The 243,793-nt window shown below is 45.1% G+C and overlaps 3 protein-coding genes across 10 annotated transcripts; 2 read left to right on the forward strand and 1 right to left on the reverse strand.

Annotated features, from left to right (window-relative positions):
* Positions 1-74,640: 74,640 nt before the first annotated feature.
* Positions 74,641-81,462, forward strand: VMA21 (vacuolar ATPase assembly factor VMA21). The gene is made up of 3 exons (XM_063346005.1): positions 74,641-74,843; positions 76,649-76,758; positions 78,216-81,462. Exons 1-3 carry the CDS (start codon positions 74,680-74,682, stop codon positions 78,356-78,358), a joined length of 417 nt encoding a protein of 138 aa, XP_063202075.1. The 5' UTR covers positions 74,641-74,679; the 3' UTR covers positions 78,359-81,462.
* Positions 81,463-93,646: 12,184 nt separating this feature from the next.
* On the forward strand, positions 93,647-203,725 carry PASD1 (PAS domain containing repressor 1). Of its 6 annotated transcripts, XM_063347496.1 has the most exons (23): positions 143,906-144,486; positions 152,485-152,532; positions 168,315-168,406; positions 170,362-170,418; positions 171,805-171,959; positions 172,715-172,806; positions 175,015-175,104; positions 176,185-176,305; positions 177,487-177,600; positions 178,269-178,387; positions 179,818-179,900; positions 183,617-183,723; positions 186,429-186,576; positions 189,516-189,597; positions 191,590-191,713; positions 192,496-192,605; positions 193,091-193,177; positions 194,103-194,261; positions 195,373-195,576; positions 196,198-196,400; positions 197,217-197,309; positions 197,800-198,007; positions 199,272-203,725. In XM_063347496.1, exons 4-23 carry the CDS (start codon positions 170,387-170,389, stop codon positions 199,440-199,442), a joined length of 2,502 nt encoding a protein of 833 aa, XP_063203566.1. In that variant the 5' UTR covers positions 143,906-144,486; positions 152,485-152,532; positions 168,315-168,406; positions 170,362-170,386; the 3' UTR covers positions 199,443-203,725. The 6 variants fall into 6 exon arrangements, with proteins under 6 accessions (XP_063203567.1, XP_063203566.1, XP_063203565.1 ...); XM_063347497.1 differs by lacking the exons at positions 143,906-144,486; positions 152,485-152,532 and adding an exon at positions 93,647-93,698; XM_063347495.1 differs by lacking the exon at positions 152,485-152,532.
* A 750-nt stretch (positions 203,726-204,475) lies between these two features.
* Positions 204,476-243,568, reverse strand: TBC1D8B (TBC1 domain family member 8B). 3 transcript variants are annotated; one of them, XM_063347493.1, is made up of 21 exons: positions 243,387-243,568; positions 235,148-235,258; positions 231,316-231,434; positions 230,460-230,685; positions 229,289-229,529; positions 227,648-227,855; positions 225,886-226,053; positions 224,819-224,968; positions 221,685-221,835; positions 220,074-220,288; positions 219,513-219,630; positions 218,532-218,817; positions 217,205-217,334; positions 213,805-213,903; positions 212,601-212,669; positions 212,146-212,386; positions 211,215-211,280; positions 210,850-210,933; positions 209,908-209,964; positions 209,513-209,610; positions 204,476-209,181 (listed from the first exon to the last, which is right to left on the reverse strand). In XM_063347493.1, the coding sequence occupies exons 1-21, from the start codon at positions 243,514-243,516 to the stop codon at positions 208,771-208,773; spliced, it is 3,378 nt and encodes a 1,125-aa protein (XP_063203563.1). In that variant the 5' UTR covers positions 243,517-243,568; the 3' UTR covers positions 204,476-208,770. The 3 variants fall into 3 exon arrangements, with proteins under 3 accessions (XP_063203563.1, XP_063203562.1, XP_063203564.1); XM_063347492.1 differs by having other exon boundaries at positions 209,513-209,613; XM_063347494.1 differs by lacking the exons at positions 204,476-209,181; positions 209,513-209,610; positions 209,908-209,964; ... (2 more) ...; positions 212,146-212,386; positions 212,601-212,669 and having other exon boundaries at positions 217,189-217,334.
* Between the last annotated feature and the right edge of the window lie 225 nt (positions 243,569-243,793).

Consider the following 243,793-nt stretch of genomic DNA (forward strand, 5'->3'; position numbering starts at 1 on the left):
AGCTGGTGAGCAGCACCCATGAGTTTGGCACTTGCGGGGTGGTACTCGTTTTTCCTACCATGTGCTAAAGTGATCCCTAAAGGATACTAGGACTGGGAAAAAGTATTTACATCAGAAATGGAAGCAGACTCCGCTTTCCCAACACTGGAATATATTTAGGAACAGATCATTTCAATTATTTTTGCCCTCTAGTTCCTTGGTAAATATGTCATTGTGTTTATTATTGGATTTATAGTCTGCTCTTTGGGGGAGACAGAGTATTTAGCAGCAGATCTCAATTTTAATGGAGGAGAGTCGATTCAGCTTGGAAGAATTCCCTTATGTCAAACGAGGCTGCGATGTTTATTGTCTCCTGAGAAATTTTCTCAAGTAATTTCATTAGTAAAAGATTTCAGGGACAGCCAAGCTCAGGAAAATTAAAAAAGAAAAAAACAAACAAACAAAAAAAAAAAAAACAAAAAAAAAAAAAACAAAAAAAAAAAACCAAAAGAAAATGTGGTGCTGTCTTAGTTTAACACAGCTTGTGTCTATTTTCTAAGTCATATTTTCATGACTGTAGCCGGTTTTCAAATGTGGGGATTGAGTTTCCCAGAGGTGCCAAGCTGGTACAGCCAGCTGCCAAAAAATGCTGGCACTGGGCAAGCCAGTCCCAGTACCCCGAAACAACTTGTGTACTAGCCAGGCACCTACCCACTTTTGAGCATCAGAGCGATATCTCACTAATTAGATAGGTCTTTAAGCTGGATTTGTTGGTTGAGCAACAGGTACCTAGTTCCTGGCAGCCTCTTGGAGAAGGAGAAACCTCCTGAGCCCCCAGGCTGGGTCCTCACAGGGTCCTTGGAAGCAACCAGGCCTTTTTAGTGGTGGCCCTTCAGTAGGGGTACAGTGTGTTGTGGGGCCAGGACCTTTCTCCCCTTGGCAGTACAATGGCTGTGCACAAGTGGTCTGTCATCAATGGCAGCAACATCACCAGAGTTTGGCAGGTGGTGGGCTGGGGAGGATGGACCCCTCCCTGGGGTGAGGGTCTGTGACTTGCACCCTGCCACCTATGGCTGATTGCAGCCAGCAAGGCAGGGACTGGATAAGGAGCATGAAATAGGGGTGGTAAACTATCAATTGCCATCATTCAATGCAGAGTTAATTAAGAATGTGAAAGGTCTGTTCCTTCATCTTCTCTGCTGTAAGAAAGGTTTTGTAGCCTCTCTTTAATTCACCATATTTGGTGGTGAATTAAAAATGGCAATGGAAAGAATTTGCTGAGGCTCTCAAGAAGATGAATGATTTGCTTCACATGTTAGGTCTCCTCTTTCAGTAATGCTTTTGGTGTTATTGCTATGTGCTGTGCGAGTGAGGCAGGGTAGGAAAACTTGTGGCTGGAGGGGAGACCTCAGGTGTGGTGTGGGGCACACTGACCCTGGGCAGGTGGCACCAACTTTGGGCTTTCATGTATGCAACCTTGGGGGTGCTTCCTTTCCTTTTATAATTTGGGTAATTTTCACAGCTCTCTGTTATCTGTATGTAAAGATATTTTTGCAGTTAAGCTCACAAAATGTTTTTTTCCTTGGTGATTGATAGATAGCCAGATCACAAGCATCTGAGCAAATAAATTCACCCCTCCCACTCTCCCTGCTCTGCAGTCACCCAGAGGACTCATGCTGTTTCATTAATCTGTATGCAAGCAATCCGGCTGGTAATCTGTGCCAATAAAGGGATTTATTGTCTCACTGTGCAGAGAGGCTACGTTCAGTCTTGCTGTCAGCATGAAGGGTACGCCCCATTCAGTTGTTAAAAGACAGCAGGGGTTTTTTTCCTTGCTGACTTTAAAGTGATTTCTGTGACCTAAAGGACACGAGTGTGAGGAGGACTAAGGGGTTTTGTAGCTAATCTGCACAGCATTTATTTAGGAGTGCAGAAGAAATCTCTAACACCTGCATGAAACTAATAACAACGAAAGCCCAGCAGTCCTTCATACGCCCCAAAATGAATTACAGTAGATGCCTGCACTTGCTATGCTCTCATGGGGGCTGTAGGAATGCAGGGAGGACGCGGGGTTTGATATGGCACGTGAACTGCCTGAGAGGAGGTCTCCAAATGAAAGCCCTGAATCTGAAGGCAATGCTCTCTGCGGAGGGCCTGGGTGGTCTGCAGAGCGTCCTGAGCCCCTCCTGTGGTATACGGTTCTAGCTCTTTGAAGGTGCTAAACTGGCATGCACGGGCACTGGACTAGAAATAGAAGTGGTGTTAAATTCTTTCATTTATACATCTCACCAGAAGGGCCTTAACTGGTTGCGTGATAGCCAGAGTCTTTGATTTGTGGTTTCCTTCCCTGTTGTGGAGAGAGGGCCACCAGTGATCCCACAGAGCTCTTGCCAGGCACTGGGTGTCTTGGAGGGAGGGTGGTGGACGGATGCTGATTATTCTCTGTCCTTAAGGGATCAGTAGTGATTGCTCTTTCCTGGTCTAGAATGGCAGACTGCCTCTTGAAATCACGCCTCTGAATTTGCAATGCTTCCTCACGGGGAATAGCAAATGAAGAGACCTCGGTTACTCTTTTGGCTTTGTAACATCGCTAAAATTTTCTGAACGAGGCACAAACTGTAACTTAGAAGCAAAATCCACGCAAGGCTGTGATGCAGCAGTGCTTCTCATTCAGCGAAGCCTGTAAAGGAGGCATGGGGTCCTGCAGACCATGTCTGACTGTGGTGTTCACCTTGTCTGTATGGTGTCTTTTTGGAGACTGTTAGCTGGTGGCAGGAAACTGGGAATAGCTACGAATGACGTGTCTGAAAGTGTGGTTCTAGTCTCAGACATGACCAGACTACTTGTAAGCCTTTTCTTTCTTTTTAAAAAGAGGATTAGGTATTTCTTAGACTTTTACCATAGAAATGTTTATGCTACAAATAGAATGACTCTATTCCCATTCTTTTCACTGCCAATTTTGCAGGCTTGGTTGTGAATCCAGGATGCCGGGGCTTGGTTCTTCCTCCCACGTGATGACAGTGTGGATAAATCAGGTTATGTTAGCTTAATATCTGGACGAAACTGGAAAAGTCTCTCTATGCCCTCTGACAGATGCCAGGAGTAGATTGTGGGATTGACAAGACTGCTGATATGTCCCAGATCAGTGGGGTCATCTACTTAACATCTGTGTTATTGGGTGCAGCTTCCATCAGTAGTGGACTTAGTACAGTGCGAAGTGATATTTGTCTTGATAACACAGATTTAATCCAGATGACATTTAAGTGACACTTAAATGAAAACAGTTGAGTGTTTTTAAGAGATTGAAAGTGTCAGAGTATTCTTAGAGTGACCAAACTGTCTAGAAATAGGGAAAGGGCGGTGACTGGAAAGCACAAGTCAAAGTAGGGAGGGAGGACAGTGGTTTTTAAAAGCCATTTTCCCTTCAGCAACTGGGATGTGAGAGCCCAGCCTCATGGGAGATTCTTGCAGAGCTCTATTGTTTCATGCGATTTCACCTGTAACCATTTTATCCAACTTATAAATCCAAACATCCTGTCATACTCCGTTACTGGAGTATCTGCTTCACGGATTCCTTTGTGTTAAAACATGATCAAACTGAGCAATGAGAACAAAATTTCTAGAATTTCCTTGATGGCATCTCTCTGTTCTGCAGCCCGTGCTGGAGCACCGTTCTTGTGAATTTTGCTGCCTGCATCAACACACAATCATTCCTTTCTCAGTTTGACCTTTTTATTAAAATTACCAGGAAGCCCTGAGGCTTCAGTTAGGATTGAGCCCTCCTGTGTATATAAACAGTTTAAGAAAAATGAAATGCAAATGTTAGCAAGAGGCTTGCAGAGACTTTGCTAAGCAGGTGGTCATGTCATGGTTTCTTCTTCAATAAACAGAGCTAGTCTGGACATCATCCAAGAGACAAAGGGGTGTTGGCATTCTCATTTTCATTGTTGTGTTTAAAGTTTTAACTGTTTCTTAGCACTGTAAAATACGATCGTGAGATTTTGAACATCAGTGACAGCCGAGTGTTATCAAGCAGACTTTCTTTCCCAGCACCTCTTGGAGGTGAGTGCTCCTCTAGGCCCGTGCCTTCCACGTGGTAAACGGCTGAGGGAGGAGATTCCCCATGTAGTATTAATTCAAGAACAGGAATGAAAGACCAAGATTCTGAAGGTACCTGGCAAAGACAAGGAGCTCAAACCAGTTATCTAGGAAGAGGTATGAAAGGGCAACGTGCTAGTACAGGCAACACATAAACCCAGCGTGGACGGACTACCTCAGACAACTGCTTCACCACAGGAGTGGGGAGAGCCATTTATTGAAAATAAAATACATAACTCCAGAGAGGCAGAGGCATTGCAAATGGCCCAAAGCTAAGGCAGCAATTAACACAGAGTTCACTTTATTTGTTTGGGGGTTTTTGTTGGTTTATTTTTTTTTAAAAAAACTATACGGGGGAAGAAAAACTTTTGGGGTCAGAATGAGGTGCAGATTTTCAGTAATGTGCTCAGCAGAACGGATGTGTAAATCCCATTAGCAGTAACGGAAATTGGTTTTCTAACCCAAGGAATTGAAATTATGTGCTGACTTTGCTGTCTTCTACCGTAGTAGCTCTGAATTCTGAACCTTTGGTTGCTGTTGGTAAATAAAATGGAGTTTGTTTCTACCAGGACTGTGCAGGAAAAAAAAGTAATCTTCCAGATCTGAAAGCAGGTCTGTAGCTGCAGAGCCATGAGGCTTACACGGGGACCTCTTGGAAAAGGCCAGGACCCTGATGAAATCGGGGACGGAGGGTTGTTGCCATAAGGGATGTGCCAGGCTCATCTGGCAGATGTGTGTGGTACACACATCAGTCAGTGTCCAAGGATTGTATTTACATGGCTCATCTTCATTCCCTGCTGAGGCAGGATTACATGTTTCCCTGTGTTTTTGAAAATAAACCTACTGTTGTGCTGTCCTGCTGTGATTGAGGATGTGAGCCTCCAGGTCAGGAAGAATATTTCTCCTTTTAAAAAAATTTTAACTAGACTTAACCGGTCACCTTCTTCTTTTGGTAAAACTGGTTCTTCCTTGAGGGCTTCTTGAACTTACTCTCAGCTTCTAGTGATTTTAATGTGGGCAAGACTTACACTAGGCAAGGAGGACATCAGTGAGATATCATCAGAGCCTTTACTGGTCCCAGATGTTTTCCCTCAGTAAAACTGTGTGCCTTTAAAGCTGGAATCTATTCTTGACAGGTCTGGTCCTGCAATCTGCACAGTGCCTCTTCTTGAGAATATCGGAGCCATCTCTGCAGGCAGTCACCCTGCCTCGTCCTGCCTGTTGCGTTTGGCGTGTGGTCACACTTGTGTGTGAAGAGAAGGTCTGACCCGTGCTCTAAAACCTCCCAGACAGCTGAGCTCTTATATTGTTTACAGTCTAAAATCAGGAATTGCTCCTGGTTGGTTCTGCACAAAGCAGCTGTGGGGAAAATTCAGTACAACATTTCACTTCAATACTTCATTTCATTTCGATATAGCGGAGAAGTCTCCCAGCAGGGGACACGCTTTGAGCACCATCAAGACATGCTTTTTTGCTCAGTAGTTTGCATCTCCATGTCCTGGGATACAAGGAAGAAGAGTGTCCATCACTTCAGGAGGGATACAGTTAGCTAGAGCATGAGAGTCAGTAAAACACATGGTGTTTATGCTCCATCATTGGGCAATTCTGATTTGCCACAACTTCTGCAGGATGAATAAATCCCTAATGAGGGTTTTTTGAAAGCTGGAAGGACGGTGTGTCATACAGCTCTGGCACTCTGGAGGCATGTTCAGTTCTATCCATCAGCACTTGTGCAAATGCGAACAGCAGTGTTGGTTAGGACAGGCTCATTATTCCTTCTGTGTTGACACTCATGTGAGTAACAACTACAGTCATAGTGGATCAAGAAATTACTGTGAAAGTTCCAATTCAGACATCTGGGTATGGCTGGGAAATTGCTTACCGATTTTTTCTAGTTTATAAATATGGAAATGAGACTCTAGTGGGAATATGTGTAGGACTCAGCACCTTGTGGTCAGGGACCGGAACCCTACTGCACTACAGTGTACTAATGCACAGGTGAGAGATGGCTTTCATCCCCTAAAACCTTCTAGTCCAGGTTAAAGAAGTGAGCTTGGGTAGAACAGACCAGGAAATATGGAAGAAAAAGGTGATAATGGTGAGCATTGCAATTTGTAAGTTTGGTGGTCCTGCAGAAAAGACTTTTTGGAATAAAGGGTCTGAAGGAAGGCAGTGTGTTTGTTTTGTGAAAGTGTAGGAGCAGCTTCTCCCAAACACAAGGAACAGTAGGGCAGAAGGGGCAACTGCAATCATTAGAGAAGATCATTGTCATGGAGTCATGCTCATAAGAACTGTGCGGGGAAAGATCATATTTTCCAGGCTAGAGGGAAGTCAATGATAGCGTGTCCGTGACCCAGACATGAAACAGCCACCGGGATGACAATAATGGTTAGGTGGAGATAGACGAGAGTCTGTCCATTAAGAGAGATTATGCTGGAAAAGTTTGCAAGATTCAGGCACAGTGACTATGAGAAGGCAGGAAGAGCATAAAATGACAGATTATGACCATTTAGGGGGTGATGGTTCCAATGGACCTTTATATCTTCAGATAAAAGGAAAGGAGGTATCTAAGCAGGCTTGGCAAGGCAAGAGTCTATACAGAGCTTTGTCCAACACATATCTAAGAAGAGAAGCCAGCCAGGTAATGCTCTCTATGAAAGTTCCTCCATTGGCAGCACAACTGAGAGACAGATGAGTGTCCATTGCTCTATAGAAGGATTTGATCAAGTACCAAGCTATGTAGACATGGTATCTTCATTTCAGATCTAATGTGAAAGTGCAGCTTTGGCCTGGGGCTCACAGACCTAATGGGGCTATGGCTACCTGTCAGCTGACTGGTAGTATCCATTCCTGGGTAGTCTCCTTATCTCTATGGGAAATCACGAGTGACTTGCCTGAACTTAGCTTGCACTGTGCGAGGATTTATGATGGATGATGTTACAATTGCTTCTTGTGATTTATCCGTTAATGGTCTTTCAATTAACTTTGTTCTATGTTGATTTATCTGTAATGCTGACTTTAGACCATAATGTCCTGCAACACCAGGAGTCACTCACTTGAGTGAAAACCCTTACTGAAGCATGTTGGAGCAATATGGTGATCTTTATCAGCCAGAGCTGATACTTTCACAACAAAGAAAGAGTTATCTTCATGGTCATTCAGTTATGCTCTCTTATAATTCTTCCATGTTTGTGTATCATATTAGCCTTTCTGTGATTTCGCTTGGGGTTCATGCAATATTATGGCTTCTTGGCTATCTACTTATCCCGGCCATCTATTTATTTCTTTCTAGTCCTCTGGAACACCCATAGCATTCCAAGTTTTGTCAGAAGTCAACACTAATGGATGTTAATGAGTGTCAGGGGAAATGGGATAATAACTGATGCTTGTGGGTATCTTTCTTCAGCCAAATTATTTTGCTGTGAGACCCAAAAATGATCAGGCACAGTAAAAAGCACTCTTAGCAAAGTCTCATTCTACAAACCCTTGTGCTCTGGGCACATGGACTTCTGGATCCTCTGAGGCTTATGGACTTCACAGCTGACCCTCAATTTGGGGCATTAGTGATCAATGCCAATATCAGCTTCCTCTAGTCAATTTTTCTAAGCTTTTGTTTTTCTGGCAACTCTAGCCTAACAACACTGTAAGGGTGCTTGTATTCCAAGTTTGACACTGATTTTCCATGAAAGATTCCCTGAAGATCAATGTTATTTCTTCCCAACAGCCTGTAGCTGAGTTTGTGAGACTTGTAGGCCATTAATTTCAGGGAAGACCTTGCCTCAGCTGATGGTTGAGGAGGTGATCACTTCCATTGTTTGCCCACAACTTTACCTTGACTGAAATACTGGTATAAGATTTGACTGTAACAAAGGGCATCTCTGTGGCATTAAGAGCCAAGGGTGTAGTGAAAGAGACACCAGGAGTGAGCTACTTCCCCTCTGTAGGGCCCTGGTAAATAGCTGCCTTGGCCACGCTGGTCAAGCTCTTCAAAAACCCTGGGATAGCTCTACATATACAGCTATAAACGTTGGAAAGCACGAGAACTGGATGTGCCTAAGAAGCAAATGACTTATAGCTTGGCTCACCCCAAATGGTAAAGACCTTCTGTGCCCTTAGCACTTGTGTTGTTTTGATACAACTGCATTGAGGGTGGAGAACGCGCAGTGACGGGGAATGGCTGACCTGAAGGACTTTCTGTACTTTACTAAAAATAGTGTAATTTAAAAAAAAAAAAAAAAACAAAAAAAACCAAAAAAAAAACCCACCTTTGCAGTTCTGCTAGGGGAATGATAGGACAACTTGCCCAAATGTATTTAAAATGTGAGATGTGGGAGGGCACTGGAAGGATAGAAGAGGTGGTGTTTCCAGCTACAGTAGATCTGGTATCAAAATGAACACTTGGCATAAGTAACGTGAGATGCCTCTGCATCCCATGAGCGTGTTCATCCTTCAGCATAATTAACACTGATTGTTGGCTTTCTTATGAGAGCACCTTGCCAGTGTGCTGCAGGATGTGCATGAAACCCGGCAGCAGTGCTGAGAAATGCACAGGACCGTGGAGAAAAAGCTGTAAGACACAAAGGCTGTTGGCAATATTCCTAGTGAAGGTACCTGGAGGACTCTGGCTCCGGTCTCCCATGTAAACCTGCAGCTATTTTCACTGGATGTTTTCTGCTGAATCAAAGTCTGTTTGCTAGAAAAGCAGATTTATTTAACAAAATTGTCTGACAGAACTTGAATGGTTGTAAGAAGCCAAAGGCAAAAAGATGACCCGTTTGGATAGGCAAGATTAGGATAGGTACTTTGTCGTGGAGAGGGAGGATATGTGGAAACACTGATCAACTGGGATTAAAAATAAAGCCAGAAACCAGTTCTCAGCTAAATGAATACAGAGGACAACAACTTGTACAATTACATATCTTAATGAGGGACAGAACTGAAGCATGAGTATGATTCATAAATGTAGGGGGAGAAAAATTATTTTGGTATTAAAAGTTGAGAAATCAAGCATCAAAATAGAGCTAAGAATAAATTTAATTATTTTTTTCAGCACTTAGAACATCTTGGTGAGGCTTGTTTCCATTTCTATGTTCATTTAATAATTTGCATAGCATAGCACAAACCATGTGTTTATGAAACCCCCAAATATAGTAAATTATAAGGCAGTGCCAATTTGTCTTGATTAAATTCAGATGAAGCCGAGGTACACAAGACCAAAGGGAACCAACTCACTGCTTCTGGCACTGTCCTGTAATGTTCTGATTTGAGCTGAAACATCTTAGTTGGCTGAAACACAGCCCTGAACGTTTCATAGATTGTAAGAGGGTGTTGTGTTTCCAGTCCCATTTCCTCCTGTGGCTTTCTATCTTAAACAAGGTTGAATTTTGGTGCAGGGTACTAAACACATGTAGTATCTCTGCACAACTAGGGAAACTGCCTGTATGATTTCTTATGTATTTTGAGGAAGCTAATTACATTTCCAGTTGCTTCGTTTCATCTTTCTCAAAGGATAAACACAGTTCATTATGGTTCATGCCCCAGAGTAAATCAGGATTTTTATGAATATGGATAAAATATCTTCTCAGTCACTTAAGAGTGAAGGTTAGTGTCTCTCATACTCTTCAATGATTTTGGGCATAATTTCAAAACTCAAAATACAGAAACCACTATTAAAATATCATCCTCTCTGTCATTTTTTTAATCTGACATTTTTTGCCCCTTTCCTCAAGTATAAAAAGAAGCAGAAAATAACAGAGCACAGCGAATCCTTGTCCCTAACGTATCCATGACTTAATGCTTATTCTTTCTTCAACTTAATTCTTCAAACTTTTGGCATGTCCACAGTATGAAGTCTGCCCAGATTTCAAGTTCTTTTTTGTTTCCAAGAAGAGTGTGCGATTTATATGTTCTGCAATGACTAGCATAGCTGCCCTCAGCTAGAGGGAGAGGTAAAATAAGGTGAGGTTATTTGTCCAAGTAAGAAGTTGAGGGGACCTGAAGCCGCTTGATTCTCTTAAGTATAGTGGAAAATTTTTGTGTCTTACTGAAACTGCTGTGAGAATTATTAAGACATGTTCAGGGGTGCTGTTGTGTTTTTTAAGCAGTGTCCTAGGTAGCTGCACACATGAATTATTTTGACTTCACTTCTCCACAGTTCTGCCTACGCACTTAATTTGGTGCATTGCAAGTAGGTGCTAATGGTACCCTGTGAGAAGTCTCTGCAGGAATGGCTTCTGAACACTGGAGCTTAATGGAGCACCCAGAATTAATTTCATTATTATTTTTCCGTCGAGGAGAGGCATTGCAGCAAGCGGGGTTTTACAAATAACCTCCAGCTTCCTGCAGACACAGAGTCACTTTTGGAGGGTTCCCGTCTGAAGGTATTAAAGAAGTTCTGTATGGAGATTTGCTTTCTGCATAGAGTAAATCTCTCATTTTAATCTGATGCAGAGCTTTGGAAAAATTCTGAGTGTTTTGTAGTTAAGGTTAAGGATAAACTTTTCAGGAGTGCCTAACCGAAGATGTTGTGGATCTGATTTACAAAGGTATTTTCAGCTGGTTAAAATTATGGAGGGATGTTTACTGGGAGTTACAGAAATGCTAAGGTAACTCATTCTCCTTGCAGTCACACTTGCTAGGGTTTTTGTCTTTTCCTGTCATTCTCACTAACTGCTCCTCTGAACCTTGAGGCAATTAAATACTTTTTGCATAACCAGCCCAAAGATACACAGGCATGGTTGCAAATTTAGCCAGATAGGCTGCTTCTCCTAAGAACAGCCTCCTACATCTTGTCTCAGTGGCAGTATTTGCCAAAGTGTCCCAGTGAGTGGAGTTCACAGACGCAGTCCTACACCTCGTGTAGCTTGAATGTCACTCAGTTTCCTCCTAATTGCTTGTTTCTTTGGAGGTTTGTTGGGTTTTGTTTTTCTCTCTGTGGGCAACCCCACTTGCCATGGGGAAATCTTCACTGCATAAAGACTTAATTGCAAAACAAAGTGCATTAGTTCCTATAGTTGTTTCTCACTTGAGTATTACTTTCAGTGTCCTTAAAAGCATTCATTTTTCAAGTAGATATTTTATATAGGTCTTTTGTATCATATGATGGGAGTTAATTTCGCCCACTAGATAGTACTTCATATTTAAAAGTGTTGATCTCTAGAACGCTGCTTACTAAGCCAATGAGCAGAGGTGGAGAGCTGCCTGAGATAGCAAGGTATATCCATGCCATCTACAGGTAGAAGAATGAAGCTGGGAATGTGCAACTTTGTTATCTCCCGCCCTGGCCGGGTTTGCTCTTTTGGATTGTGCTACGGTGGCAATGGGCTCTGCCGTGCACAGCGGTGACCAGCAGGAAGGGGTGAGGGCAGGGCTCTGGGTACCAAACCCCATCAGTCCATCTATGGCAGGGTTGGTGTAGGCAGCAAGGAACCAGCGAGGTTGTGGTGTGTGGCTGCGACACTGTAAATGAGAGCAGCTGTGAAGTTTGTGTTCCTCTGTCACCTCTGCAGGAGGCATGGGGAGTGCTCACTTGTGGGTGCTGTGGTGCCCCTCCATGGTACAGAAGAGCATGAAGAAAGTAATTCAAAAAAGGCTGCTGGAACAGGGTGCTAATAAAATCCCCGTGATCAAGGGGACAATGTGAAGGTGTTCTATGAGAAGGGAAGAGGGGGCAAAAAAAAGGTCTGTGGAGCCCAACAGTTTTTCAGGGAAGAGAGAACTTTCTAATTGACTGTGAAACCATAACCTTGGAAACCTAGGGAAAAGAGGCATCAGCATGTCGGTCAGCACAGATAGGCATCAATCTTCGCTGGCTAGACAGAAACATGATTACTTCTGGGATAATGTCAACAACTTGGAAGTGCAGAAAGCTGATCTGTCCTGTTAGAAAAAGAAGGGAGGGGTGGGGTGCTCCTCCTCCCCTTGTTCGTTCAAGCTCTTTCATTTAAATAGACTGTTTACAGCTATCTTTTAATTAGGAGTGATTAAAATGTGTATCTCTGTTTTGAAAGATTCACTTTGTTATGGCCTACTCCAAAATAAGGTCAAACTGGGGAGAAATATAATTGTAACCATTTTGTTTCTGTATTTCCTACTGTTTTTGTGATTTACTTTGTCTCAGCCTAAGGTATCCTAGCAAAACTGGGGTGGAGTGGCTGATAGGAAATACTTCTCAATAGTTCTAATTTTAGCAGAAAAAAATTTTTTAAATTACCAGAAAAATTTTACATAATAAAAACTTGTTATCTGGAAAAAGATTTGGAACCTGGTCTGACCAGGGAAGAAAATACCTCCTCTTCCTTTACAAAGCACTTTCCTAACCATCTGGTGGTCTTTGGGACCAGTCAGCAGCCCTGTGCACACCCCATGGTGGGAGCTCATCTCCTGACCAACATCCAGCGCTACTGATGGAGCACCTAAGGCAGTCATCTGTCTCACTTTGCATGGAGAGGATGTGTAACAAGAGCCTTCCTACAAGCCTGATAAGGGGCAACTTCAGCATGCCGTGCTACATGATTCTGTCTGCCCTAAGATGTGAGACACAACACTGTTCCCACTCTGCTTTCCAGCTCTGTGGAGTCATGGACTTTGTCCAGGATTTCTTGCCCATGGAAGTGCACGTCCAGAACAAGCTGTTGCTTCTTGGAGGAAGCATTAAGCATCCCTCCTTACCTGCTTCTCTGGTCAGCTGCATCACTTCATGGTGGCTCTAGCAAACCCAGCGTGACCCACACCTCCTGCTGCACTCTGAGAGGCACTTCTCCAGGAGCCCCAGGTAAAATGTTATCACTTGAGAGCTTGTCCTATGTGTCCTTCATGCTACGCTTCCAGCTGTGAACTCAAACACTGCTGGGCTGTGAATGCAGGTCAGGAAAAGTCATAAGCAAGGGACAGTCCAGAGGCGCTCAGCCCTGCCTCATTCTATGACAAAGGTTATGAGTAGAGTTGTGTAAATAATTAGTTATTATTTTTATTGATGGGTGGCTGAACTGCCTGGAGTTACAAACACTGGTATTTTTTTCTCTTCTTGATGAAATGAAAACCCTCAAAAATAAACTTTGCATCAAATGAAGTGCTCTTAGTACCAGTGCCAGTAGTTTTGGTTGATCCAAAACTGTTGGCTTTAGCTTTGATTTTTGTCAAGCTACTTGTTTTGCTCCAGGTAAACTTCAGCAGTTCTTTTTAAAAGGGAAAATGTGCTGAACTGTTGAAAAGTTTTGGACAGACTGGATTATAGATGTAATGTATAGTGACTGTGTGACATTGAAGAGATTTCTACTGTTGTCATTCTGCATAGAGAGAGGAGTGTTTTCTGCCACCAGAAAGCAACTATGGATTAGTATGGTCTCTGCTCTTTGGTTCTGCAATCTTTTCTTGGTTTTGGAAAATCTCTGCATTTTCCTGTGTAATGGCAAGGGCCATGGGAGTGAGGAGCATGTTGTAAATGAGGTTATGTCAAGACACTGTGATTGATGACCATAATACTGCAGCCTTGTCTCAACTTCTTTGCACAACTTATCCTAATGTCATCTATTGTACCTGGGAGGAGACAAGGGAACCTTAACTTACAGCTCAATTTATATTAATTGCATTTCCTTTTTACATGCCAAGACCAAACTTTTGCTAGTTTCTTTGCAGAAGTTTAGGGGAAGTAATCAACAATACCATGCCCCATTGTACAGCACATTTCAAACAATTCATATGACATTTTCTGAATTAAAAATAATTAGTAGCATAAATGATCAAAGTGGTTTGTCAAAGGGCAAACATCTGTGCTGACTGAAAAGCTTTGAAAGCACCAGCCCATTAACACCCATTAAATCAATGATATATGGGACTGTGCTAAGGAGCAGCCTTTGTGGGCGTTCTCCGAACAACTTGAGGTATGTTAATTTTCTCCCTGAAGTGTTGGCAATCAGTTTAAAAGCCCTTTGGTGTATCAGACCTCCTTTATCCCCACCTGTTCTGCTTTTGGAAGCAGAGCACCTTGGCTGGAGGCTCCTGTGTACACAGGTACCATGTCAAAAGACAGGGTGTGAGTGTGTAAAGGGGTGTGTGAGCATCTTCTATGTGGAATGACCCTGAGACTCTGTTTCACAGTGTCTAACAGGCAACTACTGATTATTCAAGCACATGTTCAGTTGCCTTCCCAGCTGCTGATGGAAAGACAAGGTGAATGGTTGCAGACGGCAACCATTAGTGACAGAGGGATTTAGCGGAAGACCTCAGGCAAACCTCTGAGTCTTGGCCCTGCACTGTTTTCTGTTCACCCACAGACCAAATTTGAATTAATACAGATTCAAAAGCTTATCCCCAGCAAGCGTGTGTGTAGATGGGTACATTTGAGGTGGTATTTGAGGAGTATGGTATGATATTGCACCAGGAGAGTGATTTTTGCAAATGATTCCAGGCTTGTAAAAGATCTGGGAGACACAGGTGAGCACGCACTTCATCCCTGTGTGGCCCATCAGGAGAAAATCTCTGAGTTTGTTTTTTATTTATTCTGAGGACCCACAAATGCCGCATTTGCTAAACAGATCTCAGCATGGACTGCTGTGGTGCCTGGAGGTGGGAGGGCAGGAGCCAGCCAGGCATGGAGGAGCAGGAGGAGGATGGAGGATACTGCCACTGGGCATGCAGGGCTGGCTTGCTGCAGCTCAGGGGAGAAGTACGTTTAGAGAGTCTCCTAGTAGCTTTGTTACTTACACATACAGCACAGTTCCTCATTCACACTGTTGCGTTTTTCTTTTAGCACTAGGTTGAAATTCAATGGGAAATCTTATGTGGATTTTAAAGGGATGGAAAAAGTGACTCCTTTGACATATCTGGGAGAAAACCATGTCTTGTGAATTTCCACAAAGGCTGGTGTGGAGATCCCAAATGTGGAGTATTGCTGTCTAATCTGTGAGCTGTAGACACAGTGATCAAGCTGCTGAGGCTAAAGTCTGCTGAAGACAGAAGAGAATTAATCTCCTGAACCTGGGTGTATATTGCCCCATGTCAATGTTTCTGTAAAAAATAATTTCCATATGAATTTTTCAACACTTTCTTCGATACTTATAGCTGAGTTTTTCCCAATCTGGGAAGTGCTTGCCCTTGCAACAACCCCTGGACAGGGCTACGGCATTTCTATAATGCCACATTACTGAGGGAGAAGGGAGTTGCAGGGAGCCCACAGCACTCGTCTGTGAGCATGTTTCAGCTACAAAGGAGAGATGTGAGCCTTGGTGTTCAACACCCAAGGCTAGTCCCTTAACCCTGGACCATCTCCCTGCCTTTAAGTTGATTTATGTGTAGGATTTCACTTCTTCATCAAAGTGTATACCGTAAGTCATGCAGACACACTTTGCATTAACAGCATTAACACATGCAGAATATAAGGGTGCTTACATTTCCACAAAACAGGGTGCATTGCATGGATGCAAACAATTATTTTCACGTCATATGAGGATGTCTGTTTAAGATCCACCCTCCAATTTAAAGCATAGATCCCTTTTTAGTATTCATGCTAGAAAGAGACTGTATCCAGCCTCTTCTGGAAAACTGGGCTTCGTAGCCTTTGGGGCTTAAGGATCTAATTATAAAAGGAGGGTCCTGTGGTCAAGCTGGAAAGCATGCTGGTAAATTCAGTGGAGCAGGCTAACCTAACAATTAGGATGCTTTGGTTTAAACGTAAAAGTTGAACCTGCAGTCTGCTGCTGAAGCCCAGTTGTGTACTTCTGTCCACAGCAGTTAGCCCTGCTCACCCAAATGACTGACAATGAATTACTCTTGATATACAACCTCAGCTACTAACAGGTTCAGCCAGCAAATGACCGATGCAGAAACCAATAGGCAAACGCAGCTTTAGCCTGAAAGCTCTAGGTATGGTATGCCATTAAGACACTTATTCTATTTGCTCTGCTCCTTCTCCACTCTGCATAAAAATTCCTACCAGCCCTTTAAATTTAAGCAAATTAAGGGCACACACTGAACTACTTGTTATTAATATCTCAGCGCTATTTTCTAATTCCCAATTCATGCTTGAAATGGATTAAAACTGCTAATCCTTGACAAGGCAGCAAAATTTGATGCTAATTTATTGATGTGCTCTTTTAAGAAACTTTGGGTTTCCTGTCTATAAATTAAATTTAAACAGAGCATTCAAGGTCCTTCTCAATTTAGAGAGTAGAAAGCAGAGATCTGCGTGTGGAAACATCGCGTGTCCTTGAGCTTACTGTACAGTGTGGCTGAGGAGGGGTTGTCTTGTTTTCCTAAAGGGGAGTGTTTGTGCCTTCAGAGCTGTCTCTTAGGGTCAGCCGTGCCAATGGCTTCTCCATCTTACACCACTTGAGTTGTCTTGATTCACCTTGAAGAGTGACCCAAGCTTTTCTCTTCCACTGAGCTTTTTGCTCCTGTCCCGAGCTCAGGCGTTACTCGATACTGTAGGTGGTTTTTCATAAGCTATCCCAGATGTGGGATGTCAGTGCTGAGCCTGGGAGAGGCTCTGTTGTTCTGCAGGGAATTATTTTAGAGTCCTTGCACATTTTTGATTACCTTGGAGCCTTATTTCAATCTTAGTCCTGTACGTTTATGTGAGTAACACGCTCCTTTACCAAAGGAAGTTTATTATTTTCAGAACATTGCAATTACATGGCAATTGTTGCTTGCTTTGGTTGTTGTTTTCTTGCCTGGGAAGATGTAAACACTGGGGAAGTTTAGACAAAGCCTGCTGTAGGAACCTGTGCTCTGTGCCTTCCTTGCACTGGGCAGAGCTGCCTGTTTCTGCAAGAAGCCTTTTCCAACCACACAGCCACTTTTATAACTCTGGGAAAGACAACAGGAATAACCTGGGCATCCGTGTCAGACCCCCGAGCCACCCCGGCTGCTGGGGAGGGCTGCCATGGGAGGAGGCAGCTCGCCTGTGCTTGGGGAGCCAAGTAATTTGAAATCTAGGAAAAGCAGGTAGTTAACAACATCATACTGACCATGGCTATCGTGAACTCTGTGTGGGTGCTGAGGCATTAATACAAGGTTCCTTTGGGTGGTTTCGTTTCTTGTCCTGCCAATATTTTTGAGGGTTTGACATTTCTGTCCTGCATTAGGTCAAAAACTTGGAATTTTCAAAGTGATTTTATCCCAACGCTGCTTCCCTCGTCCTCCCTGTCATCCCAGATATTTTTGTTTCGGAAATGCCCACACAAAATGTTTTGTCAGCTTTAAAAACACCTCATAATTTGACAAATTAATTGACAGAAAACTTTCCCTGAAGACTATTTTAAAAATGGCAGTTGTCACCTCAGACATTTCTGGGAAACTGACAGCAAGTTTTATCAAAATCTCAATGACTTTGCAATTAAAAAAGACAATTGCTATTGAACTCCAACAAAACTTTCAGGCAAACTGACCACAGTAACTTGCCAGCTCTGAAAAATGTCCTTTATTTAAGACAATCTGTAATTGCAGACATCATGATATGAATTAACTGCCTTGATGTGGATGTATTTTTAAAACGAAGAGAGATACGCGGGTGGAAAGGGACTGGCACAGTGCATCAAAAGAGGACGCAGCCAACGCTGCCTCTCTCCAGCCAGCGCAGGGGGTACCAAAGAGCAGTTCTGGTTTAATATATACATTAATATAACCAGGAAACGGGGCAGCTCTCCTTCTTAGTCTTTAAAGGTTATGAGCGCCGATTTTTTTCTTAAGTATTTGCAGCAAAGCATTGATTTTTCACAAATTCTGGGCCAGAGGTGTCACTTGCAACCACCGCACCTCCCTTCCCATGTCCCTTTGCCTCCCAAGGCTCCTTCCTGGTGCCTTCCTGGTCCCTGTAGTGAGAGCCAGGCTGGCTCTTGCTCCCTGGTACCGCATGGCTCTGCTCCGGATGCTGCTGCCTGGACTCATCCCTGAGCTCATTACATCAGGTATTTCCTTATGTTTTTGTACAAAGAGTGGTGTTTGTCCCACTGGATCCTCTTTGCTGAGTCGGGATTATCAGCATGCTTTGGGGAAAAACACATTCAGGCTTACCTGTACTTCTGTCTGTCCATAAATACCTGTGGAGTAAGGAGAATGCACATATGTACCTGCGAACAAATACTTTACCAGCTCATGCTTCTGTCTCTTTATTGTGATTTCTATGGCATTGCTGTGAAGAACTTCTCTGCCTGGCTGCTCTTAAAGGGTTATCGCTTAGCCCAGTAAGGTTTCGGAAATTCGGGGGAGAATGAAACTTGTAATTCTCAAATGGTGAGGCTGGGTTGGTGGGGTTGGTAACTGGCAAAAGTAACGCTTGTCCAGGGCTCTGATGGTGCATCTGGTGCATGAGACGGTGCATCTTAGCATTTGTGGGATTACCTTGCAGAGATTTTCCATCCTGAGACCAAACACATTCCCACCTGTATCGCATACAGGGTTATCTTAGCTGGGTTTCCTGAAATGCTTTGTCTTCTTACCAGGCAACAGCTTTTAAATGAAAAAAGCAAATGGTGTCTCTGAGCCTGTATATTGCAGGGGTGGGAGTGAGTATTGACAGGTGACCTAAGCAGGATCCTTAGCCTGGGAAGTTAAATGCACACTGAATTTAGTGTTTGCTTCACTGCTAGTAAAGCTGCATGCCAGAAAGAGGATGAGATTTGAGCTGCCTGGCATTCAAGTCTGATTTCCACAGCAGGCAGGGCTGGCCCCCATTTAGCACTGCTGAAAATTCCCTGAGAAAGAGCCAGTGGCTAAGACATGTAATGTTAATTACAGATAACGTCGGCTGAAATACCTGGAGGAGACAGGCAGTAGCTGCAGTATGTAGAATCTAAAGGGACTTGTCTGAGTGGCATTAATTTTTAACGCTTTAATCGGGATAAAATCCCTCTACGAAGTCTTACGGGGAGTAGGAAAAGTCTGTTTAATTTTTGGAATATAACCTGAAGGAGAAAGCAATAATTTCAGCAATCTCTAGTGATGACAAAGTTCTTAATTGGACAACAGGAAAAACAAACCTCACATTTTTACCCAAGCCATTTAGAATTCATCCGAAGGCAGACAGAGAGCAGCAATTCCATTATCTTTATAAGCCGTTCCGTAAGATTTAAATGTCTTGCATGCTTCATGTTTTTTAAAGTGAGACTTCATGATGCCCTGGTAGACACTTCCCTGCTAAAGCCGAAGGGGTTTTGCCCAGGAAGAGGCAGGTTTCTCCTGACCCTGCTGCTGCCATTTGCGTGGCCAGCTGTGGGATGAGCGGTGCAGAGGGGATCTGCACGGTGTAGGAAGGGCAGCGGTGGCGCAGGACCCACTGGGTTCCTCTGCACCCCCAGGATGTCTTCATCCTGTGCCGAAAAAATCCTTTCTCACCAGAAGATAATAGTGTGCTAATAACCTTTCAAAACCCAGAGCTGTATTCTACAGGTGTGCGAGGCATATGGCTTCTCCCCTATTAGCAATGCAAATTTAATCAACCAGAAAAATATTCAAATGGTTGGCTCAGCACGAGCCAACAACCGACAAGCAATTGTCACTTTCCCCTGCTTTTGACAAACGTAAGAAAGCACTTTGATTAAAACTTCAATTCTCCTTAAAACAGATATCTCTTTGAATGAAAGGAAGCAATGTCCTCTAGAAGATCTACTGCACTTCCATTGTCAGTTCCCAAGAAATCTGCTTTTTATGTCCAGATCTCCACAACATCAGATAGAAAAATCTGTTACTTTCCAGTTGAAAAGCAATCCCTGTCACTACACATGCTGTAATTCAGCAAAGTGACAAAGTTCAGGTTGATCTGCATATTTTCCCATTAGGGATTTTTATTGCATTTCAATTTAATTTTGTAGCACGATGCTGTTTGTTGTTGCCTGGCTCTTGCTAATAGCCTCAATATGCTGTATGTCTACTCTTCTGTCTGTCAAACAGCGCCAGGTCACTGGGTTTATAGACTTCGCTGCAGAGCAGAAGTCTGGAGTGTTTTAATACTCTCCTTCCTGCAAGCAACGCGACCTTGACAGTCACAGTGGCACTCCTGGGAGACATCAGCATGGTCGTGTTTAATGGCAAGGGCAACAGAGGCAGGGACTCGCCAAGCCAGGACATGACTCCAGGGTTCTGTGCCCACTTTTCTAGTTGGCATAAGTACATCTTTCTGGTGTTTTGGAGAAGGTGGTGGTGGTTGGAGTTCTATTTGAATTTTCTGGGAATGGTGAAAGGTAACCAAGGACAGAATACAGAAACGAGGGTCTAGGCACAGATTGCTCTCTGAAGAGCTGCAGGTCAAAATATACACGGGGCTGTTTAGGGATGGCCTATAAATCTGAGTGATACCTTACAGACTAAAACAAGACACAGTCATTTTTCTCCGGGTGGTACGCTCTCAGAGAGGGCCCTACAGAGACACATTGCTGTTGAGGCAGGTCCAGTTGAAGAGAAGCTCTGTGCCAGGCTTGTCCAGGGGTCAGGACCAGGATCCTGTCATTGAAAACTTATTTGTCATACAGAGATTTGCTCCTGTGCTGGGTCATGTCACAGGTAGCACAACTGAACAGGAGACTCCCTTCACTGACCCCCTCCCACCTTAACAGCATCCCCCACTCCTGGAAGGGGCTGATCCTGTTCCTTGGTGTGTTTTGGAGGGCTTTGCAGTGTTCCTGGGCCAGCATGGACCCTTCTGCCATCCAGGGGACTGGCACTGACTGCACATGACTGAAGAAGCTGGTCTTTTAGCTTCAGCATAAATACTGATTTTGGTCTGGCTGACACCAGATTTGACCTGCTGGCACTTTGCTGGAGTTCACTGATGTGGGTGAAGATAAGATCTGGTCCTATAGCCTGCCTCTGAAAGAGTTCTATCCACGTCCTGTGGTAGGTAAACTGCCTCTCTTTCCTGTTTGCCTATAAAATAAATGCACATGGCGCTGCACCCCAGGGCGTCCTTCTCTTGTCATCTGGGCAGTTAGAGGGAACTATAGTGTCATCAGTCGAATAATTGTGGGAGGGCTGCAGGACTCCACTTAAAATCTCAGATAATTGTGGTCACTTTATTTTCCATTCACAGGTGAAATTACCACAGCAGATAATTAGGGTAGTAGGCTTCTTGTGTTCTTGTTCATTAAATGCTGATTGAGAATGTGTCGCTAATGACTTTGCTGAGTTATTTCAAATAATATTATCATTTATGGGACTAGAAACAGTCTTTTTATTGCAAGCCCCTTTATCTAAAAAGGCCCTGCATGACACATCATTTTAAAGGACTGTTTGATCACAAAAAATATCAAAGTCTACCTGACTCTTGCAGAAACATGGAAACTGAGTTGCCTGAAGATGTGGAGGTAGATCTTGTGGTGCTTGGTGTATTTTGTAGCCTTTCTGCTATGGTAGTGAGACGATTGTACCCATCTGCCACTTTCCCAGGACCAGCCAGATGCAGTGCCTTATAGACTTCAGCCATGACTGAGGTTTGCCTGTGGGATCTGAAGTTATTAGGGATGCAGAAGCACTGTGCAGAGATGGGACAAACCTGGGAGATGTGTTCCCATGAGGTAAATAAGAATATGGCCAGCCTAAGGAAAATACAAAGCTAAAATACAAATGCTGGACTTCAGCAACCGGAGTCCATCTCTGCCAGGAGCTTGAGGGGGTGGCAGGCAGGTCTCTGAGATGTCCTCCTCCTGGCATGTTGCTCCAGGGGCTGTGCTGCACCCCGCTGCCTGTTGCTGCTCTCTGTATCGCTGCCTTTTTTAGCAAATGCCATCTCACTGCCATGAACTTTGTAGGTGGGGTTTCTCACCCTGTCTGAGGCTCATTGATTTATGTAGGAGATTGTTTGGAGGCTTGTTTGCAAAGTTGTCTGCTGCTGATAAGTTAGTGCTGTAGCCAGTGTGTTTCTGGCCTCTGGCCAGGTACGTGCAGTGCTTCCTGAGATACCATCTGCTCCTTGCTTGAATGTTTGAGTCTGACTGTTGGCCCTTAAATGCCATCACCCTGCGATCTCACTCATGTGGCCTCCAGCCTAAAACCAGTTCTTCATGGGAGGGCTGCGGGTCATGGACTGTGCCAAGGCAGAGCACTCCATGGGGCTCCGAGGCTGAAGGCTTTTATGGGCAGGATGACACCTGTGGCCTTGGGGATTTTCTGTCAGCTCTGCAGCCCCCATGGCTGGGCTGCAGGGATGTGGGTGGCCAGGGAGTGTAGGAGCAGGTAGTGATGCTGAAGAGTCAGGAGCAGACCTCCACCACCACGTGGACAGTAGGACAGAACTTGTTCAGCAGTGACAAGCAGTGAGCAAAGAGTCTTTGGGCATTTTGATTCCCTTGATTGCTGATTTTTGTTTACTTCAACCTCTTGAAAAGCAAAGCACTTCTTATCTCTGCACGGGAGGTGAAGCCCTCTCTTTAGCTGCAGCCTACTTAAGAAAAAGGGTGTTTTTCTGATGCCTGTGTTTTCCCCTGAGAAAACATGAAACACAATGGAAGGAGTTTAAGCAAAAAAGCCAAAGTCCTTGGACTCCAAAGGCATCAAAGCTGAGCTACTTTCCTTTGAAAAAAGTCTTTGGGTGGGCTATGATTTATAATGCCACTCATCAGACAGGTTGTATCGTAGCTAATTTTGTCTTCCATTTCTTGATGCTTTTGCCTTTTTTTTTTTTTACTTTGATGCACTTAGCTAAACAAGCTCAAATATGCTCCCAGGAGAAAATCCAGCTCTGGGTGGTGGTGTAGCTTGGCACCAGTCTGTGCAGGCAGCCCTCCCCAGGAGCCCAGTCTGCCCCCAGCCCAGAGTGGCTTCTGTGTTGATTGTGTGTGCCATCAGATCTGGGTGTCCCCTCAGTGCCACCACCCTGTGTGTCCCCTCTCCTCTGTGCTCTAAATCCACCCCTAAAAGAGCTCTTGCAATAAACTTTCTTCCTGAGCTTGAATGTCTGCAAAAACAAGGGATTCTGGCTGTTCTCAACACATTATCATTAGACTAGATCAGGACAGCACAACAATGTGGTTTGGTATTTTATCTTGTTTGTTTTTTAAGCAAAGAGAATGGAGGCCTGCAAGTGAAATATTCACACGCTGATAGCATTGGCATACACTCCATTCGTTTTGATCTGGGAAGGAAGCCTCTCGGATGGAGACTGCGGCAGCTGGGCTTGCAGAAGGAAGGAGTAAAAGGTTAGCAGGGTCCCGCTGCTCTGCCCAGAACTGGTTAGCTGCTGTCAGTCTGTCTGGTGGATGTGGTCTGTGCTCCACGCGCAGAAGAAGCTGCAACATTAGCTGCGTCTGTGTCCTGTGGGGGTTTGAGCTCTGCAAACCGGATTGCTGATGGGGTAAATGTGACGTGCAGTGATGATATGGCCTGAAAAGCCACAATCCTGCTCTCTGAGATAGACAGAATAGCTTAAGGGGATTGACCCCTTAAAGGGCAGTGCAGAACTGCATGCTTTTAATGAAATTCAAACATCATAGATTTGTCCAGGTCATGAAGGAAAACCATCTATAAGTCATTCTTCAGCTGAGCTATGCGCAGCCTGTCCCTGTGGGTTGCTCTGAGCAGGAGCAAGCATCAAACGCTTCAAAAAAGCTTTGGGCAGGAGCAAGCATCAAAAACCTCCAGATGTGCTGCGAGGCCGCAGGAGGGTGTGTGTCCAGGGCTGGTTGGATGCTCTTCGACATGGTGCCTGGGGTAGCCTCACCCCTCCCATCACCTGCCTTTTGATGACTTAGAGCAGGCATGAAACACTGGGGATTTACTGTAGAAATTGTGTTCACAATGTCAAATCTTCAAGTGTGTTTTTCTTATGGGCCTCACTCATGCTAGGAGCAAAGCACTCGTGTTTCAAAACCTGTGCTGTTCAACTGGCCTCTAAATATTTGTCAGACAAAATATTTTCCATTTTCCTACCTGAGTTACCAAAGTATCTTTTCCCCTTACAGCTTGTTTTCTTATTATTGTCTCCCAATTTCTGCTACCTGTGCAAGCTACTTATTTGCATATAGTTACTTCATTACACTTTTTCTTTTGTTCAGATTGCTAGTTGTTAGTTTTGAGGTTTTTCATTTACGTTTAATTTTTAATCTTGTAAATTGGCTGTTGTCAGGACAGCTGCAAGCCAAGAGAAAATAATGGGTTTCAGAACACAGCTAATGAGATCAGAAGTTAAAAAGATCCCATAGAGACAAACGGCAAAAACCCATGAGGGGCAGATTTTTCCTCTTTAGCTCATGACAATCAGGAATTTATCCTGCAAGAAACCTTACTGATATCAATGGAGTGAGTATGGTCAGTGCAACCTGACCTACAGAAGAATATACTTTGAGTTTTACTGTTTTAAGTTCCTCAGCTTCTAACAGCCTTTCAGAATGATGCTGGTACTCTCCGTTGGTATGTTCCAGGGGGTTGGAGGTCTCCGGAGATACTCTCTGTGACTGTGTCGTACTTACGCCTGTGCAAGTAAGTGACATCTCTGCCCAAGAACATTAGGTCTTTCTCACTCCTCTGTAAATGGCAGGGCGCTCTTGTGGGGTTCCACACCACTTTGACAAATTTGTCCAAATCCCTTTCACTGCCTCTTTGCAGAAAAAATAAGCTATTGCTGGAGGTTGGGTTGGTTGCTTGGTGTTCGATTGTGTTTGATCTGTGAAATTCCCAAGAAGCCTAAAAAGCAGTGGGAGTGCAATGCAAAACAAAACCTACTGGGAAAGAGCAAGACTCGGCTGGTAGCAAAGGAGATGGGCTGCATCACGCGTCAGTCTGAGACTGCTCTGCTCTGTTCCAGCCGGCGCTGCTCCCCCAGGGCAGGCTGCTGCACGCTGATGCAGACTGTCCCCTCCAACAATTCCTGCAAGAGCAGCAACAAAATAGTTCAAATGTGTTACCTCCAGAGCAGGCTGCAACGTCTGTGTGTTTGAAGGGTGTCAGAGGGCGAGCTGAGGCTGGGGTCACCATAGGGAGGCAGAGAAGGAGCCACGCTGTGCTTGATGCTTTCCTGTTGCACCTTCCTGCAGGAAAAGCCATATTTGCCATGCTCTCTGTGCGTGTGTGCGCCTCTGCAGAACTGCCAGAAGGTCTAAGCCTACAAATTAAAAGTGCTAACCTTTAGCAAGAGGCAAGTCAAATCTCCACAGAATTCCAAGCGCAATTGTTTAATCTCCCCAAAAGGGAGGTATGGCTAGTGCTCTGGCACCCGAGAAAGGAGACGTGGGCTCTGAGGCAGCCGCTTCTGGGAGGAATTGCCATCTGGGTTCTTCCCTTTGTGCCCATGAAGCTCAGTGGGGGAGAGACGTGACACCACCAGGTCCCTTCAAGGGAAGTCAGAGTGGGCTGTGAGGTACCTATCGGTTGGCTCAAATACTCTGAGAGAAAATAAAGGAGCGGCACACCTCTGACAGTCGACTGTGGAGTTTGATCCAGTGAGGGCATTAATGAAAATAGGATTGGGAAAAGGAAGCTTTTAGGGAAGTTTAATCTATAGATAGGAATGCAGTGGGATTTTTAGCTCCAAACACAGGGAGCTTCCAATGACTAAAGCAATGAAGGGTGCAAAATCAGTCACTCTAGGAAGCATCCATGACTTTATCAACGAACTGTCTACGCCAAACAGAAGAGAAAACAGGCAAACTAAAAAAAAAGTGTCACACTGTTATTGCTGGTGGGTGACACAGATACTAGATTTATTTAAAGCCTGGGACTAATAGCTACACTGAATGATATGCGGCTGATTTGGGAGATGTATGAATACAACCCAAGTCGTAAGATTTCACAAGACAGTTTTCAAGGCGGAAATTGTTAAGAAGTGCCCTTTACACATCACCAGCTAAGTGGTGTGTATTTGCTGCTCGGAGCTACTGTGCCAGTTGGACGTCTGCCAGGCTTGTAATGCTGCTTTAAAAGGGATCACTTGCCATGTGGAGTTTTCGCATTTTCTGTTATCCAAACAGACTCACTTGAATGTTAATTTGTTCCCGGCTGCCAAGGACCCAACTCCGTAAAAAGCCGAATGCAGCAGAGCCTCGTGCCTGCTGGAGGGGCTGCTCCTATCCCTGCTCCGCTGGGGACACTGCCTTGCTGCAGCCAGGGAGCAATCTGTCATTGGGATATAAAACGTCCAGCCACAAAGGCATTTCCTTCTTTCACAGTGCAATGCTGTGACCTTGGCAAAAAAAAGGGCAGCAGCTTTTCTCTCCTCTGGGAGGTGACAACTGGAGAGGGCACGTGGGAATATTTGAAAGAAAAAAGCCTCTTGGGTTTTTGGAGCTGGGCTACTGCAAAGTACCCCGGTCCTTGGATGGAGCTTGCCAGGGGATACCAGAGTGTCATCCTGAATGCGGGCAGGTCAGTGTGGGTGATCCAGCCCTTGTGGGATCAAAGCTAAAGCCCCCAGGAACTTTCCTGTGCCACCAGCTTCCTGCTCCCACAGCACCTGGGCGCCAGGTCCTTCAGAGGCAGGTTGGGGATCCCTTTGCCTTGGGGGCGCCCTCTGCGTGGGGGTGACCTTGTTGTACGAGGGCCCTGCTATGCAGCCCTCAGACCTTCTTGGCACCCCTCTGAGTTTTACCTTGCCCTTTTCAAGGTGGCGAAATAGCAGCTGATGGCCGTGGCCTGGGTTCAAACAAGACTGTTTGTCATGTCACTTCTAGTTCTTTCAAGCATTTGCAACATCTTTTCATGGAAATACGTAGGTTTTTCCATGGGCATGTGGGCAGAAGGAAAGCCACCTCACTGGGTGGCTGCTCGTCATGGCAGAGTACACTGCAAAGCTCCTGGGCTGGGGGTGGATGGCCCCCAGGAAAACCAGGGGGTGCTCTGATCTGCCCAGGGGCTGGAAATGAGAAGGGAGTGAAATACTGAGAGAGACAAAAGCAGGTGGGAGATGGCAGCAACGTGGAAGGGGTGGCAGGAGGCAAAGGGTCCCTGCTTGGTGGGGTTAGTGCGCAGACAGTGGGATGCAGTGCATTTGGCATATCCCGTCGCCAAATTTGCGCTAGGGCTGGCACCCTGTCTCTGGGCCAGGGCAGCGAGCTGGCAAGGGGATGCCAGGCTGTGACAGTGGTACCACACTGACACTTGGTACGAGACATTGGAGCGATGGGGACGTGTGGGAAAGACCCCCCCACCCCCCATGTCCATTCACAGGTGCATAAGCCATTGGAAGGTCAAAAGGCACGGACTAATCTCATCGTCGGTGGGCATGTGCTTTATAAGGCACTGAAACTTACTGTTTTGACTAGAAGGCACTCAAACAGGTTCAAACTTAACTAAGTCTTCCTCCTCCTACTTAATTTCTGTATCAACATTTTTGTATGCTTAAAGAAAAATGCAATTTTTTGGTGTCTGTTTTTAGCCATGGAAAAAATGGGAGATTGTTCAAAATTTGATTAAATATTTAAAGCACAGTTTCTGTTTAGAAACTGGCACTTTATCAAGTTAAACAACCCATTAAGCTCATAATCACACTCCATCTTTTGTGGCACAATGCCTTTTGCATCTTTTGAAATGAGTATTTGTGTCATCACTCAGCATGCTCTGAGGTGAAATTAATCTTCCATTGTATTGTTTCATTTTACTGCTGACTGAAATAATATTTTCAATATCTTTTTCATTGTTTATTTGCGTTCTTTTTTTGACACATGACTCACGGAGGAAATTTGAAAACAAGTCACAAAATTGAGAACCCTGATAAGCTTCTAAAACTCCTTAAATACTCAGCTTAAATATTCTGCCATCAGTGTTCTTTGAGTAATTGCTTTTTTACCGCTAGCAGCTGCAGTCAGTGTCGCTCTGAGAATTGCTGTGGTCTTGTGGCCCTTTTGGTGTTAGGTGCTCAAATATTTAAAGAGGTGGTTTTTGCAAAACAGTGGTAGTCAGTTCTGGGGCGTGGATCCCACAAAATTCTGCAAAGGCCAGAAGAAAGAAAGGAATCATAGGCTTCTGTAAGGACCAGGGATGTCAGAGCACATCCCAGACACTTGTTGACAGACTGGGGATCGCTGGCAGACACGATGCCTGTTGCAGTAGTGGCATCCCAGGCGTGAGAAGCAAGGCTGTGCTTTCCTGTGCCTAAGGGCTGCCTCTGCACAGTGGGGAGCAGTTGCTGTCCCATGTCCCACAGGCCAAGCAAGGATTGTCTCTGTTCAGTTGGGTGATCGCCACAGCTCCCTGTGTAGTAAGTCAGGGTATACTTTTGTTAGAAGTGCAGCTTCATTTAGTAGCCTTACTGCGTGCATGATAACGGTGATTTGAGCAGAATTCTTCTCCTCCCCAGTCTTACATCAAGGAAAGTTTTCCTTTTTTAGTTACCTCTAAAAATAAACGAGGCAGACTGCCGTTTCTTTGAATGGTATGTCTGCTTTCTATGACACGGCTGACTTAGAATTACATTGCATTTGTAGGCTGCGAGATGTGGCAATGTTTAAAAGGCCCACATCTTTTTGCAAATGTAATCTTTTCCATGGGATGACTAGAAGGTGTGGGTTATTTGTGTTGAGACTTACAATGAATGCTTGCAAGTTAATCTTACGGCATATTACTACCACTATACAGGATAGTGACTGCACCAGCAAAGCCATCGCTGCTCTTTCTATGTTGGAAGTGATGAGGTTATATCAGCAGAGCAAGCAACTGAGCAAACTCTGTTCTTGTTTTTGTGTTGGAATGCAGTTTGATATCTAGTCATAAAAGAAATGTAACTTTAGATCACGTTCTTTGCTCTGTGCCTTGTATTTGGAATTATTACCCAGCCTTTTCAAAGCTGTTTTCCTGCCGTTGCTGACAGTGCATTTAGCACAAGGAGTCCAAACGTGTCCTGGTATTGTTAAGTTAGATCCTTTCTATGTCTAAAAAATGTGAGTGCCATGTTTTCTGAAATGAACTCATCGGAACGCAGACTTTCTCTGTCAAACATTTCCTGTGCTGATTCCTTCCCTTGCTGCAGCCCAGGGGGTTACTGAAGGCAGAGATCCATCGGTTGAGGCTGATGTGCCTGGTCTGCTGCAGCTCTGCCCCCACCTGATGCTCTGCTCTTCAGCAGTGGCTTTACACGTATCACAAATTTTTGGTTTCTTCTTGGGTTTCTCGTTCTTCTGTGCTACTTCATATGAGAAGCCTGATCAGCTTTCCCTTGTTTGTTGGCGTACGATAAGTAGTTGTACATTTAAGATCAACTACAGAGTCAATGTCTGAGAATTCCTGTAACTGCTGGCATTGCTTATAAGTTTCTTTCTACCTATTAGAGCTAAGCAAGGACCTTCCTGCTTTGCGTCTCACATCCCCATTTGCTATTTCCATGTTCTCATACTGGCTTTTCATGAACCTCTTTTTCTCCTGATCAGTATAATAGTCATCCACAAACCACTTCAGTGAGCAATGTGCAAGAAAGCGTGCTTCAAAACATACCCAGAGTACAGACAAAGCCTCTTACACACCTGGTTATGTTTGGTTTCCTTCTGAACTAACTCCCAGTTCACAGAGCAGGAGGAATATTCACAGGTGTTGCTGTAACGTGCTGGTTCTTGGAGACATGAAACATTTCATTCTCATAATGTGGGGACAGCAAAATATAACTTTACGCTAAAATCAAGCAAGGCCTCAGTGGGCTATTCTTTTTTGCAAAAATTAGTATTGTTTGTTAGATGAGATATTCCTTCACCCCAAATTTCCAGAGCACAGTCATTTCCTTGGTGAACGAGTAACTTGCACACATTCTGCTAAGATTCCTGACTGATTCAAAGGGGAATACTTGCAGCATGCAACCGAGAGAGTTTGGTCCCAAATGGGAAGCTGACATGACTTAAAATACCAAAGGAATGAGGAAAACATATAAGAAACAGGTAAATATAACTGTTATTATGAAAAATGTTACCACAGCAATTCTTACACTGTCATAGGATGATCTAAACATTGCAATGGTAGAGGCGAGATGGAGTGTTAGCAGTGCATTTGCATCAGTGAGAAAAGCAAAGGAGCACTGGTACAATTTTAGTAAAACCCACAGGTATATAGTAGTTCATAGTGGAATACCAAAAAAAAGGAGAAAGCTTAAATATGTATGTATATTTTAAAACTCCATCACAGGATAATTTAAAGCACCCACCACGCAGCAGTGAGAAATGACTCAGGGCTATCATTTTTACACAGCATTTAGTCATATTAACTGTTTGCAATATAGTCCTCTCCCAGAACCCAGACTCTAGGGAAGAATATTCTGCTCCTCTGGCAAGTACTTGTGTGAATGAGAAAACAGGCCAGGAGATGCTTTTTTACCCTCTATCAAAAGGGGTGATGCTTGCTGGGAGGGACAGGTGGGAGAGGGCTACCTAGAGCAGTCAAATCCAAGCCCAGGTGATGACTGTGTGTCATAAATAAAATTAATAAATAAGTAGAGTCCTGGCACTTGTTCCCACCACTGCAACGGACTGTGAATTGGGTACTAAGGCAGGAGACCTGTGTGCCTGTAAAACAAGTCCAGTTACTACGAGAACTCTTTGCAGAGATGTGCTTGCAGCCACGATCCAGCTGTATATGGAAGGATTTTGTGATGCCTCCCCCACACTCTTACCTCCTGCTCTCCTGCTACATGTGGCCTTTTTCCAAGTAGATTTACTTCCTAAATAAAACATACTGGACAGTAAATGTAAATTGCTGTAATAAAGTAATTTACTCACTCCTGCTGTGTTTTACTACAGACCTTGAATAAAAATAGATGTACATTTGGAAAGCCTGACTTCCTCCTAAATAACAAAAATGAGGAATTCTGCTGGATAATAAATATTATAAATTAATGAAGCATTTTTAATAATTGTTCAGCAATTTCAGACTACTCATCCTTTTCTTTTATTTTCACTGGTACCAAAGTAAGGCACTTCTGTAGGACAATTATCTTGATGCTTGCCCAGTCGGGGCACCTGAAGACTTGTCTTTCTATTTGACTCTCTAAATCCAGATCTAGATCATTCTAACATAGCAGATCCAACTTTTTTCTCCTTTGTTGGAGGAAGGGACAACATAACCAGATCTTTTTTTATCCAACAGTGTGATTCAAGGATCCATCACACTGCACCTGGATATGGTGGAAGGTTTGATGGCTTCAGCAGCCCTGAGTTGCACTCCGGCTTCTGAGCGTGATGTCTGCTTGCAAGGGAAACTGTGCAACCAGGGTACATAACTGGTTGTTTCCTAATCTACTGCAGCGGTGTCCTGTGTAAAGGTGCTAATAGCTAAAGCTAAATAATGCTGCTATTTCAAACCCTTGTCACTGCAATGATGTGGATGCGTTATAATCACCTGCTCTTCTTTTCATGTGTCTGTCACCAGATGGCTGTTGTTGATGATTTATAGGATTATATTTCAGACCTCATTAACCAACATAAGAGCATCTATGTGCTAATTTCATCCTGTCAAATATTATTTGTAATAAACATCCTGGTAGTTTCACCCAGTGGGGTTTATTGACTAAAACAGCAACGAGGCAGTACCCACACGCTGATCTGATGGGTCTGTCATTAGCGAGCAGGCTGGGTGGATACACCCCCCCTCAGTTGCTGCGTGCTCCTATAACCATCCCTGCTCAGCATCTGTCAAATGAAAGAGAGCCCCCATCAGCAATCCCTGCTACCGTCAATGAAACAGTTCCACTTAAAGCCCTCCCTTTCCCTGGGAATCTACAGCATCTTTAAAAACATACTCATAATGCAGACCCCTACGTGGCTATTTTCTTCTTATCTGAAGAGCTCATGCCAGCATTCTCAGCTCAGGCAACAAAATGTTATTTATTTCAAGAGCCTGAGGTACCATCTGTTAGCAGAGCAAGGAAAATAGCTGTGCTTGAGGACACAGCTGGCCCCACAGCTCCTGAGTTTGGGTGCTGGGACCCAAATTTCCTTTCCATGATGCTCCACGCTTACCCTAAATTAGAGTAGTTGGGGGTGACATCTTCAACCTGCCTGATGTTCTCTGTGCCAGCGGAGTCCAGCTTCGGTATGCAGCTTCTAGACAAGTCAAGAAAAAGAGACAAGGTTTTAGCAAGGTTATTAATCCCACATCCCTATTCAGGGCAAATCACTGCCAGGAAAAGTGCCATTAAAACAGCTCCTGTTCTACAGCTGACTCCAGGGAGTCCAAAATCAGTCAGCAGACACTCCAGGGTGCAATGAGGCCCCAGGACAGACTCGGCTCTGCTCGCTGGCTGGCCAGTGAGGCTGAATGCAGAGTGCATCCCTGCTGGTTTAGAATGGGCCTTTATTCTTCTCTACTCCAAAATAGCTACAGCCCATATGGCACTTGCTGACATTTGCAAAACTAGAAAACAATCCAGCTTCACTGCAGTGGGAGCACTGGGGTCAGGGAAAGAAGGTGGTGCTGGAGAAGGATTTGCGTGCAGGCTGAGGATACATGAGGTGCCTGTGAGAGACCCAGCCTGTGCCCGTAAAGCCCTAGGGGATAGCTGCCGGAGAGGACTTTCTCCTCCCCAGGCTGCTGCTGGTGATGCGTGGAGGGGGAGCACCTCCACCACATCTCACACTCCCAATTGCCCTGAGTGCAGAGCGAGGAGTGGGAAGCTGAGCACTTCTCACTACAGGACTCACTTAACGCTGTCGTACAAACTGTTGTATCAGCCTACAGTGCTCATTGCTAAAGGCAGGCTGTTGGTGCAACATAAATAACAATAAATCCTGCTGGAATAGCAATTCTGTCTTAGGCCCATTCCCAATATTTAGAGAAACTGAGTGGTATGTATTTATTAAAGACTGCAACTGCTGTGGTGAGGGTTGGTACCGCTGGTACCCGTCTAGATGAACAGATGGTGCTTCTCCTGTGTTTTGTTACTGCTGTCACAGACAGGGATAGCTCCTGTTTAAGGAAAACCCTGTTTGGCAAGAGTTATCTGCTGGGGCTTGGGATGAGGAAAGCAGCCTGGATGTCAGGTCCCTGCAATCTCTATCCAAGAGCCCATGACTACTGACATGGATGGCCACTCTGGAAGCATCACTGGTAGACAGGGCAAACCTAGGCAAAGAAAAGGGTGTCACAAGCCTTCTGTGCAAGTCTTTTAGCCACCTCTGATGTTTCACTACAGTCCGGGCAGATTTATAATGGGAGGGAGGTTTTTTAAAGGGCAGCAACTTCTCCATTGCCTCCCCACTGTGGTGCACACTCCATGCCGTGGGGCAAAGCATGTGGCACCGCTCTTTTTCACTCCATCACAGCAGAGTCCAGCAGGACCCCCAGCTGCATGCTGCTCCAGCAAGGGCAGCTTCACATCGTCCCCACTTTTCCTCAACCCGCACCCAGCGGAGCTCAGCGTCATCCCACGAGACTGGTCTGCAATGCCTTGGGTTTGCCCTGACAGTAACACTTAGAGCACATCCGCCCTGAAGAAGAATCTGTGCCCGGGCCCTTATCTTCCAAACACAGGTAAGCTAAGCTTTTGTACTGTAAAGCTATGGGTGGCTTTTATCAGAGCAGGCTTTTATTAGAGTAGCCAAAGCTGCTGTGAAGTGGGTCAGGCAGGAAGATTTTTAGAGTCGTTTCCCGGGTCCTTTCTGCCTTCCCCCCTGGACGTCTCCAAAAGCTTTGTCTTGGCACACCATAAGAGCCATTGGGTGGCTTGGCAACCAGACCAGCAACCAGTTGTCCTAATAACCCTGCCTCCCGTTATCAACTCCTAGCTTAAGCTCCTTTGCTGGCTGTCCTTGCTGAAGTGGTCACATTGCCAGTCAAATGTTTCAGCAGCTGCAGTCTGACTCCAACTGCTCTTAAAATCCCATTCATTTATGGGATTTCCTCTCTGCTTTGCAGGGAGACAGTCCTAAGCAATGTGCTTAGCTCTTCAACAGGCTCTTCTGGCAGCTTCTGCGGTGAAGCACTGCAGGAAAAGGGCAGGATAGCCTGCAATCCTAAAATGTTCTTGTTCCTCTGTGATTGGCGTTGATTCTGCCACTCAATTTCCCAGCAAGACTAAGCCTAAATAATTTATAGCCAGGGTTCTTTACTGACCTGAAAAGCTTCTTAAGAGAAATGTAACTTGAAGGAACACCTTTGATTTTTTTACCATAGAAAAAAAAAATCTGGAGATGATCACCAATGTTGGCACTCTTCCAAAGGTCACAAGCCTAAAATTGCTCAGGATTTATTTTTGTTTGTATTTTTTATGTAATTTGAATGCACTACCAAATCCTTGTTTATATATAAAACTCAAATACCAAAATAACGGAAGTGAAATGTAAAAGAATTGAAGCAAATGGGCTTTGTTTCCACAAAAGTCTGTAAATGAGCAGAGTATTGATATTTGCTTTACAAATGGGGCTTTTTAAGTTCGAAAGCTCGTTAATAGGATTTCTTTTTTAAATCTCCTGCCTTAAAGCTTAATTTACCTCTGCAGCATCTTTAGTTTTCAGACGAGTGTTCAGAGGAACAAGCAGTAACATGGTAGTCTTTTGCTGGGAAATTCTTCAGGCTGTTTCTGCGTGGTGGCAGAGGGTCCCCGTGCTGAGCCTCCTGCTCTGAACCGGACACACAGGTGCTCAGGGTGCTCAGCTGGCTCAGTTACAGCCTGCCAGCTCTGTATCATCTCACACCCTTAGAAATATTTTTTCATGCAGGTGGGTGGAATTTTTTTTCAGGATTTTCCCCCCCCCCCCCCCCCGGAAAAGTTCGCTAACCGTTTTTAAGCAATGAGCTGGCTACACCCACATCCCGACCAGCAGTCCCTGCTCTTTGCCGGGCTGGGTGCCACACTGCAGGGCACTGAGCCCCATGACGCCAGGCACAAAGCCTCCATGAAGCTTCTGGGAGTCTCTGACAAAACTAGTGACATACCAGCAAGCTGATTTAAAGGGTTTTGCCTGGGCCAGCAGGGTATGATGCCTACGGCCTCCCACAGCAGACAGTGGCTGGACCGGGACGGCTGTCCCCTGTGCAGCCGGTCTCCAACGGAGGCAGCGCCTGCTCTTGCCTATTCATGTTTCCCAAATGTCCCTGTCACTTAAACGTAGCAATTTAAAGAATAACAGTCAGATGATTCTCAGTACCATCTGTCTAAACATTGCTTTTGCTAGGAAGTCAATTAAGCTATAGTTTTTCTTTGCGGAGAATGATAGCTGCACTCTGATGAGAAATGCACTTGATAATTTAATAGGCATTTTGTCTTTTTTCTAACAAGCTGTGTTGATTTCTGAGTAGTCTATTCGCTAAGGGAGGAAAATGAACAAACTGAAGTAAAACATTAGAAGATCCATTAATGTGAAGGATGGTTAATCTCTGCAAACTAAAAATAAAGCTTGTGAGCTATTTGGATTATTAACATTTGAATGATAAAGAAATTTAGGAAATGCCAAGACAGTGAGGGAAATGTCAGCTTTTTAAATTAAAAAGAATTGTTTTGAAATAATGGATATAATCATATTTTGACTTTTGAAGGAAGAAAAATGTTTTCCTGACAGTGTTTCCATGTAATAGAATACTTTCAAGGTCAAAATCTTCAGTTTGAATGAATCAGTCCCAGGCTGCGAGAGGCTTTTTGACATTTTCAGTTCACAGAAGGTTTTGATTGTCTTCAGTCCTACAATACGGAAAATCTTTAAAGTCTCAAATGTAATGTGATTGGAAAACCTTTTCCCACTCAACCCGGGTGCTTTCATTGACTGTCTTTGGCAGAATTGTGGGGCTGGTTATTACAGCCATGTGACGCTTTACCTGAGGGCAGTGACTTCTTGGCCTGGTGATAACCTTGAGTTGTTTTGGCTGAATTTTTTTCTATTGTTGGCCCCTGCACAGGTTGTATTTTACAGAAAACCAGGAGCCAATTCTGAAAATGAGCTAGTTTGCCAGTTAGAAAACAAACGGGATTTTGGTTTTGTTTATTTTAGAATGATATTAGCACATCTGTGCACTGGCACAGCAAGGTTTGTCAGCAGATGGTGAGTCTGAGCCTGAAAACTGCCCCCGTGAGAGTCTTTTGGGCTGTGGGAGAGCAGGGGTGTTTTGCGCAACTGGCAGCCCTGGCCTGACTGCAGGGATGTGATCAGTGCGGCTGCTTCATCCCTCCTCGCTGAGAAATACAGGGATGAGCAGGAGCCACAGGGACCAGGGCAATCCCAGAGCTGCTCCCTTGAGTCTCAGGAAGCGCAGTGCAAATGGGGATGGCTAAGGTTGTGCCCTGGCAATGAACAGTGGATGCACCAGGTGAAGCTTCCCAAGAAGGCGGTGCAGATGCAGAGCAGAGGTGCTCAGCTGAAACAGTATCATTGTACTTTTTCTACGAGAAAATGCTTTTTCCTCACAACTGAATAGTGGAGAGGGTGGGGGGAAGAAAAGGAGGCACAGTGACACTCTCTCACGCTAGCTGATAGCCCTGTGGTGCCTCTGGGGCACAGGAGATCTGAGTTTAAGTCCTCTTCTGGTTTGGATCTACTCCACACAAAGTACAAGCAGCTCCTGAAACCTGTTGCCTTTTCCTGAGAGTGCTGCTGCTTCCCAGACCCTCTCCACTCATCACTTGCAGGTGGACTCCCAGGGGAAATTGGCTTTATTAATGTTTAAGCCTTATGGGATGGAGACTGACACCAGGTGAGTGATGGGCAGGGTGTGGGTGAGCTGTGGGGAAAGGGAGAGACTGAGAATGAGCCACATCAGGAACAAACCGAGGCAGGGACAGGGCAAGAAACAAAAGGATGAGACAGGACAAGGAAAGCCACAGGTTTACATTGGGCAAGCTCTTGTTTTGTCTCCTTATGTTTTCATAATAACAGTTAAATATGGCATGTAGCAAGTCATCCATATGGGGCCACATTTTTGTATTTGCTGTAAATCCACCTATGCAGCTGGGGAATTGGTACCAGTATGGCTGCAGGGCCGGAGCCACCTCGGTTTGGTGCCTAATACTTGCCCGAAGTGAACAGAAATCCTGCAAAAAACAAGCAGCCCGTTATTCCTCTGTCATAGCCCCCTCTTACCCTGTAATGCATGCAGGTCCATAGGGTTGTGACTGATAGGGTGTTTTTATAAGCAGTCACTACTCGGCTGGTTGTACGGTCACTGCAGCGTGCTAGCAGAGGAGATGAGCATCTCTGCTATGTCGCAGCGAGTGCTTAAACGAATCCCACAAATAATCTCTGAAAATGAGCTTCCGTCCCAGCAAGATGTGACATAAACTGGTATAACCCCTCTGGGGACTTGCACTGTGTTTGGTCCAGGATCACCCTGGCACGGCGGGAGTCCTGCTGGTGCCCACATGGGAACAACCATGGGCAGCATCACGGCTGCCCTGGGGAGCCCTCTCATCCAGGTGTGCCAGGACATTAAGCACAGCCTCCCAAGGCATTCTGCTCCTCTCTCTGCCCTTCCCTGCCTTGTGAGCATGTTTTTCTCGTGACTCCTTGAATCTTCTATATTAGAGCTTAAGCCATATCTGCACTAGAAATTTGTTATAGATCCTAAAGCAAGAAATACTGTGTGTAGGGATGCCACACAGTGAACCTTTTCCCTTGGACCAAGTGCACACAAAGAAAAGCAAGATACAAATCACAACGGTTTTGTAGAAATGGGCTTACTTTTGCATTTTTTTTTGTGAAGACGACTTGAGGGAATCTGACATTTTATGGGCTTGACTAATGACTCACCAATAGATTACTCTCCAGTCTGGGAACTCGTCTCTCTGCAGCTCAGAGGATGTTTGGAAAGATTAATCTCAGCTCACAGGCGATGTGAGGCCGAGGGCTGCATTCCAGGCGTCCCAGGAGGTGTGATGGGAGCCCACTTGTCCCAAGACTGCTCTGTATTTCTCCTGCTGTGGTATTGAACACCCCTGTTGCTTTTCTTTCCCCTTGCTAGGACGAGCTGCCCAGGGAGAGGACTGGGAAAGGCCCAATAATCCAGTTGGCTGTGGCGCAGTTAGAAAAAAACAGAGCAAACTTCAGAAAGAACACCAGGTTTTAGGATGCTTTCAGTTAACTTGGGGGAAATCTGAGGTTTACATAGCAGTTAATAACGTGGCATATGCTCCTTAGGGGTATTCTGGTCTCTATACTCTTGAAGCGTTACAGTTGTTTCTACTGAGTCGAAAGCCTTGAATATAATATCCTGAGACTAAAGTCTGATGCTTTTGAAAGTGAGTGTATGTGAAGGCTAGAGAGAAGAACAGAGATTAAAACATTGCTGGGATTATAACTGAAGCAAGAGCACGCTATGGCAAACAGACTGATTTCATGTTTAAGATACTGAAGACACGTGAGATGGCCACCTGCCAAAGGTTCCTGTGAGCTCTCATACAATACTGCAAGGTAAAACAATACTGTAATTTAACCAGAGGCCAAGTAATAATGCTCCTGGCAGCTGCATATGGGCTGTAGATATTTGCACAGCCTGTACCTAAGCATCTTCTCAGGATCCTGTTGGCAGTGCTCCTACAGAAAGGTCAGGTCCTGGCACCTGGGGTGGGTACCCAACCACTGGGCTCTGGAGCGTAAAGAACCGATGTTGTTCTGGTGCTGTCAGAGTTTGTTCACCTGAGTAACACCCAACAGAAGCCCCTGGAACAGCCACAAATACCCTTTAATTGAAACTTATTATTTGTTTTTTTAAAAAACCCCGCATATTACAATACTGCAATAGTTGAGGAAAGGGCTGAAGGCCATGGAGCTGCTTCATTTTAATAAAAGATGTAAATTAGTTTTGGAACAGGATCGAGTCTTGTGGCTGGATGCTGTCTAGCAGATGGGACCAAACTTTGCTTAAGTCCCTTTGCTGGCATGTACCATTGGGCACCATTGGACTTGTTACTGAGCTTGCTTGTATCATATGGATTTAACCTGCATTTTATATGGCAAATCCCCTCCCTGCTCCTCCCCTTTCTATCTGGGAAACTGCATCTTTAAGTTTAGGTAGGGGCTGTAATTCCCCCATTTTCAAAAGGCCCTTCTGAAACGCATATGCCATTCAAACACTGCTTTTAACTATCCTCCTCCCAGGGCGCAGCCACAGCTCAAGGCCAATTTACCATGATTGTAATTCTGAGTGATTAAAATTTATGGCAGCTAATATGTTGGCAAGCATATGTTAGAGCAGCGTTCAGCTGATCAAGTACGTTATCTGATAACAGCTAGTAACTTCTGCTGCATGATCTATAGCCTGATTCTGAGGTGAAGGTATTTAACCTGCAGCAACTTACGAGACTAGAAAGAAATAATAAAACCCAATGTAGACTTAAGGGAAAAAGATGAAATAAAAGTTATTGGAAAGCAGCTGATGAAACGGTTGAGGCACTACAGTCGTGACAGTAACCAACAGCCCTGCTAAACCAACGGGCTCTGTGACCTTGGTGGGAGCAGATACGGAATGGCAGTGTCTGACTCAGGCTAGCAGAAATTCAGGCAAATGCAGGGATAAAATAGCAGCCTGTCAAAAGTGAATCCTGTTCAAGGGTATCAGAAGGGATTTCCAAGGCAGATTTTTTGCAGAATTAGTGATGTGCTTTGACATTTCTGGGAAGCGAGAAATTGCTTGGCAGGATTGTTGGATTTTGGCGCAGTGAAGGCTGAAGAGCGAGCCCTCGCTGCTGGGCCAGGCAGCAGAAACGTGCTTGGCTGGGTCTCATTTTGGAAAGTGTGAGGATTGCCATCAGCATCCCGGGCGTGGAGCGATCGTGTGAGGTAGATGCGTTGGCTCAGCAGCCAGCCTTAGATAGGCTGGGGTTTGGGTGCTAAGGAAGCACCGCCTTTCCCACCCTGCTCAGCAGCCATATACGGTTGCTTTGACTCATTTAAAAATGTTTTGGAGATGATGTTAGTAATCCAAGCTGCTCATAGCCTGCCTGTGGAGAAGTATTAAACAGATTGTGCAGTTTTCCTCCTGCCTGCCACAGTTTTATTTATGTTCCCATTCCTGCTGCTGGGGCCGTGGCACATTGTGGAGGGGTTGGGCTTGGTGCTGCTCTGACCACACACAGTGAGGACAGGACTCGGTGGCCTTCCCATCCCTCCTGCCACCTACTTACTGCTGTTGTGGTCCCTTGAGCAGGTGTTTTCTAGCTCAGAATGCAATTTACGCAGAGATTCATTCAGTTAATAGCCCATGCAGTGCCAAGCTGAGTATGAGGAACTCATTTCCCACCTTCGGGCGATGAATCCAGTGCCCCTTTGCCATTGCTGCTTGTTGCGTCCCGTTGAGGAGCGCTGGGGTAGCTTTGCTTTAGAAAGGGGAAATGTGCTGATGAATCAGGAGCAGTGGCGGGCTCCCAAAAGGACTCATCCCTTCTTTTTAATAAGGTGTCTTACATTGTAACCTTCCCATCATTTTCAATAAGCTCTTGTGCTGTCAAAGCCACACTTGGCCGTCTTTCTCATTTTCCATCTGCTTATAAAAAGGGCTTACAAGAGATGAATGATTAAGAGGAGATGCTGTTGAGGATGCTTGCCCTGTGCATGCAAACCAGGCTCCCATCTGGCTTTCTCTGGTCTTTTTTGGTCTAGTTTTCTGGAATAAAGTTGCTGATATGGGTATTGCACCCTGGCATATGTGTATGGCCCAGGCTCCTTTCCAAAGGGGGCCAAGAGGGAGCCAGGAGGGTAGTCTGGGGGAGAACTGAGGAAGCAAAGCAAGGTTTATTCCATATATTTAGTTTTCTCTCTTCTTGTATCTACTGGAACTGTACCTGTATTGCTAAGTGAGAACCCACTCCTACTGCCTAGGTGTGATCACATCAGTCAATCTTTTTAGCAAGCTTTCTTCAAAAGGCTTAAGTGTGATATAAAAATGATTCATCTTTAAATTCAGTCTGAATGCTTCATCGTGCAGAGCTGGAAACTCTTGTTCAAAGCTTTCCCAAACAGTCCTGTGAAAGACAGAAATTACCCAGCAGATAGTCCTTACCACGTCTGCCTTGGAGTGATTTGTTACTGCAAAATGAAACTGTCCAACAGTAATAAATTAATAAGGAAACCCTCCTCATCAGTGCAAAGAGAATGTAGTCTTTATAATTTATTATGGCAGCGTAAAAGAAATCTATTGCATACACCTAACTCCTGGCTCTAAGAGAGATTTTCTACAGCTTCTGTTCTCTTCCTCCTTGCAGGAAATTAGCCTGGCCCAGAGACACCGGCAGTGCCCCACCAGAACTACCTCCCACAGTGATCCACAGGAGCTATGGCTTTGGCTCGGAGTGAAAAAAAAAAACAGCTTATTTTTGCCCTTATTTATGGCAGCTGGCTCTAGCAGTGTCCATAAGTGCTCACCAGTAAGGGTGAATCCCGGTCGGAGATTCAAGCCTGGTCTCTAGAGAGCCTCTTTCTGCCTTGAGTAGCTTGTTAAAGCATAAATCTCTTCCCCGATAGGCAGTTTGTCTGTTGCGGAAGAGTTCGTATCACAGTGCACAGTGATGTTTTTGTTTGCCCATAGGGATGAGTGTGTTGTTGCAACCCTTTAACTCGTACAGCGCGTTCAAAACAGAAAGGTCTTTCATGTATTCCTGCTTCACTGCTCTCAGAGAATTACCAGTCTTCTGATTTAATTAAAGGGTAACTCAGCTGAACTTAATAAGCACATTAGTCAATGATATTTCTTAAAGCTTAGTCTGGGTAAATTTATATATCTTCAATTACAGGAATGGCTCAAATAAAAAATGAAGCTTCTTTAGCCGCTGTTTTTACTTCTAAGGATCTGAAATGTATTTTTTTAGACCAATGAGCTTTATGAAGGGCTGCAGTGCATTCAAAACAATTCCTGGTAGCTCTTCCAATGCAATACTCTTCTTTCTCTTCATGATGTCCCAGATCATTTGCATGTTTGACAGGCTGCCTTATATCTCTCACTGCCAAGGAAAGCTGGTAGGTTCTCCCTGGAAGGGGAAAGGAGCTCTCTGCCCTAAACCAGGCTACTCTTGCATGTCCTCACTTGGCGCTGGGTATTCACAAATATACAAAGACCGCTCTCCTACAGCCAGGTCAGGGCGATGGAATGTGAGGATGCTGCCATGGGTCCCCGGGGGAGATGCTGTAGCCAGAAAAGAGAGCAAGCCCCGCTCTCCTCTCTCGCTTCATACGCTTTGAGTACATTTTCTCAACAGCCCCTTGAGGCAGGAGGGGAAAAAGCCCCCCTGCCTCCAGGCTGGGACAGGGCAATCCACCTGCCCGTGGAAGTCCTGACATCGAGGTAGAAATAATGCCACCTCCACCCATAAACTGTCCTTGAAATTGTAATTGGGTTGTTACACTGAGGTGAAATGTGCTTTCTACTTTTTAATGTGTTTATTAAGTTGGCAGTATATGATTTATTATGTTCTTAATTATTAATTTTCTTGCTCGTAAGTGCCTGGATTTTTGTAAATGATGAGATAGGGAAGTGTAATGCTGTCACTTAGGAACCTTAGCTGAAATGAAGGGTTTGGCTTTTTAGTGCAATTTATATTTATGAGAAACTAATATAAGATCATTTTATAGTATTGAAGTAATATAACTAATAAAAGATGATTAAAAGAATGGTGGTTGGGTAGGTCAGATATGAACTGGTGTGAGCAGAAACTAACAGCTGTAGGATTTAGGTCCTAATTTTGGGAAACATTTAAATATTCACTTATTTTGTGAGCAGGGAGGCTGTCCTGCATTAAGTCGTAAATCTGAAGAAAGTTGTTGAGCATTCCTCAAGGCTACCTAGTATTCTGTATTCTGTAAAATAGGGTTTGACCTAGGGCAAAATTGAATGTGGAATTTTGCTTGCATTCATCCTCATGAAGCTTTACCTGCTGAGCGTTTGCAGAAGATGCACGTGAAGAGTGTGGTGAGCAAGGCTGGATTAAACTGGTTTAATTCCGCTTCATAGTTTCTGGGGTTTTTTTTCTACCACTGTGGGTGAAAATAAAGCTCAAGTAGTGGGCCTAGTGTAACAGTCCCAGACTATCTTGAATACCAGCAAGTGTCATCCAGACAAAGAAAAGAACCAGTATTATACCACTTCTGGAAATTATGAGCGCAGGGCACAATTGATACATTTATTAATACGTGTGAGAAGTTCCGAGCCTGCTTGTAAGAGTACAAAAGTTATTTATGCACCTTCGATCTTCTTACTCAGTACTGTGTCTGACCATGAAGTTTCATAATGAAGTCATTCAGAATTTCAGAATTCAGCTGTCATTGCAAGTAAAGAAAATAAATCCATTTGAACCTTTTGCATTAAATGTTCCTTTAATTCACAGCAATTTCATTTTCATAGTACTGCATATGCTGTATGAGGACAGCAATATTTTTATTCTGTAACTCCTGTTCAGGGGGGAAAAAAGCAACAATATATGAATGCCTATTTCAAACTACTCTCTGACAACTAAGTTTTTCTCAATATTAAACAAGGTATTGTCAGAACTCACTTTTCTCAAATGTCAAGGTCAGCTAGAGGTTTGTAAATTAGTTCATGCCAAGAGAAACTAATGAACCAGTTAAAAGACTGATACAGAGGTTTGGCTCTCTGAACATGTTGGTTAATCATCTGAGAGTCCACTAAATATGCTTTTGATTACTTTCTTGACTTTATTTCTGTGTTTAATTTGAATAAATCTTAGTCACAACCTAATTTTGCTAGGAGTCACATATCTCCACTGGGTCTTCTTGGAACCTTTTTTAGTTTTATATTAAATAAATATAGAATAAAGGCTCTATAACCAGTATGTGGAATAATCATAGCAGTTACTATAGAGATATTTTAGATACATTGATATATTTGTAACATAAAACAGGAATACAAGTTGTACTTTTTTTTCAAGGAATAATCCACTCAAGTGAATGAGTATCTCCAGGTGGACTTTGCAAATGCTGTGGGGTGATCATTTCCCAAGGATTAATACCCCAAATGCTGTCACAACTATTGAAACTTCCTTCCTGCACACTAGATAGAGAAGAATAAAGATTCAGTTACAGGCATCCACAGAAACTTCATCATCTCAGAGCTTTGTAGATCCCAAGAGACCCAAATCAGGCAAGGAGCAGGTAGCCTCCTTGCCAAGAGCAGGGTTCTGGCCAGACAGTGCCAGCAGGAACATCTGAGGTCTCTTTCCTCAGCTCGCTCAGTCTTCCAGATTTATTTTTAATTCTGTGTAATCACCTTGAAGTCTTTTCATGAGTAGTGTGAACCTCATTGCCTCTCACTGGAGAGGTAACACAAGATTGCAGAAGGCTGTACAACCTTTGTCTGAGGTTTTCCTGATGGCGACTTCATAACTGGGCTGTTTCCTCTCCTGGTTTATTGCACTGTATTCCTTTCAGTTTTCATCAGCGCATGGAAAAATTACTGGCACTGGCTCATGAAAATGCAGATTTCTTTTTCCTCTTCCAAATCCAGCTTCATTCTTTTCTTAAGAAAGGGAATTGAGGTTTTAAGTCAATAACTTGGCTACATCTAATGTGAATTGACGGTATAGGCAAGCAGCTTAATACTGTGTTTCAGCTCCTTCACACCTGTTGGGAACTCAAGTATGTTCCTCTTCAAAATGAGTCTCCCACACACATGCCTTGGTCTGCTGACACCCAAACAGATGCAGCTGACTGATTTGGTGTGAAACACAGCAGTCCCAGTTCAGCCAGGAAGGGAAGAGCCCGATTGAGGATTAGAGGCATGAGAAAAGCAAATGGGTGAGCGTGAACCATGGGGACCCTCTTCCTGCACCCTTGGGAAGGGGACCTGGCCAGCACCCTGGCTGAGGGAGAGGGTTATCTGGGAGCTCTCAGAAAAGGCGTCCCAAGGATGTGAAGGCTAGAGGAAAGTTTCCCTCTCCCCAGCCTTTCCTGCAGTGCCTGGTTGTGGCAGCCAGGGCTGGACCACCTCCCACTGGCCAAGGTTTCACCAAGTGAGGAGACCAATTACGTCCAGGGGATCAGTGGTCACAGAGTGACAACCCCCTCCCAGGGGCTCCTGACCCCAGGTTGTGCCTCCAGCACTCATTCTTTTACAAACCAAAATTTCTGCTAACCTCAGTGGCCCAGACTGCCAGACCATTTAAAGTCTGGCAAAGGAATGTTTTAAACAAACACGTGATCCGAGCTCCCAAAGGAGGGCAGATAATTAAGTACTAATTTGAGCAACATTTTAAAACCCATTATGGGTTTTGTTTGTAGGTAAGCAACTGCTTAAAGGGATGGCTTTAGGGTGAAAGAGTGATGCTCATCCTTACTAGATTGGTAAGGTGCTGCCTATGGGCAGCTGTGCCTCTTGTGGTTTTGTGTCTCAGAAACACAACCAACTTTTTGGTTGTGTTTCTGAGAGTTAAAGGAGTGACTGGTTCAGTGCTAGCCTGGTTTTGCAACACAGACATATTTTATCAGGGTTAAATAGCTGAGAGTGTAATGGAACATGGTGATCACACATTTGTTTGACTCATCGGCAATGCAACTGGCGAAACCAAAGCAGATAATTAGAGCTTATAATAAAACAAAAGCATTTATAGTAGGTACTACTAGAGGAGCAAGTGGAGCCCATTTCTCATTGACGTTAGGGTCCCTCAACCCCACCATGACGCTGGAGTTATGGTCTCTCACGCATCCCTCGTTAGTTAAGGACAGTGGGCAAGTCCCAGGAAAAGATCCCAAAGATAAACCCAGTAGTATTCATCTGGCCTATCCTCTCTTGGTTTTCCCCACAGGAAATTTCTGCATTGCCTCACAGTTCAGAGCAAGCTGATTATCTAACAGAGCAGTAAAAACATTTCCCTGTTTTAAACAATTCAGTTTTTAGGGCAAGAATTGGAAGAAGGCGGAAAATTTCATACTACAGCAACAAAAAAAACTGAGCTGAAGGGATGCAAAAAAAGTTAAGCTGAAGGGGTGCAGCAGGTGAATACTGATGTCCCTGATTATCTGACTGCAAAAAGTGGTGCCGTGCATGAAGGAACAGCAAGCTGGTGGCCACCAGTGGCACCTGGAGCTATCTCCCTGCCCTGCAGCCTGTCCCTGCCTGGGCAGCTCACCGAAGGGACAGAATTACCTTTTAGGCCTCTTCAGACCCAGAAATCAGAAGCAGATATTTCTTTTAGAACATGAAGCTTACAGGGCTTCAAATGTTTTCAGAGCCCAGACTAATGTTGTCCTTGTTAGTCAGAGAAATATTTCTTCCTCCTCTGAAATCCTAAATCAGTTCTTGGTCTCAGGTCTATGGCAGAGATTTCCAGTAGTTAATTGTGTTGGTTTTCAATAGTTCACCCTCTAGCTGCATGTCCAACAGCGAATTGCCTGCTTTATCTCCACTGTATCCCCCATCCCAACCCCGCCACATTACCTTAAAAAATAAATAAATTAAAACCAAACAAACAAGCAACAACAAAACCACAGAAACAAAAAAACCCCAATAATCTGTCTATGTCCCTGGGAGCCCTGAGACCCATTACCCAAGGCGTGATTAACCACCTGATTTGCGCAGTACTAGCAAGAGCACGCAGGGAAAAATTAGCATCCTAAGGATACCACAATAACACCTTTAATCTTGGCCTTGGCTAAGTGGCAGCCTGCATTAATAGATAATAGTATAAGCTAAATCAAGGAACATACATATAGAGGACTACTTCACGTTGGCTTCTGCAGATCCAGATGTGGTGAAATAATACATTTTCTGGTTGGGAAAAGCCTGACTTGAGACCAGCTTTATCTTGGAAGACATATCATATTGCTGACTTTTACCTAGAATAAAACATGCCTGGATTATTTCCAAATTACTCTCTAATTATGATGGATAAAAGAGAAATCTATACTAAAGCCGCTACACCGAACATCCGTGAACTCTGAGTCAGGCAAGGTTACAGCTGATCATTGACTGTGTTTTGAGGCCAAGAGTGCAGATTTCGGGTCTGATAGTTATTCCATGAGTGGGTTATCATCTCTTGTTTCAGCAGTTTTTGGTAGAGATCATATCAGATACAGGCTTCAACAGCCGGTGCGATGCATGGCCATGTATGAAGCAGGAAGGTAGGAGTCTGGGCGTCGTTTTGTACCCGATATGTGTGCCTTGAGCTGAGTCCAGGGCTTGTGGTGACCTGTGCAGAGGGTCCCAACTGCACTCTTGTTGTCAAAGAGCAAGTGCAGGTTGGGTTGCATACTTGATAAACGTATGCAAGAGCGTGTGATGTTTTCTCACTGATAAAAGAATGATTGAACAAGCAGTCCTCAGTGATGCTCCACTGTGGAACCCACGAGGAAGAGTGATTACTTGGTAGAAAGCAACTGCAAGATCAAATAAGCAAGTATAGCTAGAGGCATGGTAAGAGGTGTTATGCTGTCTCTGCAGAGGAGGGGCTGGGTTTGCTGGGCAGCCCAAATCCCCGTGGGAAAGACAGAGAACTTGAGACACACAGATTTTCAAGCAAATACTCAAGCGTAACATTGGTGTTAACCTCTGTCAGGTCCACAAATGAATCCAAGTTGCCAGCCTCTCCCTCTTCATCGGTAACTGCATGACTCACATCATTACCCAATTTAGCCTAATTGGGACCCAGCCGGTTCCCCAGTTGCTCATTGTTAAACTAGCTCCACTCAAGCAGGGGTATCTGGAGGCTTGTGGCTGTTGAGCTTTGCTTGCTGGGCTACTGTTGCTCTTTTCAGGGTATATTGCTTGTTTGGGCTGCTCTGTCCTGCCATTTTCTAGTGGCACTTCAGGGACTCCTGGCTCCCCAGACACCCGGGGGTGCCTTTGACCCTGCAAGCTGTCCCACTTGCACAGCTCCTCTGGACCAGCTCAGCCAGCAGCATCCAGCACCTGGAGCCAAGGGAGATGGAAAGAGGGCAAGATTTGCCCCCGCAAAATCAGGTAGCTGAAGGTAGGGGGTGATATGGAAAACTCAGTGCCCTATCATTGTGCTTGGGGTGTACGAGCCTGTTTCTATCCAGCAGTTTTCCAGGAGAGATGGCCCCAGCGGGTGGTTGCTTTTCAGCTCTGCTCTTCGTGTTCCTTCCCAGGGCAGCCAGGAGGATTACTGTGCGTGGGCTGCTGCAGCTCTGGGAGAGGTTATACCTGCTCCAGTGCCCACCTGGGACAGGGGCACTACTTGGCCCTTTCTCCCTGTAGTGAGAGGTTGAGGCAGAAGCCCTGTGAAGCCTTCCTAATTATCTTCCTCTCTGGTCTGTGTGCATCTGGAGTGCACACAATCTGGAGTTCAGCTGCAAAGAGATAGGCAGACCATGGAGATCTCGTAGTTTAATTTGAGGTTGTCATCCAGAAGTAATGGGGTAATCGTCTTTCTAAATCTGTGTGTTTTGATAATGTAGAAAACAATTTACAGTCAAACAGGGGTCATTGACTTGCTTTATTCTTGTTCTAGAATGACAAAACATAAACGATTACACCTGCAGTGCGTCAAGGTTGTCAGTAAGCACAGAAACATGTCATGTCTCTGTCCTCCCTGGAATGAAGACTTCGCCCTTGTGTGCTCTGGATTCAGTTTGTTAAAATGCAGCCAGCAGAATGAAAAGCAAATAGGAGCTCTGTGCTAGGTGTGCCCTAGCCATGCAGAGAGACACAGACAGAAACCAAAATCGAGGTGTGAAAATCGCTGAGCTAGCTCAGTGTGTGAAGAAGCTGGTTGCTTTGCTGCAGGATGGTAGGTGACAGAGGAGGTGAGGGAACAGGGGAGGCTGAACAGGGCCAGCGACTGATTTTGTTGTAGAAAGTGTGTTTGCAAATGCTAATCTCTGAAAGTAATTGGCATGATCAAATCCAGCTCTCAATTCATGTACAGTCAGGCCATTGCCCAGTATATCCTGCCCGTCTCACTTAGCATGCAAGAGCTAACAGCAGTTTGTGCCAGGAATATGGGATGAGTCATTTGAGCTGTCTTGTTTGAAGAAATGGGGTCCCTGATTGCATTGGTTATTCTGAAGTCTTTCTTTCTTTCACTGAGAAGAGCAAAGTATGCCCAGAAGATGTGGAAGGTTGGTTGGTTTTCTTTTTTTCTATATGCAAATGATGTCCTTCACTAGGTTTATTCTTTGCCTAGGTAGAAGTTAAGGGTGCCCTCCATGCTTTCACAAGACGAAAGGTGATACAGCAGATCTATACCAGGCGAGAGGTTGTTCTTGGGCTGGCTATGGGCCTTATCTAATTCAGCATCACAGGATGGTTGAGGTGAGCAGGCACCTCCGGAGATGGGCCAGTCCAGCCCTGCTTAGAGCAGAATCAGCCAGAGCAGGCTGCCCAGTGCCATCCCCACCTGGCACTCTCCAGGGATGGAGAGTCCACAGCTTCTCTGGGCAACCTGTTCCTGTCTTTGAGCACCTTCATGGGGATGGGCAAGAAAAAAAAAAAAAGGCAGCTTTAATTTTTAAACAAAACTTCCTGTATTTCAATTTTGTCCTGTCACTGTGCCCAAAAGGAACCACAGGGAAGAGTATGGCTCCATCATCTTTGCTTTCTCCCTGTCAGGTATGAGATCCCCTGGAGCCATCTCTTCTCCAGGCTGAACAGTCCCAGCTCAGTCTCTCCTCATGTGTCAGCTCCTCCAATCCTTTAATAATCTCTGTGGCTCCTTAGATGTGGTTTTGCTTTGTAGATAAGCAAGGAATACACTGAAGCTTACTTTCTTTAAAGAAAAACCCTTAAGGATGGGTGTATTTTTATCTTTTCCAGAATATGTGGTTCAGCTGTCAAACTTGTAAAAACAGAGATTATTATATCTGTCTTTTCCCCTTTCTTCCCCCAACATCCCATTTTTATGGTTAGAGCACATTTTATGCTCTATTTGCCATTATCCTCTTCTGGAGGGTTGGATGTTTTCCCCAGATGCCAGTCAGCATCCTTTGCCCTTCACACCCTCGGCTTTCCTGCGACACGCTGGCCCCTGGGCTGAAGCATGATAGTGGTTTGGGGACCTGCCTCAAGTTAGGTACCCAGAGCGGGGCTGGACTTTGGGCCAGGGACTGAGTCTTGCTCCTGAGGAACAAAAGGAGATAAACTTGACTTCCCCCAGTACATACGTTCAGTAAGACAGCAGCTATAGACCTGCCAAGAGGAACACGGTAGAAAAGTGAAATATGTGGGTTTGAGTTTTTTTTCTGTTTTCTAATAGATGGAGGCATTCTTCATCTAGCACAATAAACTGCTAAGCCTCTAGGTTATACACAAAAGAAACACTTTAAATAATAAAATGTTCAGGGTGGCAGCGCTAGCAGAGATGCACATATCTGCTCCTGGAAGCTGTCGTGGTTTGGCAATAGCTCTTCTCTATCGGGCATCTCCATGAGGCTCCCTGAGTCTCCCTGCGGTGCACAGGTAGCAAATTTATACTGATGGCAGCATAATAAGCCCAGCCAGGAGAAACAAATGTCTGCCGTCACTGCTGGGGAACAAATCAATTAGTGTGTCTGACCTGGACTGGAGAAAAGCAAGCCTGGCCAGCAAAGCGCTGTGAGTGTTGTTTCACCATGGGGAAGCAGCAGCAACAGCAGCATTTGGGGTGCTGGTGCTCTCCCCACATCCCCCAGCCAACAGCGGCATGGGGGGCACAGCTTCCTTCACCCCACGGCTGAACCTGTGCCTTGCAATGTGAACTTGCCCATGGTCTCCCAGATCTGCAGACAGCCCTTGTACCTCTGCACCGGCTGCTTCCCCCGGTTCACAGCTCCGTGTCCTCCACAGCTACTTCTCATGCTGGGATCAGAGACAGAAAGTGGGCAGAGGTTCAGGGCTTCACAGCCACGATCCTTTAGACCTGCAGAGTCTTCTATTTAGACAAGGACCTGAGAAGCAGAACCCAAAAATAAACAGGTTGTATCCTTTCATATCTTTGTAGCTCTGATTTATTTTTTTTCCTCCCAAACAAACATTCTATCTTACATGTAAACACCAACATTTCCTTCAATAAACTTCCAGCAGAGGTCTGAAATAGCTGTGTCTCTCCAGATAGTCACATTATTTGAATAATTCCTGCTTCTGACAGGCATTTAAGAAACAGAAAGTTGTCTGTGAGTAGAGTACCCCCTTTTTTGCAGTGAATAAAGCAGTACTTTGAAGAATAAAAATCTCAGAAATTCATGGGTTTTATTGATGCACTTATACTCTAGTTCATATTTCTACTGGAAACGATGATTTTGTGTTTAAGGAGTTGGCAGACTGTATTTGTGTTGAGCAAAGCGGTGATGTTGCAAGTTATGTGAGAAAGTAGGAAATGAAGCTCTAAGCCCCAGGGAAGCTGGCAAAGTTTGAATGTATTTTGTGGAGTGGGAAAAGTGTTTAAAAAAAAATCATAGCTGTTTTGAATATCAAAATATCCAGAAAGGTTTCAGTTTAAAAGGCATCCACTTTTTGATTGGCACATGTACCAAAGCCACTTACTCTTACCTGGCTGAAGCTATGGGCTTCAATTACAGCTTCATGAAGCCACCGCAAGGCTTTTGTTGTAGTGAGCGGGAGCCCTCCTGGCACGGGCTGTAAGGTCTTCAGTCCTCTCCAGTATCCATAATGTGTGCAGCTGCTTGAATTATTTTGGGTGAAGCCCTCCCTAATCCCAGCAGCTATCCTGATTTTCTCTGTTTGGGGAATATTCTAACAATATGAAACATCTCCCCATGATCCCACGTCGTCAAGCACACTGATCTGCTTTTTGGTTTATAAGCTTAAAATATCCTGTAGATCTGCTTTCATATTTCCTTGCGAGTCAGGCTGGAGCCCCCAAGCTTCGCTTTCCCTCTTTGTGGCTGTTATAACCAAAAAGAATTAAATTTTGCCCAGTCTAACAGCCGTGACCTTTTCAATCTCCAGTGCTTGTACTGAATTTCATCTGAGCTGGCAACTTCTCCTCCAGCATCCACAAAAAAAGTCTTTGCCCTACAAATAACTTTCACAAATGCAAAAACTGGTCGCTAAGCAGACAGGAGAAGTGTCTGGCATTTGGTGAGACTCGCTAAGCTGGTGGCTTGCAACACGCGTGCTGCTGCTAAAGGATGCCTGGGAAGGAAGTTAGCTGGTATTTGCAACCAGCCTCTGCCACCATGGGGCCGTCTGGGGCAAGGAGGTGATGTGATGAGCAGAGGCTGAGCAGCACTTAATTTGTTGCTATTGATTTTCCAGCAGAGGCACCAGACACTGTCATCAAACACCTGGCTGTTCAAGATAAAAAGTGCTTATTTCTAACTTCATGTACTAATAACAGGGCCATTATGAGGCTCGTTGTGGTGGAGCAACCACCCCCATATGGGAAGAAGGCAAGGAGAAGCTCTTGGGTTTCAGGGATTTGCCCAGGTGGCCAGACGAGCCTCAACTTGCACCCTGGTCTGGGGGAAAGATATTTTCTGCAGAGCTTGAATTGTACCTGGATGGTTGGGAAGCAGACTGGAGAAAGAGAGGAAGCTGAACCGGTGTTTGACTGGTGAGCAGTTAACGTGGCAGGGGGAGCTGAAGGCAGCAGAGACACCCCCTCTGTCCTAAGCAGGCTGGGACACTCTGTGTTTATGTTTTTGTGGTTTTGTAGCCTTACACAGGAAAAAAGACTAGTTATTGTGAGAAGCGTGCCATATGTTGTTGCATATGGCTGAAACATCTGCATATGTACCCAGGGATCTGATATATGTGATGAGCTTCTGTTCCGCATCTAACAGTGACGGAATTATCTTTTGGATTTTTTTTTTTTTTTATCTCTAAGGCTCTTTGAGGCAAGTCAGCCTCCTGGCTCTGTCTTCATGGGATTTCATGAAACCTGCAGAGACTGGTGCATGTAGAAGGTACTGACAGTTGTTTGTCTAGGAGCTACCAAGGCTTGTCAGTGGGGATGTTTGAAGGCTGAATGAGTTGTCCAAAGCTCTTCCGTAAACTACTGCTACCAAGCAAGTGGCAGAAGAGCGAAGAGAGATTCAAACTAAAATTATTCAAATAATCTAAACAGATACTTTTGCATCTTCCATCAAACTTTTTGTCCCCGGCTGATTCCTATGACTTGTAAATGTGTAGTACCATATAAAGAAACCACAATGTACTGTGCATCCAGTGGTGACATTGTTGAGGTAAAGAATTTAACAGGGTTACAGAAATGAGCTGAACAACAAAAAAAATCTGTAGTCATAGCAGTTCAGATGAAATGGGATAGAGAATGCTGCTTCTCACGCTTAAAGATGTTCACTGATAGCCCAGCTGCCTGGTTAATCCAAGACAGCCAGAAGCAGTGGCCACAAGAGATCTGTTCATCGTATATGGAAATCCTTCCGTATTCCCCAAAGTTACAGTGTCTTCATCAAGAAGGAGTTTATAAAACACTGATTCTGTGTTGTGTTCATACAGCACTTAGCGAAGGGAATCTCCCATCTTGACAAAAGTTATTAGATAAAAAGAGTTAGGGAAAATATCACAGATCAGTGAATAAAGTGATGTTTGTCCACTTCGCCACTGAGCAAGGGGGATGGAGCTCCTGAGGAGACCTTTCATGGGGATCTGAAGCATGAAGTGCTTCTCCTAGGCACATGTGAATGCAAAAAGGTCCACCTTGTTCAGTTGTACTTGTGGTGCAAAATTCTCAATCACATGTAAATTCCCACAAACTTTTAAGCAGACTGATTTCTTAGGCTGATGGTGGGGGTGGATAGGGGGTGAAGAGATGGAAGATCATCTGACAAAACAAACGGAGGAACTGATTGAACTAGTCCATAAATATAAATGTATTCCTGACAGCGTTCTGTGTGCCTCTCTTCATCGTCCTACAGAGTGTGGACTACGGTTAAAGCAGATGGAAGGTGGGGGAAAGCGAGTCATCTGGGTTTTGTTCATGACTTGTGTTGCTCACTCCCTGATGGAAGATTTCTTCAGCTCCATCCTCCTGTCTCCCTTGTGCAAGAAAGGGGATAATAATGCACATGTGTCCAATTGAAATGTCTAAAGGTCGGTGTTTGCAGGGTGCTTTGAGGCTGGAGGTGCTAAAGAGCTGCTGTCGGGCAGCATCACCACTAGTGGATCAGAGCAGGCAATCTTCTCGTGCTCTGACCAAGGCTGGGCTTTTTCCGCACCTTTCTAGTTGTATAGCACATGTAAAGGCCCTACTGGAATATATCATTTTTATTACCATTGCAAATAGGAAGCTATGACATAGAGGAGGATCTTCTCATATTTCAGATTTAAAGTTGGTGCATTTTGTTTGCATTTCAGACACCCTGAGACCACAGCCAGGACGTACCCCAGCAGCACAGCTGGTGGGTCCCATAGCCTGCACCCTACTATTCCCGGCGCTGCCTTCCCTGGGCACAGCTGGGGAAGCACGGGGAGCCAGGAACACAGATGCGCTGGAGGAGATGCTCCAAGCCCCAGGCAGAATTCTGGATCTTGGTTGTTTTCAGCTCTCAGGTGGGACTGCTGAGCAGCTTTGTGGGGTTGCAGGGGTTTTGCGCTTGCTGCAGGGAATTGCCTGCTGTGCTGCAGGCTCAGGTGGGGCGAGGGGGTGGCAAGGAGATTAGAGGCATTGCCAGCAGCTCCTGAAAACAGCCCCTTATGAAATATCCCCCCTCCACACTTACAAGTCCCTGCCCAGAGGGAAGCAGTGGTAGGAAGATGGGGTTACTTGCTCCTGCCTACAAGCAGGTGAAGAGCTGGTGGTGCCCAAGGGCTCCATGCCCACTGCCGAGCCCATCTCTTCCATGGCGGTGTTGCAACAAGTCTTTAAGGCATATGCCATCTTAATGCTCCCGCAGAGTTCCTCAGCATCACGCTTGTTGGGGAAATGATTGAATGTATTTCAGCATATCAAAGAGTTGACTGCCCATCCAGGCACCCCTCACAAACCCCTCCAACTAACTGGATTGTTTCAAGGCAGCTATAATTAGGTGTAATAACTGCAATCATAATTATAGCTCTTCATAGTGGGGATATTTGCTTCTTAATTCGGTCTTAAAATGGTTTGTTTCAATATTGAATCAACACTTCAGAGAAATCAATGAAAAATACGTTGTAAAAATTATCTGATTTGTGGATGGTCTTGGGTGAAAACCATTGAAAAAATGAGAGAAAAGAGCCCAGACTGAAGCCCTGTGCTTCAAAATAACACAAGTTAAGAGATAATATATTATCAGTTGATTCAGTATTGCTTGCAACCTGCTATCATGTGTCAGAGATAAGAAAACATATGATTCCTACAGAAGGCTTCTTGGATGGCAAAAATTCCTAGATACTATTTGAATTATCATGTGCCAATAGCTCAGCATTTGTGGAAGGTGTCATCTAATTAAACTAGAATTTTTAAGTACCAGACAGCATGAAGACCAGTAATAAGAGAGCAAGAGCCGTCTGTATTACAGATGGGATGTGCAACTCTAATAGTATGGCTTTAGGCAATATTTAATTGAGTAGTTAAATTATCTTTTCCAGACGGGAAAATAAATTACTGCTCATCTCTCCAATTTATTTTAGCTTCTCCACATTCTGTTTCCTGAGGGAATGGCGAGGGAGTGTGGGACATCCCCAGATATGCCCGGGATGATTTATTCTCCCCACGCACCATAACTCTCCCTTCGAGGAGAGTGGTTTATATGCATGTGGAAGTTGCTGTGTATATAACACTGCCTGTATTCTCCTCTTTCCTTTTAAAGGATACGCTGCTAATCAGTGTGGTGGGATCATAGAGATCCAGCTATACACTTGTGTGTGTGTTTGTGGTTTTATATATATATATATATATTTAAAATGCAGGAGAAAGAATTGCTGGTTCAGCATCCTGCAGGCAAATCCAGAGCGTGTGTCCTGGTGGGGCTGTGTAGTTTGCCCAAGAAGCTTTTCCAAGCTCTGGGATGGCCTAAAAATATTCACTTTGTCTCACAGTTTTTTGTAGTATGGAATTATTTGGGGAAATTGTGTCAAATTCCAGATTGTTATTCTTCAGGTTGCCCAAACTCAGCCAAATAAGCACACAGAAATGTATGATACTCTGTGTGGTGCATGGGAGCGGAACTTACTGGAAAATTTCTGTTCATTAATTAAGTATTGGATCCATGTGATAACAGATCTCCAGGCTGGACAAACTTTTTCCATAGTCAAGTGTTTCCATGCAAGCATAGCCACGTGAGAGTGTATTAGCGTTTGTGCTTTATGGTGGCTACAGGAGTGCAGCTGGTATTTGATCTGGCATGAAATCTTCTACCATAAAGTCACTCCTTGGAAAGTCATGAGCAGATCCGAGTCGGCTGGTTGGGTTGGTACCGGGCCACTGGTTTGTGCTGTGTGGCTGTGATGGTCTTGATCGAGTGCTCCAAGCCTAAAAATGTATTTCTCGCGTCTTGCAGAACTACAGCCCGAATCCCCCGTGGCTCCTGAATATTTGTGAAGGTAGCAACAGGCCCGTGTGCGTGGCAGAGTGCTGGATTCAGTCTGCTCGTTTCCAAGCAAAGTCACAACTTGCTTTCCAGCTGGTCAGTTCCCAGCCATGGGTCTCGGCTGCGGGCCGGAGGAGATAACCATGTTCTCCTTGTGCAGCCTGAAATTCTGCCGAAATGCTAGTGGGAAGGGGAGGGTGAAGTAGCTTTTAAAGCACTTTGGGAGAAAAGACTCTGTATTAGTGCAGGATGATCTTGTTGTTATTAGAGTATTATTACATCTGAGAGTAACTTAAGGGACTGGAGAAAATGGTTTTTAAAATTACAGGTGGTCTATTTTTCCCCTCGGTAAAGGTTTTTTCTAATAAAGTTAATAAAAGATTGCTTTAATGAATATGGATGCTTTTGTCATATTGCCCAGAAACTCCATGGGCTGTAGAAGAAGATGTCTTCAGGGAAAAGTGCTAACTGGAAAAGCAGACAGTGCAAAGCTGATATCTCTAAAATGTTTCTCTCCAAACACGCTAAGCAGAACATGCTCCCAGGCTGTAGAAATGCAGCATGGTTGGCGTGAGGACAGGAAAACTCCTTCTGTTCTTGATCTGAGTTTTCATCGTGCTGATCCCTTTAACAACCACAGGTATATCCTTGGCGACCGCTGAGCTGCTTCCCATGTGCTCAGAGGTGTTTAACGTTGAGCAGAGACAACTCTGTGCAAAGTGGCAAGGAAAATCCACTTATCCACAGAAAGGTCAGGGCCCTGGATTTGATGGAAGTCCCAGTGGACACTTCAATGCTGCAAATCTGCTCTGCAGGCAGGAGCATCTCCTTCTCTTCTCTCCCGCTCTGGCAACCTGCTCTTTTGCCTTTGGCCTTGAACATGCTTTCTTTTAACCAAACAGATTTCAACAGCTCTGTGGTCCCTGCCATGAGAAGGAGGTTTGCTTCGCTTTGCTTGGTTCCTCTTTCCATGCCCTGCAGTTCCTCTTTCACTGCCCTGCAGGTATTTGGTAAAGATGATGCAGACTGCACCTGGCACATCTGTGAGAAGCAGAGACCCTGGCCACCAGCCACGGCCAGCTCTCTGACCTGGGTCCTCTGCGTAGGAAGAGGTAAGAAAACAGCTTCTCCAAACGACGAGTTTCAGGCCAGTGGCTTCATCATCCTTTCAAAGTCCGACTGCAAGGGCATGGCTCCCTGGGAAAGAATGGGTTCATCTGCTACGGGGAATTTTCCTCTGCCAGCGCCAGTATGTATGGAGCTGGGAGTTAGCCCTTCCCCCTGTGATGGAAAGGACGCAAGTTCCTACAATGGCAATTTCATTTTTAAAATACGTGAGCACAGATGCTTTCTAAGCTGCCTGGAATATGAATTTAATACACACAGTTTCTGAAAGGATTTTACTGGCCAACTCCTTTTCAAGAAGCCTGTCTCTCTTAGACCAGTGTAAGTTTAAGCATTATAAGCAGCTAGCCCTGAGGCGCTGCTCTGTGGCAGGATCAATGCTTTAAGGGGTGGCTGCACAGTAAGGATGCAAGGCTTGTTCTGCACCCGGGACTATATATCAGCAGTAAATTCAATCTCCAAATATATAGTTACTGCATGTCCCTGCACACCCATAAATGATGTTCCATATTGGCATTGCAGAACACTAAATGCTCGCTATTTCTACATTTTCTTTAATTAAAATGTATTTAAAGCCTAAGTATGGACAAACATTGGATTCTAGTGATTTTTTGCTTGCACTGAGTGGCGAGCACTCATTGCCTTTCAGCTCTTGTGTATGGTCCCTGGCTTCAATATGAGAATTTTTTTATCTTCCTGGGTTTGAATCTAATGGCTGAAATGTGTATTTTTTTTAAAAAAAAGGAAGCTTTTGCTAGGTAAGCCTTGACTTCAAAGGTGCATTTCTCTGCCTTTCAGATCCTTCCTTTAGGACAGAGTACCCTGCCGATGACTCTGCAATAGGCTGCGCATTAGAAAGACATCCTGATAGTAATGGATGGACACAGATCGGTTTCTACTACTTGGAGCCTGGGCTGCTCCAGGCTGATGGATTAAGGAGAAGCTTAGATCCAATTTTATTTTTGTAGTGTGAACCAAAGTCTGCTGGAAAGGTGGAGTTCACTCCCCTCCATCAGTCACAGAACAGTTGAAAATTGGATGAGGATGTGGTTAAGCAGCTGTGGGAGAGCTATTCCCTACAGAAAACTTGGGGACCAAAGAGGGCAGCAGGAGTAAAAATTGCGAGGTAAGTGATGACATTGTTCCCTCCACAGGGAAGCCCTGCAGAATGGTATCAGGTACTAAAGGTCTCTTGGGCTACCTGGCTCCCCCGAGCAAGTAGCAAAAGCCCCGTGAAGTGCAAGTTCCCGGGGTCTGGCTATGGATGCTTCTTTCAATGAGTTCCCTGTCACGTGTGCAATGCCAGCATGCTGCTAGGGAGGTGAGTTATTTCAGAAATCCAGTTTAGGGGCTCTGCTGGAGATACCAGCTCATAGAAGTTGAACTGAGTGGGTGGCTGTTGCTGCCAACGTAGCTGTGCTTCTGCACTGGAGCTTTGCTGATGGCCTCTTAGTCACCCAACAGAGAAGTATCACGTAGGCTCTAGCCTCTCACCTCTTGTGTACAAGGCCATGAAAAAAGCAGCCATGTGTGCACTTTGTGTTATGTCATTGTGAACCAAAAACCTGCAGAATTGTAAGTGCTGACTTTGCAGGGCTCAGGCTGTGAGGGACACATAGGTTGGCCATGCCTGCAAGGCTTCCACCTGCTGCTCTGGTCCTCTGATCGCCTCCTCCCTGTTGCTCCAGGACCGGCTGGGGTGGATGGTGAAACCACTGGTACACTTCCGTGGGTATCTCTTTGTAACGCTACTTTTTGGGTAACGTTCCTTCAGGGTTCATCTTTTCCAAGCTCTGATGCTTGACGGTAGCCATTGCAAAGAGTTTGTGCTAGTACTTGCCCACACCAGGGCAAGCAAGGTCTGAGCACTTGCTGTTCTCTGTCCTTTCAGAGAAATGTTGACATGGCACAACGGGGTGCTGTGAGAAGAAATGTGAGCTTCCTCAAACTGCTTGCTGAGCTCTGCAGTAGTTCGTACCTTTTCAGAGGCTATTTTAACCCAAAAGGAGCACTGAATTTGCACTTACACTGCTTCTGGCGTCTCAGCTAGTTCATTGAGAAATAGCACTCACACTCCTGCTGTGGTGTGATGACTCTTCCAGGGTCACCATGATGCCTGTGTCTCAACATCTCAGAGCATGAAAAATGTATCTGTCTTCAAGGGAAGCTAGTTGCTATTTGTGATCCAGACAGGGTTCAGCTCCTTGGGCTGCTCAAGGAGAAGAAAAATGAAAGTCGTGGACCTTTTTTGTTAGCACTCACGGCCACCTGGGGCTCCCTCAAGGGCATGACCAGGTCCCCTGGGCTCCACCAAACTCCTGTTACCCTGCAAGAGCCGTGGCTGAGCTATGCTTGGAGTGATAAGAGCACTGCATACCAACCAGGCCAGGTATGATCACGCAGTGCCGGGTTTGCTGTTTGCTGCCCAGCCACCTAATCCACGTGGTTTGACCCATCTCTGAGCTCACTGTTATCTCTGAATCTTGGGTGATGGCCTGGAGTTTCTCAAGGAAAAATAGTGCTGAAACATCACCAAACCAGAAAAAGCAGCGTGCCTTTTTAGTAGATCCACACCCAGAGCATTGCTTCTTTGTGCCTGCTCCTCAGTGTCCCTGGTTTAGTTCTTGCACTGTAACTTTAGTTTTTCTTCTCATGGTGCTGTCTCACACCCCATGTGAGAATGAGCGTGCTGCCCAAGCTCACACCCCTCCCCTTGCAGAGTGGCACTTCAAAGAAGTCCATGTAGTGACACAAGTGATTTTTATTAAGTTGTAGGACTGTATTTTATGCTCTGAAGGAACACTTACTTCACATAAAGGCTCTGACATTTTTATAGAAACGGCTATAACTGTGTTATTTCATACGAGGAAGAATTTAGTAAGCCCAGATCTGGATCTTCTTTTTATGTTATGCAAATGACTAATAACAACCCTTCTTCATTACCAGCTCAGTGCTAGGGCCAGGGCTATTAAATCCCCCCTTCCCTTCAGTCCGCACCTATCAGACTGCCACATTAGGCTGCAACCTAATCAGAATTCATAAAACCAGCCCAGGCTCATACTGAGATACGAGGCTGCAAGATTAAAACCTGAGTTATAGAACATGATGTTTCTTTTGCTATTGCGAGAGGACAAGCTGAGGTATTTTGGGACACGGTGGCATGACACCACCTTGATTACTTGTGATTATGAAAAATTTCACAACAACCATACAGCAGGGGAAAAAAAGTAAAGGTTTGTTTATCTCACTGCTCTGGTCGGATCACACGTGGGGCAGAAACATCCTGCTTTTTGTATTTTCAGGAGTGGTTTCCACTGCATGCCATCCGGACGGGCAATCTTCCCCTCGAACGCTGCTACTCCTCACTCTGCGCTTGCCCTGGAGGTGGTTACAGAGGAGCACTGGGGGGCATGCGGCACCTGGCAGGGCTGCTGGGACATGCCTGGGAGGACCTCACTGCATCCCAACGGTGTTTAAACCTTCATAGTTGTAAGACAAATCTTGGTTCTTTGAAAAATCTTTCAGTGGGTTGGAGTTTTCTTGGGGGTTATGTGGTATGCTAGAAGATTAAAAGCAATAAGGACCTTTCCTTACATAAAGTCAACAGAGTGGTGAAGTGCCTAAGAAAGTAGCCATCCCAGACTCGCCTATTGCTGGATATTTGGGGCCAGTCCCCTAGGAGAACTTGAACTTTCACTGTGTATCCCAGAAGAAAAGCCCATTTCTCCGCAGTCTGGGATGACCACCCAACCACTGAAGCTGGGTAAATGTGCTGGAGAGAATAGTTGCTTTTCTGGCTTCTGTGCGCTCTGAAAATACCAGCTGAATCAAGTCCTGTAGGTGAGAAAAGTAGAGGAACACCTCATTTGTGGATGTAGATGGGATTTTGTGTGGGCTAAGCACCAACTGTTCAGCATCTTTTGTGGATGGATCCAGCCCAACTGATCTGAAGTGGCATGTGTTGAGTGAAAAAATACATATCTGAGGGAGTTCCTGGACATAGTGTGATGGAAGAAAGGGAGAAGAAAAAGATATTCCCGTGAGTTTCATTTTCTTTGCAGGGAAAAGCTATCGGAGCTTTTCCCAGAGCAACTCCAGGAACTCTAATTATGCTTTTGTGTATCAAAGGAGAAGTGTGTTTACACCTGACCTGATCTCTGCAGAGATGAGATGTTCTGTCTTGGGAAATTGTCACCTTCAGGCTGGCTGCTCTCACACAGCTATTGCAAAGCACAAATTTCCCCTGCAGTGCAGTCGTAGCAACCTGCCAATATTCATGGAAGGCAACAGCAGTCTTTTCTGCTTTCGTGGCCTTTAGGTCAGACTCTGCCCTGTCAAATAGTGCTAATGCTAACGGGACAGATTCTTCAGAGCTCAGTCTGTGATTTCCATTATATAGCATTAACTTCAAAAAAGAATTAGTATCCCAGCAAAACACAGAGATAATTTAGATACAGGGTAATTACCTGTCCTAAAGTCTAGATTGGACATGAGCATCAACAGCTCCTGCTTTTCCTGAATTGGTGTGCAGCCTTTCATTAGCATCCCTGGGCATGCCCCAGGTCTGCTGCAGAAACGGCTGTGCAAAGCATCGCTGATCGCAGCGCGAGGACGGCCCTGTGCTGCACGCTTGCGGCTCTGCTCCCAGCCGGGCCCGCACAGGCCCTGGGGTGGTTTGAGCCTGTGCTCGGGTATCCAACAGTTCACGGGTGAGCAAAGCAGGCAAGGACTATAGAACTGCAGAGTCTGTAAATGAAAGGTGGATGCTGGATTATGAAATATTATGCAATTAAGGTAACATTTTTTCCCCTTTAACAGACAGAAATAAACTTCTTTGACTGGGGCCCAGCGATATTTCCTCCGCTACTGAAATAATTTCAGAAAAGTACAGCCTGCTTCTAGAAGGGGCCTTAAAACAGCTGTTTTAAATAAAATAAATAAACCCCCCAAACCCAACCATCCTTCCTGACCAGGGCTGCTGGAATGGCAGGACTTTCACGGCACCCCGAGCCTGATGGGGGCCGGGGGGGGGCGCTGCACAGCGATGCTGAACGGGAGGACCCCGCAGCGCGGCTGCGCTTCCCCGGGCGGCGGCGGCCACGGGTGGGTGGGTGAGTGGGTGGATGCCGGGGGGGGCTCCCCGGCAGCTGGGGCTCATTCCCTGCTGAGCAGCACCATCTAGAGGCTGCTGCCTTCCCAGGGCGCCGGGCAGCCTCCGCCAGCCCTGCCCGCCTCCCGGGACGGCATCCCCGGGCGAGGCCTCTGCGTTCCGGCTGCTGCTGGCAGGGAGGTGCCACGGCTGGAGGAGCACCAGGGTGTGCTGGCTCTGGGGCTGCCTCCAGCCCCGTTCGGTGGCAGGGGGAGGTGAAGGGTTTCGTTACCTAACGTACTGCAGGCCTGGCACCAGCAGGAATCGTGCTTGGGAAGCACGAACAGGATGCGGTGTTTCAATTTGCAATGCACTCTGCACAGGGGGAAGGCTGGAAGAGATCCCCGGCACTGAACGCGTTGTCTTAGGCTCTTTGAAGTATCCCCTCTTTTCACCAGGTCTCTTCTCGCTCACCTGAATTAACCCTTGTTTGGTGCGATTCACCCTCGTCTCCTGCTCCTCAAAACACTGGGAAATCCAGAAGCCGGGAAGCAGGCTCAAGAGCATCTGCACAGATTCCTTGGTAGGGGTACTGCTTAAAAGGAGGAACAGGACAGTTGCAGCTGGGCTCTGGAAGCACAGCAGCCAGACGAAGCTTTGCTGTCTTTCAGGGCCACTTCTCTTGCAGCTAGTAGTGACCTACAGTGAAACAGATTGAAGCTCTGAGATGCTGACAAGTATCAAGGAAGTTTCTGGTATGATTTTCGTTGCTGGACCACTCAAAAAGGACTTTGCTGAGGTCCTCTGAGGAGGACCTTGTTCTTTGGCTCCTCAAAAGGCTTGGTGTCACTTGTGTCCCATAAGGCCACTCTGTGGGGAGGAAAACAAATGAGCAATGTCGGGGTCTGGGGAGGAGTGAGATGTTGCAGGCTCCACAGGTGGCCTGAAGGGCAAAAAAAAAAAAAAGAAATGAAATGCCCTGTGGCATTTTGCATTTGCATCTATAGAAGAAGTAAACCCTAAAAGTGTGCAGTATCTGAATGTCTAACGTAGGGGCAGGGCTGGGGAAGTCAAACTGAAGCCAAGTCCCTCTGCTCCAGGCATGCTGGAGAGTCTCGTGACTGGTAATATGATCAAGCACCAATTGCCTTCAGATAAGTGGAAAACTAGCTCCAGGGCAGGTACAGCTGACAGTTTATCTGCTGGCCCTATCGTATGCGTATTCAGGAGCAGCTCAGCAGCATCGAGACCCCATGCACATAAAGTTAAGACTCAGAGTTAAGCGTTTGCTCCTTAATGTTCGCAGGGGAAAGATTGTACTTTTGCCATAGCAGTGAAAGGAACACCCTAATCCTAATTGAGTGTATTGATAAACTGCAGTTGCATCATACTTACTCATTTTTCAATATATCAGATTAATTTTTCAACGGGACCTTCTACGCTGAAGAATAATTGGCCAGAAAAAGAGACCTTTTTATCTCTGCGTGCAACAGTCATCAAGCCTTAACATGAGATTATGTTAAAGACCAAATTCCTATTAACCTCAGCAGAAACAGTAACAAGCAAAGGAAAGACCAGCAAGAGAAACACCTTCCTACGAGAATGAGGTAGGGAGACTCAATGAAATGCGATTATTTATTTAGAAAATGATTGCCACATCATCAGCGGGTGTCAGTGAAACAGAAGCATCCGTCTTCTAGCCTGGGGCTACTGCGGAACTAGTGCTCACGTTTCCATGTCCTGTACACCTCGTACTCAGACGTGTGCCATTCGCTGCAGCCTTGAAGCATAATTAGCATGTAGTGAAGCCTTTTGTATTTTAGATTTTCTAACATGTTTAATTACTAACTTTAATTATTGTCTGTAATTTTTACCATGAGGGGATGATAGAGCAGAGGCCTTTCATGCAGCACCGAGTGGATAACTTCTGTGGGGCTACTTCTACTGCTGAAGAAGTTGGTTCAGCTGTGGATGAGGGATGAGAAAGGGTAACAATCTTTTGGTGTCCTGGTGAAAGACCTGACAGAGGGAAGGGATGTTTTCTCATTTTCACACGGATAACAGGAGTGTGCGCCTGTATGGGGAGGGAAGTCACGGGGCAGAGACATGAGGTAATGGAAAGTTATGACAGTGGAAAGCAAAGCGAATCTTGCCCAGACTTCTGCATCTCAAGGTCCTCCAAGGCTCCATGTTCTTCCTCAGCTTCTCAAAACACACAAGCCCCTACACGCAAACCAATTACAGAGGCAGCACTGATGTGTTTGCCTGTGTGCTGAAAACACTAGAGGTGATGAGAATTCTTCACTTGGAAGGAGGGTTTATCATGTAGAAGGGAAAGGTTGAGAAACACCAGCCTCTGCAACGTGCAGGGTGCTTTGCCCTCTTCATGTCTCCCTGTGACTGCATCCCATCCAGCTGGGGTCTGTGGAGCAGGGCCCTTCACTGCCCGATAGAGAGCTGCTCCAAGGATCCCTGTCTGTCCCTGTGACTACCCAGGGGTCTCCAGTAGCAGCTTTGGAGTATTTTGTCCTTTTTTTGCTAGTTTATGTAGAAAATCAGCAAAAATGTAGTCTAAATGCTGAACTCCTCCGAGACCTTCAGCTGTTTTCCCATGTGAAATTTAAAGGCTACAACTCATGTCCCTGGTGAAGTCTCAGAGGAGTTGCGAGCAGAGCTTCCACGTGTCCAGGGAGAGCAGCGCTGGTTCTGGTGTGCAGGGAAAGTGGTGACTTTCTCCCATCTTTTTGATATCTCCAGATAAGAAAATCTCCAAAGCTCCAGACTTCCGTATTCCTTATCCTTCCTGTGGAAGGATAAACTAAACAAATCCATATTTGTGTTTTAAAAGCATAGAAATGAACAACCCTTGTAGATATTTGACTACACGTTTGTGCACTGGTTGCTGCTGAGTGGCACGTGCTGCGTTCACCTTTTTCCAGGAGCAAAGTGTGAGGCTCTGTGCTTTGGATAAAGCAAAGTTTCGCTGGAGAGCCCTGGGCAGGAGCGAGGACACGCTGTTGATTCACTCTGCAGCATCTCCTGGTGACTTGCTGCTCCCTGTGCCTACCAGGAAAGCTGGGTGAAGAGAGAAGCCTGACTTGCACCTCTCCCTTCTTCTTGATGGAAAAACTATGAACTGTGCTGTTGGTAAGTTAAACATAGACATTCATGGGCTCCTTTGAGCAGTGTTCATTCACTTGAAAGCCCAACTGGGGCTCTGGCTGGATTCAAATATCTTTTGGGTGAGTACTGGATCCGTACAAATAACTCCTGTCAGTGTAGCTGACCTTGGAGATTTTTATTAGCTAATTAAGATGCCACACGCAAAGGACAGAACTGAACCCACAGTCTCACTTAAAATTTAGCTTCTCTATTAATTGAGTTGAGGAAGTCTGGCTTACATCCTAAGCTGTTGGCATCCTGTATGGCTGTAAGTGTATTACCATTCGTTTTACCGGAGAATGCAAATAACATCACTGTCATACTGATGGATGGCTTAGCATGTAACAGGATGGGGGAAAAACTGGTAATTTTATAAAATTTTATGAATTTTGTGGTGGGGTTCGCCCAGCGTGCTGGATCTCTGCAATACTTTCCAGGGCACAGGCTGAACAGGGACCACTTTTTGTGTCAGTTGCAATGAAAATAAAATAGAGATTCTCGGGAGCAGGAAGAAGGGAAAGCAATTTTCATGTAATTGATGTTGTGAAGCTTATCAGACATCCTTCACTTTTAGGACTGTTTCAACAAAGAAATGACAGGTTTTAAAATCCTCCCACACAGTGCAGTCATATAGTAGTATCACTAATTGTTGTGATATAGTATTATTTACTCCTAATCACTGTCTTACTTATCTCTGGTTTAAAGCACAAGCGTATGTATGTGTTTGTATCCATCCGTCTATCTATCTATCTGTCTAAATCAAAACTTTCTGCTCAGCTTGAGGGTCCTATGGTTCACCTAAACTCAGCTTGTGCCACAGCACTGATGGGAATGTTGAGTGGCAACAGCTCAGCTGAAGGCCCTCTTTCTCTTCCCTTGGGAGCGGGTACTTCCACCACAAAGCCAAACGTTTGAGGAAGTGAAGAGATGCAGTTCTGAGATGTCTAGGAGAAGCTGACATCTGTGTTTCTGACTTTTTTTTCTGGAGCATGGAGACAGTCTTAATTCTTTCTTCTCTTCGGTGATCCACAGAAATACTGTCCCACAAAGCATGCTCTTTACCTAGTCAGCCAAACAAAGCGGTTTGCCTGTTTTATCTTTATTCCCAGTTTGTTTACACAGCTTGGACATAGCTGGCTTGTAGATGTCATCTGGTAGTACTATTTGTTTGAACTATGGTGAGCACTCAAATGCACCAACTTTGGCTACTTTCGGGGGCCGCTTCTGAATACAGCAGCTGTTCTTTCCACCTTATCTTCTAAGTTTTGCACCTGCACACTAATATACAAAGCCTCTAACTTTACCTCAAATTTTCACAATGCTCTTTAACGGCTACAAAAAACAGGGGCAAACAACAATTAAATACATGCATTTCTCCCAGTTGCTTTATTTTAACTTATCTATCATCAACACAGTAGTTTACGTAAAAATCCTCAGAAGATTCCTTCATATTAAAGGAAAAAAAAAATCTGTTTCATACACATAACCATGACATGAGAAATGCCAGTTTAAGTCCCTTCTTTGCCACCATCTGGAGAAGTTTCTATGACCTGGGCAGGTTCTTTAGGATCAGATATGGGAATGAGAGGCCTAGAAGTATTTAGCTGAATCTGTTGGGGTTTGACTGCGCAACTAAGACCTTCTTAAAGGTCTGTAGTCTCTGTTGCCAGTTGCTCACAGTGCCTGTTAATAAAAAGTTCTGTTTATAAAAAGGTGGCAAGAGGTCTGCCAGGACCTGGTTGCTGCCAGAAACCTTTGGTTTCTGATTCATTTTGAAGGAGTTTGGGACTTTGAGACCTAACCAAGATGAGGACTGTATTTCATAAATTGGATTACTTTCAGAACAGAGAATTTGCATTCATGTCCCTGCATGGGCTTTGGAAGTACTTTTACCCCATACCCTCCTCTCAAGGACTTGACGTTAGCAGTAGGTGATGTAATTGTATTATTACAGGTCTGCCAAGAACAGCAGCCTTTGAGATAGGGGTTCACACATCTGGGGAGGGGAATTTACAGTCAGTGTGCCCTCGTGCATATGAATAATGGTAATTATATTTTCACCCTCATTCTCCGCCATTTCTGATGGGCCAGAGCCATAGCACTGAGAAGTAACTTTTTGTTCACCATGTCACTTTTATAACCATCAGTCTTTACAGGCACCCTTTACAAGTATGTGGGGCTTTGGTTTTTTTTGTTTCCCACTCTGCAAGATGAAGGTAAAATGTGCCAGTTCTTTGCTGAAATAATAGTACTAGATCCTGAGGGCCAGTGCTGGAGCAGCTGGGGAGCTGTGAGTCTCCCATCGGCACGTGTCTCACAGGGGACAGAATGCAAACAGCATCGCTCTGTTGTCATCTGACCCCATGCGCTGGGGAAGAAGGCTGTAACGTAACAACTTGGCCAACTTGACTGATAGGCAGCAGAAATGCCTTCTACGACAGAAGGAAAGCCACATTGGTATGGCCATAATCCAGACCCATCGCAAAGGACCCTCTCCCTCTTATTTCCCACCAATAATATTAGTCTCAAAGCCAAAGGGGAATGCTTCACAGCTGGCCCTTCTGAAAAACTTAGTGGAGACCCAGGTTTCTTCCTGCTCCTTCTGCGCTCACCTGTAAGCGAGGCATGGCTGTAATTCTGCTACTGAAGGTATCTTTTGAAGGAAAAAGTCTGTCATCCCAGAGCTATTAGGCATAAAGTCTTACAGTTCCCATTGTATAAAACAATATCCTTTTTTATGAGCAGATATTATTCAAGCCATAAAACCCACGCATGTTTCTGTACTCTATAAAACCTGTCTCTACATCTGTCCAGGAAACAAGTGCTTTTCGAGTTCATTTGTATGTGTGGAGTTGAGGGACACATTTAATGTTTGTCGCACAATCCCCTGCCATTCAGGCTGATGGATCTCTCTTCCCCTGCAGCTCCTAAGGCACTGCAGCCCTGGACACATCCTGCCTAGATGCAAGTATGCCAAACTCAAAACCCGCTCTGCTTGTACAAGGTATTGCCTGGTTGTATTTGTTCTAGCCACTGTCTTCCTTCCAGTGGTGCCTGTGAACACAGCAAGAGAACATGTTTTTTCCTACGTTGCCTGCTGGAACCTGGTGCTGCCCGGCTGTCCCTGCTTGGTGCCTGCTGAGCGTTGGCTGCCGCAGGACAAACCCACTCCAGGGACAAGCTGGCAACGACGGAATGAGGATGATGGCAGGTAGAGTTCATGCCTGTGCATCAGCCCCAATTGGTTTTCTAGTATAGGTGCAGGTAAATTCCTTAGAGAATCAGATAGGGAAGATAAACACTTAACACAGAATAAATGCAGACGACCCCACATAACCCTAGATGAATGGTTTATTGTCTTTGTGTTTGGATATTAAGGTAGAAAGGTCTCCAGTTTTTGATGGTTTTCCTCGGTGCTTAGAGCAGCCCAGTTGTTCTGCCTTTGCTGAAGATTTTTTTTCTTGGAAAACTTCTAGTATTAGCTAGAAAACTAATCTCCCCTTTGTGACAAAACCCTTTTGGCAAAGGTGGAAAGTGGTTTTGGTCTGTCTCAGCTAAACAATACTGTGAAATTTTATCTAATAATCTAGTGCGGAATTAGTTAGATGTGACTTTTCTTTTGCGCGCGTGATCAAGTTACAGTCAAGGACTAGATTTTCATCTGGTCTTGAGCTCAGAGGTAAACCCTGAATGCACTGATGCTGTGAAATAAAACAAGCCCTACAAGCCCCTGCAGTTGAATGCGGGTGCCAGGCACTACAGCAGCCAGCCTGCCTGCCTGAGGGATAAGCCTGTCCCTTTGCAGCTTGCTGCTACAGTAGCTCAAAACTGGGATTTTAATGAACTTTCTGAGGGTTTTCAAATTCCAAGCACTTCTTATACACTGCTCATCATGGGAAACCAGTGCTGTGAGGCTGCTGCCCCCAGCATGGGGTCTTTCCCCTGCTGCCTGATGCACCGGATCAGACTATCTGGCTTTTTTTTAATATTACGTAGAAGAGAAATGTCACCCCTATAACTCGCCATCTTCACAAAAACCTGCTGTATTTTCCAAAGCTAACTCTAATAGCAGCGGGAAGGGGCTGTGTTTTCTGTGCATTTGTGCTACCATAATTTTTTGGAAAAGTATCTCCCAAACCTGCCACACAAATCCACAATGTTCACTCTGTAGCCAGCATTGCTTGTCTGGGCAGAGGTATAAAATGTCACAAACTGGCTTAATTGCATGAAACATGTAAGCCTTTGTTTACGTTTGCCTCTACAGAAAAAGGGGATTTCTCTTTCCGTCAGTATCAAGAGTCTCACCTGTAACTGGTAAGTAAGGGTGGACTTATAACAGCTATGGGAACGAAGCCTTTCCCACTCTATTAATGTAGGTGCCTCAGGTATTTCACAACACATGTGGAAGACAGCCACTTCCATCAGTAGCCCTGTTTTCTTTGCAAAATGACAGCAATAATAGTGGGAGGTAGAAATTAGACTGTGAGAGTTCTAAGCTCCATTAGCTAATAGGGGTGTCTTAGCTCTTTGCTTTAACTTATCCTGGAATGGGCAATAACAGCAACAGGACTGTAACAGGGGATATACCCCTATAATGCCCCTACAAATGGTGTCTTTGCTAACCCAAATCATTAACGTTACTCTGGCTCTATTTCCACAGAAGCTGGTGGCCAACTATGCAACATGCTCTACGCTTTGTATCGAAAAGCTGGGCTTTTGGCCTGGAGTATCATGAAGGGTTAGCCAATCCAATCATTTCACCTTTTGTGAAACGTATCTCTTTCTTTCTGGGGTGTAGAGGTTCACAAAACAGTTAAATAGAGAGTATTTGTAGTATTGCTGGAGCCAACAACGTCAAGAAACTGAAAGAGGAAGGGTTTGGTAGGAAGAGCTAACATCTTTCATTAGATCAACTACATGACTGGAAAAAAAATGGACAGTGTTACAGCACAAAAGTCCTTATTATTCAGCAAAAGAGATTGAGAGCGCCTTACAATTGTCTGTCTGCTCGAGCTCTATCAGATGATGTAATAAAAGACATCATTCCCTACAAATGCCAGCTCTCTCATATAGGAATTGTCCCTCCACACTGCGAACCCAGTCACAAATGTCACACATCCTTCCCCCAACCATGGCAAACCATGACTTGAAATAAAGCCCTGTATCAGAGCTGCTCTTTCTTCTACACCACCTCCTCTGGGGCTAAGCTCTAACCACGTAAAAACATTTACTAATTCGAAGCGAGTGGTTAACAGCTTCAAAGCTGATGCTGCACAGAACTGCTTGTTTGTTGCTGGGAAATCTCATTTCAAAAGCCAGAGCCTTGGCGTCACTTAGCAATTCTGCAAGATCAGGCCTTGTAACCTGTTACTGGCCCCAGTAACCATGGTCCCTTCCCCGCTCCAACTCCTTTTCTGATCATGTTTTACATCTTCCTTTTTGATACATTAGTATGGAAACAACCATTGAAAAAAAATATTCACAAGCAGGTGGTTTTGTTTTTAAATATTATCTGTTCAGTTTTCACCTTTCTAGCTCTGCACATCTTGGGGGGATTCTTTATCTCCATCTGCCACTAGATGGTATTGCTTCAGCAGGCACCTTCTGGCTGCTCCGCACCCTTGCTGATGGAGACCCCTGTCCGCACAGGCTCCGCGCTCAGTCTGAATTTTGAAATGCGCTCCCTACGCCAAATTGAGCTCAAATGAACAAAGTTCAGCAGTTACACAGGTTGCTTTTTCAGGTTGCTTTTAGTCTTTTACAGGCCAGGCTGTAAGGCAATTCACGGGGACCAGCTGAAGGGGCTGCAGCAGAATGAAGCTGAGGAGGAAAAGAAAATGCTCTGAGCACTTGGAGGTGCATGGCCAGAGTTACCAGACTAACAGGTTTTCTCACTCCACTTGCTGGACAAACAGGAATCCCATCACTAGCAGGCAGAGTCCTCTCCATAGAGCTCACTGCGGGGAGCTGGGACAGGAAAGAAATTATCTGTACGGGCTTTATTCTTTATATTCTTCAAGCATCCCCTGGCGATTGTTGTTCAGGATAACATCTTAGAATAGCAGATCTTTGGTCTCTGCCAAGTTGTTGTGTACAACTGCTTGTGCTTGCAGCACAGTTTCTGCTTAAGGGCAAATTTTGTGTTTGTTCTATAATCCAAAAGGTAAGACAGGTCTGTGGTCTGCCTGAAATGTCAGAATACTTGATGTATAAAACCTGAAGCAAACCGACAAGACTTTGTGCATCAGATCTTTTCAAATAACTGACACAAAAATGCAAATAAATAGCTTTTTTTTTCTCACAGTTGCAAAATTTTTCTAATAGTTTTGTATTTCCCTTATGCACTCATGAAAGAAAAGCAGTTAAACATGCAGGAAATCATTCAGCAAAATTGTTATTAGTCTAGTAGATGAAAGCATCAGTGTGATGAGATATGAAGCAATTTTATATTAAAAATTAACGACTTGGGCTGTTAAGCTTTGAGTGATTTGCTACTCTCTAATGACTGATATGCATCTTTATGGTAAGTTTATATGATGTGAGACTTATTACACTTTTATGTTTCCTTGATTTGTTGTTTTGTTATTAAACTGTCTTATGTCACTGCTTTTCCTACTGGGGAAAGAAACAGGAAAGTCAGACCAGAAGTGGAAAGAACATCATGTATCTGGTGACTAAATGTTCGCTGCACCCACATTCATATTTTTCATATCTTAACTATGCACCATTTTTTTTTGCCAAATAATTTTTGTTCGCTAAGTAATCCATAAATAAACAAAACCTGCTCACGCATTTGGGTTGGTGTGGCTAACTGGAGTTTAACTAGATGTTTTTAAGAACTAGTTTGAAGTTTTAAGCTCACGTTACACAGCAAACCCTCTTTCCATCCCCATCCAACTGGGTATGGGCTACAAGGCACTGCCCTGGTCCACATTAGCCCCTTTCTGCCCCCCTCATGAAAATTGTCTCTCTTGCTGGCTCAGTCAGCAATGGAATCAAATGAGAGGAGGGCTGTCACGTTGTAAAACAGCATAAAATTTGTTGGTTTGTAGTGAAAGTGTGACCACAAGAGCCCGACCTTCCTCTCCTGAACTGTACTGCATCTTAAAAAACAGGAGGGAGCTGCCCACTGAGCTACGTTCATTGCTGAAAAAAAATGCTTCTAACAAAATTCACCTTTTTTCTCACATTTACTGGGGAAAACATAATAAAAGGCCTCACTATTCACTATCAGAGGGGAGAAAATCAGTGCTGCAGATAGAATGGCGCCTTCCCTCCCACCTGTACCCACTATAGCTGCTGGTGCAGCATAGTGTCCATTGGCTCTAGCCCAGATGAGGAAAATTCACTCAGAGTAAGCTCTGAGCGGAAAGCTCACAGCAGGAGTTACCAAGAACAAAGTGCTTATTTCCTAATCTTACTACTTGCAAGGAAAACAACTCTTTTTTGTATTTCTTCTCTTCCAGGGTCATAGGTAGCAGGGTGCCATGCTGGCCCGTGAGAGAAAGAAGAGGTCACCATGCTGTGTCACGTGCTATGTGGCACCGCAGCAAGGAGCAGGGCAGAAGCCACAGTGCTGGGCTGCAGAAACGCTGGATGTCTGCACGCTGCAGGAAAACATGAGGAAAGTCATGTGTGGAGTCAGTGACTCACACAGTTAAGGTTTGGCATGGCTGAGTGGCATGGCAGTGACATGGTTTTACCATAAAAGGTTATTGCTGTGGTATATGAGATTCAGTTAAATGGCAATGTTCAATTAAACGGCTTCTAGAGCTATTGTTTGGAAGTTGCAATGCTTTGCATTCCTGCTAGAGCTGTTCATTGAGTATAAACAATTAATTCCCTTGCAAATGAGTCTGATTGCATAGCACAGAGATCGTAACACTCTAGTCTTCTGTTGAAAAGCTGGGTTCAAGTCCATCCCTTGGCGAGTATTTAAGCAGAGTAGAGTGGCTTCAATAAGAATGTGAATTAATAGCTTAAGCAGAGTGTCATCTTGAAAATGCTTACTGCTCAGCCAAGCTACAGGACAGTGAAATCCACTCGAGTCCTTGGCCTATCATTTTGCAGCACCCATTAGTTACACCAGAGACTGTTTCTCTCAGATTTTGACCAGAAATTTCATCTTTGTTTGGAGAAGGAGTTTTGATTAACTTTAGTGCCGTGAGAGCAGGAAACCTGTAAGAGAACAAAACTCCCTCCTAACAGGACAACAAAGAGAAACTTTGCAGTTTCCCTTTACAGAATCACAGAATGGTAGGGGTTGGAAGGGACCTTCGCAGATCATCTAGTCCAACCCCCTGCCAAAGCAGGGTCACCCAAAGCAGGCTGGACAGGAACACATCCAGGCGGGTTTTGAGTATCTCCAGAGAAGGGGACTCCACAGCCTCCCTGGGCAGCTCTGTCACCCTCAAAGTAAAGATTTTTTTCCTCGTGTTGAGACAGAATTTCCTGTGTTCCAGTTTGTGCCAGTTGCCCCTTGTCCTGTTGCTGGGCACCACTGAGAAGAGTCTGGCCCCATCCTCTTGGCACCCGCCCTTTAGATATTTATAAGCATTGATGAGGTTCCGTCTCAGTCTTCTCTCCAGGCTGAACAGACCCAGGTTTCTCTTAGCCCTTAGCCTTAGCCAGTGTTTTTTCATTTATAGTGTTTTGTACTGGTGAGTTTATCAAAACATCTCAATAACATTATTTTAATGGTTTTTTTTGGCACCGAGACGGCTGCCATTTGCTGGCAAGCCTTGACCTTCACCCAGTACCTTCCAGTGCCGGTGTGCTCTGCTGCCGTTTCGCCATGCACAGACGCTTTCCATCTCCCTCGAGGAAAGCGGCCTCAAGCCGCGCAGATCACGCCGCTGTTCCAAGGCCGCGGTGAGCCCGCGCGGGGTGGCTGTCCCTGCACACAGACGACCTCGTTCAAGCACAACAGAAACCATGGCCGCAGCCTGGGCCCCGGGCTAGCAGGCAGCGGCCGCCGCTCGCCACCTCCCCAGGCCCTCAGCGCCGGCCGCAGCTAGGCCGCCACAGCCCCGCGCGGTTGCTATGGAGACGACGGCGCTGCCGCCCTGCGCATGCGCCTGCCCCCTCCGGCGCGTTTCCGGCAGACCAGAAGCTTCGGTAGCGCGGGGCGCTGAGGGCTCAGTGGCGGTGATGGAGCGTTACGGTCAGACGGTGCTGAGCGCGGCCTCCGCGCCCGACTTTAGGCAGTAAGTCCCGGGGAAGGGCCTGGCGGCGGGAGGGGACGGGCGCCCCTGCGGGCCGGCGGGGCCTGGTGGCGGGTCGCAGCCTGCTCGGGAGAAGGGGTGTCTGCTAGGCCGCGGCGGGCCGGGGTGGCGGCGGTCGGGGATGGAGGGGGGAGCAGCCGATGGCGAGGCAAGGGGAGCGGCAGCTCGGGCCAGGGGAGCCGGAGGAGGTGGAGGAGGCCCCGGGTTTGCCTTCGCCTTGCGGTGTACCGCCGGGCAGCCCCGAAACGCGAGCGTGGAGGCTGGTCTGTCCCTTAAAACCTCCGTGTTGGGGCTGAGGTTGTACACGAATATGTGTTTTTGCTGCGTAGGGAAGTGATGAGGGTGTGTCGGTTTACGAAAAGGATTTGACAGCAGTGGAGTTCTCAACTTTGGTAATAAGCTGGAGGTCATTTTATTCTTTTATGGATAGGTGTTAAATAGAGAATAACTGATAATTTCCATACGGAGAGTTTGACTGGGGTTATGCTTTCCACCCTGTCAGACCTTGAGAAAAACTCTAGCAAAGGAAAAGATTCTGAATGTCTGGGTTTTTTAAGCTACTTAACATGCTACCTAAATGTATGTCAGTACACGATCGGCAAAAAGTGATGTTTACGTTAGTGTAAAAGTTGTGTGTGGCTGCATGTCGTTGTCTTTTGATGACTGTCAGAGGATGAGATTATTTTTTTTCCCACTTCCGCCTGTTTTTCGAAAGAAATGTTGAGAATAAAATGTGATTTCAAGTAATATTCTATAGCACAAATATGTCTTGATAAAAATTCTTGAAACTACTTATATAAAAATTGCTGTGAAGGTGCCTGGAAGTTTTAAGAATTAGGTATCCCTGATGTGAATTGGTTTTTATGCACATTTGTGTTTCAAAGCCTAAAGGACACATGCCATTGAATCTGGTAGTCTTTGAAAGTCATAAGGGTATTGCTTGGCTTACATGTTTTCTTCAGCATAAAATAACGTAGTCAGCCAAGCAGGGCGAGTGAAAACTGGTTGAAGCACATATGAAACCAAGCTGTATATGATGTTTTGTACATACAAAACCTGTTCTAGCAGATCAAGTTCAGGGAGACCTTACCAAGTACATAATCCCTCATGATTCTCTTGCTCAAGGTCTTCTAGGTTTAGGTCTGTAAAGGCAAAAAAAGTTACTTACATTTTTTGTGTATTGGCTCTATGTTCTGATTATTGCTACAGTTATTCTAACTTTCTCAGTAGAAACTGAGAAATTATCTTAAATAGAGGAACAATGCCTAGTAAAAAGGAACTTCACTTCCAACAGTAAGCCGTTCAAGTCATTCTGCGTACTTCCCTCTGTATCCTGGCCTGTAGGATTTGTCAGTTTTCTAGACTTGTATTTTTTTTCAAAAAAAAAAAAGGAACTTGGCAAGTTTTAATGCAGAATACTGTCATATGACAAGTGCATGTGTATCTAATATTAGATCTGTAATAATTATGCAAGACTACACCAATAAATGTATTAATGTAAACCCCCTATGTTGTTAATGCTTGCAAAGCAATAACAGGGAAAATATAAATACTGTTTTTAGTCGTGTTTGTGAGCTTTGGCTGGCAGAATCATTACATTGTTTTTAATACTATGATTTTTCTATTGCAACCAACAAATGCATACTCAAAGTCTTTATTGCTTCCAAATGATATATGTACTCAATTCTTGAAAAGTAATTGGCTTCTGTTTGGGACAAGCTCTTGTCCTGTTTCAGGCGTATATATTGCAACTTTCTTCTGTATGTAACTTTTCTTATTTATTTCAGAAATGAGGGTTCATTAACATCAACTTTAAGAACACTTCTATTCTTCACAGCTCTAATGATCACATTACCTGTTGGGCTATATTTTTCATCAAAGGCTTATGTATTTGAAGGTAATTCTGTTTCTGCCAATTAGCGCTACTGTTACAAAAAAGAGGAAAAGCACAATCCTCTAATAACATCTTTGTTCACCTTCTTGTTTTGAGTATTTGTTTCCTTATGCAGACTAAAGGCCTTGTAATGTCTAATTAGAACAGAAAATTATATAAATGGTCAGTGCATCCTTCCCTGCATTGTGGTCTGCAATCTGATATTTGCTGTTTGTTATACAGTGGTTTATATAGTATACAGGTACGTTGTTCCCCTTTGCTAAAGGGTAGCTAACACCACCCGGCAGCATCAGGGATATGTTTCCTACAGGTGTTGCAAACTAGTTGTGTATTCAAGACAGAATAATGTTGTTTACTGGGTTTATTTTTTGCTTCTTAGAACGTACTTGCATTTGTCAGTGTAAACCAGTTAAGTCACATACCCAGTTTTAGATAGTGAATGTGGTTGCTTGTTGAGCTTTCTTTTAATTAAAAAAACCCAAAAGCTAACAACCATCCATGTTCTAACCTTGCTTCTGCAAGGCTTTAATAATTTCCCAATACTGCAGGAGAGAAGTATCTCCTTGAAAAGCAGGGAGGAGGGAGGGAGGGAGAAAACTGCTGTTTTTAAGAGCAGTTTGTGAATATAAAACTAAGTTGTTCCAAGATGATTCTTCGTTGGTGTGTACTGTTGTATGTTGTTCTGAAGGCTGAAGTAAAGTAACCTTCAAGATCCTTTTAAGCATGTTGTTTTTGTTGGGTTTGGTTTTGTTTTTTTTTTACCTGAGGTGTGGCAAGCTGACCCTTAACTTTACTGTGTCGGTTAATGGCAAGATGTGTCAGCACTGATAGGATTTGTGTTTGAAGGGTGGTATTTTTGGTGTGGTGTAATGTGTGGGGTTTTGTTTCGTTGTTTTTTTTTCTTAAATTAATGAAGAGAAAAGATATTTTGGTATTTTGTCTTCTGATATTTGAAGGCTTATTTCATGTGAGATGCATTCATGTATCTTAACTCATGAGGAATTATTGTTTTTTGGTTTAAATACAGAAGGTAGAAGTCCTCTAAATTTAATTTTGTTCTACTGTTTTATCCTGTTATATTGGCACATAAATTCTATAATTATCCTAGTTCCCCCATTTTCCTGCCCCACAAGAAGAGTTACACTTATGAAGAAAAGATGTTGAGGATTATTTTGTGCTGGAAGATAGTAACAGAAAAAGTGAATGTTATAAAACTCTTAAGCTGTTGACTTCAAAACCAGGATATTTTATCTTTAAGTACTGAATAAGTGCAGTGTTGCTTTATTCTAGAAATAGTTTCAAAGTCTGTAATGATCATGGTGAATTCTTTTCCTATAAATCTTTCTGAGCTCAGTCTTTTGATACAGGAGTAAATGTAACTTTGGTCTGTAGGAAGAATTGTGATTTGCTGTTTCAGTGTTCCTAATAACTAATATTCTTTACTCTCTTTATTTTCTCAGGTACCTTAGGAATGTCCGACAGAGACAGCTATTTTTATGCTGCCATAGTCGCTGTAGTTACTGTTCATGTGGTACTTGCTCTCTTTGTATATGTAGCATGGAATGAAGGTTCTCGACAGTGGCGGGAAGGCAAACAGGACTAGAATGAAGATCATCGTCATGTGATGCCTACAGACTGTAAATTAAATTTTTCTGAGCTGAAGGAAAAGCATTCTTCAAAATGTATAATACACGTGTACAAAGGTGAGGCTAATGCCTCAGCTCTGGTTAGAATAAGACTTGTGCTCATCTTGAATGTGTACCAGTGTTTTCTTTAATGCTGATGGAAGTTGTTCTTTAGCCAGGCTCTGCTAGGTGGAGCTGAGGAGGTCTTTACCTGGAATTAGAATGAAATAATTATATATTTTTTAAAAAAAATCTTGTAGCTATTTTTTGCTCTTCCTAGTATTTTTCTGGCTTGCTCTGAACATAATATTGGCATGAAGCAAGCATTACACTTTCAAGTAATTAAATTGCTAGTTTAAAAGGGTACATTACTCACTTTCCAACTACAATGGAAAAGATGGGATTTCACTTTGCTGTGGATAGTTTCCTGATTTGTGGGTGTCATGGTTCAACCCCAGCTGGCAACTAAGCACCACACAGCTGCTCACTCACTCCCCACAATGGGAAGAGGGAGAGAATCAGAAGAGTAAAAGTCAGAAAACTTGTGGGTTGAGATAAAGACAGTTTAACAGGTAGAGTAAAAGCCATGTGCGCAAGCAAAGCAAACCAAGGAATTCATTCACTGCTTCCCCTCATCAGGCAGGTGTTCAGCCATCTCCAGGAGAGCAGAGCTCCATCACGCATAATGGTGACTTGGGAAGGCAAATGCCATAACTCCAAATGTCCCCCCCTTCCTCCTTCATCCCCCAGCTTTATATTGCTGAGCATGATGCCACATGGCATGGAATATCCCTTTGGCCAGTTGGGGTCAGCTGTCCCCACTGTGTCCTCTCCCTACTCCTTGTTCACCCCCGGCCCTCGCTGGTGGGGTGGGGCAAGGAGCAGAAAAGGCCTTGACTCTGTGTGAGCACTGCTCAGCAATAACGAAAGCATCTCTGTATTATCAACACTACATAGCCCCATACTAGCTACTATGAAGAAAATGAACTCTATCCCAGGAAAAAAAACAGCACAGTGTGACAGACATAAATAATATATTTCAGAGTTTAGAAGTAATTGAAAAATACAACTGGTTAGAAACTCAGGTCATGTTTTTCTAATGTGAAATACAAAATTTCTTTTCATTTTCATATGTATTTTTTTATTACAGTGTAAAAGTCACTCTTTTAATTTCATTTTGGGAGGATTTTCATGTTACTGCATTGCTAGTCTTTCACTCTTCTACAGTTAATCTTGATGATGCAGAGAAAATGGCAGAGCATTTTTTTATGTCTTTACATCTGTGTGTCTCCTTGGTAATTGCTAAAGGATGTAGTTGGATTTCATGTGGTAAAGTAATATCAGTAACAGCTGTAAGCCACTCTAATGGCTAGTAGAGGAATAAGGAGGAGAAAACAAGCTGTAGCCATCTGCAGGTGTCCTTTATGAAGCGGAACACAAGAGTGATCACATGGAATATTTGCTTCTCTTCATAAATATTAACTTGTAGACTGTGAAATGATACAATATGTTGATTGTTTTCTTTTTTCTAAGTTATGTGTAGAAACTTTGTGTCCTCAAACCACAGTGAGATTTTTGTGTTGTAGGATAACCTGAATTTCACTTCACTGTTGTACTGTTCTTAGCAAGCTTTTTAGTCTGGAGATGAAACATTTTTCTTCAGGTTCTAGCAGTGCATAGAACTTTCCTAACACTGATGATAACTGTTAAGCTGTTGTGCTTGAGGTCGTTCTGTTAATTTGAGTTTTCCAGTTTGTTGTATTAGTTGAGCCTTTTTTGGAAGCGTTTTGCTTAATATAGGGCTTGGAATGGTTTTGGTGCTTCATTTGTCCATGGTAAAACTTACCTATAAATGCAACAAAAATCTGTTACCCATGCCCAGTGGCCTGCAGAATGTGTTCCCAGGTCTCATTCATCTCATCTCCACCCCCATCCCAGGTGTGCATGAGCGTATACACCATGTCACACTAACACAAATTAATTTCTACATTTTGCTTCCTAAATGTTAACTTTTTTCTTCCAGAAGCCCATTGTCAGGTTGCTGTCAGCGAACTGGAGAACGGTCTCATAGTACTTGAAAAACAACTTTAGGTTGTACGTTGGCATGTTGGCTTCCTGTTCTCCAGTATATGAACTGTACACTGTTGAACAAATACTGCCTTTTAATAAAAAACTACCCTGCAATACAAAATCCAGGAAACAAGCACTTGTGCTTAACACGTTTCGGATAATCTCTTTAATACTGCTTATGTATTAAAACGATGCTCAGCTTACAACAAATAGATCAGGTGTGGCACTGTTCAGTAGCTTTTTTTTTTTTACTCTATTTGTAGTGGAGAATAAATGGGAACATAATTGTCATGCTTTACTAGCTGGGTCTTGTGCTATATGTATTCTGTGTTTCACATAGCAGGATCCTTAGACACTAAGTTAATTTCCTAGGAATAATAGGGAAGTAATTGCTTATTATAATTGTTTAATTACAAAAATCTGAAAAGTTTGACCTGTGCTATAAGTTTAGGCACTATAATGTCTCAGCAGCTGAGGGTAACGAGCTGAGCGTTAATCCATCCATTGGAATATAATGCTTTGATCCTCAGTGTTCTCCTTTTAAAAAGAGGCAACACGTGAGTCTCTGCATAGCAACAGCCATGTACTGGGTTTTTGTTGCCTATGCTTGGAAGCTGAAACAACCACTCAGGTAAGTGGTGCAACGAAAACAGTTAAGCGGTGGAATTACACCGTGACTAGGGAGCTCAAAGGACAGAAACTGCAGCCGTACAATGTAGAGTGTAAATGGAGTGGATACCCTACTGGGACTTCGGTTGTGCCTTACCAATACTAAGATTTATTATATTTCACGAGCTTTGTTGTGTTCTCTTTAGGTTGAGTGTTCCCTTTCATGTATCTGATGTTCCTGTTAAAGCAAATTCTCCTGTCAATTTTTAATTGTTTAATGGCCATTGTGATTCTTACAGAGTTTAAATAATGCAGTACAAATATGGAAAGTGATCAGAGTTGTGGAGTGATTAATATTGTTGTTGCTTTGTTTTTTATTTTCTATAAAATGATGTCTTTTAAAGTGGTACTGTAAGTTTGTTCATTACTAGGAATAGATTTGAGACAGCTCAAGACAAAGTTGGGAAAACTTGGTGTGCATAAGCCATTCAGTACTACAGAATTGCGTCTCACTTAGTGGGCCATCATGTGTTTGTATAGGTGGACAATTAGGCAGTTTAGCTAAAGCAAGCAATGCTGTCTAGCAGTGAGGAAATACCTTGAGACTGAGATCGTAGCAGAAATTTTCTGGAATGTTTTCCAAGACTATAAATAATAAAGGCAGTGGTGGGAATTGAGAAGTGGAAAATCAGTGGCTTCTCAAAATGAGTTTAGTTTTCTTCTTCTGCACTTCTTATCGTCTCTGGTTTTTTAAATGCCTGCAGAACATTGTGGTGGGTACCCAGCCCATGAAGGTATGCAGCTTTGGTTTGTGGTTAGGGATGCCTGACTTAATCTGTTAAGTGCTAGCATCAAGTAGGAAGTCTCCAGAGAAAATGGTGATGTTGGTGATCATGTTGTTAACAGGAATTGTTTGTCATACCCTAACACTGACTAATGTACAAGAACTTTAAAAAGTCTTTACAGTATATTTGAAGCAAAACAAAATACTACTTACCTGTGTTTTGCTAAGTAAGACACGGCCTAGTAATAACTTTCACTTAACATTAAAACCAAACAAAAAACCCTATACAAAAACCAAACGAATCAACCCCCCCAAAACCCCCAGCCTCCTGTGTAATTTTTACAGTGGTGGTTGTTGGACACTGTCAAGCCAGTAGGAAGTTGAAGGATGTCATTTTGCCACGCTGCTAATGCAGCATGACAAACTAGGTGGCAGGCTTTTCTACCTGATGCCTGTCACAGGGGAAGGGAGGCTGTGCTAGCTGAAAAATTACGTTCTCAGGGCACTGGTGAACAGTCAAATGTCTGATGTTATTGCACTTTTGACGTTTTTTAGAATGCTGCGCAATTATTGTAGTTAAATAAACTGTGTTTAGGCTTCTGATCGCCCACGCAATTGGACAGGGTGTGCTCAAAGCCTCCAGGCAGGGGTATTGTTGGTAATAGCTCAGATGAGTAAGAGATGGGAAAGGAGAGAGCCCTTAAAATAGCAAACTAAGACAGAAATGTATTATTACAAAACAACATAATCTGAGTATGACTGAAATTTAGGTGGGCTGCAGCCCATGGGACAAGGGGAGGAAGGGGTCCTGTGCAGCAAAGGAGTGACTTGGGGAGGTGGGGTGGAGGTGGGGTATGGTGAGGACTGGAACGGGCTAGCACGGCTTGCTGTATGATGACTGAGGCACCGTACGTTTTTGTTTAGAAGTGTTTATTCCCCTGTTCTCCAGGGGATTATGCAGAGCCATTGATCTGAAATATTAAATGTAAATCATACAAAATAGCAAGCCAGTTCCACTTTTAACTTCCAATTAAAGTTGTTCATAGGTTGACAGCTTTGCAATGTGTGATCTGGGGCACATCAGCTTGGTCTTGTACAGACTAGCATTGTTACTGGTTCTGAGTCATCTCTTAGGGCAGGGTCAAGCCCTTGGAGTGTAAATATTTCTTTAAAAACACCAAAGAGCAACTGCCACTCTAATGTTTCATTAGCTCTGATGAACTCTCAGTTTAAGGAAGACACTCGAGCTTCTTGTTTCAAGTTCATAGAAAACAGTGCTTGCTGTTTCTCTGTGAGGGGAGGCTTGCTTGTGCTTGAATGGGGCTTGCAGCAAGGACTGTGTCGTTTGGGGCCCCCTCAGTCATTGTCTGAATTTCTGAGATGGTGGGATACAACTTCAGTCCCTTTGTTAGGAGGGCGGAATCAGTGAGGGTATAGTTTAAGATGAGAGACGAAGGAAAACTCTTGGGACTTGAGTGCTGTTTGAACCTAAAATTGTAAGAAAAAGTAGGGGAGAAGTCAATGGGGATTTCTGTAGAAAGCAGGCGTTTTTTAGGTGCTGGTCTCCCAGTTTGCATTCTGAAACCAAGAGACAGAGCTAATGGTGGTCCGGTTTCTGAAGGCAGGGATGCTGACTGGGAAGCTCAGTGGTGAAGGATGACCAGGGAGAGGAGCTTGGAAAGCCGAGTAGCTGACTTGGTGACTGTGCAGCTGAATGCCTGCTACTGAGTTTTCTTGATGCTGGTTTGCTGTCACGTTTCACAACCCTCTTTTTCCTCTGGAAAAAAAGCTGTTGATGCTTATAGTTGGCACTCAACACAGTGTAGTTTAATAGTTTGTGTAAATGGCTCACAGCATAGGCACAGGGGGTGTGTTATTAACTAAAACTGTTTTTAATTGAAGGATGATTTATGAGTGAGAGTAACAGTAAAAATTAAAGAAACAAAACTGCCGTAGGTGTGGGCCAGTTCTGCAGGCAGCACTGAGGAGACATTTAATACCTTTGCAGTTTTCATCCTCAAGATGCAGAGTTTCTCTTAACTTGCTTGACTCTTATTAATAAGGCCTTGCTGCTGTCGGAGAGCAACTCGAAGTACTGAAGTTTATCTCCACTGCTTCGTACAGCTCATTGCAAGGGAGTCAGTCTTTGATGTGTAGTTGGTTTTGTGTCTGATAGAGAAGACAGAAGAACCCATCTTGCTCTGAAACCTTATTGCAGTTGGAGCTCTTTCCTAGAACGATTCCCGTAGAATTAGCAAGCTGTGGGTGATGCTTAATATGCTAGAGCAGTTTCCTGTAGAAGCTTGTACGTCTTCAATACAGCGTTTTTTTTCTCCCAGGGTAAAGTATGCCCTCACCAAAAAATCCAAACCAAAGGTGATTCTGATGATTTGGATGTGTGAACTGTTTTGATGGCTGCCTGTGTGTTAGGTGCAGCTAGCTGTGTTTAAATGTGGAGTGGCTGGAGCTCATCATCTGCAGGTTCAACCCAACATTCTGTGTGCTGTGTGTTTAACAGGAGGGTTTGCCTTAATGCTTAGTGGCTTCAACAGGGTTATTAGAAGTAATCTTGAGGAGTAGCTGTTTCACAGCTCCCAATTTTACTAAGTGAAAACTGGATCTTTACTTGGTTTTTATATTTGAAATAAAATTATAATGGTACCTCTCTTCATGGTAATGACTGATCTGTTACATTAAGACAGTTCCTTTATTTCTAGCTAGCATTTATTTCTAACCCATTATACTTTTGCAAGCAGCAGCAAGTTCCTCACTCTTTTTAGCACTTCTCTCCCTACCTCTCCTGGCTATTTGCCAAGTGCATTCGATGGGAGCAAATGTTTTCTATAGTGGGACACCTGTTGTGGTCCCTAGTTAAGATTACATTGAGCTTTGTAGGGAGAGATGAAGTTGGTGGGGGATTGTGCTTTCCTGCCCGTTAATTTTCAGAACTGTTAGTGCTATCAGCTCTGGTATTTGAGGTGTGAAAACAGGAATGCCAAGGGGGGAAAATAGTTTCTAATTTTATAAACAATTCTTTATCAGATAGCTAGTTATCATGGCCCTTGGGAGGGGTAATTAACAACACTAAAATAATAGCGTGTTTCTGTGTTGTCATATGCTTATTAGGTTCAAAACAGTCCAACTCTTGTGTTCAAATGTAGTTTTATTTTAGCATATTACAAAACTTAAGAACATTGAAGTACCCTGAGTAGCATTGTCAGTGTGATCCAGGCTGCTTTCACTTTTCCAGCTCTGAAAGAAAACTACATTGAGCCTTTTGGTAAGGAAATCTTAGAGAGCACCTGGGAATGTGTGGTGCAGCTCTTCGAGAAGCCTGCCCATGCCAAAAAGCCGTGTGTGCATTATGTCAAGCTTATGCAAGGGATTAATTTGGAAGCAGAGCTGAGTGGCTTGTGAACTTTCTACCTCAGGTCAGCTGTGCTCTAGCTGCGTAGTCCAAATTGCAATTTGATGGGATAAACAACTTTTGTGTGCTCGTTATGAACTTGGTTCCAAGAGTGAACAGGTAATTCTGCATGGCACCAGAACTAATTTGCTGCAATTTTAATCAAAGATGCAGCAATGCAATAATATGGCTGATTACATAAGCACAAGTTCAGTTGATCACAGCTGTATGTGCATATAATATGTGAACTGATTGACCAGTAAAGCAGACGCAGTAATTTATTTTGTCTTGTCTTCTTGCGTTTTGCCAAGACAGTTTTATTCCAGTTCAAACTCAGCAGTTTGCTCAGCCTCAAAGATTACCGTACAGGTTGATGGACCAGTAAGATGAATTGCTGTATTTGTGGAAGCCAGTGTGCTCCAGACTCCTGTATGAACAGGTGAGGCTTTGCGTCGTAAGGGAAGTCCCCTTGCCTGTGTTCCTGGCTTCTGCAGAATTTACGCGGGCTGGTCCCAAATCCGATAACAATATGAAATGCAGAAAATGAGGTATTAGAGGCAACTTGCCAGGAGTACTGTGATATGGATGGATGAGTTACCCATCAGTAACAGGACACTGAATGACTTTTTTTTCTTATGTGCATTCCTAGCACTGGGAAATCAGTATGAAGCCATCATTTACTCTTAACAGTCTTTGAAAAACACAATTTGTTCTTAATATTTCCCCAGGAAAAGATTCTACTTAAACTAGGCTTTTGAGACTCAGTACAAATTTAAGCTACTTAGTCTTTCGCCAAAAAAGCTTTTGGATGAAACTCTGGTGTTGGTAGATTTTCTTCCCCAGAATACCCTGCATATTCCTTTGGGGGGGGGGGGGGGGGGGAAGTTAGCATCACAGAATACTATGTGTGATGGGATCCACAGGTGCATTGTGTTGCAATGGAGTATTTAACCTTCCTAGAGTTGTACCACTAAGTATCCAGATATCAGCCTTTAGTGCTTGTCTTTTCGTGTACTGTCTGCTCTTCATTGCAGCAAAACCCAGAGAACAAGGCAGGGTCCTGGTGCGCCAGATCTTTATGAACGTACAGTGAAAGTTGATGGCTATCCTGAAGAAGTCACCATATAACTAGATAGGTCAGGCTAAAGGGGCGCCAGGGAACAAACACAGAAGGTGTGTCCCAGTGGAAGTAGAAGAGTGTTTAATACACTTAGTACATTCCGGGGGTCGTTGGGCCTGGCCTCTGAGCTATGTCTCTACAGAGGAAAAAAATAACACATCTTTACTGCTTTAGATAGCACCTGGAGCAAATCCCATTTCCACTCTGAGTGTATGGCAGATGACAGGCTTAGAAATGGAGGGCAGGTGCAGGAAGGGACTGGAATTTGGATCTTTTGACCCTCTGCACTTTCTGCATTCGCCACCATTCATCCACAAGGGTTTTTTTAGGGATTGTTTCTGGTCGGATCTTGAATCAATAGGTACCTGGAATGTTATCCAATTTTGCTTAGCTTGACGTTCTTTTCAAAGTCTTTGCAGCTCACGCTGTAGCGCGTGCTTTCCTTCTTTGTTAGTTCTTCTGAGTATTCCATGAAATCACGTCTCTGCAGATCGTTGCTATTGTTCAGCTGCCTTTAGACTTCTCTGGGCTTCTTTCAGGCATACCTTTTCTCTGCTTCGTCCTTCCACCTCCTTCTAAAATTTTAAATAAAAATAATAGCAATAAAAAAATAGCTGAAATTTGCATACCACTGGAGAATGATGCATTGCACTTGAATGGTGTGATGCCATTATCCTTTCGATAGTGTTAGCGCTGTGCTTTCGTCCTGCTTCACACGTCAAGAGCACATCCCTTCATTTGCCTGCAAGATTGAGCTGGGAATGAGTTCCGTGGTCAGGGTGCAGAACCAGCATGCGGTGGTAGCTGGGGGGAGGGTTGGCACGAGACTGGAAGGAATAAGACAGTGAGTAAGTGATAAAGGAATTAAACTAATACACAGACCCTAACTTTTCGTGTATGCCTTTGGGAACGTACATGTCTTAGTCTTAGCTCTAAGCAGGGTATTGTTCGGGGAAGTACATTCAAGCATGACTAATCTGCGTTTGTCTCTCTCTCCCAAAACATTGTGCCATTCGAAATGTTTTCTTTTTCTGTATTTAAAGAATATTCTTTCATAATCCAAAGACTACTCTTCATTTTTTCTAGAACAATTGGTGGAAGTGTTTTTATTAATCTTTTTATTATTTAAGCGCTTCTATCTGCAGTACACAATAGAGGCAAATGAATTGATTTTTTTGAGACAAGCGTGCTTTTTATCCTACAGAAACGATGACTCATGAGATTCAGCCAACCCTCATCTCTATTCCTCCCCCAGTTAATAAGTTAAATGTGAGTTTTGTGTTTGTAATAAAAGGCAGCCTATGCTTACCTCACCAGGGAGCTTGTTTGAACATTGAGTTCACGAGAGGAAAATTCCTTGCCACAGTAAAACTGCATCTCTGGGCATTAAGGAGCTTTGCAAAGTTTGCTCCCTGAGTGAAGAAAGCAGTGTTAGATTTAAGTCAGTGTTCATGTTTACAGTGATGCTGGTCTGGTGTGCTTGTGACTTTTCATGGTGATGCCAGAAGGTTTGTGGCTCTGATATGTATGCAGGCATCAGAAAGCAGAGACCTGTTGTATCTTGTCTTTGGGGCTGTTAATCCTGCAGATGGAGAGTATCAGGATGTAGAAGATGCTACACTGATCTAGGATAAAAATTCCCTCTTATTTCCATTCTGACTGAAACGGTCCTGCAAGTGGTTGTTCTGGGGTAACTAAGAAGGGAGCATGGATGGAAATGGGTGGAAGTACTTCAAGTCGGTGTTGCTGCTGAAGCCCCATGCTGTGAGAAGGCACCCTTAGCCGGAGGACCCCCATGTTAACGCAGCCATGCTCATTTAAAGCCCAACTGAGGTATGGTTCTGCAGCTCAGCAGCGTGGATGTACTGTGAGTTTTAGCTGAGAGGAAAGGAGAGCTTGATCATTACAAGTCACTGCATAAAAGGTAGTTGATTTCTCTGTAAAGTTGTGGATTTTGCACTGGGCTTTTTTGAAATATAGCAAAGTTCTTTTGAGCATCCCTGCTGGCAGATCCTGGTTTAAAGCCTCCCATGGGGGAATCCCTGATAGGGATGCACCTGAATGAGAGGCCTTTGTGGTGTCTCCTAGCCCATGTCTCGCAAAACAGTTTCACATATAGGATCTGGCTTCTCTAACTCTGCTTGTCCCTCAAAATGTGCTTAGAAACCAGGTGACGTGTCTAGGGGCAGTATTGAGGCCTCTGTCAACTGAGATTAGGGAGAGAGTGTGAGGCACCAGTTGCAGGACAAATTGGTTACTTCGGAGGTATACGGGTGGATGTTTAAGTTGTCCGTTTAACCCCTCAAACTCTTGGTCAGAGATACTTGACTTCCATTGCGTAGCTGAGCCTGATACTGATTATGTTCATTATAAAGATTTGATCTTTTTATCAGGTAAATACTGCATAATGTAGAACGGAGTTGAGCTCCTGAATTGCTTTGGCTGGATGCTGATCAGTGTCTGGCCGTAGACAGTGCACGAAGCCAAAACAGCGGCATGGGTGTGAATTCTCAGTCTGGACAGGTGGTGTGCTCTCTTTTCCCCATATTGTTAATTATTCAGCAGCTTCACAAGAGCAAGCCCTGTTTTTCCAAGTACTCCTTTTTGGTGAAATCTGGAGAGATAAAGCAAAAGAAGCAGCTTTGCAGAAAGAAATCCATACTCTGAACATCTGTTTTTTTTCCTGTTTGGTCGCTGCACACTTAATACTGCCTTGCAGATGTTGGGAGGACTGGTACTTAACCAAGACAAGACTGTTGAAACTGATTTTCCAGAAACAATAAAATCTCCATGCGTAACTGTCTCCTCCCTTCGCTGGTCCCTAGGGTGGGAGGGACTGAGCTGTAATTGCAGCGGCTGCAGAATAGACGTGTCCTTGCTCTCCGTCAGCCAGAGCTACAGGCCTCTTTCTGTATGGCTCCGGCTAAGGCCAGACTATCTATGGATTCCTGTTAAAAGGGGCTTGGAGATTTTGCAGCACTTCTGTTTCCCTGGAACTCTCCACAGCAAGTGTGCTGCTGTGAATGGAGTTCTTGACAGATGAACCTCCATAAGAGCAAGTGATTGACTGCCTCATGTACAGCAAAGGGTTAAACTTTATATCCCACATGATGATAAACACAACGTGCATCTGCAAGAGTAGAGGATGAAAGCGACCCAGGCCATCAGCCTGACATTTTCCAATGGAGAAAAACACTTTGGGAGGAAGAAGAGATTCCGCCATGGCAGAAATGGGAAGCTGAAGTGTGTGTTGAAGTTCAAAGACTGAAGGCCCTGGAGTTCATGCTCCTGGCTTACAAACTCAGTTAGGATTTTGGATGCAAGTAGGGCTTACACCAGAAGCTTAGGTGAGACAGTGCTGCTGAAAAATATGTTGGGCAGCTCTATGAACAGTCAAGGAATGTCTTTAGAGTTTCACAGGTAACAATTAGTTTCTGATCTCTTCTCAAGAGTGGAAAAATATTGTGATTGACTACAGGCCAGTAGGCCAAGAGAGATTTTTAACTCCCTCTGACAGAGAGGGTGGCTTTCAGCTGGCTTCAGTGAGTATGGTTTCATGGACACTTCAGCACCAGGACTGACCTAAGTGCAAGTCAAGTGGGGTTTTTCGGGGTGGATTCCCCTTAGCTGCTATCAACAGCTTTCCTTAGCTTGAATTTCATGAGCGATCTATTGGTTTGACATAATCCTGTGCGTGGGCTGAAGGTAATATATCATTCCAAACTTAAGAGCATTAGGTAAACAAATTCGCAACCCAAAAGGCACCCTCTGTGACTTCCAAACTCACCTTTATGCTAAAAGTAGTTTAAAAGTATACTGTAATGAAGACAGTATCTGTGTGCCTGAAAAGATCTAATTTCACAGAAAAGTAACTTCGCAGTGCGTATTTTGCAGTTTGATGGTGTTCCACATAACATGCTGTTGTTTCCTCATTCGTTTGTAGATGTGTGCTTGTTAAACAAGATCTTTACAGAGTGTAGGGGCTGTTTAAATGCTTTAGGGGCTGAGCATATTTATTACAAGCTGGTAATACTTGTAACTTGTTACATTAAAATATAAGTGGATTAGAATATAGTCCGATGAGAAGCATGAAAGTGATTACTAAACTGCACAAATAGATGCGCTAGAACCCTAAATAGCATAATAATCCTCTAAGGGGAAATTGCACCCTCATTCATTTATGATGGTATTGTGATTGGCTTTGTTTTAGTCCAACTTGAGTCAATGCCTCCATGAAAATCTCATGACTTGCCTTCCAAAATGACATCAAAGACGAAAGGAGAAAAACAGTCTTGACAAAACCAGGTCACTACATTAGCAAGAGCAGAGTGGGCTGAGCAGTTCTGCTTCCTAAATCAAAGCCTTGCTGCAGGAGCATCGCTGCACTCCCATTAGTGTGTCACAAGTGCCATTCTCAGCGGTGAGGGACCAAAAAGTGTCACAACAGCAGATAAAGGCCTTGACCAAAGGCTGGTGCCTCTCCTCTCAGAGCAGCACTGTCCTGGGATTGAGGTGCTCAAGGCATCGCTTTGGGGGGAATGTCCTGGTCCCAGCTATGCTTTGTAGCCAGCCCCTGCACAAGTTAGGCGAGTCCTTTGTGCCTAAACCAAACAAAAGTCCCAGCAAGGGAACTGAGATATTCTGCTAGCCCTGTGCTTCCAGAAAAGCAGGGGTCCTTTCGTGGTCTTGGTTAGGAACTCCCGGGGCTGTGAGTGAGTAAGGATCTTCTGAAGCATACGCAGCTCTCGTGTGTGAACCGTGAGGAAAATGTACGGGCCTGGAGCCTGTCTCAGCCTGCCTATAGAGCAAGGAGCTGTCAAACCATCATCTCCCTCTCCTGCCGCTGTTCCTGTGTATCCCAGAAGAGCTGCCTGTGAAGGGACGGAGAGGGCCTGCACAGGGCCACATGGGCAAGATAACTTCTTCATGGGCAAGATAACTTCTTCATGCACAACTCGGCAGTCTGTGGTGGGGGGGTGGGAGCCAGAGGGTGTTCATGAACAGGAGTTTGCTCCTGGATCCCATGGACAGCGTCCTCAGGCCATTTTTGTAAAGGGCCATTTTAGTGTGTATAGCCAAAACTTAACAAGATAATTATATAGCTGGTAGGGCCAGGTGATGAATATCTAGTACAACGTACTGTAACAGACTGCTGCTCCTACGTGTTTTGTGCACAGTGGGAGTGCTGAGGTGTGCTAGTTTGCTGTCTGAAGAGGGTGGAAAAAACCTACAGGAGGAAGGAAATAACGTTTCCTGTCGTTTGGGGTTTTAATTAAATAATCAACAGTGGCAGAGTGCCAGGGCTTCTCCTGGGACACGCTTACTGAGCAAGCGAGCTGCAGAGGAGGGGGACCCTGGATGCAGGAGGCTCACACAGGTGTCTGTGTTCAAGAACAGCATCTGTTCTTGACAACAAGCCTCGATCTTTGTGTTGCTTATTTACTTTACTTAATGAAGAAGAGCCCTTTACCCGTGTCTTCGACCATGCAGGTGCAAGGCCAGGGTTTTGCTGTTACCGCGTGAATAGCCATCACAGCACAGGGTCTGACCCAGCGGGTCATCTCAGGGGGTAAACTCAGGGAGGGACCGAGAAACTTAAACAATGTTAGGAAGACTTGCCTTAGTTTCGAGTGAGTTAGTGTCTGTGCAAAATAAATGACTTCTGTCACCTTGGGCTTTTCTGGGTAGGATTTTGAGCAGAGCAAGCCAATAAAGATTCTGGCTCATTGGGATTTTAAATGGCATTCTTGCTTCTTGGTGTAAACAGAAGGCGATAGCGTAGCATGTGGGAGGTCTTTAATCTTGTCTTCTAGGTTTACGTTTTGTAGGACTATAATTTATTTTCTTTAAGCTTTTTGTTTCATCTTGAGCACTGGCAGAGGCAAGCAGGTAACTAAAGGTACACGCAGAGCGTTTTAATGTGGCTTTTGCCTGAAATCGTCTGAGCAGCCAAGCCCCCTCCAACCACAGCCCCACCCTCCCATCGGCATTTTGTAAGGGTATTAGTGCTGTAATTAATAGGAGTTGTATAACAGTACCTAATTAAACTCTGATCATATAGTGTAAATTTAACTCGATTATCGTTAGCCTCGGTGAACTCTGCAGGAGATTAATCCTGGTGATTCGCTCAGCGTGGAAAGCAACAGTGCCAGTTGTGCAGAGGACCGAAATATGAGCACACGGAAACGCTCCCTGCTCCCAAACGCTGCGAGGTGGTGCCGCGCACCGAGGGTAACGCCGCTGTCAGCGAGGGGACTGCGCTGCAACCGGAGGCTCCCCGTTTCCAAATCGGTTAAAAGCAACTGGGATGCCAGCAGGCTCCTGAGGCACAGATCTTAAAATCACTGAATAAGGAGTCTGAGAGGATTATGGCTTACATAAGAGTTTTATGTCTGTCCTAAAGCTACAGCCCCTATGCGTTTGTGCGCTGTGTTCTGTGTCCACCGACCAGTCATGGACACCGGGACCTCCTGAATGACTACAAGCCGTGTTTTGTTTAAGATGAGATTTCAAATAACAGGACCTGGTGCCTGTCTTACGAAAGCTGGTGGGGTTTTGTCTGTGGGAACAGAGCAAAGGCAATGTTATTTATTTATCTCGATTTCTGCAGATTAAAACGCTGCGTGCTTCGCTTCTGCCCAGTGTGCTAGAGAATGTTTCCACTTTGCTAAAGTACCAAATGACGCTGTGGTGAAATAATGTTTATTCCTGTATCTAGTCCAGAAGTACAGGACGTGGGGTTTGTCCTGTCTTTTGCTGAGCACATCTGTTTGTCTGCCTCTAATAATAGTTTAATCAATGGGGCTGATTGCTGCATATTCCCTGTCTGACGGTAGCCCGGAAGACACAGATGACAGCAGCAAAAGGTCTTTTGTACGTGTCACTCTTTTTTCTTTCGCTTAATTAAAAGCAAAGAGAAAGTTTCACTCTTGTTTGCATGAATGGTCACATCAAACAGTACAGGAAAATCTAGGCCAAGCTGCTTTCAGCGGGCTAAGGAACATTATACTATCACACCGCATCCTTTCATAGTCGCAAATGCCTCTTAATAAACGCCAGGCACCTTTTCAGCTTTCTTTGATGCTGTCACCAGTGCCCCCAAGCCCACCTTGCCCCCCCCTCGCCCCTTCCCCGGTGTTGTCGGGCTCCATGTGGGAGTGGGATGGGAAGGATCGGGATGCGCGGGGACGCGCGGCTGGTGCATCCTCGCCGCCGCCGGCGGGAACGGGGCCGCTTATATAACGCCCTGGCTGGGTAACGAGGTAAAACTCCGTCAACTCTCCTGCGGGAGCTTTCAGAGGGTTTGGGGGGCGGCTGGCTGGCTAAAGGGTAAGTGGGGAACGTGTTTCTCAGCGCGGGGGAGTTTCTGGGGGGGGCGCACACGCGTGTGTTAGTGTGTGGAAAAGGGGGGGCTCCGAAAGTACAGGCTGAGGTGGGGGTGCAGGCAATGGTGCCTCAAGCAAGCACGGCCGCTCTGCACAGTTAGCACCTTGCCTGGAACGGATCATTTTAGGATATTGCTGCTTTGTGAAACAGCTCTGGAACTTGTTTGTACAGTTTTTCTGGTTTCCCCTAACGTGTCTGGAACACAATTAAGAATATGCCGTGCTTAAACCACAATGGCTTTTCGTTAATAGTGGTAATAACGCTTTCTGAGAGAGGGCTGTGCTCAGGCAGTGAAATGCTCTACGTCTAACGATCGCAAGATGTTGATATTATTCGGAATGTAACTTGCTGGGGCTTTGCTGCTGTTTTTTGCACTTGCGGAGTTGTGGCTGTTTGCAGCTCAGCTGGTACGTTTGCTTGTGGGAGTGAGAATGCTCGCGTTGACTGGTGAGTACATGCTGGACGGCTGCGTCCGTGAGTGCCAGGTAGCCAGAGCTATTTCGGTTTAAGGCTGGAGCTATAGGTCTGGGTGCGCTTGCCACTGTCACAGGAGAGCTGCCCGTACGCATAGCACTCTCCTGGACCTACTGTCAAATGTGCATCTCAGAGCAGAAAGCCATCTCTGTTTGCAGCAAGATGAACAACAAAGAGAATGCCTGAGTTTTTGGGGTTATGTTACGGAGGTTATGCTTGCTCTGTAACTGCTTTATGTCCTTAAAGTATGCGGGAGTTACTGGTGAAACCGCTGGTTCCCTTACAGGAACACAGGGCTGCGGAGCGGGGCTGTACATCCACAGCCCTGTTGGCTCTAAGCTCAGAAGATTCAAAAGGTGAGAAACAGAGCTGAAATGAACGTAAATAAGCAAGGGGTTCTGAATTATTCACGAACAGAAATGTTTGTTCCTGAACGGTCAGGTGCCTAAATCCGGAGCGGCCTCAGGCTGTGGGACTGGCATTGCAAGGGTGAGCGTTGTCCTAAAATGAACTGTGCAACAGAAAAATTGCTTGATATTAGATACAAGCTCGTATTCCCCTGGGACTGTGAATCTCTTGTACTCAATTTTTAGGCTCTTCTTTTTTTTTTTTTTGATATCATCTAAAAGGTACTTGATGCCACAGTTCTTGTCACTTTGGCTTTTGCATTTGTTCCTTGCAATAGTCAGCTGGAATAGCAGCCTGCTGGGGCCCATATCCTGTTTCATCTTTGTTCTCATCCTCTCACTGTGCTTGGCTCTGGTGGTCCCATGGATCCGGCTGGTCCCCGGCTGGTTGTGTGGCCCTTGTGTGAGGAGGTGTGCGTAAGCAGAGGGGACTTACCCCGAGGGCAGCGCCTCACTCCAGACTCGCGTGAGCTGCACGAGGACCAGTCGTCAAAGTTTTTACGCTGAATCTCTGGGGTCATGGGCAGTTGGATGTGTGCTGGCCACTTCTTTTGCATCTCACCATCGCCAGTGCACTTCTGGTTTGTTGCAGAAGTTTTGGGGGGAGCATCTCCCCGACGTTTCCTACACCCACCCCAGGCAGTCCGGGAGGGGTGCGGCACGGCCGGCTGAGGCTGACAGCCGCGGTGTCCCAGGACTCGGACCTCGGGAAGGGAAATGAGCTGGTGAAATCCCACCTTGGTGGCAAGCGTGGCATATAACCATCTTTGCGCCAGGGGAAGTGGATTCTCTGTGCTGTAAAAACACCTCGTTGCTTTGGGAAAGATCATAAGTGGGTGCAACTAATAAAAAAGATTATCCATGGAGACTGCAGGCAGGTTGAGGCAGGAGCTGTTTCTTACTACAAGCTACGTGGTGCCATAAAGGTCACTCCACGACTGGCCTACAAGCAGGACCCTGTCTGGGGTCTGCACTCACTCTGGGTTACGCCCTGGGGAGAACAGTGGGTGGGTGGTAACTACAATACCAGATTTCAAGGTGTAATTCACGCTTTTATTGCTCTGAACGTGCTCCTGAGATGACAGCTGTGGGTTTCTGTGATGCTCTGAGAAGCAGGGCAGAAGGGCAAGGAAGGAGCATGCACATGATGCAATGGGTCTGTTAAAACCTGGCTTGGAGCTCCCTTCTGGATCCCACTGGGCTCATTCCCGGGGCCAGAAACGGATCACTGGTTTGAAAATATGATTACTATTTAGATATAGAGATGTCTCTCTTGCTGGCCAGTCCCCAGATGATGCCCGCCGGGGCAAACGGAGGATGGTTTGACCTACAGGTTGTCTGGTGTCAAAGTGCAAGAGGTTTAATGGAGCAGGTCTGTATCCCAGTAACAGCTGCCTGGGGACAGAAGTGGACAAAACAGAAGGAGCCATTCAGATGACCGGAGCCCTGCGCAGGCACTCACTGCTGCCTGGTGAGAGCTTACAGCCTGGCGCTCAACTGCAAGTTAGCTGGGATTGCTGCCTTTCCACCCCCCCCGCAAGGCAGGAATTGAGCCTGATTTGGGTGTTTTTTTGGCTTGGTTTGATTTTTAAATTTTTTTAATCCAAACCATCGTCTAGTTCTGGTCCAGGATAGTGGTCCAACTCCATACTGGTTTCTGTTAGAGCTGTTCTCCAGCAGGACTCCCAGGACACGAAAGAGCAGTGCCATATTGCACTCCCCTGTCCATCCTCTCCCTCCCTCTCCTGTCCTGCGTCACCCGTCGTTCATGCCAGATGTAGGAATCGGAAGCAGCGGACAATATTGAGACTCCAAGTGGTGCTGTGCTCTGCAGATACTTGGGGATAGGTTGTCTCTGTTTCATCCACTTTCGTTTTCTCCGTGTGAGCTGGTTTCAGTGGGTTGGAAGCTAACAAGCCGGTTTGGTCCTGGGCTTAAAACTGAACCGCAACAACTTCAGTCACGCCAGGGCTGAAAAGCTCAGCTTCAGCCTACCAGGCTCCCTACAGCTGGGGTAGGCTGCAATAGAACAGGAGCAGCGCAGGACTGGCCAGGAAACAGAGACTGCTAAATGCATATAATTACTCATAAAAATCATTATAATAATGAAAGCAATGGGCAGCGTTGCTGGGAACTTAAACATAGATGCCAAGAGTTAACCACACCTCAAAGACTTTGCTCCGCTGTCTCCTTGAGGTAATTTCTGTCTTGCTGGGCAGGAGGATGGGGCAGAAAACTCTGCTTTCCCTTTCCGGCAGGGATGAGTTAGTCCTGCCTGCATCAGCCATGCAGTAGTTCCCCCAGAACTGCAAAGTCAGCGATGGAGTTAGGCCTTCCGATGCTGCAAGCCCCCAAGCACTGGGGGCATCGTTGAGCACAGGTAGAAGGCCATAAGTGATCACAGGCACAGAAATATCACATAGCTGCTAGTTTTTGATACGTGACCACCGTGGTGGCTTTGTAACTTCTGCAGCCTCGTTAGCTGAGCCTGCAGGGTCCCGGTTGCTGCCTGCAGATGGTGAGCCTTGCCCTATATATCAAGCAGATTTCTCTCTGTGCGCATGCCTGTGTTTAATTACCATTATGAAATGGTAATAAAAAATTTAAAATGTCATTACAATGCGGTGCAGAGCTGGGATTTGCAATCCATCTGCAAGTCTTTTGTTGGCAAAGTTGCTCTGAGTTTATCTGAACTCTGCCGTTGGACGGTCGTTCCCCGCTGTGAACCGCTCTCTGAGCAGGCTGACGTTGCTCGTGTTGTTTGTCACTGAGTTGACTGGATATGACCGTGTCAGCACCTTTCCTGAGTCTTTCCTATGGTGGAAATTTAGCCTGGTTAAAATTCCTACCAGCCAGATGCCTCAGCAAGAGCAGTGCTAGGCATGCTTTGCCCCAGGCGTAACTTGCTTCTTGAAGGGGAGTTATTTTGATGTAGACAGGAGTCATTAGGAGACATGCTTTGCCTCCCTGATGTTGGTACGAACTCTGAGAAAGTCCCCATAGAGATAACCGACCCACCTCACCCGTCCCCTCACGTGTCAAAGTGCCACCTCGTGGTAGCCGCTGAAGCCAGGAGCACCCGTCTCACCAAGGTAAAGCCATTTGATGCACATGGCAGCAAAATAAATTACTCTCCGGTGCTTACAAATCTTTCAGGGTATTAAAATGGGCTTAAAACCTACTGTGTTTCTTGCTTTAGCTTGGAGGTGGCCCAGAGCTGGGTTTGACTGGCAGCTCAGCCGCTGCTTGCAGTTTAAGTTCTTTGGGAGGGGGTGATGAATCCCTGCCTTCCCCAGCTGCCTTCAGGGCAGGCTGAGCCCCGAGAGTTTAGCTCCAAGCTGCAGCCAGGGAAGCTCTCAGCATCCAAACCTCAGTGGTGGGTCAGAGCCAGGTTTGTCGGAAGCGCCCCAGCTTCAGAAAATAAAGGCTTTTATTTTGGGGAGAGGACAAGAATTATTTCCAACGTGCTGATCAAAACCCTAAAGTAAATAACTAGGCATTCTTTCATTTCAGTGTAGCTCTTGGAAAATTTCCCAGGATGTCTTTAAAGAGCTCATTGTAAAACAGTGGGATGTTCTTTCCCCAGAGGTATATGTTAAAGTAAAAATACTTCATTTTCTCCACTTGAAATTATTATAGAATTACCTGGTCTTGGGACTACTGTGAAGACTTCTGGGAAATCTTTCTCCTGGGCTGCATTACGTGAGATGTGCTATGGCCGCGCAGGTCCATGGTTTTGTAAAGCAGCGGAAAGAATGGTTCAACACGTGGTCTTGCCCGCCTGGCTGTGAAGGGGAAATCATAGGTTTGACTGGGGTTATATATAAACCTTTACGTCATCGGCAGTGAAACTGGTTCTGTTTTTTAAATTAAACTTTTTAAAATTAAAGTGAGGCTTTAGTATGAATGGTATTGTTTGCCACCATCTGATTGCCTCAGCCAATTTATTTTTTCTAGTTCAGGTATTTTGTTGCAGGAATTAAGAGATATCTAATCACTACCAAACTTGTTTTAACGTTACAACGCAAACACGGGTGCATAGGAAGCGGAGGTCTTCCTCTGTGTGCATCCTCCTCTGCCTACCTGGAAGAGCAGTCTGGCTCTTAGCTGCTGTCATGGAGCGCCCTGGGGAAGGTGCGGAGCCCTGTTGGCCGGGGAAAGGAGCACCGATGCCGTCTGATACCTTGGGGAGCTGAGCCTAAGGCAGACCAGTAAATTGCAGTGTTTTCATTTACTTTGGTAACCTTTTGATTAAATTGCCATTCCCTCCATAGACTCGAGGACCAGAGTAATAAAGGTAATGAAGGATGAGTAATAAAGGTAAGCACAGATGCTTAGCCATCCCAGTCCCTCCGACATGCCAGTTCATCGAACCTGTTTGCTGCTCCGACCTCATCGTGGCTAGAATTTGATTTTGAATCCCCACAGGTGGGTGGATCGGGCAGCCCCCTGCTCAAAAAAAAGAAAAAATGCTTCAGCTGTGTGGAAAATACTGAGCCAGGCTGAATGTTTATTAATAAGCTGATTTTGTAAGGACATGGAGCACCATGTCTGAGCTCTTGTGGCAGGGCTAGCTAATGGTATTGGACAGCAAGCAACTGTCACTTTTGCTAAATCTGTCATATTGCAAGTAAGCTGCTTACAGCATGCAGTTGAGGTGGGCAGAATGACAGTCTAATCCACCTTAGGGCTCTACCCAAAGTCAAATTTGGAGTCTGCTTTTCTCAAGAACGCAGTTGTCCCTTGGAAACCGTTGTCTCAGAGGCACAAAGAAAGCTAAGGAGCAGAACAGTCACCAGCTTTGCTGAATAAACTCCATTTGTGTGTCTGCTCAAGGGCTTGTGGACCTCATCCCTGAGCAACGATAAAATAGGACTTCCAAGGAACAGAAGCGACGTGGAATTTGTCAGAAAACATACCGTTGTACATTGCTTAGCAAAGCAGCACAGATTCACGAGCAACCTGAGGGGCTGGAACAGAGCCCTGTCTAGAAGAGGGGAAGGGGGTGAGACCCGGTCAGCAGTACAGGACTCTCAGCAAAGCTCTCGTGGGTGGGAGCTGTGGCAAGTGGGGCACAAAGAGGTTCTTGGCTCTTTCTGTTCCCTGTGCAGCAAGATGCCAATCCCTAGCCCAGAGACCCCGCCGGGACCTCACCGGCACCAGTGCGAGTGCAGCCCGTGTGCTCTGCCATGGCTGTATGGTGGGTTTGGGGACGGGAGGAAGGTGTGGGCACCCCCTTCTGCCAATATGTTCCTGCACCACCTCCCGCTGGCCTTCAGCCCTCGATTGTTCTGCCCTGTTGCTGCATTGGGCATGGCCGTCCCTTCGTGCTTCCGTGGTAGGAAAACAGTGGATTTCTCCCACATTTCTCCCTCTCATTTTACAGGTGAGACTTCACCCGTGCATCACAAGGCGCAACACATCTTTCAGAAATGATCCCCCATTTTGGCCCTATTTGGCCAAAGTGCATGGCAGATCCTTGAATTTGAATAGATAAGTAATCCTGTTGATGGAGGTGCTGCTTAATATTAAACTAAGTCTGTTGCTGAATCAGCTCCTTGATCTTTGGCAAACTTTGTGCTACAGAAGTGTTTATAGATGTAGATACAGTTTCTGCAGATGACGCTGCAGCATATGGGGCACAGTGCGGAGCTTTATGGGACAGTAAAACTCAGTGCTGAACGCTGTGAATAGTTTCCTCATCTTTATATCCGCTCTTAGCAGCTGTTTCTCAGTGGCATTTGATAGCGTTTAAGAATGTTTTCACTCCCCTTTAATTGCCTTGTCATCTGCGCGGTGCTCCACTGTAGAGGGTGCTTGCCAATACTGGTGTCTTTCCTGCAGTTGTGTGGGAAGGTCCAAATGAGGTTGGAGTGCTGTGTTAAGCTGGGAAAGCAGATAACACACGGAGTTTGAAGGCTCTCAGTCACAATATGCATTTTGAAATGCTAGAACTGTACAAAATATGCCTGGAAGGATCTTGAGGGGGCAGTTTTGTTGCTCCTCACCAGGAGATCCACAGCAGTCAAAGGCAGAGATGTGCCTACATGACTTCTAGAGTTAAAGCTTAAGAAAACAAGACAGGAAAGTGGTTTTAAATGCTATCAGGAAAAGGAGATGGGAGATAGATTAAATGCCTTATTAAAATCACATAGTGGTGGGGCTGTGGGTTCAGGGTGGAATTACTGGCTGTCAGATCACCGACACCAACAACAATCAGGTGCCTCTGAGATACAGAGCTGAGGTCCCCTCCGGTTCCTGCAGACACCAGGGGGCACTTGAGACTCCTTGGTGGCCATGATAGATGATGGGTTGCGTGACCGAGGATACCAATGCACGAGTAGCTGGTGCAAGACCAAAGAAGATAAGATTCTGTCGTCTTCTGCTTCCTGCCATCTCCGCTGCATCAGCACAGTAGTGGCAAAGTAGTTGGAAGCTGATCTTTTTTAACACTTTTCTTCCAGCATTAACTTGCACCCACGCAAGCATGACTTTTCCATGCAAAGGAGGCTGGGAGTGGCGGAAGTGCTTCTTCAAGGGCAAGATGTGCTTGAGCTGGTCATGAAACTGCGCCCTGAGGGCTGCTGAATCAGGCTGCTCGTAAAAGTCAAGAGCGTTTTAATGTACGAGGTGTTTATGTCCTTTCTTGAAGTGTCATAACGAGGATAAAGCGATAGCATCGGGGAAACGGGGTCACAGAGCAGAGCCCTGGGGAAGCACATGCCCGGCTCCTCTGGTGTTTACCTTGGGATGTGTTTTAGTTACCGACTGCTAAACATAGCAAAGCTGAAGGTACCTTATCACTCTTCTGAATTTCAAACAGTTTGTTGTGTCTTACTGGCGAGCACATCATTGGTAGCTTTAACCAGCTGTAATACAGAGGCTGTTGAAAAAACACAGCTCTGTTACCATAACAGCACTTTTATTTTTATCTTCAGGAGGAAATATTTGTTGAAATTACCTTTTGACTCCCAAAAGGTGAAGACATTCCTAATTGGAATGGTATCTATGAGTACACGTCTCTCTCTTTTTAGGTAGAAAAATGTTTACTGATAGGCTTATACATTTGGTTTGTGTGTTCTCTGCAGTCTTCAGCAATTGGGTTGGGGTTTTCTTGGGTGGCTTTAGCAATTATTTAGGAGACGATGGACAGTCTAGGGTTTTGAGTACTCTTTAGGTGATTCTTTAGTATGAGGCCTACGAGGACGAGCATGCTGCATTGCCACTGGAGAGATCCAATGAGGCATTTATGCCTAAAAAGGACACCCCAGATTAGCCCAACTACCGGATGGGAGATCCACCTACTGAGGGCCTGAAGGCCTTGCTGAGGAACCTATGGAAAGTGCTGGAGAGCACCCCGAAAAAGTGGTTCCTCAAAGCGTTTTAGGCCATGTGCATTCAGATTGGTACTTGCTTACCAATTGATTCAGAGCCTACAACTTGTATTTAAAGCCAGGCATCAGAGATGTATCCTGTAAAATCCCTTCATGGCCTACTCAGAGAAGTTTGGCACCTGTTTGCTGCCCTGGTCCTAAAACCCATGTTCCCGGAAGGTTAATGCCAAGCAATATTGTGAGTTTAAAGTACTTGCTGGGAAAGATATGCAAAGCAATGTAAGACAGAGCTATTTTAGGCAAAAAGCTTTTCTCTTCCTTAATGCTGTGGATTTTTTTTTTAAATGTTACATACCATTTGTGACCAGCTCTAGAAAGTACTTAAAAACTTGCAGAATTGGGTAGACTGAATTCTTTCACATAGATTTTTATTATTTTAAAAGCACAGTAGAATTCATCAAGAGGTGTCATTCTGTCAGTGTCCGTGCCAGTGCATCTGCCGTCAGTGCAGAATTAATCTTTTTCTCTATGAAGCTGAACAAAACAAAAAAGTTTTTGAGTTGTCATCTTCTCAAACCCTTGCTATGTAGGTATTAGGAAATTGTTACTAAACGCTGCTGCTCTACTGAAGTCTTTAAAGGAAACTCATCCAAAAATTTTACTTTGCAGGTGAGATTCAGTTTCTTGGTAATCTGGGACTCCGCTGCAATCCAGAATAAATTAAAAAAAAAAAAAAAAAAAAAAAGAAAATGTGCATACATCAAAGAACGTTAGTAAATGAAATTACTGGGGTTGAAACACTGGCATTACATCCCTAAAAATAACTCATCTCACGGGAAGGTGGCATAATTTAAAATCCGTGTCACACAAAAACAACGGGGCCCTAGTGACCACCTTGGGCAGGAGCGAGTCTAGGTCTGTTTGTTTCAGGCATCGAACATTTCTTGGAAACTGGACCCATTCCAGGCATTTCAGTTTGGATGTCCTGAGCTGCTTTTCAGAAGTTTAACACTGTTTGTCTCAAGTGAATCCGGCCGTGGGTTTTGCGTCCCGTGGCCGTGCACAGTGTGTTCTGAAAATCCAGCTGGACACTGACTGCTTGGCCTGCCCTGCCCTGAACCAAGGGTTTGTTGGAGGAATTTATTTCTAAATAACATTTCCACTGTCTAGATCTCTGTCATCGTTAAAACAGAACTTACTCTGAAGGGGCCACTGGTTGCATGTGAGCTACTGCTGGCTCTCCCAGTTGTTCCTGGAAAGCAGGGGGCCAGTTCTGCAGCCTGGCTTCGTCTCGCTCCCTTAACTGTAAGTTCTTGTTGGGCTCTACCAGAAGGTATTTCTGCAGCAGTTCTGACATTCTAACATGCTCCAGCTAGCCATAAGCACGTGCTAAAGCTGTTAATTTTGTTTGGGGTGGTTTTGTTTCGTTGTTTGTGGGGGGAGGCCTGGGTTGGTTTTGATCTTTTTGATGCTGCGGTGAAGGCTTTTTTGTAAAGATGCTAAACCAAGGAAGTTGAGCCATGTTAGAAATAACACGGGTAACATTTCCAGTATTGCCCGCGCCCCCCCCGCTGAATGAAAAGTATTGAAAAACAAAAGCTGTGGAAAGCTAGACTGAATTTTCAACTTGCACAGCAGCACTTGGTTGAAGAGGGATGAACCTAAGCATGAGCTCAAGTTTCACTGTAGCATTCGCTGAATAAGGGCCTAAATTAATAGCATGAAGTAATGGTGCAAGAACTGGCTTCAGCCTTGTCGGAAATTCAGGGCTGTGTTTTTCAAACACACGAGCCCATTGCATTGCAGCGTCGAAATGAAAAATTCACTTTGCTTTTGCCAATGCTGAAATTTGGTGGGTTGCAATGGATTCACATTGCAAACGGCTCAGTACCAATACACGGGGTGACAGTGCTGTTGAAATGGAAGATCGCGTTGGTGTTTGGAAACCGCTCTTGTACCAGAGAAGAAAAAAAAAAGCCGTTAACACATTCTTTTGTGAAATAGCTCCAGACAAAGCACTGAGCACACGGCAGTGTGTAGGAGAAGAAAAAAGTGCATTAAGGCTTCTCTGTTGGTTGCATGAGTCATCAAAACTTATGTAAATATGCCTTCTTATGAACTGTATTTATCGTATTCATATAGAGGAATCAATAGTAACGCTTCTGTCTTTCCTGAGCATCAGTAATGTAAGTGTGGAGTATAGTATTTTGATAAGCACATTACGTGTGTCCATCATCCCTGTGGATCATGGAAGACAAAAGACCAACTAAAAGCAATTCCCCATGACTGTTACTTGGAAACTTAAACAAAATCCCAGACCCTCTAATCCAGGACAGTAATGCTATCTAATCTGGTTTTGAAAGACAGGTATGAGACTCCGAGTAACATGTCAGTTGAAAATAATCTTCCTTTTTTTCCACTTGTGTGTATCTCTGCATGTGCTTCAACAGGGAGTCGATGTGAAGGTTAAGAGGCTCTGTTATCATAGTTGCAGTTTTCTTGAAATTTGTCAGAACTGAGTCGTAGCTGGCCAGTGAGAACTGGCAAGAGTCAAAATATGGTGTGACACCAAAAAAAAAAACGGTCTCAGATTGTGTAGCTTCAAAGTCAGAAAAGTGCTGTGACGGCCTACCAGCGTGATTCACATATTTTGGGAGCGCTTATGCTTCATACACTGTTCCCAAGTAGAAGACACGACTCTTTCGGACATCTTTCAGCCTTGCGCAATCAGTCCACCTGCTTTAAAGATGAAAAAAATATATTAATAATGAGAGGGATACTAATAGATTGAAATTTCATGGGATTTTAGGGATGAACCTCTGTCTGCTGAAGTCAGAGGCAGTTTTGCCATTACCAAGGTATTTAGTCACTGTGTAGTCTGCCATTGCCTTGATAGACTAGAGTTATCTAAAAGGACATGCTGTAAATGTCAAACAAGGTTTGACTGGGGTTCCTTGCATGTTTTATTGGGAGTGACTGGGTTTTGGACAAGAGAAAATATATTTTAGATGTATATATGTTTTATCTATCCATACTTGGGGTACTTTGGAAATTCAACTAAAGGTAAATGAGTAACCGACCAAATATTCGTGCTTGCATTTCGAGAGCTACAGTATTTAAAGGGGACTTTTAAATGTGATGTAGTTGAGCTTTGGAGATGGTTTTGGATTGGGGCCATCCTTTCGACCACTGACATACCCTATATGCTACGAACTTTAAATCACCCAGGGAAAAACCTGAGGTCTTTGATGTTGTACCGAGACCCTCTGGTGCCACAGAGCTACCAGTGGCCACTTCACGGTGAGCCTGGCATCAGGCCTGTGAGGTTTATCCTGGCTGTCTCCTTTCTGATGTGTTTGCCTGATGTTTGAACTCTGTGTAAGTGGACTCAGGGATCCTAGATCTTCGGCTCTGGAGCCCAGGAGCACAGAAAGGGGGCTCTTGGCTCCAGTGCCCTAACTGGCTTGTCCTTTTTCCAGGACAGAGCAAGTTATTTTCTTCCAAGCAAATATTTACTAAGTGCATGGGGGAGTTCGTATACAATTTGTTGGCATTACGTCAATACAGATTTATTCTGTTGTGTGTTTTAGAAGTTTAATTAACATGAACTTTGCAATATGTGCTGGAAAGTAAACAGCAGGCGCATCTTTATTTACTTGGCGGAAGAGTAACGCTTCTTTAGAAGATACGAAAGCTTTTCCTAGCGCACGCGACTCTATTCACCAGTACCCTGCCAGGCCATTCTGCAGTGCACACACTTCTTAAATCCCCTGTAAGCCCAAATATCAGGCTTAGGGGAGACTTAAGTGCTGTACAAATCTTGTGGTGAGCCTTTGCACGGGGGGTGATTTTCATCCTACCCTCCAAATGCCGTGCAAACAAGCAGGCGGAGCCGAGGCCAAAGGGGATGATCGACTCCATCAGTTTGGCTGTCGTGCAGAGCCGTTTATGGAAAACATATCAGATGCACAGGCTGACGCTGCTTTGTGGATTTTATCATGTTAGCAATCAAAAATATCCAACATGAGCAGAATACCCACAACTGAACAGTTTTCATTTGGAAGGACTTCTTGGCTGAGAACTTGGCTGTCCACTGAATTGTAAATCTCAGCCGGCAGCATTTTATAATAGGAGTCCTGATATAACCTTTGCAGAGAATCACAGATGGCAACCATGTGAGAAGGCTACTGTGCTTTTAATGCCATCTGCATTGTAATCACCCCCGTAAAAAAGTGTCTTATCCTATCAGTGATACATCCTCCTCTGATGTCCCATCCATGAAGTCTGGTTCTGGGGCCTTGCAGATTATTTACACGTGAGGTTTCCATTGCGGAGTCCAAGGTTCAGGCTGATCAGTGGTGAAAAGTCACTGCCAGTGGTGGGAGCTCTAGTTAGAGGTAAGAAATCAAGCCTTACTGGAGCTGTCAGACCTGTGAACACCTTCACACATTTAACTTTTAACCATCTGAACGGCGAGTCCTCATTAGCTTCCCTGGAATCCCCTGCATGTTCAGGGCCAGTTATAGGTGTATGCATCTTCATGGCTTGGGCGAAAGAGAAGAGCCCTGCTTTGGAGAGGTCCTTCCAACATGATCATATCCCGGCTCACAGGCAAGGTCTGCTCTCCCTAGACTGCATCCCCCCGCCTACTGCAGGTGTTCTCGCGCTTCCTCTGGTGCTTTTGGTGTAACATCTCACGGCTGGGATAACGATGTCGTTGCACTCCCTGTTTTCCAAGAAAGCTTTCATCACTTCATAAGCGGCTAAAATATTCATAGCCACTAACTTGGCTATTAAAATAACATTTACAACAGGCTTAACACCAAGGACCAGATTTCTCGTTGGTGATTAGCCCTGTTGGGCTGAACTGAAGGCAGCAGTCAAACTTCTCTTACTTTTCTCAGTCCTTCTCCTGTTGGTGTGTAACTGACCTTTCCCTCTCTTTCATTCCTATTTGTGTCCCTGTTCTTCAGATATCATTTAAATGATGTTTCATGCGAGTTAAATGCTGTAGAAACGCTACTGATTGTTTGCTGCTCTGTTCAAATTGGACGACTCTGTTATAAGGCATCGGATTGCTAAACGCTCTTCCAACACCCTGCTACAGTGAACGTTTTTCCAGGTTGTCATTTTAGAGAGGTAGAGTTAGATGTATATTTTTTCCAAGGTTATGCAAGAATAGGCATAATATTTGTTAATTGTCCCTCACGTCCCCATACATGTTTAGTGCTCTCCTGCTGTGAATAGGTTGTTACTGCCTTGTTTGTTTGTAGGCATCACCCGCGCTTCCATACAGAAATTGCAGTGGGTGATGTTTTTTCTCTGGACCTCTTTATAACTCCTCTTTCATCTGCCTCCTGATTTTTCTCTGCCTATTGAAATTTCCTGCATTCTGGGGGGGCTGGTAGCCCAGATGTTTTCACGACAATGGTGTCTTTATCATCAGGATTTCATAATTAGGCAATTATTTTTTTTACAATACAGTCCTCCCAAGATTTTTGTGTAATAGGCAGTTAGATATTATAATCTGCTAGAAATGCCTTTTTGTGTAAGTATGGATTAGAATAGATTTTAATTTTACAATTTCAGAGATCTAAATTGGACATTGTGGTAAAGAAAAATGACTTTTTATGTCTATTAGAACATTTACTTTTGTGTTGTGCTTATGCCAGCTAGAGTAAAATACTTCCATATGTTTTTAATCTTAGGTTAAGTTAAAACTGCTGGTAGAAGAGATGATGGAAAAATGGTTTGTGATGATGCAAGAAAATGTAGCTAGAATTTTTAAGATACTGCAGTGCCCCATCCCCTCCTGCTCTGCAATAGGGAAGTCCAAAGTGTCAACAGAAATAAAATCTTAGTCAGTTTGAGGCAGCTGGAAGGTGGAATAACTTCGAGACATTTTGTTCCCATTATTTCAACCACTTCATTTTGCGTGTAGCTGGAATGTTCGACCAAAAGTCTTTTCATTTCCACCTCTTCCTATTTCGCGTGTGTGTATGTGTGTTTCAGCTGAGATACGCAATGGAAGCAATCGCCTGCAAAAATGGGCATATTCCAGTAAAGAATCATTTCCCATCGTTTCCCTAAAGAGCTCCTTCTGTAATTTCTCTCACTCACTACTCGTATTTGTTTTCCCTGGTGTTCAGTGAAATGTTAATCCTTTCAAATGTTAAGCCTGAATTTGTCTTTCAGTTATCTTTTGCTTCTTAAAGGCTAGTATCAAACACTGATTTCTGAGGATGTTCACAAAGGCAGATATAGCTTCAATCAACACTGGATGAGTAGAATTTTCTGTTTCTGTGCTGTGTTTTCTAGTAGAAAACTGCATGAAAACTTTACTCCTAGTCCATCTCCATTTGTGTTTTGGTGGGAAAACTCCAGCTGGCTTTAGGCAAACAAAATGTTTTGAAGATGTAGAGTGTGTTTTGCTGAACTGGGGCCCCATTAAGCTCTTTCTGGTCCTGCAACGCCAGGGCTGTGCTGCCCTGGAGAAAAGGGATACTGCATATCCTTGAGAATACATCTTTTCCTGCTATATTTAGCAGTTCCCCAATCCTTCGTTAGCCTGAACAGAGATGGAAAAGTGCACGAGCACGGGATCAACTTGGCTGCTTCTCGGTTTGAAGGGAAGCCTGAGATGGAGGAGAAACCTGGGGGAGCAAAGAGGGGAAGCGGAAGGCAGATGCCATCCCAGAGCTGGTGGGTGTTGATGGCTGTTGCCCTGTTGGGAGGGAGAACAGACATGGAGAACTATTCTGAGAGAGCAGCTTTGGCTGGTCACAGAGGTCCTCAAGTCTCCCCTGCCTTTAAAGACTGAGTTATGTGGTCTCTGAGTACCACATCAGGTCAGGGTGAGGGAGTTGGAGCGAAAATAGCTAAAGCAGCGCTGTGGATCAGGTCCCCTTTGTGAAGTGTTCCCTTGGGCAATTTCTTTACCCATGGCCACGTTGCTGATGGTGGCACTAGTGCTGTAGACAAAATTTGAGGTTGCTCTATGTGTCAGTGTGATGGACTCCCAGGTCCAAACTCTGCTGCGTGGAGCACGCGTGCTCAGATGGTGGCTTTCAATGACTCAAGGTTAGAAACCACTCTCTGTATTCCTGTCTAACCAAAAATGATTTTTGTGGCCAGAATGAAGTAAACGATGACCACATCTGGTCTAACTCTTCCCAGACAGACCCACTATTTGCTCTAAGAAGTTAAGTAAGAGGTGACGTTGCAGTCTGAGCTAGGGGTGGCTTTCATGTTACGTGGTGCTCAAAAAGTAGGTTACTGGGTCAGGAACGGCAAGTTCTGACTGTTTGCCAGCTCGGCCTGGTTTTTTTTTTTCCCCACAATGTTTATACTGCTGTGACCTGCCATGCTAAAATGAGTCTAAAAGGAATGCAAGCCGTGCTTTACAACAGCAAGATGTGTTTGAACTTGTCCTTCTGCACTTGCCTGAGACTGTCGCTTTGCAGGATGCTCGCTTTTTGGTGGCTTGCTTTTTTGAAACGAAAAGGAAAGATAATTGGAAGTCAGTGGCTAGAAGAAAGACTGTCCTTAAATGATTAGCTTGAAGTCAAAAAACTTTCTAAACTCACTGGAGTGTGCAGAGACGTGAGGTCACTCGGAATTCAGTACTGAAGAATTTGCTCCCAGATCCAGCGATGAGTTCGAGAAGATCCCTTGGGACACCTGCAAAATTTGAATCTAGCTCAGAACAGTGAATTTTGGAATAAAGAACTTTTGATTCACGCTCTGATCTGTTTGAAACACCCCCCCAGCTGCTTGCACCGCTTTGTCCAAAACTGGTTCCTTCCCCCCGCAGATGTTCTGTCCTTGTAAGCCTCCGCAAAGCCAGAGCTCGTGTCCGAGCTGCCGGGTGTGTGGACCATGCTGCGGGCTGCCGACGGGATCGGCTCCCTGAAGGAGAGCAAGGTGCCAGGCTGAGGGTGGGAAACCTGGCGGGCAACACAAGGAACACGATTGCAGCCGCCTTCCCGGCGAGAGCAAAGGGGCAGGAGGATGGACTGGATGATCTTAAAAGTCTTTTCCAACCTAAATGCTTCTATGATTGCAGAGGCGAAGCTGACTCACGTGGGTTTGTACCTGCCCTGAGTATCGGGCCCTGCGGTCCCTCGTGTGCTGGGTGATGGCAGCCCGTGATCGCACCGCTTGTCCCAGTGCTGCCACGGGCTCCATCGCCCCACGAGGGGACCACGAAGGCAGTGGTGGCAGCTGCTTCATCCACAGGGCTGGCACGAGCCCTTTCTGGGCCTGATCGCTCCAGAGGTCGCGTCCAGCCACCATTAACCACTGGCACACAGCTGGACTGCCCCAGCCTTGCAGTTGGGTGTATAACATCATATCCAAAGAGAAATTCCTTCAGTGCTGGAGGCAAGCTTTCCTCTTGATCAGTGCCTTTGCGCCCAGATTTCCACAGCCTGATCCCGCAGCCTTCCTCCCTCCGGTTAAGTGCAAAGAGTGGGGTACACAAGGGACGGGCGGCCTGGCTTCAAATATTTGAATAATCTCACCAATAAAATCCTGACTCAAAGCAAAGCCTCAGAATTTGTTGAGTGGCTTGCTGCCAAAGCTGACTTAAGAGGAAACTATGTGGGCCATTCAGCCAAGTGATTCATCGAGTTTTCAGTGCTTCCGAAAACTCATCTAAAAGAAAGTAAAGAGAAAGAAGAAAAAAAAAAAAAAAAAAAAGGCAAGCAGGATTTGAAGATTGCACCTCGCAAAATCTCTCTCTTAAATCAGGGAGCTTTCTGCTGCCAGACCAGATGTAGCAGGACAGAAAGAACAGCATTGCTAAATGCTCCTTGCCGAGATAAAATGGCATCTAATCACAACGCATCAGCAGTGCACCCAGAAAATGGTTCGCGCAGCCGGCAAAGGCCACCCTCAGCACTATGGTTTTCACATGCCTCTTCACGTTTCTTGCCCGCAACCTGAAAATATCTGACTTTCTGCAACTGCAGGAAAAATATGTTGCTCAAAGAAGGGCGAGGTGGGTAACTCAGCTAATATAAACCCACAAGTCTCCACGTTTCAAAGTAGGGATCAGCTCATTTTCTGACCGTTTAGTGAAATGCAAGTCAAACTGCAGCATCTCCTGGAAGACGTGTTATTTATGAGAGAGCATCAGCCTCTGGGAGCTGCAAAGGTTCCCCACCGGCGACGGCTCAGCAGGGCCCCGGTTATCACCACTGACTTACAGTTCCGTCTCTGCTGGCGATCAGTTCAGCGACTACCGGAGACTATATGTTAAGCCTCACCCCGAAGACCCCAGTCCTGCGAGGTGCTGAGTGTTTGGCGTGGGAAGCAGCGTTACGGGAGGCAGGGAGGAGGTGAGCGGCTCACCCCCTGCCTGCCCCCTTCTTTCGTAGCGGGCCGGATCAGATTTGTCGCTGATAAAAATAGAGGCAGCTCCGTCGCCTTCAGAGGAGCTATGCTGATGTACGATGGATGAGAATCTGGCCAGGCGTCTATTTAGAAGGAAAAGCTCTAAAGCTTTAAGGGGAGGCGTGCGTGTAAAATGCAAAATATCCAGCATTAGTTCTTGCTGGGCTTGTTTCCTAGGGGGTTGTGTGGATGCTAACTTGGCCTGGAAGTTGACCTGTGTGAAAATCCGCGTCTGTCTGTCTTGGGCACCAAGCCCCTGGCGAGTTTGCAGGCACTGCGCGGCTCGGTTCTGCCTTCCTGCCCCGCGCAGGGTTGGCGAAGGAAGTGACGGTCTGTTGGTTTGAGAGCGCTGCCACATCTCACGTGCTCGCTCCTGCCCCTGCCCCTGCGCCGCTGTGTTGTGTGGTCTTATGCAAAGCCCGTCGCTGCGCTTGGTCTTGATTCCTCTCTCTGCGAAACCGTGACGACAGCGCTATCAGAGTGCTTTTACCTAGCCTTTTTTTGGGGGGGCGGGAAGCGACATAAAAGAGCAGCAGTCTGTGTCTGTTCTTCATCCCTGCTGCACAAGCAGCTCTCCAGCCCAGCTTTGTCGCTTCAACAGCTGTAGCATGAAAGTAAAAATATCAAAGCCTGGTATCAGGGCTCTGCCTAAGAACATGCAAACCATTATTATGGCAAAGGAATGCCCTAATAATACTCTGCTTCCAGTCAAAGGAAATACATATACTCTCCGTGTACCGGATTCTGACCTATGAATCTAGTTACACTTAATAAGATGTAACAGTTGCTCAGGGGACTGATAATAGGATATAGAGTCCTTTATCTCCGTGTCACGCGTTGAAATCCAGACCAGGCCATTAGCAATTAAAACGTCTTACCATCTGATGTCTGTCCAGTGGCCTGTGCAAAATGAGTCTCAGCTCAGCAGCCAGTACATAAACTTTTGGGGTTTCAGGGTGTTGGGTTTTGGTTTTTTTTCTCTTTTCTTTTTTCCTTTTGAGGGGGAGAACTGTCATTTGCAGTCCCATTCCTGCCTTCGTTAGCGCCGTGGCCAGCTGTTTGTAGGCAGGCAAGTGGCCAGGCAGACATGGGGCCGTGGCGTTTTCTTTCCCTAAAGATGGTTTTCCAAATCAAAGCTGAAGTATGTTAGAGCAAGGCCCTCGGGAAAGCAGCCAGCGCTGGCTCTATTCATACTCAGTTTGTTTTAGGACTAAATACACACTTGTGTTCTCTTGGCTTCTTCACATGGCAGCTATTTAGGAATATAAAAATAATAGCTTGTAAAGAATGATGCATGTGTTTCCTCTCTTTCTGTCTCTCACATGGAAAATACCCCAAATATTTATTTTCAAGAATTATTTGAAAAATGGGAGAGAATGAAGAAAACCTTTACTTACTGCTGCAGTTTCGTTCAGACACAGACATGTTTGTATTCCATTAATTATGGTGAGGCTTTATATTATATCTTTCCCGTTCATGTATACCTGGTAAGATTATTATTTTTTTTTCCCCCCCAATCTGAAAATACCTAACAAGTGTGAAAGGCTCCATAGTTACCATCCACCCCGACAAGGGCTGTGGGAAAGGAGGTGTTTCTTTTTCTGTCATCAAGACAAGGCCACGGTAGTGTTCGCACACAGATGTTTGTGTTTTAGAGAGTTTTATAGCAGCAAAGGCCATTGTTATCAATGGCTGGTCAAGCACAGAATTCAAATTCCCTGTGAGCTGAACCCGGGTCTGTGACTTGCAGCTGTGGCTTGAGCTTCTCAGGGGCCAGGCAGCCCCATCTTTGTAGTCACCTGCCACCAAGTGAATCTGTCTGATTCTTCTGCCACCTACGTCCACCTTGCTGGGAAGATCAAGGAGGATTCATGGCTGCTCTTCCTTGTAGGACCAGGAGGCTGATATTGACCTCCGCAGACCATGGCCACCCGAGAGCCAGCCTCCCTTCGTGATCTTCACCCAGCTCCAGAGGAAGGTCCCGCACCTCCAGGCTCCTGTGAAACATCATTTCACAAGAGGAATTTGGAGGAGAATGGAAGGAGGAGAGGACGCAACTGAACCCCAGTTACCCGGAATACATTAGCAAAAACTGCCACTTTCAAGGAGCTCTTGAGCTATGTCTTCCCCTGTGGAGATCTTGGTCCTGGGAGATTCCCTCCAAGTGGAAATACTGCAGTGCTAGGACATTGCTCTTCTTTCCTTGTTTTGAAAGACGCACCTACTCCCAATCATAGGTTCTAAGGAAAACTTGCCAAATTGCATGCCAGAACAGAGGGCTTGGGAATCTCTCACTTCCCTTTTCTCAGTATCTTTGGGAGCTTTGAACTCTTTCATGGGAGTTTGACATCCCCTCTCAGACAGCTAACGGCATATCCACCGGCACAGCCTTTATCTGGGGAGGAGGAAATGCAGAGCAGAATCAGCGAGCCGGATCGCTGCGAAGGAGAAGAGGCTGAGAATCTCCACTTTGAATGAAGTGGAGAATTGAACTCTCTTCCTTTCTGGGTTCGCTATCCACCCGTCCGTACAGACACTTCTAAGCCTGCTCTTATGGTTTTCCATTTTTGTGTGTAATAGTCTGAGCTGATGATGGGCAGAGATGCCATTAAGATAAGTACCTGTACTCTACAGAGAAGGATCACAAGCATCCTCTTGGATGCCCTTAATAAAATGTTCAGCTCTTTTTAGTGATGGAAGAGGACTGTGACACAGATCAGTTCATTAGATTCTCATCAGCTCTTGGCCTGCTTACCTCTTTGCAGCTCCCCAGATGCTCGGTGGTACTACTCCAGATGAATTAAGTGGCCACGCTTGAACATTAGCCACATTCTCTTAATTGCACCAAAATCTGTATTTTTTTTCTTTTTGTTCTTACGAATAGGAAGTGATCAAGGCAAATGAATTCTAGATTAGGCTTTTTTGACCACCACAGGGAGTGCTTAACCTTTTAAATACTAGACTTGCAGAAAAAGTCTTGGGAGCCCACGGCAGGCTACCTCCGTGCCTGTTGATTATGGCTATTTAATTGTCCCCTATGAAGCACCAAGTTAAGAAGGTTAGCTGGAAATTGGGTAAATCAGCCATTCTCAGTGGAGTGTTTGAACACGGTTGGGGCATTTAGTCACCTCCACCCCAGATTTGCCAAAGCTTGTAGCGATGGAGCGGTGAACGCCGCGCTCTCTGCAGTCGAGTGAGCACAGCAAGCCCCGAACAGCCTCTTCCTTAGACTGAGCAGCCATGAAAACCGCTTTTATTTATATTTAATCTGAAACTACAGAAACCTTTCTCTTTTCTGCGCCCGCCTCTCACCCCTGTCAGTGTTGTGTTACACGACGACGAGGTTTGAAATGGGGTGGGTGTTGCAGGGGAGATGGCCGAGGGGGACCGCACGGCTTTGGGGGCTGCACCTCGGACGCTGCACGTGGGCGCGCTGCGTTCGGAGCCACGGCCGAGCCGACGCGCGGCAGCTCAGGGCTGCTGGAGCCGTGCTCGCCCTGGGCCGAGAGGCTCTGGCCACCTGTGGGATTTGTTGACTGAGGAAGGGCCGTTAATTCCGTCTCCGTGGCTGAATCCCAATAGGAGTAATTGCACGGTGGCTACCTCAGGTGCCCCCTGTGATTTCAGTGGGAGAGCTGCTCTCCTGCACCTCCTGGCCTAGGCTGGCGGGTCATGCCCTTCTTCTGCTATTCCACTGCTGCCTTTTACCCTGGGCTTGGCTGGGCTTCACCTAGTGATGTGTGGCTGTCTGTCCATCCGGATTTTTCATTGCGCTCTGGGTTCTCCCTCAGCTGAAAGGCTCTGTTTCAGCCTTATAGGAAATTATCTCGTTCCTCTGTCCTTCGTGGCTTGGGGTTTTCCGTAGGCAGGACGCTTGCCGCTGCTCCTCTGACACAAGCAGCCAGGGGTTACTTAACTACCCACATCTCTCTAAAAATAGAAATTCACGGCTCCAAAGTACTTGGCCGCATTTTTGTTAGTGTATACAGTGAGCTTTCTCCCAGCTATCCCAGTCTATTAATAACAGCTCCAAAGCCTGGGGTTTGCCTAAGTGTTTAGGAAAATTCACCTTTTCCAGGCAGGGGCTGTTGGTATTTCCGTACCGTGAGATCGGAGCTGCCATCCTGCTCACAGGCTCGGTAATGGAGGGGGGGGCGGGCTGTGGCTCACGCGCCCCTTTCTTTCTTTCCTGCGAGCAAGGAGCACAACAGCCTGTAGCCGGCCAGGTCTTTTACTTACCCTTTTACTAAGAACTGACCGCAGAGAGGGGGACGGGGAAGAATCAGAAAATTTGGATATGCATTAAAGTGTAGGAAACAGCAGGGAGAGAGAAAAAAATAGCAGGGAGAAGAAAGCGTGGAAAGAAGTTGCCTTTTCGTTGTGAAGGGATTAGCTGAGAGTCAGCTTTCAGATGCTTTTTAAATAAGGCATTCTCCTGGAAAATACGGATCCCGATCGATTACGAAACCCTCGGGGATTTTTGAGGTCAGAGCTCCCCTGGGAAAGGGGACAAACAAGACTGCGCAGCGGTGCCATTTGCAAATGGTCGTGTTACTTTCCAGGGAGAAATGCAGCCAACAGATTTCGTGGAGTGTTGTTTTAGGTGTCAAGTAAAAATGTTCTTTTGTTATTTCCACACGTGCCCCATGAAAAACTAAAGACAGGTTCTTTGAGGCCGGTTAACGAGGTTTGCCTTGGATCATTAACACAAATAATCATGCCTGGGTGATGTGGAGAGGACGGGCTCCGCAGCAGGTGTGATTCGCACAGACCCATCAGCTTCGCACCGGCGAGGGGCTGTCCTCAGCATCCGTCTGCCCCGCGGGGCGGAGGTGCTACCTGCGGGTCATTTGTCCCTGTCACCTTCCTGTGAGGCTCAGGCCCTGAGCAGGGGAAGCTTTTCCTCTCCCTGTTGTTTTCCTGCCGCTTTCTTCTGCATCCTTCATAACCTTTGCAGTCACCCAGCCCTGAGGCGTTTGCAGCCTGTGAGGTGCAACTCTCCTGTGCAGCACGATGCTCCCCGCCTCCCTGCCCTGCCTTAATTCTCCGCTTGCAGCTGGAAGGGTTTAATTGACACACAGGCTGATTCCTGACGACCTGCGGAAAAGTTGCCCTAGCCGTTTGTCTCGAGGTTACGATTCAGCCCCTGCTCTGGCTCTGCAGTCCTGCTGCTGATTAGCATTTTTCTGTACGTGGTTCTTTCCATTTCCACACGTTAATCTTGCTTTGTTAAGACTCTACCCCACGCCGAACAGACAGGAGGCACAGATGGCTTGTTGCAGGTTTGTTTTTTCTTACTCTTTAATTTCTACGGTTCATGGAACAGCAGCAATGTTTAAGTTACATAAACCTTAAATATCTTTTATTTTCAATGGAAATCATACTTGCTTAGCCTAACCCTCCACTAATCGCCTTGTGCTCGAGAACATTTCAACTTTATTTTCCAGCGTAGTATTTGGTCGTGCTGAGGAAGGGGCGGCGCTCCTTCCATGCTATGGAAATAACCTTGGGCTGGGTGGAAGAGGGAAGATTATTTGGTTCCCCTGGGGATAATTTTGGGACATCCTTTGGAAGTCCTTTCTCCCTGGCACTTGTTTAAACAGCCTGTATGCCACCAGAGATCAGCTTCAGGAGTTTGTGTTTCAGACTTTTAATGGCTGGTCAATGGAGCTACTTTGGGTACTTATGTGCTGTAGGTGAACACCTAAATTAGCGTATGGAGTATGTGCTGTGAGTGTATCCCTTCCCTTTATTGCCAAGCAGGGAGATAAGATGATGCAGTCCTGGGTTATGACGATCCTCTCAGGCTCGGGACAGCAGGGCAGCACCATGCTCTGGATCCAGACCAGTGCCCCGGTTAGGGTCCCTTTGCAGGCTTCCCTGGGCCATCCCTGCCCGGTGACCGCAGACAGGAGGGGGGCAACCCGGCCGCTTGTATCTGTCCCTTGGGACATCCCCAGAGGGGATGGACCATATCCTCCATTTCAAACCCAAATCTCGGCTCCTCCACAGGCTGCTCGCCAGCCGGGGCAGCGTGCTGCAGAGATGGACCCGGCGTTCCGAATGCTGCTGGAATTCCTCTGAAAAGTTACAGAATCGAGTAAAAATTTCCCCGCGCGCTTTATTGCGTCCCCAGTTGCAGGTCCCTCCCTGTGCCTGGTGGACGCGGTGGCAGTGACGTTGTTCTTGCCGGGGGCGGGTGCTTGGGACTGCTCTTTACCACGCTCCTTCTTTAGCACCCACTCATGCCCCCACTCCCCCCTCGCTGAGCTGCCAGGGGTAATTGGGACTGCTCCATTATATTTTAAAAAGCTGGTTAGAGGCCTCATTTATAAAATACAGATCTGTCACACTGACAATGTAGATTTCTAATGTGCTCAAGCTTTAAAATCGTGTGTTTTGACTTTTTCCAAGGTTTCCTTTTTGGCAGCTCAATTGCAGTGCTCCCTACTGGGACTTATTTAAGGGGAAGAAAGGACATAATGTACTTACAAGCGTAAATGATGTATGTTTATTCCCCTGAACTGAATAAGTGGCAAATCCAGAGGGTGAATAAGATAAGCTCGTCAACTAGGTACTCCTGACTTTCTTTCCAGCAATTAAGAGGAGGTTTGTACCTCCCTGTCAGTTCTGCCATATAATAATACCGGGTAGTCATGTAGCTTTTATATTAATAGCAGACGGTGAAGGCACTTATCCCAGCTCTGAAGTACAGAGCCCGTTAAAATGGGACTGAAGGTATTTAATATCGATTGTTGTATTTCCTATTTGTATTCCAAAATGGCCAGCTTCGTTATACGGAGCATATTCAAAATAGTTCCGCTTAAGTCACAAAGCCTGGATTTACACCCTCACAAACACGAAATCAATCTCTCTCCGAAGTGTTCTTGGAAAGCTCAATCGAGTTTCTTGTTTCTAGATGAGCTTGCTTACATTATTTCAGAAGAAAAGTTTTACATATACAGGGAAGGAGAGCTCCCCTTTCCTACCCCATATTCCCAAGAGGCTGAGCGAGACGGGGGGCAGAGCCGGACACAGCCCATGGTATATGGGATGGGTCGGGATGCAGAGATGCGGGTACTGGACCCTGGCACGGTCCGAGATCACGATGCAGGTCCCAGTGCAGGGTCGATCAGTCCCTCCATGCCACTCATCTGTTCATCCAAGCCAGCATGATGTGTTGCCCACCGCTGCCATCTCCAGCTCTGCAAAGAGCTTTTATGAGAAACTGGCTGCATTTTCGCCACTGCCTGGTCCTCTGGCCACTGCAGGGCTGCTCAGGCTCCGTCCCTTCTTCCGTTCGCCCTGGTCCTTGGCTCAGCTGTTGTGGCACAGTCTCTCTGTCAGCTTGAACTCTGCTTGTACCCTTTCCCTTCTGAGCGTGGAGATCCGTGTTTTGGCACATCCTCTTGAACAGCTTCAGCCGAGTGTGAAGGGAGGCGCGGAGCTGGCCCGCGGTGCTGCAGTGCCGAGGGATTCCCAGCAGCAGGCGTCACCCTGCAGGTTCCGCCACCGTTGGGTTTGCATCAAGGTTCAATTTACCCTTTCGTCAAGCATTAGGGTCTGTCTGCAGCTGAGGGATGCCGACTGTACGTAATCTAGTCTTCCCTGGGACACGGTGAGCTTCTGTCCTCCTCACCTGGTTTCTAACTGGTAACTGAGGTAACTGTACTCCTTTCTGGCCAGTTTACAGGAGATTGTTTTTTTTTCACATAGTGACCAGCTTACAGGCCCCCTTGTTCGGTTTTTGATTTCAGTGCCGAAAGTTTCACATCAGCCCCTGACTGCAAGAATGATGGTTATCATGCTCAGGGACATGTTTTCCCTTCTGCCCTGCCACAGACACAGGCAGTCCGGCCCCAGGGGGTACGCCGACTCCACAAAGTGCCTCCTCTTCCCATTCGCTGTCCTGCACCAGCCCTTCTGTGCAAGAGCAGGAGGGGGTTACCGGGTGGAGGGGGCCAGCGGGAGGGACCGGAGCCGTCAGGCACAGGGGACCTTCCCCAGCCTCTCACCATGAGATGTAACCCTGAGCCCAGCAGCGATAACTCCAGTCCTTACAGCTCTCCCGCTGCTGGAAGAAGGCAGGATCATGGTTATAACTAAAAGGTTCCAATGGGTGCACTGGGAGCCAGTGTTGGCAGGGTTCAGGTGTCCCTCCGAAGGCTGGCTGCCCGCCATGAGCACGATGCTGCTCATCCAGCCCTCAGCTGGATTAACCATCACAAATAATAACAACGGAATAGACTCCTGAAGTCTCGTTAGTCCCGAGGGTGCTGGCAGTGGTGCAGTGATGCTCAGGCATGGCTTCAGGTCCCTTCTACAGCTCTATGGGACATTTGGGTTGGTTTTTTTACCGTCAGCAGCTGAGAAAGAGCTGCTGCATCTGGCTTTGCACTTCTTCCATCTTCAAGGCTGCAGCTAATAGCCACTCCTGTCCCTGTATAGCTCACTGAGACTTTGATTAGCAGATGACATATTTTGCTGCCAGACCATCGGAGGGAAAGGAAAATGAAGGTATTGCCAGTGTTCTTGTTGTCTCTATGGCAGTGAAGGTAATATCTGGGCCATGCTAAAGCCCACACGCTGCTTTCTCCTTTTACCTACCTGCTTTAAGAACTGTCTCTACTCAGAAAAGACAGCCCAGGGGAGGGAGAGAAGACACCAATTGTCCTTCTGCCTGCTCAAGCCCAGGCAAAAGCCTTGTCCTCTGGCGAGGGATGCTCGGGTGATACAGTAGTCTGCATGCAAACTCTATTGAATGTTACAGGGCTTAAGAGTCCATGGACAAAAATTCAGTTCTCTCCTCACTTTGTCATTTATCTTCATCATTTGTGTTAGGTAAACATAGAGATTTGTGGTTAGAAAGATACCTTTAAATACCAAAAATCGAAAGAAACAAGTGTAACCCAAGAAGGAAGGGCCACAGCACAGCTGGGGCTGAATCTTGCCATCTTTTCCTTTCCCAGTTGCATTTCTAAGTCCCCGCAAAAATAGTGGGCCATTAATTAGTCAGCTCGTTTCTCCTTTTCTAGGAAGGTGGTGCAGGAAAATAAGATGTTCCTTCCCTTTCCAAATTATAGAAGCAAAAAGTGCTGTCTTTGTGCAAGATGACTAGTAAAGTTTTGCAAGGCTGCTACTGCAAATACTGCCTGAAAAGAGACTCCAAGCCTTGTCCGCATATATATATATTTTTTTTTTTTTTAAGTTCATTACGATTTGAATACACAGCAGGACAGGTGCAATACACATTTCAAAATAAAATGCACCATCAAAGAACAATCTCTTAGAGGGGCTGTGAAGATAACGAAGTAAACCCACTCGCAATTGTTCTTTTGCAGCAAGCGCTGGTACATTTTTAAGCTACACACCAGCCTGTTAAATAACTGGCCATCTTTTAAGCTCAGGCACCCTGGAGTGTAGGAGGCGAATAATTCTCAGGGGGGATTTAACACAGTTATGTAAAATAATCTGAAGCCATCCTGGTTGCTCCAGAAAGATTATAATTAAGCGGGGTTGTTTTTTTTAACGTCTGCTGTCATCGGTTGATTTTCCTTTGTAACAAACCAAAACAGAAGTCTTGTTCTCATTTGTTTGAGAAGCAGTTTCTGTTCCTCTGGCGAAGAGGAAGGGGGTTCGGACGTGCTGCTGAATGTGCTGCTGTGGGTCTGGATATTTATGACACAGAATATCTTTTGAATAGTAATTTTTAACATCTGATTAATCTTCCATTCTGTTTGAGTAGAGGGACACCATCATGCTGGGCTGGGTACAAAAGGCGCTCGGTACTCACTAACCAGCCCTCACCCTGCGCCAGGGCTTTCCAGCAAAAAATCCCTGGTGATGGTTTTCCCAGCCCTGCTGGTTGGGAGGTGGGCAACTGCTCAGCTTAAAGTTGGGGAACCAGGTTTTTCTCCATAGGAGCCTGTGACAAGTAGATTTTAAAGCAACCCTCCGGCATCCTAACACGTATCTAGGATGCGCGCACAGCACGACCCGTGCACGCGTTTTTCCCCTGCACTGGCCGTGGCAGCACTGGCCAACAGGCAGTGGGGTGAGGATGGGACTTCTGGACTGAGCTGGACCTTCTGGACTTTGTTACCTTCTGGTTTAACCCATTTCTCTCCTCTCCCCTCCCACCACGTTTCTTCGGCTCCCTTGCTCACCCCTGCCCGCCACGTGACACGTTTTCTTACATGCTGGATAAAATAGTTTTCATATTACCCTGGCTTTGTCATGGGTTAAAGAGAAGAATCCATCGCCGTGCCAGCTGGCTGTGGTGGGGGTTTGGCTGCCACCCATGCTACACGGCTGCAGACCTCAGAAGGAAACCCTCAGCTCGGGGTTGGTGATCTCCTAGCGAAGGCAGAGAAGCCACCCGGCTGCGGCTGGTCTCCCTCGGCCGCGTGGGTAAGCCACAATGGCAGGAGTGGAGGGACCATTGTGGAATATATTAACTGGTACCCGTGTTTTTTTTATGAAGAATGTGATATTTAGCAGGCCTGAATATCAGCGGTGCTGCCATTTTTTATTCCACTACAACTAAAGCAGAACTTCTCGCGGATGACTGTTTAGGGTCGTTTGGATGCCCTGCGATACGTTCTCATATTTTCCACTGCTGAATGAAAAGGAGAAAAGGAGTACGATACTTGTTGTAGGTGTCTGCTTAGCTTGCAAATGGTCTAGATTTCTGCATAGCTGCTTCCCTGTTACGTGGGACTTTCAGGTTTCGCTATTGATTAGAGCGGTCGCTTTTCTAATTAAAAGAATTCCCAAGTCTAACTATTGACTTGGGCAGTAAATGTGCTGGGTTATTAAAGAATAAGAGGCTTTAGTCAGAAAATACGTTACCCTCTCTCGCAAAAGAGGTCAGTGTAACTCGAGCAAAAGTGTGTCCTAAAAATGAGAAAACAAGCGAAGGAAGCGAGAAAGTAGGAGCCAGGCAAACGCTGCTTGTGTAATTGCAGCAGAGCAAGTAGGGCAGGGCAGAGACCCGGGCAGTGCCGCTCGGCGGTCGCCTGCCCGCTTCCCGGCGGAAAGTACGGCTGCACGTGGGATTCCGGTTCCTTCTTGACAGGGAGGGCCGATTTCACTCAGCAGAGGCGATACGGTTAAAAAGAGAGCAAATGTACTTGCCTGCCACGAAACAGCAGCGGTGGTAGAAGCGTCTCCCATTGGGATGAACTTTCCCAGGGCTTCAGCGTTCAGCTGCTTGTGGTAGGTCAAAGGGGGTTTTGAAGGTACACTTCAACCCCTTCTTTAAAATATTCCTTCTCAGCTCTTAACACATCCCCAAAAAATATTACAACAGCGCAACCATTTCTGTTATGGAAACGAGAATTGCCTGCAGCGCGATTGCGGTCACCCAGCAGCCACCCATGCCTTGCCCAACAAGCTGCTTGTCCACGGCAAGAGATGGGCCCTTCCATGCAACCTTCATCAGAAAGTTGGAGCTGGAGTCTTTGAAGGAGCCTCTCTCCTTCCGCTGTTTCTAGAAACGAGCCTACACAATTAGCTAGGAGCGAGCACTGAGGTCGCTGAAGTTGGGTGAGATGAATCTTGCCCCAGGGAACCTGAATTCCTTGAGGTAATGCATAATTACCCTTCCTGGAAGTTGTTCACACCTCGGGTCATAGGTCTTGTAGCTGGTTCTCAGTGTGTAGTGGTAGTTACAGGATTTGCAACATTTTATTTGTGTACTCACATCCATCACCCGGGGACGTGAAATTCCTGTGTCAATAGACAGGTATGCTGCTGGGCAAACGGAAATGAATGTACGTCGCCTACGGAGATATAAACGCCGGCCTTGGCACTGGCGGTGTAATTTGTAGCTCTGCCTGGTCTCAGGACACATGGAGGCACTGGGCTCTGTTGGTGCTGAACAAACACAGAACGGAAAAGCGGTCAGGACCTGCAGGACCATTGAGCGTAAAATGATGCGGGAGGCGGCGGGTGGATCCAGCGAGCACTGGGAGAAATGCAGGATAACCAGGGGGCTTAGCCAGGGCGGCTCCGAAGGGCCGCAATAAGCCTTTGTGGTACCAAAGGCCTGCTTCTGAAATACGGCCTTTCACAGTTGACACCAGGGTTGCTAACAGTAAGAGTTTAATAAACACTCACACACTTAGAGACCCATACATGGAAGAAGCAAATGTGCCTTTGGACTCTCGACCTACTCTCTTCACGTCATTAACAAATCTTTTCTTTTTTTTCCATCCTCCACCTCAATTTTTTCAATTTTCCTATGCTTTTAGAGAGCTTTCCCTTACATCAGATGACTTTTTCCACTTCCTCGTATGAATTTTACCCTTGTCTCCAGTCCTGAAGTATTTATAGCTCAATGGCACACATAACCATTGGGCATACAGTAATTTCTCTTTGAATACTTTCCATATCTCTCCTGTGTGCTTTTCCACCCACACGTGTTCCATTGCCTTATCCCAAAGGATGTCTTTATTCCTCCTTTATACTTTTGGTTTCTCTATTGTTTTTTTCATGCCTTTCTTCTTGATGGGTTGGGTGTTTTTGCACATCACACAGCTTGAAAAAAATTTCCCTTCAGACTCTTTCATTGAACCAAATCCTATTCATTTGATATGCACATGGGCTAAAATTCAATCCGGAGTAAAAGAGCAACCTACCTGCTGTGGGCAACCTATTTTTGAAGAATTTTGGGGACAAAGGCCTCAGATTGGCCTCCACAGAGGAATTAACTTCACCAACAAAAGAGTCCCGCTGGCCACAGCACAGCCGTGACCTCTAGGGTTGTAACTGTACTTAGGTATTTTAGTTGTTGCCATTTTCTTTCCTACGGTAGTTTTTGGAGCAAAGCAGAAAACTTAAAATCTTTATGGTATTTCTTTTTCAAATATCGACATAGTTTTTGTGATGAAAAAGTAGGAATAAGGGTGATTCAAATTGTGCAGTTATTTTCTTCCCGTTTTTATTTACCTCTGTAAGGTAATACAAAGGGAATAGCATGGCAAGCACGTAGCTTTACTTTCAGCCTGGACTAATACAGAGTCATGCTTCAAAGGACCAAGATGGGAAGGCAGGCTCACAGAACTGAAAGCAATGACTCTGAACAAGACTTTAAGAGTCATGGTTAAATAGTCACAATGCTGTAGTTAGAAGGAATGCAATCAGGGATATTAAGTTATATTACTTCTCTTATTTGGCGCTCGTGGCAATGCTGATGCAAGCCTTCCTTTAGTTCAAAAATGATGATGAAAAGCTGCAGAGGGACTGGAAAATGCATATGTTGGTGAAGGACTACAGGGCTGCCATCAGGTTGGCTTAACAAAGATGAGGTTTAGGGCTGACTTGACTGCAGCCGAGGAGGAGTTAATATTCCCAAGAAGGACCACTTATTAGTAGCAGGTTCTCCAGTTAGGCAGATAAAGGCATAATGAGAGTCAATGGCTAGAAGGTGAAGTTAGGAGAATTCCCAAATTGATCCAGTTTGCACAGATCATTGTGGTTCATCAAGGGTCGGGTCAGATCCTCACGTGCAGGGCAGTTCCAAGCTCAGACAGACTGACGGTCTAAAATGCTGGTGGCTCGAAGGTGCTGCCAGCCACGGACGCTGGCAGCACTACCTCTTGTACCTCCATGTAAAGACAGCACAGAGTGGCCAGCAGTCACCTGCCACACCAGTCGGTGGTGTACCGCTGGGCTAGCACTCTGCGTGAGCTTGAGCACTTGTGCGGGCAGGACTTAATCCAGACATCATATGTGCCGCATTAGGGCCCGTAGCCCTCATGAGATGGCCAAGATAGATTTAGGTTATAGGAGCAGTATTAGCCTTTATAAATGCTGCAAAGAAAGATAACGCTGTTCGGCCTGATTTTTTTCAAAGATAAAAAGTGCCAGGAACGCGTTGAAATTGGCTTAGCATTTCTGAAAATCAAGCCATAACTAATTAACCTCTGCACGCCTATATGCTTAATTATTTTTTCCAATTTATTTAAGCGAGGAAAAGATAAACTTTAGGCTTCTCAAAACTTTGCAGCAAGGTTGTGGCATGGTCAGGACTCGGAAAATCCTGAATAATCTCCCCATCACTACTTCTTTCCCTCTTCTAATTAACTCAGCTTTTACTATCATCAGTGCAATCCATTATATGGCATAGACCATGGAAACTACAGGACCAAACCCCAAGAATACACCTGACTGCATTCCTGTTCAGAGCTGGGATAAACCAGCCTGGAGCACATCCTGCCTTTAACTACACTGAAGAGGTCTTGGTGCTTTGGTGTCCTACATCAGTATTAGGGAGCTTGGGCATTGAATTGCTATAAATCAAGAGCTTTGCTGCTCTCACAACAAGCCCAGTGGGAGCCTGACTTCCACAAAGAGCTTAATTAAAGAGTGCTTATTGTCAGCTCACCCCTGTAGCCCATTAGAGCTCCGCAGAGATTTCTGTTCTCCAACATCATTGTGAAAAGTGGGACAGCCCTGGCTTCTTAGGAAGCTCTGTGTTCATAATCACTTCCTCACATGTCAATACGGTCCTGGTGATCTTACAGTCATGTTGCAATTAGTTGGTGATAGGTGTGAACAGGGCACATCTGAATAACTGTTTATGGAGATCCTATTGGCTAGACAGTTATTCAACACAGTCATCATTTTCCTCATAGCTAGTGCTTTGTCTGCCTGTATCTCAGTGTGCTTGGAAAAGCAAGATTAATGTGTGACATTTCCAAAAAACACCTATTTTCTTTCCTCAGGAGTGCATGCATCCCCGCTTTCTGGTGAACACAACCCCTTGTGATTTACAGAGTCAGAGGAACCCAGGTTCCCGTGTCATGGAGGCCCTTGAAAACAGTCCTGACTTTTGGCTTGAAATCCATGTCACGGTAGCGTTGTGCTGCGGTGTAGTTAAATAAATTGCTCAGAATATAACATCTGCTGGTTGGTAGAACCAACGTAAGTTTTTTGTGTGCATAGGGCTGGTGTCACTTGGGCCCTCAGCCTCATCCGTCTTGAACGGGGGATTTGTATGTGCTTTAATATTGATAAACAGCAGCCATCGGACATCGGGCTGCAGTTAGAGAAACTGGTGGGAAGAGAGCAGTAATGTTTTAGGTCTGTACCTGCGCCGTCCATTCGTGGTATTTTCACTTACAGATGTGGGACGGAGAGGGTGGTGGTGTCATTTGGGCTTGCCTTGCAGCGTTCATGGTGCAAGGCCGCTTGCAGTGCAGGTCCCAGGCTGGTCCCACCTGCTCCCTGAGCCATGCAGCAGCTCTCAATCACGTGCAGTCATCACCCACAGGTGCCCCTGGAGTGCTGAGAAGGAGTTTTTTAATTTGATTCAGAATGGACAATTCTCCGCATTGCACAGGCACAAACGGCCACCTCCCTTCACGCTGGGCTTGGGCGGTGTTGCAGCAGGGCACGTTCCACTGCTCTGCCAGGGGATTGCACAACTTCTGGCTCTGCTGGCTAACCCACACCCCAGAGGAGCTGAGAGGACTCACCGGTTCAGGTTTGTCCATTACTAAGTATTATTTCCCAATGCGTTTATGGAGCCATCCTACCTCCAAATTCCCACCCAGAGAAGTCAGGGATGTTTGGAGGCTTCAAAAGGAATTTCGGACAGCAAAAATGAAGTTGACCTTATTTTGCATGTCCTTCTTACAACTTTCTCATCCCTCATGATTGCAGCCATGAATCAATCTAGTATTAATTTTAATTAAACTCTGTCCAACGAAACGTGCCAAGAAGATTAAGGAGCAAAGTGTAGGCTGTCATCCTGCCAGTGGCCATTCCCAGGGCAAAACTGACTTGAACAGAGCCACCTGATAGAAAGGAAGCTCCATGCAGTCATGCTGCAAGGAAAAGACTCCTCTGGCTTGTGTTCTTCACTATTCCAGCAGTGTTTCTGAACATCCTATGGGTACTTGTGTCCTTCACTCTATGGTAAGCAATCCACAGATTGCTTTCATCATATGCGTCATCATTGTGTTCCTGACGTCTGCTTTCCCACCCAGTGTTTGCAGGATCCTCATGGAGGAGGAGTTCATCCTAGAGACAAAATGGTCCTGTAAGGGAAGTTCTGTCTGTCAGCAAGTTATATATTGTAATCTGTAAAGCTGGCAGTCGCTTGCTTACGTCTCATGGCTCACGTGGTGATTTCTCCGGAGTCCCACACCCTGATGTTTCACTGAGATGTCTTTTGTGCAGATACAGATCTCTCCAAACAAAAATTCTTCACCTGCCTTGTGGCACAGGTGAAGAAACGGTGCAAACCCCGCTACACCCACGCTGGGTCACTGGATGAAAACTCTCCCCTGGCTGCAGGCCATGAAGCGGGCAGGCCGGAGGGAGCAGAGTGGCTGCAGAGGATGCTGTGTGGTGCCTGCGCACCGAGCCTTAAACACCTGCAAAATCGGGTGGCTTTCTGACATGAAGCAAACCGGTTGCTTCCCCGTCACTCTGCCTACGGCAGATGCTGTGACACAGTCTGTGACAGCCTTAGGTGTCAGCCGCAGCATGCCAGGTTTGGAAACCAGCTCAGGGGATGGAGCGAGGGAAGTGCCACCCCTGGACGGGGACACCTGCCTGTGGCAGAGTCGGTCCCTGAGCGGGGCACCCCAGGGAGGCAGGGTTTCCCCACCCTGCGTAATCATTTTCCCCAGTGGAGCCGGGGAGGAGGTTTGACTCATCGGGCAGATGGAGACGGAGATCCCAACAGACCTGGCAAAGGGAAAGAAAACGTGGCTCCAGTCATCTTAGGTGTGAAAGGGATCTGGTTTTGTGGAGGAGGTGGGCTCCTGGTCTTGGAGAAGGGATGTTAAGCAGCAGAAGTTCCTGAGCTGGCTCTGGTGGAGCATTCCCTTGGACGGTGCCCAGTGACTGAAGGGAGCAGCTTTTGAACAACACATATAACGAGTGATGAAAATATAATTGCCAGCTTATTTGGGCATAATAGAGTATTTAGAGAAACAGCCAGCCAAACCAAACCAGCCCATTTTATCAGGTCAAACCTCACCTTCTGTTGCCAGAGGATGTTCCCCTGATCCAGTTGAGTTTTTAGATGTCCAGTGAGGCTTCTTCTCTGCCAGTTCTGGTTTGCCATAGCGCTGCCTCCTCTACTGCACATTTGGGTTGTTATGGTGCAAGGAAGGGAGCTGAGACCCCACATAGGGTCACACAAATTATTGCCATGGGGAGCTGGTGTCATTTTTTCTTCCCATGTCTTTATCTAAAACTGCACTTTGTTGGCAATGAAAATACATTTAGTAGGAAAACCAGAAGCGTTACCGAATGGGCGTGGAACATAGAGAAGCACGTGAGGAAAGTGAAGAGCAAAGTAAGGCACGCTCATAGTTGCTGCGAGGCTGACCCAAACAAGTGCAGATCAAAATCCAAACTGTTCCAGCAGCTCAGCTTTTCTTATTCAGAGACTACGCTCTTCCGAGCCTGGAATGCAAAGGTAGCTTTCTCTTGTTCGTTGTAATAGCTGTGGCAGCAGAGGCTGCATCTTCCTTTGGTTTTGAGCCTTGATTGCGAGCGTGTGACTGTGTCCCATAGACGCTGAAATCCAGAGGTGATGTAGGCTGGTGCTGTGTGCCTGATTGCCCTCTTGACCGATATATTTTGTGAATGTTATTGTCGAGTGCGTTAGTCATAGGTATGGCTGTGCCACATCTGGAGTTATTATCAATAGAAGAAAAGCCTACTTGTGCTGCTGGGTTATATAAAATGGAAAGAGCTTGAAACACATCGGGCAGCAGCACCGCCGTTATCTTTTTAGCTTTATGCTTGTGTGAAGCAGAGATTTAAGATTGCACTTACATCAAAGGGCTGCAGGTATGAATTGAGGATACCGGGTTGAACTTCAGATTGAGGAACATTTAAGTTACTGAATTTCTACCTGAAAAGCAACTAATAAAATAAATGAACGTAACTGTGCATTGACTGCAAAGTCTGAACTGCTTGAACAAAAAGCAGTCATTTAGCTCAATTTGGTAATTGTGTTAATAACGGAAGCCTAAATGCAGTGGTGCTTTTTTCTTTTTAACTAAACTTAACCTGGTTTTTATCCAGCTGCAACGGGCATATGACAGTAATAATAACAATAACAACAACAATAATGTAAAATAATAATAATAATATCATCCTTGATAACTGTCATGGGCCTGCTAGATTTTACCACAATTCACCCTAAAACTGTTTCTCTGTCCTGCATCTGTGGGAGAAGAAATCATGTAATTTCTAATAATTCTAGACTAGATACAGAAGTTCATAATTCCACTGAACTCCAAAAGAAGTATTTTATTGATGACGATGACTCTTAGAAATAGTAACTCCCATCTTCACAATGCTTTATCAGTGCTAATAAGGGCTTCCCCAGACAAGAACAGCTAAATAGCTATTATAATATAAATTTTAATGGTGTGATAAATTCTGAATACTTTTGTAATGGAAGTGCTGTGTTCGGTGTTCTAGTTACATTGTGGAGGTATTTTCTACATACTGATTTCAGGATTGGCTCTGTTAGTTTTATTCTGGATTGGAGTGGATCAAATCACTGGAAAACGCGTGCTCTGTTCTGATTATATGGTATTTACTCTTCTAGTATCCTCCTAGGTGGATTGCAATGCAATTAGGTCTCAACTCGTCCTTATAGAGAAGGATAATGACTGGCTGCTCGAGACTGCCTGCGTTAGACTTCTCAGCCTAGGCTGATTGTGTCCCAAATTGAAGGATATTGATTAATTTCGACAGTGCCTGAAATATGTCCGTGCATTAGCAACGAACTACACACTTGGCAAACTCGTGGTGCTGTAGCAACATCTAGAAGTCTGTTCTTTAAGGAGAAAGAGTGAGAGCAAAACTCCATTTGGCATGGTGGTAACAAGAGGTGATAGTGGTGTGGTACACGGGACGCGATGTAAGGTGTTGATGGGCACACACCGACGTCCTGGCAGCACTGGAGGCAGCGCGCTGCACCCAGTGTGTCTGCTGGCATGAGACTCAGGGGCCTCTCTCCTTGGCATCGGTCTTCTAAAATCTCCAGAGCTCTCTCTCTATTGCATGCAATGTTTCACACGCTCGCATAGTTCCCGCAAACGAAACAGTCCGCCCTCTGAAGCTGTATGTGTTGCCTTTCACTGCAAACTGGCAGATTTCCACCTGATAAACTGACTGAACATGTTTCAAACTCCTTGGCTTTACCTGTTCCTTTTTCCCCAAAAAGGACTGAAAACTGAAAGCTCTGCTCCATGTATTGACTGCTGAATCTGAAATGAACCTCTGAGAGCCTGAGTATATGAAATGTCATGGTATTTCTTCTTATCAATGCACACCCAAAGCAACTCCTCCGTCTTCACTTTTACCAGATTATCTATAATAGTAGGGTAAAATTTTCCTCCTTATTTACTAAAATAATGCTGGCAAGAAAACTGTATTTTGCACAATCACTTCTCAGTCTAAAACACTTCTAGGCTAAATATATTCTTCTAAGAGATGTGCTTTGGGCATCTGTTTTCATGCTGCGTTCTCTCTGCAAGCGGCACAGAAGATGCCTTTCTTTGCCATCGCTGTGTGCAGCGTGGGTAGATCTGAGAAGAGGATTCTGCCTGAAGATTGCTGTTGTCTCTTTGTTCAGTGGAAGGATATGGCTCTAATTTCTCCCATTTGTAAATTGCACACAAAACGCAGAAATCTCGATTATACCTTCCAAGCTAGTCTAAAATTACAGCTCAGGACCTGCAGCCCCCCAAATTTAAATCCAGCGTTCCGACGTGCAGGGTAGCCAAAAGAGTGGGATGCTTCACAGCACACAGTTATCGCCCCTGCTCTCATTAGAGAAGAGAATTGATATTCACAAAGGCTTAGTTCCCTTTAAAATTTTACCCATTATGTGTTTTATGAGGACACAGGAGCAAATGTCCATTCTATTACCATTCTGAGAGGATTTTCAGGAAATATAAGTTCTTCCCTCACCAGAATTCATGAAGGAAGGGATGCCTTTCCGCTCCCTCCAGGAACTGTAAGCAATACCAGTTTCATAATCAAAAAATACCACCTAATGGTTCAGCTTTATTTTTACAAGTGGCAGACTTACGCAAAGTTTCCCATCTCACCTGTACAGGTCAACAGTGCATATTATTCCAACAAGCTCTCCATGGCAAGTCTTTTCAGTCTTAGAGGCCATGCTCAAATTGGCCATCACGAGGAGGCAGTGAGCCCCAACCCAGCAGTTTTGCTCTGTCAAATATTCAGTGTTTGTTTCTGGTGCTGCCTCTGGGCTCTTGTCTGTTATAGCAATCAAAAATTTCATTTGCTTACAATCTTCTGAACGAGGAAAGGTCACAACAGAGAGCCATGAAGTCCCTTTGTAGATGCGAGGAGCGGAAAGGCTACATAAAGGAGAAAATGCTTCTTCCAAAGATGACAAACAAGCACTATCTCGGATGCCTCGGCTCTGCCAGTCAGCCTTGGGATGAGGAGTCTGTCCTGTGGATATCCACGTTTCCAGCACCCAGGACACAGGATACAAATGCTTTTGCCTCTTATTTTCATTTGTTGTGCAACCTCTCAGTGCTGCAGCCTTTGCGAACGGGGAAGCTGTGCGTTCAAACCGCTGCTTCAGCCTGCCCAGAGGGGAGCTTGCACCGCTCCCGGCGCACACGTAGTTATGAGGGTGTCCTGGACGTTTGAAGTCCGCTCTCAAGATGAGCTGGTATAGGAAAGACCCGTGTTCAAAAGAGTGGGCTCTACCGTCTGATCCAGAAAAGCAGCCCTAAGAAAAAGCAAACGGACCATCCTTGATTCGTCTTATTATTGACGGGGCAGAAGCCGGTTCACTACAGTCCCTGGGTCTGAAAAATCTGATCGATAAAAAGCAAACTATCCTCGCGGAGAACAGAAGTTCTCCCAGCTCCCTCCCTTCCCCAGCCTGTCAGCACAACCTTAGACTTATCTGGGCTGGGTCACAGCCAGCTTGCCCTCATTCAAGCCCTGATCCTGGCAAGACAGTGGGTAAGCCGATCAGCCGCTCCAGCCAGCTCCGGCAGCCCAGACCTGAAATAGAAACGCGCAGCTGAGTGTTGGCCATGCACTGGAAGATCTCCAGTGTCCTCATGGAGGGAGGAGGAGGACACCTTTCTCAGAGATCACTTCACTGCTCTCTGGCCCCGGTTTTTTTGTCAGTGCTAGACAAAGTGTCCGATGTCCACGGGGACACTGGGGTTTGCCTGTGGCAAGCGGGAAATTACTAAACCAGTTCAGCCCCTCACACTGTAGGTCCTTCTTTTAGTGGCAATCCATTGAAAAGCTGAGGATTGCCCATCCCCACCACAGGCTGTGACTCTAACCTTGTGTACCAAAGTCTGAATATTTCAAAGAAAAGCAAGCTGCAGTCTCACTGTCGCTAACCTGTGAGGAAAACTGCTTTTCAAAGAAGAGGACTGATCCGATTTCTGTGAAATGAAGAGATTCTCTCCCTGCTCTCAGGGGCTGTGATGAGATGGGCAGGAGCCACACGAGACCACGTGCTGCTCCACCCCGCCAGGAGGGCAGGAATTGCAGGTCTGGTTGAATCAGGTCATCTCTGGCACCAGCAGCAGGTCCCAGGCAGCTGAAAGCTTGTGTCTAATCATGGCTGGGCAAAACTCCTTGCTCGCTCCTGATGAAGTGGTCATGTCTTCAACCCCTCTTCTCCTTTGGTCCCACCACTCTCCCTGGAGGCACCTGGCTCTCGGCACCGTCCACCAGATGTGTTGAGGAGTGACTGCAGCATCCATGCCGGGGCTCACCCGAGAGCACCCAGAAAGAGCGGGGTGGTGAGACACGGGCAGTTGTGCTTGCTGAGGGTTTACAAAAGGCACGTGCAACAGGAGCGGCCTGTTCCTTTCTCATCTTCGACATGGAGTGGAGGTAAACTGGCCCCTAGAACAAAATCCTGATTTTCAGTGAAAAAATTCACTGGGGCTTCTCATCACTTCAAGTATTTCGACCTGTCTGCAGTTTTTTTGTACTAGCTCGCATACCTCAGACATTCCCAAGAGGCTTGTTCAATCTGATAAGGCTTTGTTCACAAGAAGCTACATATTTATTTACCGAAGGGAAGACAGCCAGAAGGGTTTCTGAGCAGATACTGCGTGAACAGTTAAGCAGAGGCTATTACGACAGCTTGTGTAACAGCACGATTGACAGACAGGTAACACTTCGCCAGCCGCCTGCGTGGGGAGTCGGGATGGGGAGCGCTTCGCCCCAGCACTGTCTGAGACGTGGAAATCACCCAGCCTGCTCCTGCCGGGGTTTATGGGTCCCAAAAATTACTTCTCCTTTCATCTTTCCTCTTTACTGCAAAACTGCTCTGTTCAGGAAATGTTAAGTCTCTGTCCTTTCTAAGAAAACACGCAGAGATGGCGGGCAGTCATGATATAAAAGCGCTCAGCACGGAGATGGAAAAAACCCATCCAAAAAATGGGTTTTTTTGAAAAGAAAAAATCCAAACTAAGGCCTGAAGTCACTGTTAATTCTTGGCAAAATTCCCCACCCACAGAAGCACAAAGGGTTAAAGCCACCCGTCAGGCAAAACTCTTTCTGGGCCACCAAGGCCACTATATTCAAATGAAAAAAAAAAAAAAAAAAAGGAAAGTTAAAAAAAAAAAAAAGTGGGAGGTGTCCCTGCCCGCGCCAGGCGGGTTGGAACTAGATCTTTAAGGTCCCTTCCAACCCGAACCATTCTATGGTTGTAGGAAATATCTATGGGATTTATATTTGTCTGTTACTTAGCCAGGGCAGCACATGAAGTGTTTCATAAGATGCTGTTAAAGGATATGTTGGCTCCTTGCAGTACCTATTGGATTACGCATCTTCAGAAACAATGTAAAATGAAAAAAAAATAAAAAAAATTAAAAAAAATCGGAAAGCAAACTATTGCTTCCATATGCGAATGGAAAATAATTTAATTATGAAATGAAACGGCTGCACAGCACTGCCAAGAGGGCAAGCAAATGAGAACTTAACCAAAAGAGAAAATTGTCAGTCTTTCAGTGCTTAACCATTTTGCTCTGAACAGCAGCAATTATGGAAATGTGCAGAAGACTGTTTCACTGATGATAAATCTGCAATATGTCAAGCAATATTTGAAGATTCATATTTAATTACTGTGACTGCACAAATTAAACAGTGGAAAAAAGTTGTCAATGATGTTTTTTAAAGTAGGGAAATAGATCCAATGCCAAAAGCAACATGGTTAACGTCGGTAACTAAAAGAGAGTGTTTCCCTCTAGGCTAAACCTTGTGATAAAGGAAAGATGTCACTTATTATGCACTTTTGAACATGTCTGGCAAGGTTAAGAGGTAAATAGGCAGAATGATGATCTTCTGGGTTGGTAATGGTTTTCTCAGCCACAGATGTTCTCTGAGCACATTCTTTGTGTTCCAGGTTACTCATAACTCTTGATCAACATTTGTCGGGGGCTTTTTTTCCCCCTCCGGAAACCATTTTAAGGTAAATAACTTCAGAAAACTCCATGTTCCACTAGTGGCCAAGGCAGGACAGAGCTTCAATGAGTTCATCTCATAAAGTAAGCGCACCCCGGCCATCTACCTTAGCGGTGTCTGCGCTGTGCTCGCAGCCGGTGCCTGGGAAGCGGTGGCTCTCTGCCCTGCTGACCAGGTGTGATTTGGCACGAGGCAGCTCGGCTGCCCAAGCGAAGTGGGGGCTCGCAGGGTGTTTGGAGCTGCGGGTTGACCAGGGTGGACAAAACAAGGACAGCACGTGCTTTAGTGCAGTCTGCAGAAGTTGAATCTGCGGCAGCATGCGTAATGCCTCCTTGCAAACCAGGGAAGACGTTTCCAGAAGCATCTTCTGGACCAAAATGTTGGAGGTCCAAATGCAACCCTTTTCCTGCGGCGTGCTGGCTGGCACGGGGGACGGTCCTCCGCAGCCAGCTGCCGCCTGGCCACACCACAAACCAGGGTTCGAGCGAGAGCAGCGTGGTGTGTTGCTCCTGTTTAATCAGAGGTAGGGATGCGCCGAGCTTACAGGAGTTTTCCCCAGCAGCCGCTCGGTCCCCGTGGTGCAGATTTTGGCTGCAGAGTGCAGGGGATCATCCCACCTCATCCTCTTACCCTCAAGTACTGGCCCAAGTGACACGGGTGTAAATGCCAATGCTCATACTGCTGCGCGGTGGGGCCTTATGGGAAATTTCTTGCCCACATTCCTCATGTGTAAAATAAGCAGAGTATTTTTTTTGTTTGTTTTTAAGGATTACCTTTGTAAAGTACTTTCAGATATAACACTGAAAGGGCTGTGTAAGAACTAAGTAATAAATAATACTAGACACCAGGCAATATCCCACTGTAAAAATGCAGAAGAATTAATCCACTGTGCTTGAAAACCCCACCCTGAATTGCTCTCAAGGACACGGAATTTGGTAGGATGCATGAATGGGAGCGGTTCTATAAGAAGATGCTCTGTGTGAAGTGGATTTTGTTCTACGCTCTGCCGTAGTTGTCATGGCGAGTATTCATATTTCCCATAGCAACGGGACCGGTAAATAACTGCATAAAAAGCTGCATTAAGTGACCAGGGCACAAGTTAATTCTCTCATCGGCATCCTTCACTTGAGCACTCTCCTGTAGATGAAACACTTCACTGAAAAGCAAGCTTTTCCTTCGGTTTGTGACATGTTTCCTCTTCATAGTTTCGTTATGATTCACCCACCAGTTGCTATGCTAGTGACACTATCTGCGCCACGTACGTACTACTGGTGTCTGAATTAACCGAAGGAGATGATGACAGGGCAGCAAACCCGCAGTGAGTGCTGGTTTTGTAGCACTTTGTGCAAGTGCTGTCTAATGCGGGTCAGCCGAAGTTCTGCAAGTGAAAGGACTGAAGCTCTACAGGAAACAACGCACTTTTTTCGTTTATTTTTGGAGTCTCTGTCTCTTGTTTTTCCTCAGTTGAAATGACTTGTTATTCTGCAAACTAGCACCACCACCAGCATTAAGGGCGGTCAGGTGTATTAAATGGACAAGGGGAGGATGAAAACTGGGGGGAGCTGGGAGATGTCACTAGAGCAGCAATGATGCTCCAAAGCAATGATGCTCCAAAGCAGGACAGTCTTTCGCTTTAATCAAAAGAAATTTGTTGTAAGTCCACGTTGTCCTAAACAGTGGTTTGCAGTGCTCTGAGAAGAGCAGAACCATGTTGTTTGTATACTCTGCTGAACGCAAAATTGGGTACAAAGGTGGGTGGCATCCGTGAGAAACACTGCAACTGGACAAAAGTCAGTTAGTGCAAAACAACTAGGAACCGTTTTTCTGCAACGAACCCCCTCGGGCTCCTCTGGCTGCCCGCAAATGTGCTGGGAAGGTGCTGCTTGGCTGGCCACAGAAGGTGGATGCTCCTCTGGAGGAAGAAGGCAGAAAGGGCTTCTTGATGTGGAGAGGACCAGCGGGATCTGTTGCTAAGACAGTCAGGGGCGCGATGGAAGGTCTTGGGGTCAGGATGAGAAGGCTGGCAGTACTTAACTGCTCGCATGGTCACCCCCATATTTAGGCCAAGAAAAGAGACAAATTGTCCAAAGAAAAAAAAAAACTCCAGTCCATTTCCCAAAGGTCGTGCTTCTTCAAAATGTGTCCTGAGTTTCATGACGAGCACGTGCATTAGACAGCTCCTCTCTTCACTCCCAGCCCCTCATTCACAAGCGCTGACCAAAACTGACCTTGATACTCCTGCTTAGATGAGCAAATTCTGTCTTGCATATTCATTTTCCATAGACACATAAGAAGGCGATCAGTCACTTACAGCTGCATAATAAAAACTGATTTCATCGGGTCAGTCAAGGGTTTGTTTCCGCTTATTAGGACTGACTTTTTGCAACACTGCTCGTAGACAAAAATCTGTCATATAATAGTAGTTTCCAGCGTCGTAGTGCATTCGCTGATGGTGTTCAGCACCTCCCCTGTGCCCAGAAAAACCAAGTGCATTTCTGTGAGTAGAGAGTGCGGTAACATCCCACACAGTTCTGAATATTTTTTGACACGTTTCAGTATCATTCAGTGGCAAAACACAGTGATAAAGTCTCACAGACTTGCGTTTTAACTCGCTTCTGTTTAGGTATGAGCACAGCGGCACAGCATCAGCAACACGTGATGCTTTCGGTCTGTCCTGCTCCCAGGGTACAATCTCTGCTGACTACCAGGCCACTTGTTTTATGCATTCATGAATTTATTTAGAAGGTTTCTGCGTTTTTGAAGAAGGTAGAAGGAAGACAGTGGAAGTTACCTGTGAATTCTGTTGACTTTGGTGCACTTGGGATCAAGGACATGCATTGTTTTCTTTCCCGTGTATCCTAAAAGACCATTAAGGGAGGTGTTTGGAGAGCTGTGGCCTGGGGCTTGTGCTCGGGGCTCCTGTCCTTGTTAGCATCTGGGCTGTGTTGCCAGTGGTCCCTCGAGACAATCAGGCTGCTCGGTTCTTCTAAAGAACCGCTGGCACAGCTTGTGCTTAAGAAGCCGCTGCTTGACATTTCTAATTTGGCTGACTGTCAAACTATGCCCGGTCTTTCCTTGGTGGTTAAGTACGTGCAACTGTTTGTGGTGAGGGAGTTTGCATGGTGTCAGATACGTACACAGAGATAAGCGTATTGTTTTTTCAGTCTTTGCCAATCGGGAGGTCTTCTAAACGCAAACGCCCTATCTGCTGTCTACTGGGTTCTGCCACGGTCTTCAATAGTCTTGATTTTCATGTCATCTTGGTCTTGTACAAGCTGCAAAGCTGGCAAAGGACCGCGCAGGTCACTTTGCCTTGGAGAGGAAAATTTTACTTTCCTTACAAATTAAAATCAGGCAATAGCTTCGCTCAGCACCCCGTTGCAGGTGGTTTTGCAGAGGGAGGTCTCCCCACCAGCAAGGCCATAGGAACTGCAGTGCTCCGTGCCTGCAGGTCACAGTCATCCTAATGCCACTCTCCGTCCCAGTTTCCGAAGAAGATTAGGATGTAGTTGGGAGCCCTCTGGCTGCAGACCAGTCCAGGCAGAGCACAGGAGGTGAATGTCAGTATCTGGGAGACAGGCGGGAAGGTGTGGATGGAGGCAGCTGGTCCCAGCACAGCCTGGTGGGCCCTCCCAACACACATGTCCTTTGTCACCCACATCTGCAACTCGGCGGCCTGGTCAGACCCTGGGTTATAGTAGGAAGATCAGGTGACAAGGACAGCTTCCTCTCTGCTGCGTTTGGCCAGGAGCATGTTCCTTCTTGTCTTGGAGTCAGCCGTTGCTGCTCTAAGCCATGATGTTGAAAATTCCATCAGATGACACTGTTAACATTGCATTTGCTCTGGGTAAAGGCCAGAGAGGAGAAGTGGAAACTTTTCAGTGCAAGGAATAGTTGACCTGCAGAATTCCCAACTGCTATGTATGGGATGAAGTAACGAAGAACGGGCAAGGACCAGAGAGAAGATATAAAGTGTTACCACCTTGTATGAATAAAGCCTAGCATCAGCAGAAATATTAATATGAAATACCCTTGTTTATCAATGTAGATTTAATGCGCTAATTAGTAACAACCATGATTCATTAGGAAGGACGCACTTGCAGATGATGGGCAGTAATTCTGCACTGACTTGCCCATTCTTCCTCAGTGCCTTCGTCCATGGGTGATACTACGCCTTTGCCGTTGCCTGGTGCTCCCTCTGCCCATTTGTCCTCTCACTGCTGAATTCAGGGGAATTTGGGCTTTTAACGTAATTATTATTAAGTTTCTATTTTATGTCTCTGTTCATGAGGCCCCTCAGTAGCTGATTATACTAATCAGAGGTGATTATTGCCTGTACCCACTTAACCCATATTTAAATGCAGCAGCCTGAATTTGTCTTCAGCAGATATGAACCCAGCATCAAAGAAAATTAATTCATAGGTACATTATCCTTTGGGATCGAGCTAAAATGTGGTCAAAGAGCTTCAGAGACAGTATATGCTTTCATGGAAGGATATGGGCAGAAGAAGGTAGCCATGTCCTTGTTCGTGCAAGTTTTTTCCCCCACTTCTTTGAGTTAGGCAGAACAACAGATCACAAGAATACTTACCAGAGAATATTTTACTGCAGTTAACAGAGAACACTTTTTCCTTTATAGAAATAGTAGTTATCGCTGAAAGTGTGATCAGCCACATTAAAAATATTCTTTTACTCTTTTTCCTGGCCAGATCTCTGACTTGGGCACCTCTCAGCTTTTCAGATAAATACATTTATCTGGCCATGCTATTACTCCAGCACAAGGAAACACAGGGCCTTAGATACTCACAAAATTTGGATACCAATCTTGCCTCAGCAAGAACCATTTTAAACCGTTTACTACAAAATAAGGTGCTGGATGATGGAAATGAAAATATTCCAGTTGGTTCTCAAAAGCTCAGGTGGAATTTTGTCCTAAATGGTGATTTACTCATATATATTTCTAATTGTTTTAAAGCAGTTGCATAAAGATTCGAAGTGGCGCACAAAGATGCTGGGTAGGACGGCAAGCAGCTCCTTCCAGCCCACAGGGATGCAAGATTTTATGCTGGGGGGGAAATCCTGTTCACACTGGAGTAAATGTGGTTTTTGCTCTGCCTTTAATGGAGTTTCCGTTCCTTTTTCTGAACTTAAATGAGAATGGGATTTTACCCATCTTCTCACATGATTGTGGTGCAAACCTGACTTTTATTTTTGAGTCCTTTTTAAAGGGGGGAAATGAAGGTGAAACTGTATTATCCCAGAGAACAGATGCATCTCCAGAGGGAGAAGGACTCTAGCAACTGCAGGGTGTTGGTTGAAGCCGAGATGTGAGCTCTAAGCCGGGTCCCCGCAGTGTGGCAGCAATGCCAGCCGTGCTCCAGGGCTGGAGAGGCTGCTGTGAAGCCGACTGTGGTTCTCGTACAGGTGGCAGGGTTGTGCCTGCCCAAAATGCACTTCCTTCTCCCCACCACAAGCCGGGGGGGGGTGTTCAGGATGAGGAGGTCACAGTACCACAGAAGGGAAAATGCACTGCCGTTTCCAGGAGTTTTCCATGAAACTTTAGAATTCACAAACATAAGGATAGATAAAGAATTGCAGGGGCAGAGTTTCACATAGGCAAACTCTTCCACATTATATTTTTATGTTGCAAGTAAATGTGACTAAAATATTCCAGAAACCTCTAACTATATTCTTTACTTTAAATCTAATAATTATGTATTCATCTCCCAACTTTGATTTTGTTAAATAACCAATACCATAATTCAGAGGCAAGAATTTAATCCACAGAAAATTCTGTCCTCGGAGAAGATCAAAGCGAGTCCCGTGGTGTTAAGCACACACCTACAGCACTTGATCCTGAAAAAAAATCAAGTGTGTGTTTCAATCAGCCTATCCCTTCTTGCTGGTTCCCATGCATTTACTTAAGCCTCTGCCCGGACATTTTCAGTGGCAGGACCAAGGACCAGTGGAGATCTCCACGCTGGGACAGCAGAGGGCTGAAAAAGGAGCAAGCAAACGTGTGAGATCACCAGCGGGCTGCGATGGCAATGCCTCGACACTCCTCTGCATCTACAGCCCTGCAGTGAAGGACTGAAAGTCTCTTGGGTGATATAAATACGCAAGATAAGTGCGTACACCAGAACACAAAGGTGAAACGGCCCTGTTTATCAGGCACAATTAAAATGAATAGAGGATGACTAATAAAGAGGCAGTTTAAAATCTTTACATGACACAGTGTCAAGGCAACAGTGTTGTGCAATAGCACTGACACAATTAACGCCGTGTCCCTGCCTTGGGCTCCCGCCGGCCTCGCCTGCACGCTCCCATGGCAGGGCTGGGTGGGCTCCTCCGCTCCATCCCTGCCCTCGCCGCCGCATCCCGTGCTCCCAGCGGAACCTGCGCAGAGCCAGCCTCTTCGGATCAAGGCAAGGGTGGGTTTTTTTTGTTTTTCGCTTTGTTGCCTCTATTCTTCTCTTTCCTTTTCGTTGGCATTATCCCAAGCCTCACAGTTGGGATTGCTGCGTGGAAAGCGAGAACATCACGTTGAATTTCTGGGCACACTCCGGAGTGAGACGAGGCTGAGGTGCCTGATCCGGTACCGGAGCTGGTTCTCAGTTTAGCACCGCGCAACGCAATCATTTCCTGGCTATGGATTTTTGCAGTATGTAATTTAAAGGCTAGTTTGGACAACCCTTTGCTCCAGATGAAAGGTTGTGCACGGGAGTGTGATCTTGCAAAATACAGCTCAAGCTATCTCTCCATTTCTTCATTTAATTATGTTACTCCTTCATAGTGCCTGCCAGGCTGCGGGATTCTCCAGTGCACTGGGTGAGTGCAGCAGACACCGGCTGGTTTATATGTGCATATACGTATTCTTTGCTGTTCTTATTTTCTGGCCAAACCCGGGTTTCTCTTGGTTTTGTTGCCGCTGGCGTGTCTTTGCAACACAGCATTGTTAAAACCTAATAATATAAACAATTCTGAGGCTATGCCAACCATCGCAGAGTACAGCCAAAGCTGCCCAACGCTGCAGCTTGCTGAGCAACGTGTGAGGGTTTTCTTGTCAGAAATGTCTGTTTCCCTATTCTTCTTTAACTTTTTGAAGGATCTTAGTGGAGAGCGTGTTCTTCTAAACGAGATAATTAAAGTCATTGACATGAAAATTCTCAGCGTTGCTATAGGAAGAGTAGCCCCTGCACTCGCCCAGCCTGCTGTCTCTACCTGCCAGGGGCTGCAGGGGAGTTGATTGAAACACTTCAAATAGAACATGATTTCTGCTCAGAAAATCATGTTATTGCAATTAACATGTAAAGTGGCGTTTCTGAGTGGTTTGCTTTATTAGAAGAGAGCGTTGACGCTGTTTGCTGTGGCTGCCAGGCTCACAGGATGGGGGGTGGCCGTGGAAGTGTCCCAGGTGCAGACGTGGCCAGGCAGTGCCAGCACAACCCGGGGCAATGGCTGTGGCACTTGGTGCCTCCCGGGGAGACCTGCCCCAGCCCCAGCCCAGCCCCTCTGGGGCCACATCCTGCCTGTGCTGCCCACAGCATCCGTCTGTGGGTGCTTAATCTTACGTGCCTCAGCTGCAGAGTGCAGTACCCTCTTTATTCCTGATCTAACTCCCCAAATGTGTATCTCCATGCCCACATACGTGGGCAATGCCATCCTCTCAGTGACCGTCACTCGCATGAGTGACTGCAGGCTGCAGAGACACACCTTAACTCAAGTAAAAAAGGAGAGAAACACCGCATTCAATACCTATTTGTACCTTGCCTAAAAGAGGGCAAGAAGGATTTTTCCCACATGAAGGAGGGAAGGGTTGCTGTGTTTTGCATGATGAGGCTGCGTGCCTCAAAAACCTGCTCTCAGTGGGAAAATGAGATTTGCCACTTGTGGCAGTCATCACAACCACGCTATTTGCTTTGCCTCCGATAAGAAAGAAAATAAGAAATATTAACTGTGTGCAGAGGTGCCCTTTCTCTTGTCTGTATCAATAACGGCTGATGTTCCTCAGGGTTATTGCTATAACAATGTCACTTCCCTTTCCTCAGTGGCATCAGGTTTATATTAAACGCCTCATAGCAAAGCTTTTTGTCCACTGTCCCCCTTAGGTTCTGCTTTTGTCCCCTGTGCTGTGCTTTGGGGAACTGGTTTGTGTGGGGGACAGGGCCGTAGAGGCGGGCTGCCTGCCTGCCCCCTTCCTCCAGCAGAATGAAGGCTAAGAGAAGAACAGGAGTTTTGGCTGAGCCAAAAAAAAGCCAGGGGTCAGGTGTGCCAGCTGTGAGAAAGGGCTACTGGGCAGGAATGTGCTTCCAGCAGGAGCACATCTCCCAGCGTTGCACAGGCTGAGGAGCAGCCTTCCAAGAGGCGTTGGGGCGGGGGGCGGAGGGGAGGGAGAACCAAAACCAACACCCACCCAAAATATCTAACTTGTTAGTTAGAGAGAGTTCACTCAGTTTTGGAAGGGGATTACATGATGCAGCTGCTTGCAGCACCCTGGGGCGTGGGGCAGGGACCCAAGCGATGTCCCCAGCCCCACGTTCCCCCAGGTTACCCCAATGGTGACATAAAACGTGCTTTTCCCACTGCAGCGCCCCAGCCAGCGCTGATCCGCTCCCAGCAGTACCTTGAGAAGAGAAAGGAGAAAGCTACAGGCCAGCCTTGATGCCACAGCTTTTGGTATCTACTGCTTCCAGAGACAGGAGAAGCATAAATCAAATCCCCGGCAATCAGCATTACCTAATAAACGAGTGAAAAGCGGCCCCACCTCCGCCCCTCCGGAGCTACCGCGGCCGGGCCGGCGGGACCCGCCGCCTCCTCGCCCGGAGCCGGGCACGGCTGATGTCGCGGGCGCCCACTGTCCCTGAGGAGAGGGAAAATAATTACCGGAGAGAAAGGGAAGAAAGAATGAAAGAAAAAAAAAAAAAAAAAAAAGTCGTATGAGGAAGGAAGCAGCAAATGTTAAATCAGTGACTCATGGCATGGGATGACTAATGCCGTCAAAGCGCTGCTCGTGTCGGGCATGGAATTGGTGCCGAACCGAACTGCCGGGGAGAGCAGGGAGGCTGCGGGACCCGGCGGGGCAGCGGGAACGGCGGGGCCGCGCTGCCGCCGCCCCGCTCCCCCCCGCGCAGCGCCCGGCGAAACCCAGGGAGGGGAGGGGAGGGGAGAAGGGCCGGTGCCGGCCGGGCTCCGCGGCCGAGCCCTCCCGGGGCTCGCTGCCGGTGCCGCTGACCTACTTTCCGCCGGCTCCTCCCGGCGGAGGGTACCGGCGCCACCTGCCCTGCCCGGGCTGCGCCCCTTCTGCGCCCGTCCTTCGCTCCGTCCCGGCGCTGCCCGCCCCGGTGTCGGCGGGGAGGGGAGGAGGAGCGCGCCTGTGCAGTGCCGGGGGGACGGGCTCAGCCCGCCGCCGCGTTACACAACCGCCCGCCGCAATCGCCGACTTTCACAAGTCCCGCCGCAGCTCGCCGGTAGCCCGCACCCACCGGGCGACCACCCACCTCCCCACCGCGCCAGCCCTGCCCGCCCTCATGCCATGTCTCCTGCGGGCAGCGGGACCCCGCGGCGGGCGGTAACCCCCGGCGCCGGGGGGGCACCGCGCCGGGGCTGGGCATGGCACTGAGAGCGGCTGCGGGACGCGCATCCTCCGACACGGTACGTACCCCCCTGCGGCGGGGACGCGGGCGCCGCGGACCCTTCGCGGGGCGGGGGGGGTGCGGGACGGGGGGGTGCCCCTCGGGGGGGAGCGGCGGGACGGGCTGCCCTGTGCCCCGGGAAGAGCATTTGCCGCTTCGCCTTGTCCTCCTCCAACACCTCTAGGACCGGTCCCAATTAAGTTTTGGAGAGGAAAATTTACAGCCGCCAACTTAAGTCGTCTGATTTCCACCCCCCCAAAAAAAATCCCGTGTGTCGGGAGGACGGGCGCGGGAGTGCAGCCCGGGCTCCCCGGTGGGTTTCCCGGTGGAGAGGTGAGGCGGGGAGGGGGCTCCGGTGCTGCCCCCGCGGCTCCCGGGCCGGGGATGCTGGAGCGCGGCCGGACACCGGGCTCATCCCGGCCCCGCAGGTGCCCGCGGACGCCGGGTTACGGAGCGGCCCGGGAATAGCACGACCGAGAGCTGCGGGGTGTTGAGGTTGGGGGGGGACACACACCGCTTTGCTGGGGGCTAAAACGGGGCCCGATGGCGGTTTTCTCGTTCTGTCTTGAATTTCTGTCGTTCTGGGAATGTGTTTGGCTGAAAACACGATGGGGGGAGAAAAACCTCCAAACTGAGTCTTGTGCCTAAATATAGCATCTGAAATCCAGGTTGAAAAGTTACACCTCCCACCAGGGTTATCGTGTTATTTGATTTTACAGACTGTTTACATTATAAGCGGGGAATTATGAAGGCTTTGAAAGCCCCCCGTGTGTTTCAGCCGTGGATTTGTGAATGATAACTCCAAGCCTTGGTCCGTCATGGCAGAAATTGCAAACCAATTGCTCTGGGTAGCTTGCACTGGAAGCACAGTTCAAAGCTGAGCCCAGCCTGATTCATAAACGAGGTGTCATATGCACTTTAGAGAGCACTCGTCCTTTGTAAAATGCCACAGTCCCCAAAGGCAGGGGGAGGCTCCTGAGCCATCTGCAAAGCTGGTCCCTCCTAAGTGGATTTTGGAGGAGTCGAGCAGACCAGTTCCATTTTAGGGGCAGAACTGGCACCGAAGTGCCAACTAGCACTGAATGAAGTTGTCTTCTTCAGGAGGGGAGCGGCCCTGGAGATAACGTACATGAAATCAAAGCTGTTAAAATGTCCCGTGCTCTGCCCGCCTGCGAGGCTGCAGTATAACCTGGGAGGGCAGGGTTGTTTATTAGCCTGAGTTTATTTTGTCGTGTGCAGTGAAAGCAGGGGTGCTGATTTAACTGATGGGACCTGACCTTCTGGTGTATAGATGGGAAAGTGGCAGGAGTCACTTCATTTTTAGGCAGAATGAGGGTGCTCCCCTCTCCTTATTTTGCTGGATCGCTACTCGCTAATCCCTAGCTCTGGAAATGGGAACTTGCCTTAAAGAGCCAGCTAGCTCTTCATGTTTTGATACACAGGCTTTACAGTCTTCTTAAGTCCTGCCAATGTTGTTTGGAGCAGCAGGTACTTTCAGGAGTATGCAGCGTGAACCCCTTGTACTGAACATACTACAACATGCGCTGGTTTGCTTGGGAATTTGTGTAATTTTTATAAACTTCCTAGGCTGCAATGCCTCACCATAGTTAGCCAGTCAGAAAAATACAGTTGGATTTTTTGGTTTTCTAGAAATTGTATTAAAAAAAAGAAAAAAAAAAAAGATAATTTTCCTGTAACGTGCTGATCGGAGTAAACCAGCGTGTCAGTGATGCATCGCGGAGGAGCGGAGCACCCCGTGCACTGATGCGCCGTAACGACAGCGCTCTGGCTGACGAAGTTCTGACAAATGCAGAAAGCACTAATGAGGAGAGGAAGCTGGAGAGAGTTAAGCCAAAAGTGGAAGTTTGTACGGAAGGGAGGCATTCGTATCTCTTGGGCTAAACGTGTTTACCACTGAATCTTCAGAATATTTCTGGAAGATGGAATAGGAAAAACGCAAACTGCTTTAGGAGTGGTTGCTTACTGCTCATGTATTCTGTTCATTTAGAACTGTGGATTAGACTTACTTGATCTAGAGGAAAAAGTAAAATTGGATTGAATTTTTTTTTTTTATAAACTGCAAACTTCAGTGAAATTTGGCAGTAAGGGATGTGGTGGTTCCTGGGTTTAGCCACTCAGATTACGTCTGTATTAAATTATTTCGCTGGTTCAAGACACACATCAAGTACTCAAAAATAGTTTAGGGTTAAAGATTAAAATTAGAAAATGAGTAGTTCATAATTAAAGTCTCATGGTGTTGGATGCAGCATTACATTTCAGAGATACTGATGTCAAATCCAACTTCTGCTCATTAGTAGTATCCAGAAATCGGTAGAATGTCTTTACAGTTTGGAGCTAGGGCTTGTCTATGCACAGAAGTTGCATTGTTTTGCCTTAAATTACGCAACCTCCCAAGATTCACATGTAACGATACAAAGGTTTTGATGCCAGCGTAGCTCATTCCTTCAAGACCGGGCGAATAAGCTATGTGCCTATACCAGAACAACTGAAGCCAGGCTTGTACTGAAACCGCTATGGGTTCTAGTGGAATAATAGGACTTTAACCAAAATAATAAAACCTAATAGAAACCCAAAATAGTATGGACCAGTCTTTGCTGGTATTGAAACGATACACCTCTGTATCACTTCAGTTCCAAACCTCTATTAAGGAAGTCAGGCAGGTACAAAAGCTGTATTTATTTGTTACGACCTGGATGACACCCTTCTTTCATGCAAATCTTTGTTGACCTAAGGCCATGCTCTGCTCGATGTGTCCCACGTTGTCCTGCTGCAATAGTGACTCTGTGCCCGTTGGCCCAGTGGGACTCACCTGGCCAGTAGCCTGTGTGCCCAACCAAGAGTGCCCCTGTGCAGAAGCCCTGCAAAAGCGTGTTTATTATTACTCCAGCCCCACTTGAACCCCAGTTTTAAGTGAGGTTGAGGTGGTGGCGAGGCCTCGGCAAGGGCTGTGCACCCAGCTGGGCTGGCTGGCGTCTGCTTGGCCTCAGAAATCCCAGATTCAGTCAAACCGCAGAGGTGTGTACAATTAATGAGAGACTTTGACCTACTTCATATTCCATTATTGGCTTTGGCCTTGTCTACATGCGGAGATTACACCAATTTAGTTTAAGTCCATTTTTAAAGTGATTTGATTAACCTGATGTGACCTTGCGTAAGGACATTCTTATTTTGGTTCGAATGAACTTATTTGGGTTCAGCCAAAACCTGCGCTTAGTCAATTTATACAGAACTGAAATTAGCCGTGCCTAAACTGAAAGGAGAACTCATGTCTCTAAATAATGACACAACTTTCTCATGAAAGCAGAACCTTCTGTAAATCTGGAACAGAGTGTAATTACTAACAAATCTGCAGGAGACTGAAAGCTATTCATAGCAAAGTTTAAAAAAAAAAAAAAAAAAAAAAAGAAAGAAAGCAAACAAGCAAAACTCAGATATCTTAGTGAGACAAATGAAGAAGTGACAATAATCCCAGTCCTGGAATACTAAAAGCAGTGGCACGAGGTTTGCAGCAAGGCTTTCCCGTGGCTCTTCAGCTGCAGAAGAGGGGAAGCATTCGTGTCCTGTACCCGGAGCCCCTGTGCAGTCAAAAAATTAAAAAGCGATGCATGGAACTATAGGCCTGCTGATGTGAATGCAGTGTACAGGGTCTCGTGACGTATTTTGTAGGAAAGAATAATCAGACATGGAAATAATGAGGAAGCAGGCTAAATTACAACAAGATTTCTATCAAAGATGGATTGTGCTGGACTAATCTAACATCTTTTTTGTATAAGAGATTATTTAGGTGGGGTAAGGCAGGAATGTAATTTATCTAAAACCAAGCATTTGATACCATGCCCCACGGGGCTTTATTGCTTAAAATGACGATGGTGGTCCAATACAAGAATTGAAAGGTGGAAAAAGAGCTGGTTAAGGAAAAGATACACAAGTTGTGTGTGAATAAAAGTTGTCTGAATGGAGAGGGGTATCCAAAGAAAGTCATGGGGCTGGAGAGAGATCAGTGCTGTCGCTCCCTTGGGACCAGGCTCGCGCCTGTTGAGCGGAGCCGCTCTGACCTGTGGGCAGGATTTGGGGGTGTGCCCAGGAGCTGTGTGGGATGACACAAAGTTGGGAGGTATTGTCAATACGGAGGAGGATCGGGTCATCATATGAAAGGAATTTAGATGACTCTGTTGATCGGAGTGATAGAAATAAAATGACATTTAATAGCGTCGAGTGCAAAGTCATGCAAAGTTTTAAGCGTGGAGACCAGTAACAAGAATTTCCAGTGTGAAACAGGAGCTCGTCAGCTGTCTGTGACAGAAGGGAGAGATGTGGATGCGCTGGCTGGTCAGGAGATACCTGCAAGCAAGCAGTGAGATAAAGCCGTGAAGGAGACCAATGACATCCTTGGATATCAAAGGAAAATAATAGGAGAGATTCAGGGAAGTGTGATATTATCATCGTACAAATCGCCATACGGAGTGTCGGTACAAGAGCTTTCCGTTGCTCATGGAGTAGCCCATCGGGATTTTGCGTAGCTCTGGATACCCCAGCCAAGAAAATGTTAAATTGCAACAGTAGGAGGGCTAGAGATGTGGTTACACAAATGGACCGTCTGTTGTATGAAGTTGTATTGTATGAGGTTAAAGAGCATAATTTGGTTAGCTCTGGCCAGCTGAAAAAATGAAAGGACAGGTTACAGTAGGTCTTTTTCCACACAGGTGGGACTAAAGAGCAAGAAGGCAGAAAAACTAAGTCAAAAGATAGCATCCACAGAAGATCAAATTGTCTGAGTTGGTCATGAATAAGTTTGGATGGGAAATTAGAAGAAAGCTTCTACCTACCTAAGGATTGAAGTTGTGTAATAGTCTTTCAATTAGGGTAGTTTTGAGATAGATCTTGATAATCTTATGAAAGAGGTTATACAATTAGATTAGAGAGTTCCTGGAGATAGGAAATTAAGTTTGCAGAGTTAGTCCTTTGGTCTCCAGTATAGTCATATTTTTAATGTAAGGTTGAAAGGAGAATGGACCTGGTTTTGTTTGCACTGCTAACCCCATGCATCAAGGCTTCTGCTCTTTTCTTGGGAGCCAAGGCAAGAATGAATTTTCCCTGTTGCTGTAGATTTGAATCTTTTTACCCCCCCATGTTTACCTTCCTCTCAAGCACTACACATTGGAGGGTGCATTGCAGAGACTCACTCCTTTTAGCGTTAGATGGACACAGTTGCCTGCAGTTTTTTCTGGCATGCTCCCTGGTTTAACCTGTTCATCAGATTTGATGCCAGAGAGGCATTTTTCCTTCGGGTTGTGTTGCCAGTAACTGTATTGCATTTCATGGGATATTTTCTGGGATCCGCTGCTAGTGTTGTTTCATGATTTTTGCGTGGATCCAAGGACATGCAGTACTGGCAGAGATCTTCACTTGCCCTTTGCTGTGTCACAATGCAGTTTAATCTTTTGTGGTTCTGATGTGTATCGTAAGTTTGTTGTAGGATGTGAGGAAACATTCTGGGGCTCCTGGTGCACCTCGGCAGGTTGAGGAGATGTTGTGAAGTAGCCATTAATAGTGTTGTTTTCCAAGACCGGAGTGCTGGCGTTGGTGTCCCCACCGTTCCCTTTCCACCTGATATTCCTAAAATAAGTCGCACAGCTGGACTTAAAATCAGCTCTGCTCTGGTGCAGGTCAGAGCAAAATTCTCTAAGTTGTGCAGGATAACCTCTTGAAGAAGTAAGAGATTGCTAAGCATTAGTGATGGATTAGTAATTTTAAAAACACTGTTCTGTTATAGGAAAGTTGAATGCATGATGTGCATCTTATTACAAGAAAGAGAGAAGCAAAGAAAAAAAAAAGGGACAGAAAACAAGCAGGCAAGCAAGAAGGAAAACAGCTTGACTTAGCCTGAAGCAGAGATCACATACCTGATAAGCTGCCTGTAAAGAGAAATTGAAATATGGAAAAATGACAGTGCAGATGAGGATAATATTGAGATGGTAGAAGAGGAAGTGTGTTAACCAAACTCCATGGAGCTGTTGAAATGCATTGAATCATCTAACTGTGACTTGTGTTCTTAGGCAAACACAATTGTATAATTGATTAATTTGTCGACATTTCTTTAGTGCATAGCGCTATGGTAACCAAGAGGCTTGCTAAACATTGTCACAGAGAACACTGTAAAATATATCTTTCCTGAAGAGGGAGGGAGGCAGAGCAAGACCTTGGAGCTCTGCCTTTGGAAAACTGATACACACACACACAAACACACCCAAGCGCACACATCAGCAGTTGGAAATGGCCTCCCGTTGATGGTGGTGGAAGGAAGACGAGCATAGGAGGGTTTGTTCGTGATGTGCATATTCTGGGTATGATTGAAGATGTGACACTGGCTAACAACTGCCTTGAACAGTAGCGCTACCCGCCTTTTGCGGAGCAGATGGACTGGGGACAACTATGCCCCCCTCCCACCAGGTCCTCAACACCCAGGAGTCCCGAGCGGACGGGGAGAGCAAGGGGCTTGGTCTTCCCCACACCACCACTGACACGGCGTTGGAGGACTATGCCACCCTGCACGTCACCCTCGTCAGCTTCTGGGACCTCAGTCTCCCAGGGCTGCTTCTCAGGGATTTGCTGCATAAACCAGAAAAATGTGAAGTTTTACAGTGAGCACCGAGTACCCGGGGCTTGGCCGGTAGCTGTGTTGTACCTGCAGTTGCCCCCGGGGCTGCTCTCTGTGCCCTGGCTCTGGGCAGGGGTTTGGGCAAGCCCCCCTCTTCCCCATGGCAGGGTCACGGCTCAGCTTACCCTGGACCTCTGTCACCCCACCACTTGTGTTCCCCCTCACCCATAGGTGACCTATAAGTCAATGTGAGGTGCTCTGTTGAGTGCCAGGTATAGAGAGATTGATTAATTGATTGACTAATAGATAATCCATTCTGTGATAAACGCAAAGATGTTTGTAGGTGTGTTTATTCTTGTTTACAAACTGCCCGAGCTTAGGCAAGATTTTCAAGTATGTAGCAATGGCAGGAATCATATCCATAAAAATGCTAATCTCCTCTCTTGCTTCATCTGTTCAGCCCACAAACACACGCATACACACATGCTTAAAAGAAATTAATAAGGTTTGTTTACTCTCTTCTGGGCTCAGCCTACTTTAATCTTGTTTTAACGCACAGCACAGCGTGGTTATTGCTTCAGGACAATAAAGTTTTGGCCATAAGCAACATACTAAGTAAGCCATTTTTTGGAGAAATAAATGAATGGTAGATGAGCTGATAATAGCTCCCATTGCCGTTAATTATTTTGCATAGACATGGCAGCATTATAGGAAGATTTTTCAAGCGACCGCAGAGGTTTTATCTGGAGGGGATGGGACGAACCCTGGCCCTGATGAAGGCAAAGGTTCAATTTCCATCAACTTCTGTGCAGTGAGAACCTCTCCCAGAGCATCAGCTGAAGAGAAAAATAAACGTCCCTGAGAGTCAGCCCTTGGGTTTAGGCTGTTTAAGGCTCTACTGCACAAACTGCAAATCTGTTTTTATGTATGGAGGAGGATGCTGTGTGTTTGGTCCGCTGTTGGCTTGTCACAGCAAACACAGCAATTAGAGAGGCTGTAATAGCTGGGGAGGGTTACACCCCTTGCTGAGGAAGTTTGACCATAAACCTGTTCGTCCTGTCCCTGAGTGCAATGTACACTGGCACGATTTACAGTAAATTAAGAATATTCACTCCGATCAAACTGTTTCCAACCAAATTTTATGAAGTGATGCATTAAGTGTGTGTGTGTTAAGCGAGTCCTGTGCGGAAAAAAAAAGGTGGGACTTTGGTTGACTCTGCATGTGTTAAAGATGGATATCAACAGTTTACTTTTTCTCTCAAATAGAATAATTGGCAAAATTGGTTTCGTTTTGGGGCAGGCTTTTAATGGAAGGGGCGCAGTAGGAAGTATTAATAAAACAAACTCTTTGTGCTAATCTTAACACAGACATTTTCTATTTAATCTTGCTTATTGCAGAGGGCTGAGCCTTGTCATTAGTGGAGAAAATGTGTCAACACAGAAAAAGTGAGTTACTTTATTTTCTTTCCATCATAAGCTCTGGGGTTTGCCTCCCGCATGGCAGCGGTGATGGGGAGCTGTGTAATTGCAGAGGGAGTATGGATTGGCCTGTGGGTGCCAGTCCTGGGACAGGCAATTCCCATTGCTTGTTCTGCTGGAGCATGGACTTCCGTGAATCTAAATCACTTTCTTTATCTGGGGCATCTTCGCGTCTCTTGGGACTTGGGTCTTACACTGCAAGACCTCCTGGTATCTATGTGTCACCGGGCCCGGAGCAGAAGCCTATTATTTGGGGAAGTTTGCACAATTCGGGAATCCGTGCTGAAAATTTTGTTACGTGGGAAAATTGTCTACAACTCCTTTTTTTCTACTTTCTGGAAATAATTTGGAGTTTGAAAGGAGGGGGTCCCAGAAGAAGGTTATTATGGTAGGGGAGCATGTATGATTCTGTAGTAGTCCTGGTGTATTGTCTGGGAAGGGCAAAGATCCATTACCTAAAATGGGAGAAGAATAAATGCAATGGACTTAAAGTGCCACTAAATCATTTGGAAACAAGAAATGAGCCTGAATCAGAACTTTGTCTTATCCAAGGCTCATGTTTCGAATCTGGAGATGAATTCCTTATCTTGGGTATATTCATAGTTAAAAAGGCAATTAGTAGACCTATCAAGATGTAGAGTGTTAGACTGATTAGTTTGTTGGTACTAAGCTGTTGTGACTAGAGCAGAATCTCTGCTTTCGCTTGAGGGATGGAAAAAAGACTAACGCAAAGAACAACTTCTGTGTTCTGATTTTTTTTTTTGAAGGCAAGCATATGAATATTAATAAGTGATCCAGCTGGAATAGCATCTTTCTTAAAAATTGTCCTTAGAGATAGTGTATTATATTAACATGAATTTGATTGCCCAGTAAGTAAAATTTTATAAATATAATCTTATTTCAAAAGCTGCAGTGCCGAGCAAACTATTCTGGGATTTTCTGATACAGTCCAGTTTGAGTTGTTTGAATAAGAAGAGATATCGGTGAATAAATCAGATAATGAGCTGCTTTACATAGAAGGCATAATGCCTATTTATGATGTATGGAAGTCCTGAGAGAGATGAATTGTCTGCTTAATCTTCTTTGGATTGTGTTTGAAATCTACTTTTATGAGGCATTCCTGACTGTTCCAGAGATTACTGTTCAGACACTTATATAGACTTCGTTTATATTTGATTTACAGCTCTACAAGGTCCTTTGCAGGCCAATGTTCTGTTTCTTCAGTCATTTTTATTTGGTTCCTTGACCTTGAAGTAAAATTTGCAGTGATTATAGGTGTTGCCAAAAGTTTTCTTCTGACCTAGTTGCTCTTGTCAGAACTTGGGAAGCACTATTATCTCAATGGATGCGCCTTGCCAGCGGGAGCAGTAATACAGATCATCACCTTTGTCATTGGCATCTTTGGCACAACGTTGAAGAGCTTTGCAGTTGACCTGAGAGGGGCCGATATTTCTCCCTTGCTCTGTGCAGTAACTAAGAGTATGGAGTTTGGAGCCATTGCGATAAATACTTCTTTTTCCTGCTTCTTCAGTAAGTTGGAAAAGAAAGGTGGCTGTGGAAAAGAAAGGTGGCTGGATGAATTAAATCAGATTAACTAAACATTAGATTTCTCTCTTTGTTTCGAATAGCGCATTGGCATTGACTGTTTATCCATAAAACAGCTATTTTTTTTGAGCAAAAATGTGGAATTTACTTTTGTGTCTTTCCTGACATGAACATCATGTTTTATTAGGGAATTATTTCAACCAGCTTTACTAGCAGCTGATTTTCCTCCCAGCTTTGCAACACTTGCAGCAGCTTCAATCAAAGAGCCCTGATGGTGAAACGTTGCTGGAAGGATGACGTGCAACGCTGGAGTCCGGCAGAGCAGGATTGCTGCTCTGCAGAGAGGAAGCAAACATCTGTGAGATATTAAAAACTTTTGACGGGGATAGGAAGATAATTCTCAAGATAATTCCGCGTCAAGCTCTGCTCTAGCGTCTGTCTCCTGCCAGGCTTCCTAAGCCCCAGGTCATAAGGTTAGAGAAAATTGTGGGCTGATTGTGTCATCCTTCACCTGTAGATAGAGAAGTTCCCAATTGCAGCCAATCGCCACCAGACCCGGGCAGCCTGTCGTCACCCTCCTATTAAGGATGACTGTTTCTGAAACATTAACATTCATGTCAGGTCTAGATACGGATCAGCACAGGCTTAAATCATTGTCAGGAGCAGATGTGAGATACCTAATCAGTTATTTCCTAAGGAAAATGAGTTTGATTGCGTGAATAGTTGTAAATATTTCATTCAGCAATTCAGCTACTACGGCAACGGTAAACAAGCTTCTGAGGCTGAAGAGAAGCATTTTGTGGTTCTGTACTTGATTTCTTATTCATTTAAACCTCAGTGTAGAAGAAGACAGCTTGGGTATTTTGGATTACTTTTGTGACAGCACTGATCATAACCAGGGGCTCGCTTTGAAGAGAGCCCAACGTGCTTAACCCTAATAAACACGGCCACCTTCATCCTGGTTTACAACGTGCCGCATTTGTCTACAGGATGGGCACAAAGCTGCAGATTTTGCCACGGGGACATGATCGTGGCACAGATTTTGGCTTCAGTAGGAAGATGACAGACCCAAGCACCAAAACCTCCATCCTCTGCCTCGGTTTTGCACCTGCCCACCCGATGCCAGGCTTCGGTGGTGGCCGCAGCCCTTGGCTGGGAGCTGAGCTGGGACTGTGTGCTCTGTGCCCCTGTCGTGCCATTGCTACGCGGTAACCCCGCTGGCTCTCTGAAGCACGGGCTATACGTAAGCAATAATTCAGGACACGGCTTTAATTTCTTGTTTGTTCTGCAATTCTCGCTTGCTGAAAAGAAAACTGAATTAATTTGGAAGAAACTTTAATGTTCCATCAGGACGGGTGTAATACTCATTTCAGTGAAGTCGATAGGAATTTTACTACTGATCTTTTGCGGAAGGGCTGATGAGAGGAAGAAAAGGAAGGAGGAAGTTAACTTTTCTCTCTGCCTGATTGAATGCTTTCCCGGCTTGAGTTTTGGCTAAACGATTGTATAGTTTGCTTGTGATTTTTCTCAGGACACATGCACAAAAGCAGTGCATGAAAGGAGGAGGTTGGGATTACAGATGATATTTGCCTCTCGAACATGATGTGAAATTCTGAGGAAACTGGGGCTGCCAGCTAAAGGTCATGGGTGTTTTTAACTTCTGCTGCTGGCCTCATGCTGCTGCGTAGATGTTTGTCAGGGAACTTGCTGGCCTTGGTGGTATTACGTCGTCAGATTATCACAGAAACAAGCTCCCTTTTAACCCATGTGTTTTTTATGAGCGTACATTACGGTATGATTCTTTTCATCAGCTGGTTTTAATGTGTATTTTCTCAGCCAGCCTAATTTTGTTGTGTTAAATACAGTATGGACATTGTTAGCCTATGGATATATGGTTTAAGGCGCTTTGGTCAGGAAAGCCCTAGGTAATAAATTCATGTTTATCCTAATTCTGGAAACACAAACAAATCCCACTGTTTTCGCCATTTCAAGAGTTACACAGATGGTTAAAAAAGGAGGCATGTGCCAATGGATCTATCTAAACAAAGGGCCAAGCTTTTCAGTGCTCTTTTCACTCTGTCCCAGGTGAGGTGTGATCTCCCTCTGCAGCCTTTTCAGCTGGCCCAGTCTCTTACTTGAAACCCAGGACTATAGATGTCTATAGGCACATATCCACCGTCCTTGTCAGCCACATCCGTACAGCCAGGGGTGCTCAGCAGGGTGGCAGTATCCATCACTGCTGCCATTAACTACTTACTTAGTAGAGGAGAGTTATCCTTCGAGAGAGATGGACCCATGTATTTAATTTGCTGGTTGTATTGTAGTCTTGATTTTGACTCATACTAGGAGGATTCTTAGTACTGGACCATCACAGATGTGCAATAGAGCATATTTTAAAATTTTACGCATGCTTGCACGATTGTAATCCATAGACAGCATTAAGAAAATGAGGAAAAAAACCCCAACCATATGTCCTTAATTTCAGAGATCCCCACCCTTGTGGGACATGACCAGTTCTCTGTCCCGTGTCCGTCCTCTACCGTCGGTGAGAATTGCCCCCTGCCCGTGCTGTGGCGGGTGACGAGGGACCGTGCGCTCTGCAGCGCTGGTCACTCTGCGAGAGACCAGAGCCTCTTTGAGGGTACGATAGCAGAAATGTTGCTGTTTGATCCCTTCCCTTTCCCCCGAGTCTCTGTGTTTACTCAAATCTTTTTTACATGAGCATTATCTGGGAGAGACACATCTTTTCCGGTCTTCAATAGTTAAAAAAAAAAACCCAACACAAAAACCTCCAAAGAGAATCCCCAAAGCAAAGTGGACATTCAGTCATGCTGAGTCATATTTTGTTATTATGGTTGATTATCCATCCAGCCATGCAAATAAACTGCAAGGGGGGGAAAAAAGGACGTGTGTGAATATCTTATCTACGACAGAATGAGGCCTTGGGTCTTTGTGCATAATTTGTGCAACAATAATGACCTAGTATGAAAGTGTTCCGGTGACTGACATATTTGCAGTCTAAAAAAGATAACAAAGTAATAAGAGAGAGAGAGAGATCTGTGGATGTTTATCTTCTCTTTTCTTCTTTCTGAAGGAAAGTTTTGCTTTCTCGTTATATTTCTAGCGCATATCAGCGGTACCATGCAGAATGATGAATATGATTGCAGTTAATTGTTTAAATATTCTTCAAAACAAATAACCGTCCTTTGAGGAGTGAATTGAGAAGTGATGTGGGCAAGATAGTGCAAAAGAGAATATTGGATGTGAAGTTAAAAGTGTCTCAGAAAAGAGAAAGAGAAGGAGGGAGGGGGTGTTTTAAAGAAGAAAAAAAACCCAAAAACAAACGGTGATATTATTAACAATACCAGTAACATAAGTAAGTGGCAGCAGTTCTTCTTAAAAGAAATTTGTCAGCTTCAATAGTTCAAATCCATCCTCGGTGTAACAACAGTGGAATTACACTTGGATCAACATCTTTCCTGTTGCATAAGTCTTCTAGCGTTAGTTAATGCAAATGCTACAAACGAGCACGACTTTTTGTCCAAAATGCATTTGCTGACTATATTTATCATCTGTCTTCTTCATAGTAAACAAGAAGAGACATCTGTGGAGAAGGTCTGGTAGCCACAGAAAATATTTTGCATCGTAGTGTCTAACTGATGCCATTATGGGCTATTCTCAGCTCAAAGAGGCAGCTGAGACACAAATGTACATTTGGTGTTTGGGACCCTTTGCAACCGTATTATGGATTTGCAACGCAGGAAGTAAAACAGTGGATGGAAAAGAGCCACTTCAAGACAACTGTGAGTGATTTTGGAAATTCTGAGTAATGAGATGAGTTTTCTCACCATAACACTCGAGTCCAGCCCTTAATCGTACACTCGAAACAAGTGGGCTCAGACCTTATGAAAGGTGTTTACTTATTCAGCTTTAAGGCGCAGGCCAAGAAATAACTTGATCGGATTAGCCGAGTTTGAATAGGAACGGCAGCAAATAGAATCAAATGAGTGTGAACGATGCTGCTGTGCCCTCTATTAGAAAAATATCTGCCAGCTGCCGTTGTGGAGTATAATCCTGCAAGATGCTGACGCCTCCAGTTCCCATTGCCCAAGGGAGCTGGGCCAGGGCACTTCAGGCGAGCGGCTCCCATTACTCACCTTAGTCAAACAATGGTTTTTCTCTGAAATCCTTCTTTTCCCTGTTATATAAAGGCTGATTCTTTTCTGCCTCCTCTTTCTTGAAAGGCTCTTGGTGCTTACAGGGGCTGGGTGCATTGCTGGTTATTCTCAGCTGCAAGATTACAGAGATGGCAGCGGTAAGGTCAGTGGGGCATGAACACGGCTCAGCTGGAGAGCAGATGTGAGTAGATCATTTAAGGCAAGCAGCTGAAATTCTCGGAGCCAAATGAGGATAAGACAAATTTTGAAATGTAAGGGCTTTGTTTAAATTCCTTTTGACTGATGTGCACATTATACCTGGAATGCTCCAGAATTAAACACACCAAGAGGGTAAAGAAGTTTCTTATGCTTGAACTTGGACGCGTGAAGCCAAAGATGTAAAATGAGGTCAGTTAGCTCAGCTGCAGTGAATCCTTTGATATTCATTTAATGGATAAGTAGATAAAACTCTAAGTAAGCTTGCATGGGAGACTTTGAATTTTAACTACTAAAGCTTTTTATAATTTTCTCACAGGTCTTTTACATAGGCTGGACGTTAGGAAGCATTTCTTTACCGAGAGGGTGGTCAAACACTAGAGCAGGTTTCTGAAAGAGCTGGTCGATGCCCCAAAGCCTGTCAGTGTTCGAGACACATTTGGACAATACCCTTAATAACATGCTTTACCTTTTGGCCCGGCAGTTGGACTAGATGATCATTGTAGTTCCCTTCCAACTAAAATACTTTATTCTATTCTATAGAGCAGTTTTACTGTTCAGACAGCTAGGGCTGTTCCACTTCTGCTGCAGTACCACCGCGGGGCTCCTCAACCTGTCTTCTCATTTCCTCTCTCTCTGAACCAGAGGTGGTCTGCCTCTGGGAAATTTGTCATTTTGGCAGTTTTTAGGTTTGAGATTTGAGCGGAAGTCAAGAAGTTGAACTCTGGATCAGGAGCTGAATTCTCCTCTGGTATAGGGAGGCTTTCAATCTGGTTCAGACCTATCTCTAATCCTTTTGTCGTAGTATTTCCTTTTTCTGAATAGCTTCCTTATGTATTGAGTTCCAGAAATTCCAGGCTGGTGATACACATGGGAAACAGATTGCAACAGAGAGCAGATTAAGTTACTCAGGTCTAGGATTACTGAGGCAGAACATTTTTTTTCTTCATGTTGTTTGAAAAGGGAGAAGAATCTTCCTTTTTTTATTTATAGGAAGAAGTTTGAGATCAAATGACTCTGAGCCGCCCTTTGATTGGTCAGTCAGTGATCACTTGAGGAAAAAATAACGAATTGGGTTTTTTTTCCACCTCCTTCATTTGAAAATCGGTTGTTACCAGTGCTGCGTATTTAAGGGAGTTCTAAGACTATAGTCTTAGATGCTTCAGGAAGCTTATTTTAGGAGGGAAGACTTGACTGAATGCCAATAGACGGAGCTAATCACGAGGACATCTGGATTCACTTCTTAACTCTGCTGCGTGACCTTGGGTCAATGATTTAGGTCGAGCTTTTCCAAAATGTGCATTGTCTGTAGGTGCTTATGCTGGGTTTCAGCATTACTGAAAATTAGGCTGTAACTGCATTTACTCTTTCAAATTCAGCTTCCCAAAACTGGGACGCTTGTAAAAAGAGACAGAAGTAAAATGCGTGCCCCCGTTTCCTCACTTGTACAACAAGGGTAACTGTGTTTATGGAGTGCACCGAGGCTTCCTGATGTAAAGGCATTAGAGGAGAGAGAGGATGGCAGCAAGCTGCTTGCAAAGCATCAGAAAAGTAGACGTTGTTCAGCACAAATCAAAGGATGCTGAACAAGAACCAGACTTCCGAGGCCTCCCATTTTACCAGCCGAAGGGCTCCCCAGGCAGCGCAGAGGACAAGCAGATCTAAGGAAGCACAGAAATGACAGAGTCAAGGATAGCCGCCTGTCTGCAGACTGTCTGTACAGCCCCCAGCCCATCAGCTGCCTTCCCACGTGTCGCCCAACAGCAGCAGAGGAGCCAGCTGAGTTGTCCTTTCTTGGAGGGGGGATCCAGGGACGTCGCATTGAGTGTGGCCGGAGCAGCGGAGGTGTATTAAGCCGTGTGCTTCCAGGAGGTTCTGATTTGTGTCACATACAGTCAGTCTGTACGTGCTGGAAAGGGGCAGACCTACTGTGCAGGTGTGGATCAGCTATGCTAAACATCTGGTCATGTAGCGGAGGAGTGCTGACAGTATGAGGCTCCTTTCATTAAATGGGCTGGGGAGTTGGTAGACTCTTCTGCCTTTCACGGGTGGTAGGAGTGTACAGCACTTTCGCAGGTGCATCCTCCAAGATCGACTCGGGTTGCTGTCAGGCTTTGAAGTGAGCTGAGGTACATTAACTGGGCAATGCCAGGGGAGTGCTGTACGTAGACAGAAGGTGTTCGAGTTTGAAGGAAAATCCTCCAGTCCACAAATAGCTCCCACCATCTGCTGGTCCTGCAACCTGTGAGCAGATGGACTTTGAAGCCAAGTCATACACAGCATTTTTCTCCTCGCTGGAGCAGAATAGTTTGGAAGTGTGGTCCTGGAACCACCTAGGACCCACTGCTGACCCAGTTGAAGGCCCCTGCTTTTACAGTGCAAGGCAAGCAGCCCTCGGGCCTTACGTATATTTTTGCATTATGAGTTCAACCCCCAGCACAAGCAAACACAAAGCACAAGTGCTCATCTCCTCATCTGTACCACCACCAATTAACTTTATATACAAGACTGGGAAGGGCAAAGAAGAAACAAAGCAAAAAATGTATTGTTTGAGGAGAAAAAGAGAACAGCTAAGGACATGAATGCCACTATTACCTCTTTCAATGAACTGGTGGTTGTGGGGGGTGTTCTCTTGCTGAGAAAAGTAGAGGAGAAGGTATTTAGTTTAATTAGATAGCTGATTCGCTTTGTTGCCTCATGATTACATTTATTCTGTGCACATGGAGAGCGTAAGGCGTAAAAGTAGGTAGTTTAATGACACATAGACTTTATGTAGCTGTCTGCTTGGGATGAGTTCCACCCATAGTAAATACAAGAGGTAAGAAATTGCAAGAGGGATTTCAGGGTAACACATCCAAAAAGACAGCTTTGACGTGTTTGTCCTAGTATCTACATAGATGCCAAAACAAAATCCGAAACTGAAAACGGACCCAATGACCTCGCTAGATGCCATAAATACAGTTGATGCAAACTATGTCCTCTTCGTGGGAGTAACGCACGGCACCTCCCCGGGAGAAGCTCCAGCCGGTGATCCCTGAACACCGAGCACAAGGTGTCCGGGTGCTCCGCGCCCGCGTCCGGGGCAGCTCGGCGGTGGGTGCGGAAGCCAACGCTGTCAAGTTGGCAGAGACTGGTGGTTTCTTTTAAAAACGTTCCTCGCGGGTTTGCTATGATAGTGTTGAAACTATTCTGAATGACACCCTGAAATTCGCCAGAATTTCCGCAGTGGGTTTATGATTAGATGTTGTCCGTATTGTTTAAGCTACAGAATCAATGGCTCTGAGGACTTTTTTTTTTTTTAGCTTGTTGAGCCACTCTTTTCATCGCTGAAGTTTATTGGGTTAACCTTCCCACGCACCCCCCCCATCCTTTGTGATTTGCCAGAGAAGTGGATGTGATAGAAAGTGGCCCGAGGCAGGAGAGAGGGAGCCCTGCTCACCCTCCCTTCGCATGCACCCAGCAGGAACGGTTACCTAACTTCCAACATCAGGAGGCGAGCGGGGCAGGAGTCATCCTGAATGTCACCACTGCTTTTCTTGGTAGAAATTGCTCTCCTTGGTTTTTTTTTTTTGGTTTTTTTTGGTGTTTTTTTTTTTTTTTTTTAAATTGCTCTGAAGTAAAATGGTTTTTTATGTATGTGTACCTGTGTACCCACCCACCCACATGCATTTGCACCATCAGGATCAGCCATAAGCAGAAGCAGAGCTTTAAGATCATTCGTATTTGATGGAAGGTTTGGAGAATATTCTGTTCTGACTGTTAGATTTCAATAGCGCTGCCTTCTCTTCAGCTCTGTGTGACTTTCCTGGAAATAGTCCCATGAAAACACACATCTCGATTTCTGCTGAAGGATTAACTGTGGACAACTGCCTCTGCTCCCATCCTACACGAGGGAAAATGATGTTATTATTTGAGGATTATTTGGCTTTATGTCTGACTGAGTCAGGTGTGTTAAAGAATTGTTTACGGGTTAGATATCATCATCTCATACCGCAGCACACATTTACCTTCATTTGGCTACAAATGAACACAGGTATTCATCCAAGACTGCAGAAGAAGTATTATTTGCGTTTTTATCCTACCCTGCTTGTGCCAGGAGAAGTGCAGTTTTGTACCACTGGGAATCAGCAGTTCCGCCTTTTGCCATGTTTTGAGACTTTTAAGGGGCTATTAGACATACTGATATAGTTAATTAAATGCATGCCCTTCTTGTTACGGAAACCCTGAAGACATTTTAAATAATATTCTACAATGTTGTATCTTTACCCTGCAAGGTTCAGTAATTTGCTGGAACAGAACAAACTTGGCCAGCTATTTTCTCCAGGATCTGACAAAAATCCTAGAGGACAAAACGTTCCAGTAATCATCTTTTCTTTTCAAGTGTCTGTCAGTTTTTAATCCTTTTCCCCCTTCCTTTTGTCAGAAAACGCCATATCCTGGTTAAAAAGACCAAAAAACAAAAAAAAGAACAGCACACCACCATTGTTCCTCCCTGTATCTTTCATTTCATTTCTGTGCTGAATCACAGTGTTCTGATACAGCCTTTTTTATGGTGTAATTGTTTTGTATAATCCATTTTCTTTGGGCACCTCTTAGCTTCTGTCTGAAGCTGTTTCTGCTATAATGAATGTAGTAATAAATCTGTCACAAGTAACAAGCTAAATTTAGAGCTCAATAAACCAGGGGAGAGTATGCCGTAGAGGAGTGAGCACATCGAGATGCAGTAGTTACAATAGTGGCACAGAAAGTCCACTTCTGGCAGGTTAACAAAAGAGGACAGAATATTTGGTTCCCTCACTGATTCACCGCCCTTGCCCGTGCTCCGGAAAACAAAGATGCTGTGTTACAATATAGGTGCAGTCCCGGCACGTCACCCTGCCTCGACACCCCCAAAGAGGGAAGGCGTGCGTTAGCTGCCCTAGACGAGCGTGCCGGACAGGACCATTTCCCTCAGCCATCCCGGTGGAGATGGAGGTGTGGGGCCGTGTTTCTGTGAAGGATGGAGCTGAACTGAGGGGGATCCCAGTGCCTCCAAAGAGGCAAAGGGTCTGAAACTGGAATTAGGAGCTATGAGACAGGACGGGAGCCAGTGCTCCTAGAGCTGGACCAAGGCGGTGTGGGAGCTGACCATGTTGAAGACACCCATCTGATCCCCACCAGCGTGATCCCTAAGGCAGCGTGTCCCTAAACAGAATTTGGCAGTCCTGCGTGCCTCAGAGCTGGGCAAGCCAAGAGCTCCCACAGCTGAATGGCTGATTGATTGTCAACACTGAGATCGTTATAACATTTTTTTTCTCTTCTGAGAAGAGGAAAGTGAAGGACGCAGAGAAGAAAAAGCAATGGAAAGATGAAGGCAGATGACATAAGAGATAACGAGATGGAGAGAAACTATGTTCAAGGAAGATCCAGTTCTCTGAATTGCAAACCAATGGATGTTAAGTAACGGGGATAAGTGAAAGAGCAGGAAAGAACGAAGAACAACAGAAGACAAGGCACAGCATGGAAGGGAGAGGGTAAAATGCAAGCAGAAAAAAAAAAAATAAAAGCAAGCAGGTCAAACAATGCAGATAACATTTTGGTTTTTGCATTTCTGCATGGCGTCTTCCCGCTGATCTGTGCTGCGGCAGCGGCGAGGCAGTGCCCGTGGAGTACTCCGGCAGAGGGTAATGCCGTAGCCCTGCAGAGCTCCTATTGCGCCTGTTGCTGGCTCACTGGGACAAAGCCTGTCCGGAAGCATTTGTCCCAAAGGCGGGTAACTTTGTCACTGGAGTCTGCTCAATAAAAGAGAAAGGCCTTTCTCTTATAAAGCTGTGGGAACCGCTGCCGTGGCTTCCCCTCTGCTCCCCGCGACGGCTGATGCCGGGGTGGCTCGGCGGCGCAGGACGGGCTGCGGGGCCTGAACGGAGGCGATGAGCGCTTCTTGTGCTGAACAGCAGCACTGTTTGGTGCTTCAAATGCCATTCACATTAGCATCTTATAATTGAAGCAGTAGCACTTTACTTGAAAAGGTTAAATTCTGCCTTTTAAAAATTAGATCAGCTGTTTAGCTGTCAACGACAGCCATGCCCTCCTCTCGCCTCAAGAAGAATGAAACATTGGCATATTGACATATAAATCGTATTGCTGGAGAAGGCATTAACGCTCTTATTTATGGCTGCATTGTGCCACAAAATGCTGCGTCTTGTAATTGAGGGCTCTCTGCCGAATTCGTTGCATGTAAAATCTGTGGAAATTATTAGCACAGCACATTTCCATAATTAAAATGTTTCCTACAGTACAGAGTTGAAGCCTCCCTAACTGCCGTACGTTACTCAAATGCAAAATTTTATGAAAAATTTAATGCAAGTACAACAAAGTTTTTACGCACAGAGAATATTTTTAATTAGAGCAGTTGATGTAGTTGGGAAAAGCCATCAAATTAGCTGGGTTCGGGGACCTTTTTTAGGTGACCAATGAAAGCTTTATTTGCCACTGCTCACAAAGAAATGTGCAGCGTGACACTCACAGAGTGATCTTTGTGTCACCTTACCATCAGTGACATCACCAAATAATTAAAATTAAAGCTGTAATGAAGCATTCATAGGAACTGTTGTTTCCAGGGGGTAATTCTTACTAATGTGATGTTCCATTAAGAGTTTTTCTAAGGTAATGTTAATATTTTGATGATTTGCAGCAAGCCGATAAATAAACATTTTCTTTAGTGAAAACTCTGCAGTTTTAGATAGCTCCTGAAGCCAGACAGTTCTGCAACACAAAGAATTTTAAACAAGTTCCCTCTCCCATTCTCTCTTCAGTAAAAAACATGCGAGAATATTGCAGGTAGCATGGAATAGCGCTTTAGCTATTAGCTGTGTGTCTGAGAAGTCCATTTGTCTTGTTAAGGCTGTCATACTACATTACCCTTTCTGTAACCCTGGAAACAACTTCAAATACCGTGATATTTGAAAAGTCTAAAATATAACTTGCCCTTAAAATGCTATGAGTGTTTTTTTGAGACTCCCTGTACACGGGAAGAAAAATCTTTTCCCTTTACAGAGGTCATTAAGCAGCGATGGATGTGCGTTTCTTTGTGGGAGAGCTGATCCTCACCTGTCGCAGGCGGGGTGAAAAACAATGCACCGGCAAGTGTCCTCTCTCTTTACCTGCCCATCGAGTTCAGGAATCCGTCTCTCCAAGTGCTGCAGGAGAGGATTTTCAGGAGGCAATAAATAAATTTTGATCCCTCTGGTTAATACAGTTAAGGTCAAAGAGATTCTATTTAGAGCCATCTAAAATACTCTTAACATGCAGACATACTGCTGTCAGTAGTGCTAAGTGCCTTATCTTGCTGAGGAGTGTATACAACCCTTATGAAACTATTCTTAAGTATTCTGGTTACTATATTTAGCTCTGGCTCATAACAAGACAAAAAGCACTTAGCTAAATGTAGACCTGAAGTGCTTAATCCGGTTAAGAATATTTTGTCCTTAGGTGTCTTCTGCTAAGGCTTTTTGTAGCTCGCCCATCCTGCTGCATCATGCAAAAAGGGCCTGGGAATTCTTTTATGGCCATTTATTCTGTCAGAGCCTCGAAGGCTGGCGGTGTTGACTGAGGACATCTCTCAAGTTCGTTGGGGTTGTCCCACTGGGACTGTCCTGGGAAGCCTCGTTCCTCTGCCCCTTGCAGCTCACATCGGCCGTGCGGCAGCGGGATGTGATAGCTGCTGCTGGAGAGTGGAGAACTGGGGCTTTGTTTCCCAATTTAGAGCATTAACCGGACTGTTGTCTCCCTCAGTGACCAAACAGCTTCCCTCAGCTTACTGCTGTTCAAGCTGGCTGGTTGGGCAACCGCAAGTACAAGGCAGAAAACCTGCCAGGCTTCTCAGGAGTTTCCAGTTGTCAGACAACCTACGGGCAAGGCAGTGCAAAGATTTCTGCTTAAAGCTTTGCACTCAAAGCTCGGGAAGAATCCTTTTGTTTGGCTGAATTTTTGCATACTTAAGCCCATATAGAAAAAACGTTTCCTGAAAAATTGTGATAGATCTGTTTGTGTACTCGCAAGTGGTTTTTTAGAATTTAACCCGTTGCTTTAAAAAGAATCTTCTTTGTACCTACGTATCTCAGAAATTATTATGAGTTAGCAAAAGTTCAGTATGAGTCATCCTTCTAGAGGAAAAGCGACTGTGTGGTTTTGATAAACCAGCGCTGACCGATGAGGAGCGTTGACCAAGATAAGCACCTCAGCTCTATGATAGCTCACCAGGGTAACAAATAAGCTCACGTGCTCCTTTCGACCTAGGATAAAAGCTTGTAACGTGACCGGCATACGACGACCGTGAGAGCAGAAGCGTAGCAGATCCGCCCTGTTTAAACTTGTTACCTAGCTGTTGTTTGCAGTTGCAGCTTCACGGGGGATATCAGGAGTTGCGTGAGGTTTTCCCTGGAAGTTCATGTTCCAAGCTGAAAACGATCACTTCATCCCAACTGCGTTTTTTTGCCGAATCACTTACCACTGAAACACACTAGGTGTTTTATATGTTACTCCTGTACTTCTGTTGTGTCAGGAGGTTCAGGCCTCTTGCAGGTGACTTCCATATTACATTTACAACCACCATATCCCACTGTATCTGAAACAATTTTTTTGAGCAAATGGTCTGACATCATTCCATTTAGCTGCAATGAGCAGGAATTTGGCCTGTGGTCTCACGTGACTTGCAGAAAACCTTCCCTGCGAAGCATTCTCACCGTATCACTGCTCAGGATCCAAGTTGCTCGTGGTGTTCAGCAGCAGCCCCACATTGTCAGCCCCTTCCCCGTCCGCCTGCATGTCTGATGTGTGTCTCTTGCAGTGGTTCTTCAGCCACCTTCTTGTGTTTCCTTCCCTTTGAGGCGTTTTCACTAGCTAGAGAAACAAACAGGCTCTTGCTAGTCCTTTAGACGGTCAAAAATGTGGGGGAATGTTTGCTTGTTCACCGTGGTTGCAAATATGTAATCCCTGGTAGTGACAGGGAGGTTTTTTGCAGTGCCTTGAGCTGATGCTGGAACTAATGGTAACAGGAGAAACAGCCATGAACGTGGGCTCAAAGCAGGGAGGTCACTTCAAGGGCATTAAAGGCTTGTTCAGTTTGGAAGCCCAGCATTTGGCTGTTGTTGAAGATATTCCTGTCAGTCATGGACGGTTTCGTTGCATCCATATCCTTCCGGAGAATGAGCCTCATCTGAAGCCAAACAAATTTCAACAGCGACGGTTTCAGGGAGATGGGCACTGTGGTGTGGGTATAGCCAAGAGTTCAGGGTGTTCATTAGTAACCATTTAAATCACAAACAAAATGGAGACGTGTGTCCCATCAGCAGCAAATCTTAGTGGGAGGCCTTGAATCTGTCCACAGGTGGGTGGTTGTGGCTTGCGCTGAGTTTAGGTGATCACGTCCATCTTGAAGGAGGTTTTTGATTGCAAGATTGGATAGATGAAGTATGGATCGTTCATACTCACCAGTTTTCATAGCACACATGCCAGGTAAACTGTCATACTTTGGAAGGTCACTGATCAATCCTCAGTGGCCCCAGGCTAGCAAGGTCATTCCTCCACCCTGCTGGGCTACATGGCTTTTTGGACACGAGAGGTCAAGTTGGCCTTCCCAGGCTTCTTCTGCAGCAGCAGGTGATGCACACAGAGCCAGGAGCCCCAGAACACAGTCCAGCTCCAGTTCCTGGAGGCTTTGCTGAGCTTTCAACAGTTGTACTTGAGCATTTAGTTTATGGCGGTAGCCGTTTTCAGCTTGAAGTGATTGCTGCAATCTGGGCTAAGTCTTGCCTGCAACTGTGTTTTAACTGGATTTGCTTTTCCTTCCAGGATTAATTTTTCTCCGTCTCTATTTACATGGTGATAAGAAGTGCTAATCCTACTCCGTCAGTCTGGACTGATGAATCTGAGGAATAGAACAGGTAATTTCTAATTTGGCTCATAGCTCTCAGTGACTCAGGCAGTGAGAACCACTCCCTCCCCATGGAGTGCATTCCTATTTTGGGACAAAAGAAATCATACAGTTTCTTCTGTCCAGGTCATCCGCAGGGAGGGAGATCCTTGCCCTGGAGCAGGAAAGGGAGGGTAAATTTTTGTAGCTTTTACTGTGAGCAGCATCTTTGTCTTCCTGTCGGTTGTGGGTGGTTTTATTTGGTGTTACTTTTATAGCCACCGGGTTGATTGAACTTGGAATAGTCTTAAAGCAGGGAAAAACATTTGGACGTACCCATTGAAAAATGCCCCTCGCGTGGGGTGCGAGGGTTTCGCCAGTGAAAGGGCTCGCTAGAGATGGAGGCAGGTTGGTGCTGATGTCGGGGACGGGTGCAATCTCCTCTTTGAAGGTGTCTGAGGTGGGTGCAAGCCAGCAGAGCTGACCCAGGTGATGCAGCATGGAGTGATGGCAGCTGGCTTGTCTGCATCTGCCTGGCGCCCCGTCCCTCAGACTCAGCCCATCTGAGTCGCAAAAAGCAAGTTGCCAGTGAAGAAGTTACCCTTATGTTGAATTTTCCATCATTTCACAGGGCTTGAGGGTACCGTGTCCTTACTGGAATTGTTGCCAACTTACCTGTGCTGCAGGAACACTTTAATCACAGAATCACAGAATGGTAGGGTTGGAAGGGACCTCTGGAGATCATCTAGTCCAACCCCCTGCCAGAGCAGGGTCACCCAGAGCAGGTTGCACAGGAACGCGTCCAGGCGGGTTTTGAATGTCTCCAGAGACGGAGACTCCACATCCTCTCTGGGCAGCCTGTTCCAGTGCTCTGCCACCCTCAAAGGAAAGAAGTTCCTCCTCATATTTAGGTGGAACTTGCTATGCTCAAGTTTGTGCCCGTTACCTCTTGTCCTGTTGCTGGGCACCACTGAAAAGGGCCTGGTCCCATCCTCCTGACACCCACCCTTTAAGTGTTTATAAGTGTTGATAAGGTCCCCCCTCAGTCGTCTTCCTTCCAGACTGAAGAGAGCCAAATCCCTCAGCCTTTCTTCATAAGAGAGGTGTTCCAGCCCCCTAATCATCTTTGTAGCCCTTTGCTGCACCCTCTCCAGCAGTTCCCTGTCCTAATAAAGTAAAGGCAGCAGCTCACAATGACTGTTCTGGTGCAGGGACATGCAGAACCCAGGGAACTCTGGTCACATTCCCTTCTTTTCACTGGCTAGTGCCGGGTGAGGAAGCTTTAACTTGAAGCCTTGGGTATGAATCCCAGTGGCAGGATGCAGCTCAGATGATGTGGTGGAAGTCCACCAGTGCAGGCAGCAGTCATTGGCTGCAGGGTGCTTTGGATGAACCCATCTATCATATCACCTCTTAGACGTCCTGATAGTACCCTGCTGTTGGCTAATACTAATCCTTTGGGGGATTAGCACAGTTTCCTCCTTCCTCCTATGCCCTTCCACTGGGAAAGAAATCTCAGATGCATTTCAAGCCTTGCAATGCTTGAAGTCAGCCAGCAGCCCATGGGATTTCCCACAACAGGATCGGGCACACGCTGCCTAGTACAGACATCAGAGTCAAACTGGCTCTCGCACTGGCAAGGGAGGTGCTGATTCCTGTGCAGAGTTCAGTGCGTCGGCAGGGTTCCCCGTCCTGTGGCAGAGGGCAGCGCAAAGGCGGACCGAGGGGCTCCTGGCTCTTCCTTCCTTCCCTCTAAATCATGCTTATGGTAGCTGTATGTTTGGGCATATAGCAACGGTCTCACTTCTGAAACCTCAGTAGCTGACGGAACAAGCAAGAAGCTACGTAACGAGAGTGGAGTTTGGGAAAGGGAAGAATGAAACGTCCAGGAGGTCGTAAAGTACAAACCAGTGAGCTCCCTATTCTGACATCATCAACAAGATCAGGGAATATGTCTCAGTAAGTCCTTCTGTCTTTTCCTTCCAGAGCCCTGTGTTGTGTAGACGAACTGATGGATGAAGATGAGAAGGACAGGGCAAAGAGGTACGAAGGCATGCACAGAGCGCTGACAGTGGAAGCTCTCTCAGGGGAGAACTGTTAATGCCGTGTTGGCCGATGCCTGAAAAAGTACTTGGGACCACTGATGTCAGAGGCAAAACCCCCAGGCAGTTTACAGGCTATATACAGCAGAGCACCAACAGCATAATTAAGTCACCATTTTCAAGCTTTTCATAGTGTGTTTGACCACCCCTACAATGGGTTAATCAGCTGAGTGGTCCTTAAATTACATCGTCGTGCCCTCAGAATCTCGTGTTATCCTATGGCTATTTATTATCCTGATGCAAGACTCCTGACCTGTGATTATACTGACATCATGCAGTGCTGCCCACCCGGGGCAGAGTTCCCCGTGAGACTTAGAGAGCAGTCCTGCTTTAGCACAGGTATGAGTTAGTCTCCCTTCAGAGAAGCGTTTGGCTCAGTTCTAATTAGTCATCGTACCCGAGTGCCAAATCAGAGATAGCTGTGAACGCAAATGCTGGATCTGGGAACCTCCAAATGCCAGCCTGAATATGAATGGAAGTGCCTCCTGCCTACCACACTCGGTCTAGATCACAGGAGGCATGTATCATCATGAATACGCTTGTAAAGAAAATTAATTACTGCTGGAAGAGGTTGTATGAAAATAGGTTTATCTCAGATATGACCATTGGAAAGAACATTTTGGAAGAAACTGAATGGATTTGCTTTCTCCTTTATTGTTTTAATGGAGGGGAAAACCCTAATAAAACATTCTTAAATTGTATTAGCGCAAGCTGGAAACTTGTCTGTGGTTTCTGCAGCCAGACTCTTTAACGTTCCCAGTTTCATATATCGTGGCAGCAGATTTTCAAAACCAGATACAAGAGCATGTGTTTCATTCAACTCCGTTCTGCAGTTGAGATGTCTCTGCATGGCATTGTCTGTCTGTAAATTACTTTTGCAAGTATAAGTCAGGGAATAAGGAATCCTTCGCACTTTGACCTTTATAGTGTGTGTACTAACTGCAAAACAAAAGTTCATAAAAACGAGGTGGGCAAAACACAAGCGTGTAGATGCCAAGGCTTCTCTTACTGGAGACATTTCACCCGTAACACCTTCACCTCATTATCACCGCTTCTGAAACAATGGGAACCGCTGCTGAAGTCTACATACGGGTATGATCTCGCTCAAATGAATGTACATCATATTTGTTACCTCCTTGCTGACGGTGAGCTCAGTCCTGCTCAAGGTGCTTACACCCGAGTTTAATTTTAAACAAATGAGCAGTCCCAGCAGAGTTTAGATTCTTGTATTTAAAGTGTTTTCCTGAGACAGGGCCATTTACCTCTCCCTGGGTTGAGCTGTGTGTCCATCGTTTTACTTAGCGGCATTTATGTTTCTGTCACCCAGGGCATCACGCAACAAATCTGAAAAGAAGAGGAGAGACCAGTTCAATGTCCTCATCAAAGAGCTTTGCACGATGCTGCAGGGCCACGGCCACCCTCTCAAGATGGACAAGTCCACAATACTGCAGAGGACCATCGACTTCTTACAGAAACAGAAAGGTACCGGAGGGCTCTGGCTCTGCACCTGCCCAGCAGCCAGTTTCCACGCCGATGATGAAAACTGTTTTTTTCCAAGCATCCAAAACCTCCAGAGAGGACATGAACCTACGTGAGGGGCAGCAGCAGGCATAGCAGCTGGCCTCAGGACATGGGCTAGAGTTTGAATACGGTGCTGACCAGTTTATGATATACTTGAGAAGATGCAGCGCTGTATGCTTTTTAATGTAGTGACATCGCTTCATTTCCCTCGCTGGCTGCCGAACCCCTGGCACGCTTCGTATGCTCTCAAACAGAGCATGAGGAAGAGCTGAGGAACAGCACACACTGCAAAAGCCAGAGGAAAGGGGTTTCTCTGCCCTGTTCCCTGGTCTCCTGGGGTAGGACATGGCTGGGTGCAGCCTGTCCTGCTGCCTGCGCACTCCCGTGAGCCTTCCCGAAACAGCTCCCGAGTCACGAACATCCTCTGCTCACGGTGATGCTCAGCCACTCTGAAATTAGCCCATTGACCTTAATTTTTTGGAAGCATTTCCTCAAACTGCCGAAAAAGTCTCCTCTTCCTTTTCTTCATTTCTAAGGCACTTGTGTCGTGATGGCGTGGAAAATGACTGTTACATGCAAGTAGGCTTTGTGTGGAGAATGATCTGAGGATGATTCTTCTGAAAGCCTCTTAAAAGAAATCTAGTGTTACTTGAAAATGAAAAAAAAAATCCAACTAGCATGAGTCATGTTGCTTTTTTGATGTTTTTCTCTTTAAGAAATCACAGCACAGACAGAAGCCTGTGAGATTAGACAAGACTGGAAGCCTTCATTTCTTAGCAACGAGGAGTTCACCCAGTTGATGTTAGAGGTAAGACGAAATTAAAGCTGCATAGATTAGTGAGAAGTAATCAGTTCAGTGAAGTAGTTCAGGGATACAGTTCTTTTTCACCTGTAGGTCCCAATGTTAATGTTAATGATTTCTACTCTGCTGGCACATGGAATCCAAACCTGACAGAGACCAATGTTGTGCTAAATGCTTTGCAGACACAGAATTAAAAATACGATTGCTTCCACTTAAAGATAAACAGCTTTTCATTTAGGAATGAAGATGAATTTGGCCCAGATTTGGCCTGGTGAGAGAGGAAAAAGAGAATTTCCCTTCTCAGAAGAGCTGCTAGAGCTAGCAGTTTTAGCAAAAACTTGAAAGGACCTGACAAAAACGGAGCCGCTCTCTTCCTCCTGCATCCCATTAGCCAGGCAGCATTTGCTTTGCTGCCGCCGCTGCTGCTGCTGCGCGGTGCTGTACTTGTGATGTGAGCTGTATCTTTTGCTTGGATCGCCTGGATTCGGGAGAACAGCTCTCATACTCTCACCTGTGAAATGCTTAGCTGATTTAGAAACATCCCCCCCGAGCCTATATGTTTTTTCCTTTCTGAAGGATGCTGCTTTGGGTTTGTGCTGCACGCTCCTCTGGCGAGGCCATCTCCTGCCCTGCGTGGGCAGCCGTTGCTCTTTGCCCCACGAAAATAAGGGTGTATGCTGGGCTGAGCTGGGAGGTGCTGCAGTGCCTTAGTTGTTCCTTTTCATCAGGACGTCGTGACTCACCTCCCTGGAAAAGTCTGTTCATTCTTTCTGGGAATTTCTCTCACCAAACAAGCTAGTTTGTTCCAGCTGAATCAAAACAAATTTCCCTCTTAGAAGTGGCGGGGGAAGAGGGCGCCCTTTAATAACTGTTGGCTTACTGGACTATGTTAGACCATTGACTAGTTTACTTAAAATGTTTTTTTCCAGAGAGGGCTTATTTTCAGCAAAGGCAGAGTATGACTTGTAAGAAAGACGGGGACAGACTTTTTAGCAGGGCCCATTGCAATAGGGCAAGGGGTAATGCTTTTAAACTAAAAGGGGGGAGATTTAGACTAGAAATACGGAAGAAAATTTTTACAGTGAGGGTGGTGACACACTGAACCAGGTTGCCCAGAGAGGTGGTAGCTGCCCCATCCTTGGAAATGTTCAAGGTCAGGTTGGACGGGGCTCTGAGCAACCTGATCTAGTTGAAGATCTCCCTGCTCATTGCAGGGGGGTTGGACTAGATGACCTTTAAAGATCCCTTCCAACCCAAACTATTGTATGATTCCATGATTCTATGTCAGTGAGGTGGGGAATAACTGGCTGTGGGGGAAGATGGTGAATGCTGCGTCTGTGGCTCCCTGTAGCTGCAGGGCTAAGATGCAGAGCAGCCTAACAGTGTCTTTAGGAGAGCTGGCTTTGTGCACGGTGCTAACCAGAGATTAAACCTCCCAGGCCTTGGCAAGTGTTAGAGAAGAATAGGGACAGACACTGGGTCAATGGTGCAAGAAGATATTGTGAAGAACAGGGAGAACACCCAAAGAGGAAAGCACATGCAGTGACTCAAAAGGGACAGAGAACTTTGACTCCAGGACATAAACCATTGTGAATAAGAAAGGGGAAACAAAACAGACTTAAAAATGTTGTGTCACTAGCCTAACAAATGAGTACTTTATGCAGAATAAATAAGTTTTTAGATCTTGTCCCATATTGTCCATTAATTGCTAAAAATACAGCATTGTATCATTTTTCTGTCCCTGCTTATCCATCCATCCATCCATCCATCCATCCATCCATCCATCCATCCATCCATCCATCCATCCACAATGCTGGGTTTGCCGTGATCATATCTAACACCTCCTTACGCACTTAATTGGTTAACTATTGTGTAATTCAGAACACATAATGAAGTGACTGAAGTCACTAGGATTGTGTGGGTGTGGAAATTCTAACCACCACTGTCTTGCTTCACGTTAAATCAATACTCACTGGGTGAAAAATACAAGTCAATTTACTATTAATGAGCAAATAAGAATATAGAAGAATGTTGAATTAGACAGCATGTGTAATTTTTATTTTTCCGCACTGAACTATCATTTCCATAATTGATTTATGTTAGTTTTAGGCTGTTAGCATCACCAAAGAATAAATTAGCCTGTTATATTTTAAGTTGTTCCCTTGCATAATTCTTTTTTTTTTTTTTTTCTTTTTGCTTGCTTTTTATCATTAGGCACTAGATGGCTTTCTCATTGCTCTTACCACTGATGGGATTATTATTTATGTATCTGATAGTGTCTCATCTCTGCTTGGACACTTACCGGTAAGTTCTGACAATGCAATATGTTGAAGAATCGTTCCCCTGCCTTAGTGCAGCCTCGATGCTGGAGGGCTGGGGCTTGGTTTTCTCTAACCAAAAAGCCAACAGACTCTTAGGGAGTTTCTCAAGCTCCTGTGAATAAGAGATTCTCCGCCAGGGTCTGCGAGTTAGCAAAAAAAAGAAAAAACCTAGGCAAAATCACTGCACTCGCAGCGCACTGCTTGCAGCACGTCTGAGGGAGGGTCTGGGCAGTGTTTATCCCACCAGGTATATGGAAAATCTTATGCTTGTGAAATCTGTGCATGCCGAAGCTCTTCTCAGCTAATTTAAAGATGATTTCGGGACTGAGTGTACGCTTTCCTAATGTCATTGTGGTTTTTTTCTACTTTGAGCCCATGGTCTTTAGTAACAAATATGTAGCCTCAGAGTTTTCTGGGAGAATTTCTAGACATCAGCTGGCTGTTGAGTACCAGCAGGTTCTGCTGGCCCCTCAAAAACATTTTTTATTTTTGTCTGGTGCCAGGTACGTGGCACCAGCGACGCCATGTGAGGGCGAATTGGAGCACACAGTTAACCTGGCAGAATGTCCTGGTGTGCAGAGAAACAAATACGTGCTGACATTTCGGTAGGACCCCTTGAGTCAGGATGCGTGGGTTTGTCAGCACTGAAACACTTGCAGGTCGAGCTGACTTTGCCAGATGTTCAGCCTAGAAGACAAATGGAGGATGTGAGGAGGAGCTCCCTCGCTTCTGTCTCGTAATTCCAAAGGGAAATGTTTAAAATTTTCATTTGGATACAATATTTCTCATCGTGTTGTATTCTGGTGGTACCAGGGATTCTTCTCCAGCTTGCACCTGGCTGAACCTCTGGAACCATACAGCCTTTTGCAAATAGCTAGCAAGCCTGGGGTAAAATAACTTAAGGGCTATATTGTGCCCTAGATCCATCCACAGAATGACTGGGCTTCCTTGTCTTAAGCATCCACGCTAGACCAGCAGCATCTGTGCTCCGCTGCGGGATGCAAAGGCGTGTGGTTGTGTCAGGCTGTACTGCTGAACATGACAAAGCATTCTTTTGTATCAGTCAGATTTGGTGGACCAAAATATATTAAACTTTCTGCCTGAGCGGGAGCAGAGCGAGGTGTACAAGCTCCTTTCTCCACATGTGCTCATGACCGATCCTGTTGCAGCTGATTTTCTAAACGGTAAGCTCCGCTCTTGCCTGTCGGTCAGGGAAATTTGCCAAAGGCAAACAGCTCCCGGGGGAGCCTGCACAGGGCTCTCCAGCTATGTAATTCTCCTGCCTGCCACTTCTGTTTTGCTGCAGTTAATATTTCTGGTTTTTAACGCAGCACATCTTCTAATGTTCCTACCTGCTCCCAGTACTTGGTCTTTGATTTGGACAGTCTTTGTTTTACTGACTGCTTTGCACCACAGGACAGTGAAGTTGCCCTCAGTAGATATTCTTCCTAGGGCAGGATGCTGGACTGAGCCTGTGAAAGGAGTGAGGGGCTTGGGGGAAGGAAAGGACTAGTAGAAATCCCCAAGGGGTTTGTTCCTTAGGAAGTCTGCATGTCTCAGAACGCCTGAGAAACCCTAGATGGAATTTAAGCAACAGGCGTCCTATCTGAACGGTCCATCTGGATCTCTACTGCTGGTTGCTGTCCCGCCCCCAAAATGTCCCTTTCCCCCAGAAAACGCCCCCAGCACCAGAGCGGGCAGCAGCCTCTTCCAACATCCACATTTCACCCAGCCTGTGTAGGGACCCCCCCCTTTCCCGGTGGGTTCGCCATGACCGGGCAATGCCTTCCCTCTCGGCGGCCCCATCGGCGTCCGTTGAGCCGGGCAGCCCTCGCCTCGTGCTGGTGCTCCATCCTGGGATTGGTTTCCCTCTGACTGGAGACCGCATGGCCTAATCCATGGAGTTCAGTCCTCGGGCAGAAAACTGAATAAGAGCTTGGCACGATGCCCTCCACCGTTAATGGAAGGGCTTAGGGTGACTTCAGCGCCCTTTGGATCTGGGTCCTCCCGAGCAGAGTACTGCAATATCGCTTAACAGCTTTGCTTGAAATTGTGCATGCAGGAAGTCAGGGGAAAACACCGCTGACCGATATTGCCAGGGCTTCACCCCCAGCGTAGCGGGGTGGCCGTAAAGCCATGGGAGAAAGGGTGAGAATACATTTCCTTAAGCGGAACCAGCTGATCATTGCTCTTAATAGTTATATATTTACTTACAGTTATCAAGAGCATCCCAGCAGGGTGTGCTGAGATACCAGAGCAGCAGGGTTGGTTTAAGCACCTAGACAGATTCAATATATGGAGAGTCTGCTAAAGTGCAGACTTCTACTAACATTGTGTATGCCTCCCTTTCTTTCTCTCATTTCAGCAGAAAAACAAATAGAGTTTTGCTGCCATTTAGCAAGAGGCAGCTTAGACCCAAATGAACCCCTGATGTATGAATATGTGAAATTTGTAGTGGATTTTAAATATTTTACTCATGGTAAGTTACTCCTCCAGCCTACCTTTACCTCTCTGCCTCTCTTCTTTAAATTGTGTGTTGAACTGTAGCCTCCTAAAGGCCTTGTTTCAGCTGAAAATGCCCCATAATGGGCAGGGATGGAACGACCTGTGGATATGTTGGAGATACTTTTCACGTAAAAGTGGGGGGGAGGCTGTTGGTCAGAAGAGTGCACTCTTCTGCGTGCTGTGCTTAAAGAAGTGATACCAGACTGATCCAACCTCCTTTGGACCCGCTGCCAGTTGTAAAGTAGCCTACTTATTCAAATAACCAGGAAAATATGCCATTCTGTTTCACTTGTGGCAATAAAATGACACTTTAAAAAGATTAAATAGTTTGAGAAACCTGTAAAATCTTGAATCTTGTTGAGCTGGAGAAAGGCTGACAAGAAGACTGTAGCTGCACATTGTGAGCTGCTCAAAACTGTCTTATGAAGCTTCCCTGCAAGCCAGGGGTAGGTGGTTACAACGGTGTAACTCGGAGCCTAGAGGGTCATTCTTTAAATAACATCAGCGTGTATCAGTGTGGCATCAACCTTGTGGGAAGGAGGAGTTTGTTGCTTGGGTTTCATCAGTCATTGTACCTGTCTTGACATGAGAAGAAAGCTCTTCTTCCTCTTCTTCTTAAATAAATTGTCTGGTTGTGTCTAGTGCCTACACCCTCCTGTAATGGCTTTGAGTCAGCTATTGCACGAGCTTTCAGGTCAGCCACGGAGGAGCAGATTTGCCTCGTAGCTACCGTTCGTCTTGTCACACCGCAGTTCTTAAAGGTGAGAGCTCTGTGCCGGCAGACAATCGTAGAATCGCAGAATCATCGGGGTTGGAAGGGACCTTTAAGGTCATCAAGTCCAACTATCAACCTAATGCTGCCAAAACCACCACTAAACCATGTCCCTAAGCACCATCTTCCCTTCTGTGAGGGACTGACTGGTGCTCAGAGCTGCTGCTGGTGCCACGAGCTATGTGCTCGGCTGTGGCGAGGGGAGCCGTGTTACAGAATCACAGAATCACAGAATGGTAGGGTTGGAAGGGACCTCTGGAGATCATCTAGTCCAACCCCCCTGCCAGAGCAGGATCACCCAGAGCAGGTTGCACAGGAACGTGTCCAGGTGGGTTTTGAATGTCTCCAGGGACAGAGACTCCACAGCCTCTCTGGGCAGCCTGTTCCAGTGCTCTGCCACCCTCAAAGGAAAGAAGTTCCTCCTCATGTTTAGGTGGAACTTGCTATGCTCAAGTTTGTGCCCATTACCTCTTGTCCTGTTGCTGGGCACCACTGAAAAGGGCCTGGTCCCATCCTCCTGACACCCACCCTTTAAGTGTTTATAAGTGTTGATAAGGTCCCCCCTCAGTCGTCTTTCTTCCAGACTGAAGAGAGCCAAATCCCTCAGCCTTTCTTCATAAGAGAGGTGTTCCAGCCCCCTAATCATCTTTGTAGCCCTTTGCTGCACCCTCTCCAGCAGTTCCCTGTCCTTCTTGAACCGGGGAGCCCAGCCTGTCCAAGAGCACGTTCAGCAGCACAGATTGCTTGTGCAGAGGGCTGGTAAATGAGAGAGGACACTGCTGTGTTTGGGAGTGGGAGGTGACAGAAGTATGTGTTTTGGAATGGCGAGATATAAAGCGGGAGGTGCTTCTGAGAAGAGGCGTTTGTGTGATGGGGTGTCCTGGGGCCATCAGTGCAGGGAGCACCAATACAAGGTGACCAGCTAAACCTCTTGAAAAGTTGCAGCCTTTAAAGAAATACATCCCACTGTTCCTTTGATCTAAGAAGGCCACCCGCATCTTATGTCCTGTGGCACAGCGCAGCGATGGCAGGGGTAACAACTGTAGAGGCTTCTTGCTCAAGAGGCCATTAGCCAGCTCAGTCTGAGGCTGGACCTGAGGTACTGTCATCCATCCTCAGATACCAATATTTACAAAAAGTTGGGGGATTTTGTCTACAGACTGCAAGATGAGGCCCTTGGACTATTTATCCTAGCTCTGAAATTCAGCCCAGGGTAAATTATGCAGCCACTTTTCATCAGTTTATGCGTCTGTAAAACAAGGCGTATTCATTCCTTAGAGGAAAATAAGTCAAGTGCTTTAAAAGCACTGTGTTTTGCTAGGGTTTGTTGTATCAAGAAGATGCATCCTTAGTCTGCATAGAGGGCTCTTTTTGTCGTTTCACAGAACTAAATGTCTGAATGTGCCAACTGTTTTGCAGGAGCTCTGCAATGTTGAAGAGCCATGTGAAGAATTTACATCGAGGCATAGTTTGGAATGGAAGTTTTTATTCTTGGACCACAGGTAAGAGATTTGGTTTTAGTCACTGAAGAATTAACAAACTGTCGCTTAAAAATCAAAAACTCAGTGGCGCTATTGCCTGAGATCCCAAGTAGAACAGCTCTAATTAAATGCAGATGAGGAAGTAATAATACTCTGAACTTACTTATTAGGCATCCTTAAATGCTTTGCTCTTTTCCACATTTTAGGCCAGTAAGAAGCCATATGAAATAGTGGGAAAATGTCAAGAACAATGTCTAACTTCACCGAAATATGAAGTCATTAAAACTGAGCAGTGTGGGTCCTGTTCAATGTATTGGTTTAGCGCCTCTGTTTTCCAGCTACAGCTTCCAAGAACCCTTCTAAAACTTTTGCTGTGTTAACAAACTTTTGATTTTTCACCTTAGGAAATGATGGAATTTATAAAAATAAAAGAAAAAGCAGTGGATTAGATGGTGTAATTGCAGATTTGTTTTTGACAATGCCATACGGTGGGCCAGGATTCAGCTTGGTGAATGAAACAGACTGGAACCACTTTATTAGGCTGATTAATATAGGATTCATTTTCTTCAAAAGACGCTGGAGGGTTTTGTTCATTCTTTTACTTCTCTGCATTTGACATGTACGCGTAAGCACATTGCAAAATCCTGCCCTTTCCATTATCCCTCCCTTTGCAAGCCATGCACAGGTAGTCATTACTAGAAATAGAAGACTGGTAAATAAGGCTGTAGGGGAAAAAAATATTTGGGAGGAAAAACCCCTAAATATCACCTGCACATTTAGAGCAAGAAAGAGAGAGAGCAAATTTGAATGAATAATAATTTGCATTTGGGTAGTAGACAAGACGTGCACCTCACGCATCATACGCTGAAGCCCGGAGGAACTGACTGTGCAACAGCCCTACGATTAATGCTGTGTGGTTTGGGACAGTCGGCTTATTATTCATGTTGTCAAGATCTTGCTGGAGTGACTTTTTTTAGACTTTGATTGGCCTGTCCAATATAACGCACATTTTCGGAATCAGGTGATTAATGTTAAGATTCGTAAAAGATCCCTAAGACCCTTACTTCTCTCTCACCTTGTTTTCTTATATCTCACTGCCTGATGAAGGGCTGTGTCCCAGCAGCTCCTATGGATAAGGTGAGCAGGAGCTGCTTTGAAACCTATCAAAGAGCCTTTTGATGAATCTGGGTTATGACTCAGAGAGGAATCTCTCTGCGCCGGGTGCTTGCAGCCACTCCGGTCCCACCAATATCCCCGGTGAGGAAACCATTGTTACTGAGAGTAAATAAAGCTGATGGAGATGCTGAGGTGGAATTTGGGACAGCCCCGGATGCGAGCGGTGAGGCCAGACCCAAGAAGGAGCAAGGGATCGTGTGGGTTGTCTCATTTAATCACTAATTCAAACCTCTCTCCACCGTTGTTGGGCATTTTGCTGTTTCTCACTTATTTGTGTCAGCGCACACCACCTGATGCTGAGGTGGGCTGTCAGCAGGGGCAGAGGGTACCCAGCATCAGCTGCAGCCCGGACCTTTGCTCTCATGACGACAACGTAAATTGGGGTAAAGATAGATAATGCAGAAAGCACTCCACAGACCTGGATAAACATTAGAAAACTAGGAAAATACCTGTATTCTGGGCCTACCTGTAAATACGTGCAGAGGAAGAAAACCTGTCGACTTTGATAATGATCTGTTTCTCTTCTGCGTTGTGGTCCTTGCCTTATTTCCCCTTCCTTTATGAAGAGACTGCACTCGAAGGGCTCTCTGAAGACTGTGCGTTTCCATTTGCATAGCGAGTTGCAGGCCTCAAGGCTGGAACTTCAACTAAGACCCTTTTAAATTGTTCCACAAGCAAGGCAGCTCCTTGTCAAATGACAGATGAGGAGCATTTTGTGGTTGCTTTCTCGTTTAAGGAATTCTGGTGAAAGTCAGGGAAGCGTAATACTTTCCTGATCAGCTTAAATGTGTATCTGATGTGCATCTGAAAGACTTTATTGTCTCAAATATAAGCATGTCATTAAAGATAGGAGAGACACTGGTGCGTTCTGCCAAAGAGACAGCAAGAAAGGACGCTTTAATAAATAGACATATTATCATCATTAACAGAAATCTGCGTCACATGAGGAAAAGGAACATAGTGCTCTATGAAAAGTTGTTTGAATAAATAAGACTGATTCTGGTGGAGACCACAGTGTACTAAGCGCACGCCGTTTCAAGAGCTTTGCCATCAGAGAATGTGGAGGACTGGCTCCTCCAGCCAAGCCCTTGTGCTGGGACTGGGACCTCCTGCTGAGATCTCGATCCTTCAGGGATGCTGTTGAGCTTTCCAGGGATCTCTCTCTTTTTTCCCTGTCTCCCATTTGGTGCCAAACTGCTCATCATTGTGGGGAGGAGAGAGGTGATAGACCTGTCTGGGCTGTCTTTAGTCAAATAATTTATGCCCACCACGTCTCTCGAGAGTACAAATGTGGAGGTGGGTCGCTCAGCCAGGGCAGGACAACTTCCCATATTAACATTTGGAACAGTCAGGATTGATCCATCCAAACCCAAATGTACTTACACCTAAATAATTTTTTGCTCGTATTCTTGGCTGCTTTATGGCATTCACCTTCCTTAAGAGGGTCACTTGACACACCAAGAGAAAGGCAGCGGCGGTGACACCTTCCTCCTGCCCTGGTTTTGAAATGTTAGCCATTTCGCTGACACACCGCCGCCTTATTCCCGCGGAACACACTGAACTTGGCGGGTGAGCCTCTTGCTAGCAGCACATCCAGCAGCCAAAACAAATAGGTGGAGCCAAATTAGCACATGTCCCCTGCTTCAGGGAGTACACGCAGTGCTTGAGCTGCTGCAAGGAGGAGCGTACTTGAGCGTTAGGGGACAGAAGGTGGCATGCTGGTATAGGGAGAGAGGCAAAAATAGTGGTTTTCTCCTCCCATTTCAGTGTTGTTTCACAATCATAAGCTAGGAGGCTCTGGTGGAGGCTGTGCGTAAGCTCAGTGTTGTTAGGAAACCTGCTTAAAAAAAAATAATCTCATATATTGCCTGGAAAATGGAAAATACAGAGTTGACAGCAGAATAGTCAGGTAAGTCATTGCTATGTGCCCATCTAAATACTTCCTCGATTCCTTCTCCACCTATCATAGAAATAACCATCCTTAAAACCAGCGCCATGCCTATTCTTATCTTTACTTCCAACATAAAAACATTTTTTGCTGGTTATAATTTCCCAAGCTTTTCCACAGGAGCTATTCGTTTTTCTTTTACCCAAGCTGGTCCTGACACACTTTGCAGTTTCCCACTTACTCTTTCTTCTACAGTTACTACCCAGATGACATTTACATCCAACCTACTGGATAATTCTACTCGAGCTCCAAGTTATTATGCACACGCACAGCCGTAGCGTTTCTCAAGCTGCGTGTCTCCCAAGCATGCTTAATGAATTGAGTCACTTGCGTGCGTACATGCCTTTCTCTACACCCACATAATGAATAGGCTATGAAACAGTAAACACACACCTTTTCATTTTCTCAATTTTTACCTCTCCCTCGCTGGTTTGGGTTGGTTTTTTTGTGCTTGTGTATGAAAACACGTCGTTGCGTCTATGAAAATCCACTCCTGCTTTCCCTGCCAAGTGAACGTATGAGATGGTTTTGGTCACTAGTATCGCAGCGTATCTGCCAGGATGCCAAAGTGTCAGGTTTTGTGCTCACTCCCTGCCCTTTGCTTCCCTTCTAGGGCTCCGCCTATTATAGGATATTTACCCTTTGAGGTTCTGGGAACGTCAGGGTATGATTACTACCACGCAGATGACCTGGAGCTTCTTGCTAGGTGCCATGAACACTGTAAGTTCCTCTCGCTCTGCAGCGTGCCTGTCTTTGATCTCGTTTGTCACTCGTGCAAAAACCTTTTATTCGTCGTCAGAAAAGGCATCTTTATCTGGGGTACAAGGGAATTCTGTCTTCCCATGACAGACTGTCACAGCTGACGCTTACCTGGGAGGTTGAATCCCTGCAGAATTCACTCCGATCAGGAACTGATTGTGTAGGTCTCCCAAATCGGCAGATGCCCTGTTTGAACACGGGTTGTCTGAGAGTGGAATGAGATTAATAGATGGGAAGTGAGAACTGTCCACTCTCTGCTCCCAGTTTGTGAGGGCAGCCCCAAACCCTGGGGTTTTTCCTTGATTGTCACAGTTCACGGGGTCTTGTTCTTCCTCTGGGCTCCCGAGTCAGCCAGGAGGCTCAGCTCACCAAAACGCCTTCTGAAAGCCACATTTGCATCGCCTGCCTGTGCAATTAGGTGTTGTGAACCTCACTTAACTATTAGTAAAATGCTTCTGGAGATCCAGACTCTTTTTTAAATGCAAAAGTACTGAATACAGGCTCCCTGTGGGTGAAGATGGCTCATTTTTGGTCGATCTGAAAGTAAAGCAGAAAAGTCCAGTTCAGGCTGATATATGGACACCGGAGAATGTCTGTGAAGTTCATCTTGGTGCAAGGTGGAATACCGTGACCTGCGAAAGCCCATGAGGAGCCAGGTCAGAAGGAGCGTGTAGCCCGAGTACTGCGGCAGTGCAGCCCGTGGCTGAAGCACCATGTCCTGCTGAAGGCTGGAGCTGACCTGAGGAAGGGCAAAAGGTGGCTTCAGACGTGGTCTACTATTAGTTAGTGTGCTTTTCCTACCGGATGAGCGTGTGAGATGTTTTATCCCTGAGGCTGTATTTTTCCATTTTGTTAACGTGCACTTCAGACTGAGAAACTGATGCAGGGTTACGTCTGTCCTCCAGCTGGTTTGCATGGCCAAGCACTGTAATGAAAAGTAACCGCGCGCTTTGTAAAATGCATCTAGGTGATCAGATATTTTGCCAAGAAATATTACTTATAGGCTTCCTGTTGGGCAAACTCTCTATTTGTCTCTCTGCTATCTCCGTTTGAAAGCAGAGTGTTTTGTCAAAAGCAAACAAGGACACCCCAGAGAGTGGAGAAAGTGGGATGCTGTAATTACTGTGAGATGCAAACCAGCGCGATGCAGGGACACCAAGAAACTCCAGAGCCCCCTGGCACACTGGAGCTAGACAAGCTGCTTCATCTCTGAGTTGCAAACCACTCCTATCTCTACCATGTACCCTCTACCACTTACACATATAAGATGCTAAAGGACCTAGTAGAGAATGGAGAAAATTACTTCTCTGAATGTCAAATTTCCCTACTTTTCTGCCCTGTCAAGCCAAAGGGCTGGTACAAAACAGTGATGGGGAAGCGGGTTCCCACGTGAGCACCCAAAGGAAGATGTGAAAGGGGCTGGAAGCAAGTTGTGGCGAGTGCAGCAAGCTTGTAGATGGGAATATTAAAGGAATATTTTAATTGCTCTGAGGTACGGTGCTTTTTAGTGCTCTTTGCTTAAAAGACCGTTCAGACAGAAGTGAGCTGCTTTAGCAGACGATGTCCCTTTGGTAATATGTGTGCGCAGTTTAACGTAGACACTAACTATATTGCGAGTGGGGTCAGATCATTCAGCAGAGAATCTCTTACATATTAAAAGAGTATTTGCATAACACACCTGAAGGAAAGGATCTTTTAATCTTACTGTGGACAAAGTAAGGTGTTGGCAAAGTGACTTATAGAAGTTGCTTCAGGAAATCTCTGCCAGGACTAGGAGCCGAGTGATCCCCAGCATGGTGTCTTGGCCAGAAGACCTTTGCGAAGTGCTTCATCTAAAGCCCATCACTGTTAGTGGGATCACTAAAGAAGTTAATTCTGATATTTAACAAAGTAGAGGTGTGCAGGTGAGTAAAAACACTTGGGTTACTGTGGCTTGGTAAGTTCCTGTTCATCAGGTTGACCGCTCTGGGCAGGCATCTTGCCTACTGTGCAGTGAAATGGGTTTGCTTAAACCACGTTTGTATTTTACTTTGCATTAATTATGGGTATTTTAAGTGAGCATGTTTCATTTTGTACTCCCGGCAGTCTGGGAACAATTAACGCGGTTATTTAATGTAGTTCCCCTTATTATGTTCCGGTTGTATTACACCACTTGAGATTTTTCTAGACATACCCTGATAAAACGTACCAGCTCTGGTGTATTTAGGGCATCTCTCAGAAGAAAACTCTCAGACAAACTGCTAAAACTCCATTATTATTTTGTGCCATGATTAGGATCCTGACTTCAAGCCTCCGGTCTTTGAAATGCGTTCTTGTATACTTGTGAAAGGCCAATACTTTGTTTAATTAATGCTATTTATGCTTATTTCAGAGGAGCCCAGGAATAAGTTACAAGAATACAGCTAGTTATATGGTTATCCCAATTATTAGTTATAAGAACAATCTCAAAATAGCAAAGTGCACTCTGGAAAACCAATAGCAGAAGAGAACCCAAACAAAAGCTCAGTACGTGGTTGTGTGTCATCTGCCATCTTTTAAAGCCACAAGAGCCATTTTAGTGCAGTAGCAGACCACAAGAGGGGAATGGGACTAAGTGGTTTTTTCTAATCGCCTTTACACCATGAAATGTCTGTTTGCTATAAATTGCTTTCTTTTTCATTTGACAGTGATGCAGTTTGGAAAAGGCAAGTCCTGTTACTATCGGTTCCTGACCAAAGGCCAGCAGTGGATATGGCTGCAGACACACTACTACATCACCTACCACCAGTGGAATTCCAAACCCGAGTTCATCGTTTGCACTCACCTGGTAGTTAGGTAGGAGCAAGCGCCAAACGCTTCACAATGCATGTCATGCTCAACCATTGTTTTATTCTAGTCCTGTTTTGTGTTAGACAAATATGTGCTGTGCATGTTGACACACTAAGACGGTATGTAATTCTATAAAACTATTATGACAGGGAGCATGGGGAAAAACATAATATGTTTTCATTACTCTTTTTTTTTTTTCTTGGCAACCGGGCCAAAAGCCTGGAAGCCACCATTGGACAAGTCTATCAGTGTGTTACATTTCAAAGAATCACAGAATGGTAGGGTTGGAAGGGACCTCTGAAGATCATCTAGTCCAACCCCCTGCCAGAGCAGGGTCACCTAGAGCAGGTTGTACAAGAACGCATCCAGGTGGGTTTTGAATGTCTCCAGAGACAGAGACTCCACAGCCTCCCTGGGCAGCCTGTTCCAGTGCTCTGCCACCCTCAAAGGAAAGAAGTTCCTTCTCATGTTTAGGTGGAACTTGCTATGCACAAGTTTGTGCCCATTACCTCTTGTCCTGTTGCTGGGCACCACTGAAAAGGGCCTGGTCCCATCCTCCTGACACCCACCCTTTAAGTGTTTATAAGTGTTGATAAGGTCCCTCCTCAGTCGTCTTTCTTCCAGACTGAAGAGAGCCAAATCCCTCAGCCTTTCTTCATAAGAGAGGTGTTCCAGCCCCCTAATCATCTTTGTAGCCCTTTGCTGCACCCTCTCCAGCAGTTCCCCATCCCTCTTGAGCCGGGGAGCCCAGAACTGGACACAGTACTCCAGATGCGGCCTCACCAAGGCAGAGTAGAGGGGGAGGATGACCTCCCTCGGCCTGCCGGCCACACACTTCTTGATGCACCCCAGGATGCCATTGGCCTTCTTGGCCACAAGGGCACATTGCTGGCTCATGGTCATCCTGTTGTCCACCAGGACTCCCAGGTCTCTTTCCACCAAGCTGCTCTCCAGCAGGTCAGCCCCCAACCTGTACTGGCGCATGGGGTTATTCCTCCCCAGGTGCAGCACCCTACACTTGCCCTTGTTGAATTTCATAAGGTTCCTCTTTGCTCAAATCTCCAGCCTGTCCAGGTCTCTCTGTATGGCGGCACAGCTTTCCTGTGTGTCAACCACCGCCCCCAGCGTTGCGTCATCAGCGAACTTGCTGAGGGTGCACTCTGTCCCCTCGTCCAGGTCATTGATGAATATATTGAAGAGGACTGGACCCAGTACTGACCCCTGGGGAACACCACTCATCACTGACCTCCAACTAGACTCTGTGCCCCCAATCACGACCCTCTGAGCTCTGTCTTTCAACCAGTTTTCTATCCACCCCACTGTCCATTCATCTAACCCACTCTTCCTAAGCTTCCCTATGAGGATGCTGTGGGAGACCGTGTCGAACGCCTTGCTGAAGTCAAGGTAGACCACATCCATAACATTTCCCTTTTATCCCTCGCAATGACATGGCCGTAGGAATAATTAAAGCTGTTAAGAATCAGTCAGCTTTATGGGCGTGAACGGGATCGTACTTTTCCTACAAAACCTTTTGATCAGAGCTTTAAAGGTTTATGACTTGAAGTTAGCTGCTGTCCTGCTAGCCTTATTCCTCACCTGAAATTCAGCCCAGGATCCCCCCCTAGTGGGAAGCTGGTTGCGCTGGAAGACGGTGTGCATGTGGGGTGCTCTGTGATACGCACCTTCTGGAGGGGAATCTGCTGGATTCCCACTGTCATCTCAAAAAAAAACGGTGTTACGATTGAGAATATATTTACTGAAGGGCTTGAAAAATAGCGACACACTGGTTTTCTCTATTAACTTGCGTGGACATATTGCTCACTGCGTCTCTCTTTACTGTCAGGAATCAATTTGTGAATTTTTTTTCTGGTCCCTCTTTTTCTCCCTCAAACATCTGGAAGAACAAACACTTGTAAATTGATATTCTGAAACACAGACTGGGAACACCTGCCACCACTAAACAGGTGTAAGGGATCAGAGCTGTGTGCACGGATATAAAGTACATGTTGGGTGTTACCGTAAGCAAATGTTAGATGAAGGGATTGCTTCTGAGTTGTGTTGTTTTTGTTGTTCTTCAGGGAATTTGGCTTCACTTTAAGCTCTGAATTTATTATGCATATTGTTTCTTCTTTCTGCTTCCCCTTAATCCTATTGATATAGTCCTAAATAGATTTTGAAATTCAATTCTGTCTCATACAGTTAAGGTTTAGAATATATTATTGAAGCACACAAGTTAAAACGTGGTTTCAGGAAGCGAGGGATGGTAACTCCGATGTAGCACGCTGCACGGCGCTCTGCGCACCCTCAGAAAGAGGGGACCTGACCCCCTGCTCCCCAAGGCACTGGCTTTGGTCTCACCGAGCCACCGTGCAACACGCAAAAAACTGAGTCATGAGCATCAGCAGGTTAGAAAATGAACGTACATTACCTATGGCAGTTTACCTGCACAGAAGCTGTAGGATCATTTTTCTGCCTGGTTATGGAAAATGGGAATCTCCTTTATTAGGAAAATTGTACTGAGGACAAAGACGCCCATTTTGTCTTCAGTAACCAAGTGCACTTTGCTTTTAGATTAGTCTTGTTCGAAGGCATCCAGGGATGACAATTGCAAAGCAGTGTCTACGTTCATGCTTGGAATGATTAGTGCAATTAATCATACAGGCTCTGCCGTCCTGGGTGCAGTGGGGCTGGGACGCTGCCCTGTAGTTTCGAATCTGTGGATACTCAGCGTGTGCGGTTATTCGCAGACCACAAGGCCGTATGATGATGTTCCTCTGAGCGCCTTGTACGTGAGAGAGCGTGTGTGTGTGTGTGTGTGTGCTGTGCAGAGCTTGTGACTCAACGTCAAAACTCCGTAGTGACCTGTGTGGTAGGATAGTCACAGTACAGTAAACAATATCCAGACTGAAAAAGTGGATTTAAAATTTATTATTCTTTTTTTTTAGTTATGCAGAAGTTCGAGCTGAGAGAAGGCGAGATCTTGGCCTTGAAGAGTCATCAATTGAACTGGCATCCTCTTCTCTAAAGGTACCACGTCCCTTCACAGTTGAATGAGTCGGTGTTTAAACCAAACTGAGTAATCGCTTACCAATCTTAGGAAAACAGCCGTTCTTTCTTCTCCTTCTCCTTTACTCCCACCTCCTTCCAAGCCTTCACTTGGGTTCTGACTCAAGTGGACCCTGAGAAGTTTCCCATTGCACGGCTCAAAAGTACCCATCTCGGTTCAGGCATCTAACTGCAAATTCAGCAGTTGCATTGCTGCTGTTCTGCTATTCGTTATCTTGCTGAGACTGTTCTGCAAACGATAGGTTAAGCCACCTCAGTTCAGAAGCAGAAAAGTAGCGCTGGAGCTGGCGGCTAGATTGCTGTACCTGTCACCATTAGTAAGGCGCAGAGGATCCAAGGACAGAGTGGTGCCACATGGTACCTGTTTTGTTAGTCCCAGCTGGTCGCTGATGCTCAGACGAAGATTGGAAGTGAAGGGAAAACACTCATTCCAGATTTCAGCTCCGTTTACACCATTGGGCAGGAGCGCATCAAGTGTAGGATTGTGACCAGAGCAGTAATTTCCATGGCTTGAATCAGTCTGGCATCCCAACACACCTGCCCAATTAACAAGGTCATTTTAATTACTTTTAAGTTCTTCTTCTCAATAGTTTATAAGTAAGACCAGTAATCAAAGTAATTTCAAGTGGACTGTTGTGTAATTATCATTCCATTAGCCTCATTGCTCTTCAGACATTATTTTATAGAAGCTGTTTATGGGATGTACAGGGGAAGCTGTCACAGAGACCTTTTTCACTTGAGCAAGGACCATCTTGCAAACCATCTGCTTCGCCGTCACCACAGCACACTTCTGTGTCTTTTTCCCCTTTCCACATGGTAGTCGAGATATTTTTCTGTAGATGTTAAGCTGCATCTGTTGTTGTAAGACAGCTGGAGAGAGGCAGAGCCATCGCTCCCATTGCTTGATCTTCTGGAGGGGAGTGGGAAGCTGGGGAGCACCCTGGGAGGCGTGCGGAGGGTGGTGGCGCGGCCATCGGGATCAGCCGTATCCCGCAGGTGAAACAATCACCTACTACCCAACAGTCGTGGGCTGTTTGCCGTAAACCATCTGCCAGGTGGCATCTGTCATTTGGGTGTGACAGCTCCGAAGCTGTTAATATTCACTAACGTGGGCTGTTCCCCTCTGCGGATGTGCCGCCAGGCTCCTGCCCACAACAGCCTGCTGGGACCGACAGCTCCCCAGGCAGCGGCCAGCGGGGTTACAGCTCTCAGCGCCACCCGGTACCTGTCCCCCGCAGGAGCTGTTTGCTGTAGGTTCTCCTGGGGCTGCAGCTGACGTCCCTCTGCCACTGCTCCATGTCCCTTCCCAGCCATCTCTCTCCATCTCCCCAGTGAATAAAACCATTCCCCAGCCAGCCCCTCCTGCCGCCTTCATTCGTTACCTCTGCCACCGCTCCCCAGTGTGCTACAGCCAACGAACTGTGACATCCCTGAGGAAATCGGGCAGAAGGAAGCTAATTATAAAAGCATATTTTCATTTGCAGACAGCTCCGGTGGCAGAGGAGCAGGAGGGTGGCACGCCAGAGCGAAGGGCACAGGCAGCAACCCCACGGTGTTTGCCGGACTCGTGGTGCGTGTCCCCCACCACTGCTCGCTGCCACCAGATGGGTGTCCTGGGACAGAAATGTGTGGCGTCACCCCAAAGCCAGCGGTGCCCGGTGTGTGATCCTGAGGGTTCTGTCGGCATGGGGAAACCTGAAGGCTTTAGGGTGAACATGGAGGGGCTGACCGAATAGAATCGTAGAATTGTCTAGGTTGGAAGGGACCTTCCAGCACATCGAGTCTGACACTGCACCAGGGTTTGGTGGTGTGGTCCAGGTTTTGCAGTGCTGGCCCTCTCCGCACCCAGTCTGTTACTCTCCTCCGCAAACAAGCAGTCGGGGAGGTGGAGGTCCCCTCCAGCGCCGTCCCCTCCTGCTGACCGTCTCGCCGCTTGTGCTTCTCTCCCCCCAGAGCCACAGCAGCTATCTGGACGTGGGGCAGTGCGGCAGCAGCCAGGACGCCAGCCGGGAAGGAGTGTCACTGTCGTCCCACAGCTCCCGGCGCTCCTCGCACACCGCCCTCTCCGACTCGGCGTGTAGGTGCCAGCGCGGCCGTGGGCAGCCCAGCGCGGGGCGAGGAGCGGGCTGGAGGGCAGAGCAGCCTCCAACATACTGGGGTTCGGCTGGGAGTCCCCCAGTCGGGGCGGGAGGGGGATGCTCCGCACCAGGACCAACTTACTGTGCCATAACAGGTTATGGTACGGGAGCGAAGCTGCGGCCACGTGCTGTCTTCTCCCTTTTAGCCCACTGCCAGTGTGAGAGCGGCTTTCTCCTCATGTGCCACCCGCTGAGGGTTGTGGTTGTTTGCTGTGGCTCAGAGGAGAGGAGGTGACCCGCTAAGCCAAAGCAATTTGATCAAACCACAAACCTCACTGACAAAACTTTTATTACGGAGTAATTTGGTCCCTGATGATAAATCCCTGCAGAAGGGGTGCAGGAGGCTGCCTGCCTTGCTGTCAGCTTCATCCCAGCTCCCACCAGTGCCCCCCCTGCCCTGGGGGCAGCAGCAAGGTGACGGCAGTGCCCATGCGGGGCTGTGGGTAGGAGACCACTCCGGGGGCTTTTCTTGAAATATTTGCCAGGGAGAGAGTTAGAAAGCTCATTTGGAGACACCCATGGAGGGAAGGATGAAATGGGGCGTTAGCATCAGAAGGGAGCCCCGCGAGCAGGCGGGGAGCCAGCGGGACCACGGAGGGGCAGTGTGGGGACCAGTTTGGCAGCGTTTGGGCCACTGCTCATCTGCGTACGAGGAGTTCAGGCTTAGCCAGGGTACCCAGGCACGAGTGTGCTGTATCGCAGTAAACCACCTCTTTTCCAGCCACGTCATCCATGCGGCACACGGACACCAGCACTCCCACCCGGCCGTCGGTGCCGGGGGGGCAGGCGGAGAAGGCAGCCCTGCGGCTGGCGTCAGCTGGAAGCGCTCAGGTCAGTGGTCCCTGCGAGCAAAAGCCTTTCCGACGCTGTAAAGAAATGAGCGTGACAAACTTTGATCTTGCCATCAGAGAGGCTGGATCCCCACCTCCAAGTGTACTGGGCCTGGCATTGGGATGTCCCGGGCTGCGGGGAGCGCTGCTGGCCGGCACAGCCGGTGGGGAGCTGCTAGAGGCTCCTCTGCTGCCTTCCTTCGGGATTCAATTTGCTCCTCCAGGCCAAACACCTTCTCACACTGTGAGCCTGCTTTCTGGGGGCCATTTCACGGCCTTTATGCAAAAATGGATGCTGACACCGAGGATTTGCCATTAGCAGGGGGTGTGCAGGAGCTTAAACTCTCCCTGCAGACTCATCCTCACATCTCCTTGTGGAGTGGTCTAATTCCCTGCACTTGTTCATCGCCGGTATGAGCTGGTATGGCACCAGCTCTGCACTAGAGGTGCTATGGACCTGCAGTAAGGCAAAGTTTTCGTTTCTAGGCCATAGCAGCTCCTCAAGCCCCTGGTGAACACCTCCCTCAGCATCCCGTGGCTCAGCCGGCAGTCCCCTCTCAGCACGCTGTGATGGTACGTGGTTTATTTTTGTCAAACGCACTGGGATGGCCAGGCAGCGGGGCAGACTCGGTGGCTCCGGTTCACTGCCCTTACCTCCTTGCTGGCTGGTCCCAGTGCGGCAGCATGGCTTCAGCGCCCTTTCCATTGCTGTTACTGAGGTTAACGGGCAACCAAATTATCGCAACCACTTAATTCAGCGAGGAGACAGAGCGGGTAGGACACTCAAGGGAATAGCTTAGAAGAAGGTTTACACTTGTCAAAGCCATTGGGGGCCGCTGAAGGCTCTTCTCTGAATTGCTAGCAGCTAACTGCAGGCTGGTACGGTGCTGGAGGGTTTTATTGCCCCGGTAGGGGCTTGAGTTAGGCCAGAAAAAGAAAAAAAAAAACTGCAAGAGAAAAGCGGGAGTCATAAACCATGACTATGAGGCCCATCCTCACCGAGCTTTGAGGTCAGTGTAGTAACCATTCAGACTAAAATACGGGGATTGAAGACAGACAAGGTAGATGTGAAGGATGGGTCCCAGGGTGGGATTACAACCTAAGTTGGGCCTGGCATTTGCCGTACAATTAGCAGCAGAACCGAAAGCCCAGCCTGGAGGTATGGCGAGGGTTAGCATGCAGCGTCTGCCGCAGAAGGTGTCAGAAATCAGCAGGGTGTCACGCTGAAGGGACAGGGGAGTCCCGTGCACAGACGCTACACCTGCGCAGAAATTCAGCAGACCGAGATGGGGAGCGAGGCACTGAGTATGAGCTGGTTGTGCTGCTGCTCTGCAAGTACAGTGCTTACTGGTTAGATGTGCAGTTGCCATTTTTTGTCAGCATCATATTTTCTATGGCAAAAAGCTGAAAAGCAGTCGTTTTTCTGAAGCCAGCGTCACTAGGAACGTGAGTAGCAGGGCTGGTCCCACCCCGTGATGATCTTCTCTGTTCTCTGCAGCCCGTGTACCATTTCCCGACCCAGCTGGGGATGATGCATCAGCTGAAAGAGCAGCTGGAGGAGAGGACTCGCATACTGCAAGCTGACATCAAGACGCAGCAAGAAGAGCTCCACGTCATCAAGGAGCAGCTCCAGCTAGTGCAGGACTCCAACCTGCAGGTACCCGCTGCCCCCGGGGTGCCCAAACCCCCAAACCGTTTGCTTTTCCTTTGAGCACGCGGATTGGTAACGAAATTGTCCGCGGCAGAAGCATTTAGAAATGAGCTCTGGATAAACTGGTAGTTTGGTCTCAGATGTGTGAGTAGTGTCTCCTGAGAGATGAGTGGCGTCAGTATCTGCTCAAGTATTGAATCAGTAATTTTCATTATTTAGAAAAAAGCAATCCCAAGCTAATCTAAAGTCCCCCCTGCGTGAAAAGCTCAGCAGTTCAGTGGCTGGTTAACGCCACTGGATCCCCAGTGCCATTCCTGCAAAGTGCAGCAGGCGTAATGGAGCCAGAACGGTCGTGGCTCTGAATAAATATTTGAGCACAAGCTAGCATTTGATTTTCTGTTATTCATGGTTCACTTTGCCCCTGGATTTAGAGATGTTGCTGTGGCAGTGTTATATATGTTGATAGAGACAGCCTGGGAGCCAGAGCCGGTATCTCCCAGGCAGTTATCATGGTTTAACCCCAGCCGGCAGCTGGGACCACGCAGCCGCTCGCGCAGTTTTCCCCCTTTTACCCCAGAAGGGCAGGGAGAAGAGGCAGAAAAGGAGGGGAAAGGAAATGAAAGAAAAAAAAAACCCTTTGTGGGTTGAGATAATGATAGTTTAATAGAGTAATAATAGGAAAAAGAAAATAACAGTAATAATAACAATGGTAAGAGAATATACAAGATAAAGTAACACAACACAAGTCACTCTCACCACCCAGTGATCGGTTGCCCAGCCTGTCCTGAGTAGAGATCACCGATTCCTGCCCCCTAACGAACCCCCATTTATATACTGAGCATGGCATCTGTGGTACGGAATATTCCATTGGCCACTCCGTTATCCTGTCCATGGTCCCTCTCAGCTTCTATGGGAAGCTGCAAAAAAGCCCTTGAATAGTATAGACATCACCTAGCAACAACTGAAGCAACGTGCATTATTGACGTTCCTTTCCTACCAAATCTGAAACACAACCACAGCAACCAGAAAGACAATTAACTCCATCCCAGCTGAAACCAGGGCAGCAGTACAACCACCGCATGAGCTGCAGCAATTCATGTGTCTCTTTTATTTAAAGATGCTGATGCAGCAGCCGATCCCTGTTGTCTTTAACAACGTGCAGCACCCAAGCCCCAGGAGGCCGCCGCCGCCGGGGACGCCCAGGCAGACCACAGCCAAGAAGTCGCAACAGCAAGGCCTTATGGGGACGAAGCACTACTGCAGCACCCACCTGCTGTCACCGCGCCAATTCCTCAGGGACCCCTGCGGCACGGCCGCCCAGGTCGCTGGCTGCTTCCTTGTCTTCATCGGCCCCTTTCCTGGCTTTTAAATACTTGTCTGCCATGTCCCCCCTCCCCATGGTCCCACGCATCTCCTCTGTGCTGGTTTTACTCCAGAGCTGGCATTATGAAGTCTGTGCCGAGAGTCAGTTGTGAATGATGTCATTCAACTGTAAAAATAAAAGCCAGGTAGTTGAAAAGCATTATACCCTGGGGACCACCGGAGCCATCCTAGGGACCGAGTGGGAGGTTTGGGCTCTTATTCGCTGCCGTTTGCGATTGCAACATAGAATCATAGAATGGTTTGGGTTGGAAGGGACCTTAAAGATCCTCTAGTTCCAGTCCCCATGACCTGGGCAGGGACACCTCCCACTGGACCAGCTGGCTCCAAGCCACTTGAGCACTTCCAGGGATGGGGCATCCACAGCTTCTCTGGGCAACCTGGGCCACTGTGTCACCACCCTCACAGGAAAGAATTTCTTCCTAATATCTAATCTAAATCTCCCCTCTTTCAGTTCCTACTGTTCCTCCTACTTTTCCCATCTCCATGCTGGAAGCAGTTATTTTAGCCTTCTATTAGGGAGCTTTAAAATCTCACGTGGATATCTGTGTCTTCATTTCAGGTGCAGCAGCAGCAGCAGCACCTAATGAGAGGAAACCAAGCCCAGCAAACGTGTCTGCCAGGGCAGACGAGCATTTCAGTCCCCCTCTACAACAACCCCATGGTGTTTTCACAAACACATCCCATTGCGGTGGCTGCACAGATGCCGGCTGACGGCAGCGAAAGGCAACCGCAGTCTGACTACAGCCAGGACAGGAGCCTCAGGTACGAACACAGCCCTGCTGGGACCGTCCTGATGTCGGTGACAGAAAATAGTACCTGGGTGGCGGGGAGGGCAGGCATGGCTGGTCTGGGGGGGGGTGATGGTCTCTGGGTGCGTAGGGATGTCTCCTCCTGCAGAGATCTGGATTAGTGGTGAGCCCGGTGTGTGTGCAAGCAGCGTGCTGTGCACACCATGCCCTACCCTCAGGCGCCTGAAGTCCTTTTCTCTCCATATTTCCATAAATTGTCCATGTAGCTCAGTAACCTTTGGACATCTGGTGCTGTCGGAGGCAGTGAACAGGAAAAACTAGCGGGAACAGCCTTTCCTAAACCTCTGTTTGCTTGCTCTGGATCTCCAGGGTGTCTTTTCTCCAGCCAGGACAAGTGCCATGGCAAAGCCATTTTTCTTTTATACAACACTGGTAAAGTTGTGTAAAACATATACAAAGTTGGTAATGTTGTAGAAAACATATACAACTGCCCCAAACTATTCAGCCACCTTTCAGGGAGGTATCTGCAGACACTGCCTACAGCATCCAGCTGTTTCAAAATACTGTGTAAGGAAACAAGATAAACCCTAGAAGTCTTACCATCTTTCAAACATAGTTCCTACATGAAAGATTTAGCAAGTTTCAGCTCACCTCTGCGAGCGCGTTAGGCAAGACGATAATGAGCATCCCATTTTTTCATTAGCTGTTTTTTCAGGGCGACGGTTTGCACGCTTTCAGGGAGGATTTTCCGAGATTTGTTTCTCGAGACTGAGAGGAGTTTGGCCCTCTCCCTTTTCCTGACCCTTCCTCTGTTTTTCCTCCCCCGCAGGATGCTGCTGGATCAGTCTATCCAAGCCATGATGCCCGCCGCCAACGGCAGTGGCCAGCCCGCGCAGAGCAGTGCCAGCAGGCAGCAAGGAAAGTGAGTCTCTGCTGCCCCTTGTTCTCACGCCGCGTGTTAGCAGGCGCTTCACGGCGCTGACAATTATTTTGAAAAACTTGTAGGTGATCAAGCAAACGCAAACGGTCTCAGTCTTAAAAGAAACAAAAGCTCAGCTCGTTGGGAGAAAAAGTAATTAGAATATTTTTTAATTACAAAGGACTTTATGATTACTAAGATGCTGTGAAAAAATATTTTTTTTTTAATCGATTTCTGGCTTTTGCAAAGCTTCAAATGCCTAATCAAGTCATGGAGAAGGTGCACAGCCTTAAAAACCTTAGTTTTCTGCACTTCCAGACCGTGCTTGATGGGGAGGGGGAAATCTGGGGCCTGCTTTCACCAGGCCCTGCGTGGTTTGGCAAACCCTGCTCCAGCCTGGTTCCTGCAGCACCTGGGCTCCCCAGGGCCCACAGTGGTGGTGGGTCTGGGTCTGGGTTTGGATTCTCACACCTTGTTTTCCTCCTCGTGGCAGGTTCGTTGCAGAGCAGCAGATCTTGCCTCCCCCGATACAGATGCAACCGATTACCTGTAGCACCGTCCGACCTCCAGCCCCGTCGCCCATTTTCTCCCCGTCGCTGATGATCCCACACACCAGCTTCACGTCCCACCAGGCAAACACACCGGTTCATCTCCACCAGTGGCCACAGCAACAGGTTCAGCAGCACCGTCTCTACCTTCAGGTACTGGAGCTGGAAGGGGTTTCTGAGGATGCATGGGGACGGCTTTGGGGTTGGGTTGGTTTTTTTGAAGAAATGGGGCTTACTTGGCTAATCAAATCTGGTTGGTGCACTCGCATGTCCTCCGTTCCCATTGTATCTGCACGTACCCAAGTGCTCAACCTTTCCAGGTTGGCTCTGCACCCATTCAATGCCATATTTTCCAACAAACTCAGTTATCGCTTAGCATCCAGAAAAAATATTCAGTTTTTCAAACACAGCTTGTCATCCAGAGGAGCTCTGGCGGGAATCTCGCTGTAGAGGTGAAACGTGGTAAGGGATAAGCTCTTTTGAAATCCTGCCTCGTGCTGTTATGTCTCAGCATAGCGAGGTTTTTTACCAGCTGCCGTCACTGCTTTCTTTTAATAAATGGCTGTTTCACAACACAAATCTCTGGAGAAGGTGATTTTGGTCTTTCCAAGCACATCTTCATCAGTGCATGCCAAACCAATGACGCTGCCAAGGAGAGCGGTTGTTGAAACTAATAATTAATTAGTAATACACTCTTCAAGACTTGCCTGGTTGGCAGAGGTAAGTTACGGTCCTCCAGGCAAAGATGGTAGAAAATAAAAGCAGGAGGAGCAGGTACAGCTGAAAGTAGCCATGCAGCAGGACTGGATTTAGAGTGAGAAGTTAATCGTTGTTGTCAGCAAATGTGGACGTGAGCCATCCCTGCTTTGGGTAGCCGTGCTTATGGCTGCACTGACGTCCTGAGGACTAGCAATATGGACAGCAGAATGATGATGCTGGGGGAGATAAATAAGCTCCAGGGCAACAGAAAACCAGGCTTTGGTGCCACAGTGTCTTTTAACGAGGCTGAACCACCAAGTCCAGGTCTTTGGGGTACCAGCCACAAAGTGGTATATGGACAAGGTCACTCTACAACTTCTTCCTTGGTTGCCTGAAGATGGAAGTTGCACGTCCTGCAGATTTTACCTTACATCCAAGTAGCTTTTGAAGGTCTCCATTCCTGCTGGGTTGCCCGTGGGGATGGTAGGATGAATGCGTCCTGCTTCCCCTCGGTACTTCCAGGCATCATTAGTGGTGCTGATAGCACCAGCATCCCAAGCCGCTTGTCCCCAACTCATACCCTCGATGGGTAGAGGTTACCTTTAGGATTTGGTACTCTCGCTCCTGGGTACGAGTCTCAGCATCAGCCCTGCATCAAGACAGGGAGCAGATGGGTGATGGGGCAGGTCTGACTTGTGGGATTTGTGTCTCCCGGCAGATGCAAGGACCCGAGCCGGTGCCTGGGGGTCCGACACAGCGCATTTTCCAGTCCCCCCACACCCCGCAGCAGAACCCCCTGAGCTGCTTCCTCCACCCGCAGCAGCAGAGCCGCCACGCGCAGGGCCAGCCCTGCAACCTGCCCGACCTGCCCGAGATGCAGCTGCCGTGAACGCCAGGTCCACCTTGCAGGGACCACCTTGGCCACAGCCGCTCAGCACCCCGGGGCGCACACAGAGAGAAGAGGAGGTCGCCGCCATCAGAGCATGGGACCGGTGAGGTCGGGCCCCGCAGGGAAGGTGGTGGCTGGAGGGACGGTCCCCGCCGGGGACGGATGGATCCGGGGGCACCTCGGATGGCCCTGGGGGCACCTCGTCAATTGGGATTTCCAGGCAGCTGTGATGCTGCTCTGGCAGCCGTGCGTGCTCTTGCCCAGCCCAGTGGTACAACTGGAAGGCGATGGCTTTCTGGCTGCAGGGAGGTTATTTATCAGGTCGCCACGAAGATTGCTTTGCAACCGAGGTAAACCTTTTCCATTCAGGACTTCAATGCTGAAAGTCACTGTGAATTTAAGCCCAGCACGTGGAGCACATACACAGACTGTACCGGTCCGCAGGACGCCGTTGGATTACCGTGTACATAACTCGTTTTGCTGTAGTAGGTCCATTGTGGATTTTTTTTTTTTTTTCCTTTTTTCTATACCTCAGTCCCGCAATTTTTTGTTTTCCAGGAGATTGGATAATGCTGCTAATTTACATAACACCACTTTTGCCTGAATTTCTTACTGTTGTTATACCAGCTCACATCGCAGCTAGTAAGATATTTGTCGTGTTTTATTTTGGTTAACAAGTGCAGATAAATTTATATGGTTTTTACTCCCTGTAGCCAGATATTTTTCAGGTTACAGACAAAGAATCCTTACTCCTCCTTTTTTTTTTTTTTGGTTGTTTTGTTTCAAGTGAGGTAGTTGTATGTGTTTCTATACATGAAAACAAACAAACAAGCATAGAACAGCATATGACGGCAAACTTTGTGGGTTTGCTAGATCATGTTTCAATTTGGCGAACGTGAAACGTGTGATCACAACGACACAAGCGATGTTACAAGCCCGTAGGGTCAGCAATAAATTGTATTTTTGTAAATTGTCACTTTTTAACTATAATTTTATATTTATGAATGGAAAAACCAGTTTATTCCTCAGTGGGTGTATAGTTAAGTGTCCCTACTGTTTGTGTCTTTCCAAAGGAAAAATGAAATGTACATTTTTGGGGGCGTTAGTAGTTGAGTGCTAACTTTGGTCACTGTTAGAGCCCAAGCGTAGGCGATGGGTTAGGACATTACTATAAGCTTTGCAAGAAAAGGGTGAGTTAGGACGAGGTCCATCGAGCGGCAAAGCTCCATCTAGCAGTAGGAACAAGGTTTAGGGACGGGTCAGTTGGAAACCTCTGTCGAATCCAAGCAAAATGCACCTTTTTTCTTTTTTTTTTTTTCTTTTTTTTGGCGTTTGTTTGCTTTTTCCCTCGTGCGAGCCACTTGCTCGGCTCTTTGCAGCGGCTGGAGGCTGGTGCTTACGGATGGAGCTTTGGGACCCCAAGCAGCCCCGTGTTTCAAGAAAAGGGGGGAAGTGGGAAAGTTAGCATGCAAGAAAAAAATAAAAATAGGTATAGCTAAGGGTATCTATAGCTAGAGATATCTAGTGCTGTAGATATAGCTCTATCTCTAGCTAGCTCGCTTCCTCCCACCAGCCACGCATTTTCTGCGCTGCAGCACTGGGAGGATTCCGTTATCTCTGGGGCCAGACGTGGGCGCATGGGCTCGATAGCGGCGGCGGGGGGGTCAGAAAACCCTGACTGTTTCAGCCTGACTGAAGCAGGTTGTGGCAGCCCGAGTTTTCCCGGAGAGCTCAGGAGCGAAACGGGAGGGCGGCAGATCTGCCCCGCACTCGGCTTTGGCTGCAGCCTTCGTGGCTGGCGAGGCCGCGAAGGCCACCCCCCACACAAGGGGCTGTTTCCCACCCGCCGGGTTTTTCCTGAGGAAGGGGAGGGGGTTTTGATGTGCCGCATCGCCCGGAATGGCGGCGGGAGGACAGGCTGCCGGAGCAGCGTGGGAGCTTTCGCGGGGCCGGTGCGGGGCACGGGGCTGTTTTGGCTGGGGCAGGGGTGGGCATGCGAACAAAAGCTGTGCGAGCCCCCAGCTTTTCACGGGGCACCCCCTCCCTTGGCAAAAGCATCGGCATGGGTTGGCTTTGGCTGGGGCATTTGGGCACACACCTCCCGGGGGTGCCAGCGGTGATGGAGCGTGGGTGGCAGAGCAGCCTCCTGGCCACCAGCAGCGTTTGGGGGAGCGCAGTGGGCCATAGCATGGCGCCGTGGAGTTGCCCAGCAGCCCGTAGCCCTGGGGCTACGATAGCAGGGCGAGTGCCTTGGGAGTGCATTCCCAGTTGGACCCAGCCCAGCCGGCACACGCAGACCCCGGGCACCACCTGGACTGCGCTCCCCCCCCCCCAAATTTCAAAGCCCTATAAATAAGCGTGGCTACAGCAGAGCCATGGGCCGGGGTCATCTCACTGCTGGCGGTGGGACGTGGAGCCCCTGCCTTTGGGTGCAGTCTGGAGCTGAACTAATAACAGCCCCCACCCTTGGCTCTTGGAGCCCAAGTCCTGGGGAGAGCTGGGGGGGGGGGCAGTGTGTCTGTCTTTGTGCTGCTGCTTCACATGAGGGGACACAGCAAGGGCCAGCACCCAGCCTTTGAGGTGGGAAATATTTTTTTATTATTATTTTTAAAAGCATTATTACTTTTTGGGTCTCCCTATCCCCAAGAGAGCAGGGTTTCTCATGACGTTGGGGCGGGAGGGGTTGCTGTATTTTGGAGGGTTGTTTGTGTTTGTTTGTTGTTTTTTTCCCCCCCTTATCTTGGCACATAGTGTTAGTGGGGAGGCAAATAAACGCATTTACGTTAGGACGCCACTATTGTGCACACTTTGTGGCCTGATGTGGCTGGGCGGGGGTGGGGGAAGGCCGTGCATTTCCCTCCCTCGCCCATTAAACCTGCATCCCCCCCCTGCCCCAACCATGGCTGTTCTGCAGTGTCCCGTCACCGTACGTGACCCCTGGCACGGCAGGTGTCCATCAAATGGACCTCGGAGGTGGCGGTGGTTGGGGACAGGGGCGTTGGGGGTGTTCTTTTGAACAGGGCTTGGTAGGGAGGTAGCCAAGGCAGAGTAGCTTTCTGGGGTTGCTGTGGCTTTGGAAGCAAGTCCAACAACAGAGGGTTGGGAATGGGTTTGGGGGGGCGGTGGGTGTGCCGGACGGGGCTGTGCCAGGGACACAGCCCTTCTGATGGCAGCCCTGGGCCGCAGGGACGGGGAGGGCTGGCGGGGGGCACTGCCACCCCTCTCGCAGCCTCGCGGCAAGGAGCACAGGTTTGCGGGGATGTTTACATGTTAGATTGGCCTTGCTAAAACAAGAGACCTAAAATGCACTTTATCATGTGTGTCCCGTGTCCCTCCCCCCTCGCCCCCCCCCCATTTATTCCCACTGGCCCCCCCCCGCCACTCGCTGAGCTGCTGGCGGGTGGTGGGTGTCTGCGCCATCCCCAGCGCTCCCGCAGGGGTAGAGCCGTGTTTTCCAGACATGCTCCAAAGGACAAAAATCCCCCAGTCCCTTTCCGGGACTTGCTTGGTCCCTGCTCCGTCTGCCTCCAGGCTGGGGGGAAGGCTGAGTCAAGGCCATGGGGGTTTTGCCTTATATTGTCACTCACTCATTCTCAAAAAAAATATACGAATAAATAAATCTCTTTATTCAGGTTGATTTGTATTTGTTTACCTCGGTGTTAACTAAGACCTGTGTTGGTTTTTTTTTTGGGACCCATTTGGAATTGAGGGTTGCTGGTGGGTTTGGTTCACATCCCCCCCGCCAAGGTGCTTCGGCGAAAACACACGCGTTGGTGACAAGCAGAGGGCAGGACCGTGACCGATGCCACCTGCCTCGGGGCTGGGCTCCAGTGTCGGTGTTGACCTATTAGTCATTAATGTTCTGGGGCTTTCTAGTGCACAAGCACCTATATACAATCGCTCTCTCTATATATATAGATATACCGATATATGTATTTTTAATATACATATGTATGTATGTGTATATCTATATATAAAAATATATGTATAGGCCACACAATTCCAGACCTCTGAAAACACAGGCAGCTTTAATTAATAAAGTCTTGCACTTTTAGCATATTTGTACATATAAGCTAAAGCCTGGTGGGTATAATCAGGCTGGTTTGACTAACACAGTGAAAAGTGACTGTATATTTTGTATATACTCCATGTAAAAAAAAAAAAAAATAGGAGAAAAAAAAATCTTAGAATTGAGTATAAATCTTGGTTTATTTTATATGATGTTGAATATAGATACATTTATAAATGTTACTATTCTTAAAAGTATTTTGTAATGGGGAAAAGGAAGTGTCTTATGAAGATGAACAGTAAAGATTTTATTCTTGTCTTGAATCCATGTCCCTGCACAGCCCCACTGAATGGGAGCCCGTGCATTTTGACAAGCTTTAAACAGATTGTATATAGTATTTTAAAGAAAAAAAAAAAAAGACGACAACAAAATAAAATACTACTTGTAAGATGTCTTACACAATATGCGCTGTTGTTATTCCCTGGGTGGTATGGGTCTGTTGGGGATCAGAATCTGCTCCTTGTTCTCCAGGAGGCATGAGAGCAACAGCCATCACGTATTTATGTGTATAAACATTGGAGGGATGGGGCTTGGGACAGAGATTTCCATGGGATTTCCATGGCCAGTGCCAGAAGCAATAGGGGCAATGCATAACTCAGCAAGAACAAGGCATCAGGGTCGGTGTAGCCGTGTCTGCACACTGTAAATGGTTTAATTTGGATGCCAAAACCAAGTAACAGTCCTCTTCCTGGGCTAACTCGCTTTCCATCGCAAGCCCAGGCTGTATGCAAGGCTAAACTGGTCCCAGGCTTCAAAAATCTGTGTCTCCTCTTTGTTCTCCCTCCGCTTCTGGGGCAGCTGGCATCCTAGCATGGGTTTGGGCTTGGACCTTGCTTTGGAAAGCACTGACTAAATGTGGCTTTAACATGACCAGTGCTCTTGAAGGAACTTCTGAAGCAGTCCATCATGAGAAATAATAGTGCCCCAAACAAAGATACTATTTTTTTTCTTGAAACAAATTTTTATTTAATATCCCATTTGTCTTACAGTACCTCTGCATACAACACATTGTATAAAAAGCCAACCTGCCAACACAAACATGTGTTGCCTTCTTGGTAAAGTGACAAAGCTATAGCAAAAAGGACGCAATAGCCTATTTTTCTGGAAACAAATCTGAATATTTCTTTTTGTTGGACTATTTGAATAGTCCAGATAACACCTGCAATCGCAATCAAGACCTTCGTACGGCACAACTGGATGAGAAACTTCTAATAAAATCAACACACAGCTATTTCGTAGTCACTGTGGTAGCAAACTGTTTAAAAATACATTATTATCTAGCCGTCAGCGTGATGAACAAGTGGCTTGTTCTAGGAATGGACGGAAAGGCAGAATGCTTTCTCTGACTCACTTGGCACCGTTTCCATGTCCCGGGAAATGCTACCAGTTGAATTACAAGCAGTTCTACCCCAAGATGGAAAGGGCTCGTATTTTTCTTCCTATTAGTGGAGCTATTCCCTCACCTCGCGTGTTCAAGCCCTGCACGGGGTCAGGCGGCCAGGTCCTCGCGGTGGCCAGGGCTGCCACCTGGAAGGGCGACAGGGTCCCTGAGCCGCACGCTCTGCAGTGCAACATCCAGGGAACATGGCAGCGCTGCCGGCCACCCCCCGGGCTAACGACTGTGGGGATCTTATGGGGCTAATAGCAATAGCAACGGCTATTGCCACTAGAAAGGACCGTGCAGCGCCCACTAACCGCCACCGCCATGGGTGAGGGGAAGTCGCCGCGGCAGAGCTGCCAAGTCACACTCGCGCCACTGCAGCAGGTAGTGCAATTTTAAAACTGTACAAACAGCATCACTAGTGTTAGGAATCCACATCCTACCTACGCCTGTCTATTTTGTTCTGACCGATGCACATTCATTTATTTCCTATGACTGAATCACAAAATAAAGACAGATAACTTCATGAAAACTGTTGCAGAAAAAAAACCACAAAACCCACCACAGATACGAGACCTGACACATCAGTACTCACTCACTCACGCTGCTTCCTCTTTGTGCATGAACTGTTCCAAGTTCAAAAACGCTTCTGAAAACTTCCATGTTACAATTCGAATGGAAAGTCCCCCCACCTCCTTGGGAAGTAGCTGAGTAATTCTGGGTCAGACACCCTGCAACCGCCAGCGTCCTTGCTGACACTTCTGCTTAATTCCCAGCTCATGTGGCAGCTGGTGTCCTGCGACGGCGTGTGTGCACGCCCGCAGGGGCCTGATGCAACAGGGTGCGAAGCTGGGGTCATCTTTGCATCACCAAGAGCTTCAGATGGCCAAAAAGCTGTATCGCATGGGGATCTCTGCCCCAACTACACTGGGCTTTAAAGTCAAGGGTTTTTGAAGTCCCTTTGGAGCTGAAGAGCTTCCATTGGTCTTGCTCCCCCAGTCCCAACTACACCTGTGTGTATTTGTTAGCCAGCCTGTTCCGCAATGGGAAAGGGAAGGAGGTAGACACTAACTCCAGAGTTACTCTGTCACAAGCAAAGCACACGTGTCCCTCAGTTTTATGGCACACTGTGGAAGCACCCCAGCAAGCACACCTCTGGGTCACGCGCCTTGGAAATCGCTGGTATTTCCTACATCTAGCTCTCCCCGAAGGACCAGCCCAGGATCCACAGGCTCCCAAAGGGAGACCCTGGCAGCGAGGCAGCTGCCCGAGAGCTGCCAGGCTGCTGGAAGTCACCTCGTGCCACCCTCTGGCCTGCTGGGGCTGGAAGCCTGGCTGCTCCGACTGGTCTCGCCGGATCAAACTGCAGGTGTGTTACAGCAACGACTAAAAGACACAACCCTTTTTGGGAAAAAATATAAACAACAGAAAAATCCATGCAGTTAATAAAAGTCAGTATTCCCTTACATATCATAACTTTTCATGTTAAATCTATTTTTTTAATATATCTATATATGCTGGTAATCCCGTTATACATGGATAGGATAGCTGACAAGAGCTACTACGTAACTGGTAATGGCTCCACAGTCTCTCCGATTGACACTAACAGAAAATGGTATTTTAAAAAGGTGCTCAGTTTTGCGTAACCAAAGCAAGTAATGTCACAAGGCTACTGTATTTTGCAGGTTCCTTCAGTACAGTCTTCTGTACTTCATCTTAACATCTTGTCTCTCAACCAAAACAAATGTCATTGAGTTTTAAGACTTTCCTATCTTAGCACAGAGTTCAGAGCTTTGACTACTTCTGGAAATTAACAATATCCGTCGTAAACCTACAAAAGCTTTTTGGATGGGCATCTATTTTCATGGGGCTCCATTAATTTCAGCACAGCTGTTTGCAGAAGAATTACTCACAAAGTAAATCTTATCTGAGTACGCCCTGGACCAGAACAACAACATCATCTGCTTTGTATTTCTAAAACATTAGGAAAACAGTAAGTAAATATATTTTAAAAGTGACACAGTGTTGCCCTACTTTGCCTTAGAAACATAGCTATAGGAATGGATATATTAGGTTTTATAGGTTATAAATACAAATCAGTATTATATTGCATCAAGTGTAACTACTTCGTGAAGGTTTCTGAAAAAAGCTTCCTCATTTCTCACATACAGGATATAGTTGTTGGAGTTACTGTTCATTCAATAAAACTTTATTTTACATGAATACCTGAGAGTATGGGGGAGACCAAAAGAACTAATTCATAAATTCACTGCTCCTGGTCAAAACTGTATTCTTTAGAAGCAGCATGGGAACTTTAACACCAATTGCAGTGATGGGATTTCACCCAGTACTTAAAACACAAGTCAGAATTTCATTTTACTCTCCGTTCGTATTGGTATTGCAAGAAAAGCCTCTGTGAATACTGTCCCCATTCTGCTTCTTTACAAAAAAAAAACATGCTCAGTACAAAAATAACGCTGCTCTGCAGAGGAAGATTGTCACACAGGCTTTAGAAACAGCCATTTTTAACTAGCTTAGCAGAGAGTCCCAGTTTACTTTTTCACTGTTGTTAAAATACAAGCTCTTCCCCCCCTTTCTCACAACCCATTCTAGCACCAGCTAGCGAAGGTTCAAAGTCAACATTTATCAGCATTAACGCTGGCACAGCTTGCCTCCACAGCATCTTTACTACATATTTTTTTTATATATTAAATATTTCAAGTCAGATTCCAGAGGATTTTCTTGTTGCCATGAATCCTGGCAGGCAGAAAATATTACAGCAGCACTAATCTAGAGAGCTATAGAAAAGAAAAAATAATTCCTATGTTGAGGTATGGACTCAGGGTAGGCAAAGGAGCAATTGCAATCTATCCCTAGCAGTTCAGTAGTCAGCATCCAGGTAACTATGGAGCAGCTAAAGATGGTCTGTACTTGCGCTTTCCAAACACAAGCAAAACTATACATTTCATTGACATGGTCCTAAAAAGACAACAATGGCTCCTCTTGCAAGACGAATGACAACCACCATGTGGTCGGACAGATTTAGCCCCTGCTTTTTCCCTTGATTTCAACAGTCTATTCTAGCTTTTGCTTGACATGCTGCTAGCGTGCAGCCTGGATGACCAAACAAGCTTCCATCCTTTTCACCTCTCTTGTAGGAGGATTGGTGTGAAAATGGGAAAGGGAACTCATACGCAGGCTGAGCAAGAAAAGCAGGAAACCAGCTGTTCACTGCAAAAACAGAGACGTGGGCTGGGAGAATGCAGTCTGCAAACTGCTGGCAAGGGGCTGGAATCTGTAAGAGTCCAGGACCATCGGTAACACCAAGGCAGAGGAATTGAGAGCAGGGCAACTTTTGTCTCTAACCTCATGCTCTTGTGCCTACCATTGCCTCTATTCCTAGTCTTCACCCTGCTTTGATCCCAGTCCACATGCAAATTTGGAAATAACTAATTAAACTAACCTGGAAGACAACCTCTAAGCTGTCACTAGTCTTTTTAAGTGAAAACAGCTGGAAGTCATTCCTTTTATCACAGTAATAGAAATGAACCTGTCACCCACACTGTAAAAGCTGTCATTCAGATAGGTTTGCAATAGCTCACATCCAATATTTCCAAGCAATGTTGCATATTTTAATAACACAGTAAAGACAGTTTATTATTCAGTACTTTTTGGGGGAGTGAAAGTTATGAACAATGCATGAAAGTGATTGTGCTTCAAACTATTTTTATTTACATTACCTACTAGTAATCTGATATTTAAAGCTAACTCTTCAAACTCCATTCTCTATGTAAACACCAGACTCTATTTCCATAGTGACAACCTTCATTTGTAAGTGCTTGATGCTGTGGTTAATTCAGAGTCAAAGGTAAAGAAAATTACACGCTGATTCTCGCTTTAAGTTGTAAATTTTTAGCACTCTCTATTTTAACTTTTATGTCGTGAGGTTTCTCAAAAAATCTCACAAAGGCTGGTTCATTTAATAAGGATGCCAGAATCTGTTCAAAGGCAAAAGACCACTCATGGTTCCCTCTCAGACTCTGTGCTCTACTGCCTTCAGCCTGCTCAGAGCTGCTTTCCTCCTGCCCTTTTCTGGGGCTTTCCGCAGGCACCTCCACAATGGCAACTGGACTTTTGACTGGTGACGTGGGACTCTGCAGTCTTCGCCCAACTTCTTCCATTTTCAGGAGGAGGCTGGTAACCACCGCTATAGCCCGATACAACAGCTCCTCCTCAGGATCCCCGTGGAACAGATTGTACAGAGTTTTTGAGAACTGGATGAACTGAGACTACAGAGAGATACAGAGGAGATTATTCAGAGAAAACACAACTGTCCCGTTTCACTACACTGTGATCTCAACCCAGTGCTTGCTGCTGCTAGGCACAAAACTGCTCTAATGATAATATGGGCGCCAACCAGCCCTGATAAACCTAGGTGTGTCTGAAAGTCCCTCTTTTCATAAGCTTACAGTTACAGCACTTTAAAAAACTCATAATCAAATGATTAATGTGAAGGTCTGACATTTAAGGGATCCTACAAATCCTTTAGAAAGCTACTAATAGGACTTAAAGGATGAACAGCAGTCAAAACCAGACTTAAATAAGACTCAGACAGTTCACCTGATTCATTCTTGGCAAATCCTTAATGTTTTCTTCTTTTTTAAGAAGTTCATCTTGCCATTGCTTCAGATATGCCTGAATATCAACCTTCCCCTTCCCTACTTGAAAAAAAAGGGGAAAAAAAAACAGACAGACGTGAACAAACAAGAACTAAGAGCTTCCCGTGAGGGATGATGAGCAAAAGAACTGGCATGCCCAATGTCATTCCTTCTCAACAGAGTGGTGGGGCCAAGGACTAAACAGGATCTCGCCCCCCAGGACTAGACTTACAGAAGTGGATATAAAGTTAGCACTATGCTAGAGATCACGTTACTCAGTATATTTTGTCACCACTTTCCCAGCTCTACTCCCCCAAAATACACGCAGTTACCAAATGGGTCTCCAGGATTCTTTACCTTTTTCTGGGCTGCTCTTCAAGGAATCACTTTCAAGACTATCCCCAACAGATGAAACTACAGTTTAGGGGGAGAAAAAGAAGAAAGAGTTATTTAATTGAGAAAGGAGGACCAATGGTCCATTTGCTTTTATCAAACATTCCTTCCTTAAGGAGCACAACCCTCACTGACCCCTACGTTCTCAACACAGATTTGGCCAAATATAACCACATGGTAAGTTTTGTATACTTTCTATAAAAATAGAAGCCATCGTGAGGCTGGAGATCACAAAAGAAACTGCAATCTGTTATATCAAGCAAATAATCTCCATAATGTTCGTGGCCCACGTCTTGAACAGTGGTGAGAACAGTACTCAGGTATTACAGATAAGGCACTTTTGGATAGTTTTTAAAAACCAAAAAGGCTCAGTCTTCCAAAGAAGTAAAACCGCACAACTTTCCAAACAGAATATTTTATCAACTCCATAAACTTAGACCCCACAGAACTTTTTTCAGTTTACTCGGTTTAAAATGGAAGCAAAGGATTTTGAAATACTTGCTTGTGTACCTCAAAATAATTATGGATTAGGATATTTTATTTCTGGAGGTAGGAAATGTCATCCCTTTATGCCTTAAATGCAAAAGTGAAATGGCCATCACTTCAACAACCCCTGCAACAGGTTGCCTAGTACGCTGCAAAATGTTGACAAATAAGCTCCCCCGTTTCCATGTGAACAGCCTTGGCCTTTGAATTCAATCATCAGGCTAGCTATCCGCAAATTCTACACTTCTTTATGAAAAAGTAACTATCTACAGAAGATCTTTGCAGAGGATTCTTGTTAACAGTGATACGACTTACTGGATTTACTAGTTTTCAGAAGCGAGCTCCCCATTTTTCAACACAAGATAATCAATAAATTCTGTCTGATAGTCTGCAGGCAAAGCCGCACACTCTGGAGCTTACCACTGAGTTGGCTGAAGTGGATCAGTTCTTCTTTTGAAAGATCACCACCTTTGGAAGGGCTTAGAGATTCTACTTCAGTAAAAGCTGCAATAAATAAGCAAATAAAGTGGTTTAGGGGCTCCCAAAGCAGTGATAAAAAGCAAAAACTTTGTACAGATAAACGGTCCCTATGAACAGAAATGGTGTTGGAGCACATTAAGTCCTTCCCAAGGAATACATCACTCTGGAAGAAACACGTATCTATTACAGCTACCAGACGTATCCAGGATTGGTGACAACAAGAAGAAAAGTAAAGCTAAGAAAAATAAACCATGCAAAGATGATACAGGAACAGCCCTCCCCAAATGCCACTGCCTCTCACTTACCTGGAGGGATGTGCAACTTAAAAAGAAGCTTGAGTTTGTCAGTGAAACTTCCATTATACATGGTATCTGTCAGAGGAAAGAGGCAAGACAGTCTGTTTAACCAGGCCAAACTTTAAAACACCCTCTTAACCTAAACAAATACAACCCAGGGAGGTTGGAACTGGAGATGTGTTCTACCTTACATGGAGTATAATTAGAGATGAAGCTTAAGGAAGGCAGTAGCACCTGCAGCTGAGCCTACACCAAGGAAAGAACACTGTCTATGACTTAACTAGAATGACACCACAGCACCAAAGAAATATAGCACTAATGTCTTCTCAGCGTTTTCCCTTGAATTTTTGTTTCCTGAACAATGCCATTTTGAAAACAAGAGGAAATGAACAGAATAGCAAGTCAAGAAAACTTTCAGTTCCCCACAGATATAAGGCATTGGTCATCTTGCACGATCTGTGCATGAGATGGCTTAGTATGAGGAAGCATTTATCATCAACCAAACAGGCTGGGCAATGAGATCATACCATTTCCTAATTTTCTGGTATTTTGATGGTAAATCAAATTTAAATTTAAGCTCAAATACGGAATTAACATCTCAGAAGAGTTACTAGTTTGTAAAGCCTTGTGTTAGCTATTTCATGGAGAAATACACACAAGAAAATGAGAACACAGTTCCGTAACCTGAAGCCTTTATCATTCACCTGAATAGTGTAGCTCCCACTCTCAAGCTTATAAATATACTTTGAGGACTTGGCTTGCGATTTAAACAGTCTTTGCATTTAATGTCACATGATAAAAATCAGACTATTTAACCCTAAGTTAAGAGGCTAGTCTCCTTAGGCTCTTTATATAGTGTATGGAAGGTGAGACACTCCAGGACCGTTCCCAAGATGGAGTTCCCTTGTGAATGTGCTACACACACGTGTTGTTCTCATACCAAGAATACAGGCAAATTGTTTGAAGTTTATAAGGCAATCGGAGCTCTCATCCATCAGTCTGAATGTCCACAATGCAAGTGAGTCTCTGTTGGCACAGTGTGACCAGGGGCTCAAGAGATGACAGAGAACCCTGAATTGCTGGCAATCAATCCGATACTGTTCAAGATACGGCAGACTGGCATCATGATGTTGCAGGACAGGACTATTTACATTCCAATAACAGGAAAGAAAGTGCTCCTTCTGCAAAGGAAAGATAAAATATTAGATTTTCTGAAACAACAACTCTCTCTGGGTGAAAGATGTGGGAAGTTAACTATGTAATTTGATTTAAAGCCGACATGTAAAACATATGTTGAATCTAGCTTCTACCTCAATTTGTTAAAACTGTTTCACACCCACAGCACAGTCCACCACTAAGATGGATGTTTGGTAAGTGAGGAAAATGGCACATTACCTTGAATAATTCATAAAGCTCTTCAAGATCACTAGGATTGAATTTTACATCCTGGGACACAACACGTAGCTGAAACAAAATTAAGAGAAAATTAATTAATGATTCTTCCCTCCTTGGAATAAACCCATAGAATAAAGAACTGGGAAACTTAACCTTACATTAAAAGACACTGTTTGAATATTCCAGGTTTTGGCATATTACAATTAGGAGTAAGAACAGAATTTATTTTTAAAAGCAATCAGAAGATTATAGACTAAAAGAAATAATTTCTCCCCAAAAAATGGGAGCTTAAAGCTAGTTACACTACTTGCATACATGGAGCCTACACTATGAAACCCAGGAGACAAAACTTAATTATTTATAATGATATAACCTATAGCTTCTTTTATAATGGGCAAACACATGTTCAGCTCTCAACAGTGAAGCTGAATCCTCATTTTTATGGTTCACAGCTTTTTAAAACAAAGTTAGCCACAAGACCAGGTTCCATCTTCACAGTACTTATGTTTGGTAAAATGAAATACAACAGTTATCATCTTAGCACAACCAACAGCATTTAGTCTCAGTTAATACAAGCCACATTTACTACAGAAAGCAGCACTACTTTTATTATCATCAGTTATAGGAAATAAGCCACTGAAGAAAACAAAGGAAGCACCTTGCAACCCCCACCTTCATTCAGGAGTCTGAACTTAGAGGATGATATTGGCAGCTGAAGAGCCACCACGCCATGCACGCATGACAGACATCCATACACACCACAGACAAAAAGCAACCCTTGTTGAATGCAGTACAGCAATCTCTTCTGTGACGTTTGGGATTGCTTCCCAGAGTAAAAATGCAGGTGATTAATTGTTTTACTGTAGCACTGTGGACATTTTACAGTGCCTATGCTTCCAAGAGAAATGCATTAACAATTTAACAACAGCAGACAGACATACAGGTCAGCCTGTTCCACTCAATGCAAAGTCTCACAGATTGTCAGCCTTTAGAAGTTGTCTGCAATGATGTTACTTGTAACAAGACCAGAAGGTCATGCTGTGATTCACAGACTGAAACCCAAACGTCAGTTAACAGAAACCCTGCAGACGAGCCAGATTTCAGCATATAAAATCATGTATTTGGCCCTGGAAAATGTAGCTCTTCTCAGAATTTTCCAAAAAGGAACAAGATTTCCTTTTTTTAGCTCTTCCAAGTCACTCACCACATTCTGCTTGGTCGTAGCTTCTAACGTCTGGATCACATAAAGTCTGTTCCTGCAGCGCATGCTCTCAACATCCTCATATCGAATATCACCGTATCTCTAAGAAGAAAAGTGTCGTTCCATGAAATCAACTATTGCTAGACACATCTAAGCAGGCATTTTTGTCTTTCTTGCATCTAAGTACAATACAGGTATGGACACAAAGGAAGATCCCAGAAACTCTGAGCAAAAAGTCATTTATTGGAGCACTAACATTCTCCTAAACAGTGTAACTTTTAAAAGGGAAGATGTTTCAAAGCGTGATGGAGAAAGTCGAAACTGGAAAGGTCACTGTGTGGGAAGACAAAGGAAGGGATTTTACCGCGTATCAGCTCTATATCCAACTCTGCTATCACATGGTGACTACTGCAGGGAAACAAAGTCTAAGATGTGTATGTTATCAGGGTGTGAAGTTCACTCTAGTGAACTTCAGAAATTAGCTGACGTAATTTCTGAACCAGTCCTAGCTACCCCTGGAATTTCTGAAGGACAGGGAAGGTGTCTGAGCATTGGAGTAGAATAAATACATTTACCTTTAAAGAAAAGTGGGATAGTAGGCAAAAATTCGAAACAAATTCCCAGAGAAATCACGGAAAAAATTATTAAACAATTAAAATCTAAATAGAAACAGCCACAACAAATCAAAACAGGCCAACAGTCTTTATCAAGATCATGTCAAATCAATTTAATTTCCTCCTAATGAGGAAATTCAGTCTAGTGTGTAGCACTGAAACAGTGGACAGGATACGTCTTTACTTCTGTAAGGTTTTTGACGCTCTTCAGCAGGAAATGCAACAAGGAAGACATGGCCTAACCATGATCACCACGCACCATGTGCACAACTGGTTCCAATAACAAACTTTGAGAACAAATGAGTGATAAATGAACAAACTAGGCAGGATTTTCAGAAGTTTTTCTGCAATCTTGCTCCCCTTTTCAACAGTGCACTTTGAACAAGATATGAAAAACTGCAACACAGCCATAAAGAGTCTGAGCACATAAACTTTGAGGAAAGGTTAGAGACACTGGTTGTGTTGAATCTAGAAAAGATTAGAGTTAAAAGGGTAAGTGATGAACAACAACAACAACCTAATAGCAAAAAGGAATTGCAGAGAAAACTGCAGTCGACTATCCTCAACAGCGCACCCAATAGAGCATCCAAGAGGAACTATACTGGATATTAGGATGTTTTCTGACAAGGGCAGAGACACCCTGCAATGGGCTAAAGTTTTTGCAGATTCTCTTTTGTTGAAGTGTTTTAACAACATTAGATATTTTTTCAAGGATGATCTGAGTGTGTTCTGGACAGGGAGCTGAACTGAATGACCTGTGGAGTTCTCTTCCAGAACTGTACGTCTATGTTCCTATGAAGACCATTACCAGCGTTCTTCTGACTTGGAACAAAGAGGAAGCAGAAAGAAATTGCATCTCTGAGCAACTCATTCACTGGTGTGGCCTCTGGGCACTGATATTGTGCAATGGCCTCAGTAAGAATATAAACAAGGTGTATAATCTAACTCTGAATTAGTGTGATGTGACAAAATGTTATACGTTCTTCTATTTACTAGTTCATGACTCCTTCATACCTGATTACACTGACGAAGAATGAGTCTTGCATTTGTGCCTGACCCATAACGGCATGAAACTGATCATAATTTTAAAAATTCAACTCTGTATCTTTTCACTTAATCTCATTCACCTTGTGAACACCCACGCAAAGCAACAGTATCACAAAACATCTCTGTTCATTTATTCATGATCTGTAACTAGACCTATCTGCAGAATGACAACTCCCCATTGCAGCAATCTTCCCATTTTGCAATTTATTTTACTTCCACAGTGATACGAAAATAAAACCCTTCACCAGAACAGAATTGTGTTGAAATTAACTGTCTGGTCAAAATGGGAAGCAGGAAATTGACTCTCACTTAGTATCAGCAGTACTCAAACAAGAGGTTGTGACGCTTACCAGCGTTGAAGAAATTCAGTTTCAACTGAAAAGAAAAATTTGCATCCAAAAAAGGGGCTTTAAGATAGAAATGGGGATACAGGCCTAGGAACAGGGCTGTCAATTTGGAAATGGGAGATTCAGGTTCAAGGATCTGCCCAAATCAATGTTCAAAGCCATACCAAATCAGAGGCTATTGCTCTGGTCCAGTCACCTGCCTGCAAAGGCAGGGCAAAAAGAAAGGGAGTTTCTTTTGCTTTGTCTTTCAGTAATGATTCCGTCTCTATGAAAGCTTCAGCTTACACTTCAGAATGCAACATACAGTGTTTCTTTATTTACCATCTCTGTTCTTTATTCTGCTCCTTTTTGGAACTCTTCAGACTTTTTATATGATTAGACCAATGCTATAAAGACACTTCAAAAGTACTTGAATTTCTGATTCTTGTCTTTGTTCACCCCACTAAGGGCAATGCCCTCTTCTCAGTAAAAGCAAAAGAGATAGTTCCTAAATTATACAAATTATAGTTAGTTTATCTTTTCTGAGTCAAGGCCAGGACATTTTTCCAAAAGAGATGTATTGTGGATCTATCATTAGAAACCTATGACTGAGAATCAGATAAGCAAAAAAAAAAAAAAAAAAAAGTATCATATAGATAAAAGAAACCAGCTAATAGAAAAAAACAAAACGTGAACAAATCTCTTCTCTCAACTTGCCTTTCACTTCGGGTGGGCTGAGCAAAAACCCATCTACAAATGGATTAATACCCTGACAAAAATCATGCCAAGGAAGGAAATGCCTCACAAAAATCTGAGGATAAAAGGAGAAGGAGAAGCCAGACTTATCTCCTCCCTAGTACAGAGCTGCAAAGCTAGATGCTGCAGAAATCAAACGTGCAAATTGAAAGGAAGTGCTAAAAGATCATAACTGGTCTTCCTAACCAACACATCTCTAAACAGGCATTTAACCCGTACAAGAAACTACTCATGTAAACAGTTTCCTGCACGAGTTGTTATGTCAAATGTTACCACTATCTGCAATGCGCAGTAATCAGTTTCAAATTACTAAATGCAAGGGCTATTTCTGCTGTACTTTGACGTTTAGTTGAAATACTAATAAAATGAATGAGGGATGGCAATACATGACCTGTGATGAACCTAGGGAACCCCTGGACACTCAGGACAGCCTAGCAAGCACATTCCAGGCAGTTAAAAAACCAAAACAATACAAAAACAAACCTATCCCATAACCTCTAAAGTTTTCAATGAGGCTCAACAAAACACTGAACCCAATTTCTACCAATCTAGACAGATTTTCTACTCTAGTTTGTACAACGCAGCTGCACTATTTTTAAGGTAGCCCATGCAATGTAAACACTGCACGCAATGCGAAAACATACCCACAAGAACACATACTTCATTTGACTCTCGGATCAAATCAGTAATGTCCACTTTTGGATGGTCACTCGTCGTATCGCTGAGGTTGGAGCCCTGCTGCACAGCCGGAGGCAAAGGACTGTCTTTGTTAGTGACACTGTCAAAAAATCTGCACAAAGCAAACACAGGAGAAATCAGCAGGAACCAGTTTATCGCAACAAAACAATAACATCAGCATCTACTAAAGAAAAAGTGCGCAGAGAATGGGAAAGAGCAAAGAATATCAGCATGTGTAGCACAAATATGCTGTAATAGTAACAAAGGTATGCAAACATGGGAACTGGCTACCCAGAGAAGACAGATCGATTATGGAGGCTGCTAATTCCTTTGCCAGCATCGAGGAACATATATCTACGGACTGATAGCTTCCTTTTTCTTGAGGAGAGGCAAACTACTGTAATAATTTTTTAAATATACCATCACGCAGCAGGCTGGATTAACTGTGCAACAGAAGTGTTACAGCCAGATAAAATGTTGAAAGCAAGAGCTCAAAAGGAGTTCATAACAATCATCAAAATCTTGGGTGTCAAGTGGAAACGCAACTTGTTTCATTCAAGTGAAAATTAAAATTTCACCACACTTCTAGATTTTAAATGTGCTCTTACTGTTAGGTTTCTTAAGTGTTAAATATTTAAATGAGTACAGCTAGGTTTTTCAATAAATACCAGGCTGCACGGTCTCATAATAAAAACTACATTTTCCTTATTAATACTCTAGCTCCTGCCCTATTCAAACATGCAACATTTAAAAGTCCCAAACTGTTTGGAACAGTCTTAGTGTCACCTCATTATTAAGGAAAGCCACCTTCTATAAGTGATATAAATTCCAGGCAAAAATCACATTGCTTTTACTTTAAAATACACAAAATGCCACCTAAACGTGAGGAGGAACTTCTTCACTTTGAGGGTGGCAGAGCACTGGAACAGGCTGCCCAGAGAGGTGGTGGAGGCTCCGTCTCTGGAGACACTCCAAACCCGCCTGGACGCGTTCCTGTGCCACCTGCTCTAGGTGACCCTGCCCTGGCAGGGGGGTTGGACTAGATGATCTCCAGAGGCCCCTTCCAACCCCTGCCATTCTGTGATTCTGTGATTTTAGAAGAACTTTAATGGAGCATGGGACTTTCAGAGGCTCCGGGTACACTTTCCAGCCACCCCTTCCAGAATTTCAGCCCAAGATGAACACTTAATTCCTTTGAAGCCTTTGGAAGTCTTGTCCAGATGTCTTCTCAGCTGCCCCAGAATGACTTGCACATTTGCAATTATACCAGCTGCTACGCAGCCTGTAAGAATAACAGTCGCACTGATACCTGTTAAGAACAGTGACTGCTTCTGCATCATCCTTACAAGTCAGCAACTTCTCCATGTTGTATTCCAGCACTGCGAGACCCAGCTGCAAGATTGCCTTTATTCCATCATAGAAGAAACAGTCCACCACATTGACTGCACTTTCAATAGGCAGCACACTGATAAAAAGGGTAAGGAACCAGGAGAGAGAGACCGAGGAGAAAAAAGTCATGTCCGTCATGTGGTCTGTCAACTGAGGCAGATGAACCCTGATGAGCTCTTCAAACACTGCCTGATCTACCAAGGCACCTGCAGGGAAAGGATAACAAAACCACCACCCAAATCTTAATAGCGAGAAGCATACTTTTCTCAGAGCACCGGCCAGAAAGAAAGCCCCTGTCCTAATGCAAGTTTGTTGTAAAAGCAAAGAGAGGCCTAGCTGCATGGCACCATTGACTTCCTTCCCTGTGCTGGAACCTACGCACTCTGTGCATGGGGGCCAGAGCCTTGCTCCATGCTATAAAGCATGTTAGCACTTTTCTGAGTGCGTGGCTACTTCCAGTGATTCTCCTGACAGCCGATACACCCCCTCTGCAATTAGAGAGAAATTTCACATCCAATTTTCTTCTAGCTTATACACATGCAAGTACTGAGTTCATGAGATCAAAGATTAAGTCTGAACCAAAGTAACTCTTTTTCCTTTATTTAAGCTAGTATGAATTGCAGTTATAATTCCAAAAGAACAGTATAACAGACTACTTCCCAAGGAGTTATGCCTAGAGTGATGACAATATCTGAAAATCATGTCCACTCCTGCTTAAGGAGAAGTCTCAGGACGTTCTCAGTAACTTCCATTTTCTACTTCACAATACTGAAACCAAATGCAACCGCTTCTTTCCACTGTTCAGCCTTCAGCTCATTCCGTGCATTTGTTCTTAATGAATGATCATTTACAGATCATTTACATTCAATTCTAGATAGATAAAAAGACAGATGGATGTTACCGATGATTCGACGATTGAAATAATCCGGTAGCATCCTTTCACACACAGCAACCAAAAGCCAGAATGCTTCCTCCTCTTTAGCGTACAGCAGAAGTACTGATGTCAAAATATTCATTGCCTGTAACATTTAAACAGGAAAGGAAGCATTTATGAGGAAAGATGGTAAAAACACAACTGTTGTAATTTCTTAAAATTTGTATTTCTGAAAGCACTTTACAGCGCATTTGTAGAGTGCTAGGATAACCTACAGACATATCCAGTATAAGACTTCTACCTCTATATTATTAAATACAGAGCATAGTATTTAAACTACATACAAATATTTTAAGTGCTAGAAGTCTAGTAAGAATGCAAAGGAATATTTGAAGTGGACACGACAGCATTTATCAATAAATTCAAGACCAATGTAAAAACTCATGTTACATAGCGGGATGAAACAAGCAAAGTGAACCACTGAGCAAGAAACCATTACATATTTATTGATTTTATGAGGCGCCACTATACTGACATCATGAACTAATATTTAGACAACCAACACTAAGAGTCTCAAAACTGCTGTACCTGACAATATCCAATTTGGGGATTCCTGTATGCATAAGCTGTAAGAACTCTCCTGAGTGCAGAAATTCCCGTGTCACTTTGAAAAGCAGGATGCTCAGGTAAGGAGCGACGTAAATCTCGTTCAATTTCATCAGTAGCTAAAGTGCATGTTCCTAAGGACTTTTCCACCAAGTCAGTGTAATAACCAGGGTTGGATGCCATATCATTGACAGCACCTGTCAATACATTGTATTGCACAGTATTAGAGGACAACAGTAAAGTATCCACGTGATTGTCTGCAATTTGTATAAAAATTTTTGGTGACTACTGAGGTATCTCATGAATCTCCTCCAGATGTTACTGCAGTAATGTATCAGAGTAATTCTACTGAAATTAAAGGAATTACTCTGAAATGAAAACAGAAAAGCAAAACAAAATAAGGCTTGGAGGAAATCTAAGTCACTTTCCATTACAAAGTTGATTTTTACTTACTTTTTTCTTTCACTGGGGGCAGGAGGAAGCTTCCTTTCACCTACAATTTTGCCCAAGTTTTCTGGCAAACATAATACATTTCCATTTGAAGAGCTGGGAACAGATTAGAAAAACTAGGCAAAGGACTGATATTTACCTAATTAATTCCATAAATTTTACGTCAACACCTTCCAAGACAGAGATACCAGTCTGGTAACAGAAGCATAAATGCTTATGTAAACGTTCAAAGAACACTAGCAAAGATAAATCCGTGTTCGTATGTCCTCAGAAGGAACTACCGTGCAGTAGGCTGAATGAAGAGTACAAAAGGCATTTGTTATACTAAACAGATCCTCTGGAACAGCAGGAAGCTCTGCCCAGGGGAACACAGTGAGTACAGCTGGCAGATAAGGTCCTGGGTGGTTCCTCAAAATCTGCAGCTCGTTTTCTGAATCTGACACAGACTTCTTGTATGACCCTGATCAAGTCAATGGCTGCTGCTTCTCTAAGTGTTTCAGTGAACAGGAATAGAAAGAGCACAGAGGTGTTGTAAAGCACTGTCTTAATTCCCTGGGCCTCCATTTCCTCAAGTGAAGTGCTCTGACACAGACGTGTTCTACAGAAAAAAGCCACAAAAGCACATTGAGAGCTTTGTCAAGAGATCCCACATGTGTAAGAGAGTCCACAGTTCCTGTACATCTCACTCTTAAACCAAGCAACAGCGTATAGCAAAGAGCTGCCAATAACTGGGGCCAAATTCTTTGTCAGGAAAACATTTTTTTTGTGTGTCTGGTAACGCTATCCTCTCAGAAAGCTTAAATCAAAACAATTGAAACATAGTTCCATATTCATGCTTTTCTTTTTAGTAAGTAAAGAGGCATTGCTGAAACCGACTGTCCCCCGGAACAGCATGTATTCTTTTCCTTATTTTTCAATTGAGTTTGTTGTAAAAGAAACAGATGCAGGTTTAGTTTGAATCAATGCAATATAAATAACAGAGAAAATTATCCTGTTCATCATTTTGAAGTGTCTTTCTTCAGAAAGATTTGGACAAATTGCCAGAGGGAACAGCATTATTTGTCAGACTACATTCAGCCAGTAACTTGAACAACCATACAGCAGAGTCCACAAAATGAATCAATTATACTTGCTATGCAATACCTGAGAAGAGTAGCCAGAGCTCTCCTCTTAATGCCTCCGGGATCCCTCTTACAACTAGGTCTCGAGTCTTCTTTGTTCGAAACATACTGACACCATGTCCACGTTCGACAAAGAGAATGTTCCAGGACTGTTCTTTCATTTTTTCTTTCAACTATGAAAAGCAGAAGACAACAAGCATTAAGTAGACTGGACAACAGGCATTAAGTAGACTGGAAGATTTTCCTCATGTTTCAGAGAACAGAACCAAATTTTGCTCTCAGATATAGTCATACGAACTGGAAATGACAGCACTGGCACCCATATTGATATGTGAAATGAATGCTGATGCAAATCAGAGCAAAATCTAACCTATGCATAGTCTAAGTTTGGCGCACAATGCAAGCTCCTGCATGACCTACTAGTCTTTAAAGTATATAATTGCAAGAACGTCTATACCAGATCAGACAAAGGGTACATCTAAGCCAGTATCCATCTGACAGAAACCAACAGCAAATGCCACAGGACAGTAAGGACAAGCAAACATCTGTAAAATCCTCCTCCATCCTCCAGCAAATAGAAGCACGGGCACCTGCTCAGCAGAGGCAATCTCTCTGAACTTAACAACATACAGCAGATTTTTCCCTGCAAACTGCTGTCTGAACCTCGACAAACCTGCCGCCTTCTAACTTCACTTGAAGCCCCCTTGTTGCTGCATTAAGACAGCAAACAATCACTCCCTTTCACCTTTTTCAAGCCACTCCTAAGTTCAACTTTTTTCCTTAATTCCCACTTGGGAATGATTCCTACCCGTAAACAGCAATAACTGTATGCAAGCTGGATTTTCATTTTAAATGAAGTCATCACCATCTATTTGATATGTTTTATTGTTCACTATTCTGCTAAACTTTTTTTTTAAATAAATCAATAGGTAGACAGCCCTATTTGTTAACCTCTAGATTGAATGATCTGCAACCACATCAGCAAAAACTACATTACTGTTAAAGGACCACAAAGTATAAGGGACTTAAAGGGAGTCAACGGCCAGTGGTAAAGCAGTAAGACAGCTAACCAGTGCAAGGTGCAGCTGTGCAGACAATTTCTGCCATCGTAATCCTCCTGAGGTGTTCCAAAAACGCATTGCCAGCATAATAGATAAGCAAATTTAACATTTCATATAATTCATATGGCAAAAAAATAGAGGTACATTAAAACTCCCTCTGTAAGTTTCTTTTTCAGGTTTTTTTCCATGTAAATATATATATATATATGATTGTATGATACATACATACAAACAAATCTGCTTATTGTAACTTGGGCCAATTTTAAAATATCCTGTTTTCTGTTGCTGCTTTGTGATAAACAGCGTAACATTTTCTTGGTAAAGGGTAAATCAACAAAAGAAGGAAAAAAGATGAAATTGAATGGAAACAGTAGAAAAGACAAACAGGAAAGACGGGGTGAAGAGAAGGTTCAGATTGCTTATGTGTGGTGGCAGGTTTCTCTGTGCTAATTTGAGAGCTCTAACAAATGAACTATGAGAAAAAATATTTGGCCATGATGGCGCAATGAAACCAAGCAAGTGATTATTTGCAAAGTCAGCTTGCTGTCACAGACACCTGCTTAATTACTCTGATAAATTAACATATTTTGATTTCAACATGTCTATGAACCGCTCTTTGCTAACAGCAAAAAAAATGTACTAACTCTGTTACAGATGAAATAATATCCCTCAGAAACTCAACAGGCAAAACAGGTTGCTTCCTTTTTTTTTTTATTCATCATGCTTTGTTGCATTATACTAGTTGACAGATTTGGAACAGAACAGCTACAAATGGTGGAAAGCACACAGAGGGATGGCATGACATGACATCAGTGACATTATTCTCCCACAGTTTCTCAATCTTCCCTCAGTTTATTTACATGAGCTCCAAATAGCACTAGGAGACAATAAATAATCGCGAAAATTTGCAGGAGAATGAAATTTAGATGCATTAAGGAGGGAACTAATAGCTGAAAACACTTATGCCCATACAGGTTTTACATTTAATCAATTATTTATCAAGCAGATAGAACATTTTTACAAACAAGCAATTTCTGTCAACAGAGAAGATAACACTGTATGCCTGTAGGATCAGCCACGTAAGTAAAACCTGCTTCACAGAAAGGAAACTGGCAAAAATTCCCCATTCAAAGAAAATTGAAGTTACAGGCATTTTACCTGCAGCGTAGAAGGAGGCGGAGATAGTAGAAACAGTGAAATAGATCCTTTGTAAAGTACCAGATTACTAATAAACTATTGATTATTCACCTAAAACGCAATTCAGTTTCTCTGCAGCAAAGCAACCGACGTGCTCCAACTCATGCAAGGCTCCAGGGCTGAGACAAGGTGACCATCGCCACTACGTTTGCTGTGCATGCAGCAGTTAAGGTTTAACATTGTTAAAGCAATTAAAGGTGCTGAAAGGATCAGCAGGTTTTGTCCACTTCTGTTCAACACACTATAAAAAAGCAGAACTTAAAAACCTGGATTGCCTTTTCTCCTGCCTAAAGGGTGTTTATTTTTTGACATTTCTAATATCAAAAATTCCATATCTTAATTTACCCAGTACTGCTGAAAGACTTCCTTTTAAAATAAAACCTTTCTATCTTCTTGCACACACTATGAAGAAACAAAAATAGGATGTCCTACTGAAAAAACAATTGGGAAAAAAAAACAAAGAAAAAAAACATTCTCCAGAGGATGACTTTGTTAGACAGAAGCGCAAAAGAATGAAACAACGAAGAAATTAAGTCAATTTCTTGATAACATTCTCCTTGCCCCCAAAGAGTTTGTAGCGACTTTGTATCTTGACAATTCAGATAGATATGAAACATGTTCACTATCACAAAACAAACAGCCAACTCTTCCCTGAGGGGTGGAAGAGCAGGAGGAATTAGCTCCATGAAGATAAGGCATATCATTATCAAACAAGATGAGCAGAAAATTGAATGGAGCCATGAAGAAGCACCCTGTGGACTCCAAACACATAAAATGCAGATGAAAGAGGACTGGCAAAGCCCCAGAGGAAATAAGCAGCCTTGCTGGAATACATTTTGAAAATACTTCAGTCCTTTCCAATTAGAGTCCAAAAACTGTTGGTCATTTTATCCCTTACCATTTTAGAGTCTAGATTCTCAGCATCCTGAGGATGGTAGACAGTCATTAGGGCTTCTGTACTGACAGTTTTGCTGTTATCTCTCTGACCCATCTTTGACGGTCCCGCATCAAAATCCTTCGGAATGTCAGAGGCAGAACTAGCTGCAACCTTGAAAAAAATTTAACAGTGGTGTTTACAAATGCCAAACAATCCTTCAAGAAGCGGCGCTGACGCCAGAAACCATTTTGCTTCTGGACCATCATTGTTCGTTATATTAAGTTACAGGTACCAGATACAAACTTCCAAAATAAATGAAAACCAGCAATCCCTGCTCTGCACAGGTGGGCTTTCAGGAGGCTGCACTGGAAAAAAAAATTCATCTCTACAGCCAAAAACTTAATTATGAAAGGAGAAATATAAACAATGAGAACTGTAACAGTTAGGGAGGCCTGACCACCCATCACCACTGAAGTCAGCAGAAAGACATTAATTTAAATGGAGCCATACACTGAACTATACAGAAATGCTGAGAGCATTTAAAATCCAGCATTAGAACCTGGACTGTTTTTCAAATCCTGATGGAAAACAAACTAAAAGAACCCAGAACCGAATATATTCACAGTAGCACCATTGTTTAACACATTCTTTTTCATACGGGCTCAGAGTTATTTATTTTTCCACACCTTAAAACCAGAGGTACATGACTTAGCATGGTATGTCAAAACAATCCAGATACAACCTGAAATAAAGTAATCTAAAAGGGAACACCCCTGACCAGCAGACCCTACCACTCAGGTCTCCCAGGGCTGTGCTGTACCCTTGTCAGCTGAGGATTTCTGCTGATATCAAACTATCTTGCTTTTATTACTCATTTTTGCCTTCTAACCCTTAAGAAAAAGAAATTTAGCCAACTTGAAATCTAGAGGTTCAGCAGACGTTGTTCCCCATCTTATGTCAAGATTCATCCTTAAATATGAATGTATAGCATTACAGAGCAAAACAATGACAACGATACATAAACTCTGAGTAAGACTACACAACATTATTCCTAGGTACTAAGAAATTAGAATTAACGGAGCAGTTACCTCTGTATTTATGATGTGTTGTGGACTTGAAGTTGCATTGCATTTCATTCTGAGCTTTGCCACAAGCTGTTCGAAATCTCTAACCTCCGTGAAACGAAAAGCTGTTTTTCCTTTGGTACTAATGCTGACTCCTCTGTTGGCTGGATCTGGCTTATCCACCCCTGTGACCTATGGAAGCAAGGATACATAAATTAGGCAAGAAATTTTACCAGCTTACTTCTAAAAGAGAAAATCTGCATACATGAAAATGTAGTATTAAGCCCCACACAAGCAGAATCAGTAACACAAGTAAAAAACTCACTACTTTAAAGCTCAGTGGTCTGCAACTATTTTGGCACAAGGTAATAAGTATTATGTGATAGATTTTTGACAAGAGTACCAAAAATCTTTGAAAACATTTTCCCAGCTGTGAGTGCTGAACTTATTTGAAAACCTTGCCTCCTTCTACCTGCCGAAGCTGTTACTTTTTTTCTTACCATCCAAAAGCAGACCAAACATGGCTTTTGCAAGTAATCAAATGAAACAAGTTTCACAAGAATGAATTTCCACTGAGAATACCCTTTCAAAGATAGCTGTCATAATACATGACAGCTGGAGCTGATTTTAATTGCCATGACAGAACAGTTACAGATTAGAGCAGTTAACACACTTTAATAATGCAAGTACAAGTGAGACAGTCATGAATAGCTAGACTGACTGCCATTGCTGATGCTTTTACAATGTTCTAGGTAAAAGATCAAAGACCACTGAAATAAAGTAACTCTGCAGTACTGTAGAAAAAATAGCGAGGGCCTGACGATCCATAAGAATAAAATTAGAGTCAGCTCCTTGAACACAGCCTCTTCTTGTTTTTCACATGTTATGGAAGTCTCTATTGTTTGCAGGACTATTTATAGGTGATCAAATAAATTGCTTTATCTGGGCGGGGAACATCAAGGGTATTGCTGAACTTAGCTCAGCTCGCGCCCCTATGTCAGGTGTCTTATGTCAGGCAATATGTACACAGAGCATCTAGAGCAATTATAGAACCTGGTTAATTTTCAGGCTACTGTAAATTATGTCTGGGTGCTGATGAAAAGCTTTTAACATTGGGAAACTGAAATGTGGCAATGTCCCAGATCACATGAAGTCAAGAGAGGGATGGAAGGGCTTTTTTCCCCAGAAGTTACTCCACGGTATAGCTGTAGTACTCTATAGAAACATGAATGCTGTGTCCTTTACAAGATGGTCCTTATTCAGTCTGTAGAGACTATCAGCTGTAATGGCATTGATACTTGTTCACTGACGACTGTCAATGGATTTTTCCCATAGACTTTTGAACAGACAGCGCTGCTCAATTGCTGCAAAAAGAATTTTTTTAGCACTACTGAGCTAAGAAAGAAACACAGAAGAGTGATTACTAGTCTTCAAGACCCTCTACAATTCTTTATGTGTTAAGAATCTCTCAGTAACCCAACTTCAAGAATTAAGCAAAAGCTTTTTAATTAAAAAAAAAAAGTATTTCAAAATTTGGATTCTGGATCCAGCTACAGAAATCAGGGTAAATAGAAAAGGGAAAAAGGATATAGGGAACAAAGATGAAACATGAAAGTAGTTCTATAAATCTACAAACAGAATTCCTACATGCAGTATCCAAGGTAGGGGGAAACATATGACATCATGTAAAGTAAGCAGATCCTAATGAAAATCTGCTAAACTGGCATTAAACTACACATGTGCAAAATTTCTGGTATAACTGGCTCTGACTCGAAGTTTGCATTACCTCTCTTAATGGAATGATTACACTGCACAGGCTGCCATCCTGGCTAGCAAAGCAGATGTAGTTTTCTGAAATGCACATTTTCCCATGGGTGTTGTAATGACTGAAAGGAACCCATAAGAAGCACTCATGAACTTCTTTCAAGGTCTCTTCTTTGGGTAGCCTGAAGAATGCACTAAACTGCTCACTGTGGGCACGGCTCTCTAGGCCTCTGGATTAAAAACAAAACAAAAAACAGGGGAGGTGAGAGAAAAGAAAAATTATGTAAGTTTAAAATGTCTTTACAAATACAAAAGGTAAAAAGTCCTTGGGAAAAGAGTAAAACATCATGCTCTCCCACAGTCCGTGGATTGATCTGGAGCGTTCAATGTTTTGCTTGAAGAGGCAACAAGGGGCAGGAGCACAGCTATCTATATACACCCATCTAAAAAAATACTTAAATACTTCACTAAACAGCGATAGATTCAAGCATGTTCTTACACAGTAAAGCACTTTGCTGGATCAGGGCCTACAGATAGTGCGGGAAAACATACTAATAGCCTAATCTGCTCTGTTTCCCAACCCATCAGAACACGCACTTACACCTAAAACAAGTTCTGGCTTGACAGAGGAATAATTAGCTAGAAATGTAGCACATGTTGTAAACATCTGCCATGGGCTAATTCTTCACAGGTAACTGCAGCCAGAAGCAATGTTTTGGTTGTAGAGCAACATCCCTCTCCAGCACTGCTACAAAACTGAGGTATCAATTACCCAGGAAATACAACCTAAAACAGCTTTTATTACTAGTGTACTATAAAACTACATAGCTTTTTTTTTTTCCTTAAATCATAGGTGCATGGAGCTCTAAGTAGGAAGAGTTATTAGAAAAATGCTTTATTGTAATTTCTGATTTGCAAACAGGTAACATTTCCCAACAAAGCTTTAGTCCCTTTATGTGAATTTAAATTACCCAACAACAGATGTGCTTTTCCTGGTTACTTTTCACAGTAAATAGCTGTGCTCCACGGATCAAAACCTGAATGTTTGAGTGCGAATATGGACAGCTCTCTGAGGAAAAGGCAATATTCGCTTCAACAGAAACCAGAACTGAAGAGAAACCATAAAATTACTACAAGGAATAATCACACACCTTCCTTGAGAATGAGGGATGCTAACCATCGGGTTACTAACATACACATCTTTCCCACCGCACCCATCTGCAACTCATTGATTTTATCACCCATCTCCAGTGGCAGCAAAGCCATGCAGTTATTATTTACACATGTTTATCAAATGATTTATTCTCCACTTTCTCCTTCTTCACCAGATCTCTTTGTCGACACTGCAGCTTCATTCTTAATTTTCTAATCCTAAATGCTGCTAGAACACCTTTTAAAAATTCAAACTACTATAAACCCTATAGTTGAAGACCACCTCTGAAGGTCTGATCACATCCTGCTTTCGTATAGACTTTTGATACTGCAAAGTAACAAGAAATTACAATGCCCCACGTTACTTTGATCCCAAATTTTAATGAGACGCTTGTTTAAGAGAACATCAGCTTTGCTGACATTTACAGATCTCCTTGAGACATGCATTCTCTTCCCCTTTGCCTAATAAAGTCCTGGTCCTCGAGCAGACAGACTCTACGTAACATATTACCTCTTGGTGATCTGCAGAGGATCATGAAGGACTGGGTCATTTTCAAATGTCTCCTTGTCAAAAAGTCTCCTAACAGCATAGTTTGCCAGCTGCTCCATGAGAAGGAATGTTTCACTAATGTGCAAAAACATGGAAAAATAGTGATCTTCCCCACGGGAGCACACATGAATGCTCTCTGTCAGAATCACATTGGAAGTCTTCTCAAGCTTTGATATTTCATCCCAGGAGATAATAAGTTTTACTGAAAATACGAATACAGGCAGATGTGAGTAACTTCTTGTTAGCTGCTACCCTCATATTAAAAAAAGAAAAGTAGTAGTCAGCAGCACTAATAAAATATAATTAACCAATACAGTTAAATGATAACCCACTTGGAAAGGGCTACAAATTCACAAGCACAAAAAACACTCTCTTCACAATTCCTGTAAGATAATTCCATTAGAAAGAATTTTACAGGAAGAAAAACATTGAAGACACACCATGTATGAAAATACAAGCTTACATCACCTTTTTTTTGCACTCGTGAAACTGCAAATTGCAAACAAACATCATCATATAAGCTACCTCACTTCAACAGTTTACCAATAGGGCTTCTTAAAGTAAATCCATCATGTATTGGCAAAAGGAACCGTGCCCAATAGCTATGATATTTCCTACTACAAATGAGAAGTATCTTAGAAAGGATCCTACTTTCTTTATGCTTTCTAGTTTTCACATAAATACAGTTATAGCTCACATCATTAGAGGCATTTGTTTGGGCATTTCAAACTAATGTTACACAGGACAAAGAAGGTATGTGCAATTATCACCAGTGCACAGTGCAACCATGTGAAACACCAAGTCTGTGTGTGAAGAAATAACTGTAACCCTCACAGACCAAATTAATATGCAGCATGAACAAAGATTACAACATCTTTTCATTACAGCCAACTGCAACAGGTCTGCCTTCTCTCTTATACAGAGGAAGAAAACTAATGGACATTGTCCATTAAGTTACACGAATGTATTCATTTCCATAAAGTATTTTATGTTTGCAGTTTTTTTCTATTCTGTGTTGACATCTGCTCACATGGCAAAATAGCTGCCTTAGGACATAGCAGGAATTCTTCCAAATCTGAAAGATAAACAGTAAAATGTGAAGGGATTAGGCTTAGTATCGAGGCTTGCTTACCTTCTGCTCCCAGCAAAAATGAGTAAAAACTAAGGAAGTTGGTACTAAGATAAAGCCATCCTTGACAGGGCACTCTGCCCTTCCAGTAACTGCATGAGTAATAGGTAACCAACTTCTCCTGCTCCGGTAATCCAAAGCACTTTTCAAACTTCATAAGACCTTCACGAAACTTCTCAGGATCTTCTTCTTTTACAAAAGAACCTTTTCCCTCTTCAGCAATCAAACCCTAAAACAAAAGAACCAGTTACCTTACATACGCATCCATGTGGGTGGGTGTCATATATGCACCTGCATACATACAGCGTAGCATTCTCCTAACAGGACAGTAAATTTTAGAACAGGAAGAATAGTCTGAGGATCTGATCAAAACCCAGGTCACAAACCAAATGTGCTATTTCAGACTCATCCACCAAGTTTCCCACACAACTTAGGCAGGACACACATTCCCAGGTTTCCTCTTCTGAAATAGATACATTTTCCTCACTTAATCACAAGAATTCCTGGCTAAATATTTAGCATACATAAAGTGCACCTTCACAAAAATATGCCATATGCTTCCCAGGCATTACTAAAATTATTCTGACATAATTTATCAACAGTTTCAGACCACTCTCTAAAGGCATCTGGTGTATCATTTACCAAGAAGAGCATATGTCAACCAACCTTACTGAACTGTGAGGCAGATAAACAGGAACAACGGCATGTGTTGAAGTTAACAGGCACATACTACTCAATAAGAAGTACGTACCATTATGATGCTGTCCTTTGATATTCTAAAGAGGACACATTATTTGCATACGTTTAGAGGAAAAAAATACTTAGCATTCCCCAATCATGTCATGTGCCCATTACTTACTCTTATCTTTCCCTGGACAAAGCTCGTAATATCTTCATTTGAATCAAATACTGATAAAGTCTTCATAACATTGTGTTCTAACCAGTCCCAGTGTTCTGTTATTTCTTCCCTGCTGGATCCTGATTGAAAGAGAAAGTTAGTGTTACTTAAAATTAGAACAGGCTTTAATCATTTCTCTAAAAATATTAATCAAGAGAATACTTAGCAAATTCCTGATTCACAGAGTAATTTAGAAACACAAGTCCAAATGACAAGTCTCAAATTGATTGTCCAACTCTTGCATACACTAAAAATGTATTTGGTGTACATTAAAAATGCGCACTGCTGTGTTTTTATCTTTCAAGCCCTTTATGCAGCTATATTTCTACCCTTTACACCCAGAAACATCTCAGCTTTGCCAACATTGTGTGGCTCAGTGATGAAGCCTGTACCGTCCCAACATCGTTAGAATGCTCCCAGTCTAAGTCTAGAAGGTGGGAAATGTGAGGTCAAATTCATCATACTAAGAAAATGAAATCTGATCCTTTGATACCCTCAGCTGTGATCACTGGGTCACACCATTTTCCAGAGTAGAACTCCGAGACTTAGACCTGCTGTGCAAAATCCCGTCTAACAAATGTAAGGATGTAAAGCATACATCACCGTAACCAGGAAGGTAGCAAAGACTTATCTTTGGATACATGAAACAACTATTTATGTTACTGACAACAAACAATTGCTATTTACTCGTGCTCATTACAGGTCATGGTTTTATCTCATTCTAACTATCAACTGTATTTCTAACCACAGTAAAGCTCAGGCAACTGCCCTTCAGGAAACAATACCCCATCCTACCTACAATAAAGTTCTGCTTATGCTGTAATTCCAAACAACGCATATTTTCATGCAGTTGCAGGCTTCTACAAGAGGTGAGAAGCACAGCTGCACCCCATATGGAAAACATACACCAGAACTAACTCCTGATGCAGGAAAAAAGTCTCATTTATACAAGGTGAACAATCCTTGAAACAATGTTTGGCGGCACCAGAATTAGTATTTTTTCCTTCTGGACCCTCTGGGACTCAAACACACGGGAATAAGGACTGTTTTCTTTCCTTTCATTACACGCGTGCGAGAGGAGGAATAACTTAAAAAACCTGTTATCAATAACCATAAGGAATGTAGACCATAGAGCCAAGATAAAATTAAATGCTCCAAGAATATAAATACTGCTTTTTCAAACACCTTAGAGAGAAGCCAACCTTGTTATTTATTTACTTGACACTGCTTTTTAATCTAGGTTTCAGACAGCTACCCCCTACTATAGGATGAATGATGACACTGCAACTTTACAGTAAAGAAAAACCTCTCGCACCTGAACTTTCCAGAAATACATTTAGATTACTGGTTTACTTTAAATACAAAGGAATACTCCTACCCACCAGCTACTTTAATAATTACAGAAATGTGGCAGGCCAACTTCAAAATGCTTATGATAATGCATCTTATTCTTTCCACATACTCAATTACAAATTATGCAAGTGGTAACAGGTAATAAGCAGAGATGACACTAGTGAAACAACAGTAGAGGTTCCAGCAAATTCAATACTGAATCAGTTCTTTAAAGACAGGTGAGTCCCCATTAGATGGTGGGAGGCAGGGAGAGCGAAAGAGAGGGAAAGAATTTACATAGGTTTGAATAAAAGGATTCTAGAATATAAATTAATTGGCAGTTTCATCTTCCACAGGAATGCTCACAACTAAAATCAGCCAGTGTAATCACACACTATCAATACCCCCAAGCCAGAACACACCTTTAACAATGTCTTTTTTCTCAATTTACCTTGTAAAGACTAATTAAACAACTTTCAACGGACTCCACAGAATTAGTTAAAGTTGCCTTGGGAATGAATAGAAATTGTTCTAAATATGGGTGGATTTGCAACAACACTTTAAAAAATTATATGAAGAGTAATTAACATAGCAATTAAATTGCAAACTAATTATTTTTCTCAGACTACACATGTAGACCAATTACTTGAGTCACAGTGTGAATCAGAGGCACAGATGTGACACAATAAAGATGAAACTTTAAAATAAATATTTAAATGATTTAGGAGCACCGTTTCAGATCCTTAATATGTAACAGCAGGAACAAAATGTAGTCTCTTCAATTTCTTCACTTCACAGAAGGAACAATCTGTTTTCTAACACAAAGTACAACTACATTATATAGCCTTTTGTTGTAAAGTATACTTGTGCAGCACAGAATTGATATAAATTGGATCCTAAGGTGAAGATTACCTTTTGTATTTTCCCAAGGGCTGACCTGATGGCGTGAGAATTCCCCAGAGTATATTTCCAACACACTTATCAAAGTACCTTTTTGATAGCCTGTCACCATCAGTTCTGAGTTCTTCAGTAGTAGTCTTAAAATTTTATTCACTGCCAATTCACAAAGTGTTCAAATTCTATCAACTTTATAAGGCTGTCCTTTTAAAGTGACATGTAATGGATTACATTACATCATTATTAAACAGTTTTCTCACTGACTACTGCCCTTCAGAGAAGTCCTTGCAGAATGTGAACGGGAGCAGATTAGGATTACAGTGAGAAATGTGTAAACGATTAACTGAACATCTAAAAGAACAAATCTGTATTTTGAAAGTAGCTAACTGTATAGAGAATACAGCAAGAGGCCCAATTTTTCATTTAAGGTGAAGCAATGAAGCAAAGTCCAATGTAACAACAACACAGCACTTACTAGTGGAATTACTCATACATGTAAGTGTTTTCAGAATGGTGAATTTCCTGCAAAGCTCATCTTTTGCCACAAGCAACTAAAAGGAAGGCCCAGAGCCCAGAGAAGTCTAGATGGAGTCTTGTTTCTTTAAAGAACACTGCTAATGAAAAAAATAAAAGCATGGAAAAATGAACTAAAATACATGGTTCTTTTTTACTGTAATTATAGATGTTTTCAGAGTTTTCAATAAGCCTAAGAAATAGATTAATTCCACAACAGTGACTTTTTAGCATTAGATCACATGACAATATTAATTTACTTCAATATAAAGACAAGACCATGCCTCAGAAGAAAAACCAATGATGCTTGTAAAGAATAAAAGAGTCCACTTTTGGAATGCAGGTCTCTTTGGACACCCAGAAGTTAAGCAGCCTGTATAAAGGAATTAAGAGTTTTTTCAGGAGAAGCTGCAAAACTTAAAATAAATTTAAAAAATCCACAACAAAATAAATGCATGCACGCTATCAGAAAGCATGCTCTAGGAAAAAGCATATACTCTACTCGCAAGGTTAATTTTCATTTCTATTTTCTACTGATTAATAACACAACATGAGAAAGAGAAAGAACTTCTAAAACTACAAGAGCAACAGCTCTGACCATGACTGGGAACCCGGCTCATTTTAACAAGCAAAGAGAAAGTAGAAAAAGACATTAGGATAAGCAGCTCCTGCTATTCCTACCTACAGCACACTTAATACTCTCAAGGGTCAACTTCTCCGTATCATCCTGAACTGTGCCAAGATACACTTGCACCTTTCAGAAGAAAAGATGGTGCGTCTATTGGAGCACCAAGGCAGCTTTTCAGTACTTCACAGACTGCTGCAGAAAGCAGGCAATCGCAAGTTGTAACAGGAAGAGTCCATGGATATACTCAGAAAAACTGGAACGACATGCTACTGTCAATCACAGGTTTTCAAATAACTCTAAACCATTTAGAGGTCACAGGAATGAGTAATGATGTGAGAGGATTAGCCCAAAAATGGACCGCATACTTTGTAGCTTCATTTTTCACTTTATAATCTCAGTTCGCTTCTAAATCATAGTACATACCACATGCAATGGACCAGTAGACTTGAGAGTCTGGTGTCTGATGCAGGATGCGAAATGGGGCGACTTTCGATGTAGAATCCAACACCGCATCTAATGTTCCCACGAGAAGACCTGTTGTGTTCAAGAAAATGTATACAGCATAGTGAAACTAAGGTTTTTCAAATGTACACTCGCTTCTCTTTCCTTTCTTAGTCAATAGGAATGCTACCCAATATGGACTGATGAACTCAGAGGAAACAAAAGCACAAATAAATAAAGCAAAAAGTGCTCCCAGAGGAACCTCTTTGGGAGGTGATGATATTTTGATCTAGTAAAAGCCATTATAAACACAAAATGAGGGTGAAGAAGTTTTTTGAGATGACCCCCTTGGAAGAGATAGCCACATAGTATGCCAAACTAGAGGACAACCTGAAAAGTAACACGGTAGTTCACAGCCTTCAGTGAGCATAAGCAGTAATTGAACTACCTCTTAATTAGTCATTTACTGTTCTGTTTTCCAGTCACAGGAAACAGGAAAATGCAATTCCATTATGTCTGATTTTTATGAAAATCACACCATTTTCACATGAGAACACCATATCATACTTTCTGTGCATACAAAAGTTTTGCTGCTCATAGCTAGAAAATACCTGCCATTCTTTATAAACAGTCTGTCAGATGACTCCTACATAAAGTATGGAACACTAATATTTCATCCTATTACATAAAATGCATTATTCCAACATAGATTATACACCCAAGATACGATGGCCACATCACCTCCCTGCCCATAAATATTGAATTAGCTCCTATTAAACAGAGTTCAGATTAAAATATATTAATTTCAATAAGGAGACATACTTAATCTCGCCACAACCAGGAGCAAAAAGTTTCCTGAGAAAATGAGTATGCATTTTATCTTGGCTGCCAAAATCATTCTTGCTGCACAGTAATAAAAATATTAGCCCAGATATTTTAAAAGTTACTTTCAAATCTAATAATCGGGGAATTCTAAAAGAGGAAGAAAATTCCGTAAATAAAAAAAAAAATAGGCTTTTGGATCCTGATGCAGAAGTAAAACTTTTTCTTCTTGTTACAACATAAACAAAAATACAAGCAACAATACCTTATGCTTCCTTCCTGTATCTCCTATGCTTGCCATCCTTCTAGCATGGCCACATAAATGGAAAGTTAACTAAAGCTACCAAAGCAATCACACACAGCTTGTATGCTCCTACAGAAGAACTGCAAAATAAGAGACGAGATTACCTAGAAAAATATGAGATGCAATTACCCAAAGTGATGCTGTAAAGTCTGTTCTGCCACCCCGCTGAGATCACGGATGCAGGGCATTCCCAAAAAAATGCTATTAGTGTAGAGAGCTCGTATGCAAAGTTAACATATCCCTCATAGCACCTCTAAATACCCTTCCTTGTTTAATGGAAAATAATCTTTTGATTCAGGTTTTTAATATTCCATAGCAGCATTAGATTTAGATCATTTCAAATGCATCCCTCAAAAGTTATTTCAGAATTTTTAGGTTGGTTTCTGATGCTTTTTGTTCCACTTTCTTTCCATTAACCCCCTCTCAAATTCTGAACAATATCAATTGTGAGAGAATATAAGAAAGTGAAGTAAGACAAAATCGTGTAAGTCTACACAATCATCTTCAGAACATGGTTTTCCTAAGGGTACACTTTCAGCATAGAGCTTGTGTGACTGCCTTACGGTGGCTATTCAAGTTTCATAATGCTTTTGCTTCTCTTAAAAAAAATGGACGTGAATAATGAAAAACACAAAATAACCCCAAAGACCAGTACATTACATCAATCAAAAATACTATCTTGTCTTTTCTGCAATTCATAGATTGTATGTTACTGTTGGAAAGAAGAATTTTTTTGTAGTTTCCAACTGAAGTCAGCCATTGAATAGATAACAACATTTATGTCTGTTTAAAGAGCTCTGGCATACTGAATGAGTCATAACAGTGAGCTGATCTCAAGGTTGGCTTTGCTTCAGCGAATGTTTTATTATTTCATTCACAATTCTCCTAATATCGTTTTCTGTTATGATATACAATACAAGGACATTAGTCACCGTTTATAAGGTTAATGCAACTGCTCAGCTTGAGAGAATGATTACAACAGTGCATGACAAAGCAGCACTCCTCAAAATGCCCTAACAGTTTCCGTCTACTTGGAAGGTCATTAGATTTTAGACACAATAAACTGTATGGGGTTAGCATCAGGCACTTCAACAGTCGTACTGGTCAATACTGCTTTGTCCACAAATGTGATATACACAACAGGTTTGCACTTAAGCTAATAAATACTCAGTACATGATGAACTAATTCCAGTGGCTATGGCCACTGGCATAATTGCGAGGAATCAGCATGGTCTCACCTTCTTACCCTAGTTCTGAAAGTGCCCTAAGAGCTGCGTAATTTTTGAATACTGTATTATCAGTCAGGGTTTCCATAACTACCAGTTGTTGGGTGCTTCTCAGCAAGCATTCCCTTTTATTGCTATTTCCCAATGGAAAATGAAGAACCAGGTTCACCCAGGCAAGTGAGGCCACTGCTGAGCGGTTTGCTGGCACTCTGCTAACTCCATTCGCACAAGACTGACAATGAATGATTCACTTCCAGGGCTGCAGAGATTTAAAATTCACCTGTATAATGACAAGGATATTAACCGCAAAATCAGGGAGTAGGTAACAAAAAAATCAGTAACTGCTCAGCCCAGGCACTAACACTATCTCCGTAAGGGAGGCAAGGGGAAAAAGCAGCTCAGGCCATACTTGCCAATCCCTCGCTAACGAAATGTAGTACATGTTGCTCTCAATCAACCAATTTTAGGAACAACCTACAGAAGGTCATCTACTCTCATCTCTGCTCAAAGCTAGACCCCACAGTTTCTACTGTGCATTCCACCTAAATCGTCCTCTTGCTGCGCTCGGGGAATGACTTCAGCTGTAGATACAGAACGGGATGCACATTTACACAGAGAAGGGGCTCTGCTTTTAGAAGAGATTTTCAGTTTCACAGCTACTGGAGTAAAAGTAGTGGGAAATACATTAGATACTTAAATAAATAGAGTTAAATACCCTAAAATTAAAACAAAGAATAGCTTTGAAATAAGGATGTGTTCTTCCTAAAAGTCTCCTAAAACACTTGCTTAACAAGAGATCAACATTAGCTGCAGAGACATGCACCAAAACACATCTGCAATGAATTATGCTCTCATTTGTACTAATTTAGGCCATAAAGCCAATATGTTACATGAAAATAACTGCCCAGCATTTTGCCATCTGGGGGCAACACCAGTTTGTTCTTCTATAATTATTTCACCAAGTACATCAAGAGTCTCCTAATACTCACTTTTTGTTTTGTCCTTTTCAACCCACAATCTCAAAGATTTTTTTTTCCTGGAATAGCTGTCAGTTACATCTTTTTTACTGCTGACAATCTTCTTTATTTTAAATATGTATATCATACCCAGCAATCTGACTACTTACTATCCTTTGTGGGACTAGTGTAATGCAAACAGAATAATACAAGTTCCATTTTACCAATGAAGAACTGGAATCAAAGAAAATATGCTGCTGTCTTTTTTTAAAAAGGCACTATAGTTTGGAAGCAAAGTTAGCACAAGCCTGTTCTCTTCTCTAATGCATAACAGTACCTTTGAGGTCAATAATTAATTATATTAAAACTGGATCAGACAGCCTCCTGATTTGCTACATTAGGAGTGTTAAGGGACGTAAAATATTTATAAGACTGTAAGAGTTCCTTACAAACAGAAATGTTCTATTAGCGCAACACTGGTCGGGCCCATTACACTAAGGATTTTGAAAACGAGACACTTTGATGTACAACTGAGTTCTCACTCTTAGTTTATTTACATCATCATAAAAAGGAGCTGTTTGAAAACACTGTAAAAGCTTTTCCCTGAGTGGCAGAAAGTGATATTCTGCAGCTACAGTCAGCTTCATTTCGGCAGTAACTGCTCACTTCTAGAAACTGAAGAGTTCAAAGGCTAATCAGAGCAGAACCAAAGTGGAAAAAATACTGTAAAACAAGTAAGTTTGTGACAGATAGCTGTGGTAGTTTGATCTTGGCTGGATGACAGGTGCCCACCAAAGCCGCTCTATCACTCCCCTCGTCAGCTGGACGGGGGGAAAAAAAGCATGATGGAAGGCTCGTGGGTGGAGATCAGGACAGGGAGAGATTACCCACCAATTACCATCATGGACAAAACAGACTCGACTTGGGGAAATTAATTTAATTTGTTGCCAATCAAATCAGAGTAGGGTAATGAGAAATACAAACTAAATCTTAAAACACCTTCCCCACTAAAATACCTTCCCCACCCTCTTCTTCCCAGGCTCAACTTCACTCCCAGTTCTCTCCCTCCTCCCCATTTCGGCGCAGGGGACGGGGAATAGTGGTCACGGTCAGTTCATCACACGTTGTCTCTGCCACTCCTTCCTCCTCTTGGGGAGGACTCCTCACACTCTGCCCCTGCTCCAGCGTGGGGTCCCTCCCACGGGAGACAGTTCTCCACAAACTTCAACGTGAGTCCTTCCCATGGGCTGCAGTTCTTCACTGACTGCTCCAGCGTGGGTCCCCCATGGGGTCACAAGTCCTGCCAGCAAACCTGCTCCAGTGTGGGCTCTTCTCTCCATGGGGCCACGGGGCCACTCCCTCCAAACTCCTATGCTGCGAGCTAGCTAGCAATGATGCAGACAACAAGCTACATCTTTTAAAAAGCCGGAATAGGAATACCAGCAGGAGCCTTCTACAGATTCAGAATAGCAGTAACTGCTGCAGGAAATCCAGGACTTGAAGAGTCAAAGTTTTCCCCTACCCTTCCAAGCACGGCACATAAAACAAGCAGGGAAGACTAGTTCCAGCCATGTATTTCACTGACAAGTTTGTCTCCTCTGACAATTGCATTTTACTTTAATTTCTCAAGCAGAAAGAGATTAATTGAAACAATGGAAGCAGAAAACAAGTAATTTGTTTTCTGACATTTGAGTGAAAGATTGGTATTTTATGACACCAGATACTCATTTGTATAACTACTCAAGGAATACCCACCTCCTAATTAAGGTCCTGTCTAAACTATAACCAAAGCAACATCTTTGTGACCAATACGCTTAATCTCACTAGACCTTGGTTACAGCATGTGCGTTCACAATACAGGTTTTGTGTCATCATAACTGTGCTTCCGCAGATGGGCCGTTTTGCCTAACTACATTCTTATCAATACACTCTAGAAAACCTGAGTAGCTCTCCCACAGCGGCTCTGCAGAAGACAGAACAACCAGAGGACATGGTCACACGGTTGCACTGCCGGACATACAGCAACGTACTTTGGGACAATCTATTGTGTTCTGAATTATCAGGAAGTAGAACCAGGCAAACAGGTTACAGTACCTGTATCCTTAGGTGAGGTCTAAGAAGGGAAAGCAAAATGAAATGTAAAGCTAAGCAGGTGCACACCTGCAGGAAGAGAGCCAAGACTGAGCAAAACCAGCACAAGATACTTCTGTCCATTTTTACCCACACTAGCCAACTCAGAACTACGCTGTGTGAGGAACACAAGCCATAAGAGCTACATAAGAGCTGTGTCATCTACAGATGACAAACTGGCCCTGCTGTAACAGTCAGTCCAGAAGGGTCACACAAACACATCCAACTGCAGCCTTCTTTCTAAACCTAGGACAGCACCAGAATTCCCAGCCTTCCTTCAGGTAAGTGTCTTTGCTCTCATCTATCTTTTTCTCCTTGCTATGTACCTTCTGCAGCTATCAGCTGCTTCCTCAAAACTCACATCTCCCCTCCTTAAAGTCTGTCTTACCAAGTGTACTCCTGTATTCTTGGGAATCCTTTGCTACTGCCTCCTCAGCTAGTCCTCGTTACTGCTATTCAAACCCTGCAGCACTGTTCAGCTTTATTCCCATTCCTGCCTTGATGCATTGCCCCTCTCTTCCCTCAACACTTAGTCTTCCACTGCTGCCTCCCTCTTTCACTCATAACTCCCCAGTCCCCCAATGCTGCCAGTCACCTCTAGCCTTGTCTCGCCAGCTGAAAAATGCTGTTCAGAACAAAATTATACTTGGCATGTTTGTGATGACTTCAGAAGATAATAGCTGTGCATTGTTTTTTTCTAAAGTAAACGCTAATTTTCTTGAGTGACACATAGCAATATAAAATTAAAATCAGGCACAGCAAATTATACTAGCTTATACCTAGGAGGTTTGAATATTTTCGAACCTGCAAACCCAAATATAACTGCATTTTTTCCAATTTTCTTGTTAATCTTTCTTAATCACAATTTTAATTCAATAACATCTCACTCTTTTTGTTTCTGTCCAGTGAGAAACATAACTTGTACAGCCAAAATCTGTATGAATCTAACATTATGAGAAAAACTACAGAAATAAAATGTGCAATGCCACATTAAAAAAAGCATACGACAGGAACTATCCCATTCAAGTCTTTTCCACACTGTCAAATGCCATCAAGGACAGACGACTAGTGATAGAAGCCTCACCTTCAACAAAATCCGAAGGGCACTAGGAGGCCCCAGCCCTCTGTCCAACTGTAAGCATACAAGGATGTTTTAAAATGAACACCTAATTCTAGTTCTTATGATTTCCCTTTAGTCACAGTTCTTATCACACAGAAAGACAACCCTCATACCAACTCAGCTTCCTTGGCTTCCAAAGATACAAGGACAGAGAATGGCCGATCTAGCCTGATGCCCACAAGACTTCCAAGGTTGCAAAAATATCACCCTTGGTTCTAAGCCAAAGCCTAACATTATCTATCGGTACTATTATGATATGCCTAGAAGAGAATCTGGGATTTTGTGATGCTTTCTTTTCACACTTTCTTTGTGCCCTCCAAGTGGTACAGATGCCAATGAAGAATGCCCCATCTCCAGCTGGGAGGGCTATATATACATCTGAAATTCACAAGCCAAAAATTTGGACTTTGTGTTTTTGTCTTGTAGAATGAGTAAATGTTTCAACAAGACAATTACACCTCGTGTTTAATATAGCTTGCTTTATGATGACACAATTAGAGAGAGCCTAGAAAGACCCAGCGGGATGCAACTCATGCAAAACACCCAAGAACCATAGCCCATCCAGGAACAACTTTACTCTGCTTCGCTGTAGCATTTCTCTTTGACAGGGTCAATGACAGATGCCATCAAACTACAAAGGACGCAGTTCTAGTCTGAACAGCTACCACAACAGTGGCAGCTGGGGTCCCTGCAGTGCACAACGATACAAACAGACAAGAATTAAAAATAGAAACTCAGCTCCATACCTTGAAGTTTGCATGAAATAAAGTTTATTATATAGCTGTCAATGCCCTGTCACTTTCCTGGCACACCCCTCCTGACAAGCTCCATCAAATCACATGCTTGTTTTTTAAGTAAGTGATCAGAAATGCCTCAGCAGGAGCTCACTTCAAGCAGATTCAGATGCACACAGGAAAAAGGATTTGGAAATGAGCATCTTGCTAAAGCAAGACAGATCTGTCATTTCTTCTGATGCCTCCTTCCAAAAAGCTGCAAATCTAACTCTGCCAGGGTGTCCGTTGGAGCAAAGGGCCGTTACACTAGTACCGAGTGTTGGGCTTGGTACTGACCTCAGCTTGACATACCACTGCCGGGGCGGCTGCTGGCCCTGGGCAGCCCAATGCCCTCAGCACATCCCCACTGATCTCCTCCGCTACCATGGGCACTGCAGGCCCCATCCCACGGAGTGCGCCAGAAACTTTATCCGTCCCTGGAAGTGTTCAAGGCCAGGCTGGATGGGGCTTTGAGCAGCCTGGTCTGGTGGGAGGTGTCCCTGCCCAGGGCAGGGGGATAGAACTAGATGATCTTTAAGGTCCCTTCCAACCCAAACCATTCTATGATTCCTTTTCCCAGTGGGATTTCTGTTGACTTGCCTCTCTCATGCCAGGAAAAAGGGGGGAAGGAGGAAAAAAAGAACCACATGAGACGCTCCATGAAGGTCAACGGCTCCAAAAATCGGCCAGGCCTCCCCCCCTCCCTGCCCCTCTGGAGCCGGGGGGGGTCCCAGGACCGGCAAACGGCCATCCTCCCCCTCCAGCCCTTCCTTCGGCCCCTTCACCCGCCAGCCCCGAGAGACCGGGCCTGAGGCGGCCCCGCCGCCGAGCCGCGGCGAGACCCTGCCCCGGCCACCGGGGCTTGAGGGGGGGGTGGGGGGTGGCCGTACCTGCCAGCCCGCCTCCTCCCTCCTCGCCGTAGCCCCGCCGCCTCTGCAGCACGAAGTACTGGTTGCAGCGCTCCTGCACCCACAGCTTGAGGGCATTTTTCAGCAGCACCTCCTCGGGCTTCAGCCACATCGCGGCGGCCGCCTCACTCCCCGCCGCCGCCGCCCATTCCGCCCGGCCTCCCCCTCCCACGTACACAGCCCGGCTGCCAGCCGAGCCAGGCGAGCGGGGGGAGCGGCGCTGCCCCGAGGCATGCTGGGAGATGTAGTCCCCGCGGGCGGCTGGCAGCGCCGCGCCGCTGCCTCAGGACTACAGCTCCCGTCGGGCGCCGCGCGGCCGCCCGCCTCCCGCGCCGTGTGGCGGCAGCCTGCCCGCCCGTCACGGGCGGGGACGGGGAGAGGCCGCTCGC

Source organism: Chroicocephalus ridibundus, chromosome 9, assembly GCF_963924245.1.
Source record: "Chroicocephalus ridibundus chromosome 9, bChrRid1.1, whole genome shotgun sequence".
Taxonomy (NCBI): domain Eukaryota; kingdom Metazoa; phylum Chordata; class Aves; order Charadriiformes; family Laridae; genus Chroicocephalus; species Chroicocephalus ridibundus.

What these genes read in the sequence shown, in the direction of transcription:
- PASD1 (XM_063347497.1), top strand. Translation starts at nt 170,387, where the DNA reads ATGGATGAAGATGAGAAGGACAGGGCAAAGAG. An exon ending in TGCTAGGTGCCATGAACACT is followed by an intron (nt 183,724 to 186,428) that starts GTAAGTTCCTCT and finishes TTCATTTGACAG; the next exon opens with TGATGCAGTTTGGAAAAGGC. An exon ending in TGCAGGACTCCAACCTGCAG is followed by an intron (nt 194,262 to 195,372) that starts GTACCCGCTGCC and finishes TTTTATTTAAAG; the next exon opens with ATGCTGATGCAGCAGCCGAT.
- TBC1D8B (XM_063347492.1), bottom strand. Translation starts at nt 243,516, where the DNA reads ATGTGGCTGAAGCCCGAGGAGGTGCTGCTGAAAAATGCCCTCAAGCTG. An exon ending in TGATCCGAGAGTCAAATGAA is followed by an intron (nt 213,904 to 217,204) that starts GTATGTGTTCTT and finishes TTTTCTTCTTAG; the next exon opens with AGATACGGTGATATTCGATA. An exon ending in AGCTTTATGAATTATTCAAG is followed by an intron (nt 212,387 to 212,600) that starts GTAATGTGCCAT and finishes TTTCCTTTGCAG; the next exon opens with AAGGAGCACTTTCTTTCCTG.
- VMA21 (XM_063346005.1), top strand. Translation starts at nt 74,680, where the DNA reads ATGGAGACGACGGCGCTGCCGCCCTGCGCATGCGCCTGCCCCCTCCGG. An exon ending in TCCGCGCCCGACTTTAGGCA is followed by an intron (nt 74,844 to 76,648) that starts GTAAGTCCCGGG and finishes TATTTATTTCAG; the next exon opens with AAATGAGGGTTCATTAACAT. An exon ending in AAAGGCTTATGTATTTGAAG is followed by an intron (nt 76,759 to 78,215) that starts GTAATTCTGTTT and finishes TTATTTTCTCAG; the next exon opens with GTACCTTAGGAATGTCCGAC.